General features: G+C 54.1%; 11 protein-coding genes and 5 pseudogenes across 12 annotated transcripts in view; 6 read left to right on the top strand and 10 right to left on the bottom strand.

Annotated features, from left to right (window-relative positions):
* LOC137467743 (zinc finger protein 850-like) overlaps positions 1 to 52,867 on the bottom strand; it is a 192,088-nt gene extending 139,221 nt beyond the window's left edge. The window contains exons 1-6 of the mRNA XM_068179176.1: positions 52,293 to 52,867; positions 47,715 to 47,720; positions 43,036 to 43,409; positions 33,506 to 33,509; positions 13,369 to 13,512; positions 12,935 to 13,297 (exon numbers count right to left, since the gene is read on the bottom strand). Of these exons, the coding sequence (XP_068035277.1) occupies positions 12,935 to 13,297; positions 13,369 to 13,512; positions 33,506 to 33,509; positions 43,036 to 43,409; positions 47,715 to 47,720; positions 52,293 to 52,834 (1,433 nt within the window). The 5' untranslated portion in view covers positions 52,835 to 52,867. The remainder of the gene's footprint in view (positions 1 to 12,934; positions 13,298 to 13,368; positions 13,513 to 33,505; positions 33,510 to 43,035; positions 43,410 to 47,714; positions 47,721 to 52,292) is intronic.
* Positions 1 to 95,677, top strand: part of LOC137467742 (zinc finger protein 208-like) — a 181,526-nt pseudogene extending 85,849 nt beyond the window's left edge.
* On the bottom strand, positions 29,499 to 32,807 carry LOC137467751 (serine/threonine-protein kinase PAK 3-like). The gene is made up of 5 exons (XM_068179184.1): positions 32,677 to 32,807; positions 32,387 to 32,450; positions 31,507 to 31,555; positions 30,731 to 30,840; positions 29,499 to 29,976 (listed from the first exon to the last, which is right to left on the bottom strand). The coding sequence occupies exons 1-5, from the start codon at positions 32,684 to 32,686 to the stop codon at positions 29,796 to 29,798; spliced, it is 414 nt and encodes a 137-aa protein (XP_068035285.1). The 5' UTR covers positions 32,687 to 32,807; the 3' UTR covers positions 29,499 to 29,795.
* On the bottom strand, positions 64,060 to 76,640 carry LOC137467744 (uncharacterized). Of its 2 annotated transcripts, XM_068179177.1 has the most exons (13): positions 76,578 to 76,640; positions 76,136 to 76,241; positions 73,180 to 73,788; positions 72,929 to 72,992; positions 72,314 to 72,362; positions 71,190 to 71,299; positions 70,318 to 70,435; positions 69,825 to 69,924; positions 69,205 to 69,401; positions 68,650 to 68,787; positions 64,871 to 65,018; positions 64,714 to 64,808; positions 64,060 to 64,152 (listed from the first exon to the last, which is right to left on the bottom strand). In XM_068179177.1, exons 1-13 carry the CDS (start codon positions 76,638 to 76,640, stop codon positions 64,060 to 64,062), a joined length of 1,890 nt encoding a protein of 629 aa, XP_068035278.1. The 2 variants fall into 2 exon arrangements, 1 of the variants encoding a protein (XP_068035278.1); XR_010995617.1 differs by lacking the exons at positions 64,060 to 64,152; positions 64,714 to 64,808; positions 64,871 to 65,018; ... (5 more) ...; positions 76,136 to 76,241; positions 76,578 to 76,640 and having other exon boundaries at positions 71,416 to 72,362; positions 73,219 to 73,359.
* A 689-nt stretch (positions 95,678 to 96,366) lies between the features above and the next one.
* On the bottom strand, positions 96,367 to 99,689 carry LOC137467766 (HLA class II histocompatibility antigen, DQ beta 1 chain-like; annotated as a pseudogene).
* Positions 99,690 to 108,721: 9,032 nt separating this feature from the next.
* On the bottom strand, positions 108,722 to 121,620 carry LOC137467765 (serine/threonine-protein kinase PAK 3-like). Its single transcript, XM_068179195.1, is given in 14 exon segments — positions 108,722 to 108,769; positions 108,771 to 108,889; positions 109,426 to 109,497; positions 109,529 to 109,545; positions 109,577 to 109,722; positions 114,585 to 114,722; positions 115,140 to 115,336; positions 115,757 to 115,856; positions 116,250 to 116,367; positions 117,122 to 117,231; positions 117,898 to 117,946; positions 118,778 to 118,841; positions 119,029 to 119,572; positions 121,591 to 121,620. Coding segments are annotated over 14 exon segments (1,752 nt in total).
* Positions 121,621 to 131,248: 9,628 nt separating this feature from the next.
* On the bottom strand, positions 131,249 to 144,205 carry LOC137467747 (serine/threonine-protein kinase PAK 3-like). Its single transcript, XM_068179179.1, has 14 exons — positions 144,165 to 144,205; positions 144,059 to 144,079; positions 143,961 to 143,973; positions 143,701 to 143,785; positions 140,859 to 141,407; positions 140,608 to 140,671; positions 139,728 to 139,776; positions 138,952 to 139,061; positions 138,080 to 138,197; positions 137,587 to 137,686; positions 136,967 to 137,163; positions 136,405 to 136,542; positions 131,471 to 131,616; positions 131,249 to 131,432 (listed from the first exon to the last, which is right to left on the bottom strand). Exons 1-14 carry the CDS (start codon positions 144,203 to 144,205, stop codon positions 131,249 to 131,251), a joined length of 1,815 nt encoding a protein of 604 aa, XP_068035280.1.
* Positions 144,206 to 144,892: 687 nt separating this feature from the next.
* Positions 144,893 to 179,656, top strand: LOC137467750 (class II histocompatibility antigen, B-L beta chain-like). Its single transcript, XM_068179183.1, is given in 6 exon segments — positions 144,893 to 144,974; positions 145,459 to 145,735; positions 146,266 to 146,312; positions 146,315 to 146,527; positions 179,323 to 179,429; positions 179,531 to 179,656. Coding segments are annotated over 6 exon segments (735 nt in total). The 3' UTR covers positions 179,540 to 179,656.
* Positions 148,860 to 149,768, bottom strand: LOC137467756 (zinc finger protein 154-like). The gene is made up of 2 exons (XM_068179188.1): positions 149,211 to 149,768; positions 148,860 to 149,126 (listed from the first exon to the last, which is right to left on the bottom strand). Exons 1-2 carry the CDS (start codon positions 149,766 to 149,768, stop codon positions 148,860 to 148,862), a joined length of 825 nt encoding a protein of 274 aa, XP_068035289.1.
* On the bottom strand, positions 159,918 to 161,134 carry LOC137467755 (class II histocompatibility antigen, B-L beta chain-like). The gene is given in 3 exon segments (XM_068179187.1): positions 159,918 to 160,147; positions 160,150 to 160,197; positions 160,759 to 161,134. Coding segments are annotated over 3 exon segments (654 nt in total).
* LOC137467746 (serine/threonine-protein kinase PAK 3-like) lies at positions 162,288 to 175,933 on the top strand. The gene is made up of 14 exons (XM_068179178.1): positions 162,288 to 162,350; positions 162,688 to 162,793; positions 165,149 to 165,697; positions 165,885 to 165,948; positions 166,780 to 166,828; positions 167,495 to 167,604; positions 168,359 to 168,476; positions 168,870 to 168,969; positions 169,394 to 169,590; positions 170,008 to 170,145; positions 175,000 to 175,145; positions 175,177 to 175,193; positions 175,225 to 175,290; positions 175,827 to 175,933. The coding sequence occupies exons 1-14, from the start codon at positions 162,288 to 162,290 to the stop codon at positions 175,931 to 175,933; spliced, it is 1,830 nt and encodes a 609-aa protein (XP_068035279.1).
* Positions 179,657 to 180,078: 422 nt separating the features above from the next.
* LOC137467748 (zinc finger protein 345-like) lies at positions 180,079 to 181,489 on the bottom strand. Its single transcript, XM_068179181.1, has one exon. It carries the CDS (start codon positions 181,467 to 181,469, stop codon positions 180,477 to 180,479), a length of 993 nt encoding a protein of 330 aa, XP_068035282.1. The 5' UTR covers positions 181,470 to 181,489; the 3' UTR covers positions 180,079 to 180,476.
* A 19,294-nt stretch (positions 181,490 to 200,783) lies between these two features.
* On the top strand, positions 200,784 to 212,070 carry LOC137467754 (serine/threonine-protein kinase PAK 3-like; annotated as a pseudogene).
* A 17,308-nt stretch (positions 212,071 to 229,378) lies between these two features.
* Positions 229,379 to 271,904, top strand: LOC137467764 (zinc finger protein 436-like; annotated as a pseudogene).
* On the bottom strand, positions 236,813 to 253,967 carry LOC137467741 (zinc finger protein 135-like; annotated as a pseudogene).
* A 659-nt stretch (positions 271,905 to 272,563) lies between the features above and the next one.
* LOC137467763 (class II histocompatibility antigen, B-L beta chain-like) lies at positions 272,564 to 274,881 on the top strand. The gene is given in 6 exon segments (XM_068179194.1): positions 272,564 to 272,645; positions 273,126 to 273,398; positions 273,743 to 273,752; positions 273,960 to 273,998; positions 274,000 to 274,211; positions 274,787 to 274,881. Coding segments are annotated over 6 exon segments (711 nt in total).
* The last annotated feature ends 3,461 nt before the right edge of the window (positions 274,882 to 278,342 follow it).

The raw sequence follows: 278,342 nt of genomic DNA, 5'->3' as shown, positions 1-278,342 counted from the left end.
TTTGTTCTTCGGGAAGTTGAGGAGTTTAGCGGGACTTTGAGCAGCTGTCTGGGTCCATTTGTAACATTTATTGGAACGGATGGTTTCTCCCGTTACTTCCTCATCTCCAAGTCGCTGGCCCTATCTCCAGGCAGATTCACTCATTGACTCTGTTTTGTTCTTCCCGGGTCCTCTTTGGTTTTGGGATTATTCTCGGTGCCCTCATTCCCTGTCCTTTTGTAGCCGTTTCTGGATCAGGAGGCCTGGCTGCCACCTGCATCCCCTGGCTCAGCTGCTGGATGAGCTGCACTCCCAAGGTGTGGAGCATGGTAAAAAGATGAGAGTTGCTGTAGCACAGAAGAGGAGAAGCAGCATTCGTTTAACCCATGGTGTGCCAGGGAGCCACGAAACCGTGTCCCACTCCCATCCTTTCCATGTTTGGACCAATACACAAACTGCTCTCCTATTTCCTTTGTTATCTTTTCTCACCGCTTTTCCTTTGTCGTCTCTTTGCCAACAGCAGTTGGAGTCATTTAGTTTTCCACAAACTCCTGTTTTTTCTGCTAATAGATAATGTGATCCCATCCCCTGGTGAAATGTTGTGTTCCTCATTTCAGTGGATGGGTCGGCAGGAAGGTCAGGAGCTGGAGGTGTCTGGTTGGTTCTTATTTCGAGGACAGCTTGTAATCTAATGATGCCATTGAAATGATAAATGGGTTCTGTGTCTCCTGATACGAATTGGTTCGGGATCCCAGGGGCTGGTCCACGGTGTTGTAGGATTTGTTCTGGTGGCCTTTCTCCTTTTCTCCTTTTTTGGGCGCTCCCTCCAGCCGGGACTGCATCAATTGACAGCTTTTTCCTAGTTACATCATCAAATACTTGAATTCCAACTGATTTCCCTGAACTTGTTATAGCAAAAAACCCCAGTGCTCTGATACTGCCTGTATAGCATAGACAGTGCCAGCACATGTTGGAGTGGGCACAGGGATGATCCCCCCTTATTTTAGTGAGGTTTTCACAGCATTCTCCATTTGCTGTTTCCCTTTGCAGCTTCACCCATTTCTGTTGCAGAGTCAGAGATCCTCACCATGGGCTCTGCCTTCAGCTGTGCAGATTCCATCTGTGCAGGCAGGCAGAGCTTGGGGTGAGGGGCAGAGGGAATCAGCCCAATTCCTGCCCCAGGCAAGAAGAGGCAGGTCCATTGTCCCCACTTTGCCCCAGCAGTGTTAATTTGCATTTCTAAAGCTCCTCTGCTGGCTGCCTGGAATGCAGCTTCTCTTCCAGAGCAGCCTTCAGCAGCCTCACATGTGGCCCCCCACAACCTGCTGCTTTTTTCATTTTTCCTTCAAATCAACTATTTACTGTTTATGAGTGAAAGGGTCACCTTTAAATCTCTTCTAGTTTTGCAAAATGCAGCCTAAAGGTGAACGTTGAAAAATCCTGACCAAAATTTTGGTATCTCTCACACAAACATACACAAATAAATACCAAGGCAATTAAGTTATTTCTACTTCTCCTCGGAGTAGAAACTCATTCTCACATCCCTGGCCGAAACCTAACCGGCAATATAGAAGTAGGATTATTACCAAAAATACTCTTCTGCTATAAACTTTGCACTGAAAGTGCAAGAAAAAAAAAAACAAAAAAAAAAAACCAAAACTCCACCCATGTGTTTAGTGTTAGAGTCAAGGCATTCCTTGATTCTGGCCAGGATCTGCAACAGAAATCATTCCATCCCCACATAGCCCAGATGTGCAGAGAAAATCGTTCCATGACACGTGGGTTTAACTGGATTTTTCCCATACTTGATACAGTCTGAACCAATCTAAATCCATTGGTTTAATGTTCTGTAGTTTCAAGTTGTGCAGTTTTTAGTATTTGGGTTCCTGTTGGACCCGGATTTCTTGGCTTCTGCTGTTCATCAGGTCGGAACTGCTGGATTTCCTTCTCAGCCTTTTCCAGAGCAGGTGTCTCCAGCTCTGCCGGGGGCAGTGTCTGGGGTAGGTGTTGGTTGCTGTTTGCTGCTGGGCGTTATCTTTGTGGGAATCTTTTGGGCCATTCCCAGAGTGTTGAGATGTTAAACTCATCTCCACTGAGTGGTGGAACATCCCTTAAAAAAAACTTTACCATTTCTTTCCCCGAGGCCAAGGCAAACCAAGGCTGAGTAGAGAAATAAAATGTTATAAATGTTCAAGTCTATGACCTGGTGTATTTTCCATCAGTGCAATCCCAGGCAGCGCAGTGTGTGAGTGTGGCTGAGACCCAGAGTGGAATTGTGCCTTTGTCTTCGCCAGCAGCTGTGGCAGTGCAGGCCCAGAAAGCACTGAAGCTGCAGCAGTGGCAGCAAGGATTGGCCCCGGTGGCTGGAGATGCCAAAGGAGGGTGCCCAGGCAGAGGATTTGAGCAGAGGATGTGTGGGCAGGCCCAGGGGCTTGCCCCGCTGTGGAGCCCTGGCTGCTGCTGCGCTGCCTTCAGTGCAGGCTCCGTGGGGGCCTCCCATGCTCCTGCTGCAGGCGGGAAGTGCAAATCTCCGGGGCTTCAGAGCCCTGGAGCCCAGGCTGAGGGGTCCCCCGTGCTCAGCTGTGCTGGGGGCTGTTTCTGGCCTCGGGGACACTTGGCATGGGCCACGCCACTTGGCCACCAGTGGGGCTGCTTTGCCCTCCTTAGGCAGGGCCCGATGTCCTGCTTGGATGTTGGGAACAGCAAAGTGCCAAGGCAGGCTCTGTGCCAGCCCAGCTTCCTGTGGGAGAGATTTCACAAGAGACAGGACTCTGGCCACAGACTGCTTTAAATGTACATCCCTTATCCCCACCCTGCACTGGGTGGAGAATTACCAGGGTAAGGAATTCCCAAGATCAATTGCAAGGGAGAGAATTCAATATCTGCCCTGGGTCTGGCTCTTCTTCTTGCCAAAGCCAACAGCAAAAGCCGTGCCCATGGCATCTTGGTTTACAGCCCTGACTCCTTCCCAGGGGCTGTTTGGGTGGGCTCTCCCCTGGCCAGGAGGGCAATGCCTCTGCCAGGTGCTTGTGGCCGACCCCGTCCCCTGGGTGCTGGGGCCCGCTTGGGCCCTGGGGTTGATCCCTGAGGGGCTGTAGGAGCTGTGCCATGGCCTTTCCCTTCAGCTTGGCCTTTTGCTCATCCCTTCTTGCCTTCAGCTGCTGTGCCTTTGTGCCCAATTGCTCCAGGGCTGCCTTCTGCCACTCCTGCAGCCCGGATCACTGCCTGTGGGTGCTCATCCCCTGAGAGCTGCTGAGCTTTGTGCAAAATCTTTCCTTTCTCCAGCGAGCCAAAGCAAATGCTTAATAGAAAATCCTGATCCTTCCATGTACAATCTGCATTTCCCAGATGTGTCTTTGTTTTCCTCCTTGTGCTCAGGGTCCCCTCCCCAGCCCGTATCCCAGAGCCGGTCCCTGTCCTGCCGCAGTGTCCAAAGGCGGCCCCCCCGGCGGGCAGGGCCGGCAGCTCCACGGGGCCGGGCAGCGGCCGGGGCGTCCCACAGGCTCCTGGGGGCCGGGGGCCACTGCCGGCCCTGCCCGGGGCTGGTGGGGTCAGGCAGCGCCCGGCGCTGAGCCCCGGCTGCCCCACAGCCCCGGCCCGGCCCCACAGCTCCCCACTGGCCCCCAGCCCGTGCTCCCGGTCCCGCACCTCTGCGCCCGGTGCTGCCGCTGCCCACCACAGAGAAACCCCCTGACATCCTGACCTCCTTCTTTTCCTGTCCTGGAAACCCGGGATGGAAAGGATCTGGATCAGCTGGCAAATTCTGAGCATAGAACAGTGCTGAAAAACATCTCAGTCCTCTGTATTTTTCTTTTCCTACTCTTTTTTATTATCCTTTTTTTACCACATACATTCCTCCTGCTGCTTCTTGCCTTCACCATATTGCTGCACACTGCCCTTCACCCGATCCCTTCCCAGCACACCAACACCATCCATCCCCTGTTGTCCAAAGCCCTTCTCCTCTTCCCTTATTGCCCCCACGGGTGTCCATGTCCTTAATTACCTCTGGGGGAATGTGCAAACTACCTCAACATTCTCCCAAGGGACCCTTCAGAGACATTTTGGGATCATCATCCCTTTGGCCAGGACCCCTCCCTGGCTTTCCCTTTTCTCCCCTCCCTGGGTGCCCTGCCATGTTCACTCCCCAAAGATCCCAGTGCACTCACTGCTGAGATTTTCAGTGCTCTCTCCCTGCTGACTCTTCACAGACCCCCCTGATGTGTCCCTCGTCTGTCTCCTGGTCACTCCCGGGTCCCCAGTCGATCCCTGGTGCTGCCGCCAGCCAAGGGAGCCGATCACCCAAAGTGGGTGAGGCACCTTCAGCTGCACTCCCTGCCCGCCGCCCCGGACGGTGGAAGGAATTCCGGATGAGCCCCAGGGTGTGTGGGAAAATTGACATCAGCAGAGGTTTCTGTCCACAAAGCAGACAGAGGAGTCCTGTAAAAGTAATTTCATTCCTAGAAATGGGAGAGGCCATGGGACATTCCCCGTGGGATCTCTGCAGTTGTTTGAGGACACAGCCTCCTTTTCATCCCAATTCTCCTGGCCACATCTCCCTCTCCCTTTCCCCACTGGCTGAAGTACTTGAGAGGTGCAGACTTCCCAATCCACCTGCTACATACCCCCTTCATATGCACCCCACTATTGTATAGCAGATGATATTCCTGGCTCTGTTAAGTCTTTGTTGTTCTTCTGGAAGTTCATGAATTGAGCAGGACCTTGGCTGAGCAGCAGTCTGTGTCATCAATTGATAACATTTCCTGAAACCGATGGCTTCTCCTGTCACTTCCTTATGTACAGGTGCCTGGCCCTGTCTCGGAGCAGATACACATCATCTGTTTGTAAAGACACTTTCCTCTTGTTCCTTTCATGGGGGTCCCCCGTTTTCGGGACATCCCCCCTGGAGCAGGGTGTCCCCTCTTTGCTGCAGCCCCAGCCCTCAGGCAGAGCTCAGCCAATCAGAGCGCAGGGCGCTGATGACTCACCAGTTGCCAGGCAGACTCGCAGCTCCCAGCGTTCCCCACCTGGAGCCCACCTGCGCCCCCCCCTCGGCCCCATCGCCCCCGCGAGGGGAATTTGGGGAGGTGGGAGTGGGGCAGCGCCAAGGCCGGGCCCCCCCGCGCTGTCCTGGCGGGAGCGGCTGCAGTGGGGACCGAGTGCGGGCGGAAGCGGCCGAGAGCCCAGCGCTGCCCCAGCCCGACCTGCCCCAGCTCCATCCCTGCCCCTGCGCTGGGATGCTGTGGGTTTGGGGGGAAGAGGGAGCCGGCAGTGGGTGCTGGGCCTGGGGGCAGGAGGAGAAGGGAAGGAGAAGCAGGGTTGAGGAACAAAATGGTCAAAGGATGGGCGTGGGAGGAGAAGGTGGGATTGTGCAGGAGAAGGAGGAATAGCAGGAGGAAGAGGAGTGTGAGGAAGAGCAGAGACACAGGAGGAGGAGGAGCAGAAACAGGAAGCAGCACAAGGTTCCACCCCTCCCTGTATCTGCAGCCTCCCCCCAGCCCCAGGAGCGCTGCTCCCCTCACATGCAGCAGGTGACTGTGGAGGGGGATCCAGGATTTTCACGGGGTGAATCTTGGTGTTTCTGAGCTTGCTTGGGCTTAATGTTGTTGCTTTGGTTTTATGTGGCAGCTGAATCTTTATCTTTTGGAGGAGGTTTTTGCTGAATTGTGGGGTTTGGGGTGTTTTTGATCTGTGTCTTGAAGTTTGCAGGATTTCTGGGCTGAATCTTGGTGTTTTGGAGGTTCTCACAGACACAAGATTCCCAATGACTTCCTGAGATGAAGTGTGGCAAGCAGGAACCTCCAGTCCGAGGTGCTCTCCTCTTGTTTTTTCCCCAAACCAGGATTTTTCATTCCCGTGGCGTGGCTGGATGGAGGAGGAGGAAAAGCCCCGGAGATCCTGCAGGAGGAGGGGCTGCAAACCCAGCCCAGGGAGCTGTGGGGAGGAAAGAGCCCCCCTGAGCCAGGAAGGCGGCCGGAGATCCAGCTGGAGCTCGGAGCTGGTGGAGAAGGCTCATGGCAGGGAGAAGCCCCACAAGTGTTTGGAATGTGGGCAGGGTTTGAGCTGCAGCTCCACCCTGATCCGGCACCAGGTGATCCACACTGGAGAACGGCCCTACACCTGCTTGGAATGTGGGAAGAGCTTTGGGTGGCGCTCCGAACAGAGAAGACACCAGAGGATCCACACTGGGGAGAGGCCCTATGAGTGTCCCCAGTGTGGGAAGAGGTTTCACACCAGCTCCAATCTCCTCCTACATGAGCGGATTCACACAGAGGAGAGGCCCTTCCGCTGCCCCGACTGCGGGAAGGGCTTCAACCGCAACTCCAACCTCACCGTGCACCGGCGCATCCACAGCGGGGAGAGGCCCTACGAGTGTGGGGAGTGTGGGAAGAGCTTCTCACAGAGCTCAAACTTGACCCAACACCAACGGAGGCACCACTAAGGGAAGCCCTGACATAGTGTAAAAATTTAACAGGCTAGAAATCCCTTTGGATTTAGGTAAAATGTTCCTCTTTGTGCTTGCAAACATAAGTAAAATATGCTGTTATTCTCGTAACTGGAGCACAAGCAAAACTGCCCCAGCTAAAGAGAAAGAATGCAAATTTGTAAGCTAAAGAGATAAGAAAGACTCCTCCAACCTTGAAACAGACATCGCAGAGTGACCCAGGAGTTCTCTCTGTACTTTCTGACAAAAAGTGAGTACAAGTGTAACTAGCTGTAAGTGTAAGGCAAAATCAGAAGAATGAATATGCATGAACCTATTGTGAAATTCTATGAATATGTAAATTAGCTAGAGTAATAAAAAAGAATCCGGAGTTTTCAGGGACACACATGGCCAGTGAAGGGAAAAGCCTGGCGTGCGCGCGGTGCTGCAATACGAACCAAATCTTACAAATCTATCAGAATTGTAAGCTTTTCATTTTTCACGTCAATTCACCCAGCGAGTGCCCCGAGTGAGGGAAGAGCTTCGAGTGAGGGAAGAGAGTGAGGGAAGAGCTTGCAGTGAGGGAAGAGAGTGAGGGAAGAGCTTGGAGTGAGGGAAGAGAGTGAGGGAAGAGCTTTGTGGGCTGCTCCAGCTCCATCCCCCATGGGAGGATCCGGGCTGGATGATCCCCAGTGACCCCCGTTGAGCAGAGCCCTGGTGCCCCCAAATGGGGAATAAAACAGAGAGGAAAACAATGGAGCTGATAAAGGGGCCGAGATCTGAGGCCTGACTGAGCAGAAACTGTGGGAGACACAGACACAGTTTAAGTCTCCCTGGGCAAGAAGTGACCAAGCAACCTGTTGTGAGAGTTTGTGATAAGATAATGTTCCCAGGGCCGTGATGTCATGAAGAATGTGTAACCAATGGGAAATTGTTAGCAAACATCGAGCCCTATCTGAGCACCATACAAGTAAAACCCTGTATAAACACCTGGTACCCTCAATGAAATTGGCTTCTGGTCTAAACTCGGCTGTCCCCGTCTCTCCATCGTGGATAAGCCCTGTTGTGGGTGATCCCCGTTGGGTGGGGGGAAGGTGTTGGAGGGATTTCTTTCCCTTCTGCTTGCGCTGCTGTGTTTGGTTGGTAATAAATTCCCTCCATGTGCCCAGGCTGGGTCTGTTGTCCCTGTGCCGGGGGCAGAGTGACAGCGGGGCTGGGGGGACACACAACCCCCCCAAAATCAGCGCAGGGACGGAGGCCACAGGGAGGGGCTGTGGCTGCTCGTGGCTCAGGAGCTCTGTGTGCAGAGAAAAGGGGGTGACACCGGGCTGGGGGCCGCGGGGGGAGCAGACATGCTGTGGGGGACGGGGGACACGACCCCCGGGACCCCCCTGACGTTCTTGCCCAGATAGAAGCTGAGCCCCCGCGCCAGGAAGACGAAGCCCAACTCGGAGTCCCTCATCCCCTTTGGCATCTTGCTGTGGGCGGCATCCGGCGACATCTCTGGGGGATCTGCAGGGGTCAGGACCCCCAAAACCTCTCACAGACACCCCAAGCCCCTCCAAGCACCCTCCCAGTCACCCCCAGGCCACCCAGGACCTCCTGAAACCTTCCCAAGATCCCTTCCCAACCTCCCCAGCACCCACCAAACCTCTCCCATTCCCCTCAGGATCCCACCACCCCCTTCCAGTTGTCCCTACAGCCCCAGGACCCCCAAACCCTCTCCCAGTCCCTTCCCAGCTCCACCAGGACTCACCCAGACCCCTCCCTGTCCCTTCCCAGCACAAACAACCTCATCCCAACCTCTGCTTTTCCATCCCCAATCTCCTTCCAGCTCCTCCAGGCTCACTCCAATCCCTCCCAGTCACACCCAGCGCCCCCAAACTCCCTCCCAGTGTCCACCAGGACCCCTGGAACCCCATCCCACCCTCCCCAGCATCCTTCAAACCCCTTCTCAGCCCTTCCACACCCCCGAGCTCCTCTCCTATTGAAACCAGGCTATCTTAAACTCCTTCCCAGTTGCTCCCAGCACACCCCAATCCCCCTCCCAGCCCCCCCAGTGCCTCTCCCACTGTCCCTGGCGCTGTGGGAGCCAGGACGTGCCCCAGTGCTGGCTCAGGGGGTGCTCCAGGCTGACGTGCTCCACCTGGCAGCTGCAGGTGACCCCGCAGTGGGAGTGGGGGGTTTCCAGCAGCACCAGGAGCTGGTGGCTCCAGTCCCCATTGGGGACCACGTCGGTGACCACCACATGCCTCAAGAGCTCCTGCTGGCCCTGGAACCACCTCAGCTGGATGTGGGCAGGCTAGAAATCCATCACGGAGCAGAGCAGGTGACCAGGGCCGGGCTGGGAGCTCGAGGGTACCAGCGAGATGCACACAGTGGGATGGGTCCTGGGAGAGTTTGGGGACACACTGGGGTCAGCTGGGGGGAACTGGGAGAGATGGGAGAGGGCTGGTGTGGCATTGAGAGGGACTGGGAATGAAATTGGATAGGGTAGGGGAAGGCTGGGACAGAGGGGAGGTCTGGGATTGGACTGAAAAGGACTTGGAATGGACTGGGAGGGACTGGGAGAGAGGGTGGAGGTCTGGGAGTGGAGTTAGAGGGACTGGGATAGACTCGGAATGGAATGGCTGTGGGCTGAGAGGAATTGGGAGGGACTCTGGGGACCCTGGGAGGGACTGTGAGGTCCCTGGGAGACACTGGGATGGACTGGGAGAGGCACTGGAGTCCCTTGGGGTGAGGGGGCAGGAGGCACAAGGAGGGCTGGGGGCTCTGGGGCGATTCCCAGGTCTCAGGTGTCTGGCAGTAGAGGTGACCCCAAAAATGCAAAAGTCCTCCGCGCAGCCAAAGAAGAAGTCGGAATGCATAGGGTTGGCTTCTCAAGGTCGTTTATTTTCTCTTATCTGTTGTCGGGATCTGTGATTTTTAGATGATCCCAAGATGGTAAAGTCTCTGTCTTTCATCCCCGCTGCCAAAGAAGGAGTTGTAATTTGTCTGTGCTGGTTTTCAAGGGTGTTTATTTCTTCTTATCTAAAATATTTTCTCTCTGACCTGCAGCAGGTCTGTCTCGCAGGACAGCGTGCAGGGCTCTGCCCCTCAGTGGGATGTTACAAACATTATGTACCAAAAACTACTATGTGTTTTATTTACAATAACGTGCCAATATCTATCACCCATGTTGAACAGTGTGTCCCCAGCCTAAACCAATAAAAAAATGCCAACACCACAGTGAAACGTGGAGGGCATGAAGAAGAAGAAGAAAAAGGACAAGGCACACCCAGTTTCCTCCATCTTGCCTCCTTTGAACCCCTTACCTAGAATCCCAAAATTCTACTTTTGCACCCATGCCACACTAATTACTACTTATATCAAGCAGTCAGAGCTTGTAATTCATCCTGTAAGACTGAAAACTCTTTTCCATGGATAGAGATCAGACAGTGTCTCTCGGGGCTCTGTACAGGGGGGTTTCTGACCCCCTGCCAGGGTCCCAGACCTTCCAGGGCAGCCAGAGGGATGCCCTGGATTCCCACAATCTATAACGTGCTTTCTCAAGGAGCTGCGGTCTGTCTAGCAGGTCAGTCTGTGGCAGACTCCCACCCCCTTGGGGTGGTGTTACCATTTTACACTAAACACTACCTGCACTATGTTTACAATAACATGCCAATATCTGTCATTTATATTGTACAGTGCGTCTCTACCTTCAACCAACAGAAAAGTGTCACTGTCGCCGTTGAGCAGGACGGGAGCAGACGGACTCCAAATTAGAAGGCAAGAAATGAAGCTCTGATTTATTTCAAATGCACCGCTCTATTTATAGGGAACATCCTGCAGACTAACTTCATTGGTCTTAGAGTAAAAACATCTCACACCACTGGTGTGCAGTGAATGACGCACGGTGGCAGAACATATCTATAAACAATGTGAACAACAAGAGAGATTAGTGAATTATTTACATTCTTCCCCAACTGCTTCCCAGGCTCTCGCCTGGTTAGAAAACCTTCTCTTTTTCTCTCTGACTGAACTGAGAATATCCACATGTCACCATCGCAGCAAGACATGGAGGGCAAGAAGAAGGAGAAGAAGGTCAGGACACACCCAAATCCCTCCATCTTGTCCCCTTGAACCCTGTATTTTAAAACCCTAAAATTCTACTTTTTCACCCTGTGTTAATTCACCTACCACCCTACTCAAACCCTCGTGGCTTGTAATTCCTCATACAACGTTGGCAGTTTTTCCATGGGCTGAAATCGAAGCCACAGGCGTTCTTGACACCGTGCCAAGGTCTCCGAGCCCCCTGCCAGGGGCTCGAGCCATCCAGGGCAGCCAGAGGGATGTCCTGGGTTCCCACACAGAACTTAAAGAAGAATACAAGTGTCTGAGTTAAAGAGAGATAAAGAGAGAGTTTCACTTAATTTGGGGTTGGAACAGGTAAAAAAAACTGAATCTGGGTCGCAAACACCACGTTACAGCCACGGGAGTGAAAAACTGTTCAGGCTCATCAACATTGATCAGGCAGGTTAATGCATATGCAAATCAATTGTATGCATATGCAGCAGGTTAGGGGATAAAATAAACTGGGGAATTTTCAGGGCAATGAAGGGAAAAAAGATAATTTGCCATTACAAACAAAGTGTAGGTTGGCTGATAAATGAAATCGGACACTGAAAGATGAAAGGAATGGGAGAGGAGGTGGAATGATGTTTGTCTTTTCCAGTAAGGAGGCAGTGACTCTTGCTGTTATCTCTTTGAGAAGGATTTCTTGGCTATCTCATCCCTTTCTTGAGCTGCTAAAAAATATCTTACATCACATAGTTTCTATTTGAACATTATGACATAACCTAAAACTATATTTACCACACTACTTAAAAGGATTAATACAGTACTACATGTGAAAAATGCAGATTAAAAGATTGGCTTTTCGCAAATACAAAAAAGAATATGTATTGTGTTCTATAGATTAGTAGTGCTGTATTAGCATTTTAATGGTATGGTAACTGTAGTTTTGTAGTTAAAATGTAGCTTTTGTGGTTCAAATAGAAACTATGTATGCCCGGACCCCCCTTTGTGCCCCCCACCCATCACGGGGGTTCCACCCCCTCCCCTTTGACCCCCCCGGAGCCGCGGGACCCCCGGGAACAGCGCCACGACCGGGGGGGGCCCAGAGATGTGAGAAATGGATTCGTAAAGGATTCCCAAAACCTGGCAGAAAGCTCACACAGCCTTGGACTTGTCCATGCCAACTCTGAGATTTTATTGTGCCAGCGAGCAGCTGCAAGGAATTATCAATAATCGATATCAGTATTGAGCAGCAGAGCAAAATGCTCGTGGTCAATAGGAACCTGCAAAAGCCAACAGAGAAATGCAAAAAGCCAACAGAAATGCAGAAGCCAGTAGAGAAATTCAAAAAGCCAATAGAGAAATCTAAAAGCATTCTGAGTGTTAGGAATGAGAAGCTTGACTCAGCCAATATATCAAGCAGGGGTCCTTGAGCAGCTGCCCCAGAACCTCCGCCGGGGTCTCCCAGCGCAGCCGGAGCCTCTCGGCCTGGGGTCCCCAAAGACTTCAGCAAGGCCCAAGTCCCTCCCAGGAACCCTCAGCTCCCTCAAACCCAGCATCCCCCACATCCCCTGCAAGTTCCCCCCATGGCGCCGGCCATGGCCACGTCCCCACACGTCACTGGCCGTGTCCCACCATGTCCTCAACCATGGCTGTCTCCCCACCATGTTTCAATCCCTGTCATTGTCCCCACATCTCCATCCATGCCTGTGTCCCCTCATGTCCCCATGAATGGCCCTGTCCCCCTCCATGTCCATGTGTCCCCATGTCACTCTCCATGTCTGTGTCCCACCATGTTGTGTCCTACCATGACCACACCCATGTCTTAGTTCAATGTCTATTTTTACCTCAGTATTGGACATTTTGAAGGGATGAAGAGAAATGAAAAGAAAACCAAGGCCAAAAGAAAAGGATTTCCGTGTCCCTGCCGGCTGAGGATCCACATGCTTGGGTAGAAGGGAAGACCCTTTTGTGGTGGAGTTTCACCCCACTGTCTCCAAAATCTTGGTCTTTTTCCCATTTTTCACCATTTGGCTGTGGAAGATGCCCTTTGGCAATAGGAAATCAAAATCATGGAATCCCTGAAATTGGAAAAGACCTCCAAGACCATTCAGTATTACTTGATGCCACCAGCAGAGAGGACGTAATGCAAAAGATGTCCTGGGGTTGAAAGTCAACAAATCCATTCTCCCCAGGGAATTCCCATTTTTGGTCTGTGTCCTGATGGATGCTCCTGCCAGGGGTTCATCCAGGTGCCCACGGGGAGCCAGGAAGATGTGGAGCACTCCATCCAGGTGTCTTCCCAACAGGGATCACCAAGAAAACAGATCACCAGGGCTCTGCCCAATGGGGGTCACTGGGGATCATCCAGTGTGGATCCTCCCATGGGGGATGGAGCTGCAGCAGCGCACAAAGCTCTTCCCTCACTCCAAGCTCTTCCCTCACTCGGGGCACTCACACGGCTTCCCTTACTGGTACCTCCGTTGGTGTTGGGTCAAGTTTGAGCTCCTGGAGAAGCTCTTCCCACACTCCCCGCACTCGTAGGGCCTCTCCCCACTGTGGATGCGCCGGTGCCTGGTGAGGTGGGTGTTTTGGTTGAAGCCCTTCCTGCAGTCGGGGCAGCGGAAGGGCCTCTCCTCTGTGTGAATCCGCTCATGTAGGAGGAGATCGAAGCTGGTGTGAAACCTCTTCCTGCATTGGGGACACTCGTAGGGCCTCTCCCCGGTGTGGATGCGCTGGTGTCTTCTCAGTTTGGAGCTCCACCCAAAGCCCTTCCCACATTCCAAGCACTCGTAGGGCCGTTCCCCAGTATGGACCACCTGGTGCTGGATCAGGGCCGAGCTCTTCCCACACTCTTCCCACACTCCCCACAATCGTGGGGCTTTTCCCAAATGTGGATCCTCTGTTGTCGCATCAGTCTGGAGCTGTGGCTGAATCCCTTCCCACACTCCCCACACTCGTAGGGCCGTTCCCCAGTGTGTATTCCCTGGTGCCAGATCAGCTTGGAGCTGAAGCGGAAGCCCTGCCCACATTCCAAGCACTTGTGTGGCTTCTCCCTGCCATGAGGCTTCTCCACCAGCTCTGAACTCCAGCTGGATCTCTGGTTGCCTTCCTGGCTCAGGGGGGCTCTTTCCTCCCCACAGCTCCCTGGGCTGGGTTTGCAGTCCCTCCTCCAGCAGGATCTCCGGGGCTTTTCCTCCTCCTCCATCCAGCCACACCCTGAGAATGACAAATCCTGGTTTGGGGAAAAAACAAGAGGAGAGCACCTGGGACTGGAGGTTCCTCCTTGCCCAAGTTCATCTCAAGAAGTCATTGGGAATCTTGTGTCCATGTAAATCTCCTCTATATCAAGGTTCAGCCAAAAAAAAAAAAAAAAAACAAATCACCCAGGAGTTCCCTATCTCGGATCTCTCCACTTTTGGCGTTCCAGAGGTTTGCTTTCCTTGGGATGATGGGGATCCAATGGCCCCAAGGGTTCCCCCTTCTCCGACGTCCTGATTAGGGATAATCCAGGGGCTTTTGGGGGTCCATGGGGTCCCTTCTCCCCTGATGATCTACTTTGATATCCCAGGGGTCCCAGGGGTCCCTCCTCTCCAGGCTCCCCCCCTTTCCAGCCAGGTGGGGTTCCCCCTGCTCCAGGATCACCCCTCTCTGCTCCCCCCACTCCGGGGGTCCCAGGGGTTCCTCTCCTCTGTCTGCTGCCCCGGGGGTCCCCTGGACCAATGTCCTCCCCCGGGTGACCCTGGGCAATGGCCACGTGGACTCCCAAAGATCCCCCCAAGGGGCTCAGCTTTGGCGTCCTGCAAGATCCAAACCTACACACAAAGAGAGAAAAAACCCTCCCAGGGTTTATTTGGGCCTCCAGACGATATTTGGGGCTCAATTCCACAATCTGCAAGCTCCAAACACACCCCAATAAAAAAACCCTCTCGGGGACCCCCCGACAGATTTGGGACGAGCTCCCCCTCCCCTCTCACCTGCAGGATGAGCTGGGGGCGATGGTCCCGGGGCCAAGGGTGCTGCGGCCACAGGGGGCACTGGAACCTCCTGTTTCTCCTCCTTTTCCTGCTCCTGCTCCTCCTCTTCCTGCTCCTCCTTTTCCCCTCTCCCTCCTCCTCCTCCTTCCTCATCCCACCTCCTGCCCAGTTCCTGCCTTCTCTATATTTAGAGTGGAGAACCTTGCTTGTTTTTAGAACGAGAACAAAGATCCCAGATGGAACACGGCTTGCTGGTTTTAGCCAGAAGTGTCAGTGACTAAAGGTCATGTTTCCTCTGCTTTGGTGCCGTCCTTGTTCCTCCTCAGTGTTCAGGCTGGGCTATGGGGTGTCCTTGTTTGCTGCATTTTCAGAGCTCCTCCTGGATCCTTTGGGCAACAGGCTGTGCCCTGGGAGGGCTCTTTGTGCTCCTTTGTGACACAGGAGAACCTTGCAGGCGGTTTCTGCGTGAGCTGCTGCTGTGATGTCACAGGAGCACTGCCACGTCCCCGAGGTGTTCCCGTTGCTGTGGCACACGGAGGCCTCAGTGTCCAGAGTGGCTCTGGGCACTGCTCGTTGCCGGAGGATCCTCCTGCCCGAGGCATTCTCAGCAGCCAGCCCAGCCCTGACGGGTGTCCTTCTGTGCTTGCAGGGCTACAGTCTGCAGACGTGTGCAGCGCAGCCAAAATGATCCAGCACGTGGCTGCTGCAGTTTGCACGCTGTACTCTGTGGCGTATGCGGGGTATTTTTTAACCCACTTGGCACGTAAGTCGAGGTTTTCCCTCGGTGCTGTGGCTTTGGGCTTGCTGTGTGCTTGCTGTTCTTCCTCTGGGCCTGAGCTGACTTTGTAACCAAATTGCCATGAAGACACCATTGCTCTGGGAGAGCTCCTGGCAGCAGCTGCAGCTGGAAAAGGGGGTGTCTGCAGCCAGCGGGGCGTGCACAGCATTTGCAATGAGCCCTGGGGGGTTCTGTTCCCTCAAGCGGGGAGTCTGTGGCAGCAGAGCCTGGAACTGCCTGTCCAGCCAAGAGCTGACCCAGCCCAGTATTTTGTGCTGTTCTCTTGCTGTGTGAAGGGACTGTGGCTCCTGGAGGGACGCTGTGAAAGCAAATGCTCTCTCGGGGTTGCCTTGCTCCGGGGCATTTCCCACCACAGGCAGTTGTTTTCCTGACAGCATCTGGTTCATGTTCCCTCTCCCGTTGCAGGGCACCTCATGAGTGGATCCCGCGCAGCTCCTCCTTCGGTGAGTGGGAAAGGAACCTTTGGTGTTTGGAATTGTGCAGCAAGTTGTGAGCTCGGCATGTGGCAGCCGAGTGCCCGCCTGGGAGGCTGAAGGAAAGTTCCTGCCAGTGTCCTTGCAGCAGCAAAGGGATCCCTGGGAGTTTTCTCCTTTTATGTTGAAGAGCTTTTGAAGAGCTGCAGGTCTGGTTTTGCAGGCAGAGCATTGCTTGCTGGCTCTAGCCATGGTGGAATATGGAATTCCCAAGAATAAGGGGCAATGTCAACTTTAGCCCATTGTTAGTTTGAACAGCTCCGAACCCAATTTCTGCTTAGTGCAGCTGGATGTGCAGCTGAGGGTAAATAAGGTGATAACTGAGACAAAACTTCCCGTCCCTCACGCTGCCGTCTGTCCACAGGGCACAAAAGCAGCACCAGCACCTCCTCCGGCTCCCTCTGCTTCCAAAGAGGAGGCCAAAGAGGAGGAAGGCAGCAGTGAGCTTCCTGCTGTTCTGGGGGACGATGGTGAACATCCCTCAGTGCCGGGAGATGACAGTGAACTTCCCGCTGCTCTGGGAGACGAGGGCGGACATCTCGCACTGTGGGAACACAACGGCGAGGCTCCCGCGGTGTGGGACAAGGACAGTGGACATCTCCCGGCGTGGGAGAAGGACAGAGGACATCCTGTGGCTTGGGAAGAGGAGGGTGAACTTCTCCCAGCATGGAAAGCGGACAGTGAACGTCCCCTGGCTTGGAAAGATGATGGCGAACCTGCAGCGTTTTGGGAAGAGGACGGAGAAGCTCCCTGTGCTTGGGAAGAGGACACTGAACCTCCCTCGGCTGTGGGATCCTGGGCTGAACATTCTGACAGCAGCACAGCCCTGCAGCCAGAGGGGAGAGGGGAGTGGTGCCTGATGCAGCTGAGTACGTCTGCTCTGTTCCTGTGTGCCAGAGCAGGGTGCTGTGTGTGTGTCTTGGCATCAGCTGCACCCAGTGCTGCTCTGCAGCTGAATGTGCCAGGGTCATTTCTTGTCCTTCCCCAGCTGAGACCAAGGGGCTGACGGCCCCAGGGAGGGGGGCTGCATTCTGGCTCTGCTGCAAGGCGGGGTCTCACTCTGGGAGGGAGCGTCTTCCACGTGGTTTCTTTCAGGGAACACCGTGAGCCTGGCGGAGCCTGCCGAGAAATACCTGGAAGTGGAGCAGATTGGCCAAGGGTAAGTGCACGGCAGTTACTTCTGCACAAGCAGGCCCAGGTGTTGTGCTGGTGCAGGATCAAGTGAGAAGTCAGGAGAGCTCCAAACACCTCCAGACACTGCGGTGCCATCCTGCTGTCCCTCAGTCCTGATCAGAATTGATACCTGTGCTCCGAAGGCACCATCAAAGGCCCCTGAGGCTGGCAGTGTCCTGCCTGCAGCAAGGAGCAGGACCTGGAAGATCTTCTGTCCCTGGAATTGGATTGCCTAAAAGAGCCACTCACCATCTGGTGATTGTCAGAAAACAGTTCCCAAGGAGATTTCTTTCAAATATTTTGCTTCAAAAAATATCCTGCGGTCAGGATTAACAACCTAATGGTTTAGAAACAGAAACCAGAGCTGAACTAATAAGTGCTCTATTCCAGCACAGGTAGTAGAGCCCATACATTCAGTAACAGACACAGAGCTGATGCACTCTGGGGGAAAATGAATCACCTGCCTGATGGCAGGGCGCTTGTGGATCCTGCAGGTCTTAGGCAGGAAATGGAAAAGGATGAAATGCATTCTTTTCCAGTTCTTTAGACACCCGTTGCTCACTTCAGGTTTTAAACTAAAGCAGTGCAGCGTGGACATTTGGGATTTGCTCCAGCCCAATTCCTTGGTGTTGGGTCTCAGTTTTCTCTGGCACACCTTGCATGGCAGAGGGCTGGTGGCTGCTGCGCTGTTGTTGGAAGGGTCGATGCCCCCAGGTGTTTGTGAATGCTGCAGGCAGCAGAGATCTCCTGTCTGGGCTGGCTTTCACTGCCAGGGCCTAAAGCGCTGCTTCTTTCTTCTCTGCTGTTTTGTCTCCAGGGCTTTCGGAACTGTTTCTAAAGGACTCGACAGGGCCACTGGAGGAGAGGTCAGTGTCAACATGCCCAGCACGTCTGGCAGCTCTCCAGGGCTCTCCCCTCTGCTGGGAGCTGTGGCTGCAGCTTTGGGGGCCAGCAGAGCTTTCCTGCACAGGCTGCTCCTCTGCAGGCAGAGCCGTGTCAGCCTGCAGAGCACAGCTGGGACAGACTTGGTCCTTCTGAAGTGCCCAAAGGAATGCAAGGAGGGCAATGGATGTGTGTGTTTGCTTTGTTGTGCAATCCCAACCAGAGCAGTTGCATCTGAAATCATGACCAAATCCCGAAGAACTGCAAAAGGGTTCCTGGCTGTTTTGCTCTGTTTGCACAGAACCAGAATTACCTCCTGCTTGCAGAATGTGTTTGAACAATAATGAGAGTGTTGAGGCCATTTGAGAAGACTGTAGGTGCAGAGAATGTGGTTAGAGCTTGGAGGCTGACAGCTGAGGGGCCATTTCTGCAGGGCTTGCAAGGCCAAATGTCTCTGGCCATGTGTCCTGTAAGCAGCCCCCAGCGAGCAGAGCAATGGGCTGTGGGAATGGCACTTGCTGAGCTCTGGTGTCCCATCCCAAGGCAGTCTGGCACAGCCCGGCTCCATCGCCCCAAAAAGACTCGCTCTGTGTTTGCTGCGGCCTCCTGCCACAGACTCCTCCAGTTAAAGGTCTGCAATGTCCCTTCAGGTGGCCATAAAGAAAATGAGTCTGAGAGGGCAGAACAGGGAACGAGCTGTGAATGAGCTCCTGCTCCTGAAGAACAAGAAGAACCCCAACATTGTCAGCTCTTTGGACAGGTGAGTGCTTCAGGCCTTATCCCGTGCCCGGGCCCTGCCTTAACCTTTCCTGGCATCCGTAGTCTGTAGCCTGATTTGAAAATGCCTGACCCAGCCGTATCTTCCCAAAACAACAGCCTGGCAGTTCGCTCCCTCCGTGTGCTTTTGTTGCTTTGGTTTGGTTTTTCCTTCAAGTTGACCCTGTTTTCTGTGTCTTACAACAAGTGCTGATAAACCACAGCAGAAATTATTTCCCTTGGCTTCTTCTTCCCAGCCCTTTCCCATTGCTGCAGATGCCAGGAAGACCAGGTTCTTGTTCCCAGAAATGCCTCGTTTGCCCATTTGTCACTGGCCTTGCCTGTTTCTGAAGGGACTTTCTGAAAGGTTTTCTGACCCCTTTTGTCCCAAGAGCTGCCCGGCCTCCTCCCCTGGATAACCCTGGGAGCTGTGTTGCCTTGTTCTGCAGGGAAGGGTGGAACTGATGAGTTCAGAAGCTGAACCAGCTGGGGGCCAGTGTTGTGGGTCCACATTGATCTGGGCCTTTGCTAAACTGCATTTTTCGCCTGCTTGCCATCTCAGGCCTCTCCTTTCTCACAGGGGTCTCCTCCTTTAGACTGTGCAGATCCCAAGGGCTGTGCAGCCTGGCAGGAATGTCTCTCCATCGGATTCTGTCCTCATTGACAAGTGACCTGGCAACAAAACTCCACTCCAGGCTTTTCCATGTGGGAACTGAGCACTGCACATTGGTCTCCATGCCACTGCTTTCCTCTTCCAGCTTCCTTGTTGATGGAGATCTCTGGCTGGTGATGGAATACATGGATGGAGGAACTTTGCAGGACGTTGTCAGACAGACACGCATGGCTGAAGGAGAGATGGCAGCTGTCAAGTCGGGAGGTGAGGGATCCTGCCTGTGACTGCCATGCCTTGGACACGATGGTCCTTCCCAGCAGGGCGTGAGAGCAGGAGTGGCTCCAGGCTCAGGGCTTTGTTTCTCTGTTGTTTTCATGAGCTGGAGAAGAAAGAGCCCCTGCAGTGAACGGCCTGCCAGCAGCACTGCACTTCTACTCTGTTCTTGCTCTCTTTCCTGCTGTTGTGGCACTCTCTGTCTGTTTTGGATTTGATGTGCTGTTCTCAGCTTTGCCCTGAACCGTTTGCCTGGAGCTTGTCTGCACTGCACTCCTGGCCTGTCACAGCAAAGTCGCTGCTGGCAGAATTCTAAACTGTCCTTTCTTGTGTGATATATTCCGGCCATTGGTTTTTACCCTCGTGTTTCTTGTTCTCTCTCAGTGTCTGCAGGGCCTGCATTTCCTCCATTCGAACCGGGTGATCCACAGAGATCTGAAGAGCTCCAACATCCTTCTGGGCATGGACGGCTCTGTCAAGCTGGGTGGGTGTTCCTGGCCAGGCACGGCGCTCCCGGGGTGTGGCTGTGGGGCTGCTTCCCAGTGACGGCCAGAGCCCCACAAGGGCAGCTGGGGGCACTGCCTGGCCCCTGCTGCCAGCTGAGAGCGGCTGCCCCTGCAGAGAGCTCAGGAGAGGAGCAGGCTGCCAGGGGTGCCTTTGCTCTGGCAATGGCCCTCCCAGAGGGGACAGGAGTTGGAATCTAAAGCTGCAAGGGAATCAGTAAAAGCAACTGCATGAAAGCTGAGGGTTTCTTTAAGGGTCCAGTTCAGTCCCATCTTTCCTTGGCTACAGCCCTGAGGACTTTTCCAGCTGACTTCACTGCTGCATTCTCAGACTGAGAGCGGGGAGTCTTTGTGCTTGGTTTCCTCATTCCAGCTGCCTTTGACAGTGTTTGTTTCTGTCCTCAGCTGATTTTGGCCTCAGTGCTCAGCTCAGCCCTGAGCAGGACCAGCGCAGCTCCATGGTGGGCACTGCTCACTGGATGGCCCCAGAAGTTGTCACCAGTTCTCCTTACGGCCCCAAGGTGGACATCTGGTCCTTTGACATTGTGACCATCGAGATGGTGGAAGGAGAACCTCCTTACTTCAAGGAAACGAGGGCCATGGTAAGAGGCCAATTCTCCCGTGGTTGCAGAGGCCTGTGAGCACAGGGTGAGCCTGCACTGGGAGCAGCAGCTGGAGGTTTCTGCACATGGGGAAGGGAATTCCCAGAGGACTGGAGTCTCAACACAGACACATATTCTGCAGTCTCCAGACACAATTTGCCTTGGGATTTACGTTGTTGCAGTTCTTCTGGCTGTGAGGATGACCTGAAAATGTGAAGCAAGTGCACCAGCTCTTTACAATGGCTGAGGCAGCACCAGGGTTTGGGTTTTTTGGTTGGCATAGAAAAATGAGCTGTGAGCAGCATCTCTGCCAGGGAGGAAAGTGCCCCTGGAGCTGGGGCTGGGAAGCCGGGGTTGATGTGAGCACTTGTGGGTGTGAATGAAGCTGGCAGAGCGCTGAGTTTGCTTTTCCTGCAGGCTCGCGCTCTGATCCGGCAGAACGGGACCCCGCAGCTGCAGGAGCCCAGGCGCCTGTCGGCTCTGCTGCGGGACTTCCTCGAGTGCAGCCTGGAGCCGGACGAGGAGCGGCGCTGGTCTGCCCAGGAGCTGCTGCAGGTGAATGCCAAGCGGCTGCAGGGGAAGCAGCAGCGCCAGGGAGGGGTTTTCTTGTGGGGCCCCCTCCGATGGTCTCCGGTCTCGCTGCTTTCCACACGCAAAGCAAGCAGAATCCTCGCCTGGTTTGGCTTGGCAGGGGCCTTTCGAGGTCATCTGCACCTGGGGCCCCACAGCGAGCAGGGCCATCTTCAAGCAGCTCAGGTGGCTCAGAGCCCTGCCTGACCTGAGCTTGGATGTTTCCAGGGAGGAGGCACCTCCCACATCTCTGGGCACCTTCTGTCAGTGCTTCCCCACTCTCCTGCTAAAAAAAATCTGCCTCAGATCTCATCTGAGCCTGCTTCCCTCTCCTGAGTTTCAGACCATTTCCCTTTGTCCTGTTGCAACAGAGCCTGTGAGGAAGTTGACTCTGGAAAGTAACGGTTCATTTCTTTCTTTTTTCTCCTTTGGGCAGCACCCATTTTTATCATCAGCCAAGCCTCTCTCCAGCCTGACCCCTCTGATCACCGCAGCAAAGCAACTGAGGCAGCAGCGGAGGAGATGAAGGACTGGAGGACAGCTTCTAGTCACAGTAGTTAGTTAGGACAGCTAGTTAGTTATGGTAGTTAGCAGTGGCAGTTAGTTATGGTAGTTAGCTGTGCTAGTTGGTTAAGGTAATTAGGACAGCCTGTTTGTTATGGTTCTTATGACAGCCTGTTTGTTATGGCAGTTTTTTGAATAAAAACTCTCTTAAACCTCAACTCCCTTGACATGTCCCTTCCTTCTCCCTGTGTGACTCAGCTGCCTGGAGCAATGTGAGGGGAGAGCGGGCCCAGCCTCATCCAGAGCTGAGCCCCAGCAGAGCCCTGGCAGAGCCCAGAGCAGCCTCGGCATCTGCAGAGTCAGCCTGGAAGGAGGCGCTTGGAGCCTTCTCGGCTGCACCCGACTCTTGGTTACAAACTGTGTGTCAGGGCTCACCCCCAGATTGGGGTGGCCCTGAAAGATGGAAAAGTCTCTCCTCCAACCCGTGCCTTCAAAGAAAGACTCAGTAGTCTTCAGTCGTCCGGTCTCAAGGTAGTTTATTGTGTGTTATCTAAAAGATTTTTTTCCTGAACTGCTGCGGTCCGTTCAGCAGGTCAAAGGCACACACTGACTCCCAGGGGGCTGGTGCCATCTTTTATATCATCCATGATGTGTTAAATGTTTATGGTTTTACCCCAATGCCTATCACCTATATTGAATGGTGACTTTCTACTCTAAAGCAATCTGTGAGTGCCAACATCACCATGAACATGGAGGTTAGGAAGGAGAAAGAAGGAGCACAGGGCACGCCCAAATCCCTTCATCTTAGAACTTCTGACCCCCATGTACAAAACTCAGACCCCTCTGTACAAGGCCTAAAATCCCCCTGTACAGCACTCAAAAGTTCTTCCTTTCACGTTGTGACTACTTCTACTATAATATCTAAACTTGTGTGATTTCTTGTTCTTCCTGCAATGTTGGTAAATTGTTCCATGGGTCGGATTCAAAGCCACAGGGGTTTCCGGCTGCATGCCAGGGTCTGAAATGCTTCTGACCTGGGCCCGGAACATCCAAGAGTGTCCAAGGGACATTCTGGGTTCTGACAAGAACAGGATCATGAGAAGTCAATGAAGAGCCTTGAATGCAGCTTTCCCCACGCCTCCCTCCTTCCAGCTGCACCTCCTCCCCCGGCAGTGCAGGAGACAGGGAATGGGGCCGTGCTCAGTTCATCCCCCGTGGCTTCTCCCTCTGCCCAGGGACAGGAGTCGTTCCCCTGCTGCAGCCTGCGCTCTCTCCCACCGGAGGCTTCTCCAGGAACTTCTCCAACCGGAGTCCATCCCCTGGGGCACAGCCCCCCTCCAAGTGCTGCAGCGTGGGTCACTGTGCCACGGGGTCAGTCCTTCCAGGACAGGCTGCTCCAGCGGGGGCCCCTCTGTCCACGGGGTCACAGCCTCCTCTCAGGCATCCCCGTGCTCCAGCGTGGCTCCTCCAGGGGCTGCAGGGGGACCTCTGCATCCCCATGGATCTGCAGGGGGATCTCTGCAGCCCCATGGATCTGCAGGGGGGTCTCTGCAGCTGCATGGATCTCTGCATCCAGCAATGCCATCTTTGGAGGCACCAGGAATAGGCTGAGCTCTGCCCGAAGCTCTTCTCACATTCCCCACACCCTTCCCGCCACAGGGAGGGTTTTCCCTCCTTGCAGCTCCCCGGACTGGGTTTGCAGCCGCTCCTCGTGTGGGATCTCTGGGGCTTTTCCTCCCCGTTGCATTCCTGCACCGTGGAGCCGTTCCAAATGGTCTCTTCCACGAGGTTCTCTGGCAGGGATTTGTTCTCCCTGATCCCTGTCCACAGCTCAGTGACTGGGGCAGGAAGGACAAGGAGAGTTAGAAACAGGGAGAAGGGAAAAGGAAAAGCCAGGAGAGGAAGGAAGAAGAAAGAACGAGGGAGGAAGGAGATGGGAAAAAACGTAGATGGATGAAGGAGAGAATGAGGAGAGGAAGCAGGGCAGAGAAGAAGCTGGGATTTGCCTCCGTGCCAGAGGGAAGGGGAAGGAGATCCCCTAAATTCATCCCTGGCAGGACGGCGTCAGCAGCGAGGTTGTCCTGCAGCCAGGGGCGATGCTGGGCTGGGAGATGGAGCAGGAGAGAGGGGCAAAGGGGCAGTGACTTCCTCCTCACCTGCCTGGCTGTCCCAGTCTGTAGCGTCCTGGCGCTACCGAGGCCCTTGGAGCGTCCGGCACTGATGAGCCCGAAGCTCACGGCGACTTTATAAAGCTGACAAAGTAGGCAGGATGGGTCTTTGTAGGATCTCCAGCAAACTGGTTTATTGGAACAGGAACAGGGCACAGAGCTGAACAGGGACCAGGGACAAAGACAGGCTGCAAGCTGAGGGCACAGGGGGTTTTTATATGGGGTAGTGAGGGTGGAGCTGAGGGTCAGGGTCCAATGGATATGGGGGAAAATGGTGCAAAGGAGGGGTTAAGGGTCGTGTCAGCTAAGAGGGAAACAGAGGCAGGGAAATGCACTAAACTTGGGCCAATGAAGGGACAGAGAGAGGAGAAAATTCTAGGGACTAACCAAAATAGGTGACAGGGGTTGAACTGGGGTAATTAGGCCAACGGGCCAATGGGGTAACATAACTTTACAGAAATCAGCATGTGCCTGCAAAGATCTATGGGAGACGCAAGCTTCTCCCCATAACCTTGAAATCTATTCTTGTTTGGGACCAGTCCTCCAGAGCTGAGGGACTGAGATTCTGATGGTAGGCTCCTGGGCCTCCACACCACTGCATCTTCCTTTTCCTTGTTTTCATTGCAGCGTCATTCTCCTCCACCCAGATGAAATTGAGGATTGGCAATGGCTTGCAAGAAAGCAAGGGGTGAGTACCTTGGGTTTGGTGAGAAATGAACCTCATGCTTTAGAATTTTTAAAACTTTAAGAAGGGATAATTAGATGCAAATCAATAACAGCTCTGGGTGTTTGGCAATGGCCAGAGGCACACTGGTTAACTATAGCAACTCATCTACTTTTTCCATTTTATTGTTCAAAAACATATTCATAAAGATTATACATATTCAAATGTTTCTTTGAACTCGTTTACTTGTTCCAGGAACTCTTGAAGTTGGTTTGAGCCCCAGGCTGCCTTTCTAGAGTACGTGCAGGAATCGTGGATTGTTGTTCTGAGGGTTGTGTGTCACTTCCTCACAACAGCCCCCGATCCCTGGTTTCAGCTGTGAGTCTGCAGGCCCTAAGTTGGGCAACTCCCTGGAAGCTCCCCTGGCAGGGGAGACCCGCCTGGAGCAGTTCTGTGTGAGGAAGGAGAGACGCATTGGACTTTTTTGGTCTTCAGCTTCTGTTTATTGTTACCTTATCAAAACTTCAGCACACTGTCTGCACCAGACTCTGCGTTCAGGAAAAACAGCACAAAAATGGCCAACAAATCTTGTTACAAGGCCTTTTGAGTCTAATCAAAAACTACGCTACCCAATTAAGATGTGACATGTTGTTTTGTGTTTTTATACCCCTGTAACTGTTCTGTAATGGTTTGCCCCTTCACCCCCATTTTGTCCCCATGGTTTCACCCCGAGCTTTCCCGCCTTTCCCTCAATGCCAATCTCCCTGAAAATGCTCAGTCATTCCCCTGTCCCCTCCCTGGCACCCTGTGCATCACTTGGTTCCCCATCCCGCTCTCCCAGAATCTTCCACCTTGGGCAGAGTGAGTGGACCGAGGGCCAGGGGTCGCTCCCTTAAACTTCCCCCATTGGTTTGTGTGTCTGTCTGTCCCTCCGCCTTCCACTCCCCCAAATCCCCCCATTGGGTGGTGGGGGTCCCTTCCCCCTGGTCACCATCCTGGTACTTAAGACAATTGTGAGAGCCTCGAGAGCACTTTCGGCTATTGGGACAATGGCATTTGTAGCTCCTCAGAGCTTGGATTAAACTTGAGACTTTTTCCCGGCCTTGAGTCGACTCCCTCATTATCTCCTCGGATGCTGCCTCTTCTCCTTACAAGGCAGACAGAGAAGCGCTCTGTCTTAGCCACTCCCCGAATCTTCTCGAGAAACAGGGGCGTGTCCCCCGCAGCTGACTGTGCCTCGGTGGGGCAGGCGAAGCCAGGGAGCTTCAGGGTAGGCACGGCGGCAGTGACACCTAAATTATTTTCCTTTTGTCCCAGAAATGCAAGATGTTATTCATTTCCCATCTGTGAGCAGTTTCTTCTTACCTTTTCTACCTGCTCCTTATCTCTTATCTTCTTATCTTTCCCTCCCCCGGGAGGATATCTGTTGTTAATGGCCCATTCAATGTCACTGCATGACTGTTGAAATTACATCATCCCATTGTGGGATGCTCCGCCCAGAGGGAGGAGACAAGCATTTCCTGACTGAATATAATCTGGGCAGTTTACCACTGGGAACAGCTGGGGTTTCTCCAGTGCACCCTCCGAGGAAGATTACACCCTTCTACAAGATCTGACAGAACCACATTGGCCACTTTGGGAAGACTGAGGCCATTCCAGTCTGGACTCCCACCACCACCAGAGTGTCAGGTTGTATTCTGACTCTGTCAGTGGTTGTTTTCTTTCCTTTTGTATTATTGCATGTATTTAGTTTTTTTTTCTTTCTATTCCTAATAAATTGTATTTCTGACTTGAAGTCTCTCACTGGTTTTCCTCTTCAAACCAGAACACCAGTCTAACCCAATAACTGACCCCCAAAGACCCGCAATGCAGATTTTTCTACCCAATTACAAGATACCACCTAACCCAAGAAGAAAAAGGAAGAAGAAGAAAGAAGAAGGGAACTCAAGACGACACCCTATATCCTCCATCTTGAACCCATCTATAACATACTAAAAATCCTAAAACCTAAATGTCTCACCCATGTGACATACTCCACTACTCTCTACAATTCTCTACAATCTCTTTCACACTTTTGTGGTTTCTAGTTTACCTTGAGGCTTTGGAAGTTTTCTCCATGAATGAGGGTCAAAGTCAGTGCTGCCCTGGGGGTCAGGACACCCCAGAGTAGACAGAGAAATATTCCCAGTGCCCTGGGTTTCCACATCAGCAGGCGACAGTTATTGACAGTCGAAGGGTCAGCGGCAGGGGTCCTCATCACACCCGTTCCTTAAATGTTATCTGGCCATGCAGACGGTTTTAGCTACTTCCACAAGTACTTTAAATCAACATTAGCTGTTTCACAAATATCTCTGAGTTATTCTTGTCAGTTAGTTACAAAAATAAAAGCATTAGTTATTATTTCACAACTGCAGCTACTTCTGCAAAAGTTAACATTCGAATGCAAAACACGTAGCATCCACTTCAATACGTTGCAAAAGCCAAAACTATAATGTATGTTTTTCACACTGTCCACAAACTAAAATATCATCCATGAATGATGTTCTGAGGATTTGAGCGACACAGGGGACAGCGCACTGGCCACAAAGAGCCGACAAGTTGTACGACAGCAAAAGCAGTTAAAAGTGATTACAAACTGTCCTATATCAAAATCAGCTCATGTTTCATGTTGTGATTAGGAATTAGTTGCAGAAGTCAACAAAAAATAGCAAAAGCCACCAACTACATAGTTCTTTATAACAAACCCAGGGCAGGTTTTTCCCTTGCATGGAGCACTTGGGCCTTCCCCGGGCCCCTTCTGCCCTCTTGCAGAGCCGGTGGCATTTTCCACCACCCACAGTTTCAAACCAAGAGTCGGGTGCAGCCGAGAAGGCTCCAAGCGCCTCCTTCCAGGCTGACTCTGCAGATGCCGAGGCGGCTCTGGGCTCTGCCAGGGCTCTGCTGGGGCTCAGCTCTGGGCGAGGCTGGGCCCGCTCTCCCCTCACATTGCTCCGGGCAGCTGAGTCACACAGGGAGAAGGAAGGGACACGTCAAGGGAGTTGAGGTTGAAGAGAGTTTTTATTCAAAAAACTGCCATACCAAACAGGCTGTCATAAGAGCCGTAACAAACAGGCTGTCCTAACTACCTTAACCAACTAGCACTACTAACTACCATAACTAACTAGCACTGCTAACTACCATAACTAACTAGTTGTCCTAACTAACTACTGTAAATAAACGCTGTCCTCCAGTGCTTCATCTCCTCTGCTGCTCCCTCAGTTGCTTTGCTGCGGTGATCAGAGGGGTCAGGCTGGAGAGAGGCTTGGCTGATGATAAAAATGGGTGCTGCCCAAAGGAGAAAAAAGAAAGAAATGAACCGTTACTTTCCAGAGTCAACTTCCTCACAGGCTCTGTTGCAACAGGACAAAGGGAAATGGTCTGAAACTCAGGAGGGGGAAGCAGGCTCAGATGAGATCTGAGGCAGAATTTTTTTTAGCGGGAGAGTGGAGAAGCACTGACAGAAGGTGCCCAGAGATGTGGGAGGTGCCTCCTCCCTGGGAACATCCAAGCTCAGGTCAGGCAGGGCTCTGAGCCACCTGAGCTGCTTGAAGATGGCCCTGCTCGCTGTGGGGCCCCAGGTGCAGATGACCTCGAAAGGCCCCTGCCAAGCCAAACCAGGCGAGGATTCTGCTTGCTTTGCGTGTGGAAAGCAGCGAGACCGGAGACCATCGGAGGGGGCCCCACAAGAAAACCCCTCCCTGGCGTTGCTGCTTCCCCTGCAGCCGCTTGGCATTCACCTGCAGCAGCTCCTGGGCAGACCAGCGCCGCTCCTCGTCCGGCTCCAGGCTGCACTCGAGGAAGTCCCGCAGCAGAGCCGACAGGCGCCTGGGCTCCTGCAGCTGCGGGGTCCCGTTCTGCCGGATCAGAGCGCGAGCCTGCAGGAAAAGCAAACTCAGCGCTCTGCCAGCTTCATTCACACCCACAAGTGCTCACATCGACCCCGGCTTCCCAGCCCCAGCTCCAGGGGCACTTTCCTCCCTGGCAGAGATGCTGCTCACAGCTCATTTTTCTATGCCAACCAAAAAACCCAAACCCTGGTGCTGCCTCAGCCATTGTAAAGAGCTGGTGCACTTGCTTCACATTTTCAGGTCATCCTCACAGCCAGAAGAACTGCAACAACATAAATCCCAAGGCAAATTGTGTCTGGAGACTGCAGAATATGTGTCTGTGTTGAGGCTCCAGTCCTCTGGGAATTCCCTTCCCCATGTGCAGAAACCTCCAGCTGCTGCTCCCAGTGCAGGGTCACCCTGTGCTCACAGGCCTCTGCAACCACGGGAGAATTGGCCTCTTACCATGGCCCTCGTTTCATTGAAGTAAGGAGGTTCTCCTTCCACCATCTCGATGGTCACAATTCCAAAGGACCAGATGTCCACCTTGGGGCCGTAAGGAGAACTGGTGACAACTTCTGGGGCCATCCAGTGAGCAGTGCCCACCATGGAGCTGCGCTGGTCCTGCTCAGGGCTGAGCTGAGCGCTGAGGCCAAAATCAGCTGAGGACAGAAACAAACACGGTCAAAGGCAGCTGGAATGAGGAAACCAAGCACAAAGACTCCCCGCTCTCAGTCTGAGAATGCAGCAGTGAAGTCAGCTGGAAAAGTCCTCAGGGCTCTAGCCAAGGAAAGATGGAACTGAACTGGACTCTTAAAGAAACCCTCAGCTTTCGTGCAGTTGCTTTTACTGATTCCCTTGCAGCTTTAGATTCCAACTCCTGCCCCCTCTGGGAGGGCCATTACCAGAGCAAAGGCACCCCTGACAGCCTGCTCCTCTCCTGAGCTCTCTGCAGGGGCAGCCGCTCTCAGCTGGCAGCAGGGGCCGGGCAGTGCCCCCAGCAGCCCTTGTGGGGCTCTGGCTGTCACTGAGAAGCAGCCCCACAGCTGCACCCCGGGAGCGCCGTGCCTGGCCAGGAACACCCACCCAGCTTGACAGAACCGTCCATTCCCAGAAGGATGTTGGAGCTCTTCAGATCTCTGTGGATCACCCGGTTCGAATGGAGGAAATCCAGGCCCTGCAGACACTGAGAGACAACAAGAAACACGAGGGTAAAAACCAATGGCTGGAATATATCACACAAGAAAGGACAGTTTAGAATTCTGCCAGCAGCGACTTTGCTGTGACAGGCCAGGAGCGCAGTGCAGACAAGCTCCAGGCAAACGGTTCAAGGCAAAGCTGAGAACAGCACATCAAATCCAAAACAGACAGAGAGTGCCACAACAGCAGGAAAGAGAACAAGAACAGAGTAGAAGTGCAGTGCTGCTGGCAGGCCGTTCACTGCAGGGGCTCTTTCTTCTCCAGCTCATGAAAACAACAGAGAAACAAAGCCCTGAGCATGGAGCCACTCCTGCTCTCACGCCCTCTTGGGAAGGACCATCGTGTCCAAGGCATGGCAGTCACAGGCAGGATCCCTCACCTCCCGACTGACAGCTGCCATCTCTCCTTCAGCCATGCGTGTCTGTCTGACAATGTCCTGCAAAGTTCCTCCATCCATGTATTCCATCACCAGCCAGAGATCTCCATCAACAAGGAAGCTGGAAGAGGAAAGCAGTGGCATGGACACCAATGTGCAGCGCTCAATTCCCCCATGGAAAAGCCTGGAGTGGAGTTTTGTTGCCAGGTCACTTGTCAATGAGGACAGAATCCCATGGAGAGACATTCCTGCCAGGCTGCACAGCCCTTGGGATCTGCACAGTCTAAAGGAGGAGACCCCTGTGAGAAAGGAGAGGCCTGAGATGGCAAGCAGGTGAAAAATGCAGTTTAGCAAAGGCCCAGATCAATGTGGAACCACAACACTGGCCCCCAGCTGGTTCAGCTTCTGAACTCATCAGTTCCACCCTTCCCTGCAGAACAAGGCAACACAGCCCTCAGGGTTATCCAGGGGAGGAGGCCGGGCAGCACTTGGGACAAAAGGGGTCAGAAAACCTTTCAGAAAGTCCCTTCAGAAACAGGCAAGGCCAGTGACAAATGGGCAAACGAGGCATTTCTGGGAACAAGAACCTGGTCTTCCTGGCATCTGCAGCAATGGGAAAGGGCTGGGAAGAAGAAGCCAAGGGAAATAATTTCTGCTGTGGTTTACCAGTACTTGTTGTAAAACACAGAAAACAGGGTCAGCTTGAAGGAAAAACCAAACCAAAGCAACAAAAGCACACGGAGGGAGTGAACTGCCAGGCTGTTGTTTTGGGAAGGTAAGGCTGGGTCAGGCATTTTCAAAACAGGCTACAGACTACGGATGCCAGGAAAGGTTAAGGCAGGGCCCGGGCACGGGATAAGGCCTGAGGCACTCACCTGTCCAAAGAGCTGACAATGTTGGGGTTCTTCTTGTCCTTCAGGAGCAGGAGCTCATTCACAGCTCGTTCCCTGTTCTGCCCTCTCAGACTCATTTTCTTTATGGCCACCTGAAGGGACATTGCAGACCTTTAACTGGAGGAGTTTGTGGCAGGAGGCTGCAGCAAACACGGAGCGAGTCTTTTTGGGGCGACGGAGCCGGGCTGTGCCAAACTGCCTTGGGATGGGACACCAGAGCTCAGCAAGTGCCATTCCCACAGCCCATTGCTCTGCTCGCTGGGGGCTGCTTACAGGACACATGGCCAGAGACATTTGGCCTTGCAGGCTCTGCAGAAATGGCCCCATAGCTGTCAGCCTCCAAGCTCTAACCACATTCTCTGCACCTACAGTCTTCTCAAATGGCCTCAACACTCTCATTATTATTCAAACACATTCTGCAAGCAGGAGGTAATTCTGGTTCTGTGCAAACAGAGCAAAACAGCCGGGAACCCTTTAGCAGTTCTATGGGATTGGGTCATGATTTCAGATGCAACTGCTCTGGCTGGGATTGCACAACAAAGCAAACACACACATCCATTGCCCTCCTTGCATTCCTTTGGGCACTTCAGAAGGACCAAGTCTGTCCCAGCTGTGCTCTGCAGGCTGACACGGCTCTGCCTGCAGAGGAGCAGCCTGTGCAGGAAAGCTCTGCTGGCCCCCAAAGCTGCAGCCACAGCTCCCAGCAGAGGGGAGAGCCCTGGAGAGCTGCCAGACGTGCTGGGTGTGTTGACACTGACCTCTCCTCCAGTGGCCCTGTCGAGTCCTTTCGAAACGGTTCCGAAAGCCCTGGAGACCAAACAGCAGAGAAGAAAGAAGCAGCGCTTTAGGCCCTGGCAGTGAAAGCCAGCCCAGACAGGAGATCTCTGCTGCCTGCAGCGTTCACAAACACCTGGGGGCATCGACCCTTCCAACAACAGCGCAGCAGCCACCAGCCCTCTGCCATGCAAGGTGTGCCAGAGAAAACTGAGACCCAACACCAAGGAATTGGGCTGGAGCAAATCCCAAATGTCCACGCTGCACTGCTTTAGTTCAAAACCTGAAGTGAGCAATGGGTGTCCAAAGAACTGGAAAAGAATGCATTCCACCCTTTCCCATTTCCTGCCTAAGACCTGCAGGATCCACAAGGGTCCTGCCATCAGGCAGGTGATGCATTTTCCCCCAGAGTGCATCAGCTCTGTGTCTGTTACTGAATGTCTGGGCTCTACTACCTGTGCTAGAATAGAGCACTTATTAGTTCAGCTCTGGTTTCTGTTTCTAAACCATTAGTTTGATAATCCTGACCAGAGGATATTTTTTGAAGCAAAATATTTGAAAGAAATCTCCTTGGGAAGTGTTTTCTGACAGTCACCAGATGGTGAGTGGCTCTTTTAGGCAATCCAATTCCAGGGACAGAGGATCTTCCAGGTCCTGCTCCTTGCTGCAGGCAGGACACTGCCAGCCTCAGGGGCCTTTGACGGTGCCTTCGGAGCACAGGTATCAATTCTGATCAGGACTGAGGGACAGCAGGATGGCACCCCAGTGTCTGGAGGTGTTTGGAGCTCTCCTGACTTCTCACTTGATCCTGCACCAGCACAACACCTGGGCCTGCTTGTGCAGAAGTAACTGCCGTGCACTTACCCTTGGCCAATCTGCTCCACTTCCAGGTATTTCTCGGCAGGCTCCACCAGGCTCACGGTGTTCCCTGAAAGAAACTACGTGGAAGACGCTCCCTCCCAGAGTGAGACCCCGCCTTGCAGCAGAGCCAGAATGCAGCCCCCCTCCCTGGGGCCGTCAGCCCCTTGGTCTCAGCTGGGGAAGGACAAGAAATGACCCTGGCACATTCAGCTGCAGAGCAGCACTGGGTGCAGCTGATGCCGAGACACACACACAGCACCCTGCTCTGGCACACAGGAACAGAGCAGACGTACTCAGCTGCATCAGGCACCACTCCCCTCTCCCCTCTGGCTGCAGGGCTGTGCTGCTGTCAGAATGTTCAGCCCAGGATCCCACAGCCGAGGGAGGTTCAGTGTCCTCTTCCCAAGCACAGGGAGCTCCTCCGTCCTCTTCCCAAAACGCTGCAGGTTCGCCATCATCTCTCCAAGCCAGGGGACGTTCACTGTCCGCTTCCCATGCTGGGAGAAGTTCACCCTCCTCTTCCCAAGCCACAAGATGTCCTCTGTCCTCCTTCCACACCAGGAGATGTCCACTGGCCTTGTTCCACACCGCGGGAGCCTCGCCGTTGTGTTCCCACAGTGCGGGATGTTTGCCCTCGTCTCCCAGAGCAGCGGGAAGTTCACTGTCATCTCCCGGAACTGAGGGACGTTCACCATCGTCCCCCGGAACAGCGGGAAGCTCACTGCTGCCTTCCTCCTCTTTGGCCTCCTCTTTGGAAGCAGAGGGAGCCAGAGGAGGTGCTGGTGCTGCTTTTGTGCCCTGTGGACAGACGGCAGCGTGAGGGATGGGAAGTTCTGTCTCAGTTATCACCTTATTTCCCCTCAGCTGCACATCCAGCTGCACTAAGCAGAAATTGGGTTCAGAGCTGTTCAAACTAACAATGGGCTAAAGTCCACATTGCCCCTTATTCTTGGGAATTTGATATTCCACCATGGCTAAAGCCAGCAAGCAATGCTCTGCCTGCAAAGCCAGACCTGCAGCCCTTCAAAAGCTCTTCAGCAGAAAAGGAGAAAACTCCCAGGGATCCCTTTGCTGCTGCAAGGACACTGACAGGAACTTTCCTTCAGCCTCCCAGGCTGGCACTCGGCTGCCACATGCTGAGCTCACAACTTGCTGCACAATTCCAAACACCAAAGGTTCCTTTCCCACTCACCGAAGGAGGAGCTGCTCGGGATCCACTCATGAGGTGCCCTGCAACGGGAGAGGGAACATGAACCAGATGCTGTCAGGAAAACAACTGCCTGTGGTGGGAAATGCCCCGGAGCAAGGCAACCCCGAGAGAGCATTTTGCTTTCACAGCGTCCCTCCAGGAGCCACAGTCCCTTCACACAGCAAGAGAACAGCACAAAATACTGGGCTGGGTCAGCTCTTGGCTGGACAGGCAGTTCCAGGCTCTGCTGCCACACACTCCCCGCTTGAGGGAACAGAACCCCCCAGGGCTCATTGCAAATGCTGTGCACGCCCCGCTGACTGCAGACACCCCCTTTTCCAGCTGCAGCTGCTGCCAGGAGCTCTCCCAAAGCAATGGTGTCTTCATGGCAATTTGGTTACAAAGTCAGCTCAGGCCCAGAGGAAGAACAGCAAGCACACAGCAAGCCCAAAGCCACAGCACCGAGGGAAAACCTCGACTTACGTGCCAAGTGGGTTAAAAAATACCCCGCATACGCCACCGAGTACAGCGTGCAAACTGCAGCAGCCACGTGCTGGATCATTTTGGCTGCGCTGCACACGTCTGCAGACTGTAGCCCTGCAAGCACAGAAGGACACCCGTCAGGGCTGGGCTGGCTGCTGAGAATGCCTCGGGCAGGAGGATCCTCCGGCAACGAGCAGTGCCCAGAGCCACTCTGGACACTGAGGCCTCCGTGTGCCACAGCAACGGGAACACCTCGGGGACGTGGCAGTGCTCCTGTGACATCACAGCAGCAGCTCACGCAGAAACCGCCTGGAAGGTTCTCCTGTGTCACAAAGGAGCACAAAGAACCCTCCCAGGGCACAGCCTGTTGCCCAAAGGATCCAGGAGGAGCTCTGAAAATGCAGCAAACAAGGACACCCCATAGCCCAGCCTGAACACTGAGGAGGAACAAGGACGGCACCAAAGCAGAGGAAACATGACCTTTAGTCACTGACACTTCTGGCTAAAACCAGCAAGCCGTGTTCCATCTGGGATCTTTGTTCTCGTTCTAAAAACAAGCAAGGTTCTCCACTCTAAATATAGAGAAGGCAGGAACTGGGCAGGAGGTGGGATGCGGAAGGAGGAGGAGGAGGGAGAGAGGAAGAGGAGGAGCAGGAAGAGGAGGAGCAGGAGCAGGAAAAGGAGGAGAAACAGGAGGTTCCAGTGCCCCCTGTGGCCGCAGCATCCTTGGCCCCGGGACCATCGCCCCCAGCTCATCCTGCAGGTGAGAGGGGAGGGGGAGCTCGTCCCAAATCTATCGGGGGGTCCCTGAGAGGGTTTTTTTATTGGGGTGTGTTTGGAGCTTGCAGATTGTGGAATTGAGCCCCAAATATCGTCTGGGCGGCCCAAATAGACCCTGGGAGGGTTTTTTCTCTCTTTGTGTGTAGGTTTGGATCTTGCAGGACCCCAGAGCTGAGCCCCTTGGGGGGATCTTTGGGAGTCCACGTGGCCATTGCCCAGGGCCACCAGGGGGAGGACATTGGTACTGGGGACCCCCGGGGGAGCAGAGGAGAGGAACCCCTGGGACCCCCGGAGTGGGGGGAGCAGAGAGGGGTGATCCTGGAGCTGGGGGAACCCCAGCTGGCTGGAAAGGGGGGGAGCCTGGAGAGGAGGGACCCCTGACACCCCTGGGATATCAAAGTAGACAATCAGGGCAGAAGGGACCCCATGGAGCCCCAAAAGCCCCTGGATTATCCCTAATCAGGACGTCGGAGAAGGGGGAACCCTTGGGGCCATTGGATCCCCATCATCCCAAGGAAAGCAAACCTCTGGAACGCCAAAAGTGGAGAGATCCGAGATAGGGAACTCCTGGGTGATTTTTTTTTTTTTTTTTTTTTTTTTTTTGGGCTGAACCTTGATATAGTGGAGATTTACATGGACACAAGATTCCCAATGACTTCTTGAGATGAACTTGGGCAAGGAGGAACCTCCAGTCCCAGGTGCTCTCCTCTTGTTTTTTCCCCAAACCAGGATTTGTCATTCTCAGGGTGTGGCTGGATGGAGGAGGAGGAAAAGCCCCGGAGATCCTGCCGGAGGAGGGGCTGCAAACCCAGCCCAGGGAGCTGTGGGGAGGAAAGAGCCCCCCTGAGCCAGGAAGGCAACCAGAGATCCAGCTGGAGCTCAGAGCTGGTGGAGAAGCCTCATGGCAGGGAGAAGCCCCACAAGTGCTTGGAATGTGGGCAGGGCTTCAGCTTCAGCTCCAAGCTGATCTGGCACCAGGGAATACACACTGGGGAACGGCCCTACGAGTGTGGGGAGTGTGGGAAGGGATTCAGCCACAGCTCCAGACTGATGCGACAACAGAGGATCCACATTTGGGAAAAGCCCTACGATTGTGGGGAGTGTGGGAAGAGCTTCAGAAGAAGCTCGGCCCTGATCCAGTGCCAGGTGATCCACACTGGGGAACGGCCCTACGAGTGCTTGGAATGTGGGAAGGGCTTTGGGTGGAGCTCTGCCCTGAGAAGACACCAGCGCATCCACACCGGGGAGAGGCCCTACGAGTCTCCCCAGTGTGGGAAGAGGTTTCACACCAGCTCCGATCTCCTCCTACATGAGCGGATTCACACAGAGGAGAGGCCCTTCCGCTGCCCCGACTGCAGGAAGGGCTTCAAGCAAAACACCCACCTCACCTTGCACCGGCGCATCCACAGTGGGGAGAGGCCCTACGAGTGTGGGGAGTGTGGGAAGAGCTTCTCCAGGAGCTCAAACTTGACCCAACACCAACGGAGGTACCAGTAAGGGAAGCCGTGTGAGTGCCCCGAGTGAGGGAAGAGCTTGGAGTGAGGGAAGAGCTTTGTGCGCTGCTGCAGCTCCATCCCCCATGGGAGGATCCACACTGGATGATCCCCAGTGACCCCCATTGGGCAGAGCCCTGGTGATCTGTTGTCTTGGTGATCCCTGTTGGGAAGACACCTGGATGGAGTGCTCCACATCTTCCTGGCTCCCCGTGGGCACCTGGATGAACCCCTGGCAGGAGCATCCATCAGGACACAGACCAAAAATGGGAATTCCCTGGGGAGAATGGATTTGTTGACTTTCAACCTCAGGACATCTTTTGCATTACGTCCTCTCTGCTGGTGGCATCAAGTAATACTGAATGGTCTTGGAGGTCTTTTCCAATTTCAGGGATTCCATGATTTTGATTTCCTATTGCCAAAGGGCATCTTCCACAGCCAGATGGTGAAAAAGTGGGAAAAAGACCAAGATTTTGGAGACAGTGGGGTGAAACTCCACCAAAAAAGGGTCTTCCCTTCTACCCAAGCATGTGGATCCTCAGCCGGCAGGGACACGGAAATCCTTTCCTTTTGGCCTTGGTTTTCTTTTCATTTCTCTTCATCCCTTCAAAATGTCCAATACTGAGGTAAAAATAGACATTGAACTAAGACATGGGTGTGGTCATGGTAGGACACAACATGGTGGGACACAGACATGGAGAGTGACATGGGGACACATGGACATGGAGGGGGACAGGGCCATTCATGGGGACATGAGGGGACACAGGCATGCATGGAGATGTGGGGACAATGACAGGGATTGAAACATGGTGGGGAGACAGCCATGGTTGAGGACATGGTGGGACACGGCCAGTGACGTGTGGGGACGTGGCCATGGCCGGTGCCATGGGGGGAACTTGCAGGGGATGTGGGGGATGCTGGGTTTGAGGGAGCTGAGGGTTCCTGGGAGGAACTTGGGCCTTGCTGAAGTCTTTGGGGACCCCAGGCCGAGAGGCTCCAGCTGCGCTGGGAGACCCCGGCGGAGGTTCTGGGGCAGCTGCTCAAGGACCCCTGCTTGATATATTGGCTGAGTCAAGCTTCTCATTCCTAACACTCAGAATGCTTTTGGATTTCTCTATTGGCTTTTTGAATTTCTCTACTGGCTTCTGCATTTCTCTGTTGGCTTTTGCATTTCTCTGTTGGCTTTTAGCAGGTTCCTATTGACCACAAGCATTTTGCTCTGCTGCTCAATACTGATATTGATTATTGATAATTCCTTGCAGCTGCTCGCTGGCACAATAAAATCTCAGAGTTGGCACGGACAAGTCCAAGGCTGTGTGAGCTTTCTGCCAGGTTTTGGGAATCCTTTATGAATCCATTTCTCACATCTCTGGGCCCCCCCGGTCCTGGCGCTGTTCTGGGGGTCCCGCGGCTCCGGGGGTGTCAAAGGGGAGGGGGTGGAACCCCCGTGATGGGTGGGGGGCACAAAGGGGGGTCCGGGCCCGGTGCTCAGGGGGGTCGGTGCTCGAGGGGGGCCCAGTCCCTGTCCCGGTGCACGGGGGTGGCGCTGCCCGGGGGATCCCGGTGCCTGGAGGTGTCCCGGGGTTCGAGTGGGGGTCCCGTCCCAATCCCGGTGCTCAGTGAGGGGGGGATCAATGCACGGGGTGGTCCTGGTGCCCAGGATACTGTTTTTATAGCTATTTTATTACTATTGTGAAAAATGCGTATTATATGATTGGCCCTTCGCAAATATTAACTTGAATACTCTATGTATTATGTTGGAAAGTTATTTTGTAGTGTGAAAAATGCCAATCAATTGTTTTTAAAATTTTAAAAGTTTAATAGTAATAAAACGGTTATAGAAATAGTAATACAATTAGAGTAATGAAAATTTGGACAATTAAGATTAGGACAATATGAGGCAATAAAAACCAAGAGTTACATGCCCCTGGATGCTTTTAGGGCACTAAGCTGCTAAAAATCATGCCTTGTGAACAAAGAAACAACTCTTAAAAGCAACAGCCTGTTGCATATTCATACCCTTCACACATGATGCATACATTTTATTTAAAACAAAGAGCTCTGTCTGGTTAGTGCCAAATCTTGGTGGCGTCTTTAGGTCTGAGCGAGGCATGAAGAAGTTAGTTTCTCCTGATAAGGAAGCCACAAATTCTTTCTTTAGAAGATTTAGGTCTCTTGTGGCTGCTATCTCGATGGAGTACCTCATTCCTTTCTTAAAAAAATATCCCACATACATAGTTTCTATTTGAACCACAACAGCTACATTTTAACTACAAAACTACAGTTACCATACCATTAAAATGCTAATACAGCACTACCAATCAATAGAACACAATACATATTCATTTTAGTATTTGCGAAAAGCCAATCTTTTAATCTGCATTTTTCACATGTAGTACTGTATTAATCCTTTGTAAGTAGTGTGGTAAATATAGTTTTAGGTTATATCATAATGTTCAAATAGAAACTATGTGATGTAAGATATTTTTTTAGCAGCTCAAGAAAGGGATGAGATAGCCAAGAAATCCTTCTCAAAGAGATAACAGCAAGAGTCACTGCCTCCTTACTGGAAAAGACAAAGATCATTCCACCTCCTCTCCCGTTCCTTACATCTTTCAATGTCCGATTTCATTTATCAGCCAACCTACACTTTGTTTGTAATGGCAAATTATCTTTTTTCCCTTCATTCCCCTGAAAATTCCCCAGTTTATTTTATCCCCTAACCTGATGCATATGCATAAAATTAATTTGCATATGCATTAACCTGCCTGATCAATGTTGATGAGCCTGAACAGTTTTTCACTCCTGGTGTTTGCGACCCAGATTCAATTTTTTTGCCTGTACCAACCCCAAATTAAGTGAAACTCTCTCTTTATCTCTCTTTATCTCAGACACTTGTATTCTTCTTTAAGTTCTGTGTGGGAACCCAGGACGTCCCTCTGGCTGCCCTGGATGGCTCGAGCCCCTGGCAGGGGGCTCGGAGACCTTGGCACGGTGTCAAGAACGCCTGTGGCTTCGATTTCAGCCCATGGAAAAACTGCCAACGTTGTATGAGGAATTACAAGCCACGAGGGTTTGAGTAGGGTGGTAGGTGAATTAACACAGGGTGAAAAAGTAGAATTTTAGGGTTTTAAAATACAGGGTTCAAGGGGACAAGATGGAGGGATTTGGGTGTGTCCTGACCTTCTTCTCCTTCTTCTTGCCCTCCATGTCTTGCTGCGATGGTGACATGTGGATATTCTCAGTTCAGTCAGAGAGAAAAAGAGAAGGTTTTCTAACCAGGCGAGAGCCTGGGAAGCAGTTGGGGAAGAATGTAAATAATTCACTAATCTCTCTTGTTGTTCACATTGTTTATAGATATGTTCTGCCACCGTGCGTCATTCACTGCACACCAGTGGTGTGAGATGTTTTTACTCTAAGACCAATGAAGTTAGTCTGCAGGATGTTCCCTATAAATAGAGCGGTGCATTTGAAATAAATCAGAGCTTCATTTCTTGCCTTCTAATTTGGAGTCCGTCTGCTCCCGTCCTGCTCAACGGCGACAGTGACACTTTTCTGTTGGTTGAAGGTAGAGACGCACTGTACAACATAAATGATAGATATTGGCATGTTATTGTAAACATAGTGCAGGTAGTGTTTAGTGTAAAATGGTAACACCACCCCAAGGGGGTGGGAGTCTGCCACAGACTGACCTGCTAGACAGACCGCAGCTCCTTGAGAAAGCACGTTATAGATTGTGGGAATCCAGGGCATCCCTCTGGCTGCCCTGGAAGGTCTGGGACCCTGGCAGGGGGTCAGAAACCCCCCCTGTACAGAGCCCCGAGAGACACTGTCTGATCTCTATCCATGGAAAAGAGTTTTCAATCTTACAGGATGAATTACAAGCTCTGACTTCTTGATATAAGTAGTAATTAGTGTGGCATGCGTGCAAAAGTAGAATTTTAGGATTCTAGGTAAGGGGTTCAAAGGAGGCAAGATGGAGGAAACTGGGTGTGCCTTGTCCTTTTTCTTCTTCTTCTTCATGCCCTCCACGTTTCACTGTGGTGTTGGCATTTTTCTATTGGTTTAGGCTGGGGACACACTGTTCAACATGGGTGATAGATATTGGCACGTTATTGTAAATAAAACACATAGTAGTTTTTGGTACATAATGTTTGTAACATCCCACTGAGGGGCAGAGCCCTGCACGCTGTCCTGTGAGACAGACCTGCTGCAGGTCAGAGAGAAAATATTTTAGATAAGAAGAAATAAACACCCTTGAAAACCAGCAGAGACGAATTACGACTCCTTCTTTGGCAGCGGGGCTGAAAGACAGAGACTTTACCATCTTGGGATCATCTAAAAATCACAGATCCCGACAACAGATAAGAGAAAATAAACGACCTTGAGAAGCCAACCCTACGCATTCCGACTTCTTCTTTGGCTGCGCAGGCTGGGAAGCAAGGACTTTTGCATTTTTGGGGTCACCTCTACTGCCAGACACCTGAGACCTGGGAATCGCCCCAGAGCCCCCAGCCCTCCTTGTGCCTCCTGCCCCCTCACCCCAAGGGACTCCGGTGCCTCTCCCAGTCCATCCCAGTGTCTCCCAGGGACCTCACAGTCCCTCCCAGGGTCCCCAGAGTCCCTCCCAGTTCCTCTCAGCCCACAGCCATTCCATTCTGAGTCTATCCCAGTCCCTCTAACTCCACTCCCAGACCTCCACCCTCTCTCCCAGTCCCTCCCAGTCCAATCCAAGTCCTTTTCAGTCCAATCCCAGACCTCCCCTCTGTCCCAGCCTTACCCCACCCTATCCAATTTCATTCCCAGTCCCTCTCAATGCCACACCAGCCCTCTCCCATCTCTCCCAGTTCCCCCCAGCTGACCCCAGTGTGTCCCCAAACTCTCCCAGGACCCATCCCACTGTGTCCGTTCTGCTGGTACCCTCGAGCTCCCAACCCAGCCCTGGTCACCTGCTCTGCTCCGTGATGGATTTCTAGCCTGCCCACATCCAGCTGAGGTGGTTCCAGGGCCAGCAGGAGCTCTTGAGGCATGTGGTGGCCACCGACATGGTCCCCAATGGGGACTGGAGCCACCAGCTCCTGGTGCTGCTGGAAACACCCCACTCCCAGTGCGGGCTCACCTGCAGCTGCCAGGTGGAGCACGTCAGCCTGGAGCACCCCCTGAGCCAGCACTGGGGCACGTCCCGGCCCCCACAGCGCCAGGGACAGCGGGAGAGGCACTGGGGGGGCTGGGAAGGTGATTGGGGTGTGCTGGGAGCAACTGGGAGGGAGTTGGAGATACTCTGGATTCAACTGGGATAGGGGCTCAGGGTTGTGGAAGGACTGAGAAGGGGTTTGAAGGATGCTGGGGAGGGTGGGATGGGGTTCCAGGGGTCCTGGTGGACACTGGGAGGGAGTTTGGGGGCGCTGGGTGTGACTGGGAGGGATTGGAGTGAGCGTGGAGGAGCTGGAAGGAGATTGGGGATGGAAAAGCAGAGGTTGGGATGAGATTGGTTGTGCTGGGAAGGGACAGGGAGGGGTCTGGGTGAGTCCTGGTGGGGCTAGGAAGGGACTGGGAGAGGGTTTGGGGGTCCTGGGGCTGTAGGGACAACTGGAAGGGGGTGGTGGGATCCTGAGGGGAATGGGAGACGTTTGGTGGGTCCTGGGGAGGTTGGGAAGGGATCTTGGGAAGGTTTCAGGAGGTCCTGGGTGGGCTGGGGGTGACTGGGAGGGTACTTGGAGGGGCTTGGGGTGTTTGTGAGAGGTTTTGGGGGGCCCTGACCCCTGCAGACCCCCAGAGATGTCGCCGGACACCGCCTTCAGCAAGAAGCCAATGGGGATGAGGGACTCCGAGTTGGGCTTCGTCTTCCTGGTGCTGAGGCTCGGCTTCTACCTGTGCAAAAAGGCCAGGGGGGTCCTGGGGGTCGTGTCCCCCCTCAACCCAGAGCATGTGTGCTCCTTACCCGGGGCCCCCAGCCCGGTGTCACCCCCTTTTCTCTGCACACAGAGCTCCTGAGCTGCGAGCAGCCACAGCCCCTTCCTGTGGCCTCTGTCCCTGTGCTGATTTTGGGGGGGGTTGTGTGTCCCCCCAGCCCTGCTGTCACTCTGCCCCCGGCACGGGGACAACAGACCCAGCCTGGGCACACGGAGGGAATTTATTACCAAACAAACACAGCAGCACAAGGAGAAGGGAAAGAAATCCCTCCAACACCTTCCCCCCACCCAACGGGGATCACCCACAACAGGGCTTATCCACGATGGAGAGATGGGGACAGCCGAGTTTAGACCAGAAGCCAATTTCATTGAGGGTACCAGGTGTTTATACAGGGTTTTACTTGTGTGGTGCTCAGATAGGGCTCGATGGATGCTAACAATTTCCCATTGGTTACACATTCTTCATGACATCACGGCACCTGGGAACATTATCTTATCACAAAGTCTCACAACAGGCTGCTTGGTCACTTCTTGCCCAGGGAGACTTAAACTGTGTCTGTGTCTCCCACAGTTTCTGCTCAGTCAGGCCTCAGATATCGGCCCCTTTATCAGCTCCATTGTTTTCCTCTCTGTTTTATTCCCCATTCGGAGGCACCAGGGCTCTGCCCAACGGGGGTCACTGGGGATCATCCAGCCCAGATCCTCCCATGGGGGATGGAGCTGGAGCAGCACACAAAGCTCTTCCCTCACTCCAAGCTCTTCCTTCACTCGGGGCACTCCCAGGGCTTCCCTTACTGTGCCTCCGTTGGTGTTGGGTCAAGTTTGAGCTCTGTGAGAAGCTCTTCCCACACTCCCCACACTCGTAGGGCCTCTCCCCACTGTGGATGCGCCGGTGCCTGATGAGGTGGGAGTTTTGCTTGAAGCCCTTCCTGCAGTCGGGGCAGCGGAAGGGCCTCTCCTCTGTGTGAATCCGCTCATGTAGGAGGACATTGCAGCTGGTGTGAAACCTCTTCCCACACTGGGGACACTCGTAGGGCCTCTCCCCGGTGTGGACACGCTGGTGTGTTCTCAGTTTGGAGCTCCGCCCAAAGCTCTTCCCACATTCCAAGCAGGTGTAGGGCCGTTCCCCAGTGTGGATCAGCTGGTGCTGGATCAGGTGAGAGCTCCGGCTGAAACACTTCTCACACTCCCCACACTCGTGGGGCCAGTCCCCAGTGTGGATCCTCTGGTGCTGGATCAGCTTGGAGGTGAAGCTGAAACCCTGCCCACATTCCAAGCACTTGTGAGGCTTCTCCCTGCCATGAGGCTTCACCACCTCCGTGCTCCGGCTGGATCTCCGGCCGCCTTCCTGGCTCAGGGGGGCTCTTTCCTCCCAGCAGCTCCCTGGGCTGGGTTTGCAGCCCCTCCTCCGGCAGGATCTCTGGGGCTTTTCCTCCTCCTCCATCCAGCCACGCCACGGGAATGAAAAATCCTGGTTTGGGGAAAAAACAAGAGGAGAGCACCTTGGACTGGAGGTTCCTCCTTGGCACACTTCATCCCAGGAAGTCATTGGGAATCTTGTGTCCGTGAGAACCTCCAAAACACCAAGATTCACCCCAGAAACCCTGCAAACTTCAAGACACTGATCAAAAACACCCCAAACCTCACAAGTCTGCAAAAACCTCCTCCAAAAGATAAAGATTCACCTGCCACATAAAACCAAAGCACCAACATTTAGCCAAAGCAAGCTCAGAAACACCAAGATTCACCCCGTGAAAATCCAGGATCCCCCTCCACAGTCACCTGCTGCATGTGGGGGGAGCAGCGCTCCTGGGGCTGGGGGAGGCTGCAGACACAGGGAGGGGTGGAACCTTCTGCTGCTTCCTGTTTCTGCTCCTCCTCCTGTGACTCTGCTCTTCCTCATACTCCTCTTCCTCCTGCTATTCCTCCTTCCCCAGCACAATCCCACCTTCTCCTGCCACGTCCATCGTTTGACCATTTTGTCCCTCAACCCTGCTTCTCCTTCCCTTCTCCTCCTGCCCCCAGGCCCAGCACCCACTGCCAGCTCCCTCTTCCCCCCAAACCCACAGCATCCCAGCGCAGGGGCAGGGATAGAGCTGGGGCAGGTCGGGCTGGGGCAGCGCTGGGCTCTCGGCCGCTTCCGCCCGCACTCGGTCCCCACTGCAGCCGCTCCCACCAGGACAGCGCGGGGGGGCCCGGCCTTGGCGCTGCCCCACTCCCACCTCCCCAAATTCCCCTCGCGGGGGCGATGGGGCCGAGGGGGGGGCGCAGGTGGGGTCCAGGTGGGGAACGCTGGGAGCTGCGAGTCTGCCTGGCAACTGGTGAGTCATCAGCGCCGTGCGCTCTGATTGGCTGAGCTCTGCCTGAGGGCTGGGGCTGCAGCAAAGAGGGGACACCCTGCTCCAGGGGGGATGTCCCGCAAACGGGGGACCCCCATGAAAGGAACAAGAGGAAAGTGTCTTTACAAACAGATGCTGTGAATCTGCTCCGAGATAGGGCCAGGCACCTGTGCATAAGGAAGTGACAGGAGAAGCCATCGGTTTCAGGAAATGTTATCAATTGATGACACAGACTGCTGCGCAGCCAAGGTCCTGCTCAATTCATGAACTTCCAGAAGAACAACAAAGACTTCACAGAGCCGTGAATATCGCCTGCTATACAATAGTGGGATGCATATAAAGGGGGTATGTAATAGGTGGATTGGGAAGTCTGCACCTCTCAAGTACTTCAGCCAGTGGGGAAAGGGAGAGGGAGATGTGGCCAGGAGAATTGGGATGAAAAGGAGGCTGTGTCCTCCAACAACTGCAGAGATCCCATGGGGAATGTCCCACGGCCTCTCCCATTTCTAGGAATGAAATTACTTTTACAGGACTCCTCTGTCTGCTTTGTGGACAGAAACCTCTGCTAATGTCAATTTTCCCACACACCCTGGGGCTCATCCGGAATTCCTTCCACCCGTGAAGGCGGGCAGGGAGTGCAGCTGAAGGTGCCTCACCCACTTTGGGTGATCGGCTCCCTTGGCTGGCGGCAGCACCGGGGATCGACTGGGGACCCGGGAGTGACCAGGAGACAGACGAGGGACACATCAGGGGGGTCTGTGAAGAGTCAGCAGGGAGAGAGCACTGAAAATCTCAGCAGTGAGTGCACTGGGATCTTCGGGGAGTGAACATGGCAGGGAACCCAGGGAGGGGAGAAAAGGGAAAGCCAGGGAGGGGTCCTGGCCAAAGGGATGATGATCCCAAAATGTCTCTGAAGGGTCCCTTGGGAGAATGTTGAGGTAGTTAGCACATTCCCCCAGAGGTAATTAAGGACATGGACACCCAGGGGGGCAATAAGGGAAGTGGAGAAGGGATTTGGACAACAGGGGATGGATGGTGTTGGAGTGCTGGGAAGTGATCGGGTGAAGGGCAGTGTGCAGCAATATGGTGAAGGCAAGAAGCAGCAGGAGGAATCTATGTGGTGAGAAAAAGGATGATGGAGAAGAGGAGGAAGAGAAAAATACAGAGAACTGGGATGTTTTTCAGCACTGTTTTATCCTCAGAATTTCCCAGCTGATCCAGATCCTTTCCATCCCGGGTTTCCAGGAGAGGAAAAGAAGGAGGTCAGGATGTCAGGGGGTTTCTCTGTGGTGGGCAGCGGCAGCACCGGGCACGCAGAGGTGCGGGACCGGGAGCACGGGCTGGGGGCCTGTGGGGAGCTGCGGAGCCGGGCCGGGGCTGTGGGGCAGCCAGGGCTCAGCGCCGGGCGCTGCCTGACCCCACCAGCCCCGGGCAGGGCCGGCAGTGGCCCCCGGCCCCCAGGAGCCTGCGGGACGCCCCGGCCGCTGCCCGGCCCCGTGGAGCTGCCGGCCCTGCCCGCCGGGAGGGCCGCCTTTGGACACTGCGGCAGGACAGGGACCGGCTCCGGGATACGGGCTGTGGAGGGGACCCTGAGCACAAGGAGGAAAACAAAGATACTTCTGGGAAATTCAGATTGTACATGGAAGGATCAGGATTTTCTATTAAGCATTTGGCTTGGGTCGCTGGAGAAAGGAAAGACTTTGCACAAAGCTCAGCAGCTCTCAGAGGATGAGCACCCACAGGCAGTGAGCGCGGCTGCAGGAGCGGCAGAAGAAGGCCCTGGAGCACTTGGGCACAAAGGCACAGCAGCTGAATGCAAGAAGGGATGAGCAAAAGGCCAAGCTGAAGGCAAAGGCCATGGCACAGCTCCTGCAGCCCCTCAGGGATCAACCCCAGGGCCCAAGAGGGCCCCAGCACCCAGGGGACGGGGTCAGCCACAAGCACCTGGCAGAGGCATTGCACTCCTGGCCAGGGGAGAGCCCACCCAAACAGCCCCTGGGAAGGAGTCAGGGCTCCAGCTGCAGGGCACAGAGACACTGGAAGCAGAGACAGCAGCACCCTCAGGAGGAGCAAGCCCACCCCTGGATGGACATGGATTGTCAGGGCTGTCACAGCTCCCATCCCACCGGGGACCCACCACACTGGAGCCCTGGAGAACATTCAGGCTGGGTCTGCATCGAGAGGAGGCCTCTCCTGATGCACACAGGGGCCTCTCCATCCACTCTGAATCTTAGACACAGGAATCGGACACTGAACCTTCTTCCCACAGGAAGCTGGGCTGGCACAGAGCCTGCCTTGGCACTTTGCTGTTCCCAACATCCAAGCAGGACATCGGGCCCTGCCTAAGGAGGCCAAAGCAGCACCACTGGTGGCCAAGTGGCGTGGCCCATGCCAAGTGTCCCTGAGGCCAGAAACAGCCCCCAGCACAGCTGAGCACGGGGGACCCCTCAGCCTGGGCTCCAGGGCTCTGAAGCCCCGGAGATTTGCACTTCCCGCCTGCAGCAGGAGCATGGGAGGCCCCCACGGAGCCTGCACTGAAGGCAGCGCAGCAGCAGCCAGGGCTCCACAGCGGGGCAAGCCCCTGGGCCTGCCCACACATCCTCTGCTCAAATCCTCTGCCTGGGCACTCTCCTTGGGCATCTCCAGACACCGGGGCCAATCCTTGCTGCCACTGCTGCAGCTTCAGTGCTTTCTGGGCCTGCACTGCCACAGCTGCTGCCGAAGACAACGGCACAATTCCACTCTGGGTCTCAGCCACACTCACACACTGCGCTGCCTGGGATTGCACTGATGGAAAATACACCAGGTCATAGACTTGAACTTTTTTAACATTTTATTTCTCTACTCAGCCTTGGTTTGCCTTGGCCTCGGGGAAAGAAATGGTAAAGGTTTTTTTAAGGGATGTTCCACCACTCAGTGGAGATGAGTTTAACATCTCAACACACTGGGAATGGCCCAAAAGATTCCCACAAAGATAACGCCCAGCAGCAAACAGCAACCAACACCTACCCCAGACACTGCCCCCGGCAGAGCTGGAGACACCTGCTCTGGAAAAGGCTGAGAAGGAAATCCAGCAGTTCCGACCTGATGAACAGCAGAAGCCAAGAAATCCGGGTCCAATAGGAACCCAAATACTAAAAACTGCACAACTTGAAACTACAGAACATTAAACCAATGGATTTAGATTGGTTCAGACTGTATCAAGTTTGGGAACAATCCAGTTTAACCCACGTGTCATGGAACGATTTTCTCTGCACACCCGGGCTATGTGGGGATGGAATGATTTCTGTTGCAGATCCTGGCCAGAATCAAGGAATGCCTTGACTCTAACACTAAACATATTGGTGGAGTTTTCCTTTCTCCCACACTTTCAGTGCAAAATTTATAGCAGAAGAGTATTTTTGTAATAATCCTACTTCTTTATTGCCGGTTAGGTTTTGGTCAGGGATGAGAGAATGAGTTTTTACTCCGAAGAAAAGAAGGAAAAAGTTAATTGCCTTGGAATTTTCTTGTGTATGTTTGTGTGAGAGATACCAAAATTTTGGTCAGGATTTTTCAACGTTCACCTTTAGGCTGCATTTTGCAAAACTAGAAGAGATTTAAAGGTGACCCTTTCACTCATAAACAGTAAATAGACGATTTGAAGGAAAAAATAAATAAAGCAGCAGGTTGTGGGGGGGCCACATGTGAGGCTGCTGAAGGCTGCTCTGGAAGAGAAGCTGCATTCCAGGCAGCCAGCAGAGGAGCTTTAGAAATGCAAATTAACACTGCTGGGGCAAAGTGGGGACAATGGACCTGCCTCTACTTGCCTGGGGCAGGAATTGGGCTGATTCCCTCTGCCCCTCACCCCAAGCTCTGCCTGCCTGCACAGATGGAATCTGCACAGCTGAAGGCAGAGCCCATGCTGAGGATCTCTGACTCTGCAACAGAAATGGGTGAAGCTGCAAAGGGAAACAGCAAATGGAGAATGCTGTGAAAACTTCACTAAAATAAGGGGGGATCATCCCTGTGCCCACTCCAACATGTACTGGCACTGTCTATGCTATACAGGGAGTATCAGAGCACTGGGGTTTTTGCTATAACAAGTTCAGGGAAATCAGTTGGAGTTCAAGTATTTGATGATGTAATTAGACAAAAGCAGTCAATTGATGCAGCCCCGGCTGGAGGGAGCAACCAAAAATGGGGAAAAGATGAACGGCCACCAGAACAAATCCTACAACACCATGGACCAGCCCCTGGGAACCCGAACCAATTCATATCAGGAGACACAGAACCCATTTATCATTTCAATGTCACCATTAGATTACAAGCTGTCCTCGAAATAAGAACCAACCAGACACCTCCAGCTCCTGACCTTCCTGCCGACCCATCCACTGAAATGAGGAACACAACATTTCACCAGGGAATGGGATCAGGTTATCTGTTAGCAGAAAAAGAAGGAGTTTGTGGAAAACTAAATGACTCCAACTGCTGTTGGCAAAGAGATGACAAAGGAAAAGCGGTGAAAAAAGATAACAAAGGAAATAGGAGAGCAGTTTATGTATTGGTCCAAACATGGAAAGGCTGGGATTGGGACACGGTTTCGTGCCTCCCTGGCACACCATGGGTTAAACGAATGCTGCTTCTCCTCTTCTGTGCTACAGCAACTCTCATCTTTTTACCATGCTCCACACCTTGGGAGTGCAGCTCATCCAGCAGCTGAGCCAGGGGATGCAGGTGCCAGCCAGGCCTCCTGATCCAGAAACGGCTACAAAAGGACAGGGAATGAGGGCAGCGAGAATAATCCCAAAACCAAAGACGACTCAGGGAAAGAGACTGAGTCAATGGTAATTAATGTAAAGACAATTGTTGACAAAAAAGGATGAGGGATTGCAAGGAACAAAAAGAATGTGTCTTTAAAAGAAATGTTGTGAATCTCCTTGGAGATAGGGCCAGAAACTTGAAGATATTTAAAATAGTTATTAATTGACATGGACTGCTCCTCAGCCAAGGTCCGGCTAAATTCCTAACTTCAAGAGGAAGAACAAAGACTTAATGCATGCATCAATTTAGGGTGTTATACTAAAGGGAGTGCATACTAAAGGGGACATACAGTAGGTAGAACGAGGAGTCTTGTACCTTCCAAGTACCTCAGCCACTGGGCAAAGAGAGAGGGAGATGCGGCCGGGAAAATGAGCATCAAAAGTAAAGTTAAGTTTTAAAGACCACCTGAGAAATGACCCATGGCCTCTCCCTCTGCTCAGCAATAAAGTCACTTTTCAGGGACTTCTCTATCTCCTTTGTGCACAGAAACCTCCGGCGACGGGAATTTCCCGGCACGGGCCGGGCCACGGGGCAGCCACCTCTGTCCCAGCCACAGCAACCGGGACGAGCCAGCGCTGCTCCGGCAGCGGCTCCTGCCCAGGCAGCGGCGGGAAGGAGACCGCGGGCAGCCGCTCCCGCAGCGCCCTCAGCCCAGGGCCGGCACGGGCCGGACACGGCACCGCCAAGCCGCCGGAGCCCCCTGCCGCCCCCTCCGCCCGCAGCGAGCCCCGAGCCCCCGCAGAACCCGGCGCGGCTCCCACCTGCGCCGGGGCCGCCTCCGAGCTCCGCCAATGCCGCCTCCCCGCGCTCCGGCCGCTGCCGCCGCTCCCGGGCCCGCACAGACGCTCCGCCAATGGCGCCGCTGCCGAGCCAGGGCCGCCCTCAGGCCGCCAGCGGGGCCGTGCTTCGCCCCGCTCTCACCAATCAGCGCGCCAGAACCGCGACTGACGGCAGCAGCGGCCAATGGCAGCGAGGGGCGGGCTCTGCACACGGCACAGCCTCGCCCCGCGCTCTCAGGGCCCCCCGGGCTGTGGGAGGGCAAAGCCGGAGATGAGGAACAGCCCTGGAACGGGCCCGGGCCCGGGCCGGCATCCATCTGCAGCACCGACAAACTGCTCCGCACCTCCCGACACGGCTTTCCCGGCCCTGCGCCTTCGCCTTCGCCGGCTCCGGCTCTGCGGGAAGCCCAGCAGCCCCACTTCTCCTGCCCCCTAATTCGGAGCATCCGTGCATCGCTTTGATTTCCCCCAAAAAGGGAAAACCGCCCCAAAGCCCTGTGGGGGAGTGGGGGAGGGGAGAGATTTCTGGCACAAAACTCCAAAAGCTCCGAGCAGGACAATGAGAAGTCAATGAAGAGCCTTGAATGCAGCTTTCCCCACGCCTCCCTCCTTCCAGCTGCACCTCTTCCTCCTCCTTCATCCCTGCCCTGCCCTTCCCTCCCTCCTCCTCCTTTAACAGGAGCAGCGACACCCTCGGTGCCCCGTTCCCGCAGCCCTGGCAGCTCGCGGAAGTAGCGGGTATGGAGCCGGGACAGGTCGGGATAAGCTGGGATCAAACTGGGAGAGACTGGAATCCTGCAGGGAGTGAGAGAAAGTTACCAGGCTCATACTGTAACGAACTGGGCTCGTACTGGGAGAAGCCACTGCCGGCCCCGGGACCACCCAAAAACACCTCCCGGGGACCCCCCGATGTCCCCCGAGGGCCAGCTGCGGCTCGGCTTTGGAGCCCTGCCAGCTCCAAACATCCCCCCAAAAAAACCCAACCCAGGCACCCCCCGGGATATTTGGGCCGAGCTCCCCCTCCCCGGGCACCTGCGGGATGGGGGGCGATGCTCCCGGGGCTGCGGCGACTTCTGGCAGCGCCAGGGCCCCGCGATTCCTTCTCTCCTCTCCTCCGGCCGCTCCCGGCTGCCGCTGCGCCTCTTCCTCCCTCCCTCCTCCTCCTCCCCCGTTCCCGAAGGCCGAACCGTGAGGGGAAAGGGGCGGGGAAAGGGCGGGAACCGTGAGGGGAAAGGGGCGGGGCCAGGCCAAGGGCGGGAACCGTGAGGGGAAAGGGGCGGGGAAAAGGCGGGAACCGTGAGGGGAAAGGGGCGGGGCCAGGCCAAGGGCGGGAACCGTGAGGGGAAAGGGGCGGGGCCAGGCCAAGGGCGGGAACCGTGAGGGGACACTCTGTGAGGCGGCGCTCTGCAGACAGAACTGCCACGGACTGAAAATGAACGGCAAAGAAATCAGTAAGTCTGAAAGTTTTATTTGCTATCAAATACATCCCAGCCACCCATCCCCACACAGTCCCCATGTCACCGCTCCAAACTGGGATCCCACTTCTCCTAATCTCCTCCCAACCCCATCTCACTCTGGAGGTTGTGGAATCGAGTGAGTTTTGGGTGGGATTGAGATTTTTGAGGTGGGAACAAGCAAATTGAGGTGGGATTGAGCCTTTATGGGTTAAAATTCAGTGGTTTTCAGTGGCATGTGAGTGGTTTTGAGGGGAAAGATCGATGCCTCTTGGCTTTTGGAGTGCAGTTAAATTGAGAAGAGAAAAAAATTAAGGTCAATAGGAAAGGAGAAGCAGCCGGGTGTGTTCCCAACGTGGATCACAGGGAATGTGGGTCACCAGGGCTGTGCCCAATGTGGGTCCTCCAGTGGGGGATGGAGTTTAGCTCTTCTCACATTGGGGCACTCGCAGCGCTTCCATTACCGGTGGCTCCGTTGGTGTTTGGTCAAGGTAGAGCTGCTGGGGAAGCTCTTCCCACACTGGGGACACTCGTAGGGCCCCTCCCCGGTGTGGATGCGCTGGTGTCTGATGAGGTGGGACTTCTGCCTGAATCCCTTCCCGCAGTCAGGGCAGCAGAAGGGCCTCTCCTCTGTGTGAACCAGATAGTGCGTGAGGAGATGGGAGCTGGTCTGAAACCTCTTCCCACACTTGGAACACTCGTAGGGCCTCTTCCCAGTGTGGATCCTCTGGTGCTTGATCAGGCTGTAGCTCTGGCTGAACCTCTTCCCACACTTGGAACACTTGTAGGGCCTCTCCCCTCTGTGGATCCTCTGGTGCTTCATCAGGTGGGAGCTCCGCCTGAAGCTCTTCCCACACTCCCTACACTCGTAGGGCCTCTCCCCAGTGTGGATCCTCTGGTGCTTCATCAGGTGGGAGCTCCGCCTGAAGCTCTTCCCACACTCCCTACACTTGTAGGGCCTCTCCCCAGTGTGGATCCTCTGGTGCCTGATCAGGTGTGAGCTCCTCCTGAAGTTCTTCCCACACTCTGAGCACGTGTGGGGCTTCTCCCCATCATGGAGCTGCTCATGGACCACCAGCTCCGAGCTCTGGCTCGATCTCCGGCTGCCTCCCTGGCCCAGGGTGGGTCTTTCCTCCTCAGATCCCCGCGATCTGCGTTTGCAGCCTGTCCTCGTGTGGCATCTCCAGGGCTTTTCCTTCCCGCTGGGTTCCTGCGTCATGGAGCCGCTCAAATCAGCCTCTTCCACGAGGTTCTGCTGCAGGGATTTGTCCTCCCTGCTCTCCATCCTCAGCTCCTGCTCTGGGGGAGCAAGGACAAGGACAGGGTCTTCCTCTTCCTCGCCGCCTCCCAGGGGCTGGGAATGGGAAATCCTGGTCTGGGGAAAACAAGGGATGAGCACCTTGAGTCTGAAGGTCCCTCTGCCCGAGTCCATCTCTAGAAGTCCCTGGCCACCTGGGCTTCATAGAAACCTCTCAAACACCAAGATTCAGCCCTGAAAAAGCCTCCCAGGAGTTCCCTGTCCCTGCTCCCTCCCCTTTGCTGTTTGGGGCTTCCCCCCGTCCCAGCTGCTGGGGGTCACGCTTGGATTGGGGGTCCCCCTTCTCCTCGCTGCCCGCCCTCCCCAGGCTGCTGGGAGTCCCAGCAATCCCAAAAGCTCCCCCCTCTTGGCTCTCCCCATTTAGGGCTGCCGGGGCTTTTTGGGCTCCCGGGCTCCCTTCCCCCTTCCTCTCTGCTTGGGGCTGCAGGGGCTCCAAGGAGTCCCCCCTGCCCCTCTCCAGGCTCTTGAGGGTCCCGCCGATGGCGGCGCTCCCCCCTCTCTGGGCTCCCCACTTTGGGCTCCTGGGGGACACAGGGCTCTGCTCCTCCAGGCTGCCTCTGCCGGCAGCCGCCACCGGGACCCCCAATGTCCCCCCAAGGGGCCTTTTCCGCTCGGCTTTGCAGTTCTTCATTCTCCAAACATCCCCCCAAAACAACCCGACCCAGGCACCCCCCAGGATATCTGGGCCGAGCTCCCCTCCCCGCTCACCTGCGGGATGATCCCACAGCTGGGGCCTACGAATTCAGGGAGGGCTCGACCGCGTGTTTCCTCCTGCTGTCCTTGATCCGCCTTTGTCCCTCCTCTTCTTCTTCCTCCTGCCCCTCCTCTTCCTTCCCCCCTTTTCTTCCTCCCTAAGCCCCCCTCCTTCTCCTCCTTCATCCCTGCCCTTCCCTCCCTCCTCTTCTCCCCCCCTCCTCCTCTTCCCTAACCCCGCCTGATTCTCCTCTTCCTTCCCCCCTTCTCCTTCTCCCTAACTCCCCCTCGCCTTCTCCTCCTTCATCTCTCCTCTTCCATCGTGTCACAATCCGCTTATTGCAGGGTGTCGTGATGGTTCTTTTCACCGATCCCAAAAGTACAAAAAGGCAAACAACAAGGGACTATCAGTTAATCACAACAAATGCACCTTTATTAGGGGCCAAAACAGTATATGTGATAGTGGGGATCAGAAAGGAGATAAAATAATAGAGAGGGAGAGAGAAGAGGGGGATGGGAATAGCTACCAACACAGGCGAGATCCTCAGTGGTCTGGACGATGGGGATCCGTCTGTCGTGTTGGGGGAGTCTCCGAAGTTCTGGTCGACTCGGGGGTCCAGTTATAGTCCACAGAGGAAAGAGGGGGGAACAAGTGTAACAATGAAAGTCCATTGTAATCGCCACGAGGGAACAGGTGAGTCCACAGAAACCACCAAAGCAAGGCGAATAAAATAAAGAATAAGTCCATTGAAATTACTGAAGGGAAACAGGTCATGTCATTAGTGGTCAGACCACCAAATTCCCCTCCTCCCTATAGTAGGGGTCTCAGTCTCAGTACTTGGGAGGAGGGTTCTCATTCTTTATTTGTCACAGTGGTAACGAGGCAGATGAGGGGTCTTCAATGAAGGACCACGAGAGTCCCCCCAAAAGCTCCTTCGGCTTAAGAACGGAGATTAGAAGCAGGCCGTGCATCAGGCTGTCCCATGCTGGGTCCATGTCAGGTCTTTGCCAAGTCCTTGCCAACTCCTTGCCAAGTTCTTGCCAGGCCTTGTTCGGAACAGCTAGCATGATGGTTCAGTGGTTCCACCTGCACTGTGTCCTGTTCTAAGTCGGAACTGCAGTGGGGGAAGGGATTCTTTCTCGTGGCAATTGGAAGGCAGAATGGAGAACAAGGGGCTTCAAACGGGCTCTTACAAGCACCAGCCCCAGAGCGGCCGCGCTGCACTGGCAGCATCATTCCGGAGCAGCGCGGGCTCAGCAGCGCCGTGCGCTCTCATTGGCTCCGAACACTTTTGGGCACCGATTGCCGAGGCTCTGCCACACAATCGATGACTCATCGACTCCTCCAGCAGGATCTCCGAGGCTTTTCCTCCTCCTCCATCCAGCCACACTCTGGGAATGACAAATCCTGCTTTGGGGAAAAAACAAGAGGAGAGCACCTTGGAGTAGAGGCTCCTCACTGCCCAAGTCCATCCCTAGAACTCAGCAGGAGTCTTGTGTCCATGGAAATCTCCACTATATCAAGGTTCAGCCCAAAACAACTCTCCCAGGACTTCCCGATCTCTGATCTCTCCACTTTTGGGGTGCCAGAGGTTTGCTTTCCTTGGGATGATGGGGGTCCAATGGCTCCAGGGGCTCCCCCTTCTCCGGCCTCCTGCTTAGGGATGATCCAGGGGGTTTTGGGGATCCATGGGGTCCCTTCTGCCCTGATTGTCTACTTTGAGGTCCCAGGGGTCCCAGGGGTCCCTCGTCTCCAGGCTCCCCCCCTTTCCAGCCAGCCGGGGTTCCCCCAGCTCCAGGATCACCCCTCTGTGCTCCCCCCACTCCGGGGGTCCCAGGGGTTCCCCTCCTCTGCTCCCCCGGGGGTCCCCAGGACCAATGTCCTCCCCCTGGTGACCCTGGGCAATGGCCACGTGGACTCCCAAAGATCCCCCCAAGGGTCTCAGCTCTGGGGTCCTGCAAGATCCAAACGCACACACACACACAGAAAGAGAAGAAACCCTCCCAGGGTTTATTTGGGGCTCCCAGACAATATTTGGGGCTCAATTCCACAGTCTGCAAGCTCCAAACACACCCCAATAAAAAAACCCTCTCAGGGACCCCCCGACAGATTTGGGATGAACTCCCCCTCCCCTCTCACCTGCAGGATGAGCTGGGGGCGATGGTCCCGGAGCCAAGGGTGCTGGGGCCACAGGGGGCACTGGAACCTCCTTTTTCTCCTCCTTTTCCTGCTCCTGCTCCTCCTCTTCCTGCTCCTCCTTTTCCTCTCTCCCTCCTCCTCCTCCTTCCTCATCCCACCCCTCCCCAGTTCCTGCCTTCTCTATATTTAGAGTGGAGAACCTTGCTTGTATTTAGAACGAGAACAAAGATCCCAGATGGATCACGGCTTGCTGGTTTTAGCCAGAAGTGTCAGTGACTAAAGGTCATGTTTCCTCTGCTTTGGTGCCGTCCTTGTTCCTCCTCAGTGTTCAGGCTGGGCTATGGGGTGTCCTTGTTTGCTGCATTTTCAGAGCTCCTCCTGGATCCTTTGGGCAACAGGCTGTGCCCTGGGAGGGCTCTTTGTGCTCCTTTGTGACACAGGAGAACCTTCGTGAGCTGCTGCTATGATGTCACAGGAGCACTGCCACGTCCCCGAGGTGTTCCCGTTGCTGTGGCACACGGAGGCCTCAGTGTCCAGAGTGGCTCTGGGCACTGCTCGTTGCCGGAGGATCCTCCTGCCCGAGGCATTCTCAGCAGCCAGCCCACCCCTGACGGGTGTCCTTCTGTGCTTGCAGGGCTACAGTCTGCAGACGTGTGCAGCGCAGCCAAAATGATCCAGCACGTGGCTGCTGCAGTTTGCACGCTGTACTCTGTGGCGTATGCGGGGTATTTTTTAACCCACTTGGCACGTAAGTCGAGGTTTTCCCTCGGTGCTGTGGCTTTGGGCTTGCTGTGTGCTTGCTGTTCTTCCTCTGGGCCTGAGCTGACTTTGTAACCAAATTGCCATGAAGACGCCATTGCTTTGGGAGAGCTCCTGGCAGCAGCTGCAGCTGGAAAAGGGGGTGTCTGCAGCCAGCGGGGCGTGCACAGCATTTGCAATGAGCCCTGGGGGGTTCTGTTCCCTCAAGCGGGGAGTCTGTGGCAGCAGAGCCTGGAACTGCCTGTCCAGCCAAGAGCTGACCCAGCCCAGTATTTTGTGCTGTTCTCTTGCTGTGTGAAGGGACTGTGGCTCCTGGAGGGACGCTGTGAAAGCAAAATGCTCTCTCGGGGTTGCCTTGCTCCGGGGCATTTCCCACCACAGGCAGTATTTTTCCTGACAGCATCTGGTTCATGTTCCCTCTTCCCTTGCAGGGCACCTCATGAGTGGATCCCGAGCAGCTCCTCCTTCGGTGAGTGGGAAAGGAACCTTTGGTGTTTGGAATTGTGCAGCAAGTGGTGAGCTCGGCATGTGGCAGCCGAGTGCCAGCCTGGGAGGCTGAAGGAAAGTTCCTGCCAGTGTCCTTGCAGCAGCAAAGGGATCCCTGGGAGTTTTCTCCTTTTCTGCTGAAGAGCTTTTGAAGAGCTGCAGGTCTGGTTTTGCAGGCAGAGCATTGCTTGCTGGCTTTAGCCATGGTGGAATATGGAATTCCCAAGAATAAGGGGCAATGTGGACTTTAGCCCATTGTTAGTTTGAACAGCTCCGAACCCAATTTCTGCTTAGTGCAGCTGGATGTGCAGCTGAGGGTAAATAAGGTGATAACTGAGACAGAACTTCCCATCCCTCACGCTGCCGTCTGTCCACAGGGCACAAAAGCAGCACCAGCACCTCCTCTGGCTCCCTCTGCTTCCAAAGAGGAGGCCAAAGAGGAGGAAGGCAGCAGTGAGCTTCCCGCTGTTCCGGGGGACGATGGTGAACATCCCTCAGTGCCGGGAGATGACAATGAACTTCTCGCTGCTCTGGGAGACGAGGGCGAACATCCCACGCTGTGGGAACACAACGGCGAGGCTCCTGCGGTGTGGGACAAGGACAGTGGACATCTCCCGGTGTGGGACGAGGACAGAGGATATCCTGTGGCTTGGGAAGAGGAGGGTGAACTTCTCCCAGCATGGGAAGCGGACAGTGAACGTCCCCTGGCTTGGAAAGATGATGGCGAACCTGCAGCGTTTTGGGAAGAGGACGGAGAAGCTCCCTGTGCTTGGGAAGAGGACACTGAACCTCCCTCGGCTGTGGGATCCTGGGCTGAACATTCTGACAGCAGCACAGCCCTGCAGCCAGAGGGGAGAGGGGAGTGGTGCCTGATGCAGCTGAGTACGTCTGCTCTGTTCCTGTGTGCCAGAGCAGGGTGCTGTGTGTGTGTCTCGGCATCAGCTGCACCCAGTGCTGCTCTGCAGCTGAATGTGCCAGGGTCATTTCTTGTCCTTCCCCAGCTGAGACCAAGGGGCTGACGGCCCCAGGGAGGGGGGCTGCATTCTGGCTCTGCTGCAAGGCGGGGTCTCACTCTGGGAGGGAGCGTCTTCCACGTGGTTTCTTTCAGGGAACACCGTGAGCCTGGCGGAGCCTGCCGAGAAATACCTGGAAGTGGAGCAGATTGGCCAAGGGTAAGTGCACGGCAGTTACTTCTGCACAAGCAGGCCCAGGTGTTGTGCTGGTGCAGGATCAAGTGAGAAGTCAGGAGAGCTCCAAACACCTCCAGACACTGGGGTGCCATCCTGCTGTCCCTCAGTCCTGATCAGAATTGATACCTGTGCTCAGAAGGCACCGTCAGAGGCCCCTGAGGCTGGCACTGTCCTGCCTGCAGCAAGGAGCAGGACCTGGAAGATCTTCTGTCCCTGGAATTGGATTGCCTAGGCAGGAAATGGGAAAGGATGGAATGCATTCTTTTCCAGTTCTTTAGACACCCGTTGCTCACTTCAGGTTTTGAACTAAAGCAGTGCAGTGTGGACATTTGGGATTTGCTCCAGCCCAATTCCATGGTTTTGGGCCTCAGTTTTCTCTGGCACACCTTGCATGGCAGAGGGCTGGTGGCTGCTGCACTGTTGTTGGAAGGGTCGATGCCCCCAGGTGTTTGTGAACGCTGCAGGCAGCAGAGATCTCCTGTCTGGGCTGGCTTTCACTGCCAGGACCTAAAGCGCTGCTTCTTTCTTCTCTGCTGTTTGGTCTCCAGGGCTTTCAGAACCGTTTCTAAAGGACTCGACAGGGCCACTGGAGGAGAGGTCAGTGTCAACACGCCCAGCACGTCTGGCAGCTCTCCAGGGCTCTCCCCTCGGCTGGGAGCTGTGGCTGCAGCTTTGGGGGCCAGCAGAGCTTTCCTGCACAGGCTGCTCCTCTGCAGGCAGAGCCGTGTCAGCCTGCAGAGCACAGCTGGGACAGACTTGGTCCTTCTGAAGTGCCCACAGGAATGCAAGGAGGGCAATGGATGTGTGTGTTTGCTTTGTTGTGCAATCCCAACCAGAGCAGTTGCATCTGAAATCATGACCCAATCCCATAGAACTGCTAAAGGGTTCCCAGCTGTTTTGCTCTGTTTGCACAGAACCAGAATTACCTCCTGCTCGCAAAATGTGTTTGAACAATAATGAGAGTTTTGAGGCCATTTGAGAAGACTGTAGGTGCAGAGAATGTGGTTAGAGCTTGGAGGCTGACAGCTGAGGGGCCATTTCTGCAGGGCTTGCAAGGCCAAATGTCTCTGGCCATGTGTCCTGTAAGCAGCCCCCAGCGAGCAGAGCAATGGGCTGTGGGAATGGCACTTGCTGAGCTCTGGTGTCCCATCCCAAGGCAGTTGGGCACAGCCCGGCTCCGTCGCCCCAGAAAGACTCGCTCCGTGTTTGCTGCGGCCTCCTGCCACAGACTCCTCCAGTGAAAGGTCTGCAATGTCCCTTCAGGTGGCCATAAAGAAAATGAGTCTGAGAGGGCAGAACAGGGAACGAGCTGTGAATGCGCTCCTGCTCCTGAAGGACAAGAAGAACCCCAACATTGTCAGCTCTTTGGACAGGTGAGTGCTTCAGGCCTTATCCCGTGCCCGGGCCCTGCCTTAACCTTTCCTGCCATCCGTAGTCTGTAGCCTGATTTGAAAATGCCTGACCCAGCCTTACCTTCCCAAAACAACAGCCTGGCAGTTCGCTCCCTCTGTGTGCTTTTGTTGCTTTGGTTTGGTTTTTCCTTCAAGCTGACCCTGTTTTCTGTGTCTTACAACAAGTGCTGGTAAACCACAGCAGAAATTATTTCCCTTGGCTTCTTCTTCCCAGCCCTTTCCCATTGCTGCAGATGCCAGGAAGACCAGGTTCTTGTTCCCAGAAATGCCTCGTTTGCCCATTTGTCACTGGCCTTGCCTGTTTCTGAAGGGACTTTCTGAAAGGTTTTCTGACCCCTTTTGTCCCAAGAGCTGCCCGGCCTCCTCCCCTGGATAACCCTGGGAGCTGTGTTGCCTTGTTCTGCAGGGAAGGGTGGAACTGATGAGTTCAGAAGCTGAACCAGCTGGGGGCCAGTGTTGTGGTTCCACATTGATCTGGGCCTTTGCTAAACTGCATTTTTCACCTGCTTGCCATCTCAGGCCTCTCCTTTCTCACAGGGGTCTCCTCCTTTAGACTGTGCAGATCCCAAGGGCTGTGCAGCCTGGCAGGAATGTCTCTCCATCGGATTCTGTCCTCACTGACAAGTGACCTGGCAACAAAACTCCACTCCAGGCTTTTCCATGGGGGAATTGAGCACTGCACATTGGTCTCCATGCCACTGCTTTCCTCTTCCAGCTTCCTTGTCGATGGAGATCTCTGGCTGGTGATGGAATACATGGATGGAGGAACTTTGCAGGACGTTGTCAGACAGACACGCATGGCTGAAGGAGAGATGGCAGCTGTCAGTCGGGAGGTGAGGGATCCTGCCTGTGACTGCCCTGGCTTGGACACGATGGTTCTTCCCAGCAGGGCGTGAGAGCAGGAGTGGCTCCATGCTCAGGGCTTTGTTTCTCTGTTGTTTTTATGAGCTGGAGAAGAAAGAGCCCCTGCAGTGAACAGCCTGCCAGCAGCACTGCACTTCTACTCTGTTCTTGTTCTCTTTCCTGCTGTTGTGGCACTCTCTGTCTGTTTTGGATTTGATGTGCTGTTCTCAGCTTTGCCCTGAACCGTTTGCCTGGAGCTTGTCTGCACTGCACTCCTGGCCTGTCACAGCAAAGTCGCTGCTGGCAGAATTCTAAACTGTCCTTTCTTGTGTGATATATTCCGGCCATTGGTTTTTACCCTCGTGTTTCTTGTTCTCTCTCAGTGTCTGCAGGGCCTGCATTTCCTCCATTCGAACCGGGTGATCCACAGAGATCTGAAGAGCTCCAACATCATTCTGGGAATGGACGGCTCTGTCAAGCTGGGTGGGTGTTCCTGGCCAGGCACGGCGCTCCCGGGGTGCGGCTGTGGGGCTCCTTCCCAGTGACGGCCAGAGCCCCACAAGGGCTGCTGGGGGCACTGCCCGGCCCCTGCTGCCAGCTGAGAGCGGCTGCCCCTGCAGAGAGCTCAGGAGAGGAGCAGGCTGTCAGGGGTGCCTTTGCTCTGGCAATGGCCCTCCCAGAGGGGCAGGAGTTGGAATCTGAAGCTCCAAGGGAATCAGTAAGAGTGACTGCACGAAAGCTGAGGGTTTCTTTAAGGGTCCAGTTCAGTTCCATCTTTCCTTGGCTACAGCCCTGAGGACTTTTCCAGCTGACTTCACTGCTGCATTCTCAGACTGAGAGTGGGGAGTCTTTGTGCTTGGTTTCCTCATTCCAGCTGCCTTTGACAGTGTTTGTTTCTGTCCTCAGCTGATTTTGGCCTCAGCGCTCAGCTCAGCCCTGAGCAGGACCAGCGCAGCTCCATGGTGGGCACTGCTCACTGGATGGCCCCAGAAGTTGTCACCAGTTCTCCTTACGGCCCCAAGGTGGACATCTGGTCCTTCGGCATTGTGACCATCGAGATGGTGGAAGGAGAACCTCCTTACTTCAAGGAAACGAGGGCCATGGTAAGAGGCCAATTCTCCCATGGTTGCAGAGGCCTGTGAGCACAGGGTGAGCCTGCACTGGGAGCAGCAGCTGGAGGATTCTGCACATGGGGAAGGGAATTCCCAGAGGACTGGAGCCTCAACACAGACACATATTCTGCAGTCTCCAGACACAATCTGCTCTGGGATTTACGTTGTTGCAGTTCTTCTGGCTGAGAGGATGACCTGAAAATGTGAAGCAAGTGCACCAGCTCTTTACAATGGCTGTGGCAGCACCAGGGTTAGGGTTTTTTGGTTGGCATAGAAAAATGAGCTGTGAGCAGCATCTCTGCCAGGGAGGAAAGTGCCCCTGGAGCTGGGGCTGGGAAGCCGGGGTCGATGTGAGCACTTGTGGGTGGGAAGGAAGCTGGCAGAGCGCTGAGTTTGCTTTTCCTGCAGGCTCGCGCTCTGATCCGGCAGAACGGGACCCCGCAGCTGCAGGAGCCCAGGCGCCTGTCGGCTCTGCTGCGGGACTTCCTCGAGTGCAGCCTGGAGCCGGACGAGGAGCGGCGCTGGTCTGCCCAGGAGCTGCTGCAGGTGAATGCCAAGCGGCTGCAGGGGAAGCAGCAGCGCCAGGGAGGGGTTTTCTTGTGGGGCCCCCTCCGATGGTCTCCGGTCTCGCTGCTTTCCACACGCAAAGCAAGCAGAATCCTCGCCTGGTTTGGCTTGGCAGGGGCCTTTCGAGGTCATCTGCACCTGGGGCCCCACAGCGAGCAGGGCCATCTTCAAGCAGCTCAGGTGGCTCAGAGCCCTGCCTTACCTGAGCTTGGATGTTTCCAGGGAGGAGGCACCCCCACATCTCTGGGCACCTTCTGTCAGTGCTTCCCCACTCTCCTGCTAAAAAAATTCTGCCTCAGATCTCATCTGAGCCTGCTTCCCTTTCCTGAGTTTCAGACCATTTCCCTTTGTCCTGTTGCAACAGAGCCTGTGAGGAAGTTGACTCTGGAAAGTAACGGTTCATTTCTTTCTTTTTTCTCCTTTGGGCAGCACCCATTTTTATCATCAGCCAAGCCTCTCTCCAGCCTGACCCCTCTGATCATCACAGCAAAGCAACTGAGGCAGCAGCGGAGGAGCTGAAGCACTGGAGGACAGATTTTAGTTACAGTAGTGAGTTAGGACAACTAGTTAGTTATGGTAGTTAGCAGTGCTAGTTAGTTATGGTAGTTAGTAGTGTTAGTTGGTTAAGGTAGTTAGGACAGCCTGTTTGTTACGGTTCTTATGACAGCCTGTTTGTTATGGCACTTTTTTGAATAAAAACTCTCTTAAACCTCAACTCCCTTGACGTGTCCCTTCCTTCTCCCTGTGTGACTCAGCTGCCCAGAGCAATGTGAGGGGAGAGCGGGCCCAGCCTCGCCCAGAGCTGAGCCCCAGCAGAGCCCTGGCAGAGCCCAGAGCAGCCTCGGCATCTGCAGAGTCAGCCTGGAAGGAGGCGCTTGGAGCCTTCTCGGCTGCACCCGACTCTTGGTTACAAACTGTGTGTCAGGGCTCACCCCCAGATTGGGGTGGCCCTGAAAGATGGAAAAATCTCTCCTCCAGCCTGTGCCTTCAAAGAAAGAGTCAGTAGTCTTCAGTCCTCCTGTCTCAAGGTAATTTATTGTGTGTTATCTAAAAGATTTTCTTCCTGAGCTGCTGCGGTCCGTTCAGCAGGTCAGACAAAGGCACACACTGACTCCCAGGGGCCTGGTGCCATCTTTTATATCATCCATGACGTGTTAAATGTTTATGATTTTACCCCAATGCCTATCACCTATATTGAATGGTGACTTTCTACTCTAAACCAATCTGTGAGTGCCAACATCGCCATGAACATGGAGGTTAGGAAGGAGAAAGAAGGAGGACAGGGCACGCCCAAGTCCCTTCATCTTAGAACTTCTGACCCCCATGTACAAAACTCAGACCCCTCTGTACAAGGCCTAAAACCCCCCTGTACAGCAGTCAGAAGTTCTGCCTTTCACTTTGTGACTACTTCTACAATAATATCTAAACTTGTGTGATTTCTTGTTCTTCCTGCAAGGTTGGTAAAATGTTCCATGGGTCAGATTCAAAGCCACAGGGGTTTCCAGCTGCATGCCAGGGTCTCAAATGCTTCCGACCTGTGCCCGGAACATTCAAGAGTGTCCAAGGGACATTCTGGGTTCTGACAAGAACAGGATAATGAGAAGTCAATGAAGAGCCTTGAATGCAGCTTTCCCCACGCCTCCCTCCTTCCAGCTGCACCTCCTCCCCCGGCAGTGCTGGAGACAGGGAATGGGGCCGTGCTCAGTTCATCCCCCGTGGCTTCTCCCTCTGCCCAGGGACAGGAGTCGTTCCCCTGCTGCAGCCTGCGGTCTCTCCCACCGGAGACTTCTCCAGGAACTTCTCCAACCGGAGTCCATCCCCTGGGGCACAGCCCCCCTCCAAGTGCTGCAGCGTGGGTCACTGTGCCACGGGGTCAGTCCTTCCAGGACAGGCTGCTCCAGCGGGGCCCCCTCTGTCCACGGGGTCACAGCCTCCTCTCAGGCGTCCCCATGCTCCAGCCTGGCTCCTCCAGGGGCTGCAGGGGGATCTCTGCATCCCCATGGATCTGCAGGGGGATCTCTGCAGCCCCACTGTTATCAATGAATCAGTCAATTTAATAATTAGAGGAATTTATTAAATCAAGTCAAATAAAAATTGGAAAAGCCACAAGCAAAACAGCGCCGAGCCAGGCGATCGGAGCTGGTTTCAGGCTATACAGCCCCGTACCTCTGGCAGTTCACAAGGTACTGATTCCACAGGGTTTTATTTATATTGCTTTCAGACGTAGTAGGACTCCTGGGGGGTCTTCCTGTTCCCTCTCATCGGTCTTGCCCCTTTCCACATATTAATGCATGTTTTCTTGTGCAGAGCTTTTCCTGGAATACTCTGCTGAAGTCTCGTTAGATGGCAATCCTCTCGAATATCTTGTTCTGGCTATGAATATTCATCTTATCAGTTCAATGCTTATCTTCTAGATGGAATAATCCTTCAGAGTAACCATCCTTTGAGACAGGAATTCATCTTGTATATATTGTTCTTTCTGTCACTTGATTCCATTTAAAAAGATACTGTATTATTTCTAGTCCTGAGCACAATTTATTTTAAATTATATATTACACCCATGGATATGCAGGGAGACCTCTGCATCCCCATGGATCTGCAGGGGCATCTCTGCAGCCCCATGGATCTGCAAGGGGATCTCTGCATTCCCATGGATCTCTGCATCCAGCACCACTGTCTTTGGAGGCACCAGGAATAGGCTGAGCTCTGCCTGAAGCTCTTCTCCCATTCCCCACACCCTTCCCACCACAGAGAGGGTTTTCCCTCCTTGCAGCTCCCCAGGCTGGGTTTGCAGCCCCTCCTCGTGTGGGACCTCTGGGGCTTTTCCTCCCCACTGCATTCCTGTGCCGTGGAGCCATTCCAAATGGCCTCTTCCACGAGGTTCTGTGTCAGGGATTTGTTCTCCCTGGTCTCTGTCCGCAGCTCAGTGCCTGGGGCAGGAAGGACAAGGAGAGTTAGGGACAGGGAGAAAGAGAAAGGGAAAGGCAGGAGAGGAAGGAAGAAGAAAGAACGAGGGAGGAAGGAAATGGGAAAAGACGTAGATGGATGAAGGAGAGAATGAGGAGAGGAAGTAGGGCAGAGAAGAAGATGGGATTTGCCTCCGTGCCAGAGGGAAGGGGAAGGAGATCCCCACAATCCATCCCTGGCAGAACGGCGTCAGCAGCGAGGTTGTCCTGCAGCCAGGGGCGATGCTGGGCTGGGAGATGGAGCAGGAGAGAGGGGCAAAGGGGCAGTGACTTCCTCCTCACCTGCCTGGCTGTCCCAGTCTGTAGCGTCCTAGCACTACCAAGGCCCTTGGAGCGTCCGGCACTGATGAGCCCGAAGCTCACGGCGACTTTATAAAGCTGACAAAGTAGGCAGGATGGGTCTTTGTAGGATCTCCAGCAAACTGGTTTATTGGAACAGGAACAGGGCACAGAGCTGAACAGGCTCCAGGGACAAAGACAGGCTGCAAGCTGAGGGCACAGGGCGTTTTTATATGGGGTAGTGAGGGTGGAGCTGAGGGTCAGGGTCCAATGGATATGGGGGAAAATGGTGCAAAGGAGGGGTTAAGGGTCGTGTCAGCTAATAGGGAAACAGAGGCAGGGAAATGCAGTAAACTTGGGCCAGTGGAGGGACAGAGAGAGGAGAACATTCTAGGGACTAACCAAAATAGGTGACAGGGGTTGAACTAGGGTAATTAGGCCAACGGGCCAATGGGGTAACATAACTTTACAGAAATCAGCATGTGCCTGCAAAGATCTATGGGAGAAGCAAGCTTCTCCCCATAACCTTGAAATCTATTCTTGTTTGGGACCAGTCCTCCAGAGCTGAGGGACTGAGATTCTGATGGTAGGCTCCTGGGCCTCCACAGCAGTGCATCTTCCTTTTCCTTGTTTTCATTGCAGCGTCATTCTCCTCCACCCAGATGAAATTGAGGATTGGCAATGGCTTGCAAGAAAGCAAGGGGTGAGTACCTTGGGTTTGGTGAGAAATGAGCCTCATGCTTTAGAATTTTTAAAACTTTAAGAAGGCATAATTAGAGACAAATCAATAACAGTGGTGGGTGTTTGGCAATGGCCAGAGGCACACTGGTTAGCCATAGCAACTCTTCTTATCTATTTTTTCCATTTTATTGTTCAAAAACATATTGATAAAGATTATACACATTGAAAGATTTCTTTGAACTCGTTTACTTGTTCCAGGAACTCTTTAAGTTGGTTTGAGCCCCAAGCCGCCTTTCTAGAGTACGTGCAGGAATCGTTGATTGTTGTTCTGAGGGTTGTGTGTCACTTCCTCACAACAGCCCCCTAATCCCTGGTTTCAGCTGTGAGTCTGCAGGCCCCAAGTTGGGCAACTCCCTGGGGGCTCCCCTGGCAGGGGAGACCCTCCTGGAGCAGTTCTGTGTCAGGAAGGAGAGACGCATTGGACTTCTTTGGTCTTCAGCTTCTGTTTATTGTTACCTTATCAAAACTTCAGCACACTGTCTGCACCAGACTCTGCGTGCAGGAAAAACAGCACAAAAATGACCAACAATCTCTTGTTACAAGGCCTTTTAAGTCTAATCAAAAACTAAGCTACCCAGTTAAGAAGGGACACCGAAATTATTTTCCTTTCTAACCCAATAACTGAGCCCTAAAGACCCGGATTTTTCATGTGGATTTTTCTACCCATTTACAAGATACCAGCTAAAGGCAAGAAGAAAGAGGAAGAAGAAAGAAGAAGGGAACTCAAGACAACACCCTATATCCTCCATCTTGAATCCATCTATAACATACTAAAAATCCTAAAACCTAAATGTCTCACCCATGTGAAATACTCCACTACTCTCTACAATTCTCTACAATCTCTTTCACACTTTTGTGGTTTCTAGTTTACCTTGAGGCTTTGGAAGTTTTCTCCATGAACGAGGGTCAAAGTCAGTGCTCCCCTGGGGGTCAGGGCACCCCAGAGCAGACAGAGAAATATTCCCAGTGCCCTGGGTTTCCACATCAGCAGGCGACAGTTATTGACAGTCGAAGGGTCAGCGGCAGGGGTCCTCATCACACCCGTTCCTTAAATGTTATCTGGCCATGCAGACGGTTTTAGCTACTTCCACAAGTACTTTAAATCAACATTAGCTGTTTCACAAATATCTCTGAGTTGTTCTTGTCAGTTAGTTACAAAAATAAAAGCATTAGTTATTATTTCACAACTGCAGCAACTTCTGCAAAAGTTAACATTCTAATGCAAAACACGTAGCATCCACTTCAATACTTTGCAAAAGCCAAAACTATAATGTATGTTTTTCACACTGTCCACAAACTAAAATATCATCCATGAATGATGTTCTGAGGATTTGAGCGACACAGGGGCCAGGGCATTGGCCACAAAAAGCCGACAAATTGTACGACAGCAAAAGCAGTTAAAAGTGATTACAAACTGTAGTGTATCAAAATCAGCTCATCTTTCATGTTGTGATTAGGAATAAGTTGCAGAAGTCAAGACATAATAGCAAAAGCCACCAACTACATAGTTCTTTATAACAAACCCAGGGCAGGTTTTTCCCTTGCATGGAGCCCTTGGGCCTTCCCCGGGCCCCTTCTGCCCTCTTGCAGAGCCGGTGGCATTTTCCACCACCCACAGTTTGTAACCAAGAGTCGGGTGCAGCCGAGAAGGCTCCAAGCGCCTCCTTCCAGGCTGACTCTGCAGATGCTGAGGCTGCTCTGGGCTCTGCCAGGGCTCTGCTGGGGCTCAGCACTGGGTGAGGCTGGGCCCGCTCTCCCCTCACATTGCTCCGGGCAGCTGAGTCACACAGGGAGAAGGAAGGGACACGTCAAGGGAGTTGAGGTTTAAGAGAGTTTTTATTCAAAAAAGTGCCATAACAAACAGGCTGTCATAAGAACCGTAACAAACAGGCTGTCCTAACTACCTTAACCAACTAGCACTGCTAACTACCATAACTAACTAGTTGTCCTAACTAACTACAGTAACTAAACGCTGTCCTCCAGTGCTTCATCTCCTCTGCTGCTGCCTCAGTTGCTTTGCTGCAGTGATCAGAGGGGTCAGGCTGGAGAGAGGCTTGGCTGATGATAAAAATGGGTGCTGCCCAAAGGAGAAAAAAGAAAGAAATGAACCGTTACTTTCCAGAGTCAACTTCCTCACAGGCTCTGCTGCAACAGGACAAAGGGAAATGGTCTGAAACTCAGGAGAGGGAAGCAGGCTCAGATAAGATCTGAGGCAGAATTTTTTTAGCAGGAGAGTGGGGAAGCACTGACAGAAGGTGCCCAGAGATGTGGGAGGTGCCTCCTCCCTGGAAACATCCAAGCTCAGGTCAGGCAGGGCTCTGAGCCACCTGAGCTGCTTGAAGATGGCCCTGCTCGCTGTGGGGCCCCAGGTGCAGATGACCTCAAAAGGCCCCTGCCAAGGCAAACCAGGCGAGGATTCTGCTTGCTTTGCGTGTGGAAAGCAGCGAGACCGGAAACCATCGGAGGGGGCCCCGCAAGAAAACCCCTCCCTGGCGCTGCTGCTTCCCCTGCAGCCGCTTGGCATTCACCTGCAGCAGCTCCTGGGCAGACCAGCGCCGCTCCTCGTCCGGCTCCAGGCTGCACTCGAGGAAGTCCCGCAGCAGAGCCGACAGGCGCCTGGGCTCCTGCAGCTGCGGGGTCCCGTTCTGCCGGATCAGAGCGCGAGCCTGCAGGAAAAGCAAACTCAGCGCTCTGCCAGCTTCCTTCCCACCCACAAGTGCTCACATCGACCCCAGCTTCCCAGCCCCAGCTCCAGGGGCACTTTCCTCCCTGGCAGAGATGCTGCTCACAGCTCATTTTTCTATGCCAACCAAAAAACCCTAACCCTGGTGCTGCCACAGCCATTGTAAAGAGCTGGTGCACTTGCTTCACATTTTCAGGTCATCCTCTCAGCCAGAAGAACTGCAACAACGTAAATCCCAGAGCAGATTGTGTCTGGAGACTGCAGAATATGTGTCTGTGTTGAGGCTCCAGTCCTCTGAGAATTCCCTTCCCCATGTCCAGAAACCTCCAGCTGCTGCTCCCAGTGCACGGTCACCCTGTGCTCACAGGCCTCTGCAACCACTGGAGAATTGGCCTCTTACCATGGCCCTCGTTTCCTTGAAGTAAGGAGGTTCTCCTTCCACCATCTCGATGGTCACAATGCCGAAGGACCAGATGTCCACCTTGGGGCCGTAAGGAGAACTGGTGACAACTTCTGGGGCCATCCAGTGAGCAGTGCCCACCATGGAGCTGCGCTGGTCCTGCTCAGGGCTGAGCTGAGCGCTGAGGCCAAAATCAGCTGAGGACAGAAACAAACACTGTCAAAGGCAGCTGGAATGAGGAAACCAAGCACAAAGACTCCCCACTCTCAGTCTGAGAATGCAGCAGTGAAGTCAGCTGGAAAAGTCCTCAGGGCTGTAGCCAAGGAAAGATGGAACTGAACTGGACCCTTAAAGTAACCCTCAGCTTTCGTGCAGTTGCTTTTACTGATTCCCTTGCAGCTTTAGATTCCAACTCCTGCCCCTCTGGGAGGGCCATTCCCAGAGCAAAGGCACCCCTGACAGCCTGCTCCTCTCCTGAGCTCTCTGCAGGGGCAGCCGCTCTCAGCTGGCAGCAGGGGCCGGGCAGTGCCCCCAGCAGCCCTTGTGGGGCTCTGGCCGTCACTGGGAAGCAGCCCCACAGCCGCACCCCGGGAGCGCCGTGCCTGGCCAGGAACACCCACCCAGCTTGACAGAGCCGTCCATTCCCAGAAGGATGTTGGAGCTCTTCAGATCTCTGTGGATCACCCGGTTCGAATGGAGGAAATGCAGGCCCTGCAGACACTGAGAGAGAACAAGAAACACGAGGGTAAAAACCAATGGCCGGAATATATCACACAAGAAAGGACAGTTTAGAATTCTGCCAGCAGCGACTTTGCTGTGACAGGCCAGGAGTGCAGTGCAGACAAGCTCCAGGCAAACGGTTCAAGGCAAAGCTGAGAACAGCACATCAAATCCAAAACAGGCAGAGAGTGCCACAACAGCAGGAAAGAGAACAAGAACAGAGTAGAAGTGCAGTGCTGCTGGCAGGCCGTTCACTGCAGGGGCTCTTTCTTCTCCAGCTCATAAAAACAACAGAGAAACAAAGCCCTGAGCATGGAGCCACTCCTGCTCTCACGCCCTGCTGGGAAGGACCATCGTGTCCAAGGCATGGCAGTCACAGGCAGGATCCCTCACCTCCCGACTGACGGCTGCCATCTCTCCTTCAGCCATGCGTGTCTGTCTGACAACGTCCTGCAAAGTTCCTCCATCCATGTATTCCACCACCAGCCAGAGATCTCCATCGACAAGGAAGCTGGAAGAGGAAAGTAGTGGCATGGAGACCAATGTGCAGTGCTCAATTCCCTCATGGAAAAGCCTGGAGTGGAGTTTTGTTGCCAGGTCACTTGTCAGTGAGGACAGAATCCGATGGAGAGACATTCCTGCCAGGCTGCACAGCCCTTGGGATCTGCACAGTCTAAAGGAGGAGACCCCTGTGAGAAAGGAGAGGCCTGAGATGGCAAGCAGGTGAAAAATGCAGTTTAGCAAAGGCCCAGATCAATGTGGAACCACAACACTGGCCCCCAGCTGGTTCAGCTTTTGAACTCATCAGTTCCACCCTTCCCTGCAGAACAAGGCAACACAGCTCCCAGGGTTATCCAGGGGAGGAGGCCGGGCAGCACTTGGGACAAAAGGGGTCAGAAAACCTTTCAGAAAGTCCCTTCAGAAACAGGCAAGGCCAGTGGCAAATGGGCAAACGAGGCATTTCTGGGAACAAGAACCTGGTCTTCCTGGCATCTGCAGCAATGGGAAAGGGCTGGGAAGAAGAAGCCAAGGGAAATAATTTCTGCTGTGGTTTACCAGCACTTGTTGTAAGAAACAGAAAACAGGGTCAACTTGAAGGGAAAACCAAACCAAAGCAAAAAAAGCACATGGAGGGAGCGAACTGCCAGGCTGTTGTTTTGGGAAGATACGGCTGGGTCAGGTATTTTCAAATCAGGCTACAGACTACGGATGCCAGGAAAGGTTAAGGCAGGGCCCGGGCACGGGATAAGGCCTGAAGCACTCACCTGTCCAAAGAGCTGACAATGTTGGGGTTCTTCTTGTTCTTCAGGAGCAGGAGCTCATTCACAGCTCGTTCCCTGTTCTGCCCTCTCAGACTCATTTTCTTTATGGCCACCTGAAGGGACATTGCAGACCTTTCACTGGAGGAGTCTGTGGCAGGAGGCTGCAGCAAACACGGAGCGAGTCTTTTTGGGGCGACGGAGCAGGGCTGTGCCCAACTGCCTTGGGATGGGACACCAGAGCTCAGCAAGTGCCATTCCCACAGCCCATTGCTCTGCTCGCTGGGGGCTGCTTACAGGACACATGGCCAGAGACATTTGGCCTTGCAAGCTCTGCAGAAATGGCCCCTCAGCTGTCAGCCTCTAAGCTCTAACCACATTCTCTGCACCTACAGTCTTCTCAAATGGCCTCAACACTCTCATTATTGTTCAAACACATTCTGCAAGCAGGAGGTAATTCTGGTTCTGTGCAAACAGAGCAAAACAGCTGGGAACCCTTTAGCAGTTCTATGGGATTGGGTCATGATTTCAGATGCAACTGCTCTGGTTGGGGTTGCACAACAAAGCAAACACACACATCCATTGCTCAGGTGATCCCTGTCACAGGCTGTCACTGACCCCAGAGCCAAACACAACTGCAGGGTTTAGGAGAGAGCTTTGCTCTGGACATCCATCTTCTCATTTCTCTCCCTCTCTCTCTGTGAAGAGCTGCAGTGGAACTGAAACCCCAAACTGAGCCCAAGCAGGATCTCTCCCTCATTAGGCCTTGAGGTATCCTTTGAAGATGAAAGGCAGGATGGAAAAACTGCTAAATAGTGTTCCTGTCTGAGGCTGGGGTGAAGATAAATTGGGCCTCAGTCTCCAGCACTGATGCATTCCCACTTTTAGATATGAAGACCAAGCCAGCGTGTCCTGCTCTGACAGACACCGCTGCCCTCCTTGCATTCCTTTGGGCACTTCAGAAGGACCAAGTCTGTCCCAGCTGTGCTCTGCAGGCTGACACGGCTCTGCCTGCAGAGGAGCAGCCTGTGCAGGAAAGCTCTGCTGGCCCCCAAAGCTGCAGCCACAGCTCCCAGCCGAGGGGAGAGCCCTGGAGAGCTGCCAGACGTGCTGGGCGTGTTGACACTGACCTCTCCTCCAGTGGCCCTGTCGAGTCCTTTAGAAACGGTTCCGAAAGCCCTGGAGACAAAACAGCAGAGAAGAAAGAAGCAGTGCTTTAGGTCCTGGCAGTGAAAGCCAGCCCAGACAGGAGATCTCTGCTGCCTGCAGCGTTCACAAACACCTGGGGGCATCGACCCTTCCAACAACAGCGCAGCAGCCACCAGCCCTCTGCCATGCAAGGTGTGCCAGAGAAAACTGAGACCCAACACCAAGGAATTGGGCTGGAGCAAATCCCAAATGTCCACACTGAACAGCTTTAGTTCAAAACCTGAAGTGAGCAATGGGAGTCTAAAGAACTGGAAAAGAATGCATTCCATCCTTTCCCATTTCCTGCCTAGGCAATCCAATTCCAGGGACAGAAGATCTTCCAGGTCCTGCTCCTTGCTGCAGGCAGGACACTGCCAGCCTCAGGGGCCTTTGACGGTGCCTTCTGAGCACAGGTATCAATTCTGATCAGGACTGAGGGACAGCAGGATGGCGCCCCAGTGTCTGGAGGTGTTTGGAGCTCTCCTGACTTCTCACTTGATCCTGCACCAGCACAACACCTGGGCCTGCTTGTGCAGAAGTAACTGCCGTGCACTTACCCTTGGCCAATCTGCTCCACTTCCAGGTATTTCTCGGCAGGCTCCGCCAGGCTCACGGTGTTCCCTGAAAGAAACTACGTGGAAGACGCTCCCTCCCAGAGTGAGACCCCGCCTTGCAGCAGAGCCAGAATGCAGCCCCCCTCCCTGGGGCCGTCAGCCCCTTGGTCTCAGCTGGGGAAGGACAAGAAATGACCCTGGCACATTCAGCTGCAGAGCAGCACTGGGTGCAGCTGATGCCGAGACACACACACAGCACCCTGCTCTGGCACACAGGAACAGAGCAGACGTACTCAGCTGCATCAGGCACCACTCCCCTCTCCCCTCTGGCTGCAGGGCTGTGCTGCTGTCAGAATGTTCAGCCCAGGATCCCACAGCCGAGGGAGGTTCAGTGTCCTCTTCCCAAGCACAGGGAGCTTCTCCGTCCTCTTCCCAAAACGCTGCAGCTTCTCCGTCGTCTTCCCAAAACGCTGCAGGTTCTCCGTCCTCTTCCCAAAACGCTGCAGGTTCGCCATCATCTCTCCAAGCCAGGGGAAGTTCACTGTCCGCTTCCCATGCTGGGAGAAGTTCACCCTCCTCTTCCCAAGCCACAAGATGTCCTCTCTCCTCGTCCCACGCCGGGAGATGTCCACTGTCCTTGTCCCACACCGCGGGAGCCTCGCCGTTGTGTTCCCACAGCGCGGGATGTTCGCCCTCGTCTCCCAGAGCAGCGGGAAGTTCACTGTCATCTCCCATCACTGAGGGATGTTCACCATCGTCCCCCGGAACAGTGGGAAGCTCACTGCTGCCTTCCTCCTCTTTGGCCTCGTCTTTGGAAGCAGAGGGAGCCAGAGGAGGTGCTGGTGCTGCTTTTGTGCCCTGTGGACAGACGGCAGCGTGAGGGACGGGAAGTTCTGTCTCAGTTATCACCTTATTTACCCTCAGCTGCACATCCAGCTGCACTAAGCAGAAATTGGGTTCGGAGCTGTTCAAACTAACAATGGGCTAAAGTCGACATTGCCCCTTATTGTTGGGAATTCCATATTCCACCATGGGTAGAGCCAGCAAGCAATGCTCTGCCTGCAAAACCAGACCTGCAGCTCTTCAAAAGGTCTTCAGCAGAAAAGGAGAAAACTCCCAGGGATCCCTTTGCTGCTGCAAGGACAATGACAGGAACTTTCCTTCAGCCTCCCAGGCTGGCACATGGCTGCCACATGCCGAGCTCACAACTTGCTGCACAATTCCAAACACCAAAGGTTCCTTTCCCACTCACCGAAGGAGGAGCTGCTCGGGATCCACTCATGAGGTGCCCTGCAAGGGAAGAGGGAACATGAACCAGATGCTGTCAGGAAAAAAACTGCCTGTGGTGGGAAATGCCCCAGAGCAAGGCAACCCCGAGAGAGCATTTTGCTTTCACAGCGTCCCTCCAGGAGCCACAGTCCCTTCCCACAGCAAGAGAACAGCACAAAATACTGGGCTGGGTCAGCTCTTGGCTGGACAGGCAGTTCCAGGCTCTGCTGCCACAGACTCCCTGCTTGAGGGAACAGAACCCCCCAGGGCTCATTGCAAATGCTGCGCACGCCCCGCTGGCTGCAGACACCCCCTTTTCCAGCTGCAGCTGCTGCCAGGAGCTCTCCCAAAGCAATGGTGTCTTCATGGCAATTTGGTTACAAAGTCAGCTCAGGCCCAGAGGAAGAACAGCAAGCACACAGCAAGCCCAAAGCCACAGCACCGAGGGAAAACCTCGACTTACGTGCCAAGTGGGTTAAAAAATACCCCGCATACGCCACAGAGTACAGCGTGCAAACTGCAGCAGCCACGTGCTGGATCATTTTGGCTGCGCTGCACACGTCTGCAGACTGTAGCCCTGCAAGCACAGAAGGACACCCGTCAGGGCTGGGCTGGCTGCTGAGAATGCCTCGGGCAGGAGGATCCTCCGGCAACGAGCAGTGCCCAGAGCCACTCTGGACACTGAGGCCTCCGTGTGCCACAGCAACGGGAACACCTCGGGGACGTGGCAGTGCTCCTGTGACATCACAGCAGCAGCTCACGCAGAAACCGCCTGGAAGGTTCTCCTGTGTCACAAAGGAGCACAAAGAGCCCTCCCAGGGCACAGCCTGTTGCCCAAAGGATCCAGGAGGAGCTCTGAAAATGCAGCAAACAAGGACACCACATAGCCCAGCCTGAACACTGAGGAGGAACAAGGACGACACCAAAGCAGAGCAAACATGACCTTTAGTCACTGACACTTCTGGCTAAAACCAGCAAGCCGTGTTCCATCTGGGATCTGTGTTCTAGTTTCAAAAAAAAGCAAGGTTTTTCCACTCTAAATATAGAGAAGGCAGGAACTGGGCAGGAGGTGGGATGAGGAAGGAGGAGGAGGAGGGAGAGAGGAAGAGGAGGAGCATGAAGAGGAGGAGCAGGAGCAGGAAAGGAGGAGAAAAAGGAGGTTCCAGTGCCCCCTGTGGCCGCAGCACCCTTGGCCCCGGGACCATCGCCCCCAGCTCATCCTGCAGGTGGGAGGGGAGGGGGAGCTCATCCCAAATCTGTCGGAGGGTCCCCGAGAGGGTTTTTTTATTGGGGTGTGTTTGGAGCCTGCAGATTGTGGAATTGAGCCCCAAATATCGTCTGGGAAGACCAAATAAACCCTGGGAGGTTTTTTTCTGTGTGTGTGTGTGTAGGTTTGGATCTTGCAGGACCCCAGAGCTGAGCCCCTTGGGGGGATCTTTGGGCATCCACGTGGCCATTGCCCAGGGTCACCAGGGGGAAGACATTGGTCCTGGGGACCCCCTGGGGAGCAGAGGAGAGGAACCCCTGGGACCCCCCAGAGTGGGGAGAGCAGAGAGGGGTGATCCTGGAGCTGGGGGACCCCCAGCTGGCTGGAATGGGGGGGAGCCTGGAGAGGAGGGACCCCTGGGACCCCTGGGATCTCAAAGTAGAGCATCAGGGCAGAAGGGACCCCATGGACCCCCCAAAAGCCCCTGGATTATCCCTAATCAGGACGCCAGAGAAGGGGGAACCCCTGGAGGCATTGGACCTCCATCATCCCAGGGAAAGGAAACCTCTGGCACACCAAAAGTGGAGAGATCAGAGATAAGGATCTCCTGGGAGAGTTGTTTTGGGCTGAACCTTGATATAGTGGAGATTTCCATGGACACAAGACTCCTGCTGACTTCTAGGGATGGACTTGGGCAGTGAGGAGCCTCTATTCCAAGGTGCTCCCACCTTGGTTTTCCCCAAAGCAGGATTTGTCATTCCCAGGGTGTGGCTGGATGGAGGAGGAGGAAAAGCCCCGAAGATCCTGCAGGAGGAGGGGCTGCAAACCCAGCCCAGGGAGCTGCGGGGAGGAAAGAGCCCCCCTGAGCCAGGAAGGTGGCCGGAGATCCAGCCGGAGCACGGAGCTGGTAGAGAAGCCTCATGGCAGGGAGAAACCCCACAAGTGCTTGGAATGTGGGCAGGGTTTCAGCTGCAGCTCCACCCTGATGGAACACCACAACATCCACACTGGGGAGAGGCCCTGTGAGTGTGGGGAGTGTGGGGAGAGCTTCAGTGGGACCTCTGACCTCACCGAGCACCACAGGATCCACACTGGGGAATGGCCCTATGAGTGCTTGGAATGGCAGAAGAGCTTCAGGTGGAATTCAGGGATCGTCACTCACCAGCACTTCCACACCAGGGAGAGGCCCTGTGAGTGCCCCGAGTGCAGGAAGAGCTTCGTGCGCTGCTCCAGCTCCATCCCCCATGGGAGGATCCACGTTGGATGATCCCCAGTGAGCCCCGTTGGGCAGAGCCCCGGTGACCCCGCTCTGGGTGATCCTGGTTGGGTGGGGGGAAGGTGTTGGAGAGATTTCTTTCCCCTCTCCTTGTCCTGGTGTGATTTGGTTGGTAATAAATTCCCTCCCTGTGCCCGGGCCGGGTCTGTTGTGCCCGTGCCGGATTTGCTGAGGGATCTCTCCCGCTCCTTGTCCCCAGGCAGGAACCCTCGGTTCCATTTGCAGTCCCTGTGCGGCTGCGGGGGGCAGGGACAGAGCGGCTCTGGGGGGTGCCTGGCATGGGGCCAGCGTCACCCCTCGCCACGGGCACCCCTGAGACCCCGCGCAGCCGGGCACACATTTCTGGGCACAGCTGAGCTCCCAGCTGCGCAGCGCCCCAAGGCTCCCCGGGCCTGGAAAAGCCCCAGCCGGGGCTGCAGCGTCCCGGAACCGCTCAGCCAATCCAAACGCAGCCAAAACGCGCTGCAGCCAATGGGAGAGCGAGGAGTTGAGGAGTCATCGGTTGTGTGGCAGAGCCTCGGCAATCGGTGCCCAAAAGTGCTCGGAGCCAATGAGAGCGCGCGGCGCTGCTGAGCCCGCGCTGCTCCGGACTGGTGCTGCCAGCGCAGCGCGGCCGCTCTGGGGCTGGTGCTCCCTGGGCGGCGCTGGCCATGGGGCGAGTGGCGGCAGCTGGGGCCGTACTGGTGGCACTGGTGGTGCTGGGAGCCCCCCCGGCTGCGGGCGCGGAGCTCTCGGGAGAGCGGGGGGGGCGGGAGGCGGTGGGACAGGGGGGAGAATGGGGAAAAGGGGGCGGTGGGAGCCCGAAATTGCAGGGGCAGGAGGAGGAGGGGACCCCGAAAGGAAGAGCGGGAGGGGCTGAGGGTTGGGGGCAGGTGAGGAAGGGTCGGGAGAGGGTGGGAAAGTGGGGAAAAGGGGAGGGTAGGACCCCAAAACTGAGCGGGAAGTGGGGCTGGGAATTGTTAGAACAGGGTGGGAAAGGGTGGGAAAGAGGAGAATGGGATCCGAAAAGTGGGTTGGGAAAAGGTTGGAGGTGGAAGGGGAGAGGATGTGGAAGGGCAAATGGGGGAAGGGTGGAAAAGAGGAAGTGGCAGTGTCGCCCTGATTTCTTAGGATTTTCTAAAGTCTTCTGAATTTACATTCTTGTAGAGAACTTTCTCATGCAACTTTCTGTAAACAACCTATTGTTTTGCATTCTTTCATAGAGGTGGAGAAATTTGATAGACTGGTAGTTTGTCCAGTGTCATTGGAGAGGTGGCACGTTCACCCTCCAATCCACTGGCACCTTTTGAGAACTATAAATGATTGGAGTCAGAAAAAATAAATTAGTCTCTTCATGGTGACCAAAGCTGTGGTGCGTCGTTTTTCCTTGTGTCCTCTGGTGACATCTGGTGGCCGCCGGCGTGTACTACAGCTTAGGTCGGGTGAGAGTGAGCTTACCCCCCCCCCGATCTGTGGCGTTTTGCCTGCTGTGTTAGTGATGGAAACCTCTATCGGTTTCGGGATGTAATCTCTTATGTTGGATCTCTGGAGGAATGGCCTGGAGAGGAATCGTGTTTCCGTCTCCTGGAGTGATTTTGAAAGGCTGTTTCTGTGGGCAAGGCAGCAGGGGTTCTTTTCTGACTTTAGGGAGGTGATGTCCCGGGAAGTGTGGTCTCAGTTGGGGGTCAGACTCATGGACGCCCTGTTTGATAACTGCTCTGTGGACGTTGGACCACTGCTGGTGCAATGGAAAATAGTGGACGCGGCTTGGCCGGAATCTGAATTTGGTAGCTCTCGGAGCTCTTTGGGGGAACCGTCTGTCTCGGACGTGGACGACGGGGACTTTGAGTTTATGCAGGATGCGGGTGCTTCCCCTTCTCCCCGAGACAATGAGCTGGCAGGTGGTTCCTCCTCTGAGGTGGATCGGGCTCCCAGCCCGCTGGCCTTAAGCGAGCTGTCGGTGGAGCCGGCTCGGCCGCCTCACCCCGCTCCGCGTTGCAGGCGCAGTGAGCCGGTGGGGCCGGCCGGGCCGCCTCGCCCTGCCCCGCGCCGCAGATGTAGTGAGTCGGGGGAGAAATCGCCCTCTCTTTGTGCCTTCCCAGCGCTCGGGGGCGAAGAGGGGCCTGTGGATCAGTCCTCGCCTCTGATTGCGTCTGATTCGGTGACAACACTTTGTCCAAATTGCGGTGTTTCTACGACATATCCCCTGGGGGCAGCGAGAGCGGGTTCGCCCGTTTCCATCTCGGGCTCGTCTTCTGGGGGAAGGTCGTCTCCCATGCCTGAGCCTGCGCAGCCTGCTGGGCGTGCGGCGGCAGTGGGAGCCGCCGGAGGCGGGGCGCTGGTCGCTGTTCCTTCGGGCCCCGGCCCAGCGGGCGGGCAGCCCGCCCCGCTCCGCCCGGCGGGGGCGGTGCCCGCTGCGCGGCTGCGCGGCACGGGTGCGACGCTCCTTGGGGCCGTGCCGGACTCCCTTGTGTCGGCCCGTGATAACGTGACTCCGAGCGCCGCGTCTCTCTCTGTGCCCCATCCCTCCCCCGCGCCGGGGGAGGGGGGCGCCGCGCCGGGTCTGCGTTCCGCGCCGCAGCCTGTGTCCGCCGCGGTGCCCTCTGCCAGCGCTGCGGCGGGCGGCACCGCCGAGCTGCCGGCTGGTTCGGCTCCGCCTTCCCCGCCTGCCGCGGGGGCTGAGGTTGCGGTACAGCGGGGCGCTGAGGTGTTTAGCTTTAGCGCGACTGCTGACGCGGCCGGCGGGAGACCGGTGGGTTCCCGTGGCCGCGGATCCTCTCCATCGGCCCTGTGGACCCTCCCCCCCTGCCAGGTGACCGTGCGTCCCAAGGACCACGGGCGGTTTTGGCAGGAGGTCCTAGATAAGGCTGAGGAGATGTGCGACTCTTCCTCCTCGCAGCGCCTGCAGGATCGTGGGGGAGGCTCCTCTGGCTCTGCTGATGCTGCGGGGAGCGTGGTGTCAAGTGATGCTGCACTGCCCCGCAGTCAGGCGGCTGCCGATGTCCCTGTGGAGCCCACGGGACGGGACGCGGCGGGTGATGCGACCTTGACAAGGGGTCCCCAGGCTTTCCCTGTGCTTAGGGGTGTTACTCACAACACACATCAACCTTTACCGTTTAAGACACTGAAGGAAGTCCGTGATACCGTTGCCCAGCATGGTGTTGGTTCTGCTGAAGTTATGCAGACGCTTCGCATGCTTGTTGCTGAGATGCTGACGCCTTCCGACATCCGTTCTGTGGCACATGCTCTTTTTGACCCTGTGCAGTTTGACGTTTTTGAGGACAAGTGGGCTCGTTTGGTAGCCAGCGCAGTGCAAAAGAATGCTACGCGGGGGCCACAGGATCCCAGGAGTGCGGTTGGCACTGATATGTTGCTGGGCACAGGCAATTATGTTGATCCTCAGCTGGATATGATCCCCTTGTGCTTGACCAGTGCCAGACGCTAGGCTTGGCAGCACTGGTTCAGACCCTGGAAATGGCTGCTCCTCTGCAGCCGTTTGCAACCATTGTCCAAGGGGTAGATGAGCCTTTCATGAAATTTGCAGGGAGACTGACTGCCTCTGTGGAGAGGCAGTTAGCAGATTCTGAGGCGAGGAAAATTGTGCTTGCGAACCTGGCCAGGAGCAACTGTAATGCAGACTGTAGGAGAGTCATAGGGGCTCTTCCTGGTACGGCTACTGTCTCGCAGATGGTAGAGGCCTGTGCAGACCTCAGCCCCTCGGTTCAAAGGACGGCTGCCCGGACTACTGTTGCGCAGCCGATTTGGGCAGTGCCGCAGGGTTGGCAACAACAGCGGGGGGACTGCTCGGGCCAGCACCAAACAGGGAAAGAAAGTGCAGAAGGGAAAATTTCCCATGTTCTTGTGTGGCCGGTGTGGAAGGCCCGACCATATGTCATACGCCTGTAAGGCAACTGTTCATGTTAATGGCCAGGCGCTGCCGGGCCCAGGAAACGGGAAGCGGAGCGCGAAGGGGAAGCGCGCCCAGACACAAGTTCCTCTCCAGACCCCGGAGCCCATGGAGGTTTGCTCAGCCAGCTTGCAGCCAGCACCCGTGGATCAGCAGGTGTGGATGTCTGCACAGCAGCAACAGTTGTGTTAGAATCTAGTCAAATACACAAGGTTCCTCTGGATGCTTTTGGTCCTTTGGGTGAAGGCATGAGTGCTTTCCTTATGGGAAGGTCTAGTGCCACCCTTCAGGGCATCATTGTGCACCTGGGTCTCATTGATGCGGACTTCACAGGGCAGATTTGTGCAATGGTTTCCACACCCACCCCCCCAGTCACGATCCCGAAAGGGACACGGCTTGTTCAACTTGTACCTTTTAAGTCTTCTATTCGCAGGACAGCTGGCCGGTCGTGTGGAGTCAGCGGTTTTGGGTCTACTGGGCCGCCTCAAATTCACTGGACCGCTGTCCTGACCAAAGACCGTCCCGAGATGTCATGTACTCTGTCCATCCCCGGTGCAACCCCATCGGAGATTCACCTCCGCGGGCTTCTCAATAGTGGCGCTGACGTCACAGTTCTCTCCCTTGCCACCTGGCCTCCGGACTGGCCTCTGAGTCCCGTGGAGACATCCGTCGCAGGACTGGGGGGGACGGCACGATGTTACGTGAGCCAGCGGTCTGTGCTGATCACAAACCCAGAGGGACAGACGGCCTGGGTTAGGCCACATGTTACTTCTACTCCTGCTAACCTCTGGGGAAGGGATGTTCTGTCTGCATGGGGGGTGCGCATCGGGACGGGTTTTTGATGGGGGCCACTGCGAAGAAGGGCGCAGAGTGTCCCACGCCTCCTATACGGTGGCTGGTGGACACACCTGTTTGGGAGAACCAGTGGCCCCTCCCTCACAATAAATTGAGCGCCCTTCGGGATTTGATGCAGGAGCAGTTGGACCAGGGTCATCTGGAGCCTTCTACCAGTCCCTGGAACACTCGTTTTCTGCATCAAGAAGAAATCTGAGAAATGGAGGTTGTTACAAGACCTCCGAAAGGTCAATGCCGTGATGGAAAGTATGGGAACTTTGCAGGTAGGCATGCCATCGCCTACCATGCTTCCTGCAGATTGGCCAATCTTCATCGTGGATTTGAAGGATTGTTTCTTTACAATTCCTTTGCATCCCAATGACAGACCAAAATTTGCCTTTTCGGTGCCAGCAATCGACAATGCTGAGCCCGCACAGCGATATCAATGGAGGGTCTTGCCCCAGGGGATGCGTAATTCCCCTGCCATATGTCAATGGTATGTGGCTCGTGCCTTGTCTGGAGTTCGCAAGCAGTTTCCTGGTGCACGTCTGTATCATTATATGGACGACATTTTGGTGGCTGCTTCTACCCAGGATGAGCTGCTGAGGATTCAGCCTCGGTTGCTCGATGCTTTGCATGAGCATGGACTGCAGGTGGCTCCAGAAAAGGTTCAGCGACAACCTCCTTGGAAGTATTTGGGGGTCAAAATTCTGGAACGGACAATCCAACACCAGGAGGTGCAATTTGTGCATTCAGTGAAGACACTGAAGGATGCCCAGAAGTTGATGGGTGTCATCACTTGGTTACGTCCATACCTGGGACTAACCGACGCACAGCTGTCTCCTCTGTATGATTTGTTGAAAGGAGACTCTGATCTAAAGTCGCCTCGCACGTTGACCCCTGAGGCATGTCGGGTGCTGGAGGAGGCTCAGCAGGCTGTTTCTGCCCGCCAAGTTTATCGCATTGATTTCTCCGTTGATGTCACTGAATTCGTTATCCAGATTCGCATCCCACAGGTATCATTGGCCAGTGGAGTGACAAATGGTCTGATCCTTTGCACATCTTGGAATGGGTTTTCCTGCCCCATCGGCCGCAGAAGACAACAACTGAATTGGCTGAGTTGCTTGCTCGCTTAATAATCAAATGCCGGCAACGGTGTTTGCAATTGATGGGCGCAGATCCCGCAAAGATCATACTCCTGGTATCCCGGGAGGATTTTGACTGGAGCCTTGCACATAGCGTATCCCTGCAATGTGCTCTGGTAAACTTTTCAGGGCAGATCAATTATCATCTGCCCAGCCACAAGCTACTGCAGGTGGCGAAATCCACGCAAATTTCTTTGCGGCCCAAAAATAGTCAGGAACCCGTGCAAGGGCCCACCGTCTTTACTGATGGCTCGGGGAAGACTGGAAAGGCCATTGCTACCTGGCAGGATGGATCTGAATGGCAGGTTCTGGGAGGTCATCAGGATGGATCAGCCCAATTGGTTGAATTAAGGGCTGCTGTTACGGCATTTGAGAGATTTTCCCAGGGACCTTTCAATTTGGTCACGGATTCCGCCTATGTGGCTGACATTGCACAGCGATTGGGTCATTCAGTGTTGAAGGAGGTCAGTAATCCTGCCTTGTTTCATTTACTGAAGACATTGTGGTGTGCCATTCAGGCCCGGGTTCATCCATTTTATGTTTTGCATGTGAGGAGTCACACCAACTTGCCAGGATTTGTGGCAGAAGGTAACGTGAGGGCTGACAGGTTGGCTAACCTGGCATGGGTAGCACCTCAGCACACTCGCGCAGGCCAAGGCATCGCACGGGTTTTTCCATCAGAACGCACATACCTTGCAGAAGCAGTTTCAGCTGATGCCAACGGAGGCTCGGGACATTGTCGAGTCCTGTGACGACTGCCATGTGCTTGCTCCACCTTTACCAGCAGGGGTAAACCCCAGAGGCCTTAGGGCTTTGGAGCTTTGGCAGACTGATGTCACCCAGATTGCCGAGTTTGGCCGGCTTAAGTATGTGCATGTCACGGTGGACACGTTCTCTTCTGCAATGTGGGCTTCTGCTCACACTGGAGAGAAAGCCCGCGATGTCATTGCCCACTGGCGGCAGGCTTTTGCCGTCCTGGGGGTACCTTCTGCTGTGAAAACCGACAATGGTCCTGCTTGCGCATCGCAAAAGGTGCGGCAGTTCCTGCAGCTGTGGGGTGTGTCACACAAGTTTGGTATCCCTCATTCTCCAACTGGTCAAGCTATTGTAGAACGCGCTCATGGTACCCTGAAGCGGGTTCTTCAAAAACAGAAAAGGGGAATGCAGGGTGAAACCCCGCACAGTCGGTTGGAAAAAGCATTGTACACCATCAATCATCTTACAGTGCAACAGAACTCAAATAACCCTGTCATTTTGAACCATCATTTTTCATTGCAGGCTGCAGACGAGGCACATCAGCCTCGAGCAAAGGTTCGAGTGCGGAATTTAGTCACCAAACAGTGGGAAGGTCCTTATGACCTTATCGCTTCGGGGCGCGGGTATGCTTGTGTGTCCACAGATACTGGGGCACGATGGGTACCTTCAAAGTGTGTTCGCCCTGACCTGCGACCACAGAGACAGAATCCGGCCGACGGGCAACATGGAAACCGTGACCAACCTGAAAGGCATCAAGTGGGTGAATCGCTGAGTGATGACTCGGATGCAGACAACACGAGTGATCACTCTGATGATTCCTCCATGAATGGACACTGAACACTGTTCATTTTTCTTTTTCCATTTTCTTTTTTTAAACTGAGAAGGGTGAGATGTCGCCCTGATTTCTTAGGATTTTCTAAAGCCTTCTGAATTTACATTCTTGTAGAGAACTTTCTCACGCAACTTTCTGTAAACAACCTCTTGTTTTGCATTCTTTCATAGAGGTGGAGAAATTTGATACACTGGTAGTTTGTCCAGTGTCGTTGGAGAGGTGGCACGTTCACCTCCCAATCCACTGGCACCTTTTGAGAACTATAAATGATTGGAGTCAGAAAAAATAAATTAGTCTCTTCATGGTGACCAAAGCTGTGGTGCGTCGTTTTTCCTTGTGTCCTCAGGTGACATCCCAGTACTCCCATCATCCCAGTTCCCCCTTATCCCAGTTCCCCATTATCCCACTCTCCCAGTTATCCCAGTTCCCCATTATCCCAGTTATCCCAGTCCCACATTATCCCTCTCTCCCAGTTATCCCAGTACTCCCATTATCCCAGTTATCCCAGTTCCCCATTATCCCACTCTCCCAGTTATCCCATTATCCCAGTTATCCCAGTTCCCCATTATCCCACTCTCCCAGTTATCTCAGTACTCCCATTATCCCAGTTCCCCATTATCCCAGTTATCCCAGTTTACCTAACCCACTCTCCCATTTATCCCAGTACTCCCATTATCCCAGTTCCCCATTATCCCAGTTCCCCCCATTATCCCAATTCCCCATTGTCCCAGTTCCCCCCGTTATCCCAGTACTCCCATTATCTCAGTTCCCCCCATTATCCCAGTTCCCCATTATCCCAGTTATCCCAGTTCCCCCAATTATCCCAGTTCCCCATTATCCCACTCTCCCAGTTATCCCAGTTTCTCCCCCATTATCCCAGTTCCCCATTATCCCACTCTCCCAGTTACCCCAGTTTCTCCCCCATTTTCCCAGTTTCCCCATTATCCCGTGCTCCCCAGTTATCCCAGTTCCCCATGATGCCTGAGAGACTGGAGAGATTATATGGAACTGGGATAAAACAGGGAATGGGATCAAATAGGGACGGGGATCCTATGGAATGGGATAAACTGGACTGGGATTATATGGAACTGGGATAAAACAGGGAATGGGATCAAATATGGACTGGAATCCTATGGACCGGGATAAACTGGACTGGGGTTATATGGAACTGGGATAAAACAGGGAATGGGATCAAATAGGGCCTGGGACCCTATGGACTGGGATAAACTGGACTGGGATAGCCCAGACTGGGATCCTATGAACTGGGATAATCTGGACTGGGATAGCCCGGACTGGGATCCTATGGACCTGAATCCTATGGACTGGGATAAACTGGACTGGGATTATATGGAACTGGGATCCTATGGACTGGGATAAAACAGGGACTGGGACCCTGTGGAATGCAATCCTATGGAGTGGGACCACCCAGACTGGGATAACATGGACTGGGATCCTACAGACTGGGACTGCACAGAGTGGGACTGCACAGACTGGGACCACATGGATCAGGACCATAGAGACTGGGATAAACAGGACTGAGATGATATGGAATGGGATCCTACAGACACGGAGCATACAAATCCCAGTACAAACTGGGATCGCATGGAAGAGGAGGGGTGAAGAAGGAGAGCGAGTAGGGCTGGAAACAGGAGAAGGAGATGGGGAAAGGGAGGGGGAAGAGGAGGAGGAGGAGGGATGGAAGGGGAGGGATGAAGGAGGACAGGGAGGAGAGGATAGCACACAGGAGGAGGAGGAGGAGCGATGGAAGAGGAGAGATGAAGGAGGAGAAGGCGAGGGGGGGTTAGGGAGAAGGAGAAGGGGGGAAGGAAGAGGAGAATCAGGCGGGGTTAGGGAAGAGGAGGAGGGGGGGAGAAGAGGAGGGAGGGAAGGGCAGGGATGAAGGGGACATTGGGGGTCCCGGTGGCAGCTGCCGGCAGAGGCAGCCTGGAGGAGCAGAGCCCTGTGTCCCCCAGGAGCCCAAAGTGGGGAGCCCAGCGAGGGGGGAGCGCTGCCATCGGCGGGACCCTCAAGAGCCTGGAGAGGGGCAGGGGGGACTCCTTGGAGCCCCTGCAGCCCCAAGCAGAGAGGAAGGGGAGAAGGGAGCCCGGGAGCCCAAAAAGCCCCGGCAGCCCTAAATGGGGAGAGCCAAGAGGGGGGAGCTTTTGGGATTGCTGGGACTCCCAGCAGCCTGGGGAGGGCGGGCAGCGAGGAGAAGGGGGACCCCCAATCCAAGCGTGACCCCCAGCAGCTGGGACAGGGGGGAGCCCCAAACAGCAAAGGGGAGGGAGCAGGGACGGGGAACTCCTGGGAGGCTTTTTCAGGGCTGAATCTTGGTGTTTGGGAGGTTTTTATGGAGCCCAGGTGGCCAGGGACTTCTAGAGATGGACTCGGGCAGAGGGACCTTCAGACTCAAGGTGCTCATCCCTTGTTTTCCCCAGACCAGGATTTCCCATTCCCAGCCCCTGGGAGGCGGCGAGGAAGAGGAAGACCCTGTCCTTGTCTTTGCTCCCCCAGAGCAGGAGCTGAGGATGGAGAGCAGGGAGGACAAATCCCTGCAGCAGAACCTCGTGGAAGAGGCTGATTTGAGCGGCTCCACGACGCAGGAACCCAGCGGGAAGGAAAAGCCCTGGAGATGCCGCACGAGGACAGGCTGCAAACGCAGATCGCGGGGATCTGAGGAGGAAAGACCCACCCTGGGCCAGGGAGGCAGCCGGAGATCGAGACAGAGCTCGGAGCTGGTGGTCCATGAGCAGCTCCATGATGGGGAGAAGCCCCACACGTGCTCAGAGTGTGGGAAGAACTTCAGGAGGAGCTCAAACCTGATCAGGCACCAGAGGATCCACAGTGGGGAGAGGCCCTACGAGTGTAGGAAGTGTGGGAAGAGCTTCAGGCGGAGCTCCCACCTGATGAAGCACCAGAGGATCCACACTGGGGAGAGGCCCTACGAGTGTGGGGAGTGTGGGAAGAGCTTCAGACAGAGCTCCACCCTGAACGTGCACCAGAGGATCCACACTGGGGAGAGGCCCTATGAGTGTTCCAAGTGTGGGAAGAGCTTCAGCCAGAGCTACAGCCTGATCAAGCACCAGAGGATCCACACTGGGAAGAGGCTCTACGAGTGTTCCAAGTGTGGGAAGAGGTTTCAGACCAGCTCCCATCTCCTCACGCACTATCTGGTTCACACAGAGGAGAGGCCCTTCTGCTGCCCTGACTGCGGGAAGGGATTCAGGCAGAAGTCCCACCTCATCAGACACCAGCGCATCCACACCGGGGAGGGGCCCTACGAGTGTCCCCAGTGTGGGAAGAGCTTCCCCAGCAGCTCTACCTTGACCAAACACCAACGGAGCCACCGGTAATGGAAGCGCTGCGAGTGCCCCAATGTGAGGAGAGCTAAACTGCATCCCCCACTGGAGGACCCACATTGGGCACAGCCCTGGTGACTCACATTCCCTGTGATCCACATTGGGAACACACCCGGCTGCTTCTCCTTTCCTATTGACCTTAATTTTTTTCTCTTCTCAATTGAACTGCACTCCAAAAGCCAAGAGGCATCGATCTTTCCCCTCAAAACCACTCACATGCCACTGAAAACCACTGAATTTTAACCCATACAGGCTCAATCCCACCTCAATTTGCGTGTTCCCACCTCAAAAATCTCAATCCCACCCAAAACTCACTCGATTCCACAACCTCCAGAGTGAGATGGGGTTGGGAAGAGATTAGGAGAAGTGGGATCCCAGTTTGGAGCGGTGACATGGGGACTGTGTGGGGATGGGTGGCTGGGATGTATTTGATAGCAAATAAAACTTTCAGACTTACTGATTTCTTTGCCGTTCATTTTCAGTCCGTGGCAGTTCTGTCTGCAGAGCGCCGCCTCACAGAGTGTCCCCTCACATTCCCGCCCTTGGCCTGGCCCCGCCCCTTTCCCCTCACATTCCCGCCCTCTGCCTGGCCCCGCCCCTTTCCCCTCACGGTTCCCGCCCTTGGCCTGGCCCCGCCTCCTTTGCCTCGTGGTTCCCGCCCTTTCTCCGCCCCTTGCCACTCACAGTTCCCGCCCTTTCCCCGCCCCTTTCCCCTCACGGTTCCCGCCCTTTCCCCGCCCCTTTCCCCTCACGGTTCCCGCCCTTTCCCCGCCCCTTTCCCCTCACGGTTCCCGCCCTTTCCCGCCCCCTCCCCTCACGGTTCCCGCCCTTTCCCCGCCCCTTTCCCCTCACGGTTCGGCCTTCGGGAACGGGGGAGGAGGAGGAGGGAGGGAGGAAGAGGCGCAGCGGCAGCCGGGAGCAGCTGGAGGAGAGGAGAGAAGGAATCGCGGGGCCCTGGCGCTGCCAGAAGTTGCCGCGGCCCCGGGAGCATCGCCCTCCATCCCGCAGGTGCCCGGGGAGGGGGAGCTCGGCCCAAATATCCCAGGGTTTGCCTGGGTTGGGGTTTTTTGGGGGGGATGTTTGGAGCTGGCAGGGCTCCAAAGCCGAGCCGCAGCTGGCCCTCGGGGGACATCGGGGGGTCCCCGGGAGGTGTTTTTGGGTGGTCCCGGGGCCGGCAGTGGCTTCTCCCAGTACGAGCTCCTTCCGCGGGCTGCCAGGGCTGCGGGAACGGGGCACCGAGGGTGTCGCTGCTCCTGTTAAAGGAGGAGGAGGGAGGGAAGGGCAGGGCAGGGATGAAGGACGAGGAAGAGGTGCAGCTGGAAGGAGGGAGGCGTGGGGAAAGCTGGATTCAAGGCTCTTCATTGACTTCTCATTGTCCTGCTCGGAGCTTTTGGAGTTTTGTGCCAGAAATCTCTCCCCTCCCCCACTCACCCACAGGGCTTTGGGGCGGTTTTCCCTTTTTGGGGGAAATCAAAGCGATGCGCTGATGCTCCGAATTAGGGGGCAGGAGAAGTGGGGCTGCTGGGCTTCCCGCAGAGCCGGAGCCGGCGAAGGCGAAAGCGCAGGGCCGGGAAAGCCGTGTCGGGAGGTGCGGAGCAGTTTGTCTGTGCTGCAGATCGATGCCGGCCCGGGCCCGGGCCCGTTCCAGGGCTGTTCCTCATCTCCGGCTTTGCCCTCCCACAGCCCGGGGGGCCCTGAGAGCGCGGGGCGAGGCTGTGCCGTGTGCAGAGCCCGCCCCTCGCTGCCATTGGCCGCTGCTGCCGTCAGTCGCGGTTCTGGCGCGCTGATTGGTGAGAGCGGGGCGAAGCACGGCCCCGCTGGCGGCCTGAGGGCGGCCCTGGCTCGGCAGCGGCGCCATTGGCGGAGCGTCTGTGCGGGCCCGGGAGCGGCGGCAGCGGCCGGAGCGCGGGGAGGCGGCATTGGCGGAGCTCGGAGGCGGCCCCGGCGCAGGTGGGAGCCGCGCCGGGTTCTGCGGGGGCTCGGGGCTCGCTGCGGGCGGAGGGGGCGGCAGGGGGCTCCGGCGGCTTGGCGGTGCCGTGTCCGGCCCGTGCCGGCCCTGGGCTGAGGGCGCTGCGGGAGCGGCTGCCCGCGGTCTCCTTCCCGCCGCTGCCTGGGCAGGAGCCGCTGCCGGAGCAGCGCTGGCTCGTCCCGGTTGCTGTGGCTGGGACAGAGGTGGCTGCCCCGTGGCCGGGCCCGTGCCGGGAAATTCCCGTCGCCGGAGGTTTCTGTGGCCAGAGGAGACCGAGGAGTCCTGTCAAAGTGACTCGATTGCTGAGCAGAGGGAGAGGCCGTGGGGCATTTGCCATGCGGTCTCTGCCCTTGTTGTAGCACGCTGCCTCCTTTGGATGCTCATTTTCCCGGCCGCATCTCCCTCTGCCTTTGCCCACTGGCTGAGGGACTTGGAAGGTTCAGACTTCCCGATCCGCCTGCTGCCCATCCTCGTTCATATGCACCCCTCCTTGTGGATGACAGCCGATATTCATGGCTCTGTTTGGTCTTTGTTCTTCGGGAAGTTGAGGAGTTTAGCGGGACTTTGAGCAGCTGTCCGGGTCCATTTGTAACATTTATTGGAACTGATGGTTTCTCTGTTACTTCCTCATCTCCAAGTCGCTGGCCCTATCTCCAGGCAGATTCACTCACTGACTCTGTTTTGTTCTTCCCGGGTCCTCTTTGGTTTTGGGATTATTCTCGGTGCCCTCATTCCCTGTCCTTTTGTAGCCGTTTCTGGATCAGGAGGCCTGGCTGCCACCTGCATCCCCTGGCTCAGCTGCTGGATGAGCTGCACTCCCAAGGTGTGGAGCATGGTAAAAAGATGAGAGTTGCTGTAGCACAGAAGAGGAGAAGCAGCATTCGTTTAACCCATGGTGTGCCAGGGAGCCATGAAACTGTGTCCCATTCCCATCCTTTCCATGTTTGGACCAATACATAAACTGCTCTCCTATTTCCTTTGTTATCTTTTTTCACTGCTTTTCCTTTGTCGTCTCTTTGCCAACAGCAGTTGGAGTCATTTAGTTTTCCACAAACTCCGCCTTTTTCTGCTTACAGATTATATGATCCCATCCATGGTGAAATGTTGTGTTCCTCATTTCAGTGGATGGGTCGGCAGGAAGGTCAGGAGCTGGAGGTGTCTGGTTAGTTCTTATTTCGAGGACAGCTTGTAATCTAATGATGCCATTGAAATGATAAATGGGTTCTGTGTCTCCTGATATGAATTGGTTCAGGTTCCCAGGGGCTGGTCCGTGGTGTTGTAGGATTTGTTCTGGTGGCCCTTCATCTTTTCCCCATTTTTGGGCGCTCCCTCCAGCCGGGGCTGCATCAATTGAACGCTTTTGTCTAATTACATCATCAAATACTTGAATTCCAACTGATCTCCCTGAACTTGTTATAGCAAAAACCCCAGTGCTCTGATACTCCCTGTATAGCATAGACAGTGCCAGCACATGTTGGAGTGGGCACAGGGATGATCCCCCCTTATTTTAGTGAAGTTTTCACAACATTCTCCATTTGCTGTTTCCCTTTGCAGCTTCACCCATTTCTGTTGCAGAGTCAGAGATCCTCACCATGGGCTCTGCCTTCAGCTGTGCAGATTCCATCTGTGCAGGCAGGCAGAGCTTGGGGTGAGGGGCAGAGGGAATCAGCCCAATTCCTGCCCCAGGCAAGAAGAGGCAGGTCCATTGTCCCCACTTTGCCCCAGCAGTGTTAATTTGCATTTCTAAAGCTCCTCTGCTGGCTGCCTGGAATGCAGCTTCTCTTCCAGAGCAGCCTTCAGCAGCCTCACTTGTGGCCCCACCAGAACCTGCTGCTTTTTTTTCTTTCAAATCGTCTATTTAGTGTTTATGAGTCAAAGAGTCACCTTTAAATCTCTTCTGGTTTTCCAAATTGCAGCCTAAAGGTGAACGTCGAAAAACCCAGACCAAAACTTTGCCACCACTAAGAGCCATGCACAAACATACACAAAAAAATTCCAAGGCAATTAAGTTTTTTCTACTTCTCCTCGGAGTAAAAACTCATTCTCTCATCCCTGACCAAAACCTAATTGGCAATATAGAAGTAGGATTATTACAAAAAATACTCTACTGCTATAAACTTTGCACTGAAAGTGCAGGAAAAAGAAAAACTCCACTAATATATTTAGTGTTAGAGTCAAGGCATTCCTTGATTCTGGCCAGTGCTATAAGTGAAAAATGATCCAGCCAAATTAAAAAAATAAAAAAATTTATTTTAGCAATAGAGATCTAACTTAGCCAGCCACAGGGAAAAGGACAGTGCCCAGCCCGGGATCGGCGCTGGGTGCAAGACACAGAAATCAGCCTCAGCAGAGGTTTCACTCTATGCCTCCACACCACCATCCTGGTACAAGCGATTTTTTATAGGGAAAATTTTGCCTGAGGCCAGAACTTCGGCATTCAGTCTTTTGTTTCATTTAAAGTCCCATAAGTTGATGAGATTTCTTTCTCGGCGACAATGTAGAGAAATTCAAAGTCTGGTGTAGTGGAAGCTCTTGATGAAATTTACGGGAACAGAGTATTTACATGTATCGGCCCGGGGGGATGATCCTGATGTCCATCTCGGGTCGTTCACGCGATGATCAGCGCCTGGGTGTCTCCATATCGCTTCAGATAAGGCCCATCTCCTGCGAGCCACATCTCCTTGCTTGTAAATGGTTTCAACACACACTTAGTTTTGCCGGAGAAGGGGGGAGCTTCTAATGCCAAGAGGCACATCCTAACAACTATTTAACATTATATATATATGAAGCAAGAAAATGGCGCGAATTATACCTGTTACATATAACACCAGGATGTGCAACAGAAATCATTCCATCCCCACATAGCCCGGGTGTGCAGAGAAAATCGTTCCATGACACGTGGGTTTAACTGGATTTTTCCCAAACTTGATACAGTCTGAACCAATCTAAATCCATTGGTTTAATGTTCTGCAGTTTCAAGTTGTGCAGTTTTTAGTATTTGGGTTCCTACTGGACCCGGATTTCTTGGCTTCTGGTGTTCATCAGGTCGGAACTGCTGGATTTCCTTCTCAGCCTTTTCCAGAGCAGGTGTCTCCAGCTCTGCCGGGGGCAGTGTCTGGGGTAGGTGTTGGTTGCTGTTTGCTGCTGGGCGTTATCTTTGTGGGAATCTTTTGGGCCATTCCCAGTGTGTTGAGATGTTAAACTCATCTCCACTGAGTGGTGGAACATCCCTTAAAAAAACCTTTACCATTTCTTTCCCCGAGGCCAAGGCAAACCAAGGCTGAGTAGAGAAATAAAATGTTAGAAATGTTCAAGTCTATGACCTGGTGTATTTTCCATCAGTGCAATCCCAGGCAGGGCAGTGTGTGAGTGTGGCTGAGACCCAGAGTGGAATTGTGCCGTTGTCTTCGGCAGCAGCTGTGGCAGTGCAGGCCCAGAAAGCACTGAAGCTGCAGCAGTGGCAGCAAGGATTGGCCCCGGTGGCTGGAGATGCCCAAGGAGGGTGCCCAGGCAGAGGATTTGAGCAGAGGATGTGTGGGCAGGCCCAGGGGCTTGCCTTGCTGTGGAGCCCTGGCTGCTGCTGCGCTGCCTTCAGTGCAGGCTCCGTGGGGGCCTCCCATGCTCCTGCTGCAGGCGGGAAGTGCAAATCTCCGGGGCTTCAGAGCGCTGGAGCCCAGGCTGAGGGGTCCCCCCGTGCTCAGCTGTGCTGGGGGCTGTTTCTGGCCTCAGGGACACTTGGCATGGCCCACGCCACTTGGCCACCAGTGGTGCTGCTTTGGCCTCCTTAGGCAGGGCCCGATGTCCTGCTTGGATGTTGGGAACAGCAAAGTGCCAAGGCAGGCTCTGTGCCAGCCCAGCTTCCTGTGGGAGAGATTTCACAAGAGACAGGACTCTGGCCACAGACTGCTTTAAATGTCCATCCCTTATCCCCACCCTGCACTGGGTGGAGAATTACCAGGGTAAGGAATTCCCAAGATCAATTGCAAGGGAGAGAATTCAATATCGGCCCGGGGTCTGGCTCTTCTTCTTGCCAAAGCCAACGGCAAAAGCCGTACCCATGGCATCTTGGTTTACAGCCCTGACTCCTTCCCAGGGGCTGTTTGGGTGGGCTCTGCCCTGGCCAGGAGGGCAATGCCTCTGCCAGGTGCTTGTGGCCGACCCCGTCCCCTGGGTGCTGGGGCCCCCTTGGGCCCTGGGGTTGATCCCAGAGGGGCTGTAGGAGCTGTGCCATGGCCTTTGCCTTCAGCTTGGCCTTTTGCTCATCCCTTCTTGCATTCAGCTGCTGTGCTTTGTGCCCAAGTGCTCCAGGGCCTTCTTCTGCCACTCCTGCAGCCGCGCTCACTGCCTGTGGGTGCTCATCCTGTGAGAGCTGCTGAGCTTTGTGCAAAATCGTTCCTTTCTCCAGCGACCCAAAGCAAATGCTTAATAGAAAATCCTGATCCTTCCATGTACAATCTGCAGCTCCCAGCGTTCCCCACGTGGAACCCACCTGTGACCCCCTTGGCCCCCTCGCCCCTGCGAGGGGAATTTGGGGAGGTGGGAGTGGGGCAGCGCCAAGGCCGGGCCCCCCCGCGCTGTCCTTGCGGGAGCGGCTGCAGTGGGGACCGAGTGCGGGCGGAAGCGGCCGAGAGCCCAGCGCTGCCCCAGCCCGACCTGCCCCAGCTCCATCCCTGCCCCTGCGCTGGGATGCTGTGGGTCTGGGGGGAAGAGGGAGCCGGCAGTGGGTGCTGGGCCTGGGGGCAGGAGGAGAAGGGAAGGAGAAGCAGGGTTGAGGAACAAAATGGTCAAAGGATGGACGTGGCAGGAGAAGGTGGGATATTGCAGGAGAAGGAGGAATAGCAGGAGGAAGAGGAGTGTGAGGAAGAGCAGAGACACAGGAGGAGGAGCAGAAACAGGAAGCAGCACAAGGTTCCACCCCTCCCTGTATCTGCAGCCTCCCCCCAGCCCCAGGAGCGCTGCTCCCCCCACATGCAGCAGGTGACTGTGGAGGGGGATCCAGGATTTTCACGGGGTGAATCTTGGTGTTTCTGAGCTTGCTTTGGCTAAATGTTGGTGCTTTGGTTTTATGTGGCAGGTGAATCTTTATCTTTTGGAGGAGGTTTTTGCTGACTTGTGAGGTTTGGGGTGTTTTTGATGTGTGTATTGAAGTTTGCAGGATTTGTGGGCTGAATCTTGGTGTTTTGGAGGTTCTTACGTACACAAGATTCCCAATGACTTCCTGGGACGAAGTGTGGCAAGGAGGAACATCCAGTCCAAGGTGCTCTCCTCTTGTTTTTTCCCCAAACCAGGAGTTTTCATTCCCGTGGCGTGGCTGGATGCAGGAGGAGGAAAAGCTCTGGAGATCCTGCAGGAGGAGGGGCTGCAAACCCAGCCCAGGGAGCTGCGGGGAGGAAGGAGCCCCTCTGAGCCAGGAAGGTGGCCGGAGATCCAGGCGGAGCTCAGAGCTGGAGAAAAAGCCACATGGCAGGGAGAAGCCACACAAGTGCTTGGAATGTGGACAGGGTTTCCGGTTCAGCTCCAAGCTTATTGAGCACCAGAGGATCCACACTGGGGAAAAGCCCTACGATTGTGGGGAGTGTGGGAAGAGGTTCAGAAGAAGCTCAGCCCTGATCCAGCACCAGGTGGTCCACACTGGGGAACGGCCCTACAAGTGTGGGGAGTGTGGGCAGGGATTCAGCCACAGCTCCACCCTGATCCGGCACCAGGTGATCCACACTGGGGAACGGCCCTACACCTGCTTGGAATGTGGGAAGAGCTTTGGGTGGAGATCTGCCCTGAGAAGACACCAGCGCATCCACACTGGGGAGAGGCCCTATGAGTGTCCCCAGTGTGGGAAGAGGTTTCACACCAGCTCCGATCTCCTCAGACATGAGCGGATTCACACAGAGGAGAGGCCCTTCCGCTGCCCCGACTGCAGGAACGGCTTCAAGCAAAACTCCCACCTCACCGTGCACTGGCGCATCCACACTGGGGAGAGGCCCTATGAGTGTGGGGAGTGTGGGAAGCGCTTCTCACAGAGCTCAACCTTGACCAAACACCAACGGAGGCACCACTCACGCTGTGAGTGCCCCGAGTGAGGGCAGAGCTTCATGCTCTTCTCCAGCTCCATCCCCCATGGGAGGATCCGGGCTGGATGATCCCCAGTGACCCCCGTTGGGCAGAGCCCTGGTGCCCCCGAATGGGGAATAAAACAGAGAGTTAAACAATGGAGCTGATAAAGGGGCCGAGATCTGAGGCCTGACTGAGCAGCAACTGTGGGAGACACAGACACAGTTTAAGTCTCCCTGGGCAAGAAGTGACCAAGCAACCTGTTGTGAAACTTTGTGATAAGATAATGTTCCCAGGTGCCGTGATGTCATGAAGAATGTGTAACCAATGGGAAATTGTTAGCAAACATCGAGCCCTATCTGAGCACCACACAAGTAAAACCCTGTATAAACACCTGATACCCTCAATGAAATTGGCTTCTGGTCTAAACTCGGCTGTCCCCGTCTCTCCATCGTGGATAAGCCCTGTTGTGGGTGATCCCCGTTGGGTGGGGGGAAGGTGTTGGAGGGATTTCTTTCCCTTCTCCTTGTGCTGCTGTGTTTGGTTGGTAATAAATTCCCTCCGTGTGCCCAGGCTGAGTACCCCCAAGTCCTTCCCCACTGCCCCCCATAAACTGGACTGGGTTTAACTGGGAAGCTTTACTGGGAAGACTGGGAGCAGGCGGGCAGGGGCAGAGTGACAGCAGGGCTGGGGGGGACACACGACCCCCCCAAAAATCAGCGTGGGGATGAAGCGGGGGGTCCCGGCCGGGCCCGAGACCACGGGGAGGGGCTTCAGCCGGCGGCGGCTCAGGAGCTCTGTGTGCAGAGAAAAGGGGGTGACACCGGGCTGGGGGCCCCGGGGAAGGAGCACACACGCTCCTAGAAGCTGAGCCCCAGCGCCAGGAAGACGAAGCCCAACTTGGAGCCCCCGATCCCTGCCAGCATCTTGCTGCGGGCGGCATCCAGTGGCATCTCTGGGGGGTCTGCAGGGGTAAGGACCTCCCAAAACCTCTCAGAGACACCCCAAACCCTCTCCCAGTCCCTTCCCAGCCTCACCAGGACTCACCCTGAACCCTCCTAGTCTCTTCCCAGCACAACCAACCTCATCCCAACCTCTGCTTTTCCATCCCCAATCTCCTTCCAGCTCCTCTAGACTCACTCCAATCCTTCCCAGTCACACCCAGCACCTCCAAACTCCCTCCCAGTGTCCACCAGGACCGCCAGAACCCCATCCCACCCTCCCCAGCATCCTTGAAATCACTTCTCAGCCCTTCCACACCTCCAAGCCCCTCTCCCAGCTGCAACCAGGCTGTCTCCAACTCCCTCCCAGTTGCTCCCAGCACATCCCAGTGGCTCTGGCAGCGCCCCCAATTCCTCCCCCATGCCCCAGTGCCAGCTCAGGGGGTGCTCCAGGCTGACATGCTCCACCTGCCAGCTGCAGGTGAGCCCGTGCCAGGGGGATGTTTCCAGTAACACCAGGAGCAGGTAGGTCCAGTCCTTGTTGGGGACCATGTCGGTGGCCTCCACAGAGAGCTCCTGCTGGCCCTGGAACCACCTCAGCTGGGTGTGGGCAGGGTAGAAATCCATCACGGAGCAGCCCCGGCTGGGAGCTCGAGGGCACCAGCGAGATGGATACGCTGGGGGACATTGGGAGAGAGCGGGAACAGACTGGGATCAGCTGGGGGGAACTGGGAGAGAGAGGGGAGGGGTGGGGTGGCCTTGGGAGGGACTGGGAATGGACTGGGAAGGACTGCCGAGGCACTCGGAGAGATGGGAGGGGATGGGGGGCACTGGGAGGGAGGATGGAGGTCTAGGAGTGAACTGGGAATGGACTGGGAATGGACTGGGAGGGACTGGGGCGGCACTGGGAGGAACTGGGAACGAAGCGCGCGGCACTGGGAGGCCGAGTCCAGTGCGGGGCACTCGGCGCTGCGGGTCTGCCTGGCAACTGATGAGTCATCAGAGACACGCGCTCTGATTGGCTGAGAGGCGGCAGCACCACGCTAGGCTGAGATGGACAGCCGGGAGGCACTGGGAGAGACTGGGATGGACTGGGAGAGCCACGGGGGTCAGTGGCAGGGACACAAGGTCTCGGGGATGGGCACAAGGAGGGCTGAGGGCTCTGGGCCGATTCCAGGGAGGTTTTGAGGGGCTTCAGGGTCATTGCCAGGGCAGGGCCCGAGGGGACACGCTCTGCCCCGCGCTCACCTCGGCGCTCCGTGAGGAACGGGCTGAGATACTCGTGGTTGTACCGGCACAGCCAGTCCGCCGCAGCCCTTTTTTGCTCCATAACGTCTGGGTCGCTGTTCCAATACCTGGCTGCTGTCTCCCCATAGGGGGTGAACCGCAAAAAGTGCCCCACGTCGCAGTCGAACATCGCGTACTGCTCCCGATTGTAGATGAACCTGCTCAGGTACCTCACCTTCTCCGTGCCGTTCATGAAGTGACACTCGGACTTTCCCACGTACTGGAACACCCCTGTGTGTGCAGGACATGAGTCCGGGGGTGCCCCCCCAGCACCCCCAGAGCTCCGGGATCCACCCCGGATCCCCACTCCGCACACCCTGTGCCCCAGGGCACCCATGGATCCCTCCTGCCCGAGCTGCCACTTCCTCTTTTCCATTCTTCCCCCATTTGCCCTTCCACATCCTCTCTCCTCCCACCTCCAGCCTCTCCCCAGATGAGTTTTGGGGTGCCATTTACTCCTTTTCCTCTTTCCCAACCTTTTAAACACAATTTCCCAAAAGCCCAGCCCCGCTTCCCGCTCAGTTTTGGGGTCCTTCCCTCCTATTTTCCCTACTTTCCCACCCTCTCCCGACCCTTCCTCACCTGCCCCCAATCCTCAGCCCCTCCCGCTCTTCCTTTCGGGGTCCCCTCCTCCTCCTGCCCCTGCAATTTCGGGCTCCCACCGCCCCCTTTTCCCCATTCTCCCCCTGTCCCACCGCCTCCCGCCCCCCCCCGCTCTCCCGAGAGCTCCGCGCCCGCAGCCGGGGGCGCTCCCAGCACCACCAGTGCCACCAGTACGGCCCCAGCTGCCGCCACTCGCCCCATGGCCAGCGCCGCCCAGGGAGCACCAGCCCCAGAGCGGCCGCGCTGCGCTGGCAGCACCAGTCCGGAGCAGCGCGGGCTCAGCAGCGCCGCGCGCTCTCATTGGCTCCGAGCACTTTTGGGCACCGATTGCCGAGGCTCTGCCACACAACCGATGACTCCTCAACTCCTCGCGCTCCCATTGGCTGCAGCGCGTTTTGGCCGCGTTTGGATTGGCTGAGCGGTTCCGGGACGCTGCAGCCCCGGCTGGGGCTTTTCCAGGCACGGGGAGCCTTGGGGCGCTGCGCAGCTGGGAGCTCAGCTGTGCCCAGAAATGTGTGCCCGGCTGCGCGGGGTCTCAGGGGTGCCCGTGGCGAGGGGTGACGCTGGCCCCATGCCAGGCACCCCCCAGAGCCGCTCTGTCCCTGCCCCCCGCAGCCGCACAGGGACAGAAAATGGAACCGAGGGTTCCTGCCTGGGGACAAGGAGCGGGAGAGATCCCTCAGCAAATCCGGCACGGGCACAGCAGATCCGGCCCGGGCACAGGGAGGGAATTTATTACCAACCAAATCACACCAGGACAAGGAGAGGGGAAAGAAATCTCTCCAACACCTTCCCCCCACCCAACCGGGATCACCCAGAACGGGGTCACCGGGGCTCTGCCCAACGGGGCTCACTGGGGATCATCCAACGTGGATCCTCCCATGGGGGATGGAGCTGGAGCAGCGCACGAAGCTCTTCCTGCACTCGGGGCACTCACAGGGCCTCTTCCTGGTGTGGAAGTGCTGGTGAGGGACGATCTCTGAATTCCACCTGAAGCTCTTCTGACATTCCAAGCACTCATAGGGCCGTTCCCCAGTGTGGATCCTGTGGTGCTTGGTGAGGTCAGAGGTCCCACTGAAGCTCTCCCCACACTCCCCACACTCACAGGGCCTCTCCCCAGTGTGGGTGTTCTGGTGTTCCATCAGGGTGGGGCTCCAGCTGAAACCCTGCCCACATTCCAAGCACTTGTGGGGCTTCTCCCTGCCATGAGGGTTCTCCACCAGCTCCGAGCTCCAGACGGAACTCCGGCCACGTTCCTGGCTCAGGGGAGCTCTTTCCTCCCTGCAGCTCCCTGGGCTGGGTTTGCAGCCCCTCCTCCAGCAGGATCTCCAGGGCTTTTCCTCCTTCTCCATCCAGCCACAGCCTGGGAATGACAAATCCTGCTTTGGGGAAAACCAAGGTGGGAGCACCTTGGAGTAGAGGCTCCTCACTGCCCAAGACCATCCCTGGAACTCAGCAGGAGTCTTGTGTCCATGGAAATCTCCACTATATCAAGGTTCAGCCCAAAACAACTCTCCCAGGAGTTCCCTATCTCTGATCTCTCCACTTTTGGCGTTCCAGAGGTTTCCTTTCCCTGGGATGATGGGGGTCCAATGGCTCCAGGGGTTCCCTCTTCTTTGGCGTACTGCTTAGGGATGATCCAGGGTCTTTTGGGGGTCCATGGGGTCCCTTCTGCCTTGATGCTCTACTTTGATATCCCAGGGGTCCCAGGGGTCCCTCCTCTCCAGGCTCCCCCCCTTTCCAGCCAGCTGGGGTTCCCCCAGCTCCAGGATCACCTCTCTCTTCTCTCTCCATTCCGGGGGTCGCTGGGGTTGCCCCTTCTCTGCTCCCCCGGGGGTCCCCAGGACCAATGTCCTCCCCCTGGTGGCCCTGGGCAATGGCCACGTGGACTCCCAAAGATCCCCCCAAGGGGCTCAGCTCTGGGGTCCTGCAAGATCCAAACCTACACACACACACACACACACACAGAAATAAAACTCCCACGGTCTATTTGGGCCTCCCAGACGATATTTGGGGCTCAATTCCACAATCTGCAAGCTCCAAATACACCCCAATAAAAAAACCCTCTCAGGGACCCCCCGACAGATTTGGAATGAGTTCCCCCTCCCCTCCCACCTGCAGGATGAGCTGGGGGCGATGGTCCCGGGGCCAAGGGTGCTGCGGCCACAGGGGGCACTGGAACCTCCTGTTTCTCCTCCTTTTCCTGCTCCTGCTCCTCCTCTTCCTGCTCCTCCTTTTCCCCTCTCCCTCCTCCTCCTCCTTCCTCATCCCACCTCCTGCCCAGTTCCTGCCTTCTCTATATTTAGAGTGGAGAACCTTGCTTGTTTTTAGAACGAGAACAAAGATCCCAGATGGAACACGGCTTGCTGGTTTTAGCCAGAAGTGTCAGTGACTAAAGGTCATGTTTGCTCTGCTTTGGTGCCGTCCTTGTTCCTCCTCAGTGTTCAGGCTGGGCTATGGGGTGTCCTTGTTTGCTGCATTTTCAGAGCTCCTCCTGGATCCTTTGGGCAACAGGCCGTGCCCTGGGAGGGTTCTTTGTGCTCCTTTGTGACACAGGAGAACCTTCCAGGCGGTTTCTGCATGAGCTGCTGCTGTGATGTCACAGGAGCACTGCCACGTCCCCGAGGTGTTCCCGTTGCTGTGGCACACGGAGGCCTCAGTGTCCAGAGTGGCTCTGGGCACTGCTCGTTGCCGGAGGATCCTCCTGCCCGAGGCATTCTCAGCAGCCAGCCCACCCCTGACGGGTGTCCTTCTGTGCTTGCAGGGCTACAGTCTGCAGACGTGTGCAGCGCAGCCAAAATGATCCAGCACGTGGCTGCTGCAGTTTGCACGCTGTACTCTGTGGCGTATGCGGGGTATTTTTTAACCCACTTGGCACGTAAGTCGAGGTTTTCCCTCGGTGCTGTGGCTTTGGGCTTGCTGTGTGCTTGCTGTTCTTCCTCTGGGCCTGAGCTGACTTTGTAACCAAATTGCCATGAAGACACCATTGCTTTGGGAGAGCTCCTGGCAGCAGCTGCAGCTGGAAAAGGGGGTGTCTGCAGCCAGCGGGGCGTGCACAGCATTTGCAATGAGCCCTGGGGGGTTCTGTTCCCTCAAGCGGGGAGTCTGTGGCAGCAGAGCCTGGAACTGCCTGTCCAGCCAAGAGCTGACCCAGCCCAGTATTTTGTGCTGTTCTCTTGCTGTGTGAAGGGACTGTGGCTCCTGGAGGGACGCTGTGAAAGCAAAATGCTCTCTCGGGGTTGCCTTGCTCCGGGGCATTTCCCACCACAGGCAGTTGTTTTCCTGACAGCATCTGGTTCATGTTCCCTCTTCCCTTGCAGGGCACCTCATGAGTGGATCCCGAGCAGCTCCTCCTTCGGTGAGTGGGAAAGGAACCTTTGGCATTTGGAATTGTGCAGCAAGCTGTGAGCTCGGCATGTGGCAGCTGAGTGCCAGCCTGGGAGGCTGAAGGAAAGTTCCTGTCAGTGTCCTTGCAGCAGCAAAGGGATCCCTGGGAGTTTTCTCCTTTTCTTTCTGTCCACAGGACACAAAAGCAGCATCAGAACCTCCTCTGGCTCCCTCTGCTTCCAAAGAAGTGGCCAAAGAGGAGGAAGGCCGCAGTGAGCTTCCCGCTGTTCCAGGGGACGATGGTGAATGTCCCTCAGTGCCGGGAGATGACAGTGAACTTCCCGCTGTTCTGGGAGACGAGGGCGAACATCCCGCGCTGTGGGAACACAACGGCGAGGCTCCCGCGGTGTGGGACAAGGACAGTGGACATCTCCTGGCGTGGAAGGAGGACAGAGGACATCTTGTGGCTTGGGAAGAGGAGGGTGAACTTCCCCCAACATGGGAAGAGGACAGTGAACGTCCCCTGGCTTGGAGAGATGATGGCGAACCTGCAGCGTTTTGGGAAGAGGACGGAGAAGCTCCCTGTGCTTGGGAAGAGGACACTGAACCTCCCTCGGCTGTGGGATCCTGGGCTGAACATTCTGACAGCAGCACAGCCCTGCAGCCAGAGGGGAGAGGGGAGTGGTGCCTGATGCAGCTGAGTACGTCTGCTCTGTTCCTGTGTGCCAGAGCAGGGTGCTGTGTGTGTGTCTCGGCATCAGCTGCACCCAGTGCTGCTCTGCAGCTGAATGTGCCAGGGTCATTTCTTGTCCTTCCCCAGCTGAGACCAAGGGGCTGACGGCCCCAGGGAGGGGGGCTGCATTCTGGCTCTGCTGCAAGGCGGGGTCTCACTCTGGGAGGGAGCGTCTTCCACGTGGTTTCTTTCAGGGAACACCGTGAGCCTGGCGGAGCCTGCCATGAAATACCTGGAAGTGGAGCAGATTGGCCAAGGGTAAGTGCACGGCAGTTACTTCTGCACAAGCAGGCCCAGGTGTTGTGCTGGTGCAGGATCAAGTGAGAAGTCAGGAGAGCTCCAAACACCTCCAGACACTGGGGTGCCATCCTGCTGTCCCTCAGTCCTGATCAGAATTGATACCTGTGCTAAGAAGGCACCGTCAAAGGCCCCTGAGGCTGGCAGTGTCCTGCCTGCAGCAAGGAGCAGGACCTGGAAGATCTTCTGTCCCTGGAATTGGATTGCCTAAAAGAGCCACTCACCATCTGGTGACTGTCAGAAAACAGTTCTCAAGGAGATTTCTTTCAAATATTTTGCTTCAAAAAATATCCTCAGGTCAGGATTAACAACCTAATGGTTTAGAAACAGAAACCAGAGCTGAACTAATAAGTGCTCTATTCTAGCACAGGTAGTAGAGCCCATACATTCAGTAACAGACAAAGAGCTGATGCACTCTGGGGGAAAATGCATCACCTGCCTGATGGCAGGGCCCTTGTGGATCCTGCAGGTCTTAGGCAGGACATGGGAAAGGATGAAATGCATTCTTTTCCAGTTCTTTAGACACCCGTTGCTCACTTCAGGTTTTGAAATAAAGCAGTGCAGCATGGACATTTGGGATTTGCTCCAGCCCAATTCCTTGGTGTCGGGTCTCAGTTTTCTCTGGCACACCTTGCATGGCAGAGGGCTGGTGGCTGCTGCGCTGTTGTTGGAAGGGTCGATGCCCCCAGGTGTTTGTGAACGCTGCAGGCAGCAGAGATCTCCTGTCTGGGCTGGCTTTCACTGCCAGGGCCTAAAGCGCTGCTTCTTTCTTCTCTGCTGTTTTGTCTCCAGGGCTTTTGGAACCGTTTCGAAAGGACTCGACAGGGCCACTGGAGGAGAGGTCAGTGTCAACACGCCCAGCACGTCTGGCAGCTCTCCAGGGCTCTCCCCTCTGCTGGGAGCTGTGGCTGCAGCTTTGGGGGCCAGCAGAGCTTTCCTGCACAGGCTGCTCCTCTGCAGGCAGAGCCGTGTCAGCCTGCAGAGCACAGCTGGGACAGACTTGGTCCTTCTGAAGTGCCCACAGGAATGCAAGGAGGGCAATGGATGTGTGTGTTTGCTTTGTTGTGCAATCCCAACCAGAGCAGTTGCATCTGAAATCATGACCCAATCCCATAGAACTGCTAAAGGGTTCCCGGCTGTTTTGCTCTGTTTGCACAGAACCAGAATTACCTCCTGCTTGCAGAATGTGTTTGAACAATAATGAGTGTTGAGGCCATTTGAGAAGACTGTAGGTGCAGAGAATGTGGTTAGAGCTTGGAGGCTGACAGCTGCGGGGCCATTTCTGTAGGGTTTGCAAGGCCAAATGTCTCTGGCCATGTGTCCTGTAAGCAGCCCCCAGCGAGCAGAGCAATGGGCTGTGGGAATGGCACTTGCTGAGCTCTGGTGTCCCATCCCAAGGCAGTTTGGCACAGCCCGGCTCCGTCGCCCCAAAAAGACTCGCTCCGTGTTTGCTGCGGCCTCCTGCCACAGACTCCTCCAGTGAAAGGTCTGCAATGTCCCTTCAGGTGGCCATAAAGAAAATGAGTCTGAGAGGGCAGAACAGGGAACGAGCTGTGAATGAGCTCCTGCTCCTGAAGGACAAGAAGAACCCCAACATTGTCAGCTCTTTGGACAGGTGAGTGCTTCAGGCCTTATCCCGTGCCCGGGCCCTGCCTTAACCTTTCCTGGCATCCGTAGTCTGTAGCCTGATTTGAAAATGCCTGACCCAGCCGTATCTTCCCAAAACAACAGCCTGGCAGTTCGCTCCCTCCGTGTGCTTTTGTAGCTTTGGTTTGGTTTTCCCTTCAAGCTGACCCTGTTTTCTGTGTCTTACAACAAGTGCTGGTAAACCACAGCAGAAATTATTTGCCTTGGCTTCTTCTTCCCAGCCCTTTCCCATTGCTGCAGATGCCAGGAAGACCAGGTTCTTGTTCCCAGAAATGCCTCGTTTGCCCATTTGTCACTGGCCTTGCCTGTTTCTGAAGGGACTTTCTGAAAGGTTTTCTGACCCCTTTTGTCCCAAGTGCTGCCCGGCCTCCTCCCCTGGATTACCCTGGGAGCTGTGTTGCCTTGTTCTGCAGGGAAGGGTGGAACTGATGAGTTCAGAAGCTGAACCAGCTGGGGGCCAGTGTTGTGGTTCCACATTGATCTGGGCCTTTGCTAAACTGCATTTTTCACCTGCTTGCCATCTCAGGCCTTTCCTTTCTCACAGGGGTCTCCTCCTTTAGACTGTGCAGATCCCAAGGGCTGTGCAGCCTGGCAGGAATGTCTCTCCATCGGATTCTGTCCTCATTGACAAGTGACCTGGCAACAAAACTCCACTCCAGGCTTTTCCATGGGGGAACTGAGCACTGCACATTGGTCTCCATGCCACTGCTTTCCTCTTCCAGCTTCCTTGTTGATGGAGATCTCTGGCTGGTGATGGAATACATGGATGGAGGAACTTTGCAGGACGTTGTCAGACAGACACGCATGGCTGAAGGAGAGATGGCAGCTGTCAGTCGGGAGGTGAGGGATCCTGCCTGTGACTGCCCTGGCTTGGACACGATGGTCCTTCCCAAGAGGGCGTGAGAGCAGGAGTGGCTCCAGGCTCAGGGCTTTGTTTCTCTGTTGTTTTTATGAGCTGGAGAAGAAAGAGCCCCTGCAGTGAACGGCCTGCCAGCAGCACTGCACTTCTACTCTGTTCTTGTTCTCTTTCCTGCTGTTGTGGCACTCTCTGTCTCTTTTGGATTTGATGTGCTGTTCTCAGCTTTGCCTTGAACCGTTTGCCTGGAGCTTGTCTGCACTGCACTCCTGGCCTGTCAGAGCAAAGTCGCTGCTGGCAGAATTCTAAACTGTCCTTTCTTGTGTGATATATTCCGGCCATTGGTTTTTACCCTCGTGTTTCTTGTTCTCTCTCAGTGTCTGCAGGGCCTGCATTTCCTGCATTCGAACCAGGTGATCCACAGAGATCTGAAGAGCTCCAACATCCTTCTGGGAATGGACGGCTCTGTCAAGCTGGGTGGGTGTTCCTGGCTAGGCACGGCGCTCCCGGGGTGCGGCTGTGGGGCTGCTTCCCAGTGACGGCCAGAGCCCCACAAGGGCTGCTGGGGGCACTGCCCGGCCCCTGCTGCCAGCTGAGAGCGGCTGCCCCTGCAGAGAGCTCAGGAGAGGAGCAGGCTGTCAGGGGTGCCTTTGCTCTGGGAATGGCCCTCCCAGAGGGGCAGGAGTTGGAATCTAAAGCTGCAAGGGAATCAGTAAAAGCAACTGCACGAAAGCTGAGGGTTTCTTTAAGGGTCCAGCTCAGTTCCATCTTTCCTTGGCTACAGCCCTGAGAACTTTTCCAGCTTAATTCACTACTGCATTCTCAGACTGAGAGCGGGGAGTCTTTGTGCTTGGTTTCCTCATTCCAGCTGCCTTTGACAGTGTTTGTTTCTGTCCTCAGCTGATTTTGGCCTCAGTGCTCAGCTCAGCCCTGAGCAGGACCAGCGCAGCTCCATGGTGGGCACTGCTCACTGGATGGCCCCAGAAGTTGTCACCAGTTCTCCTTACGGCCCCAAGGTGGACATCTGGTCCTTTGGCATTGTGACCATCGAGATGGTGGAAGGAGAACCTCCTTACTTCAAGGAAACGAGGGCCATGGTAAGAGGCCAATTCTCCCGTGGTTGCAGAGGCCTGTGAGCACAGGGTGACCCTGCACTGGGAGCAGCAGCTGCAGGATTCTGCACATGGGGAAGGGAATTCCCAGAGGACTCGAGCCTCAACACAGACACATATTCTGCAGTCTCCAGACACAATTTGCTTTGGGATTTACGTTGTTGCAGTTCTTCTGGCTGTGAGGATGACATGAAAATGTGAAGCAAGTGCACCAGCTCTTTACAATGGCTGTGGCAGCACCAGGGTTTGGGTTTTTTGGTTGGCATAGAAAAATGAGCTGTGAGCAGCATCTCTACCAGGGAGGAAAGTGCCCCTGGAGCTGGGGCTGGGAAGCTGGGGTCGATGTGAGCACTTGTGGGTGGGAAGGAAGCTGGCAGAGCGCTGAGTTTGCTTTTCCTGCAGGCTCGCGCTCTGATCCGGCAGAACGGGACCCCGCAGCTGCAGGAGCCCAGGCGCCTGTCGGCTCTGCTGCGGGACTTCCTCGAGTGCAGCCTGGAGCCGGACGAGGAGCAGCGCTGGTCTGCCCAGGAGCTGCTGCAGGTGAATGCCAAGCGGCTGCAGGGGAAGCAGCAGCGCCAGGGAGGGGTTTTCTTGTGGGGCCCCCTCCGATGGTCTCCGGTCTCGCTGATGGTCTCCGGTCTCGCTGCTTTCCACACGCAAAGCAAGCAGAATCCTTGCCTGGTTTGGCTTGGCAGGAGCCTTTCGAGGTCATCTGCACCTGGGGCCCCACAGCGAGCAGGGCCATCTTCAAGCAGGTCAGGTGGCTCAGAGCCCTGCCTGACCTGAGCTTGGATGTTCCCAGGGAGGAGGCACCTCCCACATCTCTGGGCACCTTCTGTCAGTGCTTCCCCACTCTCCTGCTAAAAAAATTCTGCCTCAGACCTAGTCTCAGCCTGCTTCCCCCTCCTGAGTTTCAGACCATTTCCCTTTGTCCTGTTGCAACAGAGCCTGTGAGGAAGTTGACTCTGGAAAGTAACGGTTCATTTCTTTCTTTTTTCTCCTTTGGGCAGCACCCATTTTTATCATCAGCCAAGCCTCTCTCCAGCCTGACCCCTCTGATCACCGCAGCAAAGCAACTGAGGCAGCAGCGGAGGAGATGAAGGACTGGAGGACAGCGTTTAGTTACACTAGTTAGTTAGGACAACTAGTTAGTTATGGTAGTTAGCAGTGCTAGTCGGTTAAGGTAGTTAGGACAGCCTGTTTGTTACGGTTCTTATGACAGCCTGTTTGGTATGGCAGTTTTTTTGAATAAAAACTCTCTTAAACCTCAACTCCCTTGACCTGTCCCTTCCTTCTCCCTGTGTGACTCAGCTGCCTGGAGCAATGTGAGGGGAGAGCGGGCCCAGCCTCGCCCAGAGCTGAGCCCCAGCAGAGCCCTGGCAGAGCCCAGAGCAGCCTCGGCATCTGCAGAGTCAGCCTGGAAGGAGGCGCTTGGAGCCTTCACGGCTGCACCCAACTCTTGGTTACAATCTGTGTGTCAGGGCTCACCCCCAGATTGGGGTGGCCCTGAAAGATGGAAAAGTCTCTCCTCCCACCCGTGCCTACAAAGAAAGACTCAGTAGTCTTCATTCGTCCGATCTCAAGGTAGTTTATTGTATGTTATCTAAAAGATTTTCTTCCTGAGCTGCTGTGGTCCGTTCAGCAGGTCAGACAAAGGCACACACTGACTCCCAGGGGGCTGGTGCCATCTTTTATATCATCCATGACATGTTGAATGTTTGTGGTTTTACCCCAATGCCTATCACCTATATTGAATGGTGACTTTCTACTCTAAACCAATCTGTGAGTGCCAACATCACCATGAACATGGAGGTGAGGAAGGAGAAAGAAGGAGGACAGGGCACGCCCAAGTCCCTTCATCTTAGAACTTCTGACCCCCATGTACAAAACTCAGACCCCTCTGTACAAGGCCTAACCCCCCCCTGTACAGCAGTCAGAAGTTCTTCCTTTCACTTTGTGACTACTTCTACAATAATATCTAAACTTGTGTGATTTCTTGTTCTTCCTGCAAGGTTGGTAAATTGTTCCATGGGTCAGATTCAAAGCCACAGGGGTTTCCAGTTGCATATCAGTGTCTCAAATGCTTCTGACCTGGGCCCGGAACATCCAAGAGTGTCCAAGGGACATTCTGGGTTCCGACAAGAACAGGATAATGAGAAGTCAATGAAGAGCCTTGAATGCAGCTTTCCCCAGCCTCCCTCCTTCCAGCTGCACCTCCTCCCCCGGCAGTGCAGGAGACAGGGAATGGGGCCGTGCTCAGTTCATCCCCCGTGGCTTCTCCCTCTGCCCAGGGACAGGAGTCGTTCCCCTGCTGCAGCCTGCGGTCTCTCCCACCGGAGACTTCTCCAGGAACTTCTCCAACCGGAGTCCATCCCCTGGGGCACAGCCCCCCTCCAAGTGCTGCAGCGTGGGTCACTGTGCCACAGGGTCACTCCTTCCAGGACAGGCTGCTCCAGCGGGGGCCCCTCTGTCCACGGGGTCACAGCCTCCTCTCAGGCATCCCCGTGCTCCAGCCTGGGTCCTGCAGGGGCTGCAGGGGGATCTCTGCATCCCCATGGATCTGCAGGGGGATCTCTGCAGCCCCATTGTTATCAATGATTCAGTCAATTTAATAATTAGAGGAATTTATTAAATCAAGTCAAATAAAAATTGGAAAAGCCACAAGCAAAACAGCGCCGAGCCAGGCGATCGGAGCTGGTTTCAGGCTATACAGCCCCGTACCTCTGGCAGTTCACAAGGTACTGATTCCACAGGGTTTTATTTTTATTGCTTTCAGACGTAGTAGGATTCCTGAGGGCTCTTCCTGTTCCCTCTAATTGGTCTTGCCCCTTTCCACATATTAATGCATGTTCTTTTCTTGTGCAGAGTTTTTCCCGGAATACTCTGCTGAAGTCTCGTTAGATGACAATCCTCTCGAATTTTTTGTTCTGGCTAAGAATATTCATCTTATCAGTTCAATGCCTATCTTCTAGATGGAATAATCCTTCAGAGTAACCATCCTTTGAGACAGGAATTCATCTTGTATATATTGTTTTTCCTGTCACTTGATTCTATTTTTACAAGATACTGTATTTTTTTTAGTCCTGAGCACGAATTTATTTTAAATTATATATTACACCCATGGATATGCAGGGAGACCTCTGCATCCCCATGGATCTGCAGGGGAATCTCTGCAGCCCTATGGATCTCTGCATCCAGCACCGCCGTTTTAGGAGGCACCAGGAATAGGCTGAGCTCTGCCTGAAGCTCTTGTCACATTCCCCACACCCTTCCCGGCACAGGGAGAGTTTTCCCTCCTCACAGCTCCCCGGGCTGGGTTTGCAGCCCCTCCTCGTGTGGGATCTCTGGGGCTTTTCCTCCCCGTTACATTCCTGTGCCGTGGAGCCGTTCCAAATGGCCTCTTCCACGAGGTTCTGTGGCAAGAATTTGTTCTCCCTGGTCCCTGTCCGCAGCTCCGTGACTGGGGCAGGAAGGACAAGGAGAGTTAGGGACATGGAGAAGGGAAAAGGAAAAGGCAGGAGAGGAAGGAAGAAGAAGGAACGAGGGAGGAAGGAAATGGGAAAAGACGTAGATGGATGAAGGAGAGAATGAGGAGAGGAAGCAGGGCAGAGAAGAAGCTGGGATTTGCGTCCGTGCCAGAGGGAAGGGGAAGGAGATCCCCTCAATGCATCCCTGGCAGGACGGCGTCAGCAGCGAGGTTGTCCTGCAGCCAGGGGCGATGCTGGGCTGGGAGATGGAGCAGGAGAGAGGGGCAAAGGGGCAGTGACTTCCTCCTCACCTGCCTGGCTGTCCCAGTCTGTAGCATCCTGGCACTACCAAGGCCCTTGGAGCGTCCGGCACTGATGAGCCCAAAGCTCACGGCGACTTTATAAAGCTGACAAAGTAGGCAGGATGGGTCTTTGTAGGATCTCCAGCAAACTGGTTTATTGGAACAGGAACAGGGCACAGAGCTGAACAGGGACCAGGGACAAAGACAGGCTGCAAGCGGAGGGCACAGGGGGTTTTTATATGGGGTAGTGAGGGTGGAGCTGAGGGTCAGGGTCCAATGGATATGGGGGAAAATGGTGCAAAGGAGGGGTTAAGGGTCGTGTCAGCTAATAGGGAAACAGAGGCAGGGAAATGCAGTAAACTTGGGCCAGTGGAGGGACAGAGAGAGGAGAACATTCTAGGGACTAACCAAAATAGGTGACAGGGGTTGAACTAGGGTAATTAGGCCAACGGGCCAATGGGGTAACATAACTTTACAGAAATCAGCATGTGCCTGCAAAGATCTATGGGAGAAGCAAGCTTCTCCCCATAACCTTGAAATCTATTCTTGTTTGGGACCAGTCCTCCACAGCTGAGGGACTGAGATTCTGATGGTAGGTTCCTGGGCCTCCACACCAGTGCATCTTCCTTTCCCTTGTTTTCATTGCAGCGTCATTCTCCTCCACCCAGATGAAATTGAGGATTGGCAATGGCTTGCAAGAAAGCAAGGGGTGAGTACCTTGGGTTTGGCGAGAAATGAACCTCATGCTTTAGAATTTTTAAAACTTTAAGAAGGGATAATTACATGCAAATCAATAACAGCTCTTGGTGCTTGGCGATGGCCAGAGGCACACTGGTTAACCATAGCAACTCTTCTTATCTACTTTTTCCGTTGTATTGTTCAAAAACATATTGATAAAGATTATACATATTCAAACATTTCTTTGAACTCATTTACTTGTTCCAGGAACTCTTGAAGTTGATTTGAGCCCCAAGCAGCCTTTCTAGAGTACGTGCAGGAATCGTGGATTGTTGTTCTGAGGGTTTTGTGTCACTTCCTCACAACAGCCCCCTGATCCCCAGTTTCAGCTGAGTCTGCAGGCCCCAAGTTGGGCAACTCCCTGGTGGCTCCCCTGGCAGGGGAGACCCTCCTGGAGCAGTTCTGTGTCAGGAGGGAGAGACGCATTGGACTTCTTTGGTCTTCAGCTTCTGTTTATTGTTACCTTATCAAAACTTCATCACACTGTCTGCACCAGACTCTGCGTGCAGGAAAAAAATCATAAAAATAGCCAACAATCTCTTGTTATAAGGCATTTTGAGTCTAATAAAAAACTACGCTACCCAATTAAGATGTGACATGTTGTTTTGTGTTTTTATACCCCTGTAACTGTTCTGTAATGGTTTGCCCCTTCACCCCCATTATCTCCCAATGGTTTCACCCCGAGCTTTCCCGCCTTTCCCTCAATGCCTCTCTGAAAATGCTCAGTCATTCCCATGTCCCCTCCCTGGCACCCTGTGCATCACTTGGTTCCCCATCCCGCTCTCCCAGAATCTTCCACCTTGGGCAGAGTGAGTGGACCGAGGGCCAGGGGTCGCTCCCTTAAACTTCCCCCATTGGTTTGTGTGTCTGTCTGTCCCTCCGCCTTCCACTCCCCCACATCCCCCCATTGGGTGGTGGGCGTCCCTTCCCCCTGGTTACCATCCTGGTACTTAAGACAATTGTGAGAGCCTCGAGAGCGCTTTCGGCTGTCGGGACAATGGCATTCGTAGCTCCTCAGAGCTTGGATTAAACTTGAGACTTTTTCCCCGGCCTTGAGTCGACTCCCTCATTATCTCCTAGGATGCTGCCTCTTCTCCTTACAAGGCAGACAGAGAAGCGCTCTGTCTTAGCCACTCCCCGAATCTTCTCGAGAAACAGGGGCGTGTCCCCCGCAGCTGACTGTGCCTCGGCTGGGCAGGCGACGCCAGGGAGCTTCAGGGTAGGCACGGCGGCAGTGACACCTAAAATATTTTCCTTTTGTCCCAGGTTGAAATGCAAGATGTTATTCATTTCCCATCTGTGAGCAGTTTCTTCTTACCTTTTCTACCTGCTCCTTATCTCTTATCTTCTTATCTTCCTCCCCCCCCCCCCCCCCCCCCCGCGGGAGGATATCTGTTGTTAATGGCCCACTCAATGTCACTGCATGACTGTTGAAATTACATCATCCCATTGTGGGATGCTCCGCCCAGAGGGAGGAGACAAGCATTTCCTGACTGAATATAATCTGGGCAGTTTACCACTGGGAACAGCTGGGGTTTCTCCAGTGCACCCTCAGAGGAAGATTACACCCTTCTACAAGATCTGACAGAACCACATCGGCCACTTTGGGAAGACTGAGGCCATTCCAGTCTGGACTCCCACCACCACCAGAGTGTCAGGTTGTATTCTGACTCTGTCAGCGGTTGTTTTCTTTCCTTTTGTATTATTGCATGTATTTAGGTTTTTTTTCTTTCTTTTCCTAAAAAATTGTATTTCTGACTTGAAGTCTCTCACTGGCTTTCCTTTTCAAACCAGAACACCTTTCTAACCCAATAACTGACCCCCAAAGACCCGCAATGCACATTTTTCTACCCAATTACAAGATACCACCTAACCCAAGGTGAAAAAGGAAGAAGAAGAAAGAAGAAGGGAACTCAAGACAACACCCTATATCCTCCATCTTGAACCCATCTATAACATACTAAAAATCCTAAAACCTAAATGTCTCACCCATGTGACATACTCCACTACTCTCTACAATCTCTACAATCTCATTCACACTTTTGTGGTTTCTAGTTTACCTTGAGGCTTTGGAAGTTTTCTCGATGAACGAGGGTCAAAGTCAGTGCTGCCCTGGGGGTCAGGACACCTCAGAGCAGACAGAGAAATATTCCCAGTGCCCTGGGTTTCCACATCAGCAGGCGACAGTTATTGACAGTCGAAGGGTCAGCGGCAGGGGTCCTCATCACACCCGTTCCTTAAATGTTATCTGGCCATGCAGACGGTTTTAGCTACTTCCACAAGTACTTTAAATCAACATTAGCTGTTTCACAAATATCTCTGAGTTATTCTTGTCAGTTAGTTACAAAAATAAAAGCATTAGTTATTATTTCACAACTGCAGCTACTTCTGCAAAAGTTAACATTCTAATGCACAACACGTAGCATCCACTTCAATACTTTGCAAAAGCCAAAACTATAATGTATGTTTTTCACACTGTCCACAAACTAAAATATCATCCATGAATGATGTTCTGAGGATATGAGCGACACAGGGGCCAGGGCACTGGCCACAAAAAGCCGACAAAATGTACGACAGCGAAAGCAGTTAAAAGTGATTACAAACTGTAGTGTATCAAAATCAGCTCATCTTTCATGTTGTGATTAGGAATAAGTTGCAGAAGTCAAGACATAATAGCAAAAGCCACCATCTACATAGTTCTTTATAACAAACCCAGGGCAGGTTTTTCCCTTGCATGGAGCACTTGGGCCTTCCCCGGGCCCCTTCTGCCCTCTTGCAGAGCCGGTGGCATTTTCCACCACCCACAGTTTGTAACCAAGAGTCGGGTGCAGCCGAGAAGGCTCCAAGCGCCTCCTTCCAGGCTGACTCTGCAGATGCCGAGGCTGCTCTGGGCTCTGCCAGGGCTCTGCTGGGGCTCAGCTCTGGGTGAGGCTGGGCCCGCTCTCCCCTCACATTGCTCTGGGCAGCTGAGTCACACAGGGAGAAGGAAGGGACACGTCAAGGGAGTTGAGGTTTAAGAGAGTTTTTATTCAAAAAACTGCCATACCAAACCGGCTGTCATAAGAACCGTAAAAAACAGGCTGTCCTAACTACCTTAACCAACTAGCACTACTAACTACCATAACTAACTGGCACTGCTAACTACCATAACTAACTAGCACTGCTAACTACCAAAACTAACTAGTTGTCCTAACTCACTACTGTAACTAAAAGCTGTCCTCCAGTCCTTCATCTCCTCCGCTGCTTCCTCAGTTGCTTTGCTGCGGTGATCAGAGGGGTCAGGCTGGAGAGAGGCTTGGCTGATGATAAAAATGGGTGCTGCCCAAAGGAGAAAAAAGAAAGAAATGAACCGTTACTTTCCAGAGTCAACTTCCTCACAGGCTCTGTTGCAACAGGACAAAGGGAAATGGTCTGAAACTCAGGAGAGGGAAGCAGGCTCAGATGAGATCTAAGGCAGAATTTTTTTAGCAGGAGAGTGGGGAAGCACTGACAGAAGGTGCCCAGAGATGTGGGAGGTGCCTCCTCCCTGGGAACATCCAAGCTCAGGTCAGGCAGGGCTCTGAGCCACCTGAGCTGCTTGAAGATGGCCCTGCTCGCTGTGGGGCCCCAGGTGCAGATGACCTCGAAAGGCCCCTGCCAAGCCAAACCAGGCGAGGATTCTGCTTGCTTTGCGTGTGGAAAGCAGCGAGACCGGAGACCATCGGAGGGGCCCCACAAGAAAACCCCTCCCTGGCGCTGCTGCTTCCCCTGCAGCCGCTTGGCATTCACCTGCAGCAGCTCCTGGGCAGACCAGCGCCGCTCCTCGTCCGGCTCCAGGCTGCACTCGAGGAAGTCCCGCAGCAGAGCCGACAGGCGCCTGGGCTCCTGCAGCTGCGGGGTCCCGTTCTGCCGGATCAGAGCGCGAGCCTGCAGGAAAAGCAAACTCAGCGCTCTGCCAGCTTCCTTCCCACCCACAAGTGCTCACATCGACCCCGGCTTCCCAGCCCCAGCTCCAGGGGCACTTTCCTCCCTGGCAGAGATGCTGCTCACAGCTCATTTTTCTATGCCAACCAAAAAACCCAAACCCTGGTGCTGCCACAGCCATTGTAAAGAGCTGGTGCACTTGCTTCACATTTTCAGGTCATCCTCACAGCCAGAAGAACTGCAACAACGTAAATCCCAAAGCAAATTGTGTCTGGAGACTGCAGAATATGTGTCTGTGTTGAGGCTCCAGTCCTCTGGGAATTCCCTTCCCCATGTCCAGAAACCTCCAGCTGCTGCTCCCAGTGCAGGCTCACCCTGTGCTCACAGGCCTCTGCAACCACGGGAGAATTTGCCTCTTACCATGGCCCTCGTTTCCTTGAAGTAAGGAGGTTCTCCTTCCACCATCTCGATGGTCACAATGCCAAAGGACCAGATGTCCACCTTGGGGCCGTAAGGAGAACTGGTGACAACTTCTGGGGCCATCCAGTGAGCAGTGCCCACCATAGAGCTGCGCTGGTCCTGCTCAGGGCTGAGCTGAGCACTGAGGCCAAAATCAGCTGAGGACAGAAACAAACACTGTCAAAGGCAGCTGGAATGAGGAAACCAAGCACAAAGACTCCCCACTCTCAGTCTGAGAATGCAGCAGTGATGTCAGCTGGAAAAGTCCTCAGGGCTGTAGCCAAGGAAAGATGGAACTGAACTGGACCCTTAAAGAAACCCTCAGCTTTTGTGCAGTGGTTTTTACTGATTCCCTTGCAGCTTCAGATTCCAACTCCTGCTCCTCTGGGAGGGCCATTGCCAGAGCAAAGGCACCCCTGACAGCCTGCTCCTCTCCTGAGCTCTCTGCAGGGGCAGCCGCTCTCAGCTGGCAGCAGGGGCCGGGCAGTGCCCCCAGCACTTGTGGGGCTCTGGCCGTCACTGGGAAGCAGCCCCACAGCCGCACCCCGGGAGCGCCGTGCCTGGCCAGGAACACCCACCCAGCTTGACAGAGCCGTCCATTCCCAGAAGGATGTTGGAGCTCTTCAGATCTCTGTGGATCACCCGGTTCGAATGGAGGAAATGCAGGCCCTGCAGACACTGAGAGAGAACAAGAAACACCAGGGTAAAAACCAATGGCCGGAATATATCACACAAGAAAGGACAGTTTAGAATTCTGCCAGCAGCGACTTTGCTCTGACAGGCCAGGAGTGCAGTGCAGACAAGCTCCAGGCAAACGGTTCAAGGCAAAGCTGAGAACAGCACATCAAATCCAAAACAGACAGAGAGTGCCACAACAGCAGGAAAGAGAACAAGAACAGAGTGGAAGAGCAGTGCTGCTGGCAGGCCGTTCACTGCAGGGGCTCTTTCTTCTCCAGCTCATAAAAACAACAGAGAAACAAAGCCCTGAGCCTGGAGCCACTCCTGCTCTCACGCCCTGCTGGGAAGGACCATCGTGTCCAAGGCATGGCAGTCACAGGCAGGATCCCTCACCTCCCGACTGACAGCTGCCATCTCTCCTTCAGCCATGCGTGTCTGTCTGACAACGTCCTGCAAAGTTCCTCCATCCATGTATTCCATCACCAGCCAGAGATCTCCATCCACAAGGAAGCTGGAAGAGGAAAGCAGTGGCATGGAGACCAATGTGCAGTGCTCAATTCCCCCATGGAAAAGCCTGGAGTGGAGTTTTGTTGCCAGGTCACTTGTCAATGAGGACAGAATCCGATGGAGAGACATTCCTGCCAGGCTGCACAGCCCTTGGGATCTGCACAGTCTAAAGGAGGAGACCCCTGTGAGAAAGGAGAGGCCTGAGATGGCAAGCAGGTGAAAAATGCAGTTTAGCAAAGGCCCAGATCAATGTGGAACCACAACACTGGCCCCCAGCTGGTTCAGCTTCTGAACTCATCAGTTCCACCCTTCCCTGCAGAGCAAGGCAACACAGCTCCCAGGGTTATCCAGGGGAGGAGGCCGGGCAGCACTTGGGACAAAAGGGGTCAGAAAACCTTTCAGAAAGTCCCTTCAGAAACAGGCAAGGCCAGTGGCAAATGGGCAAACGAGGCATTTCTGGGAACAAGAACCTGGTCTTCCTGGCATCTGCAGCAATGGGAAAGGGCTGGGAAGAAGAAGCCAAGGGAAATAATTTCTGCTGTGGTTTACCAGCACTTGTTGTAAGACACAGAAAACAGGGTCAACTTGAAGGGAAAACCAAACCAAAGCAACAAAAGCACACGGAGGGAGCGAACTGCCAGGCTGTTGTTTTGGGAAGGTAAGGCTGGGTCAGGCATTTTCAAAACAGGCTACAGACTACGGATGCCAGGAAAGGTTAAGGCAGGGCCCGGGCACGGGATAAGGCCTGAAGCACTCACCTGTCCAAGGAGCTGACAATGTTGGGGTTCTTCTTGTCCTTCAGGAGCAGGAGCTCATTCACAGCTCGTTCCCTGTTCTGCCCTCTCAGACTCATTTTCTTTATGGCCACCTGAAGGGACATTGCAGACCTTTAACTGGAGGAGTCTGTGGCAGGAGGCTGCAGCAAACACGGAGCGAGTCTTTTTGGGGCGACGGAGCCGGGCTGTGCCAAACTGCCTTGGGATGGGACACCAGAGCTCAGCAAGTGCCATTCCCACAGCCCATTGCTCTGCTCGCTGGGGGCTGCTTACAGGACACATGGCCAGAGACATTTGGCCTTGCAGGCTCTGCAGAAATGGCCCCTCAGCTGTCAGCCTCCAAGCTCTAACCACATTCTCTGCACCTACAGTCTTCTCAAATGGCCTCAACACTCTCATTATTGCTCAAACACACTTTGCAAGCAGGGGATAATTCTGGTTCTGTGCAAACAGAGCAAAACAGCCGGGAACCCTTTAGCAGTTCTATGGGATTGGGTCATGATTTCAGATGCAACTGCTCTGGTTGGGATTGCACAACAAAGCAAACACACACATCCATTGCCCTCCTTGCATTCCTTTGGGCACTTCAGAAGGACCAAGTCTGTCCCAGCTGTGCTCTGCAGGCTGACACGGCTCTGCCTGCAGAGGAGCAGCCTGTGCAGGAAAGCTCTGCTGGCCCCCAAAGCTGCAGCCACAGCTCCCAGCAGAGGGGAGAGCCCTGGAGAGCTGCCAGACGTGCTGGGCGTGTTGACACTGACCTCTCCTCCAGTGGCCCTGTCGAGTCCTTTCGAAACGGTTCCAAAAGCCCTGGAGACAAAACAGCAGAGAAGAAAGAAGCAGCGCTTTAGGCCCTGGCAGTGAAAGCCAGCCCAGACAGGAGATCTCTGCTGCCTGCAGCGTTCACAAACACCTGGGGGCATCGACCCTTCCAACAACAGCGCAGCAGCCACCAGCCCTCTGCCATGCAAGGTGTGCCAGAGAAAACTGAGACCCAACACCAAGGAATTGGGCTGGAGCAAATCCCAAATGTCCACGGTGCATGGCTTTAGTTCAAAACCTGAAGTGAGCAATGGGTGTCTAAAGAACTGGAAAAGAATGCATTCCATCCTTTCCCATTTCCTGCCTAAGACCTGCAGGATCCACAAGGGCCCTGCCATCAGGCAGGTGATGCATTTTCCCCCAGAGTGCATCAGCTCTGTGTCTGTTACTGAATGTATGGGCTCTACTAGCTGTGCTAGAATAGAGCACTTATTAGTTCAGCTCTGGTTTCTGTTTCTAAACCATTAGGTTGTTAATCCTGACCGGAGGATATTTTTTGAAGCAAAATATTTGAAAGAAATCTCCTTGAGAACTGTTTTCTGACAGTCACCAGATGGTGAGTGGCTCTTTTAGGCAATCCAATTCCAGGGACAGAAGATCTTCCAGGTCCTGCTCCTTGCTGCAGGCAGGACACTGCCAGCCTCAGGGGCCTTTGACGGTGCCTTCGGAGCACAGGTATCAATTCTGATCAGGACTGAGGGACAGCAGGATGGCGCCCCAGTGTCTGGAGGTGTTTGGAGCTCTCCTGACTTCTCACTTGATCCTGCACCAGCACAACACCTGGGCCTGCTTGTGCAGAAGTAACTGCCGTGCACTTACCCTTGGCCAATCTGCTCCACTTCCAGGTATTTCTCGGCAGGCTCCGCCAGGCTCACGGTGTTCCCTGAAAGAAACCACGTGGAAGACGCTCCCTCCCAGAGTGAGACCCCGCCTTGCAGCAGAGCCAGAATGCAGCCCCCCTCCCTGGGGCCGTCAGCCCCTTGGTCTCAGCTGGGGAAGGACAAGAAATGACCCTGGCACATTCAGCTGCAGAGCAGCACTGGGTGCAGCTGATGCCGAGACACACACACAGCACCCTGCTCTGGCACACAGGAACAGAGCAGACGTACTCAGCTGCATCAGGCACCACTCCCCTCTCCCCTCTGGCTGCAGGGCTGTGCTGCTGTCAGAATGTTCAGCCCAGGATCCCACAGCCGAGGGAGGTTCAGTGTCCTCTTCCCAAGCACAGGGAGCTTCTCCGTCCTCTTCCCAAAACGCTGCAGGTTCGCCATCATCTTTCCAAGCCCGGGGACGTTCACTGTCCGCTTCCCATGCTGGGAGAAGTTCACCCTCCTCTTCCCAAGCCACAAGATGTCCTCTGTCCTCCTCCCACGCCAGGAGATGTCCACTGTCCTTGTCCCACACCGCAGGAGCCTCGCCGTTGTGTTCCCACAGCGTGGGATGTTCGCCCTCGTCTCCCAGAGCAGCGGGAAGTTCACTGTCATCTCCCGGCACTGAGGGACGTTCACCATTGTCCCCTGGAACAGCGGGAAGCTCACTGCTGCCTTCCTCCTCTTTGGCCTCCTCTTTGGAAGCAGAGGGAGCCAGAGGAGGTGCTGGTGCTGCTTTTGTGCCCTGTGAACAGACGGCAGCGTGAGGGACGGGAAGTCCTGTTTCAGTTATCACCTTATTTACCCTCAGCTGCACATCCAGCTGCACTAAGCAGAAATTGGGTTTGGAGCTGTTCAAACTAACAATGGGCTAAAGTTGACAGTGCCCCTTATTCTTGGGAATTCCATATTCCACCATGGCTAGAGCCAGCAAGCAATGCTCTGCCTGCAAAACCAGACCTGCAGCTCTTCAAAAGCTCTTCAGCAGAAAAGGAGAAAACTCCCAGGGATCCCTTTGCTGCTGCAAGGACACTAACAGGAACTTTCCTTCAGCCTCCCAGGTGGGCACTCGGCTGCCACATGCCGAGCTCACAACTTGCTGCACAATTCCAAATGCCAAAGGTTCCTTTCCCACTCACCGAAGGAGGAGCTGCTCGGGATCCACTCATGAGGTGCCCTGCAACGGGAGAGGGAACATGAACCAGATGCTGTCAGGAAAAAAACTGCCTGTGGTGGGAAATGCCCCGGAGCAAGGCAACCCCGAGAGAGCATTTTGCTTTCACAGCGTCCCTCCAGGAGCCACAGTCCCTTCACACAGCAAGAGAACAGCACAAAATACTGGGCTGGGTCAGCTCTTGGCTGGACAGGCAGTTCCAGGCTCTGCTGCCACAGACTCCCCGCTTGAGGGAACAGAACCCCCCAGAGCTCATTGCAAATGCTGTGCACGCCCCGCTGGCTGCAGACACCCCCTTTTCCAGCTGCAGCTGCTGCCAGGAGCTCTCCCAAAGCAATGGTGTCTTCATGGCAATTTGGTTACAAAGTCAGCTCAGGCCCAGAGGAAGAACAGCAAGCACACAGCAAGCCCAGAGCCACAGCACCGAGGGAAAACCTCGACTTACGTGCCAAGTGGGTTAAAAAATACCCCGCATACGCCACAGAGTACAGCGTGCAAACTGCAGCAGCCACGTGCTGGATCATTTTGGCTGCGCTGCACACGTCTGCAGACTGTAGCCCTGCAAGCACAGAAGGACACCCGTCAGGGCTGGGCTGGCTGCTGAGAATGCCTCGGGCAGGAGGATCCTCCGGCAACGAGCAGTGCCCAGAGCCACTCTGGACACTGAGGCCTCCGTGTGCCACAGCAACGGGAACACCTCGGGGACGTGGCAGTGCTCCTGTGACATCACAGCAGCAGCTCACGCAGAAACCGCCTGGAAGGTTCTCCTGTGTCACAAAGGAGCACAAAGAACCCTCCCAGGGCACAGCCTGTTGCCCAAAGGATCCAGGAGGAACTTTGAAAATGCAGCAAACAAGGACACCCCATAGCCCAGTGTCACGATCCGCTTTTTGCGGGGTGTCGTGATGGTTCTTTTCACCGATCCCAAAAGTACAAAAGGCAAACAACAAGGGACTATCAGTTAATCACAACAAATGCACCTTTATTAGGGGCCAAAACAGTATATGCGATAGTGGGGATCAGAAAGGAGATAAAATAATAGAGAGGGAGAGAGAAGAGGGGGATGGGAATAGCTACCAACACAGGCGAGATCCTCAGTGGTCCGGACGATGGGGATCCGTCTGTCGTGTTGGGGGAGTCTCCGAAGTTCTGGTCAACTCGGGGGGTCCATTTATAGTCCACAGAGGAAAGAGGGGGGAACAAGTGTAACAATGAAAGTCCATTGTAATCGCCACGAGGGAACAGGTGAGTCCACAGAAACCACCAAAGCAAGGCGAATACAATAAAGAATAAGTCCATTGAAATTACTGAAGGGAAACAGGTCATGTCATTAGTGGTCAGACCCCCAAATTCCCCTCCTCCCTACAGTAGGGGTCTCAGTCTCAGTCCTTGGGAGGAGGGTTCTCATTCTTTATTTGTCACAGTGGTAACGAGGCAGATGAGGGGTCTTCAATGAAGGACCACGGGAGTCCCCCCAAAAGTTCCTTGGGCTTAAGAACGGAGATTAGAAGCAGGCCGCGCATCAGGCTGTCCCGTGCTGGGTCCATGTCAGGTCTTTGCCAAGTCCTTGCCAACTCCTTGCCAAGTACTTGCCAGGCCTTGTTCGGAACAGCTAGCATGATGGTTCAGTGGTTCCACCTGCACCGTGTCCTGTTCTAAGTCGGAACTGCAGTGGGGGAAGGGATTCCTTCTCGTGGCAATCAGAAGGCAGAATGGAGAACAAGGGGCTTCAGACGGGCTCTTACAAGCACCAGCCCCAGAGCGGCCGCGCTGTGCTGGCAGCACCAGTCCGGAGCAGCGCGGGCTCAGCAGTGCTGCACGCTCTCATTGGCTCCGAGCACTTTTCGGCACCGATTGCCGAGGCTCTGCCACACAACCGATGACTCATCGACTCCTCCAGCAGGATCTCCGAGGCTTTTCCTCCTCCTCCATCCAGCCACACCCTGGGAATGACAAATCCTGCTTTGGGGAAAACCAAGGTGGGAGCGCCTTGGAGTAGAGGCTCCTCACTGCCCAAGTCCATCCCTAGAACTCAGCAGGAGTCTTGTGTCCATGGAAATCTCCACTATATCAAGGTTCAGCCCAAAACAACTCTACAAGGAGTTCCCGATCTCTGATCTCGCCACTTTTGGGGTGCCAAACGTTTCCTTTCCCTGGGATGATGGGGGTCCAATGGCTCCAGGGGTTCCCCCTTCTCTGGCGTCCTGCTTAGGGATGATCCAGGGGCTGTTGGGGGTCCATGGGGTCCCTTCTCCCCTGATGCTCTACTTTGAGATCCCAGGGGTCCCTCCTCTCCAGGCTCCCCCCCTTTCCAGCCAGCCAGGGGTCCCCCAGATCCAGGATCACCCCTCTCTGCTCCCCCCACTCTGGGGGTCTCAGGGGTTCCCCTCCTCTGCTCCCCCGGGGGTCCCCAGGACCAATATCCTCCCCCTGGTGGCCCTGGGCAATGGCCACATGGACTCCCAAAGATCCCCCCAAGGGGCTCAGCTTTGGGGTCCTGCAAGATCCAAACCTACACACACACACACAGAGAAAAAACCCTCCCAGGGTTTATTTGGGCCTCCCATACGATATTTGGGGCTCAATTCCACAATCTGCAAGCTCCAAACACACCCCAATAAAAAAACCCTCTCAGGGACCCCCTGATAGATTTGGGACGAGCTCCCCCTCCCCTCTCACCTGCAGGATGAGCTGGGGGCGATGGTCCCGGGGCCAAGGGTGCTGCGGCCACAGGGGGCACTGGAACCTCCTGTTTCTCCTCCTTTTCCTGCTCCTGCTCCTCCTCTTCCTGCTCCTCCTTGTCCTCTCTCCCTCCTCCTCCTCCTTCCTCATCCCACCTCCTGCCCAGTTCCTGCCTTCTCTATATTTAGAGTGCAGAACCTTGCTTGTTTTTAGAACGACAACAAAGATCCCAGATGGAACATGGCTTGCTGGTTTTAGCCAGAAGTGTCAGTGACTAAAGGTCATGTTTGCTCTGCTTTGGTGCCGTCCTTGTTCCTCCTCAGTGTTCAGGCTGGGCTATGGGGTGTCCTTTTTTGCTGCATTTTCAGAGTTCCTCCTGAATCCTTTGGGCAACAGGCTGTGCCCTGGGAGGGCTCTTTGTGCTCCTTTGTGACACAGGAGAACCTTCCAGGCGGTTTCTGCGTGAGCTGCTGCTGTGATGTCACAGGAGCACTGCCACGTCCCCGAGGTGTTCCCGTTGCTGTGGCACACGGAGGCCTCAGTGTCCAGAGTGGCTCTGGGCACTGCTTGTTGCCGGAGGATCCTCCTGCCCGAGGCATTCTCAGCAGCCAGCCCAGCCCTGACGGGTGTCCTTCTGTGCTTGCAGGGCTACAGTCTGCAGACGTGTGCAGCGCAGCCAAAATGATCCAGCACGTGGCTGCTGCAGTTTGCACGCTGTACTCTGTGGCGTATGCGGGGTATTTTTTAACCCACTTGGCACGTAAGTCGAGGTTTTCCCTCGGTGCTGTGGCTCTGGGCTTGCTGTGTGCTTGCTGTTCTTCCTCTGGGCCTGAGCTGACTTTGTAACCAAATTGCCATGAAGACACCATTGCTTTGGGAGAGCTCCTGGCAGCAGCTGCAGCTGGAAAAGGGGGTGTCTGCAGCCAGCGGGGCGTGCACAGCATTTGCAATGAGCCCTGGGGGGTTCTGTTCCCTCAAGCGGGGAGTCTGTGGCAGCAGAGCCTGGAACTGCCTGTCCAGCCAAGAGCTGACCCAGCCCAGTATTTTGTGCTGTTCTCTTGCTGTGTGAAGGGACTGTGGCTCCTGGAGGGACGCTGTGAAAGCAAAATGCTCTCTCGGGGTTGCCTTGCTCCGGGGCATTTCCCACCACAGGCAGTTTTTTTCCTGACAGCATCTGGTTCATGTTCCCTCTCCCGTTGCAGGGCACCTCATGAGTGGATCCCGAGCAGCTCCTCCTTCGGTGAGTGGGAAAGGAACCTTTGGTGTTTGGAATTGTGTAGCAAGCTGTGAGCTCGGCATGTGGCAGCTGAGTGCCCGCCTGGGAGGCTGAAGGAAAGTTCCTGCCAGTGTCCTTGCAGCAGCAAAGGGATCCCTGGGAGTTTTCTCCTTTTATGTTGAAGAGCTTTTGAAGAGCTGCAGGTCTGGTTTTGCAGGCAGAGCATTGCTTGCTGGCTCTAGCCATGGTGGAATATGGAATTCCCAACAATAAGGGGCAATGTGGACTTTAGCCCATTGTTAGTTTGAACAGCTCCAAACCCAATTTCTGCTTAGTGCAGCTGGATGTGCAGCTGAGGGTAAATAAGGTGATAACTGAGACAGGACTTCCCGTCCCTCACGCTGCCGTCTGTCCACAGGGCACAAAAGCAGCACCAGCACCTCCTCTGGCTCCCTCTGCTTCCAAAGAGGAGGCCAAAGAGGAGGAAGGCAGCAGTGAGCTTCCCGCTGTTCCGGGGCACGATGGTGAACGTCCCTCAGTGCTGGGAGATGACAGTGAACTTCCCGCTGCTCTGGGAGATGAGGGCGAACATCCCGCACTGTGGGAACACAACGGCGAGGCTCCCGCGGTGTGGGACAAGGACAGTGGACATCTCCCGGCATGGAAGGAGGACAGAGGACATCCTGTGTCTTGGGAAGAGGAGGGTGAACTTCTCCCAGCATGGGAAGCGGACAGTGAACGTCCCCTGGCGTGGAAAGATGATGGCGAACCTGCAGCGTTTTGGGAAGAGGATGGAGAAGCTCCCTGTGCTTGGGAAGAGGACACTGAACCTCCCTCGGCTGTGGGATCCTGGGCTGAACATTCTGACAGCAGCACAGCCCTGCAGCCAGAGGGGAGAGGGGAGTGGTGCCTGATGCAGCTGAGTACGTCTGCTCTGTTCCTGTGTGCCAGAGCAGGGTGCTGTGTGTGTGTCTCGGCATCAGCTGCACCCAGTGCTGCTCTGCAGCTGAATGTGCCAGGGTCATTTCTTGTCCTTCCCCAGCTGAGACCAAGGGGCTGACGGCCCCAGGGAGGGGGGCTGCATTCTGGCTCTGCTGCAAGGCGGGGTCTCACTCTGGGAGGGAGCGTCTTCCACGTGGTTTCTTTCAGGGAACACCGTGAGCCTGGCGGAGCCTGCCGAGAAATACCTGGAAGTGGAGCAGATTGGCCAAGGGTAAGTGCACGGCAGTTACTTCTGCACAAGCAGGCCCAGGTGTTGTGCTGGTGCAGGATCAAGTGAGAAGTCAGGAGAGCTCCAAACACCTCCAGACACGGGGGTACCATCCTGCTGTCCCTCAGTCCTGATCAGAATTGATACCTGTGCTCAGAAGGCACCGTCAAAGGCCCCTGAGGCTGGCAGTGTCCTGCCTGCAGCAAGGAGCAGGACCTGGAACATCTTCTGTCCCTGGAACTGGATTGCCTAAAAGAGCCACTCACCATCTGGTGACTGTCAGAAAACAGTTCTCAAGGAGATTTCTTTCAAATATTTTGCTTCAAAAAATATCCTCCGGTCAGGATTAACAACCTAATGGTTTAGAAACAGAAACCAGAGCTGAACTAATAAGTGCTCTATTCTAGCACAGGTAGTAGAGCCCAGACATTCAGTAACAGACACAGAGCTGATGCACTCTGGGGGAAAATGCATCACCTGCCTGATGGCAGGGCCCTTGTGGATCCTGCAGGTCTTAGGCAGGAAATGGAAAAGGATGGAATGCATTCTTTTCCAGTTTTTTAGACACCCATTGCTCACTTCAGGTTTTAAACTAAAGCAGTGCAGCGTGGACATTTGGGATTTGCTCCAGCCCAATTCCTTGGTGTTGGGTCTCAGTTTTCTCTGGCACACCTTGCATGGCAGAGGGCTGGTGGCTGCTGCGCTGTTGTTGGAAGGGTCGATGCCCCCAGGTGTTTGTGAACGCTGCAGGCAGCAGAGATCTCCTGTCTGGGCTGGCTTTCACTGCCAGGGCCTAAAGCGCTGCTTCTTTCTTCTCTGCTGTTTTGTCTCCAGGGCTTTTGGAACCGTTTCGAAAGGACTCGACAGGGCCACTGGAGGAGAGGTCAGTGTCAACACGCCCAGCACGTCTGGCAGCTCTCCAGGGCTCTCCCCTCTGCTGGGAGCTGTGGCTGCAGCTTTGGGGGCCAGCAGAGCTTTCCGGCACAGGCTGCTCCTCTGCAGGCAGAGCCGTGTCAGCCTGCAGAGCACAGCTGGGACAGACTTGGTCCTTCTGAAGTGCCCAAAGGAATGCAAGGAGGGCAATGGATGTGTGTGTTTGCTTTGTTGTGCAACCCCAACCAGAGCAGTTGCATCTGAAATCATGATCCAGACCCATAGAACTGCTAATGGGTTCCCGGCTGTTTTGCTCTGTTTGCACAGAACCTGAATTACCCCCTGCTTGCAGAATGTGTTTGAACAATAATGAGAGTGTTGAGGCCATTTGAGAAGACTGTAGGTGCAGAGAATGTGGTTATAGCTTGGAGGCTGACAGCTGAGGGGCCATTTCTGCAGGGCTTGCAAGGCCAAATGTCTCTGGCCATGTGTCCTGTAAGCAGCCCCCAGCGAGCAGAGCAATGGGCTGTGGGAATGGCACTTGCTGAGCTCTGGTGTCCCATCCCAAGGCAGTTGGGCACAGCCCGGCTCCGTCGCCCCAAAAAGACTCGCTCCGTGTTTGCTGCGGCCTCCTGCCACAGACTCCTCCAGTTAAAGGTCTGCAATGTCCCTTCAGGTGGCCATAAAGAAAATGAGTCTGAGAGGGCAGAACAGGGAACGAGCTGTGAATGAGCTCCTGCTCCTGAAGGACAAGAAGAACCCCAACATTGTCAGCTCCTTGGACAGGTGAGTGCTTCAGGCCTTATCCCGTGCCCGGGCCCTGCCTTAACCTTTCCTGGCATCCGTAGTTTGTAGCCTGATTTGAAAATGCCTGACCCAGCCGTTTCTTCCCAAAACAACAGCCTGGCAGTTCGCTCCCTCCGTGTGCTTTTGTAGCTTTGGTTTGGTTTTTCCTTCAAGTTGACCCTGTTTTCTGTGTCTTACAACAAGTGCTGATAAACCACAGCAGAAATTATTTCCCTTGGCTTCTTCTTCCCAGCCCTTTCCCATTGCTGCAGATGCCAGGAAGACCAGGTTCTTGTTCCCAGAAATGCCTCGTTTGCCTATTTGTCACTGGCCTTGCCTGTTTCTGAAGGGACTTTCTGAAAGGTTTTCTGACCCCTTTTGTCCCAAGTGCTGCCCGGCCTCCTCCCCTGGATAACCCTGGGAGCTGTGTTGCCTTGTTCTGCAGGGAAGGGTGGAACTGATGAGTTCAGAAGCTGAACCAGCTGGGGGCCAGTGTTGTGGTTCCACATTGATCGGGACCTTTGCTAAACTGCATTTTTCACCTGCTTGCCATCTCAGGCCTCTCCTTTCTCACAGGGGTCTCCTCCTTTAGACTGTGCAGATCCCAAGGGCTGTGCAGCCTGGCAGGAATGTCTCTCCATCGGATTCTGTCCTCATTGACAAGTGACCTGGCAACAAAACTCCACTCCAGGCTTTTCCATGGGGGAATTGAGCACTGCACATTGGTCTCCATGCCACTGCTTTCCTCTTCCAGCTTCCTTGTTGATGGAGATCTCTGTCTGGTGATGGAATACATGGATGGAGGAACTTTGCAGGACGTTGTCAGACAGACACGCATGGCTGAAGGAGAGATGGCAGCCGTCAGTCGGGAGGTGAGGGATCCTGCCTGTGACTGCCATGCCTTGGACACGATGGTCCTTCCCAGCAGGGCGTGAGAGCAGGAGTGGCTCCATGCTCAGGCCTTTGTTTCTCTGTTGTTTTTATGAGCTGGAGAAGAAAGAGCCCCTGCAGTGATCGGCCTGCCAGCAGCACTGCACTTCTACTCTGTTCTTGTTCTCTTTCCTGCTGTTGTGGCACTCTCTGTCTGTTTTGGATTTGATGTGCTGTTCTCAGCTTTGCCCTGAACCGTTTGCCTGGAGCTTGTCTGCACTGCACTCCTGGCCTGTCACAGCAAAGTCGCTGCTGGCAGAATTCTAAACTGTCCTTTCTTGTGTGATATATTCCGGCCATTGGTTTTTACCCTCGTGTTTCTTGTTCTCTCTCAGTGTCTGCAGGGCCTGCATTTCCTCCATTCGAACCGGGTGATCCACAGAGATCTGAAGAGCTCCAACATCCTTCTGGGAATGGACGGCTCTGTCAAGCTGGGTGGGTGTTCCTGGCCAGGCATGGCGCTCCCGGGGTGCGGCTGTGGGGCTGCTTCCCAGTGACGGCCAGAGCCCCACAAGGGCTGCTGGGGGCACTGCCCGGCCCCTGCTGCCAGCTGAGAGCGGCTGCCCCTGCAGAGAGCTCAGGAGAGGAGCAGGCTGTCAGGGGTGCCTTTGCTCTGGGAATGGCCCTCCCAGAGGGGCAGGAGTTGGAACCTGAAGCTCCAAGGGAATCAGTAAAAGCGACTGCACGAAAGCTGAGGGTTTCTTTAAGGGTCCAGTTCAGTTCCATCTTTCCTTGGCTACAGCCCTGAGGACTTTTCCAGCTGACTTCACTGCTGCATTCTCAGACTGAGAGCGGGGAGTCTTTGTGCTTGGTTTCCTCATTCCAGCTGCCTTTGACAGTGTTTGTTTCTGTCCTCAGCTGATTTTGGCCTCAGCGCTCAGCTCAGCCCTGAGCAGGACCAGCGCAGCTCCATGGTGGGCACTGCTCACTGGATGGCCCCAGAAGTTGTCACCAGTTCTCCTTACGGCCCCAAGGTGGACATCTGGTCCTTCGGCATTGTGACCATAGAGATGGTGGAAGGAGAACCTCCTTACTTCAAGGAAACGAGGGCCATGGTAAGAGGCCAATTCTCCTGTGGTTGCAGAGGCCTGTGAGCACAGGGTGAGCCTGCACTGGGAGCAGCAGCTGGAGGTTTCTGCACATGGGGAAGGGAATTCCCAGAGGACTGGAGCCTCAACACAGACACATATTCTGCAGTCTCCAGACACAATTTGCTTTGGGATTTACGTTGTTTCAGTTCTTCTGGCTGTGAGGATGACCTGAAAATGGGAAGCAAGTGCACCAGCTCTTTACAATGGCTGTGGCAGCACCAGGGTTTGGGTTTTTTGGTTGGCATAGAAAAATGAGCTGTGAGCAGCATCTCGGCCAGGGAGGAAAGTGCCCCTGGAGCTGGGGCTGGGAAGCCGGGGTCGATGTGAGCACTTGTGGGTGGGAAGGAAGCTGGCAGAGCGCTGAGTTTGCTTTTCCTGCAGGCTCGCGCTCTGATCCGGCAGAACGGGACCCCGCAGCTGCAGGAGCCCAGGCGCCTGTCGGCTCTGCTGCGGGACTTCCTCGAGTGCAGCCTGGAGCCGGACGAGGAGCGGCGCTGGTCTGCCCAGGAGCTGCTGCAGGTGAATGCCAAGCGGCTGCAGGGGAAGCAGCAGCGCCAGGGAGGGGTTTTCTTGTGGGGCCCCCTCCGATGGTCTCCGGTCTCGCTGCTTTCCACACGCAAAGCAAGCAGAATCCTCGCCTGGTTTGGCTTAGCAGGGGCCTTTCGAGGTCATCTGCACCTGGGGCCCCACAGCGAGCAGGGCCATCTTCAAGCAGCTCAGGTGGCTCAGAGCCCTGCCTGACCTGAGCTTGGATGTTCCCAGGGAGGAGGCACCTCCCACATCTCTGGGCACCTTCTGTCAGTGCTTCCCCACTCTCCTGCTAAAAAAATTCTGCCTCAGACCTCATCTGAGCCTGCTTCCCTCTCCTGAGTTTCAGACCATTTCCCTTTGTCCTGTTGCAACAGAGCCTGTGAGGAAGTTGACTCTGGAAAGTAACGGTTCATTTCTTTCTTTTTTCTCCTTTGGGCAGCACCCATTTTTATCATCAGCCAAGCCTCTCTCCAGCCTGACCCCTCTGATCATCGCAGCACAGCAACTGAAGAAGCAGCAGAGGAGATGAAGGACTGGAGGACAGCGTTTAGTCACTGTAGTTAGTTAGGACAACTAGTTAGTTATGGTAGTTAGCAGTGCCAGTTAGTTATGGTAGTTAGCAGTGTTAGTTGGTTAAGGTAGTAAGAACACCCTGTTTGTTATGGCTCTTATGACAGCCTGTTTGGTATGGCAGCTTTTTGAATAAAAACTCTCTTAAACCTCAACTCCCTTGACGTGTCCCTTCCTTCTCCCTGTGTGAGTCAGCTGCCCGGAGCAATGTGAGGGGAGAGCGGGCCCAGCCTCGCCCAGAGCTGAGCCCCAGCAGAGCCCTGGCAGAGCCCAGAGCAGCCTCGGCATCTGCAGAGTCAGCCTGGAAGGAGGCGCTTGGAGCCTTCTCGGCTGCACCTGACTCTTGGTTACAAACTGTGTGTCAGGGCTCACCCCTAGATTGGGGTGGCCCTGAAAGATGGAAAAGTCTCTCCTCCAACCTGTGTCTTCAAAGAAAGAGTTAGTAGTCTTCAGTCCTCCGGTCTCAAGGTAGTTTATTGTGTGTTATCTAAAAGATTTTCTTCCTGAACTGCTGCGGTCCGTTCAGCAGGTCAAAGGCACACACTGACTCCCAGGGGGCTGGTGCCATCTTTTATATCATCCATGACGTGTTGAATGTTTATGGTTTTACCCCAATGCCTATCACCTATATTGAATGGTGACTTTCTACTCTAAACCAATCTGTGAGTGCCAACATCACCATGAACATGGAGGTTAGGAAGGAGAAAGAAGGAGGACAGGGCACGCCCAAGTCCCTTCATCTTAGAACTTCTGACCCCCATGTACAAAACTCAGACCCCTCTGTACAAGGCCAAAAGCCCCCTGTACAGCACTCAAAAGTTCTTCCTTTCACTTTGTGACTACTTCTACTATAATATCTAAATTTTGTGATTTCTTGTTCTTCCTGCAAGGTTGGTAAATTGTTCCACGGGTCAGATTCAAAGCCACAGGGGTTTCCGGCTGCATGCCAGGGTCTCAAATGCTTCTGACCTGTGCCCGGAACATCCAAAAGTGTGCCAGGGACATTCTGGGTTCCAACAAGAACAAGATAATGAGAAGTCAATGAAGAGCCTTGAATGCAGCTTTCCCCACGCCTCCCTCCTTCCAGCTGCACCTCCTCCCCTGGCAGTGCAGGAGACAGGGAATGGGGCCGTGCTCAGTTCATCCCCCGTGGCTTCTCCCTCTGCCCAGGGACAGGAGTCGTTCCCCTGCTGCAGCCTGCGGTCTCTCCCACCGGAGACTTCTCCTGGAACTTCTCCAACTGGAGTCCATCCCCTGGGGCACAGCCCCCCTCCAAGTGCTGCAGCGTGGGTCACTGTGCCACGGGGTCAGTCCTTCCAGGACAGGCTGCTCCAGGGGGGCCCCCTCTGTCCACGGGGTCACAGCCTCCTCTCAGGCATCCCCGTGCTCCAGCGTGGCTCCTCCAGGGGCTGCAGGGGGACCTCTGCATCCCCATGGATCTGTAGGGGCATCTCTGCAGCCCCATGGATCTGCAGGGGGGTCTCTGCAGCCGCATGGATCTCTGCATCCAGCAATGCCATCTTTGGAGGCACCAGGAATAGGCTGAGCTCTGCCCGAAGCTCTTCTCACATTCCCCACACCCTTCCCGCCACAGGGAAGGTTTTCCCTCCTTGCAGCTCCCCGGGCTGGGTTTGCAGCCCCTCCTCGTGTGGGACCTCTGGGGCTTTTCCTCCCCGTTGCATTCCTGCACCGTGGAGCCGTTCCAAATGGTCTCTTCCACGAGGTTCTCTGGCAGGGATTTGTTCTCCCTGATCCCTGTCCACAGCTCAGTGACTGGGGCAGGAAGGACAAGGAGAGTTAGAAACAGGGAGAAGGGAAAAGGAAAAGCCAGGAGAGGAAGGAAGAAGAAAGAACGAGGGAGGAAGGAGATGGGAAAAAACGTAGATGGATGAAGGAGAGAATGAGGAGAGGAAGCAGGGCAGAGAAGAAGCTGGGATTTGCCTCCGTGCCAGAGGGAAGGGGAAGGAGATCCCCTCAATGCATCCCTGGCAGGACGGCGTCAGCAGCGAGGTTGTCCTGCAGCCAGGGGCGATGCTGGGCTGGGAGATGGAGCAGGAGAGAGGGGCAAAGGGGCAGTGACTTCCTCCTCACCTGCCTGGCTGTCCCAGTCTGTAGCATCCTGGCGCTACCGAGGCCCTTGGAGCGTCCGGCACTGATGAGCCCGAAGCTCACGGCGACTTTATAAAGCTGACAAAGTAGGCAGGATGGGTCTTTGTAGGATCTCCAGCAAACTGGTTTATTGGAACAGGAACAGGGCACAGAGCTGAACAGGGACCAGGGACAAAGGCTGCAAGCGGAGGGCACAGGGGGTTTTTATATGGGGTAGTGAGGGTGGAGCTGAGGGTCAGGGTCCAATGGATATGGGGGAAAATGGTGCAAAGGAGGGGTTAAGGGTTGTGTCAGCTAATAGGGAAACAGAGGCAGGGAAATGCACTAAACTTGGGCCAATGGAGGGACAGAGAGAGGAGAAAATTCTAGGGACTAACCAAAATAGGTGACAGGGGTTGAACTGGGGTAATTAGGCCAACGGGCCAATGGGGTAACATAACTTTACAGAAATCAGCATGTGCCTGCAAAGATCTATGGGAGAAGCAAGCTTCTCCCCATAACCTTGAAATCTATTCTTGTTTGGGACCAGTCCTCCACAGCTGAGGGACTGAGATTCTGATGGTAGGCTCCTGGGCCTCCACACCACTGCATCTTCCTTTTCCTTGTTTTCATTGCAGCGTCATTCTCCTCCACCCAGATGAAATTGAGGATTGGCAATGGCTTGCAAGAAAGCAAGGGGTGAGTACCTTGGGTTTGGTGAGAAATGAGCCTCATGCTTTAGAATTTTTAAAACTTTAAGAAGGGATAATTAGATGCAAATCAATAACAGCTCTGGGTGTTTGGCAATGGCCAGAGGCACACTGGTTAACCATAGCAACTCTTCTTATCTACTTTTTCCATTTTATTGTTCAAAAACATATTCATAAAGATTATACATATTCAAATGTTTCTTTGAACTCGTTTACTTGTTCCAGGAACTCTTGAAGTTGGTTTGAGCCCCAGGCTGCCTTTCTAGAGTACGTGCAGGAATCGTGGATTGTTGTTCTGAGGGTTGTGTGTCACTTCCTCACAACAGCCCCCGATCCCTGGTTTCAGCTGTGAGTCTGCAGGCCCCAAGTTGGGCAACTCCCTGGGGGCTCCCCTGGCAGGGGAGACCCGCCTGGAGCAGTTCTGTGTCAGGAAGGAGAGACGCATTGGACTTTTTTGGTCTTCAGCTTCTGTTTATTGTTACCTTATCAAAACTTCAGCACACTGTCTGCACCAGACTCTGCGTGCAGGAAAAACAGCACAAAAATGGCCAACAAATCTTGTTACAAGGCCTTTTGAGTCTAATCAAAAACTACGCTACCCAATTAAGATGTGACATGTTGTTTTGTGTTTTTATACCCCTGTAACTGTTCTGTAATGGTTTGCCCCTTCACCCCCATTTTCTCCCCATGGTTTCACCCCGAGCTTTCCCGCCTTTCCCTCAATGCCTCTCTGAAAATGCTCAGTCATTCCCATGTCTCCTCCCTGGCACCCTGTGCATCACTTGGTTCCCCATCCCGCTCTCCCAGAATCTTCCTCCTTGGGCAGAGTGAGTGGACGAGGGGCAGGGGTCGCTCCCTTAAACTTCCCCCATTGGTTTGTGTGTCTGTCTGTCCCTCCGCCTTCCACTCCCCCAAATCCCCCCATTGGGTGGTGGGGGTCCCTTCCCCCTGGTCACCATCCTGGTACTTAAGACAATTGTGAGAGCCTCGAGAGCACTTTCGGCTATTGGGACAATGGCATTCGTAGCTCCTCAGAGCTTGGATTAAACTTGAGACTTTTTCCCGGCCTTGAGTCGACTCCCTCATTATCTCCTCGGACGCTGCCTCTTCTCCTTACAAGGCAGACAGAGAAGTGCTCTGTCTTAGCCACTCCCCGAATCTTCTCGAGAAACAGGGGCGTGTCCCCCGCAGCTGACTGTGCCTCGGTGGGGCAGGCGAAGCCAGGGAGCTTCAGGGTAGGCACGGCGGCAGTGACACCTAAATTATTTTCCTTTTGTCCCAGAAATGCAAGATGTTATTCATTTCCCATCTGTGAGCAGTTTCTTCTTACCTTTTCTACCTGCTCCTTATCTCTTATCTTCTTATCTTTCCCTCCCCCGGGAGGATATCTGTTGTTAATGGCCCATTCAATGTCACTGCATGACTGTTGAAATTACATCATCCCATTGTGGGATGCTCCGCCCAGAGGGAGGAGACAAGCATTTCCTGAATGAATATAATCTGGGCAGTTTACCACTGGGAACAGCTGGGGTTTCTCCAGTGCACCCTCAGAGGAAGATTACACCCTTCTACAAGATCTGACAGAACCACATCGGCCACTTTGGGAAGACTGAGGCCATTCCAGTCTGGACTCCCACCACCACCAGAGTGTCAGGTTGTATTCTGACTCTGTGAGAAGTTGTTTTCTTTCCTTTTGTATTATTGCATGTATTTAGTTTTTTTTTTCTTTCTATTCCTAATAAATTGTATTTCTGACTTGAAGTCTCTCACTGGTTTTCCTCTTCAAACCAGAACACCAGTCTAACCCAATAACTGACCCCCAAAGACCCGCAATGCAGATTTTTCTACCCAATTACAAGATACCACCTAACCCAAGAAGAAAAAGGAAGAAGAAGAAAGAAGAAGGGAACTCAAGACGACACCCTATATCCTCCATCTTGAACCCATCTATAACATACTAAAAATCCTAAAACCTAAATGTCTCACCCATGTGACATACTCCACTACTCTCTACAATTCTCTACAATCTCTTTCACACTTTTGTGGTTTCTAGTTTACCTTGAGGCTTTGGAAGTTTTCTCCATGAATGAGGGTCAAAGTCAGTGCTGCCCTGGGGGTCAGGACACCCCAGAGTAGACAGAGAAATATTCCCAGTGCCCTGGGTTTCCACATCAGCAGGCGACAGTTATTGACAGTCGAAGGGTCAGCGGCAGGGGTCCTCATCACACCCGTTCCTTAAATGTTATCTGGCCATGCAGACGGTTTTAGCTACTTCCACAAGTACTTTAAATCAACATTAGCTGTTTCACAAATATCTCTGAGTTATTCTTGTCAGTTAGTTACAAAAATAAAAGCATTAGTTATTATTTCACAACTGCAGCTACTTCTGCAAAAGTTAACATTCGAATGCAAAACACGTAGCATCCACTTCAATACGTTGCAAAAGCCAAAACTATAATGTATGTTTTTCACACTGTCCACAAACTAAAATATCATCCATGAATGATGTTCTGAGGATATGAGCGACACAGGGGACAGCGCACTGGCCACAAAGAGCCGACAAGTTGTACGACAGCAAAAGCAGTTAAAAGTGATTACAAACTGTCCTATATCAAAATCAGCTCATGTTTCATGTTGTGATTAGGAATTAGTTGCAGAAGTCAACAAAAAATAGCAAAAGCCACCAACTACATAGTACTTTATAACAAACCCAGGGCAGGTTTTTCCCTTGCATGGAGCACTTGGGCCTTCCCCGGGCCCCTTCTGCCCTCTTGCAGAGCCGGTGGCATTTTCCACCACCCACAGTTTGTAACCAAGAGTCGGGTGCAGCCGAGAAGGCTCCAAGCGCCTCCTTCCAGGCTGACTCTGCAGATGCCGAGGCTGCTCTGGGCTCTGCCAGGGCTCTGCTGGGGCTCAGCTCTGGGCGAGGCTGGGCCCGCTCTCCCCTCACATTGCTCCAGGCAGCTGAGTCACACAGGGAGAAGGAAGGGACAGGTCAAGGGAGTTGAGGTTTAAGAGAGTTTTTATTCAAAAAAACTGCCATACCAAACAGGCTGTCATAAGAACCGTAACAAACAGGCTGTCCTAACTACCTTAACCGACTAGCACTGCTAACTACCATAACTAACTAGTTGTCCTAACTAACTAGTGTAACTAAACGCTGTCCTCCAGTCCTTCATCTCCTCCGCTGCTGCCTCAGTTGCTTTGCTGCGGTGATCAGAGGGGTCAGGCTGGAGAGAGGCTTGGCTGATGATAAAAATGGGTGCTGCCCAAAGGAGAAAAAAGAAAGAAATGAACCGTTACTTTCCAGAGTCAACTTCCTCACAGGCTCTGTTGCAACAGGACAAAGGGAAATGGTCTGAAACTCAGGAGAGGGAAGCAGGCTCAGATGAGATCTAAGGCAGAATTTTTTTAGCAGGAGAGTGGAGAAGCACTGACAGAAGGTGCCCAGAGATGTGGGAGGTGCCTCCTCCCTGGGAACATCCAAGCTCAGGTCAGGCAGGGCTCTGAGCCACCTGAGCTGCTTGAAGATGGCCCTGCTCGCTGTGGGGCCCCAGGTGTAGATGCCCTCGAAAGGGCCCTGCCAAGCCAAACCAGGCGAGGATTCTGCTTGCTTTGCGTGTGGAAAGCAGCGAGACCGGAGATCATCGGAGGGGGCCCCACAAGAAAACCCCTCCCTGGAGCTGCTGCTTCCCCTGCAGCCGCTTGGCATTCACCTGCAGCAGCTCCTGGGCAGACCAACGCCGCTCCTCGTCCGGCTCCAGGCTGCACTCGAGGAAGTCCCGCAGCAGAGCCGACAGGCACCTGGGCTCCTGCAGCTGCGGGGTCCCGTTCTGCCGGATCAGAGCGCGAGCCTGAGGAAAAGCAAACTCAGCGCTCTGCCAGCTTCCTTCACACCCACAAGTGCTCACATCGACCCCGGCTTCCCAGCCCCAGCTCCAGGGGCACTTTCCTCCCTGGCAGAGATGCTGCTCACAGCTCATTTTTCTATGCCAACCAAAAAACCCAAACCCTGGTGCTGCCGCAGCCACTGTAAAGAGCTGGTGCACTTGCTTCACATTTTCAGGTCATCCTCACAGCCAGAAGAACTGCAACAACGTAAATCCCAAAGCAAATTGGCAAATTGTGTCTGGAGACTGCAGAATATGTGTCTGTGTTGAGGCTCCAGTCCTCTGGGAATTCCCTTCCCCATGTGCAGAAACCTCCAGCTGCTGCTCCCAGTGCAGGGTCACCCTGTGCTCACAGGCCTCTGCAACCACGGGAGAATTTGCCTCTTACCATGGCCCTCGTTTCCTTGAAGTAAGGAGGTTCTCCTTCCACCATCTCGATGGTCACAATTCCAAAGGACCAGATGTCCACCTTGGGGCCGTAAGGAGAACTGGTGGCAACTTCTGGGGCCATCCAGTGAGCAGTGCCCACCATGGAGGTGCGCTGGTCCTGCTCAGGGCTGAGCTGAGCGCTGAGGCCAAAATCAGCTGAGGACAGAAACAAACACTGTAAAAGGCAGCTGGAATGAGGAAACCAAGCACAAAGACTCCCCGCTCTCCGTCTGAGAATGCAGCAGTGAAGTCAGCTGGAAAAGTCCTCAGGGCTGTAGCCAAGGAAAGATGGGACTGAACTGGACCCTTAAAGAAACCCTCAGCTTTCGTGCAGTTGCTGTTACTGATTCCCTTGCAGCTTCAGATTCCAACTCCTGCCCCTCTGGGAGGGCCATTCCCAGAGCAAAGGCACCCCTGACAGCCTGCTCCTCTCCTGAGCTCTCTGCAGGGGCAGCCGCTCTCAGCTGGCAGCAGGGGCCGGGCAGTGCCCCCAGCAGCCCTTGTGGGGCTCTGGCCGTCACTGGGAAGCAGCCCCACAGCCGCACCCCGGGAGCGCCGTGCCTGGCCAGGAACACCCACCCAGCTTGACAGAGCCGTCCATTCCCAGAAGGATGTTGGAGCTCTTCAGATCTCTGTGGATCACCCGGTTCGAATGCAGGAAATGCAGGCCCTGCAGACACTGAGAGAGAACAAGAAACACGAGGGTAAAAACCAATGGCCGGAATATATCACACAAGAAAGGACAGTTTAGAATTCTGCCAGCAGCGACTTTGCTCTGACAGGCCAGGAGTGCAGTGCAGACAAGCTCCAGGCAAACGGTTCAAGGCTAAGCTGAGAACAGCACATCAAATCCAAAACAGACAGAGAGTGCCACAACAGCAGGAAAGAGAACAAGAACAGAGTGGAAGAGCAGTGCTGCTGGCAGGCTGTTCACTGCAGGGGCTCTTTCTTCTCCAGCTCATGAAAACAACAGAGAAACAAAGGCCTGAGCATGGAGCCACTCCTGCTCTCACGCCCTGCTGGGAAGGACCATCGTGTCCAAGGCATGGCAGTCACAGGCAGGATCCCTCACCTCCCGACTGACAGCTGCCATCTCTCCTTCAGCCATGCGTGTCTGTCTGACAACGTCCTGCAAAGTTCCTCCATCCATGTATTCCATCACCAGACAGAGATCTCCATCCACAAGGAAGCTGGAAGAGGAAAGCAGTGGCATGGAGACCAATGTGCAGTGCTCAGTTCCCCCATGGAAAAGCCTGGAGTGGAGTTTTGTTGCCAGGTCACTTGTCAATGAGGACAGAATCCGATGGAGAGACATTCCTGCCAGGCTGCACAGCCCTTGGGATCTGCACAGTCTAAAGGAGGAGACCCCTGTGAGAAAGGAGAGGCCTGAGATGGCAAGCAGGTGAAAAATGCAGTTTAGCAAAGGCCCAGATCAATGTGGAACCACAACACTGGCCCCCAGCTGGTTCAGCTTCTGAACTCAGCAGTTCCACCCTTCCCTGCAGAACAAGGCAACACAGCTCCCAGGGTTATCCAGGGGAGGAGGCCGGGCAGCACTTGGGACAAAAGGGGTCCGAAAACCTTTCAGAAAGTCCCTTCAGAAACAGGCAAGGCCAGTGGCAAATGGGCAAACGAGGCATTTCTGGGAACAAGAACCTGGTCTTCCTGGCATCTGCAGCAATGGGAAAGGGCTGGGAAGAAGAAGCCAAGGGAAATAATTTCTGCTGTGGTTTACCAGCACTTGTTGTAAGACACAGAAAACAGGGTCAACTTGAAGGGAAAACCAAACCAAAGCTACAAAAGCACACGGAGGGAGCGAACTGCCAGGCTGTTGTTTTGGGAAGATAGGGCTGGGTCAGGCATTTTCAAATCAGGCTACAGACTACGGATGCCAGGAAAGGTTAAGGCAGGGCCCGGGCACGGGCTAGGGCCTGAGGCACTCACCTGTCTAAAGAGCTGACAATGTTGGGGTTCTTCTTGTCCTTCAGGAGCAGGAGCTCATTCACAGCTCGTTCCCTGTTCTGCCCTCTCAGACTCATTTTCTTTATGGCCACCTGAAGGGACATTGCAGACCTTTAACTGGAGGAGTCTGTGGCAGGAGGCCGCAGCAAACACGGAGCGAGTCTTTTTGGAGTGACGGAGCCGGGCTGTGCCAAACTGCCTTGGGATGGGACACCAGAGCTCAGCAAGTGCCATTCCCACAGCCCATTGCTCTGCTCGCTGGGGGCTGCTTACAGGACACATGGCCAGAGACATTTGGCCTTGCAAGCTCTGCAGAAATGGCCCCTCAGCTGTCAGCCTCCAAGCTCTAACCACATTCTCTGCACCTACAGTCTTCTCAAATGGCCTCAACACTCTCATTAATGTTCAAACACATTTTGCAAGCAGGAGGTAATTCTGGTTCTGTGCAAACAGAGCAAAACAGCCGGGAACCCTTTAGCAGTTCTATGGGATTGGGTCATGATTTCAGATGCAACTGCTCTGGCTGGGATTGCACAACAAAGCAAACACACACATCCATTGCCCTCCTTGCATTCCTTTGGGCACTTCAGAAGGACCAAGTCTGTCCCAGCTGTGCTCTGCAGGCTGACACGGCTCTGCCTGCAGAGGAGCAGCCTGTGCAGGAAAGCTCTGCTGGCTCCCAAAGCTGCAGCCACAGCTCCCAGCAGAGGGGAGAGCCCTGGAGAGCTGCCAGACGTGCTGGGCGTGTTGACACTGACCTCTCCTCCAGTGGCCCTGTCGAGTCCTTTCGAAACGGTTCCAAAAGCCCTGGAGACAAAACAGCAGAGAAGAAAGAAGCAGCGCTTTAGGCCCTGGCAGTGAAAGCCAGCCCAGACAGGAGATCTCTGCTGCCTGCAGCGTTCACAAACACCTGGGGGCATCGACCCTTCCAACAACAGCGCAGCAGCCACCAGCCCTCTGCCACGCAAGGTGTGCCAGAGAAAACTGAGACCCAACACCAAGGAATTGGGCTGGAGCAAATCCCAAATGTCCACGCTGCACTGCTTTAGTTCAAAACATGAAGTGAGCAATGGGTGTCTAAAGAACTGGAAAAGAATGCATTCCATCCTTTCCCATTTCCTGCCTAAGACCTGCAGGATCCACAAGGGCCCTGCCATCAGGCAGGTGATGCATTTTCCCCCAGAGTGCATCAGCTCTGTGTCTGTTACTGAATGTATGGGCTCTACTACCTGTGCTAGAATAGAGCACTTATTAGTTCAGCTCTGGTTTCTGTTTCTAAACCATTAGGTCGTTAATCCTGACCGGAGGATATTTTTTGAAGCAAAATATTTGAAAGAAATCTCCTTGAGAACTGTTTTCTGACAGTCACCAGATGGTGAGTGGCTCTTTTAGGCAATCCAGTTCCAGGGACAGAAGATGTTCCAGGTCCTGCTCCTTGCTGTAGGCAGGACACTGCCAGCCTCAGGGGCCTTTGACGGTACCTTCGGAGCACAGGTATCAATTCTGATCAGGACTGAGGGACAGCAGGATGGCGCCCCAGTGTCTGGAGGTGTTTGGAGCTCTCCTGACTTCTCACTTGATCCTGCACCAGCACAACACCTGGGCCTGCTTGTGCAGAAGTAACTGCCGTGCACTTACCCTTGGCCAATCTGCTCCACTTCCAGGTATTTCTCGGCAGGCTCTGCCAGGCTCACGGTGTTCCCTGAAAGAAACCACGTGGAAGACGCTCCCTCCCAGAGTGAGACCCCGCCTTGCAGCAGAGCCAGAATGCAGCCCCCCTCCCTGGGGCCGTCAGCCCCTTGGTCTCAGCTGGGGAAGGACAAGAAATGACCCTGGCACATTCAGCTGCAGAGCAGCACTGGGTGCAGCTGATGCCGAGACACACACACAGCACCCTGCTCTGGCACACAGGAACAGAGCAGACGTACTCAGCTGCATCAGGCACCACTCCCCTCTCCCCTCTGGCTGCAGGGCTGTGCTGCTGTCAGAATGTTCAGCCCAGGATCCCACAGCCGAGGGAGGTTCAGTGTCCTCTTCCCAAGCACAGGGAGCTTCTCCATCCTCTTCCCAAAACGCTGCAGGTTCGCCATCATCTCTCCAAGCCAGGGGACGTTCACTGTCCGCTTCCCATGCTGGGAGAAGTTCACCCTCCTCTTCCCAAGCCACAAGATGTTCTCTGCCCTCCTCCCACGCCGGGAGATGTCCACTGTCCTTGTTCCACACCGCAGGAGCCTCGCCGTTGTGTTCCCACAGTGCGGGATGTTTGCCCTCGTCTCCCAGAGCAGCGAGAAGTTCACTGACATCTCCCGGCACTGAGGGGTGTTCACCATCGTCCCCTGGAACAGCGGGAAGCTCACTGCTGCCTTCCGCCCCTTTGGCCTCCTCTTTGGAAGCAGAGGGAGCCAGAGGAGGTGCTGGTGCCGCTTTTGTGCCCTGTGGACAGACGGCAGCGTGAGGGACGGGAAGTTCTGTCTCAGTTATCACCTTATTTACCCTCAGCTGCACATCCAGCTGCACTAAGCAGAAATTGGGTTCGGAGCTGTTCAAACTAACAATGGGCTAAAGTCCACATTGCCCCTTATTCTTGGGAATTCCATATTCCACCATGGCTAGAGCCAGCAAGCAATGCTCTGCCTGCAAAACCAGACCTGCAGCTCTTCAAAAGCTCTTCAGCAGAAAAGGAGAAAAGTCCCAGGGATCCCTTTGCTGCTGCAAGGACACTGACAGGAACTTTCCTTCAGCCTCCCAGGCTGGCACTCGGATGCCACATGCCAAGCTCACAACTTGCTGCACAATTCCAAATGCCAAAGGTTCCTTTCCCACTCACCGAAGGAGGAGCTGCTCGGGATCCACTTATGAGGTGCCCTGCAACAGGAGAGGGAACATGAACCAGATGCTGTCAGGAAAAAAACTGCCTGTGGTGGGAAATGCCCCAGAGCAAGGCAACCCCTAGAGAGCATTTTGCTTTCACAGCGTCCCTCCAGGAGCCACAGTCCCTTCACACAGCAAGAGAACAGCACAAAATACTGGGCTGGGTCAGCTCTTGGCTGGACAGGCAGTTCCAGGCTCTGCTGCCACAGACTCCCCGCTTGAGGGAACAGAACCCCCCAGGGCTCATTGCAAATGCTGTGCACGCCCCGCTGGCTGCAGACACCCCCTTTTCCAGCTGCAGCTGCTGCCAGGAGCTCTCCCAAAGCAATGGTGTCTTCATGGCAATTTGGTTACAAAGTCAGCTCAGGCCCAGAGGAAGAACAGCAAGCACACAGCAAGCCCAAAGCCACAGCACCAAGGGAAAACCTCGACTTACGTGCCAAGTGGGTTAAAAAATACCCCGCATACGCCACAGAGTACAGCGTGCAAACTGCAGCAGCCACGTGCTGGATCATTTTGGCTGCGCTGCACACGTCTGCAGACTGTAGCCCTGCAAGCACAGAAGGACACCCGTCAGGGCTGGGCTGGCTGCTGAGAATGCCTCGGGCAGGAGGATCCTCCAGCAACGAGCAGTGCCCAGAGCCACTCTGGACACTGAGGCCTCCGTGTGCCACAGCAACGGGAACACCTCGGGGACGTGGCAGTGCTCCTGTGACATCACAGCAGCAGCTCACGCAGAAACCGCCTGGAAGGTTCTCCTGTGTCACAAAGGAGCACAAAGAGCCCTCCCAGGGCACAGCCTGTTGCCCAAAGTATCCAGGAGGAGCTCTGAAAATGCAGCAAACAAGGACACCCCATAGCCCAGCCTGAACACTGAGGAGGAACAAGGATGGCACCAAAGCAGAGGAAACATGACCTTTAGTCACTGACACTTCTGGCTAAAACCAGCAAGCCGTGTTCCATCTGGGATCTTTGTTCTCGTTCTAAAAACAAGCAAGGTTCTCCACTCTAAATATAGAGAAGGCAGGAACTGGGCAGGAGGTGGGATGAGGAAGGAGGAGGAGGGAGAGGGGAAAAGGAGGAGCAGGAAGAGGAGGAGCAGGAGCAGGAAAAGGAGGAGAAACAGGAGGTTCCAGTGCCCCCTGTGGCCACAGCACCCTTGGCCCCGGGACCATCGCCCCCAGCTCATCCTACATGTGAGAGGGGAGGGGGAGCTCGTCCCAAATCTGTCGGGGGGTCCCTGAGAGGGTTTTTTTATTGGGGTGTGTTTGGAGCTTGCAGATTGTTGAATTGAGCCCCAAATATCGTCTGGGAGGCCCAAATAAACCCTGGGAGGTTTTTTTTCTCTGTGTGTGTGTGTGTAAGTTTGGATCTTGCAGGACCCCAGAGCTGAGCCCCTTGGGGGGATCTTTGGGAGTCCACGTGGCCATTGCCCAGGGCCACCAGGGGGAGGACATTGTTCTGGGGACCCCCGGGGAGCAAAGAGGGGCGATCCTGGAGCTGGGGGACCCCCGGCTGGCTGGAAAGGGGGGGAGCCTGGAGAGGAGGGACCCCTGGGACCTCAAAGTAGAGCATCAGGGCAGAAGGGACCCCATGGACCCCCAAAAGCCCCTGGATTATCCCTAAGCAGGAGGCCGGAGAAGGGGGAGCCCCTGGAGCCATTGGACCCCCATCATGTCAGGGGAAGGAAACCTCTGGGACGCCAAAAGTGGAGAGATCAGAGATAGGGAACACCTGGGAGAGTTGTTTTGGGTTGAACCTTGATATAGTGGAGATTTCCATGGACACAAGACTCCTGCTGAGTTCTAGGGATGGACTTGGGCAGGAGGAGCCTCTATTCCAAGGTGCTCCCACCTTGGTTTTCCCCAAAGCAGGATTTGTCATTCTCAGGGTGTGGCTGGATGGAGGAGGAGGAAAAGCCCCAGAGATCCTGCAGGAGGAGAGACTGCAACCCCAGCTCAGGGAGCTGCGGGGAGGAAAGAGCCCCCCTGAGCCAGGAAGGTGGCCAGAGATCCAGCCGGAGCTCGGAGCTGGTGGAGAAGCCTCATGGCAGGGCGAAACCTCACACGTGCTTGGAATGTGGGCAGGGTTTCAGCTGGAGCTCCACCCTGATGGAACACCAGAACATCCACACTGGGGAGAGGCCCTGTGAGTGTGGGGAGTGTGGGGAGAGCTTCAGTGGGACCTCTGACCTCACCAAGAACCACAGGATCCACACTGGGGAATGGCCCTATGAGTGCTTGGAATGTCAGAAGAGGTTCAGGTGGAATTCAGAGATTGTCACTCACCAGCACTTCCACACCAGGGAGAGGCCCTGTGAGTGCTCCAAGTGCAGGAAGAGCTTCGTGCGCTGCTCCAGCTCCATCCCCCATGGGAGGATCCACGTTGGATGATCCCCAGTGACCCCCGTTGGGCAGAGCCCCGGTGACCCCGTTCTGGGTGATCCCGGTTGGGTGGGGGGAAGGTGTTGGAGAGATTTCTTTCCCCTCTCCTTGTCCTGGTGTGATCTGGTTGGTAATAAATTCCCTCCCTGTGCCCGGGCCGGGTCTGTTGTGCCCGTGCCGGATTTGCTGAGGGATCTCTCCCGCTCCTTGTCCCCAGGCAGGAACCCTCGGTTCCATTTTCTGTCCCTGTGCGGCTGCGGGGGGCAGGGACAGAGCGGCTCTGGGGGGTGCCTGGCATGGGGCCAGCGTCACCCCTCGCCACGGGCACCCCTGAGACCCCGCGCAGCCGGGCACACATTTCTGGGCACAGCTGAGCTCCCAGCTGCGCAGCGCCCCAAGGCTCCCCGTGCCTGGAAAAGCCCCAGCCGGGGCTGCAGCGTCCCGGAACCGCTCAGCCAATCCAAACGCAGCCAAAACGCGCTGCAGCCAATGGGAGCGCGAGGAGTTGAGGAGTCATCGGTTGTGTGGCAGAGCCTCGGCAATCGGTGCCCAAAAGTGCTCGGAGCCAATGAGAGCGCGCGGCGCTGCTGAGCCCGCGCTGCTCCGGACTGGTGCTGCCAGCGCAGCGCGGCCGCTCTGGGGCTGGTGCTCCCTGGGCGGCGCTGGCCATGGGGCGAGTGGCGGCAGCTGGGGCCGTACTGGTGGCACTGGTGGTGCTGGGAGCCCCCCCGGCTGCGGGCGCGGAGCTCTCGGGAGAGCGGGGGGGGCGGGAGGCGGTGGGACAGGGGGGAGAATGGGGAAAAGGGGGCGGTGGGAGCCCGAAATTGCAGGGGCAGGAGGAGGGGACCCCGAAAGGAAGAGCGGGAGGGGCTGAGGATTGGGGGCAGGTGAGGAAGGGGTGGGAGAGGGTGGGAAAGTGGGGAAAAGGCGAGGGTAGGACCCCAAAACTGAGCGGGAAGGGGGGCTGGGCTTTTGGGAAATTGTGTTTAAAAGGTTGGGAAAGAGGAAAAGGAGTAAATGGCACCCCAAAACTCATCTGGGGAGAGGCTGGAGGTGGGAGGATAGAGACTGTGAAAGCGGAAGCGTGGAAGGGTGGAAAAGAGGAAGTGGCAGCTCAGGCAGGAGGGATCCATGGCGGCCTTGGGGCACAGGGGGTGCGGAGGGGGAATCCGAGGTGGATCCCGGAGCTCTGGGGGTGCTGGGGGGGCACCCCCGGACCTGTGTCCTGCACACACAGGGGTGTTCCAGTACGTGGGAAAGTCCGAGTGTCACTTCATGAACGGCACGGAGAAGGTGAGGTACCTGAGCAGGTTCATCTACAATCGGGAGCAGTACGCGATGTTCGACTGCGACGTGGGGCACTTTTTGGGGTTCACCCCCTATGGGGAGACAGCAGCCAGGTATTGGAACAGCGACCCAGACGTTATGGAGCAAAAAAGGGCTGCGGCGGACTGGCTGTGCCGGTACAACCACGAGTATCTCAGCCCGTTCCTCACGGAGCGCCGAGGTGAGCGCGGGGCAGAGCGTGTCCCCTCGGGCCCTGCCCTGCCAATGACCCTGGAGCCCCTCAAAACCTCCCTGGAATCGGCCCAGAGCCCTCAGCCCTCCTTGTGCCCATCCCCGAGACCTTGTGTCCCTGCCACTGACCCCCGTGGCTCTCCCAGTCCATCCCAGTCTCTCCCAGTGCCTCCCGGCTGTCCATCTCAGCCTAGCGTGGTGCTGCCGCCTCTCAGCCAATCAGAGCGCGTGTCTCTGATGACTCATCAGTTGCCAGGCAGACCCGCAGCGCCGAGTGCCGCGCACTTCGTTCCCAGTTCCTCCCAGTGCCGCCCCAGTCCTTCCCAGTCCATTCCCAGTTCATTCCCAGTTCACTCCTAGACCTCCATCCTCCCTCCCAGTGCCCCCCATCCCCTCCCATCTCTCTGAGTGCCACCCCAGTCCTTCCCAGTCCATTCCCAGTCCCTCCCAAGGCCACCCCATCCCTCCCCTCTCTCTCCCAGTGCCCCCCAGCTGATCCCAGTCTGTCCCCGCTCTCTCCCAGTGTCCCCAGCGTATCCATCTCGCTGGTGCCCTCGAGCTCCCAGCCCGGGGCTGCTCCGTGATGGATTTCTACCCTGCCCACACCCAGCTGAGGTGGTTCCAGGGCCAGCAGGAGCTCTCTGTGGTGGCCACCGACATGGTCCCCAACAAGGACTGGACCTACCAGCTCCTGGTGCTGTTGGAAACACCCCCCTGGCGCGGGCTCACCTGCAGCTGCCAAGTGGAGCACGTCAGACTGGAGCACCCCCTGAGCCGGCACTGGGGTACAGGGCGGGTCTTGGGGGCGCTGGGAGAGCCACTGGGATGTGCTGGGAGCAACTGGGAGGGAGTTGGAGACAGCCTGGTTTCAGCTGGGGGAGGGGCTTGGGGGAGTGGAAGGGCTGAGAAGTGGTTTCAAGGATGCTGGGGAGGGTGGGATGGGGTTCTGGGGGTCCTGGTGGACACTAGGAAGGAGTTTGGGGGTGCTGGGTGTGACTGGGAAGGATTGGAGTGAGTCTAGAGGAGCTGGAAGGAGATTGGGGATGGAAAAGCAGAGGTTGGGATGAGGTTGGTTGTGCTGGGAAGAGACATGGAGGGGTCAGGGTGAGTCCTGGTGAGGCTGGGAAGGGACTGGGACAGGGTTTGGGGGTCCTGGGGCCGTGCGGGTTGACAGGAAGGGGGTGGTGGGATCCTGAGAAGGATGGGAGAGGCTTTGGTGGGTCCTGGGGAGGCCGGGAAGGGACCGGGGGGAGGTTTCAGGGGGTCCTGGGTGGGATGGGGGCGATTGGGAGGGTACTTGGAGGGGCTTGGGGTGTCTCTGAGAGGTTTTGGGGGTCCTTACCCCTGCAGACCCCCCAGAGATGCCACTGGATGCCGCCCGCAGCAAGATGCTGTCAGGGATCGGGGGCTCCGAGTTGGACTTCGTCTTCCTGGCGCTGGGGCTCAGCTTCTAGGAGTTTGTGTGCTCCTTCCCCGGGGCTCCAGCCCGGTGTCACCCCCTTTTCTCTGGCCACAGAGCTCCTGAGCCGCCGCCAGCCGCATCCCCTCCCCGGACCCCCCGCTCCGTCCCCACGCTGATTTTGGGGGGGTCGTGTGTCCCCCCAGCCCTGCTGTCACTCTGCCCCCGCCCGCCTGCTCCCAGTCTTCCCAGTAAAGCTTCCCAGTTAAACCCAGCCCAGGTTATGGGGGGCAGTGGGGAGGGACTTGGGGGGACCCCACGGCGGGGCCGGGACTGGGCAGGGAGGGTGGGGTCCAGGTGGGGAACACTGGGTGCTGCGGGTCTGCCCGGCAACTGGTGAGTCATCAGCCCCGCTCGCTCTGATTGGCTGACTCTTGTGCACCGCGTTCTCTCATTGGCTGAGGAGAGGCCCGGGACTGGAGAGAAGCAACGGCAGAGATCCCGCCCCGAGCACCGGCACGGGGACAACAGACCCAGCCTGGGCACACGGAGGGAATTTATTACCAACCAAACACAGCAGCACAAGCAGAAGGGAAAGAAATCCCTCCAACACCTTCCCCCCACCCAACGGGGATCACCCACAACAGGGCTTATCCACGATGGAGAGACGGGGACAGCCGAGTTTAGATCAGAAGCCAATTTCATTGAGGGTACCAGGGGTTTATACAGGGTTTTACTTGTGTGGTGCTCAGATAGGGCTCGATGTTTGCTAACAATTTCCCATTGGTTACACATTCTTCATGACATCACGGCACCTGGGAACATTATCTTATCACAAAGTCTCACAACAGGTTGCTTGGTCACTTCTTGCCCAGGTTTCTGCTCAGTCAGGCCTCAGATCTCGGACCCTTTATCAGCTCCATTGTTTTTCCTCTCTGTTTTATTTCCCATTCGGGGGCACCAGGGCTCTGCCCAACGGGGGTCACTGGGGATCATCCAGCCCAGATCCTCCCATGGGGGATGGTGCTGGAGCAGCACACAAAGCTCTTCCCTCACTCTCTTCCCTCACTGTCTTCCCTCACTCCAAGCTCTTCCCTCACTCTCTTCCCTCACTCTCTTCCCTCACTCCAAGCTCTTCCCTCACTCTCTTCCCTCACTGCAAGCTCTTCCCTCACTCTCTTCCCTCACTCGAAGCTCTTCTTTCACTTGGGGCACTCGCTGGGTGAATTGAGGTGGAAAATGAAAACCTTACAATTCTGATAGATTTGTAAGATTTGGTACGTATTGCAGCACCGTGCGCACGCCAGGCTTTTCCCTTCACTGGCCATGTGTGTCCCTGAAAACTCCGGATTCTTTTTTATTACTCTAGCTAATTTACATATTCATAGAATTTCACAATAGGTTCATGCATATTCATTCTTCTGATTTTGCCTTACACTTACAGCTAGTTACACTTGTACTCACTTTTTCTCAGAAAGTACAGAGAGAACTCCTGGGTCACTCTGCGATGTCTGTTTCAAGGTTGGAGGAGTCTTTCTTATCTCTTTAGCTTACAAATTTGCATTCTTTCTCTTTAGCTGGGGCAGTTTTGCTTGTGCTCCAGTTACTAGACTAAACAGCATATTTTACTTATGTTTGCAAGCACAAAGAGGAACATTTTACCTAAATCCAAAGGGATTTCTAGCCTGTTAAATTTTTACACTATCTCAGGGCTTCCCTTAGTGGTGCCTCCGTTGGTGTTGGGTCAAGTTTGAGCTCTGTGAGAAGCTCTTCCCACACTCCCCACACTCGTAGGGCCTCTCCCCGCTGTGGATGCGCCGGTGCACAGTGAGACTGGAGTTGTGCTTGAAGCCCTTCCCGCAGTCGGGGCAGCGGAAGGGCCTCTCATCTGTGTGAATCCGCTCATGTTTGAGGAGATTGGAGCTGGTGTGAAACCTCTTCCCACACTGGGGACACTCGTAGGGCCTCTCCCCAGTGTGGATATGCTGGTGTCTTCTAAGGATAGAGTTCTGGCCAAAGCTCTTCCCACACTCCCCACACTCGTAGGGCTGTTTCCCAGTGTGGATCACCTGGTGCTGGATCAGGTTGGAGCTCCACCTGAAACCCTTCCCACACTTCCCACACTTGCAGGGCCGTTCCCCAGTGTGGATCCTCCGGTGCTCAATCAGTTTGGAGCTGTGGCTGAATCCCTGCCCACATTCCAAGCACTCATACGGCCATTCCCCAGTGTGGATCCTCTGGTGCTGGATCAGGTGGGAGCTCCGGCTGAAACCCTTCCCACACTCCCCACACTCGTAGGGCCGTTCCCCAGTGTGGATCACCTGGTGCTGGATCAGGTGGGAGCTCCGCCTGAAACCCTTCCCACACTCCCCACACTCGTAGGGCCGTTCCCCAGTGTGGATCCTCTGGTGCCGGAGCAGGTTGAAACTCTGGCTGAAACCCTGCCCACATTCCAAGCACGTGTGAGGTTTCGCCCTGCCATGCGGCTTCTCCACCAGCTCCGAGCTCCGGCTGGATCTCTGGCCGCCTTCCTGGCTCAGGGGAGCTCTTTCCTCCCCGCAGCTCTTTGGGCTGGGGTTGCAGCTCCTCCTCCGGCAGGATCTCCGGGGCTTTTCCTCCTCCTCCATCCAGCCACGCCCTGGAATGAAAAATCCTGGTTTGGGGAAAAAACAAGAGGAGCGCAACTTGGACTGGAGGTTCCTCCCTGCCCAAGTTCATCTTAGAAGTCATTGGTAAGTTTTTGTACGTAAGAACCTCCAAAACACCAAGATTCAGCCCACAAATCCTGCAAACTTCAATACACACATCAAAAACATCCCAAACCCTACAATTCAGCAAAAACCTCCTGCAAAAGATAAAGATTCAGCTGCCACATAAAACCAAAGCAACAACATTTAGCCCAAGCAAGCTCAGAAACACCAAGATTCACCCCGTGAAAATCCTGGATCCCCCTCCACAGTCACCTGCTGCATGTGGGGGGAGCAGCGCTCCTGGGGCTGGGGGGAGGCTGCAGATACAGGGAGGGGTGGAACCTTGTGCTGCTTCCTGTTTCTGCTCCTCCTCCTGTGACTCTGCTCTTCCTCACACTCCTCTTCCTCCTGCTATTCCTCCTTCTCCTGCACAATCCCACCTTCTCCTGCCACGTCCATCCTTTGACCATTTTGTTCCTCAACCCTGCTTCTCCTTCCCTTCTCCTCCTGCCCCCAGGCCCAGCACCCACTGCCGGCTCCCTCTTCCCCCCAAACCCACAGCATCCCAGCACAGGGGCAGGGATGGAGCTGGGGCAGGTCGGGCTGGGGCAGCGCTGGGCTCTCGGCCGCTTCCGCCCGCACTCGGTCCCCACTGCAGCCGCTCCCGCCAGGACAGCGCGGGGGGGCCCGGCCTTGGCGCTGCCCCACTCCCACCTCCCCAAATTCCCCTCGCGGGGGCGATGGGGCCGAGGGGGGGGCGCAGGTGGGCTCCAGGTGGGGAACGCTGGGAGCTGCGAGTCTGCCTGGCAACTGGTGAGTCATCAGCGCCCTGCGCTCTGATTGGCTGAGCTCTGCCTGAGGGCTGGGGCTGCAGCAAAGAGGGGACACCCTGCTCCAGGGGGGATGTCCCGAAAACGGGGGACCCCCATGAAAGGAACAAGAGGAAAGTGTCTTTACAAACAGATGCTGTGAATCTGCTCCGAGATACGGCCAGGCACCTGTACATAAGGAAGTGACAGGAGAAGCCATCGGTTTCAGGAAATGTTATCAATTGATGACACAGACTGCTGCGCAGCCAAGGTCCTGCTCAATTCATGAACTTCCCGAAGAACAACAAAGACTTAACAGAGCCAGGAATATCGTCTGCTATACAATACTGGGGTGCATATGAAGGGAGTATGTACTAGGTGGATTGGGAAGTCTGCACCTCTCAAGTACTTCAGCCAGTGGGGAAAGGGAGAGGGAGATGTGGCCAGGAGAATTGGGATGAAAAGGAGGCTGTGTCCTCCAACAACTGCAGAGATCCCATGGGGAATGTCCCATGGCCTCTCCCATTTCTAGGAATGAAATTACTTTTACAGGACTCCTCTGTCTGCTTTGTGGACAGAAACCTCTGCTGATGTCAATTTTCCCACACACCCTGGGGCTCATCCGGAATTCCTTCCACCGTCCGGGGCGGCGGGCAGGGAGTGCAGCTGAAGGTGCCTCACCCACTTTGGGTGATCGGCTCCCTTGGCTGGCGGCGGCACCGGGGATCGATTGGGGACCCGGGAGTGACCAGGAGACAGACGAGGGACACATCAGGGGGGTCTGTGAAGAGTCAGCAGGGAGAGAGCACTGAAAATCTCAGCAGTGAGTGCACTGGGATCTTCGGGGAGTGAACATGGCAGGGCACCCAGGGAGGGGAGAAAAGGGAAAGCAAGGCAGGGGTCCTGGCCAAAGGGATGATGATCCCAAAATGTCTCTGAAGGGTCCCTTGGGAGAATGTTGAGGTAGTTTGCACATTCCCCCAGAGGTATTTAAAACCATGGACAGCCAGGGGGGCAATAAGGGAAGTGCAGAAGGGATTTGGACAACAGGGGATGGATGGTGTTGGTGTGCTGGGAAGGGATCGGGTGAAGGGCAGTGTGCAGCAATGTGGTGAAGGCAAGAAGCAGCAGGAGTAATGTATGAGATAAGGAAAAGGATGGTGGAAAAGAGGAGGAAGAGAAAAATACAGAGGACTGGGATGTATTTCAGCTCTGTTCTATGCTCAGAATTTGCTAGCTGATCCAGATAATTTCCATCCCGGGTTTCCAGGAGAGGAAAAGAAGGAGGTCAGGATGTCAGGGGGTTTCTCTGTGGTGGGCAGCGGCAGCACCGGGCACAGAGGTGCGGGACCGGGAGCACGGGCTGGGGGCCTGTGGGGAGCTGCGGGGCCGGGCCGGGGCTGTGGGGCAGCCGGGGCTCAGCACCGGGCGCTGCCTGACCCCACCAGCCCCGGGCAGGGCCGGCAGTGGCCCCCGGCCCCCAGGAGCCTGCGGGACGCCCTGGCCGCTGCCCGGCCCCGTGGAGCTGCCGGCGTGGAGCTGCCGGCCCTGCCCGCCGGGGGGGCCGCCTTTGGACACTGCGGCAGGACAGGGACCGGCTCCGGGATACGGGCTGTGGAGGGGACCCTGAGCACAAGGAGGAAAACAAAGACACATCTGGGAAATGCAGACTGTACATGGAAGGATCAGGATTTTCTACTAAGCATTTGCTTTGGGTCGCTGGAGAAAGGAAAGATTTTGCACAAAGCTCAGCAGCTCTCAGAGGATGAGCACCCACAGGCAGTGAGCGCGGCTGCAGGAGTGGCAGAAGAAGGCCCTGGAGCACTTGGGCACAAAGGCACAGCAGCTGAATGCAAGAAGGGATGAGCAAAAGGCCAAGCTGAAGGCAAAGGCCATGGCACAGCTCCTACAGCCCCTCTGGGATCAACCCCAGGGCCCAAGGGGGCCCCAGCACCCAGGGGACGGGGTCAGCCACAAGCACCTGGCAGAGGCACTGCCTTCCTGGGCAGGGGAGAGCCCACCCATACAGCCCCTGGGAAGGAGTCAGGGCTGTAAACCAAGATGCCATGGGTACGGCTTTTGCCGTTGGCTTTGGCAAGAAGAGGAGCCAGACCCAGGGCAGATATTCAATTCTCTCCCTTGCAATTGATCTTGGGAATTCCTTACCCTGGTAATTCTCCACCCAGTGCAGGGTGGGGATAAGGGATGGACATTTAAAGCAGTCTGTGGCCAGAGTCCTGTCTCTTGTGAAATCTCTCCCACAGGAAGCTGGGCTGGCACAGAGCCTGCCTTGGCACTTTGCTGTTCCCAACATCCAAGCAGGACATCGGGCCCTGCCTAAGGAGGCCAAAGCAGCACCACTGGTGGCCAAGTGGCGTGGCCCATGCCAAGTGTCCCTGAGGCCAGAAACAGCCCCCAGCACAGCTGAGCACGGGGGACCCCTCAGCCTGGGCTCCAGGGCTCTGAAGCCCCGGAGATTTGCACTTCCCGCCTGCAGCAGGAGCATGGGAGGCCCCCACGGAGCCTGCACTGAAGGCAGCGCAGCAGCAGCCAGGGCTCCACAGCGGGGCAAGCCCCTGGGCCTGCCCACACATCCTCTGCTCAAATCCTCTGCCTGGGCACCCTCCTTTGGCATCTCCAGCCACCGGGGCCAATCCTTGCTGCCACTGCTGCAGCTTCAGTGCTTTCTGGGCCTGCACTGCCACAGCTGCTGGCGAAGACAACGGCACAATTCCACTCTGGGTCTCAGCCACACTCACACACTGCGCTGCCTGGGATTGCACTGATGGAAAATACACCAGGTCATAGACTTGAACATTTTTAACATTTTATTTCTCTACTCAGCCTTGGTTTGCCTTGGCCTCGGGGAAAGAAATGGTAAAGGTTTTTCTAAGGGATGTTCCACCACTCAGTGGAGATGAGTTTAACATCTCAACACTCTGGGAATGGCCCAAAAGATTCCCACAAAGATAACGCCCAGCAGCAAACAGCAACCAACACCTACCCCAGACACTGCCCCCGGCAGAGCTGGAGACACCTGCTCTGGAAAAGGCTGAGAAGGAAATCCAGCAGTTCCGACCTGATGAACAGCAGAAGCCAAGAAATCCGGGTCCAACAGGAACCCAAATACTAAAAACTGCACAACTTGAAACTACAGAACATTAAACCAATGGATTTAGATTGGTTCAGACTGTATCAAGTATGGGAAAAATCCAGTTAAACCCACGTGTCATGGAACGATTTTCTCTGCACACCCGGGCTATGTGGGGATGGAATGATTTCTGTTGCAGATCCTGGCCAGAATCAAGGAATGCCTTGACTCCTACACTAAACATATTGGTGGAGTTTTCTTTTCTCCTGCAGTTTCAGTGCAAAGTTTATAGCAGAAGAGTATTTTTTTGTAATAATCCTACTTCTATATTGCCGATTAGGTTTGGGCCAGGGATGTGAGAATGAGTTTTTACTCCGAGGAGAAGTAGAAAAAACTTAATTGCCTTGGAATTTATTTGTGCATGTTTGTGTGAGAGATACCAAAATTTTGGTCTGGGTTTTTCGACGTTCACCTTTAGGCTGCATTTTGGAAAACGAGAAGAGATTTAAAGGTGACCCTTTCACTCATAAACAGTAAATAGACGATTTGAAGGAAAAAAATAAAAAAAAGCAGCAGGTTGTGGTGGGGGTCCACACATGAGGCTGCTGAAGGCTGCTCTGGAAGAGAAGCTGCATTCCAGGCAGCCAGCAGAGGAGCTTTAGAAATGCAAATTAACACTGCTGGGGCAAAGTGGGGACAATGGACCTGCCTCTTCTTGCCTGGGGCAGGAATTGGGCTGATTCCCTCTGCCCCTCACCCCAAGCTCTTCCTGCCTGCACAGATGGAATCTGCACAGCTGAAGGCAGAGCCCATGGTGAGGATCTCTGACTCTGCAACAGAAATGGGTGAAGCTGCAAAGGGAAACAGCAAATGGAGAATGCTGTGAAAACTTCACTAAAATAAGGGGGGATCATCCCTGTGCCCACTCCAACATGTGCTGGCACTCTCTATGCTATACAGGGAGTATCAGAGCACTGGGGTTTTTGCTATAACAAGTTCTGGGAAATCAGTTGGAATTCAAGTATTTGATGATGTAATTAGACAAAAGCAGTCAATTGATGCAGCCCCGGCTGGAGGGAGCAACCAAAAATGGGGAAAAGATGAACGGCCACCAGAACAAATCCTACAACACCATGGACCAGCCCCTGGGAACCTGAACCAATTCATATCAGGAGACACAGAACCCATTTATCATTTCAATGTCATCATTAGATTACGAGCTGTCCTCGAAATAAGAACCAACCAGACACCTCCAGCTCCTGACCTTCCTGCCGACCCATCCACTGAAATGAGGAACACAACATTTCACCAGGGGATGGGATCAGGTTATCTTTTCCCAGAAAAAGGAGGAGTTTGTGGGAAACTAAATGACTCCAACTGCTGTTGGCAAAGAGATGACAAAGGAAAAGCGATGAAAAAAGATAACACAGGAAACAGGAGAGCAGTTTATGTATTGGTCCAAACATGGAAAGGATGGGATTGGGACACAGTTTCGTGGCTCCCTGGCACACCATGGGTTAAACGAATGCTGCTTCTCCTCTTCTGTGCTACAGCAACTCTCATCTTTTTACCATGCTCCACACCTTGGGAGTGCAGCTCATCCAGCAGCTGAGCCAGGGGATGCAGGTGGCAGCCAGGCCTCCTGATCCAGAAATGGCTACAAAAGGACAGGGAATGAGGGCACCGAGAATAATCCCAAAACCAAAGAGGACCCGGGAAGAACAAAACAGAGTCAATGAGTGAATCTGCCTGGAGATAGGGCCAGCGACTTGGAGATGAGGAAATAACGGGAGAAACCATCAGTTCCAATATATGTTAGAAATGGACCCAGACAGCTGCTCAAAGTCCCGCTAAACTCCTCAACTTCCTGAAGAACAAAGACAACAGAGCCATGAATATCGGCTGTCATCCAAAAGGAGGGGTGCATATGAACGAGGACAGGCAGCAGGCGGATCGGGAAGTCTGAACCTTCCAAGTCCCTCAGCCAGTGGGCAAAGGCAGAGGGAGATGCGGCCGGGAAATGAGCATCCAAAGGAGGCAGTGTGCTTCAACAAGGGCAGAGAGCGCATGGCAAATGCCCCACGGCCTCTCCCTCTGCTCAGCAATCGAGTCACTTTGACAGGACTGCTCGGTCTCCTCTGGCCACAGAAACCTCCGGCGACGGGAATTTTCCCGCACGGGCCCGGCCACGGGGCAGCCACCTCTGTCCCAGCCACAGCAACCGGGACGAGCCAGCGCTGCTCCGGCAGCGGCTCCTGCCCAGGCAGCGGCGGGAAGGAGACCGCGGGCAGCCGCTCCCGCAGCGCCCTCAGCCCAGGGCCGGCACGGGCCGGACACGGCACCGCCAAGCCGCCGGAGCCCCCTGCCGCCCCCTCCGCCCGCAGCGAGCCCCGAGCCCCCGCAGAACCCGGCGCGGCTCCCACCTGCGCCGGGGCCGCCTCCGAGCTCCGCCAATGCCGCCTCCCCGCGCTCCGGCCGCTGCCGCCGCTCCCGGGCCTGCACAGACGCTCCGCCAATGGCGCCGCTGCCGAGCCAGGGCCGCCCTCAGGCCGCCAGCGGGGCCGTGCTTCTCCCCGCTCTCACCAATCAGCGCGCCAGAACCGCGACTGACGGCAGCAGCGGCCAATGGCAGCGAGGGGCGGGCTCTGCACACGGCACAGCCTCGCCCCGCGCTCTCAGGGCCCCCCGGGCTGTGGGAGGGCAAAGCCGGAGATGAGGAACAGCCCTGGAACGGGCCCGGGCCCGGGCCGGCATCCATCTGCAGCACCAACAAACTGCTCCGCACCTCCCGACACGGCTTTCCCGGCCCCGCGCCTTTGCCTTCGCTGGCTCCGGCTCTGCGGCAAGCCCAGCAGCCCCACTTCTCCTGCCCCCTAATTCGGAGCATCAGCGCATCGCTTTGATTTCCCCAGAAAAGGGAAAACCGCCCCAAAGCCCTGTGGGGGAGTGGGGGAGGGGAGAGATTTCTGGCACAAAACTCCAAAAGCTCCGAGCAGGACAATGAGAAGTCAATGAAGAGCCTTGAATGCAGCTTTCCCCACGCCTCCCTCCTTCCAGCTGCACCTCCTCCCCCGGCAGTGCAGGAGACAGGGAATGGGGCCGTGCTCAGTTCATCCCCCGTGGCTTCTCCCTCTGCCCAGGGACAGGAGTCGTTCCCCTGCTGCAGCCTGCGCTCTCTCCCACCGGAGACTTCTCCAGGAACTTCTCCAACCGGAGTCCATCCCCTGGGGCACAGCCCCCCCCAAGTGCTGCAGCGGGAAAAACGCCAGTCACTTGTTTTTACAACTTTTAAAAGTTTAGTGATAATGAAATGGTTATAAAAATAGCAATACAATTAGAGTAATAAAAATTTAGAGTTAGGACAATTACAAGAGAATAAAAAACAAAGAATTACGGACGTATGGATGCTCTCGGGCACTTAAGCTAGGACAGGCATGTTTTGTGAACAAAGGAAAATATCCATTCACTTAATATCCATTCACTGTTGCATATTCATACATACCTCATGGTTATGCATACATTCTATTTAAAATAAGAAACTCTCTCTGGAATATGTCAACTCCTTCTTTTAATCCCCATGACGTCTTCCAGTCTGAGCAAGGCCTGAAGAAATTACCTTCTTCTGATAAGAAACCCATAAATTCCTCTTCTCTGGAAGATTTGGGTGTTCTGTGACTCTTATCTCGAAGCCAGTATCTCATTATTTTTAAAAAAACCACATACACAGTTTCTACTTCAACTACTAAAGCTTCATTTTAACTACAAAACTACATTTACCATTTTATCAAAATGTTAATACAGCACTTCTAATCAATATATTACATATAATATTTGTTGTAGATGTCGGCGAACCCAATGGGAAGAATGATGATGTCTGACTTATTTCAGAAGGTTGAATAATTTCTTTATTATAATTATGCTATGATACATCAATATACTATATAAAAGAGGATACTAAAAACTACATGCTGCTTTCTCTAACTGTCATATCTAACTCCCTCACAACTCGTGACCCTGTTCTCCAGAGCCCAGACACAGGTGGATCTCATTGGCCATCAGGCCCAAAGAATCCACCGTGATCCAACCAGGCATTTGCTCCAGGTAAACAACTCTCCAAACACATTGCACCAGAGAAAAACAAGGCGCAGAAATAGAAATTGTTTTATCTTTCACTTCTCTCTGTGCACCTTTATAAAAATCCTGAGAGAGAGAAATGCGCTTGCCACAAGTATTCAATTTAATATTTGTGAAAAGCCAATCATAAAATATGCATTTTTCACAGCGGACATCCCGAGGCTGCTGCAGGGACAGTGATGTCACTGCTATGACGTCATCGGGGATGGTGACATCATCAGGGACATCGCTGCTGTCACTTGTCCCCTCTCCCCTCCCCACATGGGATTTGAGACAAATTTGGGGGATTTTCTGGGAAGTTTCATTGAAATTGTCCCAAATGCTGATGGGAATTCCTGGGTGACGTCACTGGGGACACTTGGGGACACTCTGAGGACGCTCTGGGGACACTCATGGAGGCGGGGGCGGGTCAGGGGGTGAATGACCCCCTCGGTGCCTTGCAGCAGAGGCAGCTTTCTGCTGTGGCTGCAGCAGAGCCGGGTTATGAATGACAATGGAATAATTGGCTTCTGCATTTCTGCATTGGCTTCTGCGCGTTGCTATTGATCACAAGGACTTTGCTCTGGTACTTGATATTGAGATTGATTATTGATGATTCCTTGTAGCTGCTCGCTGGTACAATAAAATCGATCCGTTTATGTGTGCACCGTGTAACCAATTTAATGCTAGAGTAACAAATAGATATTCTCTCCTAGGCCTTCAAATATTAAAAATAGATGAATATGAAATAGATCAATAACAAATATTGAAATAGAGACTATGCAATGTTAACATGCTTCTGTGTGGCTGACTCGGGTGTAAAACAATTCCATTGTTTCTCCCATCTGCGGACCAGCCTCACCAGGTGATAACAGTGACACAAACCTGAGAAGCGTTTATGAATTTATCAGGGGCTCTGAAACAACAGGATGGAACCACGAGAAGAAATCAAATGTATTGACTAAATCTGCAGAATGTCCTGCAGACAAGTCAGAGGTGAGAACCAAACAAGAGTTCCTGGAACATCCAAAGCTGCCGGGAGTGTTTGAATAATGTCAAAACTCAGGGATGTGTTTGTAGCCCTGCAGTGGAACCGGATCCGGAGAACGAAGGGTTAAGTTAAGGGCGGGTTCTTTGGCCGAGCGCCAAAACCCTTTTTTATCCCTTATCAAACTTTTGCAAATCTCCAAGAGTGAACTTTGTTTTTCACACCCGGCTGGGGTTTGGGGGGCCCGGGGGGGTCCCCAGGCAGCCCCCGCTGCTGAGCACTGACCCCCCCTCCCCGGGCACCGGGACCCCCCAAAAACCGCACCCGCACCCCCTTCAGTGCCCCCGACCCCCCCTCGAGCACCGACCCCCCCGAGCACCGGGCCCGGACCCCCCTTTGTGCCCCCCACCCATCACGGGGGTTCCGCCCCCTCCCCTTTGAGCCCCCGGAGCCGCGGGACCCCCGGGAGCAGCGCCGGGACCGGGGGGGCCCAGGGATGTGAGCAATGGATTTGTCAGTGTGAAAAATGCAGATTGAATGATCGGCTCTTGGCAAATATTAACTTGGATACTCTGTGTGCTGTGTTGCACAGTTATTTTGTAGAGCTGTATTAATCCTTTTGAAGTAGTGTGGGAAATGCAGTTTTGGGTTATGACATAATGTCAAAATAGAAACTATGCGATGTAAGATATTTTTTGTAAGAGCTCAAGGAATGGGTAGGATAATTAAGAAATTCTTCGCACGGAGATAACAGCAAGAGTTACTGCCTCCTTCTGGGAAAAGACAAACATTCTTACACCTCTCCTCTGTCTGTAATGAGCCACTGGGATTGAGGGGAAAAAGCTGACAAAAAGCAGAGAACACCCTTTGTTTGAAAAGAATTTATGCACCGGGGGTGAGATATTTGAATGTGCAACAGGCTATTGCTTTTAAGGGTTAACCCTTTGTTAGCCAGGCATGTTTTTGTGGCTTACTGCCCAAACCCACCCGGACGTCTGTAATTCTTTACTTTTTATTGTCCTTTATTGTCCTAACTCTGATTGTCCAAACTGTCATTGCTCTCACATTTATTCCTGTTTTTATGACTATTTTATTACTGTGCCCCAGTGCCAGCTCAGGGGGTGCTCCAGGCTGACATGCTCCACCTGGCAGCTGCAGGTGAGCCCGCGCCAGGGGGGTGTTTCCAACAGCACCAGGAGCTGGTAGGTCCAGTCCTTGTTGGGGACCATGTCGGTGGCCTCCACAGAGAGCTCCTGCTGGCCCTGGAACCACCTCAGCTGGGTGTGGGCATGGTAGAAATCCATCACGGAGCAACCCCGGGCTGGGAGCTCGAGGGCACCAGCGAGATGGATACACTGGGGGGCACTGGGAGAGAGCGGGAACAGACTGGGATCAGCTGGGGGGAACTGGGAGAGAGAGGGGAGGGGTGGGGTGGCCTTGGGAGGGACTGGGAATGGACTGGGAAGGACTGGGGTGGCACTCAGAGAGATGGGAGGGGATGGGGGGCACTGGGAGGGAGGATGGAGGTCTAGGAGTGAACTGGGAATGAACTGGGAATGGACTGGGAGGGACTGGGGCGGCACTGGGAGGAACTGGGAACGAAGCGCGCGGCACTGGGAGGCCGAGTCCAGTGCGGGGCACTCGGCGCTGCGGGTCTGCCTGGCAACTGATGAGTCATCAGAGACACGCGCTCTGATTGGCTGAGAGGCGGCAGCACCACGCTAGGCTGAGATGGACAGCCGGGAGGCACTGGGAGAGACTGGGATGGACTGGGAGAGCCACGGGGGTCAGTGGCAGGGACACAAGGTCTCGGGGATGGGCACAAGGAGGGCTGAGGGCTCTGGGCCGATTCCAGGGAGGTTTTGAGGGGCTCCAGGGTCATTGCCAGGGCAGGGCCCGAGGGGACACGCTCTGCCCCGCGCTCACCTCGGCGCTCCGTGAGGAACGGGCTGAGATACTCGTGGTTGTACCGGCACAGCCAGTCCGCCGCAGCCCTTTTTTGCTCCATAACGTCTGGGTCGCTGTTCCAATACCTGGCTGCTGTCTCCCCATAGGGGGTGAACCCCAAAAAGTGCCCCACGTCGCAGTCGAATATCGCGTACTGCTCCCGATTGTAGATGAACCTGCTCAGGTACCTCATCTTCTCCGTGCCGTTCATGAAGTGACACTCGGACTTTCCCACGTACTGGAACACCCCTGTGTGTGCAGGACACAGGTCCGGGGGTGCCCCCCCAGCACCCCCAGAGCTCCGGGATCCACCCCGGATCCCCACTCCGCACCCCCTGTGCCCCAGAGCCGCCATGGATCCCTCCTGCCCGAGCTGCCACTTCCTCTTTTCCACCCTTCCACACTTCCCCTTTCACATCCTCTCCCCTCCGACTTTCAGCCTCTCCCCAGATGAGTTTTGGGGTGCCATTTACTCCTTTTCCTCTTTCCCAACCTTTTAAACACAATTTCCCAAAAGCCCAGCCCCCCTTCCCGCTCAGTTTTGGGGTCCTACCCTCGCCTTTTCCCCACTTTCCCACCCTCTCCCACCCCTTCCTCACCTGCCCCCAATCCTCAGCCCCTCCCGCTCTTCCTTTCGGGGTCCCCTCCTCCTCCTGCCCCTGCAATTTCGGGCTCCCACCGCCCCCTTTTCCCCATTCTCCCCCCTGTCCCACCGCCTCCCGCCCCCCCCGCTCTCCCGAGAGCTCCGCGCCCGCAGCCGGGGGGGCTCCCAGCACCACCAGTGCCACCAGTACGGCCCCAGCTGCCGCCACTCGCCCCATGGCCAGCGCCGCCCAGGGAGCACCAGCCCCAGAGCGGCCGCGCTGCGCTGGCAGCACCAGTCCGGAGCAGCGCGGGCTCAGCAGCGCCGCGCGCTCTCATTGGCTCCGAGCACTTTTGGGCACCGATTGCCGAGGCTCTGCCGCACAACCGATGACTCCTCAACTCCTCGCGCTCCCATTGGCTGCAGCGCGTTTTGGCTGCGTTTGGATTGGCTGAGCGGTTCCGGGACGCTGCAGCCCCGGCTGGGGCTTTTCCAGGCACGGGGAGCCTTGGGGCGCTGCGCAGCTGGGAGCTCAGCTGTGCCCAGAAATGTGTGCCCGGCTGCGCGGGGTCTCAGGGGTGCCCGTGGCGAGGGGTGACGCTGGCCCCATGCCAGGCACCCCCCAGAGCCGCTCTGTCCCTGCCCCCCGCAGCCGCACAGGGACACCAAATGGAACCGAGGGTTCCTGCCTGGGGACAAGGAGCGGGAGAGATCCCTCAGCAAATCCGGCACGGGCACAACAGACCCGGCCCGGACACAGGGAGGGAATTTATTACCAACCAAATCACACCAGGACAAGCAGAGGGGAAAGAAATCTCTCCAACACCTTCCCCCCACCCAACCAGGATCACCCAGAACGGGGTCACCGGGGCTCTGCCCAACGGGGCTCACTGGGGATCATCCAACGTGGATCCTCCCATGGGGGATGGAGCTGGAGCAGCGCACGAAGCTCTTCCTGCACTCGGGGCACTCACAGGGCCTCTCCCTGGTGTGGAAGTGCTGGTGAGGGACGATCTCTGAATTCCACCTGAAGCTCTTCTGACATTCCAAGCACTCATAGGGCCATTCCCCAGTGTGGATCCTGTGGTGCTCGGTGAGGTCAGAGGTCCCACTGAAGCTCTCCCCACACTCCCCACACCCACAGGGCCTCTCCCCAGTGTGGGTGTTCTGGTGTTCCATCAGGGTGGAGCTCCAGCTGAAAACCTTGCCCACATTCCAAGCACTTGTGGGGCTTCTCCCTGCCATGAGGCTTCTCCACCAGCTCCGAGCTCCAGACGGATCTCCGGCCACGTTCCTGGCTCAGGGGGGCTCTTTCCTCCCCACAGCTCCCTGGGCTGGGTTTGCAGCCCCTCCTCCTGCAGGATCTCCGGGGCTTTTCCTCCTCCTCCATCCAGCCACACCCTGGGAATGACAAATCCTGCTTTGGGGAAAAAACAAGAGGAGAGCACCTTGGAGTAGAGGCTCCTCACTGCCCAAGTCCATCCCTAGAACTCAGCAGGAGTCTTGTGTCCATGGAAATCTCCACTATATCAAGGTTCAGCCCAAAACAACTCTCCCAGGACTTCCCGATCTCTGATCTCTCCACTTTTGGCGTTCCAGAGGTTTGCTTTCCTTGGGATGATGGGGGTCCAATGGCTCCAGGGGCTCCCCCTTCTCCGGCCTCCTGGTTAGGGATGATCCAGGGGGTTTTGGGGATCCATGGGGTCCCTTCTGCCCTGATGCTCTACTTTGAGGTCCCAGGGGTCCCAGGGGTCCCTCCTCTCCAGGCTCCCCCCCTTTCCAGCCAGCCGGGGTTCCCCCAGCTCCAGGATCACACCTCTCTGCTCCCCCCACTCCGGGGGTCCCAGGGGTTCCTCTCCTCTGCTGCCCCGGGGGTCCCCTGGACCAATGTCCTCCCCCTGGTGACCCTGGGCAGTGGCCACGTGGACTCCCAAAGATCCCCCCAAGGGGCTCAGCTCTGGGGTCCTGCAAGATCCAAACGCACACACACACACACACACACAGAGAAAAAACCCTCCCAGGGTTTATTTGGGCCTCCCAGACAATATCTGGGGCTCAATTCCACAGTCTGCAAGCTCCAAACACGCCCCAATAAAAAAACCTTCTCAGGGACCCCCCTGACAGTTTTGGGACGAGCTCCCCCTCCCCTCCCACCTGCAGGATGAGCTGGGGGCGATGGTCCCGGGGCCAAGGGTACTGTGGTCACAGAGCTCACTGGAACCTCCTATTTCTCCTCATTTTCCTGCTCCTGCTCCTCCTCTTCCTGCTCCTCCTTTTCCACTCTCCCTCCTCCTCCTCCTTCCTCATCCCACCTCCTGCCCAGTTCCTGCCTTCTCTATATTTAGAGTGGAGAACCTTGCTTGTTTTTAGAACGAGAACAAAGATCCCAGATGGAACACGGCTTGCTGGTTTTAGCCAGAAGTGTTAGTGACTAAAGGTCATGTTTCCTCTGCTTTGGTGCCGTCCTTGTTCCTCCTCAGTGTTCAGGCTGGGCTATGGGGTGTCCTTGTTTGCTGCATTTTCAGAGCTCCTCCTGGATCCTTTGGGCAACAGGCTGTGCCCTGGGAGGGCTCTTTGTGCTCCTTTGTGACACAGGAGAACCTTGCAGGCGGTTTCTGCGTGAGCTGCTGCTGTGATGTCACAGGAGCACTGCCACGTCCCCGAGGTGTTCCCGTTGCTGTGGCACACGGAGGCCTCAGTGTCCAGAGTGGCTCTGGGCACTGCTCGTTGCTGGAGGATCCTCCTGCCCGAGGCATTCTCAGCAGCCAGCCCAGCCCTGACGGGTGTCCTTCTGTGCTTGCAGGGCTACAGTCTGCAGACGTGTGCAGCGCAGCCAAAATGATCCAGCACGTGGCTGCTGCAGTTTGCACGCTGTACTCTGTGGCGTATGCGGGGTATTTTTTAACCCACTTGGCACGTAAGTCGAGGTTTTCCCTCGGTGCTGTGGCTCTGGGCTTGCTGTGTGCTTGCTGTTCTTCCTCTGGGCCTGAGCTGACTTTGTAACCAAATTGCCATGAAGACACCATTGCTTTGGGAGAGCTCCTGGCAGCAGCTGCAGCTGGAAAAGGGGGTGTCTGCAGCCAGCGGGGCGTGCACAGCATTTGCAATGAGCCCTGGGGGGTTCTGTTCCCTCAAGCGTGGAGTCTGTGGCAGCAGAGCCTGGAACTGCCTGTCCAGCCAAGAGCTGACCCAGCCCAGTATTTTGTGCTGTTCTCTTGCTGTGTGAAGGGACTGTGGCTCCTGGAGGGACGCTGTGAAAGCAAAATGCTCTCTCGGGGTTGCCTTGCTCCGGGGCATTTCCCACCACAGGCAGTTTTTTTCCTGACAGCATCTGGTTCATGTTCCCTCTCCCATTGCAGGCCACCTCATGAGTGGATCCCGAGCAGCTCCTCCTTCGGTGAGTGGGAAAGGAACCTTTGGTGTTTGGAATTGTGCAGCAAGCTGTGAGCTCGGCATGTGGCAGCCGAGTGCCAGCCTGGGAGGCTGAAGGAAAGTTCCTGCCAGTGTCCTTGCAGCAGCAAAGGGATCCCTGGGAGTTTTCTCCTTTTATGTTGAAGAGCTTTTGAAGAGCTGCAGGTCTGGTTTTGCAGGCAGAGCATTGCTTGCTGGCTCTAGCCATGGTGGAATATCGAATTCCCAAGAATAAGGGGCAATGTCGACTTTAGCCCATTGTTAGTTTGAACAGCTCCGAACCCAATTTCTGCTTAGTGCAGCTGGATGTGCAGCTGAGGGTAAATAAGGTGATAACTGAGGCAGAACTTCCCGTCCCTCACGCTGCCGTCTGTCCACAGGGCACAAAAGCAGCACCAGCACCTCCTCCGGCTCCCTCTGCTTCCAAAGAGGAGGCCAAAGCGGAGGAAGGCAGCAGTGAGCTTCCCGCTGTTCCGGGGGACGATGGTGAACGTCCCTCAGTGCCGGGAGATGAAAGTGAACTTCCCGCTGCTCTGGGAGACGAGGGCGAACATCCCGCGCTGTGGGAACACAACGGCGAGGCTCCCGCGGTGTGGGACAAGGACAGTGGACATCTCCCGGCGTGGGAGGAGGGCAGAGAACATCTTGTGGCTTGGGAAGAGGAGGGTGAACTTCTCCCAGCATGGGAAGCGGACAGTGAACGTCCCCTGGCTTGGAGAGATGATGGCGAACCTGCAGCGTTTTGGGAAGAGGACGGAGAAGCTCCCTGTGCTTGGGAAGAGGACACTGAACCTCCCTCGGCTGTGGGATCCTGGGCTGAACATTCTGACAGCAGCACAGCCCTGCAGCCAGAGGGGAGAGGGGAGTGGTGCCTGATGCAGCTGAGTACGTCTGCTGTGTTCCTGTGTGCCAGAGCAGGGTGCTGTGTGTGTGTCTCGGCATCAGCTGCACCCAGTGCTGCTCTGCAGCTGAATGTGCCAGGGTCATTTCTTGTCCTTCCCCAGCTGAGACCAAGGGGCTGACGGCCCCAGGGAGGGGGGCTGCATTCTGGCTCTGCTGCAAGGCGGGGTCTCACTCTGCGAGGGAGCGTCTTCCACGTGGTTTCTTTCAGGGAACACCGTGAGCCTGGCGGAGCCTGCCGAGAAATACCTGGAAGTGGAGCAGATTGGCCAAGGGTAAGTGCACGGCAGTTACTTCTGCACAAGCAGGCCCAGGTGTTGTGCTGGTGCAGGATCAAGTGAGAAGTCAGGAGAGCTCCAAACACCTCCAGACACTGGGGCGCCATCCTGCTGTCCCTCAGTCCTGATCAGAATTGATACCTGTGCTCAGAAGGCACCGTCAAAGGCCCCTGAGGCTGGCAGTGTCCTGCCTGCAGCAAGGAGCAGGACCTGGAAGATCTTCTGTCCCTGGAATTGGATTGCCTAAAAGAGCCACTCACCATCTGGTGACTGTCAGAAAACAGTTCTCAAGGAGATTTCTTTCAAATATTTTGCTTCAAAAAATATCCTCGGGTCAGGATTAACAACCTAATGGTTTAGAAACAGAAACCAGAGCTGAACTAATAAGTGCTCTATTCTAGCACAGGTAGTAGAGCCCATACATTCAGTAACAGACACAGAGCTGATGCACTCTGGGGGAAAATGCATCACCTGCCTGATGGCAGGGCCCTTGTGGATCCTGCAGGTCTTAGGCAGGAAATGGAAAAGGATGGAATGCATTCTTTTCCAGTTCTTTAGACACCCGTTGCTCACTTCAGGTTTTGAACTAAAGCAGTGCAGCATGGACATTTGGGATTTGCTCCAGCCCAATTCCTTGGTGTTGGGTCTCAGTTTTCTCTGGCACACCTTGCATGGCAGAGGGCTGGTGGCTGCTGCGCTGTTGTTGGAAGGGTCGATGCCCCCAGGTGTTTGTGAACGCTGCAGGCAGCAGAGATCTCCTGTCTGGGCTGGCTTTCACTGCCAGGGCCTAAAGCGCTGCTTCTTTCTTCTCTGCTGTTTTGTCTCCAGGGCTTTTGGAACCGTTTCTAAAGGACTCGACAGGGCCACTGGAGGAGAGGTCAGTGTCAACACGCCCAGCACGTCTGGCAGCTCTCCAGGGCTCTCCCCTCTGCTGGGAGCTGTGGCTGCAGCTTTGGGGGCCAGCAGAGCTTTCCTGCACAGGCTGTTCCTCTGCAGGCAGAGCCGTGTCAGCCTGCAGAGCACAGCTGGGACAGACTTGGTCCTTCTGAAGTGCCCAAAGGAATGCAAGGAGGGCAATGGATGTGTGTGTTTGCTTTGTTGTGCAACCCCAACCAGAGCAGTTGCATCTGAAATCATGACCAAATCCCATAGAACTGCTAAAGGGTTCCCAGCTGTTTTGCTCTGTTTGCACAGAACCAGAATTACCCCCTGCTTGCAAAATGTGTTTGAACAATAATGAGAGTGTTGAGGCCATTTGAGAAGACTGTAGGTGCAGAGAATGTGGTTAGAGCTTGGAGGCTGACAGCTGAGGGGCCATTTCTGCAGGGCTTGCAAGGCCAAATGTCTCTGGCCATGTGTCCTGTAAGCAGCCCCCAGCGAGCAGAGCAATGGGCTGTGGGAATGGCACTTGCTGAGCTCTGGTGTCCCATCCCAAGGCAGTTGGGCACAGCCCGGCTCCGTCGCCCCAAAAAGACTCGCTCAGTGTTTGCTGCGGCCTCCTGCCACAGACTCCTCCAGTTAAAGGTCTGCAATGTCCCTTCAGGTGGCCATAAAGAAAATGAGTCTCAGAGGGCAGAACAGGGAACGAGCTGTGAACGAGCTCCTGCTCCTGCAGGACAAGAAGAACCCCAACATTGTCAGCTTCTTGGACAGGTGAGTGCTTCAGGCCTTATCCCGTGCCCGGGCCCTGCCTTAACCTTTCCTGGCATCCGTAGTCTGTAGCCTGATTTGAAAATGCCTGACCCAGCAGATTCTTCCCAAAACAGCAGCCTGGCAGTTCGCTCCCTCCATGTGCTTTTGTTGCTTTGGCTTGGTTTTTCCTTCAAGCTGACCCTGTTTTCTGTGTCTTACAACAAGTGCTGGTCAACCACAGCAGAAATTATTTCCCTTGGCTTCTTCTTCCCAGCCCTTTCCCATTGCTGCAGATGCCAGGAAGACCAGGTTCTTGTTCCCAGAAATGCCTCGTTTGCCCATTTGTCACTGGCCTTGCCTGTTTCTGAAGGGACTTCCTGAATGGTTTTCTGACCCCTTCTGTCCCAAGTGCTGCCCGGCCTCCTCCCCTGGATAACCCTGGGAGCTGTGTTGCCTTGTTCTGCAGGGAAGGGTGGAACTGCTGAGTTCAGAAGCTGAACCAGCTGGGGGCCAGTGTTGTGGTTCCACATTGATCTGGGCCTTTGCTAAACTGCATTTTTCACCTGCTTGCCATCTCAGGCTTCTCCTTTCTCACAGGGGTCTCCTCCTTTAGACTGTGCAGATCCCAAGGGCTGTGCAGCCTGGCAGGAATGTCTCTCCATCGGATTCTGTCCTCATTGACAAGTGACCTGGCAACAAAACTCCACTCCAGGCTTTTCCATGGGGGAATTGAGCACTGCACATTGGTCTCCATGCCACTGCTTTCCTCTTTCAGCTTCCTTGTGGATGGAGATCTCTGGCTGGTGATGGAATACATGGATGGAGGAACTTTGCAGGACGTTGTCAGACAGACACGCATGGCTGAAGGAGAGATGGCAGCTGTCAGTCGGGAGGTGAGGGATCCTGCCTGTGACTGCCATGCCTTGGACACGATGGTCCTTCCCAGCAGGGTGTGAGAGCAGGAGTGGCTCCATGCTCAGGGCTTTGTTTCTCTGTTGTTTTTATGAGCTGGAGAAGAAAGAGCCCCTGCAGTGAACGGCCTGCCAGCAGCACTGCACTTCTACTCTGTTCTTGTTCTCTTTCCTGCTGTTGTGGCACTCTCTGTCTGTTTTGGATTTGATGTGCTGTTCTCAGCTTTGCCTTGAACCGTTTGCCTGGAGCTTGTCTGCACTGCACTCCTGGCCTGTCAGAGCAAAGTCGCTGCTGGCAGAATTCTAAACTGTCCTTTCTTGTGTGATATATTCCGGCCATTGGTTTTTACCCTCGTGTTTCTTGTTCTCTCTCAGTGTCTGCAGGGCCTGCATTTCCTCCATTCGAACCGGGTGATCCACAGAGATCTGAAGAGCTCCAACATCCTTCTGGGCATGGACGGCTCTGTCAAGCTGGGTGGGTGTTCCTGGCCAGGCACGGCGCTCCCGGGGTGCGGCTGTGGGGCTGCTTCCCAGTGACGGCCAGAGCCCCACAAGGGCTGCTGGGGGCACTGCCCGGCCCCTGCTGCCAGCTGAGAGCGGCTGCCCCTGCAGAGAGCTCAGGAGAGGAGCAGGCTGTCAGGGGTGCCTTTGCTCTGGCAATGGTCCTCCCAGAGGGGACAGGAGTTGGAATCTAAAGCTCCAAGGGAATCAGTAAAAGCAACTGCACGAAAGCTGAGGATTTCTTTAAGGGTCCAGTTCAGTTCCATCTTTCCTTGGCTGCAGCCTTGACAATTTTTCCAGCTGACTTCACTGCTGCATTCTCAGACTGAGAGCGGGGAGTCTTTGTGCTTGGTTTCCTCATTCCAGCTGCCTTTGACAGTGTTTGTTTCTGTCCTCAGCTGATTTTGGCCTCAGCGCTCAGCTCAGCCCTGAGCAGGACCAGCGCAGCTCCATGGTGGGCACTGCTCACTGGATGGCCCCAGAAGTTGTCACCAGTTCTCCTTACGGCCCCAAGGTGGACATCTGGTCCTTCGGCATTGTGACCATCGAGATGGTGGAAGGAGAACCTCCTTACTTCAAGGAAACGAGGGCCATGGTAAGAGGCCAATTCTCCCGTGGTTGCAGAGGCCTGTGAGCACAGGGTGACCCTGCACTGGGAGCAGCAGCTGGAGGTTTCTGCACATGGGGAAGGGAATTCCCAGAGGACTGGAGCCTCAACACAGACACATATTCTGCAGTCTCCAGACACAATTTGCTTTGGGATTTACGTTGTTGCAATTCTTCTGGCTGTGAGGATGACCTGAAAATGTGAAGCAAGTGCACCAGCTCTTTACAATGGCTGTGGCAGCAGCAGGGTTTGGGTTTTTTGGTTGGCATAGAAAAATGAGCTGTGAGCAGCATCTCTGCCAGGGAGGAAAGTGCCCCTGGAGCTGGGGCTGGGAAGCCGGGGTCGATGTGAGCACTTGTGGGTGGGAAGGAAGCTGGCAGAGCGCTGAGTTTGCTTTTCCTGCAGGCTCGCGCTCTGATCCGGCAGAACGGGACCCCGCAGCTGCAGGAGCCCAGGCGCCTGTCGGCTCTGCTGCGGGACTTCCTCGAGTGCAGCCTGGAGCCGGACGAGGAGCGGCGCTGGTCTGCCCAGGAGCTGCTGCAGGTGAATGCCAAGCGGCTGCAGGGGAAGCAGCAGCGCCGGGGAGGGGTTTTCTTGTGGGGCCCCCTCCGATGGTCTCCGGTCTCACTGCTTTCCACACGCAAAGCAAGCAGAATCCTCGCCTGGTTTGGCTTGGCAGGGGCCTTTCGAGGTCATCTGCACCTGGGGCCCCACAGCGAGCAGGGCCATCTTCAAGCAGCTCAGGTGGCTCAGAGCCCTGCCTGACCTGAGCTTGGATGTTCCCAGGGAGGAGGCACCTCCCACATCTCTGGGCACCTTCTGTCAGTGCTTCCCCACTCTCCTGCTAAAAAAATTCTGCCTCAGATCTCATCTGAGCCTGCTTCCCCCTCCTGAGTTTCAGACCATTTCCCTTTGTCCTGTTGCAACAGAGCCTGTGAGGAAGTTGACTCTGGAAAGTAACGGTTCATTTCTTTCTTTTTTCTCCTTTGGGCAGCACCCATTTTTATCATCAGCCAAGCCTCTCTCCAGCCTGACCCCTCTGATCACTGCAGCAAAGCAACTGAGGCAGCAGCGGAGGAGATGAAGCACTGGAGGACAGATTTTAGTTACAGTAGTTAGTTAGGACAACTAGTTAGTTGTGGTAGTTAGCAGTGCTAGTTGGTTTAGGTAGTTATGACAGCCTGTTTATTATGGTTCTTATGACAGCCTATTTGTTATGGCAGTTTTTTGAATAAAAACTCTCTTAAACCTCAACTCCCTTGACGTGTCCCTTCCTTCTCCCTGTGTGACTCAGCTGCCCGGAGCAATGTGAGGGGAGAGCGGGCCCAGCCTCGCCCAGCGCTGAGCCCCAGCAGGGCCCTGGCAGAGCCCAGAGCAGCCTCGGCATCTGCAGAGTCAGCCTGGAAGGAGGCGCTTGGAGCCTTCTTGGCTGCACCCGACTCTGGGTTACAAACTGTGGGTGGTGGAAAATGCCACCGGCTCTGCAAGAGGGCAGAAGGGGCCCGGGGAAGGCCCAAGTGCTCCATGCAAGGGAAAAACCTGCCCTGGGTTTGTTATAAAGAACTATGTAGTTGGTGGCTTTTGCTATTTTGTCTTGACTTCTGCAACTTATTCCTAATCACAACATGAAAGATGAGCTGATTTTGATGTAGGACAGTTTGTAATCACTTTTAACTGCTTTTGCTGTCGTACAATTTGTCAGCTTTTTGTGGCCAGTGCCCTGGCCCCTCTGTTGCTCAAATCCTCAGAACATCATTCATGGATGATATTTTAGTTTGTGGACAGTGTGAAAAACATACATTATAGTTTTGGCTTTTGCAAAGTATTGAAGTGGATGCTACATGTTGTGCAATAGAATGTTGACTTTTGCAGAAGTAGCTGCAGTTGTGAAATAATAACTAATGCTTTTATTTTTGTAACTAACTGATAAGAATAACTCAGAGATATTTGTGAAACAGCTAATGTTGATTTAAAGTACTTGTGGAAGTAGCTAAAACCGTCTGCATGGCCAGATAACATTTAAGGAACGGGTGTGATGAGGACCCCTGCCGCTGACCCTTCAACTGTCAATAACTGTCACCTGCTGATGTGGAAACCCAGGGCACTGGGAATATTTCTCTGTCTGCTCTGGGGTGTCCTGATCCCCAGGGGAGCACTGGCTTTGACCCTCATTCATGGAGAAAACTTCCAAAGCCTCACAGTAAACTAGAAACCACAAAAGTGTGAAAGAGATTGTAGAGATTGTAGAGAGTAGTGGAGTATGTCACATGGGTGAGACATTTAGGTTTTAGGATTTTTAGTATGTTATAGATGGGTTCAAGATGGAGGATATAGGGTGTTGTCTTGAGTTCCCTTCTTCTTTCTTCTTCTTCCTTTTTCTCCTTGGGTTAGCTGGTATCTTGTAATTGGGTAGAAAAATGTGCATTGCGGGTCTTTGGGGGTCAGTTATTGGGTTAGAAAGGTGTTCTGGTTTGAAAAGGAAAGCCAGTGAGAGACTTCAAGTCAGAAATACAATTTTTTAGGAAAAGAAAGAAAAAAACCCTAAATACATGCAATAATACAAAAGGAAAGAAAACAACCGCTGACAGAGTCAGAATACAACCTGACACTCTGGTGGTGGTGGGAGTCCAGACTGGAATGGCCTCAGTCTTCCCAAAGTGGCCGATGTGGTTCTGTCAGGTCTTGTAGAAGGGTGTAATCTTCCTCTGAAGGTGCACTGGAGAAACCCCAGCTGTTCCCAGTGGTAAACTGCCCAGATTATATTCAGTCAGGAAATGCTTGTCTCCTCCCTCTGGGCAGAGCATCCCACAATGGGATGATGTAATTTCAACAGTCATGCAGTGACATTGAATGGGCCATTAACAACAAATATCCTCCCGGGGTGGGGGGAAAGATAAGAAGATAAGAGATAAGGAGCAGGTAGAAAAGGTAAGAAGAAACTTCTCACAGATGGGAAATTAATAACATCTTGCATTTCAACCTGGGACAAAAGGAAAATAATTTAGGTGTCACTGCCGCCGTGCCTACCCTGAAGCTCCCTGGCTTTGCCTGCCCCACCGAGGCACAGTCAGCTGCGGGGGACATGCCCCTGTTTCTCGAGAAGATTCGGGGAGTGGCTAAGACAGAGCGCTTCTCTGTCTGCCTTGTAAGGAGGAGAGGCAGTGTCTGAGGAGATAATGAGGGAGTCGACTCAAGGCCGGGAAAAAGTCTCAAGTTTAATCCAAGCTCTGAGGAGCTACGAATGCCATTGTCCCGACAGCCGAAAACGCTCTCGAGGCTCTCACAATTGTCTTAAGTACCAGGATGGTAACCAGGGGGAAGGGACGCCCACCACCGAATGGGGGGATCTGGGGGAGTGGAAGGCGGAGGGACAGACAGACACACAAACCAATGGGGGAAGTTTAAGGGAGCGACCCCTGCCCCTCGTCCACTCACTCTGCCCAAGGAGGAAGATTCTGGGAGAGCGGGATGGGGAACCAAGTGATGCACAGGGTGCCAGGGAGGGGACATGGGAATGACTGAGCATTTTCAGGGAGATTGGCATTGAGGGAAAGGCGGGAAAGCTCGGGGTGAAACCATTGGGAGAAAATGGGGGTGAAGGGGCAAACCATTACAGAACAGTTACAGGGGTATAAAAAGACAAAACAACATGTCACATCTTAATTGGGTAGCGTAGTTTTTGATTAGACTCAAAATGCCTTATAACAAGAGATTGTTGGCTATTTTTATGCTGTTTTTCCTGCTCGCAGAGTCTGGTGCAGACAGTGTGCTGAAGTTTTGATAAGGTAACAATAAACAGAAGCTGAAGACCAAAAAAGTCCAATGCGTCTCTCCTTCCTGACACAGAACTGCTCCAGGAGGGTCTCCCCTGCTAGGGGAGCCCCCAGGGAGTTGCCCAACTTGGGGCCTGCAGACTCACAGCTGAAATCAGGGATCAGGGGGCTGTTGTGAGGAAGTGACACAAAACCCTCAGAACAACAATCCACAATTCCTGCACGTACTCTAGAAAGGCGGCTTGGGGCTCAAACCAACTTCAAGAGTTCCTGGAACAAGTAAACAAGTTCAAAGAAATGTTTGAATATGTATAATCGTTATCAATATGTTTTTGAACAATACAACAGAAAAAGTAGATTAGAAGAGTTGCTATTGTTAACCAGTGTGCCTCTGGCCATCGCCAAGCACCAAGAGCTGTTATTGATTTGTCTCTAATTATGCCTTCTTAAAGTTTTAAAAATTCTAAAGCATGAGGCTCATTTCTCACCATACCCAAGGTACTCACCCCTTGCTTTCTTGCAAGCCATTGCCAATCCTCAATTTCATCTGGGTGGAGGAGAATGACGCTGCAATGAAAACAAGGAAAAGGAAAATGCACTGGTGTGGAGGCCCAGGAGCCTACCATCAGAATCTCAGTCCCTCAGCTGTGGAGGACTGGTCCCAAACAAGAATAGATTTCAAGGTTATGGGCAGAAGCTTGCTTCTCCCATAGATCTTTGCAGGCACATGCTGATTTCTGTAAAGTTATGTTACCCCATTGGCCCGTTGGCCTAATTACCCTAGTTCAACCCCTGTCACCTATTTTGGTTAGTCCCTAGAATGTTCTCCTCTCTCTGTCCCTCCACTGGCCCAAGTAGACTGCATTTCTCTGCCTCTGTTTCCCTATTAGCTGACACAACCCTTAACCCCTCCTTTGCACCATTTTCCCCCATATCCATTGGACCCTGACCCTCAGCTCCACCCTCACTACCCCATATAAAAAGCCCCTGTGCCCTCAGCTTGCAGCCTGTCTTTGTCCCTGGTCCCTGTTCAGCTCTGTGCCCTGTTCCTGTTCCAATAAACCAGTTTGCTGGAGATCCTACAAAGACCCATCCTGCCTACTTTGTCAGCTTTATAAAGTCGCCGTGAGCTTCGGGCTCATCAGTGCCGGACGCTCCAAGGGCCTTGGTAGCGCGAGGATGCTACAGACTGGGACAGCCAGGCAGGTGAGGAGGAAGTCACTGCCCCTTTGCCCCTCTCTCCTGCTCCATCTCCCAGCCCAGCATCGCCCCTGGCTGCAGGACAACCTCGCTGCTGACACCGTCCTGCCAGGGATGGATTGTGGGGATCTCCTTCCCCTTCCCTCTGGCCCGGACACAAATCCCATCTTCTTCTCTGCCCTGCTTCCTCTCCTCATTCTCTCCTTCATCCATCTACGTCTTTTCCCATCTCCTTCCTCCCTCGTTCCTTCTTCTTCCTTCCTGTCCTTTTCCTTTTCCTTTTCCTTTTCCTTTTCATTTCCATTTGATTTTCCTTTTCCTTTTCCTTTTCTTTTTCCTTTTCCCTGTCCCTAACTCTCCTTGTCCTATCTGCTCCAGGCACTGATCTGTGGACAGAGACCAGGAGAACAAATCCCTGACACAGAACCTCGTGGAAGAGGCCATTTGGAACAGCTCCACGGTGCAGGAATGCAACGGGGAGGAAAAGCCCCAGAGGTCCCACATGAGGAGGGGCTGCAAACCCAGCCCGGGGAGCTGTGAGGAGGTAAAACTCTCCCTGTGCCGGGAAGGGTGTGGGGAATGTGAGAAGAGCTTCAGGCAGAGCTCAGCCTATTCCTGGTGCCTCCTAAAACGGCGGTGCTGGATTCAGAGATCCATAGGGCTGCAGAGATTCCCCTGCAGATCCATGGGGATGCAGAGGTCTCCCTGCATATCCATGGGTGTAATATATAATTTAAAATAAATTCGTGCTCAGGACTAAAAAAAATACAGTATCTTGTAAAAATAGAATCAAGTGACAGGAAAAACAATATATACAAGATGAATTCCTGTCTCAAAGGATGGTTACTCTGAAGGATTATTCCATCTAGAAGATAGGCATTGAACTGATAAGATGAATATTCATAGCCAGAACAAGATATTCGAGAGGATTGCCATCTAACGAGACTTCAGCAGAGTATTCCGGGAAAAACTCTGCACAAGAAAAGAACATGCATTAATATGTGGAAAGGGGCAAGACCAATGAGAGGGAACAGGAAGACCCCTCAGGAATCCTACTACGTCTGAAAGCAATAAAAATAAAACCCTGTGGAATCAGTACCTTGTGAACTGCCAGAGGTACGGGGCTGTATAGCCTGAAACCAGCTCCGATCGCCTGGCTCGGCGCTGTTTTACTTGTGGCTTGTCCAATTTTTATTTGACTTGATTTAATAAATTCCTCTAATTATTAAATTGACTGATTCATTGATAACAATGGGGATGCAGAGATCCCCCTGCAGATCCATGGGGATGCAGAGATCCCCCTGCAGCCCCTGGAGGAGCCAGGCTGGAGCACGGGGATGCCTGAGAGGAGGCTGTGACCCCGTGGACAGAGGGGCCCCCGCTGGAGCAGCCTGTCCTGGAAGCACTGACCCCGTGGCACAGTGACCCACGCTGCAGCACTTGGAGGGGGGCTGTGCCCCAGGGGATGGACTCCGGTTGGAGAAGTTCCTGGAGAAGTCTCCGGTGGGAGGGACCGCAGGCTGCAGCAGGGGAACGACTCCTGTCCCTGGGCAGAGGGAGAAGCCACGGGGGATGAACTGAGCACGGCCCCATTCCCTGTCTCCTGCACTGCCGGGGGAGGAGGTGCAGCTGGAAGGAGGGAGGCGTGGGGAAAGCTGCATTCAAGGCTCTTCATTGACTTCTCATTATCCTGTTCTTGTCAGAACCCAGAATGTCCCTTGGACACTCTTGGATGTTCCGGGCCCAGGTCAGAAGCATTTGAGACACTGATATGCAACTGGAAACCCCTGTGGCTTTGAATCTGACCCATGGAACAATTTACCAATCTTGCAGGAAGAACAAGAAATCACACAAGTTTAGATATTATTGTAGAAGTAGTCACAAAGTGAAAGGAAGAACTTCTGACTGCTGTACAGGGGGGTTTAGGCCTTGTACAGAGGGGTCTGAGTTTTGTACATGGGGGTCAGAAGTTCTAAGATGAAGGGACTTGGGCGTGCCCTGTCCTCCTTCTTTCTCCTTCCTTACCTCCATGTTCATGGTGATGTTGGCACTCACAGATTGGTTTAGAGTAGAAAGTCACCATTCAATATAGGTGATAGGCATTGGGGTAAAACCATAAACATTCAACACGTCATGGATGATATAAAAGATGGCACCAGCCCCCTGGGAGTCAGTGTGTGCCTTTGTCTGACCTGCTGAACGGACCGCAGCAGTTCAGGAAGAAAATCTTTTAGATAACATACAATAAACTACCTTGAGACCGGATGAATGAAGACTACTGAGTCTTTCTTTGTAGGCACGGGTGGGAGGAGAGACTTTTCCATCTTTCAGGGCCACCCCAATCTGGGGGTGAGCCCTGACACACAGTTTGTAACCAAGAGTCGGGTGCAGCCAAGAAGGCTCCAAGCGCCTCCTTCCAGGCTGACTCTGCAGATGCCGAGGCTGCTCTGGGCTCTGCCAGGGCTCTGCTGGGGCTCAGCTCTGGGCGAGGCTGGGCCCGCTTTCCCCTCACATTGCTCCGGGCAGCTGAGTCACACAGGGAGAAGGAAGGGACACCTCAAGGGAGTTGAGGTTTAAGAGAGTTTTTATTCAAAAAAACTGCCATACCAAACAGGCTGTCATAAGAGCCGTAACAAACAGGCTGTCCTAACTACCTTAACCAACTAGCACTACTAACTAACATAACTAACTAGTTGTCCTAACTAACTACTGTAACTAAAATCTGTCCTCCAGTGCTTCATCTCCTCCACTGCTGCCTCACTTGCTTTGCTGCGGTGATCAGAGGGGTCAGGCTGGAGAGAGGCTTGGCTGATGATAAAAATGGGTGCTGCCCAAAGGAGAAAAAAGAAAGAAATGAACCGTTACTTTCCAGAGTCAACTTCCTCACAGGCTCTGTTGCAACAGGACAAAGGGAAATGGTCTGAAACTCAGGAGGGGGAAGCAGGCTCAGATGAGATCTGAGGCAGAATTTTTTTAGCAGGAGAGTGGGGAAGCACTGACAGAAGGTGCCCAGAGATGTGGGAGATGCCTCCTCCCTGGAAACATCAAAGCTCAGGTCAGGCAGGGCTCTGAGCCACCTGACCTGCTTGAAGATGGCCCTGCTCGCTGTGGGGCCCCAGGTGCAGATGACCTCGAAAGGCCCCTGCCAAGCCAAACCAGGCGAGGATTCTGCTTGCTTTGCGTGTGGAAAGCAGCGAGACCGGAGACCATCGGAGGGGGCCCCACAAGAAAACCCCTCCCTGGCGCTGCTGCTTCCCCTGCAGCCGCTTGGCATTCACCTGCAGCAGCTCCTGGGCAGACCAGCGCCGCTCCTCGTCCGGCTCCAGGCTGCACTCGAGGAAGTCCCGCAGCAGAGCCGACAGGCGCCTGGGCTCCTGCAGCTGCGGGGTCCCGTTCTGCCGGATCAGAGCGCGAGCCTGCAGGAAAAGCAAACTCAGCGCTCTGCCAGCTTCCTTCCCACCCACAAGTGCTCACATCGACCCCGGCTTCCCAGCCCCAGCTCCAGGGGCACTTTCCTCCCTGGCAGAGATGCTGCTCACAGCTCATTTTTCTATGCCAACCAAAAAACCCAAACCCTGCTGCTGCCACAGCCATTGTAAAGAGCTGGTGCACTTGCTTCACATTTTCAGGTCATCCTCACAGCCAGAAGAACTGCAACAACGTAAATCCCAAAGCAAATTCTGTCTGGAGACTGCAGAATATGTGTCTGTGTTGAGGCTCGAGTCCTCTGGGAATTCCCTTCCCCATGTGCAGAAACCTCCAGCTGCTGCTCCCAGTGCAGGCTCACCCTGTGCTCACAGGCCTCTGCAACCACGGGAGAATTTGCCTCTTACCATGGCCCTCGTTTCCTTGAAGTAAGGAGGTTCTCCTTCCACCATCTCGATGGTCACAATTCCAAAGGACCAGATGTCCACCTTGGGGCCGTAAGGAGAACTGGTGACAACTTCTGGGGCCATCCAGTGAGCAGTGCCCACTGAAACATAAACTTTAAGAAATTTAGAGATTTTAGAAGAGCTAAGATTTTAGTTAGAAATAAGCTCTATTGGAATTAATCAAAATAAATGGGTAGGCATTGCTTGATGAAGTTAAGAGTTAGTAGTTAACTAATAATTGATTGCTTGTCAACACAATGTTTAGTTAGCTGGGTTTGTAATGAGGAATATAAAAACTGACAAATAGCTTTTAGGAACATAAGACAATTGTGGGCCTCTTCTGTTCCGAAACCAACTACAGATAAGAAATGGGAGTTCTACCAAGGGTTCATGTGTCACATTTGCATTGAAAAGGTAGAAAGGTCAGAATGAGGAAGACTACATTTACTTCCTCATTTTGGGACCCCTCCCGATGAAAGGGACCACCAACCCATTTCAAGGAACAAACTACGCATGCTTAATAGCTTTTGAACTGATTAGCATACAAAGCAAGGAATGGGATGTACCAAAATGATGAATATGTATTTGTATTTTGGGTATTCAATACTTGTATGGATAAAAGGACTCTGTAATCACCTGAGGGGCGCAGTGTGTATTTGGGAGCTATCCCGCATGCCGCCCAGCGTCGTAATAAACATACACTTTCTAACTTTAAACTGTTAGAGAGTTTTTGTCAGTCACAGGTGGATATCGGTGCTAGATCAATATCCATATTTCTTTAATAAATCAGGGAGGGGGGACTGGGAGGGTGCTTGGAGGGGCTTGGGATGTCTCTGAGAGGTTTTGGGGAGTCCTGACCCCTGCAGATCCCCCAGAGATGCCGCCGGACGTCGCCCGTAGCAAGATGCTGTCGGGGATCGGGGACTCAGAGTTGGGCTTCTTCTTCCTGGCGCTGGGGCTCGGCTTCTACCTGCTCAAGAAGGTCAGGGGGGTCCCAGAGGTCGTGTTCCCCCTCCCCCAGAGCGTGTGTGCTCCTTCCCTGGGGCCCCCAGCCCGGTGTCACCCCCTTTTCTCTGCACACAGAGCTCCTGAGTCGCCAGTTGCCGCAGCCGCTCCCCGTGGCCTCAGGTGCAGCCGGGACCCCCCACTCTGTCCGCGCGCTGATTTTGGGGGGGTCGTGTGTCCCCCCAGCCCTGTTGTCACTCTGCCCCCGCCCGCCTGCTCCCAGTGTTCCCAGTAAAGCTTCCCAGTTAAACACTGGGTGCTGCGGGTCTGCCCGGCAACTGGTGAGTCATCAGCCCCGCTCGCTCTGATTGGCTGACTCTTGTCCATCACGTTCTCTCATTGGCTGAGGAGAGGCCCGGGACTGGAGAGAAGCAACGGCAGAGATCCCGCCCCGAGCACCGGCACGGGGACAACAGACCCAGCCTGGGCACACGGAGGGAATTTATTACCAACCAAACACAGCAGCACAAGCAGAAGGGAAAGAAATCCCTCCAACACCTTCCCCCCACCCAACGGGGATCACCCACAACAGGGCTTATCCATGATGGAGAGACGGGGACAGCCGAGTTTAGACCAGAAGCCAATTTCATTGAGGGTACCAGGGGTTTATACAGGGTTTTACTTGTGTGGTGCTCAGATAGGGCTCGATGTTTGCTAACAATTTCCCATTGGTTACACATTCTTCATGACATCACGGCACCTGGGAACATTATCTTATCACAAAGTCTCACAACAGGTTGCTTGGTCACTTCTTGCCCAGGGAGACTTAAACTGTGTCTGTGTCTCCCAGAGCTTCTGCTCAGTCAGGCCTCAGATCTCGGCCCCTTTATCAGCTCCATAGTTTTCCTCTCTGTTTTATTCCCCATTTGGGGGCACCAGGGCTCTGCCCAACGGGGGTCACTGGGGATCATCCAGCCCAGATCCTCCCATGGGGGATGGAGCTGGGGCAGCCCACAAAGCTCTTCCCTCACTCTCTTCCCTCACTCCAAGCTCTTCCCTCACTCGAGGCACTCGCAGGGCTTCCTTAGTGTTGCGTCCGTTGGTGTTGGGTCAAGTTTGAGCTCCTGGAGAAGCTCTTCCCACACTCCCCACACTCGTAGGGCCTCTCCCCAGTGTGGATGCGCTGGTGTCTTCTCAGTTCGGAGCTCCAACCAAAGCTCTTCCCACATTCCAAGCAGGTGTAGGGCCGTTCCCCAGTGTGGATCACCTGGTGCTGGATCAGGTCAGAGCTGTCTCTGCAACCCTTCCCACACTCCCCACACTTGTAGGGCCGTTCCCCAGTGTGGATCACCTGGTGGCGGATCACGTGGGAGCTGTGCGTGAAGCTCTTCCCACACTCCCCACACTCGTAGGGCCTCTCCCCGGTGTGGATGCGCCGGTGCATGGTGAGGTGGCAGTTTTGCTTGAAGCCCTTCCCGCAGTCGGGGCAACGGAAGGGCCTCTCCTCTGTGTGAATCCGCTCATGTGTGAGGAGAGTGGAGCTGGTCTGAAACCTCTTCCCACACTGGGAACACTCGTAGGGCCTCTCCCCAGTGTGGATAACCTGGTGCCGGGTCAGGCCAGAGCTGTTCCTGAAACCCTTTCCACACTCCACACACTCGTAGGGCCGATCCCCAGTGTGGATAACCTGGTGCCGGGTCAGGCCAGAGCTGTTCCTGAATCCCTTCCCACACTCCCCACACTCGTAAGGCCGTTCCCCAGTGTGGATCCTCACGTGCTCGATCAGGGTGGAGATCCGGCTGAATCCCTTCCCACACCCCCCACACTCGTAAGGCCGTTCCCCAGTGTGGATCCTCTGGTGCTGGATCAGAGAGGAGCGGAAGCTGAATCCCTGCCCACATTCCAAGCACTTGTGGGGCTTTTCCCTGCCATGAGGCTTCTCCACCAGCTCCGAGCTCCAGCTGGATCTCTGGCCGCCTTCCTGGCTCACGGGGGCTCTTTCCTCCCCACAGCTCCCTGGGCTGGTTTTGCAGCCCCTCCTCCTGCAGGATATACGGGGCTTTTCCTCCTCCTCCATCCAGCCACAACCTGGAATGAAAAATCCTGGTTTGGGGAAAAAACAAAAGGAGAGCACATTGGACTGGAGGTTCCTCCTTGCCCCACTTCATCGCAGGAAGTCAATAGGAATCTTGTGTCTGTGAGAACCTCCAAAGCACCAAGATTCACCCCAGAAATCCTGCAAACTTCAAGAGACAGATAAAAAACACCCCAAACCTCACAATTCAGCAAAAACCATAATTTCCTCCAAAAGATAAAGATTCAGCTGCCACATAAAACCAACGCACCAACATTTAGCCCAAGCAAGCTCAGAAACACCAAGATTCACCCCGTGAAAATCCTGGATCCCCCTCCGCAGTCACCTGCTGCATGTGGGGGGAGCAGCGCTCCTGGGGCTGGGGGGAGGCTGCAGATACAGGGAGGGGTGGAACCTTGTGCTGCTTCCTGTTTCTGCTCCTCCTCCTCCTGTGACTCTGCTCTTCCTCACACTCCTCTTCCTCCTGCTATTCCTCCTTCTCCTGCACAATCCCACCTTCTCCTGCCACGTCCATCGTTTGACCATTTTGTTCCTCAACCCTGCTTCTCCTTCCCTTCTCCTCCTGCCCCCAGGCCCAGCACCCACTGCCGGCTCCCTCTTCCCCCCAAACCCACAGCATCCCAGCGCAGGGGCAGGGATGGAGCTGGGGCAGGTCGGGCTGGGGCAGCGCTGGGCTCTCGGCCGCTTCCGCCCGCACTCGGTCCCCACTGCAGCCGCTCCCGCCAGGACAGCGCGGGGGGGCCCGGCCTTGGCGCTGCCCCACTCCCACCTCCCCAAATTCCCCTCGCGGGGGCGATGGGGCCGAGGGGGGGGCGCAGGTGGGGTCCAGGTGGGGAACGCTGGGAGCTGCGAGTCTGCCTGGCAACTGGTGAGTCATCAGCGCCCTGCGCTCTGATTGGCTGAGCTCTGCCTGAGGGCTGGGGCTGCAGCAAAGAGGGGACACCCTGCTCCAGGGGGGATGTCCCGAAAACGGGGGACCCCCATGAAAGGAACAGGAGGAAAGTGTCTTTACAAACAGATGCTGTGAATCTGCTCCGAGACAGGGACAGGCACCTGTGCATAAGGAAGTGACAGGAGAAGCCATCGGTTTCAGGAAATGTTATCAATTGATGACACAGACTGCTGCTCAGCCAAGGTCCTGCTCAATTCATGAACTTCCCAAAGAACAACAAACACTTAACAAAGCCGTGAATATCGCCTGCTATACAATAGTGGGGTGCATATGAAGGGAGTATGTACTAGGTGGATTGGGAAGTCTGCACCTCTCAAGTACTTCAGCCAGTGGGGAAAGGGAGAGGGAGATGTGGCCAGGAGAATTGGGATGAAAAGGAGGCTGTGTCCTCCAACAACTGCAGAGATCCCATGGGGAATGTCCCATGGCCTCTCCCATTTCTAGGAATGAAATTACTTTTACAGGACTCCTCTGTCTGCTTTGTGGACAGAAACCTCTGCTGATGTCAATTTTCCCACACTCCCTGGGGCTCATCCGGAATTCCTTCCACCGTCCGGGGCGGCGGGCAGGGAGTGCAGCTGAAGGTGCCTCACCCACTTTGGGTGATCGGCTCCCTTGGCTGGCGGCGGCACTGGGGATCGACTGGGGACCCGGGAGTGACCAGGAGACAGATGAGGGACACATCAGGGGGGTCTGTGAAGAGTCAGCAGGGAGAGAGCACTGAAAATCTCAGCAGTGAGTGCACTGGGATCTTCGGGGAGTGAACATGGCAGGGCACCCAGGGAGGGGAGAAAAGGGAAAGCCAGGGAGGGGTCCTGGCCAAAGGGATGATGATCCCAAAATGTCTCTGAAGGGTCACTTGGGAGAATGTTGAGGTAGTTTGCACATTCCCCCAGAGGTAATTAAGGACATGGACACCCAGGGGAGCAATAAGGGAAGAGGAGAAGGGATTTGGACAACAGGGGATGGATGGTGTTGGTGTGCTGGGAAGGGATCGGGTGAAGGGCAGTGTGCAGCAATATGGTGAAGGCAAGAAGCAGCAGGAGCAATCTATGTGGTAAGAAAAAGGATGATGGAGAAGAGGAGGAAGAGAAAAATACAGAGGACTGAGATGTTTTTCAGCACTGTTTTATCCTCAGAATTTGCCAGCTGATCCAGATCCTTTCCATCCCGGGTTTCCCGGAGAGGAAAAGAAGGAGGTCAGGATATCAGGGGTTTCTCTGTGGTGGGCAGCGGCAGCACCGGGCGCAGAGGTGCGGGACCGGGAGCACGGGCTGGGGGCCTGTGGGGAGCTGCGGGGCCGGGCCGGGGCTGTGGGGCAGCCGGGGCTCAGCGCCGGGCGCTGCCTGACCCCACCAGCCCCGGGCAGGGCCGGCAGTGGCCCCCGGCCCCCAGGAGCCTGCGGGACGCCCCGGCCGCTGCCCGGCCCCGTGGAGCTGCCAGCCCTGCCCGCCGGGGGGGCCGCCTTTGGACACTGCGGCAGGACAGGGACCGGCTCTGGGATACGATACGGGCTGGGGAGGGGACCCTGAGCACAAGGAGGAAAACAAAGACACATCTGGGAAACGCAGATTGTACATGGAAGGATCAGGATTTTCTATTAAGCATTTGCTTTGGGTCGCTGGAGAAAGGAAAGACTTTGCAGAAAGCTCAGCAGCTCTCAGAGGATGAGCACCCACAGGCAGTGAGCGCGGCTGCAGGAGCGGCAGAAGAAGGCCCTGGAGCACTTGGGCACAAAGGCACAGCAGCTGAATGTAAGAAGGGATGAGCAAAAGGCCAAGCTGAAGGCAAAGGCCATGGCACAGCTCCTACAGCCCCTCAGGGATCAACCCCAGGGCCCAAGGGGGCCCCAGCACCCAGGGGACGGGGTCGGCCACAAGCACCTGGCAGAGGCATTGCCCTCCTGGCCAGGGGAGAGCCCACCCAAACAGCCCCTGGGAAGGAGTCAGGGCTCCAGCTGCAGGGCACAGGGACACTGGAAGCAGAGACAGCAGCACCCTCAGGAGGAGCAAGCCCACCCCTGGATGGACATGGATTGTCAGGGCTGTCACAGCTCCCATCCCACCGGGGACCCACCACACTGGAGCCCTGGAGAACATTCAGGCTGGGTCTGCATCGAGAGGAGGCCTCTCCTGATGGACACAGGGGCCTCTCCATCCATTCTGAATATTAGACCTAACGGGGGAATATTGTAAAGGAATGTTTTAATTATTAGGGAATAAATGGGAAAGCTGAGCTGGTATGATTTGTCCAATCACTATTAGGAGCTGTGGGGGATAGGTTTGAAATAAATTAATTTCTTTTTCTTCCTAGTAATATTGATGCCTCAGCTGTGGCTCTTCCAGTCTCAGTAAAGAAACTGGAATTGTAGGTGAATGTTAAACAGGGCCATGCCAAAGGAATTCTTGGGCCAAAATGTTGAACCCAGTGGCCGGAGTGGCCTCATTGTCTGCAGAATTGTGCAGACACAGCTTTAAGGGGAACCCAGGCCCAAAACCTGATGACAACAGGATCTCCAACTGTTCCAGTCTGCCCTCAAGTTAAAGCTTTGATAACCAAAAGAGCCTCTAAATGGATGAGCAGTGCTCAGTTATTACAGTATGAAACTTGTTCAGTGGCACAGGAGGATTTAGAACTGAGGGCAGGGGAAGGGTTTAACCCAGCCTCCTGTTTGAACAGCCCACAGAGGGGCTGGGAAGAAACCCAGGACTGCATTCAAGTGACAGAGCTCCAGACACAGCCTGGGAGAGATTGATGAGACATTCCCTGGCCTGAGGGAGAAAATGTGCTCCTGGATGGCTCTTCAAGGGCAGCAGAAGGGAAAAGAGCTACAAGACACGCTGTTATTAAGGAAGGGAATCAGACAAAGCCCAGGTTACCACCCCATGGTCAGCTCAACCGGCACAGCTGTGTGTGCTTGTAAGAGCCTGGCACTGAAATGCCCTGAGCAGGAAGGCTTCAATATCTTCTGCTGACACCATACCACCGAACAGGGGGGCAAAAGCAATTCTGATTGCTCAGCAACCACTAGATCACTTATTCAGGGATTTCTAAAAGAAATAATTCCAAGAAAAGGGATTGTGGAAGCAACAGACTCAGACAGCAGAACTCATTTTACAGGAAAGATCCTCCAGGGGGTTATGGAAGCTTTAGGAATACAATGGGACCTCCATAACCCCTACACCCCCAGAGCTCAGGCTGGGTACAAAGAATGAATGGGGAAAGAAAGAGACACCTTTGGAAGCTGGGGATAGAAACCAAGATGCCATGAGTACGGCTTTTGCCATTGGCTTTGGCAAGAGTAAGGGCCAGACCCAGGGCAGATATTCAATTCTCTCCCTCTCAATTGATCTTGGGAATTCCTTACCCTGGTAATTCTCCACCCAGTGCAGGGTGGGGATAAGGGATGGACATTTAAAGCAGTCTGTGGCCAGAGTCCTGTCTCTTGTGAAATCTCTCCCACAGGAAGCTGGGCTGGCACAGAGCCTGCCTTGGCACTTTGCTGTTCCCAACATCCAAGCAGGACATCGGGCCCTGCCTAAGGAGGCCAAAGCAGCACCACTGGTGGCCAAGTGGCGTGGCCCATGCCAAGTGTCCCTGAGGCCAGAAACAGCCCCCAGCACAGCTGAGCACGGGGGGACCCCTCAGCCTGGGCTCCAGGGCTCTGAAGCCCCGGAGATTTGCACTTCCCGCCTGCAGCAGGAGCATGGGAGGCCCCCACGGAGCCTGCACTGAAGGCAGCGCAGCAGCAGCCAGGGCTCCACAGCGGGGCAAGCCCCTGGGCCTGCCCACACATCTTCTGCTCAAATCCTCTGCCTGGGCACCCTCCTTTGGCATCTCCAGCCACCGGGGCCAATCCTTGCTGCCACTGCTGCAGCTTCAGTGCTTTCTGGGCCTGCACTGCCACAGCTGCTGGCAAAGACAACGGCACAATTCCACTCTGGGTCTCAGCCACACTCACACACTGCGCTGCCTGGGATTGCACTGATGGAAAATACACCAGGTCATAGACTTGAACATTTCTAACATTTTATTTCTCTACTCAGCCTTGGTTTGTCTTGGCCTCGGGGAAAGAAATGGTAAAGGTTTTTTTAAGGGATGTTCCACCCCTCAATGGAGATGAGTTTAACATCTCAACACACTGGGAATGGCCCAAAAGATTCCCACAAAGATAACGCCCAGCAGCAAACAGCAACCAACACCTACCCCAGACACTGCCCCCGGCAGAGCTGGAGACACCTGCTCTGGAAAAGGCTGAGAAGGAAATCCAGCAGTTCCGACCTGATGAACAGCAGAAGCCAAGAAATCCGGGTCCAACAGGAACCCAAATACTAAAAACTGCACAACTTGAAACTACAGAACATTAAACCAATGGATTTAGATTGGTTCAGACTGTACCAAGTTTGGGGAAAATCCAGTAAAACCCACGTGTCATAGAACGATTTTCTCTGCACACCCGGGCTATGTGGGGATGGAATGATTTCTGTTGCAGATCCTGGCCAGAATCAAGGAATGCCTTGACTCCTACACTAAACATACTGGTGGAGTTTTCCTTTCTCCTGCACTTTCAGTGCAAAGTTTATAGCAGTAGAGTATTTTTTGTAATAATCCTACTTCTATATTGCCGATTAGGTTTGGGCCAGGGATGTGAGAACGAGTTTTTACTCCGAGGAGAAGTAGAAAAAACTTAATTGCCTTGGAATTGTTTTGTGTATGTTTGTGTGAGAGATACCAAAATTTTGGTTTGGGTTTTTCGACGTTCACCTTTAGGCTGCATTTTGCAAAACGAGAAGAGATTTACAGGTGACCCTTTCACTCATAAACACTAAATTGATTATTTGAAAGAAAAAATAAAAAAGCAGCAGGTTGTGGGGGTCCACAGGTGAGGCTGCTGGAGGCTGCTCTGGAAGAGAAGCTGCATTCCAGGCAGCCAGCAGAGGAGCTTTAGAAATGTAAATTAACACTGCTGGGGCAAAGAGGGGACAATGGACCTGCCTCTTCTTGCCTGGGGCAGGAATTGGGCTGATTCCCTCTGCCCCTCACCCCAAGCTCTGCCTGCCTGCACAGATGGAATCTGCACAGCTGAAGGCAGAGCCCATGGTGAGGATCTCTGACTCTGCAACAGAAATGGGTGAAGCTGCAAAGGGAAACAGCAAATGGAGAATGCTGTGAAAACTTCACTAAAATAAGGGGGGATCATCCCTGTGCCCACTCCAACATGTGCTGGCACTGTCTATGCTATACAGGGAGTATCAGAGCACTGGGGTTTTTGCTATAACACGTTCAGGGAAATCAGTTGGAATTCAAGTATTTGATGATCTAATTAGACAAAAGCGGTCAATTGATGCAGCCCCAGCTGGAGGGAGCAACCAAAAATGGGGAAAAGATGAACGGCCACCAGAACAAATCCTACAACACCAGGGACCAGCCCTGGGAACCCGAACCAATTCATATCAGGAGACACAGCACCCATTTATCATTTCAATGGCATCATTAGATTACAAGCTGTCCTCGAAATAAGAACCAACCAGACACCTCCAGCTCCTGACCTTCCTGCCGACCCAGCCACTGAAATGAGGAACACAACATTTCACCATGGGATGGGATCACATTATCTATTAGCAGAAAAAGGAGGAGTTTGTGGAAAACTAAATGACTCCAACTGCTGTTGGCAAAGAGATGACAAAGGAAAAGCGGTGAAAAAAGATAACAAAGGAAATTGGAGAGCAGTTTCTGTATTGGTCCAAACATGGAAAGGATGGGAATGGGACACGGTTTCGTGGCTCCCTGGCACACCATGGGTTAAACGAATGCTGCTTCTCCTCTTCTGTGCTACAGCAACTCTCATCTTTTTACCATGCTCCACACCTTGGGAGTGCAGCTCATCCAGCAGCTGAGCCAGGGGATGCAGGTGGCAGCCAGGCCTCCTGATCCAGAAACGGCTACAAAAGGACAGGGAATGAGGGCAGCGAGAATAATCCCAAAACCAAAGAGGACCCAGGAAGAACAAAACAGAGTCAATGAGTGAATCTGCCTGGAGATAGGGCCAGCGACTTGGAGATGAGGAACTAACGGAGGAGAAACCATCAGTTCCAATAAATGTTACAAATGGACCCGGACAGCTGCTCAAAGTCCCGCTAAACTCCTCAACTTCCCGAAGAACAAAGACCAAACAGAGCCGTGAATATCGGCTGTCATCCACAAGGAGGGGTGCATATGAACGAGGACAGGCAGCAGGCGGATCGGGAAGTCTGAACCTTCCAAGTCCCTCAGCCAGTGGGCAAAGGCAGAGGGAGATGCGGCCGGGAAAATGAGCATCCAAAGGAGGCTGCGTGCTACAACAAGGGCAGAGAGCGCATGGCAAATGCCCCACGGCCTCTCCCTCTGCTCAGCAATCGAGTCACTTTGACAGGACTCCTCGGTCTCCTCTGGCCACAGAAACCTCCGGCGACGGGAATTTCCCCGCACGGGCCCGGCCACGGGGCAGCCACCTCTGTCCCAGCCACAGCAACCGGGACGAGCCAGCGCTGCTCCGGCAGCGGCTCCTGCCCAGGCAGCGGCGGGAAGGAGACCGCGGGCAGCCGCTCCCGCAGCGCCCTCAGCCCAGGGCCGGCACGGGCCGGACACGGCACCGCCAAGCCGCCGGAGCCCCCTGCCGCCCCCTCCGCCCGCAGCGAGCCCCGAGCCCCCGCAGAACCCGGCGCGGCTCCCACCTGCGCCGGGGCCGCCTCCGAGCTCCGCCAATGCCGCCTCCCCGCGCTCCGGCCGCTGCCGCCGCTCCCGGGCCCGCACAGACGCTCCGCCAATGGCGCCGCTGCCGAGCCAGGGCCGCCCTCAGGCCGCCAGCGGGGCCGTGCTTCGCCCCGCTCTCACCAATCAGCGCGCCAGAACCGCGACTGACGGCAGCAGCGGCCAATGGCAGCGAGGGGCGGGCTCTGCACACGGCACAGCCTCGCCCCGCGCTCTCAGGGCCCCCCGGGCTGTGGGAGGGCAAAGCCGGAGATGAGGAACAGCCCTGGAACGGGCCCGGGCCCGGGCCGGCATCGATCTGCAGCACCAACAAATGCTCCGCACCTCCCGACACGGCTTTCCCGGCCCTGCGCCTTCGCCTTCGCTGGCTCCGGCTCTGCGGGAAGCCCAGCAGCCCCACTTCTCCTGCCCCCTAATTCGGAGCATCAGCGCATCGCTTTGATTTCCCCCAAAAAGGGAAAACCGCCCCAAAGCCCTGTGGGGGAGTGGGGGAGGGGAGAGATTTCTGGCACAAAACTCCAAAAGCTCCGAGCAGGACAATGAGAAGTCAATGAAGAGCCTTGAATGCAGCTTTCCCCACGCCTCCCTCCTTCCAGCTGCACCTCCTCCCCCGGCAGTGCAGGAGACAGGGAATGGGGCCGTGCTCAGTTCATCCCCCGTGGCTTCTCCCTCTGCCCAGGGACAGGAGTCGTTCCCCTGCTGCAGCCTGCGGTCTCTCCCACCGGAGACTTCTCCAGGAACTTCTCCAACCGGAGTCCATCCCCTGGGGCACAGCCCCCCTCCAAGTGCTGCAGCGGGAAAAACGCCAGTCACTTGATTTTACAACTTTTTAAAGTTTAATGATAGTGAAATGGTTATAAAAATAGTAATACGATTAGAGTAATAAAAATTCAGAGTTCATGTAATTAGAGGACAATAAAAACACAGAATCACGGACGTCTGGATGCTCTCGGACACTTAAGCAAGGACAGGCATGTTTTCTGAACAAAGGAATAACTCTTAAGATCCATTCACTGTTGCATATTCATACATACCTCATGGTTATGCATACATTCTATTTAAAATAAGAAACTCTCTCTGGAATATGTCAGCTCCTTCTTTTAATCCCCACGGCGTCTTCCAGTCTGAGCAAGGCCTGAAGAAATTACCTTCTTCTGATAAGAAACCCATAAGTTCCTCTTCTCCCGAAGATTTGGGTGTTCTGTGACTGTTATCTTGAAGCCAGTATCTCATTATTTTTAAAAAAAACCCATATACATAGTTTCTATTTTAACTATTAAAGCTTCATTTTAACTACAAAACTACATTTACCATTCTATCAAAATGTTAATACAGCACTTCTAATCAATATATTACATATAGTATTTGTTGTAGATGTCGGCAAAGCCAATGGGAAGAATGATGATGTCTGACTTATTTCAGAAGGTTGAATGATTTCTTTATTATAATTATGCTATGATACATCAATATACTATATAAAAGAGGATACTAAAAACTACATGCTGCTTTCTCTAACTGTCATATCTAACTCCCTCACAACTCGTGACCCTGTTCTCCAGAGCCCAGACACAGGTGGATCTCATTGGCCATCAGGCCCAAACAATCCACCGTGATCCAACCAGGCATTTGCTCCAGGTAAACAACTCTCCAAACACATTCCACAAGAGAAAAACAAGGAGCAGAAATAGAAATTGTTTTCTCTTTCACTTCTCTCTGTGCACCTTTATAAAAATCCTGAGAGAGAGAGAGAAATGTGCTTGCCACAAGTATTCAATTTAATATTTGCGAAAAGCCAATCATAAAATATGCATTTTTCACAGAGAACATCCCGAGGCTGCTGCAGGGACAGTGATGTCACCGCTGTGATGTCATCGGGGATGGTGACATCATCAGGGACATCGCTGCTGTCACTTGTCCCCTCTCCCCTCCCCACATGGGATTTGAGACAAATTTGGGGCGGGTCAGGGGGTGAATGACCCCCTCGGTGCCTTGCAGCAGAGGCAGCTTTCTGCTGTGGCTGCAGCAGAGCCGGGTTATGAATGACAATGGAATAATTGGCTTCTGCATTTCTGCATTGGCTTCTGCGCATTGCTATTGATCACAAGGACTTTGCTCTGGTACTTGATATTGACATTGATTATTGATGATTCCTTGTAGCTGCTCGCTGGTACAATAAAATCGATCTGTTTATGTGTGCACTGTGTAACCAATTTAATGCTAGAGTAACAAATAGATATTCTCTCCTAGGCCTTCAAATATTAAAAATAGATGAATTTGAAATAGATCAATAACAAATATTGAAATAGAGACTATGCAATGTTAAAATGCTTCTGTGTGGCTGACTCGGGTGGAAAACAATTCCATTGTTTCTCCCATCTGCGGACCAGCCTCACCAGGTGATAACAGTGACACAAACCTGAGAAGCGTTTATGAATTTATCAGGGGCTCTGAAACAACAGGATGGAACCAGGAGAAGAAATCAAATGTATTGACTTAATCTGCAGAATGTCCTGCAGACAAGTCAGAGGTGAGAACCAAACAAGAGTTCCTGGAACATCCAAAGCTCCCGGGAGTGTTTGAATAATGTCAAAACTCAGGGATGTGTTTGTAGCCCTGCAGTGGAACCGGATCCGGAGAACGAAGGGTTAAGTTAAGGGCGGGTTCTTTGGCCGAGCGCCAAAACCCTTTTTTATCCCTTATCAAACTTTTACAAATCTCCAAGAGTGAACTTTGTTTTTCACACCCGGCTGGGGTTTGGGGGGCCCGGGGGGGTCCCCAGGCAGCCCCCGCTGCTGAGCACTGACCCCCCCTCCCCGGGCACCGGGACCCCCCAAAAACCGCACCCGCACCCCCTTCAGTGCCCCCGACCCCCCCTCGAGCACCGACCCCCCCGAGCACCGGGCCCGGACCCCCCTTTGTGCCCCCCACCCATCACGGGGGTTCCGCCCCCTCCCCTTTGAGCCCCCGGAGCCGCGGGACCCCCGGGAGCAGCGCCGGGACCGGGGGGGCCCAGAGATGTGAGCAATGGATTTGTCAGTGTGAAAAATGCAGATTGAATGATCTGCTCTTGGCAAATATTAACTTGGATACTCTGTGTGCTGTGTTGCACAGTTATTTTGTAGAACTGTATTAATCCTTTTGAAGTAGTGCGGGAAATGCAGTTTTGGGTTATGACATAATGTCAAAATAGAAACTATGCAATGTAAGATATTTTTTGTAAAGAACTCAAGGAATGGGTAGGATAATTAAGAAATTCTTCGCACGGAGATAACAGCAAGAGTTACTGCCTCCTTCTGGGAAAAGACAAACATTCTTACACCTCTCCTCTGTCTGTAATGAGTGTCAGGGTCCACAAATGCATGCAGGGTCCCTGATAGGTTCTTTTTGGAGATCTCAAAGCACAAAAGACACCGCAGGGGACACAACACTTTGCTTAAACAAAAATGCACTTTTATTTAGTGCCAACAACTGCGATAGTGGGAGAGAAATAAAGAGATAGAGTGAAAGATAGAGAAAGAGGGGAAGGGGATTATAGCTACCAGTCTGAAGAGACGAGGCCCTCGGAGCTTGACGAGAGATGCTCATAGGCAGTCTTCTCCAGGTGGGGTCTGGACAAAGTCCTCAAAACTCCTTCAGTCTTTTATAGGGTTCCTCAAAGCGGGTGGCATCAGGCCAAAGCAGCAGCTCTCCTGGCTACACGGTGGGTGTGGACTCGTTTTGGGAACCAGTTGTAACCATCGCATCGGTGCAGGACCAAGAGTACAGGACCGAGGGTACAGGACGAACTGATTAGGGCTCAGTCCACCATGACCAGTCCATTGTTCTCGCACTGAGTTCCCATGGCATCGCATACCAGTCCTTAAGGCTTGGCAGATTTTCCACCTCAGCCAGGCTAGAGCTACTTTTCAGGGTCTAGGGTCTCAGTCCTTGGAGGCAGTCGTGAGGCAAACATGAGGGATTTTCAGACAGACCCTGACACCACCCCGTGACTCACGACTGGCGACGAGAGTACTCCATCAGCAAGGTCTGCAGCGTTGTCGCAAAGTCTTCAGGGCTCGACTCATCAGTGTCTGGCAGCATATATCCCAGAAAAACAGAAACAGGAAAAGATATCGAAGAGGAAGAGGGAAAAAGTAAAAGGAACAAGGATAGGGATTAAGAAAAGATAAAATAGGAAATAGTGATCAATATTGATTTTTATAATTGAAACAATTTCTTTGAAAACAATCAAAACAAATCACAAAATTCTTTTACAAATTTCTTAAACAAAAATCTCCAAACAAAACTTAATCACAGTATAAAACAAACAATACTAATCAAAACAAACAATGAACAACTAATTAATTTGCTATTGCAGGCCTAATTTTTTACTGCTCGTGTAGTTCTTCTTGTGTCAATAACTCTAGGAATGTCTTTAACAAAAGGGGTTTTTACTAAACTGTGTGCATCTATAATTGATGTCAATCGGGTCAGCTGCCTCATCATTTTCCAATTCAAAATGTATAAAATGGCTGATAAAACAAAACCAATTAGAACCAAGATCAAAAGAACAACAATAGGATGGCACACTTTATTCAGGATGCCTGTAGCAGTAGGTGACCACCCAAAAAGAGTATCCCACCATCTGTGTTCAGCATCCTTCCTTACTCTTTCTAAAACGTGATGTATCTCCTTCACATCATGATGGACTGTTACCAGGGTCTTTTGCCCATTTCTCTTGACCTTTTCTAAAATTTCAATTAAGTCCTGGTGAAGCAACAATTGCTTAATCAAAGTTAAATTCATTCCAATAGAGGCAGGCAATATCTGGTGAATTAGTGTAAAATTGGATTGTAAAAGGTGGTAAGACATAACTGGGACAGTATAAGAAAAATCACATCCCGTAATCGTGGTAAAGTTACAGACACAAAAATTTGAATGATTCTTTGGATTCACTGCTACATTTTCTATAAACACTACATCACAAGCAGTCCTTACACACACACACCCATTACCTATGTACACTAATATTGTTACAGGAGTTTCATCAGGGTGAACTTCAAAATGGCAAATATTCTGCTCTGTGTCCAAACAAATGTCTTGAGCTATAATTGCATTACTTTCACAAATAAAACCTTGTTGCTCCCGGACAATACAAGATTCCAAATTTACAGTTTGCCATTTCTTATCAATTTGACGGGCCCATTCTCTATGCTCGGAAGGATAGAGAATAGCTCCGTCATGATTCAGTCCTAATGCAATGATAGGGAAAATCAAATGCACTGAAGCATTAGATATCGTTAACACAAAAGCTGTGGCTGTGTTTGTTCTTGGGTTGTAAGTGAAATTCACCAAATTCCACCAGGATTGGAATTCCTTTTCAAAATCATTTGCATTGTCCCAAATTATTTTTCGAATTTCAGTAGGGAAAATGCCTTCTTCACCTTCTCTTATAATTGAGGCAACAACTGTCTGCATCCAGAGCTGTGCCTGGATGCAGCTAAGGGCCAGGGAAATGTTGTTTTGTGCAACACTAAGTGCATCAATTATTAATTTGTGATCATTCACATTTACCTTTTCCCAATTTGGTAATATGTTTGATAACAACCACTGTTGTGTTCCCAGGGCGGATAAAGAGGACTGCAGGGGTTGTTGTAATTTTGTCAAGTCTCTTGTGGTGGCAACTAGTTTATTCATCAATACTTCTGAATCAATACTATTCAGGATTCCCAATCCTGTTCCCACAACACCGGTTATGTCTCTTGCCATCCGTTTTTTGGAAGGGTTCCGTTTTCGCAGCCAGGTGGTCCACCCTTGAAACGAAGTTTGCAAAAAGGGTGAACAGTTTGGCTGAATTTCTGAAACATTGTTCTGCATCAGTAATTTACCTTGTTTAAGAGACCATGCCGGATTGAACAATATTTGCTGTTGGCCAGTTTTCTTTATTACATATGGTCCGATTTCAAAGATTTTCGGGGTGAGCATAACCGGTGGTTGGGTGGTGGGTATAGTAGGCATTACTACATTAACATCAAGTCCTCCCCAGTATTTAAATCAATACTTTAAACTTAAAAGAAAGCACTTCAGTATTTTTGGACCAAAACCAAATTACTTCTACAGTTTGTGTTAATGTGAAATTGTGCCAATAACCCTGTACGCTTGGGTGCGTACAAACCTTTTTGTGCTTAAAGAGATCCTTTCACCTTTTCGGCATGCTACCACAATTATTTCAGACCATGGCCACTCAGCTGGTTTCTGGCCATAGGGTTGTGGTAGGATGCAGAAAAGTATCACCAGTTTTAGCATGGATTAGGTGGTCTTCATGTCCCTCGGAGTTCTTCTGTAAAAGTAAACACAACAGAATCCTGCCACTATAAGGCAGAAAAGGTTAGAATGATGGAATTATCCAGCGTGTGTTTATCCAGTGCTTTTTTCCTAGAGCATCAGAAGCTGTCCATGCATGTTTATTCAGAGAGGGTTTTAGCACAAGTGGTACTAGCCCTATAGTAAGGGAGGTCCACCAGAACAGGTTGGCCAGGGTAATGTGCTGGATTATTAGGATCATCTGGTACACAGCATAGGAATCAGTGTAGTTACAGACAAGAGAGGTATTCTGTACCTTATGTTGGAGAATATTCCAAACAGCTGTCAGCTCCCCAGCCTGAGCACTGCCTTCTCCCTCAGTAATAATTAGTTCACCAGAGGAAATGTGGGGGGCTGCTGTCCTGTGTCTCCACACCTTCCCCTCTCGTTTAGCAGAGGTGTCAGTGAACCAAAAACTTGCTGATTGTTCAGGGGACAAAGGAGAGGCTACTTTGATTACAGAGGCAGGTTTGTCATGGCTGCTATCCAAGCTCTCAGTTTCTTGGATTGCTAAAGTTTTTACATCTCCTTCTGTCATTGAGAAAAAGTTACAGTAATGTTCAACCTGAGCATACCACTTCCTAACTGAGGCCCTCTGAGCCACCCCGTCAGGAGGGGGGGTTCCACTAGTGACTGTCTTAATAACCTTGAAGGGGCCCCTTAGCACAATAGGTTGTTGACGTGCTATTTTTTCCACTTCAATGAGAGCCAAACTAACCACAAACAGCCCCTTTTCCCAGGTAGTGTATCTTTTCTCAGCATCTCTGAAACCACAAGAATAGAAGCCCACAGGCCTTGTTGGACCCTCAGGTCCCCTCTGCCATATGTGTACTGACAGCCCTGAGGCAGCGAATCCCCATTCTACCTGAAAGGGATCTGTAGGATGGATGGGACCCAATGTTTGATGAGCTGTTGCCTCAAAAATCAGTAATTGCAATGCTTCTTCCTGAGAAGGAGTCCAATCCCATTTTACCCCTTTCCTCAGCAAGTCATAAAGGGGCCTAGCAATTATCGAGAAATCTGGAATGTGTTTTCTCCAGAACACTAATAGTCCCAGAGCCTGTTGGAGATCCTTTCTAGTGTGAGGCATTTTAATCTGATCTAAAGAAGTCAAGGTGTCTGGTGGAATACATGTCATGCCCCCTTTCCACCAAATTCCCAAGAACTTTACTTCTTGGGAGGGCTTTTGAATTTTTTCCGGGGCAATCTGTAAATCAAGACTCTCTAAATGAGAGATTATTTTCTGTTGAGTCTCTCCTACTGCTTCAATTTCATCCCCTCCCACCAAAATGTCATCAATGTATTGGTAAACAGCTACATCATCAGGTTTGGATATTTTTCTATTTCTTTAGCTAGTGCATGGTGGGCTAGAGTGGGGGAATGCTTGTATCCTTGGGGAAGCCTAGTGAAAGTGTATTGCTGTCTTTCCCACGTAAAAGCGAAACGGTCCCTATCTTCTGGCTGTATAGGTATCATAAAAAACATGTCTTTGACATCTATAGTTGCCGTAATAGGATGAGCTTTTTCTTGAATAGATATTATCAACTCGGCTAAATTCGGGACCGCTGCTGTGAGAGGGTCTGTGTTGGCATTAAGCCTGCGGAAATCAACTGTTAGCCTCCATTTCCCATTGGATTTACGCACTGGCCAGACAGGCGAGTTGAAAGCAGAATGTGTGTTAATTATTACTCCCTGGTCTCGCAAATCCTGTATAACTGGTTTGATACCTTCTCTGGCACCAGAAGGTAGAGGATATTGTTTTACATTTGTTATTTTACTATATGGTAGAGAAGGTGCGGTTTGAAGCAACCTAATATTTAAAGGTGTAGCACCAAAACACCACAAAGATCCTTCTGAGTCCTCCCATTGTCTCCCAGCAAGAACATCCATCCCTAGTAAATTGTTTGGAATGTTCCCAATTACCATTTTGACAACTAATTGATTCTCATCTCCAGGAAGTGTGAGTTTGACCAAGGCTGCATTCATAGATTCTGACTTTCCTAGGGCATTTAGAACACAGTATTGTCTCTTAGTTGGAACAACTCCACTCCTCTGAGCATCTTTTTCTGTTAATGCAGAAATTTGTGCCCCAGTGTCAATCAAAAATGTTACAAGAGCACGTTTGGGACCCGTAACAGCTGTAATTAAAATATCTCCTAAATTATTTTTAGTGAGCATTCTCAAGTATACCCATGCTCCGTCCTTTCGCTCACCTGTAAAGGATGGAGAAGTTAGTTTCCCTGAAACTGTGTCAGCTCATTTCCCGAATTCTGAGGAGGGGGCTGAGAGAGAAATGGCCCGCTGACTGGGTTTTGAGAGAGGAGTTGGGAAAAGGTTACTGTTTCTGTGTTTCGGAGGAGATGCTGAGGGAGGGTTGGTTCCTTGCCCGTGTTCTGAGGAGGGAGGGGAAGGAGAGGCGGAGGAAGAGTTGGCTCCTTGCTCATGTTTTGAGGAGGTTTGGGTGCCGTGGGTTGGATTGGCGGATTTGATTTTCGATGGCGCCAATTCGTTATTAATTTCTGTAATTTATCAAGGGGCAAACCATCGATTATATCTCTGGGGACTCCTTTTTGGACTCCTAACGACCACCAATGCTGGCGGTTAGGGCTTTGTTTTCCCTTTTCTGAATTTTTACCATAAGGAATCCCAATGGACCGAACTCCTTTTGTTTTCTCTGGTTTTTCTTCCAGGGTTTTTACTGGTCCATATTTTCTACAGTAATTAATCAAATCTTCTGCAACTTCACCCCATGTCCAGACTTTACGACTACTGGCAGGCGAGCTGCATTTTGAAGCTGCGGCTTGTAAGGATGAATGGGATGGGGTAAAGTTGGGATCAGTAGATCCAGTGCAATCAGTGGGATTACCCAGGAATCTGTCCAGTCTTTCCACACGGCTTAATGTCATAATAGTTTTTTGTAAGGTAATGGCAGTAGTTTCTGGAAGCTCACGAATTAAAGGGGTCATTATTTCGGGCTTCACAGGTAATTGCATTGGGGATTCAAAGCCAGGAATTAACTTCTTCTCATGAATCATTTGCAGGCAAGCGGCTTTATGCACACTTTCTAAGAGTTGGTCAGGGGTACTAATTATAGCTATGGGATCTCCCCTTTCTAAGGGGCTCGTTCCCCCGGCCCAAAAAGCCTCACGCTGTGTCAGGGACCATGTGTCATGTTTATCTCCCGTTGTTAGGAAGACACCATGTCCCCAATACCCACTGGCTTCTTGTTCAGTTAATTTAATTTGATCACCACCAGTGAGGGACACCCGGAAAACATATTCTGTTTCTGATTCGTGTGGGAGGCATCCGTATTCCTTTTTAAGCTTAGCTAACTCAGTGGCAGTGTATGGTATGTGTTTGGTTGTGATGTGAGGTTCGAGATCATCATCACTGAGATAATTATACTCTGTTTTAATTAGGGGTCTCAAGTGATGGCAGCAATGTTCCCCACAATTATTTGCTGCTTCAAGTTCCTTTTGGGGGTAAATCTGTCTAATGTGAGTAGTTTCCTTCTCCTCTGTTTCTGTAGGGGAATCAGCATTGTGTGATTTGTTAACATGTTCTTCTGTTAAGGCAGCTTGCAATGCATAAGTCACATTTCTTGCTTCATATAACTGTTTTTGTAAAATTTCTACTAATTTTTGAAGGGAGTCTATTATTATTTCTTGCTCACTTCTTCGTTGTGAGCGAGTTTCTACGGCTGCCGTAAGACAAGCTTCCAAAACTGAGCATAAGATGGTTTTATTCTTGCCCAGTTTGAACTTTGTATCATGTTGTAAAGAACACACTCTATCAACCACATTATCCAAATTAAACCAATTATTTTGTGCCCATTCCTCTCCTCCCGGAGAAGGTTTGGCATTATATTTAGCTAGTAGAGCATAAAGCCCAACTTTAGCTTTATCATTAAGGTTATCACTCATTTTGTGAAGGGACCAAAACCACAACAGGGAGGTACAAACTTAAGTTCCACTAACCACACCGCCCTCGCTGTGTCGCCCTTCGCTTCCCTGGGTGGGTGAAGGGACAATAATGTGCCTGGGAGGCTCTGCTTAGTTTCTTCAAGTTGTCCCTTCCTTCCCAGACCAGATACACACAACAACAATAATAAAACAACAACAACAAAACAACAGTGTCCCACCTTTTGCACTAAGGGATCTTATGTGAATTTCCAAAGACAGTGTGGGTGCTTTTTCATTTGCAACCCTCCTGTCTAGACAGAAATCCTGTCCGTGACGCCAATTTAATGTCACGATCCGCTTTTTGCGGGGTGTCGTGATGGTTCTTTTCACCGATCCCAAAAGTACAAAAAGGCAAACAACAAGGGACTATCAGTTAATCACAACAAATGCACCTTTATTAGGGGCCAAAACAGTATATGTGATAGTGGGGATCAGAAAGGAGATAAAATAATAGAGAGAGAGAGAGAAGAGGGGGATGGGAATAGCTACCAACACAGGCGAGATCCTCAGTGGTCCGGACGATGGGGATCCGTCTGTCGTGTCGGGGGAGTCTCGGAAGTTTTGGTCGACTCGGGGGTCCAGTTATAGTCCACAGAGGAAAGAGGGGGGAACAAGTGTAACAATGAAAGTCCATTGTAATCGCCACGAGGGAACAGGTGAGTCCACAGAAACCACCAAAGCAAGGCGAATAAAATAAAGAATAAGTCCATTGAAATTACTGAAGGGAAACAGGTCATGTCATTAGTGGTCAGACCACCAAATTCCCCTCCTCCCTATAGTAGGGGTCTCAGTCTCAGTCCTTGGGAGGAGGGTTCTCATTCTTTATTTGTCACAGTGGTAACGAGGCAGATGACGGGTCTTCAATGAAGGACCACGGGAGTCCCCCCAAAAGTTCCTTCGGCTTAAGAACGGAGATTAGAAGCAGGCCGCGCATCAGGCTGTCCCGTGCTGGGTCCATGTCAGGTCTTTGCCAAGTCCTTGCCAACTCCTTGCCAAGTTCTTGCCAGGCCTTGTTCGGAACAGCTAGCATGATGGTTCAGTGGTTCCACCTGCACCGTGTCCTGTTCTAAGTCGGAACTGCAGTGGGGGAAGGGATTCTTTCTCGTGGCAATCTGAAGGCAGAATGGAGAACAAGGGGCTTCAGACGGGCTCTTACAAGCACCAGCCCCAGAGCGGCCGCGCTGGGCTGGCAGCACCAGTCCGGAGCAGCGCGGGCTCAGCAGCGCCGCACGCTCTCATTGGCTCCGAGCACTTTTGGGCACCGATTGTCGAGGCTCTGCCACACAACCGATGGCTCATCGACTCCTCCAGCAGGATCTCCGAGGCTTTTCCTCCTCCTCCATCCAGCCACACCCAGGGAATGACAAATCCTGCTTTGGGGAAAACCAAGGTGGGAGGGCCTTGGAGTAGAGGCTCCTCACTGCCCAAGTCCATCCCTAGAAGCCAGCAGGAGTCTTGTGTCCATGGAAATCTCCGCTATATCAAGGTTCAGCCCAAAACAACTCTCCCAGGAGTTCCCTATCTCTGATCTCTCCACTTTTGGGGTGCCAGAGGTTTCCTTTCCCTGGGATGATGGGGGTCCAATGGCTCCAGGGGTTCCTCCTTCTCTGGCATCCTGCTTAGGGATAATCCAGGGGCTGTTGGGGGTCCATGGGGTCCCTTCTCCCCTGATGCTCTACTTTGAGATCCCAGGGGTCCCTCCTCTCCAGGCTAACCCCCTTTCCAGCCAGCCATGGGTCCCCCAGCTCCAGGAACGCCCCTCTCTACTCCCCCCACTCTGGGGGTCCCAGGAGTTCCCCTCCTCTGCTCCCCCGGGGGTCCCCAGGACCAATGTCCTCCCCCTGGTGACCCTGGGCAATGGCAACGCTGACTCCCAAAGATCCCCCCAAGGGGCTCAGCTTTGGGGTCCTGCAAGATCCAAACCTACACACACACACACACACAGAAAAAACCCTCCCAGGGTTTATTTGGGCCTCCCAGACGATATTTGGGGCTCAATTCCACAATCTGCAAGCTCCAAACACACCCCAATAAAAAAACCCTCTCAGGGACCCCCCGATAGATTTGGGATGAGCTCCCCCTCCCCTCCCACATGCAGGATGAGCTGGGGGCGATGGTCCCGGGGTCAAGGGTGCTGCGGCCACAGGGGGCACTGGAACCTCCTGTTTCTCCTCCTTTTCCTGCTCCTGCTCCTCCTCTTCCTGCTCCTCCTTTTCCTCTCTCCCTCCTCCTCCTCCTTCCTCATCCCACCTCCTGCCCAGTTCCTTCCTTCTCTATATTTAGAGTGGAGAACCTTGCTTGTTTTTAGAATGAGAACAAAGATCCCAGATGGAACACGGCTTGCTGGTTTTATCCAGAAGTGTCAGTGACTAAAGGTCATGTTTGCTCTGCTTTGGTGCCGTCCTTGTTCCTCCTCAGTGTTCAGGCTGGGCTATGGGGTGTCCTTGTTTGCTGCATTTTCAGAGCTCCTCCTGGATCCTTTGGGCAACAGGCTGTGCCCTGGGAGGGTTCTTTGTGCTCCTTTGTGACACAGGAGAACCTTCCAGGCGGTTTCTGCGTGAGCTGCTGCTGTGATGTCACAGGAGCACTGCCACGTCCCTGAGGTGTTCCCGTTGCTGTGGCATACGGAGGCCTCAGTGTCCAGAGTGGCTCTGGGCACTGCTCGTTGCCGGAGGATCCTCCTGCCCGAGGCATTCTCAGCAGCCAGCCCAGCCCTGACGGGTGTCCTTCTGTGCTTGCAGGGCTACAGTCTGCAGACGTGTGCAGCGCAGCCAAAATGATCCAGCACGTGGCTGCTGCAGTTTGCACGCTGTACTCTGTGGCGTATGCGGGGTATTTTTTAACCCACTTGGCACGTAAGTCGAGGTTTTCCCTCGGTGCTGTGGCTTTGGGCTTGCTGTGTGCTTGCTGTTCTTCCTCTGGGCCTGAGCTGACTTTGTAACCAAATTGCCATGAAGACACCATTGTTTTGGGAGAGCTCCTGGCAGCAGCTGCAGCTGGAAAAGGGGGTGTCTGCAGCCAGCGGGGCGTGCACAGCATTTGCAATGAGCCCTGGGGGGTTCTGTTCCCTCAAGCGGGGAGTCTGTGGCAGCAGAGCCTGGAACTGCCTGTCCAGCCAAGAGCTGACCCAGCCCAGTATTTTGTGCTGTTCTCTTGCTGTGTGAAGGGACTGTGGCTCCTGGAGGGACGCTGTGAAAGCAAAATGCTCTCTCGGGGTTGCCTTGCTCCAGGGCATTTCCCACCACAGGCAGTTTTTTTCCTGACAGCATCTGGTTCATGTTCCCTCTCCCGTTGCAGGGCACCTCATGAGTGGATCCCGAGCAGCTCCTCCTTCGGTGAGTGGGAAAGGAACCTTTGGTGTTTGGAATTGTGCAGCAAGTTGTGAGCTCGGCATGTGGCAGCCGAGTGCCAGCCTGGGAGGCTGAAGGAAAGTTCCTGTCAGTATCCTTGCAGCAGCAAAGGGATCCCTGGGAGTTTTCTCCTTTTCTTTCTGTCCACAGGGCACAAAAGCAGCACCAGCACCTCCTCTGGCTCCCTCTGCTTCCAAAGAGGAGGCCAAAGAGGAGGAAGGCAGCAGTGAGCTTCCTGCTGTTCCGGGGGACGATGGTGAACGTCCGTCAGTGCCGGGAGATGACAGCGAACTTCCCGCTGCTCTGGGAGACGAGGGCAAACATCCCGTGCTGTGGGAACACAACGGCGAGGCTCCTGCGGTGTGGGACAAGGACAGTGGACATCTCCTGGTGTGGGAGGAGGACAGAGGACATCCTGTGTCTTGGGAAGAGGAGGGTGAACTTCTCCCAGCATGGGAAGCGGACAGTGAACGTCCCCTGGTTTGGAAAGATGATGGCAAACCTGCAGCATTTTGGGAAGAGGACGGAGAAGCTCCCTGTGCTTGGGAAGAGGACACTGAACCTCCCTCGGCTGTGGGATCCTGGGCTGAACATTCTGACAGCAGCACAGCCCTGCAGCCAGAGGGGAGAGGGGAGTGGTGCCTGATGCAGCTGAGTACGTCTGCTCTGTTCCTGTGTGCCAGAGCAGGGTGCTGTGTGTGTGTCTCGGCATCAGCTGCACCCAGTGCTGCTCTGCAGCTGAATGTGCCAGGGTCATTTCTTGTCCTTCCCCAGCTGAGACCAAGGGGCTGACGGCCCCAGGGAGGGGGGCTGCATTCTGGCTCTGCTGCAAGGCGGGGTCTCACTCTGGGAGGGAGCGTCTTCCACGTGGTTTCTTTCAGGGAACACCGTGAGCCTGGCGGAGCCTGCCGAGAAATACCTGGAAGTGGAGCAGATTGGCCAAGGGTAAGTGCACGGCAGTTACTTCTGCACAAGCAGGCCCAGGTGTTGTGCTGGTGCAGGATCAAGTGAGAAGTCAGGAGAGCTCCAAACACCTCCAGACACTGGGGTGCCATCCTGCTGTCCCTCAGTCCTGATCAGAATTGATACCTGTGCTCAGAAGGCACCGTCAAAGGCCCCTGAGGCTGGCAGTGTCCTGCCTGCAGCAAGGAGCAGGACCTGGAAGATCTTCTGTCCCTGGAATTGGATTGCCTAAAAGAGCCACTCACCATCTGGTGACTGTCAGAAAACAGTTCCCAAGGAGATTTCTTTCAAATATTTTGCTTCAAAAAATATCCTCCGGTCAGGATTAACAACCTAATGGTTTAGAAACAGAAACCAGAGCTGAACTAATAAGTGCTCTATTCTAGCACAGGAAGTAGAGCCCAGACATTCAGTAACAGACACAGAGCTGATGCACTCTGGGGGAAAATGCATCACCTGCCTGATGGCAGGGCCCTTGTGGATCCTGCAGGTCTTAGGCAGGAAATGGAAAAGGATGGAATGCATTCTTTTCCAGTTCTTTAGACACCCAATTCTCACTTCAGGTTTTGAACTAAAGCAGTGCAGCATGGACATTTGGGATTTGCTCCAGCCCAATTCCTTGGTGTTGGGTCTCAGTTTTCTCTGGCACACCTTGCATGGCAGAGGGCTGGTGGCTGCTGCGCTGTTGTTGGAAGGGTCGATGCCCCCAGGTGTTTGTGAATGCTGCAGGCAGCAGAAATCTCCTGTCTGGGCTGGCTTTCACTGCCAGGGCCTAAAGCGCTGCTTCTTTCTTCCCTGCTGTTTTGTCTCCAGGGCTTTCGGAACCGTTTCGAAAGGACTCGACAGGGCCACTGGAGGAGAGGTCAGTGTCAACACGCCCAGCACGTCTGGCAGCTCTCCAGGGCTCTCCCCTCTGCTGGGAGCTGTGGCTGCAGCTTTGGGGGCCAGCAGAGCTTTCCTGCACAGGCTGCTCCTCTGCAGGCAGAGCCGTGTCAGCCTGCAGAGCACAGCTGGGACAGACTTGGTCCTTCTGAAGTGCCCAAAGGAATGCAAGCAGGGCAATGGATGTGTGTGTTTGCTTTGTTGTGCAATCCCAGCCAGAGCAGTTGCATCTGAAATCATGACCCAATCCCATAGAACTGCTAAAGGGTTCCCAGCTGTTTTGCTCTGTTTGCACAGAACCAGAATTACCTCCTGCTTGCGGAATGTGTTTGAATAATAATGAGAGTGTTGAGGCCATTTGAGAAGACTGTAGGTGCAGAGAATGTGGTTAGAGCTTGGAGGCTGACAGCTGAGGGCCATTTCTGCAGAGCTTGCAAGGCCAAATGTCTCTGGCCATGTGTCCTGTAAGCAGCCCCCAGCGAGCAGAGCAATGGGCTGTGGGAATGGCATTTGCTGAGCTCTGTCCCATCCCAAGGCAGTTGGGCACAGCCCTGCTCCATTGCCCCAAAAAGACTCGCTCCATGTTTGCTGCGGCCTCCTGCCACAGACTCCTCCAGTGAAAGGTCTGCAATGTCCCTTCAGGTGGCCATAAAGAAAATGAGTCTCAGAGGACAGAACAGGGAACGAGCTGTGAATGAGCTCCTGCTCCTGAAGGACAAGAAGAACCCCAACATTGTCAGCTCTTTGGACAGGTGAGTGCTTCAGGCCTTATCCCGTGCCCGGGCCCTGCCTTAACCTTTCCTGGCATCCGTAGTTTGTAGCCTGATTTGAAAATGCCTGACCCTGCCGTATCTTCCCAAAACAACAGCCTGGCAGTTCGCTCCCTCCGTGTGCTTTTGTAGCTTTGGTTTGGTTTTTCCTTCAAGTTGACCCTGTTTTCTGTGTCTTACAACAAGTGCTGGTAAACCACAGCAGAAATTATTTCCCTTGGCTTCTTCTTCCCAGCCCTTTCCCATTGCTGCAGATGCCAGGAAGACCAGGTTCTTGTTCCCAGAAATGCCTAGTTTGCCCATTTGTCACTGGCCTTGCCTGTTTCTGAAGGGACTTTCTGAAAGGTTTTCTGACCCCTTTTGTCCACAGAGCTGCCCGGCCTCCTCCCCTGGATAACCCTGGGAGCTGTGTTGCCTTGTTCTGCAGGGAAGGGTGGAACTGATGAGTTCAGAAGCTGAACCAGCTGGGGGCCAGTGTTGTGGTTCCACATTGATCTGGGCCTTTGCTAAACTGCATTTTTCACCTGCTTGCCATCTCAGGCCTCTCCTTTCTCACAGGGGTCTCCTCCTTTAGACTGTGCAGATCCCAAGGGCTGTGCAGCCTGGCAGGAATGTCTCTCCATCGGATTCTGTCCTCATTGACAAGTGACCTGGCAACAAAACTCCGCTCCAGGCTTTTCCATGGGGGAATTGAGCACTGCACATTGGTCTCCATGCCACTGCTTTCCTCTTCCAGCTTCCTTGTTGATGGAGATCTCTGGCTGGTGATGGAATACATGGATGGAGGAACTTTGCAGGACGTTGTCAGACAGACACGCATGGCTGAAGGAGAGATGGCAGCTGTCAGTCGGGAGGTGAGGGATCCTGCCTGTGACTGCCATGCCTTGGACACGATGGTCCTTCCCAGCAGGGCGTGAGAGCAGGAGTGGCTCCATGCTCAGGGCTTTGTTTCTCTGTTGTCTTTATGAGCTGGAGAAGAAAGAGCCCCTGCAGTGAACGGCCTGCCAGCAGCACTGCACTTCCACTCTGTTCTTGTTCTCTTTCCTGCTGTTGTGGCACTCTCTGCCTGTTTTGGATTTGATGTGCTGTTCTCAGCTTTGCCTTGAACTGTTTGCCTGGAGCTTGTCTGCACTGCACTCCTGGCCTGTCACAGCAAAGTCGCTGCTGGCAGAATTCTAAACTGTCCTTTCTTGTGTGATATATTCCGGCCATTGGTTTTTACCCTCGTGTTTCTTGTTCTCTCTCAGTGTCTGCAGGGCCTGGATTTCCTCCATTCGAACCGGGTGATCCACAGAGATCTGAAGAGCTCCAACATCCTTCTGGGCATGGACGGCTCTGTCAAGCTGGGTGGGTGTTCCTGGCCAGGCACGGCGCTCCCGGGGTGCGGCTGTGGGGCTCCTTCCCAGTGACGGCCAGAGCCCCACAAGGGCTGCTGGGGGCACTGCCCGGCCCCTGCTGCCAGCTGAGAGCGGCTGCCCCTGCAGAGAGCTCAGGAGAGGAGCAGGCTGTCAGGGGTGCCTTTGCTCTGGGAATGGCCCTCCCAGAGGGGCAGGAGTTGGAACCTAAAGCTGCAAGGGAATCAGTAAAAGCAACTGCACGAAAGCTGAGGGTTTCTTTAAGGGTCCAGTTCAGTTCCATCTTTCCTGGGCTACAGCCCTGAGGACTTTTCCAGCTGACTTCACTGCTGCATTCTCAGCCTGAGAGCGGGGAGTCTTTGTGCTTGGTTTCCTCATTCCAGCTGCCTTTGACAGTGTTTGCTTCTGTCCTCAGCTGATTTTGGCCTCAGCGCTCAGCTCAGCCCTGAGCAGGACCAGCGCAGCTCCATGGTGGGCACAGCTCACTGGATGGCCCCAGAAGTTGTCACCAGTTCTCCTTACGGCCCCAAGGTGGACATCTGGTCCTTTGGAATTGTGACCATCGAGATGGTGGAAGGAGAACCTCCTTACTTCAAGGAAACAAGGGCCATGGTAAGAGGCCAATTCTCCTGTGGTTGCAGAGGCCTGTGAGCACAGGGTGAGCCTGCACTGGGAGCAGCAGCTGGAGGTTTCTGCACATGGGGAAGGGAATTCCCAGAGGACTGGAGTCTCAACACAGACACATATTCTGCAGTCTCCAGACACAATTTGCTTTGGGATTTACGTTGTTTCAGTTCTTCTGGCTGTGAGGATGACCTGAAAATGTGAAGCAAGTGCACCAGCTCTTTACAATGGCTGTGGCAGCACCAGGGTCTGGTTTTTTGGTTGGCATAGAAAAATGAGCTGTGAGCAGCATCTCTGCCAGGGAGGAAAGTGCCCCTGGAGCTGGGGCTGGGAAGCCGGGGTCGATGTGAGCACTTGTGGGTGGGAAGGAAGCTGGCAGAGCGCTGAGTTTGCTTTTCCTGCAGGCTCGCGCTCTGATCCGGCAGAACGGGACCCCGCAGCTGCAGGAGCCCAGGCGCCTGTCGGCTCTGCTGCGGGACTTCCTCGAGTGCAGCCTGGAGCCGGACGAGGAGCGGCGCTGGTCTGCCCAGGAGCTGCTGCAGGTGAATGCCAAGCGGCTGCAGGGGAAGCAGCAGCACCAGGGAGGGGTTTTCTTGTGGGGCCCCCTCCGATGGTTTCCGGTCTCGCTGCTTTCCACACGCAAAGCAAGCAGAATCCTCGCCTGGTTTGGCTTGGCAGGGGCCTTTCGAGGTCATCTGCACCTGGGGCCCCACAGCAAGCAGGGCCATCTTCAAGCAGGTCAGGTGGCTCAGAGCCCTGCCTGACCTGAGCTTGGATGTTCCCAGGGAGGAGGCACCTCCCACATCTCTGGGCACCTTCTGTCAGTGCTTCCCCACTCTCCTGCTAAAAAAATCTGCCTCAGACTTAATCTGAGCCTGCTTCCCGCTCCTGAGTTTCAGACCATTTCCCTTTGTCCTGTTGCAACAGAGCCTGTGAGGAAGTTGACTCTGGAAAGTAACGGTTCATTTCTTTCTTTTTTCTCCTTTGGGCAGCACCCATTTTTATCATCAGCCAAGCCTCTCTCCAGCCTGACCCCTCTGATCACCGCAGCAAAGCAACTGAGGGAGCAGCGGAGGAGATGAAGCACTGGAGGACAGCGTTTAGTTACAGTAGTGAGTTAGGACAACTAGTTAGTTATGGTAGTTAGCAGTGCTAGTTAGTTATGGTAGTTAGCAGTGCTAGTTGGTTAAGGTAGTTAGGACAGCCTGTTTTTTACGGCTCTTATGACAGCCTGTTTGTTATGGCAGTTTTTTGAATAAAAACTCTCTTAAACCTCAACTCCCTTGACGTGTCCCTTCCTTCTCCCTGTGTGACTCAGCTGCCCGGAGCAATGTGAGGGGAGAGCGGGCCCAGCCTCGCCCAGAGCTGAGCCCCAGCAGAGCCCTGGCAGAGCCCAGAGCAGCCTCGGCATCTGCAGAGTCAGCCTGGAAGGAGGCGCTTGGAGCCTTCTCGGCTGCACCCGACTCTTGGTTACAAACTGTGGGTGGTGGAAAATGCCACCGGCTCTGCAAGAGGGCAGAAGGGGCCCGGGGAAGGCCCAAGTGCTCCATGCAAGGGAAAAACCTGCCCTGGGTTTGTTATAAAGAACTATGTAGTTGGTGGCTTTTGCTATTATGTCTTGACTTCCGCAACTTATTCCTAATCACAACATGAAAGATGAGCTTATTTTGATATAGGACAGTTTTTAATCACTTTTAACTGCTTTTGCTGTTGTACAATTTGTCGGCTTTTTGTGGCCCAGTCCCTGGCCCCTGTGTCGCTCAAATCCTCAGAACATCATTCATGGATGATATTTTAGTTTGTGGACAGTGTGAAAAACATACATTATAGTTTTGGCTTTTGCAAAGTATTGAAGTGGATGCTACGTGTTGTGCATTAGAATGTTAACTTTTGCAGAAGTTGCTGCAGTTGTGAAATAATAACTAATGCTTTTATTTTTGTAACTAACTGACAAGAATAACTCAGAGATATTTGTGAAACAGCTAATGTTGATTTAAAGTGCTTATGGAAGTAGCTAAAACCGTCTGCATGGCCAGATAACATTTAAGGAACGGGTGTGATGAGGACCCCTGCCGCTGACCCTTCGACTGTCAATAACTGTCGCCGGCTGATGTGGAAACCCAGGGCACTGGGAATATTTCTCTGTCTGCTCTGGGGTGTCCTGACCCCCAGGGGAGCATTGACTTTGACCCTCGTTCATGGAGAAAACTTCCAAAGCCTCAAGGTAAACTAGAAACCTCAAAAGTGTGAAAGAGATTGTAGAGATTGTAGAGACTAGTGTAGTATTTCACATGGGTGAGACATTTAGGTTTTAGGATTTTTAGTATGTTATAGATGGGTTCAAGATGGAGGATATAGGGTGTTGTCTTGAGTTCCCTTCTTCTTTCTTCTTCCTCTTTCTTCTTGCCTTTAGCTGGTATCTTGTAATTGGGTAGAAAAATCCACATGAAAAATCCGGGTCTTTAGGGCTCAGTTATTGGGTTAGAAAGGAAAATAATTTAGGTGCTCCTACTTAATTGGGTAGCTTAGTTTTTGATTAGACTCAAAAGGCCTTGTAACAAGAGATTGTTAGTCACTTTTGTGCTGTTTTTCCTGCTCGCAGAGTCTGGTGCAGACAGTGTGCTGAAGTTTTGATAAGGTAACAATAAACAGAAGCTGAAGACCAAAGAAGTCCAATGCATCTCTCCTTCCTGACACAGAACTGCTCCAGGAGGGTCTCCCCTGCCAGGGGAGCCCCCAGGGAGTTGCCCAACTTGGGGCCTGCAGACTGACAGCTGAAACCAGGGATCAGGGGGCTGTTGTGAGGAAGTGACACACAACCCTCAGAACAACAATCCACAATTCCTGCACGTACTCTAGAAAGGCAGCCTGGGGGTCAAACCAACTAAAAGAGTTCCTGGAACAAGTAAACGAGTTCAAAGAAATCTTTCAATGTGTACAATCTTTATCAATATGTTTTTGAACAATAAAATGGAAAAAATAGATAAGAAGAGTTGCTATGGCTAACCAGTGTGCCTCTGGCCATTGCCAAACACCCACCGCTGTTAATGATTTGTCTCTAATTATGCCTTCTTAAAGTTTTAAAAATTCTAAAGCATGAGGCTCATTTCTCACCAAACCCAAGGTACTCACCCCTTGCTTTCTTGCAAGCCATTGCCAATCCTCAATTTCATATGGGTGGAGGAGAATGACGCTGCAATGAAAACAAGGAAAAGGAAGATGCACTGCTGTGGAGGCCCAGGAGCCTACCATCAGAATCTCAGTCCCTCAGCTGTGGAGGACTGGTCCCAAATAAGAAGAGATTTCAAGGTTATGGGGAGAAGCTTGCTTCTCCCATAGATCTTTGCAGGCACATGCTGATTTCTGTAAAGTTATGTTACCCCATTGGCCCGTTGGCCTAATTACCCCAGTTCAACCCCTGTCACCTATTTTGGTTAGTCCCTAGAATGTTCTCCTCTCTCTGTCCCTCCACTGGCCCAAGTTTACTGCATTTCCCTGCCTCTGTTTCCCTATTAGCTGACCCGACCCTTAACCCCTCCTTTGCACCATTTTCCCCCATATCCATTGGACCCTGACCCTCAGCTCCACCCTCACTACCCCATATAAAAACCCCCTGTGCCCTCAGCTTGCAGCCTGTCTTTGTCCCTGGAGCCTGTTCAGCTCTGTGCCCTGTTCCTGTTCCAATAAACCCAGTTTGCTGGAGATCCTACAAAGACCCATCCTGCCTACTTTGTCAGCTTTATAAAGTTGCCGTGAGCTTCGGGCTCATCAGTGCCGGACGCTCCAAGGGCCTCGGTAGTGCCAGGACGCTACAGACTGGGACAGCCAGGCAGGTGAGGAGGAAGTCACTGCCCCTTTGCCCCTCTCTCCTGCTCCATCTCCCAGCCCAGCATCGCCCCTGGCTACAGGACAACCTCGCTGCTGACGCCGTCCTGCCAGGGATGCATTTAGGGGATCTCCTTCCCCTTCCCTCTGGCACGGAGGCAAATCCCAGCTTCTTCTCTGCCCTGCTTCCTCTCCTCATTCTCTCCTTCATCCATCTACGTCTTTTCCCATCTCCTTCCTCCCTCGTTCCTTCTTCTTCCTTCCTCTCCTGGCTTTTCCTTTTCCCTTCTCCCTGATTCTAACTCTCCTTGTCCTTCCTGCCCCAGTCACTGAGCTGTGGACAGGGACCAGGGAGAACAAATCCATGCCACAGAACCTCATGGAAGAGACCATTTGGAATGGCTCCACGGCACAGGAATGCAATGGGGAGGAAAAGCCCCAGAGGTCCCACATGAGGAGGGGCTGCAAACCCAGCCCGGGGAGCTGTGAGGAGGGAAAACCCTCCCTGTGCCGGGAAGGGTGTGGGGAATGTAAGAAGAGTTTCAGGCAGAGCTCAGCCTATTCCTGGTGCCTCCAAAGACGGGAGTGCTGGATGCAGAGATCCATGGGTATGCAGAGGTCCCCCTGCAGATCCATGGGGATGCAGAGATCGCCCTGCAGATCCATGGGGATGCAGAGATCCCCCTGCAGCCCCTGGAGAAGCCAGGCTGAAGTACAGGGATGCCTGAGAGGAGGCTGTGACCCCGTGGACAGAGGGGCCCCCGCTGGAGCAGCCTGTCCTGGAAGGAGTGACCCCGTGGCACAGTGACCACGCTGCAGCACTTGGAGGGGGGCTGTGCCCCAGGGGATGGACTCCGGTTGGAGAAGTTCCTGGAGAAGTCTCCGGTGGGAGAGACCGCAGGCTGCAGCAGGGGAACGACTCCTGTCCCTGGGCAGAGGGAGAAGCCACGGGGGATGAACTGAGCACGGCCCCATTCCCTGTCTCCTGCACTGCCGGGGGAGGAGGTGCAGCTGGAAGGAGGGAGGCGTGGGGAAAGCTGCATTCAAGGCTCTTCATTGACTTCTCATGATCCTGTTCTTGTCAGAACCCAGAATGTCCCTTGGACACTCTTTGATATTCCGGGCACAGGTCAGAAGCATTTGAGACACTGATATGCAGCCGGAAACCCCTGTGGCTTTGAATCTGACCCATGGGACTATTTACCAACCTTGCAGGAAGAACAAGAAATCACAAAAGTTTAGATATTATAGGAGAAGTAGTCACAAAGTGAAAGGAAGAACTTTTGAGTGCTGTACAGGGGGGTTTTAGGCCTTGTACAGAGGGGTCTGAGTTTTGTACATGGGGGCCAGAAGTTCTAAGATGAAGGGACTTGGGCATGCCCTGTCCTCCTTCTTTCTCCTTCCTAACCTCCATGTTCATGGTGATGTTGGCACTCACAGATTGGTTTAGAGTAGAAAGTCACCATTCAATATAGGTGATAGGCATTGGGGTAAAACCATAAACATTTAACACATCATGGATGTTATAAAAGATGGCACCAGCCCCATGGGAGTCAGTGTGTGCCTTTGTCTGACCTGCTGAACGGACCGCAGCAGCTCAGGAAGAAAATCTTTTAGATAACACACAATAAACTACCTTGAGACCAGAGGACTGAAGACTATTGAGTCTTTCTTTGTAGGCATGGGTTGGAGGAGAGACTTTTCCATCTTTCAGGGCCACCCCAATCTGGGGGTGAGCCCTGTCACCTGGCGTCCCTGGAGGGCTGTGGTAAGAAGCCAATCTACCAGACGCCCTCCAACCTCCACCCAGGAAAAAGGCACACTCTGGAGGCTCCAAAGAGAGAGGGAGCGGAGAGGTCAAGACAAAACATCCTGACCTTCACCAAGACAAATTGTCTGGAGAGCAGCCTGGAGAGGAGAAAAACCAGAAGCGCGCACCTGAAATTTCCCGCCTGTGATCTGCTGGACGGTGATCAGGACCATCTCCGGACCGACCTCGTGCTGATTCAGCTTTTGGTGAGAACAGTCGAAATCAAGAATATGAGGGGGGCATACTCCCAGGAGCCCGTCCAAATTTTGTCAGCCCTACAGGGGGTGGTATCCACACATCCTGTGGAGATGGCTCTAAAAGAGCTGAGAGCCCTGTTGTTGTGGGTCCGGTGTAATTACCCGCACACAGAGACGCATCTCTTGGTTGAATCAAATTTCTGGCAAGAGAGCAACAGGCACTTGTCTCACCTAGCCACCAAAAGAGATAAGATTGCCGCAAAACTTTTGACTTCAGCAAGATTAATGCTACAGTCGGTTTTGCAAGGTGGCAAGGTGTCTGTCATTTTACAGCAGAGAGCTCAGGCTCCTGGAGGAGCACAGGGAGGAGAAGTGCCCAGCCAGCAGCACGGGGCAGCTCTCTTCACCACGGATCCAGGGGAAGCAGGACTGCCTCCCGTGGCAAAGCAAGGGGACGATTTTCCATCACGTCCAGGGTCCTCGGGTTTCCACAGTTCCTCAGATTCCCCTGAGCCCCCAGAATCTCTAGGGTCCTCCGATACAGAAATCCCTCAGTCGGTCGCAGATCAGCCAGGAGTAACTATTACCCTCGGTGGGGAAGGAGATTGGGAGCACCCCGAGCCTACACTCACAGCGCGGGGGGCTGCAGCGGCACCGGCGGGGGAGGGTGCAGGCGGGAGCGCAGAGCCCAGGGAGGAGGGGGAGCCGTCTCTCGCAGCAGCGGCGGCGGGCAGCTTACAGCAGCCCACGGCGCCGGCGGGAGCGGGGGACCGTGAGGGCGAAGGGAACCGCGGAGGAGGCGGGGGGTGCGAGCGCGGCGATTGCACGTCCCGAGGGCCCTGTAACGCGCGCCACGGCGAGAGCCCGCGCAGCTGCGGAAGCGGCCGCCCGGCAGGCTCGGGGTGAAGGCTCCCAGATCGCAGCAGCGGCGTTGGCCAGGCAGCGGCGGAGACCGAGCACAGACCCGCGGCAGATGCTCGTCTCGCGGCAGCGGCAGCGCGCGTGCGCGTGACGGTGCCGTGACACCCAGAGGCCGGGGCGGGGGAGGGCGCCTCGCATGGCGCGGGCGCGACACGAGCACAGACGGGACGGGAGCCACGCGCTCGGGTTGCGGGCGTCGGCACGGAGCCAGGAGAGGCGTGTCCCTACGAGGGGCAGAGCGGGGCGGACACATCAGAGCCGGAGTGGGATCGGGAAGGTGGCGACATCAGTCTCGGGGAGGACGGGAGCGCTTCCGAGACCGCGGCTGCGCCGGGGCGAGCGAGGAGGAGCCGCGGGCGGGGTCGGGGCGGGAGCGTCCACACCCCCGTGATGACGCAGGCAGGGGCGGGGCGTGTCCGGCGTGCGAACGCCTGCCAGGGCACCGCCCCCCTCCGTTCCCACGGCAACCGAGACACACGCAGCCAGCCCAGGACCAATCCCGGCCAGCCTCAGACGTCGCAAAGTTGAAACAGTTGACACAGCAAGAGTGGCTATCCCAGACTGCAGGATTTGCAAGTGAGAATCAGTTGTTAGAAGGAATACTCCGAGATTTATTAGAGATACAAACAGGGGAGCAAACGTCACAGTCTTTGGCAGCGCCGACCTCGGCCGGTCGGGCGGCAGCGCCACCCAGTGGCGGGACCGCAACATTGCAGCAGGTGTTGCCAGACCCGGTTGGTCAAACCACTGCGCCACCCAGTGGTGGGACTGTAGCATTGCAGCACTTTTTTCCAGTTCCATGTAAAAAGAAGTCCAGGGTGAGGAAAACCACACCCGCACGACAGCAGGAACCTCCGCTGAATCCAGAACGGCAGGGGACTCAGGACACTCCTGCCGAGGCGCAGCAACAGGATGGTACTGTACGTATCACCGCTTCGGAGGGTGTTCCAGTCTGGACAATTCCCACGTCAAGGTCTGCCGATTCTTCGGGTCAGGGAGAGTCAATTTTAATATCAAAAGGGGTTGTCGAGTTTCTTTTACGGTACTTGGACACAGCCTTGGAGTCGCATCCAGAGCTGTTGGTTCATCTTCCGCAAATTTTCCAAATAATGCAGGGCGGTCATGTGTTTTCCTTCACAGCAGAGGCTTCGTTCTCATCCGCAAGCACTCAGCCTTCATCTTTGCAGATGCCACAGATGCCGTTGGTGTCGGTGAGTTCTGCTGCACCAACGCAGCAGTCACAACAGATGACTTCATTCTACAGGCAAGTACCCACAAAACTTCCAGCTTTACCGAGTGCACAATTAGACTGGCAGGACATTTGAGCAGATTTGGAAAAGGAGAAAGGTTTGTTGCACGGCTCGGGAAACATCATGATGCCAGTGAACTACCATGCTCAGGGCCAAAACCTGAGGTGGGAACGCCTGGAACATGGTGCGATCAAGGCCAGTGAACTACGATGCTCAGGGCCAAAACCTGAGGTGGGAACGCCTGGAACGTGGTGCGATCAAGGACCTTACAAAGCCATCTGAGACAACGGGTTGTCATCACTGTACTTCAAGCAGATGTTGAAGAGCATTTTTGGTATGTATGATTTAACACCCTATGATCTTAAATATCTCACAACATCAGTTCTTACAGATGCCCAAGCTGTCATGTGGCAGAAGGCATGGAGGAGATCCCTGGAGGAGCTGAGAGCCAGATACCAGGGCAGACCAAACGCGAACTTCACCATGGTGCAGCTTGCTGGTGATCCTCCCAAAGACGACCCAATTCAACAAGCGGTGAGGCTTCCACGGAACATGCTCAGCGACATCAAAGAAGCGGCACGGAGAGCAATCCTACAGATTGCTCAGGCGGGAATCCAGGACAACATCTACACGGAGATCAAGCAGGGTCCTTCAGAGCCATTCTCCTCATTCGTGGGTCATCTTTCCCAGGCAGTGGAACGACAAGTGGCCGATGAGGGGGCAAAACCACATTTAATCAAAAGCCTCGCTTTTTCCAGTGCCAACCCGGAATGCAGGCGAATCATCAGCATGATGCCACACCAGGCCACCTTGGCAGACATGATAGAGGAGTGCAGCAAGGTGGGGACACCGCAGCATGTCGCATCCATCATGGAAGAGCAGTTGGGAGAGCGAATTGAGAAACGTGTCAAGGAAGCTCTTGCAAATTACACAAAGAGCAACAGCAGAGCAGAAGGGCGATGTTTTGGGTGTGGGGCACAAGGACATATTAAAAGGATCTGCCCACAATTTGCAAAACCTGACAAAGCACCAGACTTTTGTCCCCGATGCAGGAGAGGGAGATATCTCCTGAGTGAGTGTAGTTCGCAGACAGATGTGGATGGAAGAACTCTGCCGCATACAGGAAACGGGAAAAAGAGCATGGATCATCTCCAGCGCGCTTCGACACAAATCATGGCGGTGACGCAAAGTCAGCAGGGACAATCCTCGGGGAACAACAAACAGATCCCCTCAGCAGAGCAATCTCCAGTGTCCCCAGCGACCCAGACTTGGTACTGCCCAGATTCCAATGCGTGCTGGCAACCTCCAAATTGACGTGTCTTTTGGACAACAGCCACGCAGCGATACCCACGGGTGTCACTGGGACTTCTTGGAAAAGGCAAGATTTTTTTGATAATGGCCAGGGGCAGAAGCAGCATTCTTGGACTTGTTGTTTATCCATCCTTGATTTCAGCAAACCACAAAGAGGAGCTGATGGTCACTGCAAAAGCCCTTCGACCACCTTTGACAATTCCAAAAAATACACCGAAAGCCCAGGCCATGGCTTTGCCATCTCATGCAGGAAAGGAAATCATGCCAGTGTTTCACAAGCAGGACTCTTTTTCTGGTGACCAAGTGGAAATACATGCGTCTTGGGTGAAACATTTGAGCCGAGATCGACCCATCGTTACCTGTCAATTGACTTGTAATGAAAAAACCATTGTCATCACAGGAATGCTCAACACAGGGGCAGATGTCACAGTCATTTCATACATCTTTTGGCCCCGGGAATGGGACTTGGTTGAACCTTTGAGCTCTCTCACAGGCACAGGAGGAAGTTCCCTATGCATGCAGAGTGAGAACACAATTGTTGTCACAGGTCCAGGAAGAAAAATAGCAATCTTCCATCCTTTCATTGTGCAAAAGCCCATCACAGTGTGGGGAAGAGTCCTCTTAGCACAATGGGGACTGAAATTGGAGTTGGATTTTGAACAGGGGTCACTGTGGCACTCACCACTCTGAAATTGACTTGGAAAACAAATGATCCCGTTTGGGTGGATCAGTGGCCCCCTTGAGCGAAAGAAATGGAGTGCATTGAAAAAGTTGGTCCAGGAACAGTTGCAGAAGGGACACATCAAACCAACGAACAGCCCATGGAATTCCCCAGTGTTCATCATTCACAAGAAAACTTCAGGATCTTGGAGACTGCTTCACGATCTCAGGAAGATCAATGAGGTCGTCGAAGACATGGGACCACTTCAGCTGGGACTTCCATCTCTCTCAATGATCCCGAGAGATTGGTCGCTTGTGATCATCGATTTCAAGGACTGTTTTTTCAGCATTCCACTCCATCCAGATGATGCTCCACGTTTTGCATTTTCCGTTCCAAGCATCAACAGGGAGGAGCCCCTGCAAAGGTACCATTGGACGGTTCTCCCATAGGGCCTGAAAAATTCCCCAACCATCTGTCAATGGTATGTGGCTCAAGCTTTGCATCCAGTGCGGAAGAAACATCCAGAAGCAAAAATCATTCATTACATGGAGGATTTGCTCATTGCAGCACCAACAAAACAGGAGGTGCAGAAAGTCCGCGACTGTGTGATCGCAGAGGTGCAAAAAGCAGGACTGGAAATCAGTGCCTCAAAAATACAAGAGATTGCACCTTGGAAATATCTGGGATGGAAGATCACAAAGCAAACAATAAGGCCACAGAAACTGGACATCAACACAAAAGTCACCAATCTGCAGGACTTGCAACAGCTTTTGGGGGAGATCAACTGGATGAGACCGATCTTGGGAATCACAAATGACATTTCATCATTACTCGACCTCTTGAGAGGGGACAACAACATCAAATCTCCCAGAACTCTCACGCCTGAAGCACAGAAAGATCTTGAAAAGATCACAGAGATGATTCAACAGAGACAAGCACATCGCTTTGTGAAATCACTGCCTTTCCATTTGGCAGTGCTGGGGGAAACAGCACAACTGTATGGGTTGATTTTTCAATGGGATTCATCTCAAAGGGACCCTCTTCTGATGATAGAGTGGGTTTTTCCAGCTTACAGGCCCTTGAAAACAATTCTCACAGACTTGAAGATGATGGCTCAGATCATCATCAAAGCAAGGACAAGGTTGCTGACAATGTCAGGCAAAGATTTCTCAATCATTCATTTACCCTTGAAAAAAAGATATTTTGAGTGGGCAAAGCAAAAATCACAAGATTTTTCAATCGCGTTGTTAGGGTATCCAGGAATTTGCACAGTTCATTTTCCAGCTCACACAATGTTAAATGCAAAAATAAGTTTCAGAGAAAACCCAAAAATAAGTCAGGGACCAGTGGAAAGGGTGACAGTGTTCACTGATGGTTCAGGGAAAACTCATAAATCAGTGATCACATGGCAAAACCCAAAAACAGGGGAATGGGAATCAGATACCAAAACAGTACAGGGTTCACCACAAATTGTAGAATTGGCAGCAGTGGTCAGGGTTTTTCAGTTATTTCAGGAACCTCTCAGTCTAATCACAGATTCAGCATATGTTGCAAATGTGGTCAAACAATTGGAGGGATCACTTTTAAAGCACACAGGTAATGAAATTCTATATTCATATCTATCATGCATGAGAACAATCCTAGAAAGCAGAGAACACAAATACTTTGTTGCACACATCAGGGCGCATTCCTCGCTTCCAGGGTTTTTAGCAGAAGGGAATGCTCACGTGGACAAGCTCACGATGCCCATCTCACAGCCTCTGCCAGACATTTTCGAGCAAGCAAAATTGAGCCATGCATTTTTCCATCAGAATGCACAAGCATTGATGGAATCCTTTTGCCTTTCAAAAAGCCAAGCGAGGGAAATCATCAGTGCTTGCCCAGATTGTCAGCTTGTGCAGCCACCTGCATCCACAGGAGCAGTCAATCCGAGAGGATTGCAAAGTCTCCAGCTGTGGCAAACTGATGTCACAAAATACCCATCTTTTGGGAAGCTCAAAAACATCCATGTTTCGGTTGACACTTTTTTTTTTTTTGCATCATTACATACAGGGAAACCGCAGAACATGCCTGCAGACACTTTTTACAAGCATTTGCATCATTAGTGGTGCCACAAGAAATAAAAACAGATAATGGACCAACTTACACAGGCAAGGTGCTTGACAAATTCTTGAAAAAATGGGGAGTCAAACACATTTTCAGTATTCCTCATTCTCCCACGGGTCAAGCAATCATCAAAAGAACACATCACACCCTGAAATCCCTTTGAGATAAACAAAAAAGGGGGGAGGCAGGTGCAACACCTTCTATGCGGTTGAACAAAGCTCTGTATGTGTTGAATTTTTTAAATGGTTCTTTCTCAGAGCCCACTCTACCAATTTCAGACACTTCACAAACAGCACACAAGCAAAACTAAGGGAGAATCCTTTAGTTTTGATCCGAAACCCAGAGACAGGACAAATCGAAGGCCCATTCACAATAATCACTTGGGGCAAGGGTTTCACTTGTGCCTCCACAGGGAGAGGACCGAAGTGGGTGTCAGCAAGGCACGTGAAACCTTATCGGACGCAGACGCAAGCAAACGTGGATCCAAGAAGCAAAGAGGCAAGCACGCAGACCAAGGCAGACGACGATGCTGCGGACATCTCATCAGACAACGATTGACAGCTCAGAGACTTGGGGTTTTTCTTGGGACGCGGGGGTCATTTGGGTGTTGCTGCACTGCAAGGTTTCTCACAGAGAGTGAGGACATGGGCATGGGGTAAGGCAGATAGTGTTCATGTGCTTCATTCTCTTGCCTGTTGCCTTGGGCAATAGGACAGATTTTCCCATGAGACAACCAAAGGGAAATGTGTGGGAGACTTTGGCAGAGGTGACGGGTCATGGACAAAGTGGCAAGGCAGGTTTTCTTGGTGCAAACAGGAGGGGGAGATGTTGAAACTCAGAATGTCCCTTGGACACTCTTGGATGTTCCGGGCCCAGGTCAGAAGCATTTCAGACCCTGGCATGCAGCCGGAAACACCTGTGGCTTTGACTCTAACCCATGGAACAATTTACCAACCTTGCAGGAAGAACAAGAAATCACACAAGTTTAGATATTATAGTAGAAGTAGTCACAAAGTGAAAGGAAGAACTTTTGAGTGCTGTACAGGGGGGTTTTAGGCCTTGTACAGAGGGTCTGAGGTCTGAGTTTTGTACATGGGGGTCAGAAGTTCTAAGATGAAGGGACTTGGGCGTGCCCTGTGCTCCTTCTTTCTCCTTCCTAACCTCCATGTTCATGGCGATGTTGGCACTCACAGATTGGTTTAGAGTAGAAAGTCACCATTCAATATAGGTGATAGGCATTGGGGTAAAACCATAAACATTCAACACGTCATGGATGATATAAAAGATGGCACCAGCCCCCTGGCAGTCAGTGTGTGCCTTTGTCTGACCTGCTGAACGGACCGCAGCAGTTCAGGAAGAAAATCTTTTAGATAATACACAATAAACTCCCTTGAGACAAGAGGACTGAAGACTACTGAGTCTTTCTTTGAAGACACGGGTTGGAGGAGAGACTTTTCCATCTTACAGGGCCACCCCAATCTGGGGGTGAGCCCTGACACACAGTTTGTAACCAAGAGTCGGGTGCAGCCGAGAAGGCTCCAAGCGCCTCCTTCCAGGCTGACTCTGCAGATGCCGAGGCTGCTCTGGGCTCTGCCAGGGCTCTGCTGGGGCTCAGCTCTGGGCGAGGCTGGGCCCGCTCTCCCCTCACATTGCTCCGGGCAGCTGAGTCACACAGGGAGAGGAAGGGACACGTCAAGGGAGTTGAGGTTTAAGAGAGTTTTTATTCAAAAAACTGCCATGCAAAACAGGCTGTCATAAGAGCCATAAAAAACAGGCAGTGCTAATTACCTTAACCAACTAGCACTACTAACTACCATAACTAACTAGCACTGCTAACTACCATAACTAACTAATTGTCCTAACTAACTACTGTGACTAAACGCTGTCCTCCAGTGCTTCATCTCCTCTGCTGCTGCCTCAGTTGCTTTGCTGCGGTGATCAGAGGGGTCAGGCTGGAGAGAGGCTTGGCTGATGATAAAAATGGGTGCTGCCCAAAGGAGAAAAAAGAAAGAAATGAACCGTTACTTTCCAGAGTCAACTTCCTCACAGGCTCTGTTGCAACAGGACAAAGGGAAATGGTCTGAAACTCAGGAGAGGGAAGCAGGCTCAGATGAGATCGGAGGCAGAATTTTTTTAGCAGGAGAGTGGGGAAGCACTGACAGAAGGTGCCCAGAGATGTGGGAGGTGCCTCCTCCCTGGAAACATCCAAGCTCAGGTCAGGCAGGGCTCTGAGCCACCTGAGCTGCTTGAAGATGGCCCTGCTCGCTGTGGGGCCCCAGGTGCAGATGACCTCGAAAGGCCCCTGCCAAGCCAAACCAGGTGAGGATTCTGCTTGCTTTGCGTGTGGAAAGCAGCGAGACCGGAGACCATCGGAGGGGGCCCCACAAGAAAACCCCTCCCTGGCGCTGCTGCTTCCCCTGCAGCCGCTTGGCATTCACCTGCAGCAGCTCCTGGGCAGACCAGCGCCGCTCCTCGTCCGGCTCCAGGCTGCACTCGAGGAAGTCCCGCAGCAGAGCCGACAGGCGCCTGGGCTCCTGCAGCTGCGGGGTCCCGTTCTGCCGGATCAGAGCGCGAGCCTGCAGGAAAAGCAAACTCAGCGCTCTGCCAGCTTCCTTCCCACCCACAAGTGCTCACATCGACCCCGGCTTCCCAGCCCCAGCTCCAGGGGCACTTTCCTCCCTGGCAGAGATGCTGCTCACAGCTCATTTTTCTATGCCAACCAAAAAACCCAAACCCTGGTGCTGCCTCAGCCATTGTAAAGAGCTGGTGCACTTGCTTCACATTTTCAGGTCATCCTCACAGCCAGAAGAACTGCAACAACGTAAATCCCAAAGCAAATTGTGTCTGGAGACTGCAGAATATGTGTCTGTGTTGAGACTCGAGTCCTCTGGGAATTTCCTTCCCCACGTGCAGAAACCTCCAGCTGCTGCTCCCAGTGCAGGGTCACCCTGTGCTCACAGGCCTCTGCAACCACGGGAGAATTGGCCTCTTACCATGGCCCTCGTTTCCTTGAAGTAAGGAGGTTCTCCTTCCACCATCTCGATGGTCACAATTCCAAAGGACCAGATGTCCACCTTGGGGCCGTAAGGAGAACTGGTGACAACTTCTGGGGCCATCCAGTGAGCAGTGCCCACCATGGAGCTGCGCTGGTCCTGCTCAGGGCTGAGCTGAGCGCTGAGGCCAAAATCAGCTGTGGACAGAAGCAAACACTGTCAAAGGCAGCTGGAATGAGGAAACCAAGCACAAAGACTCCCCGCTCTCAGGCTGAGAATGCAGCAGTGAAGTCAGCTGGGAAAGTCCTCAGGGCTGTAGCCAAGGAAAGATGGAACTGAACTGGACCCTTAAAGAAACCCTCAGCTTTCGTGCAGTTGCTTTTACTGATTCCCTTGCAGCTTTAGATTCCAACTCCTGCCCCTCTGGGAGGGCCATTCCCAGAGCAAAGGCACCCCTGACAGCCTGCTCCTCTCCTGAGCTCTCTGCAGGGGCAGCCGCTCTCAGCTGGCAGCAGGGGCCGGGCAGTGCCCCCAGCAGCCCTTGTGGGGCTCTGGCCGTCACTGGGAAGCAGCCCCACAGCCGCACCCCAGGAGCGCCGTGCCTGGCCAGGAACACCCACCCAGCTTGACAGAGCCGTCCATTCCCAGAAGGATGTTGGAGCTCTTCAGATCTCTGTGGATCACCCGGTTCGAATGGAGGAAATGCAGGCCCTGCAGACACTGAGAGAGAACAAGAAACACGAGGGTAAAAACCAATGGCCGGAATATATCACACAAGAAAGGACAGTTTAGAATTCTGCCAGCAGCGACTTTGCTCTGACAGGCCAGGAGTGCAGTGCAGACAAGCTCCAGGCAAACGGTTCAAGGCAAAGCTGAGAACAGCACATCAAATCCAAAACAGACAGAGAGTGCCACAACAGCAGGAAAGAGAACAAGAACAGAGTAGAAGTGCAGTGCTGCTGGCAGGCCGTTCACTGCAGGGGCTCTTTCTTCGCCAGCTCATGAAAACAACAGAGAAACAAAGCCCTGAGCATGGAGCCACTCCTGCTCTCACGCCCTGCTGGGAAGGACCATCGTGTCCAAGGCATGGCAGTCACAGGCAGGATCCCTCACCTCCCGACTGACAGCTGCCATCTCTCCTTCAGCCATGCGTGTCTGTCTGACAACGTCCTGCAAAGTTCCTCCATCCATGTATTCCATCACCAGCCAGAGATCTCCATCGACAAGGAAGCTGGAAGAGGAAAGCAGTGGCATGGAGACCAATGTGCAGTGCTCAATTCCCCCATGGAAAAGCCTGGAGTGGAGTTTTGTTGCCAGGTCACTTGTCAATGAGGACAGAATCCGATGGAGAGACATTCCTGCCAGGCTGCACAGCCCTTGGGATCTGCACAGTCTAAAGGAGGAGACCCCTGTGAGAAAGGAGAGGCCTGAGATGGCAAGCAGGTGAAAAATGCAGTTTAGCAAAGGCCCTGATCAATGTGGAACCACAACACTGGCCCCCAGCTGGTTCAGCTTCTGAACTCATCAGTTCCACCCTTCCCTGCAGAACAAGGCAACACAGCTCCCAGGGTTATCCAGGGGAGGAGGCCGGGCAGCACTTGGGACAAAAGGGGTCAGAAAACCTTTCAGAAAGTCCCTTCAGAAACAGGCAAGGCCAGTGACAAATGGGCAAATGAGGCATTTCTGGGAACAAGAACCTGGTCTTCCTGGCATCTGCAGCAATGGAAAAGGGCTGGGAAGAAGAAGCCAAGGGAAATAATTTCTGCTGTGGTTTATCAGCACTTGTTGTAAGACACAGAAAACAGGGTCAACTTGAAGGGAAAACCAAACCAAAGCAACAAAAGCACATGGAGGGAGCGACCTGCCAGGCTGTTGATTTAGGAAAATACATCTGGGTCAGGCATTTTCAAATCAGGCTACAGACTACGGATGCCAGGAAAGGTTAAGGCAGGGCCCGGGCATGGGATAAGGCCTGGAGCACTCACCTGTCCAAAGAGCTGACAATGTTGGGGTTCTTCTTGTCCTGCAGGAACAGGAGCTCATTCACAGCTCGTTCCCTGTTCTGCCCTCTCAGACTCATTTTCTTTATGGCCACCTGAAGGGACATTGCAGACCTTTCACTGGAGGAGTCCGTGGCAGGAGGCCGCAGCAAACACGGAGCGAGTCTTTTTGGGGCAATGGAGCCGGGCTGTGCCAAACTGCCTTGGGATGGGACACCAGAGCTCAGCAAGTGCCATTCCCACAGCCCATTGCTCTGCTCGCTGGGGGCTGCTTACAGGACACATGGCCAGAGACATTTGGCCTTGCAAGCTCTGCAGAAATGGCCCCTCAGCTGTCAGCCTCCAAGCTCTAACCACATTCTCTGCACCTACAGTCTTCTCAAATGGCCTCAACACTCTCATTATTGTTCAAACACATTCTGCAAGCAGGAGGTAATTCTGGTTCTGTGCAAACAGAGCAAAACAGCCGGGAACCCTTTAGCAGTTCTATGGGATTGGGTCATGATTTCAGATGCAACTGCTCTGGTTGGGATTGCACAACAAAGCAAACACACACATCCATTGCCCTGCTTGCATTCCTTTGGGCACTTCAGAAGGACCAAGTCTGTCCCAGCTGTGCTCTGCAGGCTGACACGGCTCTGCCTGCAGAGGAGCAGCCTGTGCAGGAAAGCTCTGCTGGCCCCCAAAGCTGCAGCCACAGCTCCCAGCAGAGGGGAGAGCCCTGGAGAGCTGCCAGACGTGCTGGGCGTGTTGACACTGACCTCTCCTCCAGTGGCCCTGTCGAGTCCTTTTGAAACGGTTCCGAAAGCCCTGGAGACAAAACAGCAGAGAAGAAAGAAGCAGCGCTTTAGGCCCTGGCAGTGAAAGCCAGCCCAGACAGGAGATCTCTGCTGCCTGCAGCGTTCACAAGCACCTGGGGGCATCGACCCTTCCAACAACAGCGCAGCAGCCACCAGCCCTCTGCCATGCAAGGTGTGCCAGAGAAAACTGAGACCCAACACCAAGGAATTGGGCTGGAGCAAATCCCAAATGTCCACGCTGCACTGCTTTAGTTCAAAACCTGAAGTGAGCAATGGGTGTCTAAAGAACTGGAAAAGAATGCATTCCATCCTTTCCCATTTCCTGCCTAAGACCTGCAGGATCCACAAGGGCCCTGCCATCAGGCAGGTGATGCATTTTCCCCCAGAGTGCATCAGCTCTGTGTCTGTTACTGAATGTATGGGCTCTACTACCTGTGCTAGAATAGAGCACTTATTAGTTCAGCTCTGGTTTCTGTTTCTAAACCATTAGGTTGTTAATCCTGACCGCAGGATATTTTTGGAAGCAAAATATTTGAAAGAAATCTCCTTGAGAACTGTTTTCTGACAGTCACCAGATGGTGAGTGGCTCTTTTAGGCAATCCAATTCCAGGGACAGAAGATCTTCCAGGTCCTGCTCCTTGCTGCAGGCAGGACACTGCCAGCCTCAGGGGCCTTTGACGGTGCCTTCTGAGCACAGGTATCAATTCTGATCAGGACTGAGGGACAGCAGGATGGCGCCCCAGTGTCTGGAGGTGTTTGGAGCTCTCCTGACTTCTCACTTGATCCTGCACCAGCACAACACCTGGGCCTGCTTGTGCAGAAGTAACTGCCGTGCACTTACCCTTGGCCAATCTGCTCCACTTCCAGGTATTTCTCGGCAGGCTCCGCCAGGCTCACGGTGTTCCCTGAAAGAAACCACGTGGAAGACGCTCCCTCCCAGAGTGAGACCCCGCCTTGCAGCAGAGCCAGAATGCAGCCCCCCTCCCTGGGGCCGTCAGCCCCTTGGTCTCAGCTGGGGAAGGACAAGAAATGACCCTGGCACATTCAGCTGCAGAGCAGCACTGGGTGCAGCTGATGCCGAGACACACACACAGCACCCTGCTCTGGCACACAGGAACAGAGCAGACGTACTCAGCTGCATCAGGCACCACTCCCCTCTCCCCTCTGGCTGCAGGGCTGTGCTGCTGTCAGAATGTTCAGCCCAGGATCCCACAGCTGAGGGAGGTTCAGTGTCCTCTTCCCAAGCACAGGGAGCTTCTCCGTCCTCTTCCCAAAACGCTGCAGGTTCTCCGTCCTCTTCCCAAAACGCTTCAGGTTTGCCATCATCTTTGCAAGCCAGGGGACGTTCGCTGTCCACTTCCCATGCTGGGAGAAGTTCAGCCTCCTCGTCCCGCACCAGGGAACATCCACCGTCCTCCTCCCACACCAGAAGATGTCCACTGTCCTTGTCCCACACCGCAGGAGCCTCGCCGTTGTGTTCCCACAGCGCGGGATGTTCGCCCTCGTCTCCCAGAACAGCGAGAAGTTCACTGTCATCTCCCGGCACTGAGGGACGTTCACCATCGTCCCCCGGAACAGCGGGAAGCTCACTGCTGCCTTCCTCCTCTTTGGCCTCCTCTTTGGAAGCAGAGGGAGCCAGAGGAGGTGCTGGTGCCGCTTTTGTGCCCTGTGGACAGACGGCAGCGTGAGGGACGGGAAGTTCTGTCTCAGTTATCACCTTATTTACCCTCAGCTGCACATCCAGCTGCACTAAGCAGAAATTGGGTTGGGAGCTGTTCAAACTAACAATGGGCTAAAGTCGACAGAGCCCCTTATTGTTGGGAATTCCATATTCCACCATGGCTAGAGCCAGCAAGCAATGCTCTGCCTGCAAAACCAGACCTGCAGCTCTTCAAAAGCTCTTCAGCAGAAAAGGAGAAAAGTCCCAGGGATCCCTTTGCTGCTGTAAGGACACTGACAGGAACTTTCCTTCAGCCTCCCAGGCTGGCACTCGGCTGCCACATGCCGAGCTCACAACTTGCTGCACAATTCCAAACTCCAAAGGTTCCTTTCCCACTCACCGAAGGAGGAGCTGCTCGGGATCCACTCATGAGGTGCCCTGCAACGGGAGAGGGAACATGAACCAGATGCTGTCAGGAAAAAAACTGCCTGTGGTGGGAAATGCCCCAGAGCAAGGCAACCCCGAGAGAGCATTTTGCTTTCACAGCGTCCCTCCAGGAGCCACAGTCCCTTCACACAGCAAGAGAACAGCACAAAATACTGGGCTGGGTCAGCTCTTGGCTGGACAGGCAGTTCCAGGCTCTGCTGCCACAGACTCCCCGCTTGAGGAAACAGAACCCCCCAGGGCTCATTGCAAATGCTGTGCACGCCCCGCTGGCTGCAGACACCCCCTTTTCCAGCTGCAGCTGCTGCCAGGAGCTCTCCCAAAGCAATGGTGTCTTCATGGCAATTTGGTTACAAAGTCAGCTCAGGCCCAGAGGAAGAACAGCAAGCACACAGCAAGCCCAAAGCCACAGCACCGAGGGAAAACCTCGACTTACGTGCCAAGTGGGTTAAAAAATACCCCGCATACGCCACAGAGTACAGCGTGCAAACTGCAGCAGCCACGTGCTGGATCATTTTGGCTGCGCTGCACACGTCTGCAGACTGTAGCCCTGCAAGCACAGAAGGACACCCGTCAGGGGTGGGCTGGCTGCTGAGAATGCCTCGGGCAGGAGGATCCTCCGGCAACGAGCAGTGCCCAGAGCCACTCTGGACACTGAGGCCTCCGTGTGCCACAGCAACGGGAACACCTCGGGGACGTGGCAGTGCTCCTGTGACATCACAGCAGCAGCTCACGCAGAAACCGCCTGGAAGGTTCTCCTGTGTCACAAAGGAGCACAAAGAACCCTCCCAGGGCACAGCCTGTTGCCCAAAGGATCCAGGAGGAGCTCTGAAAATGCAGCAAACAAGGACATCCCATAGCCCAGCCTGAACACTGAGGAGGAACAAGGACGGCACCAAAGCAGAGCAAACATGACCTTTAGTCACTGACACTTCTGGCTAAAACCAGCAAGCCGTGTTCCATCTGGGATCTTTGTTCTCGTTCTAAAAACAAGCAAGGTTCTCCACTCTAAATATAGAGAAGGCAGGAACTGGGCAGGAGGTGGGATGAGGAAGGAGGAGGAGGAGGGAGAGAGGAAGAGGAGGAGCAGGAAGAGGAGGAGCAGGAGCAGGAAAAGGAGGAGGAACAGGAGGTTCCAGTGCCCCCTGTGGCCGCAGCACCCTTGGCCCCGGGACCATCGCCCCCAGCTCATCCTGCAGGTGGGAGGGGAGGGGGAGCTCGTCCCAAATCTATCGGGGGGTCCCTGAGAGGGTTTTTTTATTGGGGTGTGTTTGGAGCTTGCAGATTGTGGAATTGAGCCCCAAATATCATCTGGGAGGCCCAAATAAACCCTGGGAGGGTTTTTTCTCTCTTTGTGTGTAGGTTTGGATCTTGCAGGACCCCAAAGCTGAGCCCCTTGGGGGGATCTTTGGGAGTTCACGTGGCCATTGCCCAGGGCCAGCAGGGGGAGGACATTGGTCCTGGGGACCCCCGGGGCAGCAGAGGAGGGGAACCCCTGCGACCCCTGGAGTGGGCAGAGCAGAGGGCGATGATCCTGGAGCTGGGGGACCCCCGGCTGGCTGGAAAGGGGGGGAGCCTGGAGAGGAGGGACCCCTGGGACCCCTGGGATGTCAAAGTAGAGCATCAGGGCAGAAGGGACCCCATGGCCCCCCAAAAGCCCCTGGATTATCCCTAATCAGGACGTCGGAGAAGGGGGAACCCTTGGAGCCATTGGACCCCCATCATCCCAAGGAAAGCAAACCTCTGGTGCGCCAAAAGTGGAGAGATCAGAGATAGGGAACTCCTGGGTGATTTTTTTTTTTTTTTTTTTTTTTTGGGCTGAACCTTGATATAGTGGAGATTTCCATGGACACAAGATTCCCAATGACTTCTTGAGATGAACTTGGGCAAGGAGGAACCTCCAGTCCCAGGTGCTCTCGTTTTTTCCTCAAACCAGGATTTGTCATTCTCAGGGTGTGGCTGGATGGAGGAGGAGGAAAAGCCCCGGAGATCCTGCCGGAGGAGGGGCTGCAAACCCAGCCCAGGGAGCTGCGGGGAGGAAAGAGCCCCCCTGAGCCAGGAAGGCGGCCGGAGATCCAGCTGGAGCTCAGAGCTGGTGGACAAGGCTCATGGCAGGGAGAAGCCTCACAAGTGCTTGGAATGTGGGCAGGGCTTCAGCTTCAGCTCCAAGCTGATCTGGCACCAGGGAATACACACTGGGGAACGGCCCTACGAGTGTGGGGAGTGTGGGAAGAGCTTCAGAGAAAGCTCCAAACTGATGCGACAACAGAGGATCCACATTTGGGAGAAGCCCTACGATTGTGGGGAGTGTGGGAAGAGCTTCAGAAGAAGCTCGGCCCTGATCCAGCACCAGGTGGTCCATACTGGGAACGGCCCTACGAGTGCTTGGAATGTGGGAAGGGCTTTGGGTGGAGGTCTGCCCTGAGAAGACACCAGCGCATCCACACTGGAGAGAGGCCCTACGAGTGTCCCTAGTGCGGGAAGAGGTTTCAGACCAGCTCCAATCTCCTCAAACATGAGCGGATTCACACAGAGGAGAGGCCCTTCCGCTGCCCCGACTGCGGGAAGGGCTTCAAGCAGAACTCCCACCTCACCTTTCACCGGCACATCCACACCGGGGAGAGGCCCTACAAGTGTAGGGAGTGTGGGAAGAGCTTCTCCAGGATCTCAAACTTGACCCAACACCAACGGAGGCACCACTAAGGGAAGCCGTGTGAGTGCCCCGAGTGAAGGAAGAGTTTGGAGTGAGGGTAGAGCTTCGTGCGCTGCTCCAGCTCCATCCTCCATGGGAGGATCTGGGCTGGATGATCCCCAGTGATCCCCATTGGGCAGAGCCCTGGTGATCTGTTGTCTTGGTGATTCCTGTTGGGAAGACACCTGGATGGAGTGCTCCACATCTTCCTGGCTCCCCGTGGGCATCTGGATGAACCCCTGGCAGGAGCATCCATCAGGACACAGACCAAAAATGGGAATTCCTTGGGGAGAATGGATTTGTTGACTTTCAACCCCAGGACATCTTTTGCATTAAGTCCCCTCTGCTGGTGGCATCAAGTAATACTGAATGGTCTTGGAGGTCTTTTCCAATTTCAGGAATTCCATGATTTTGATTTCCTAATGCCAAAGGGCATCTTCCACAGCCAAATGGTGAAAAAGTGGGGAAAAGACCAAGACTTTGGAGACAGTGGGGTGAAACTCCACCAAAAAAGGGTCTTCCCTTCTACCCAAGCATGTGGATCCTCAGCCGGCAGGGACACGGAAATCCTTTCCTTTTGGCCTTGGTTTTCTTTTCATTTCTCTTCGTCCCTTCAAAATGTCCAATACTGAGGTAAAAATAGACATTGAACTAAGACATGGGTGTGGTCATGGTAGGACACAACATGGTGGGACACAGACATGGAGAGTGACATGGGGACACATGGACATGGAGGGGGACAGGGCCATTCATGGGGACATGAGGGGACACAGGCATGGATGGAGATGTGGGGACAATGACAGGGATTGAAACATGGTGGGGAGACAGCCATGGTTGAGGACATGGTGGGACACGGCCAGTGACATGTGGGGACGTGGCCATGGCCGGTGCCATGGGGGGAACTTGCAGGGGATGTGGGGGATGCTGGGTTTGAGGGAGCTGAGGGTTCCTGGGAGGGACTTGGGCCTTGCTGAAGTCTTTGGGGACCCCAGGCCGAGTGGTTCTGGCTGCGCTGGGAGACCCCGGCGGAGGTTCTGGGGCAGCTGCTCAAGGACCCCTGCTTGATATATTGGCTGAGTCAAGCTTCTCATTCCTAACACTCAGAATGCTTTTGGATTTCTCTATTGGCTTTTTGAATTTCTCTACTGGCTTCTGCATTTCTGTTGGCTTTTGCATTTCTCTGTTGGCTTTTCCATTTCTCTGTTGGCTTTTGCAGGTTCCTATTGACCACGAGCATTTTGCTCTGCTGCTCAATACTGATATCGATTATTGATAATTCCTTGCAGCTGCTCGCTGGCACAATAAAATCTCAGAGTTGGCATGGACAAGTCCAAGGCTGTGTGAGCTTTCTGCCAGGTTTTGGGAATCCTTTATGAATCCATTTCTCACATCCCTGGGCCCCCCCCGGTCCTGGCGCTGTTCCCGGGGGTCCCGCGGCTCCGGGGGGGTCAAAGGGGAGGGGGTGGAACCCCCGTGATGGGTGGGGGGCACAAAGGGGGGTCCGGGCCTGGTGCTCGGGGGGGTCGGTGCACGAGGGGGGCCCAGTCCCTGTCCCGGTGCACGGGGGTGGCGCTGCCCGGGGGGTCCCGGTGCCTGGAGGTGTCCCGGGGTTCGAGGGGGGGTCCGGTCCCAATCCCGGTGCTCAGTGAGGGGGGGATCAATGCACGGGGGGGTCCTGGTGCCCAGGATACTGTTTTTATAGCTATTTTATTACTATTGTGAAAAATGCGTATTATATGATTGGCCCTTCACAAATATTAACTTGAATACCGTATGCATTATGTTGGAAAGTTATTTTGTAGTGTGAAAAACGCCAATCAATTGTTTTTAAATTTTTAAAAGTTTAATAGTAATAAAAAGGTTATAAAAATAGTAATACAATTAGAGTAATGAAAATTTGGACAATTAAGATTAGGAAAATATGAGGCAATAAAAGCCAAGACTTACATGCCCCTGGATGCTTTTAGGGCACTAAGCCGCTAAAAATCATGCCTTGTGAACAAAGAAACAACTCTTAAAAGCAATAGCCTGTTGCATATTCATACCCTTCACACATGATGCATACATTTTATTTAAAACAAAGAGCTCTGTCTGGTTAGTGTCAAATCTTGGTGGTGTCTTTAGGTCTGAGCGAGGCATGAAAAAGTTCGTTTCTCCTGATAAGGAAGCCACAAATTCTTTCTTTAGAAGATTTAGGTGTCTTGTGGCTGCTATCTCGATGGAGTACCTCATTCCTTTCTTAAAAAAAATATCCCACATACATAGTTTCTATTTGAACCTCAAAAGCTACATTTTAACTACAAAACTACAGTTACCATACAATTAAAATGCTAATACAGCACTACTAATCAATAGAACACAATACATATTCATTTTAGTATTTGCGAAAAGCCAATCTTTTAATCTGCATTTTTCACATGTAGTACTGTATTAATCTTTTGTAAGTAGTGTGGTAAATATAGTTTTAGGTTATATCATAATGTTCAAATAGAAACTATGTGATGTAAGATATTTTTTAGCAGCTCAAGAAAGGGATGAGATAGCCAAGAAATCCTTCTCAAAGAGATAACAGCAAGAGTCACTGCCTCCTTACTGGAAAAGACAAACATCATTCCACCTCCTCTCCCGTTCCTTTCATCTTTCAATGTCCGATTTCATTTATCAGCCAACCTACACTTTGTTTGTAATGGCAAATTATCTTTTTTCCCTTCATTCCCCTGAAAATTCCCCAGTTTATTTTATCCCCTAACCTGCTGCATATGCATAAAATTGATTTGCATATGCATTAACCTGCCTGATCAATGTTGATGAGCCTGAACAGTTTTTCACTCCTGGTGTTTGCGACCCAGATTCAATTTTTTTGCCTGTTCCAACCCCAAATTAAGTGAAACTCTCTCTTTATCTCTATCTCAGACACTTGTATTCTTCTTTAAGTTCTGTGTGGGAACCCAGGACGTCCCTCTGGCTGCCCTGGATGGCTCGAGCCCCTGGCAGGGGGCTCGGAGACCTTGGCACGGTGTCAAGAACGCCTGTGGCTTCGATTTCAGCCTGTGGAAAAACTGCCAACGTTGTATGAGGAATTACAAGCCACGAGGGTTTGAGTAGGGTGGTAGGTGAATTAACACAGGGTGAAAAAGTAGAATTTTAGGGTTTTAAAATACAGGGTTCAAGGGGACAAGATGGAGGGATTTGGGTGTGTCCTGACCTTCTTCTCCTTCTTCTTGCCCTCCATGTCTTGCTGCGATGGTGACACGTGGACATTCTCAGTTCAGTCAGAGAGAAAAAGAGAAGGTTTTCTAACCAGGCGAGAGCCTGGGAAGCAGTTGGGAAAGAATGTAAATATTTCACTAATCTCTCTTGTTGTTCACATTGTTTATAGATATGTTCTGCCACCGTGCGTCATTCACTGCACACCAGTGGTGTGAGATGTTTTTACTCTAAGACCAATGAAGTTAGTCTGCATGATGTTCCCTATAAATAGAGCGGTGCATTTGAAATAAATCAGAGCTTCATTTCTTGCCTTCTAATTCGGAGTCCGTCTGCTCCCGTCCTGCTCAACGGCGACAGTGACACTTTTCTATTGGTTGAAGGTAGAGACGCACTGTACAACATAAATGATAGATATTGGCATGTTATTGTAAACATAGTGCAGGTAGTTTTTAGTGTAAAATGGTAACACCACCCCAAGGGGGTGGGAGTCTGCCACAGACTGACCTGCTAGACAGACCGCAGCTCCTTGAGAAAGCACGTTATAGATTGTGGGAATCCAGGGCATCCCTCTGGCTGCCCTGGAAGGTCTGGGACCCTGGCAGGGGGTCAGAAACCCCCCTGTACAGAGCCCCGAGAGACACTGTCTCTGATCTCTATCCATGGAAAAGAGTTTTCAATCTTACAGGATGAATTACAAGCTCTGACTGCTTGATATAAGTAGTAATTAGTGTGGCATGGGTGCAAAAGTAGAATTTTAGGATTCTAGGTAAGGGGTTCAAAGGAGGCAAGATGGAGGAAACTGGGTGTGCCTTGTCCTTTTTCTTCTTCTTCTTCATACCCTCCACGTTTCACTGTGGTGTTGGCATTTTTCTATTGGTTTAGGCTGGGGACACACTGTTCAACATGGGTGATAGATATTGGCATGTTATTGTAAATAAAACACATAGTAGTTTTTGGTACATAATGTTTGTAACATCCCACTGAGGGGCAGAGCCCCGCACACTGTCCTGCGAGACAGACCTGCTGCAGGTCAGAGAGAAAATATTTTAGATAAGAAGAAATAAACACCCTTGAAAACCAGCACAGACGAATTACGACTCCTTCTTTGGCAACAGGGCTGAAAGACAGAGACTTTACCATCTTGGGATCATCTAAAAATCACAGATCCCAACAACAGATAAGAGAAAATAAACGACCTTGAGAAGCCAACCCTATGCATTCCGACTTCTTTGGCTGCTGGAAAGCAAGGATTTTTGCATTTTTGGGGTCACCTCTACTGCCAGACACCTGAGACCTGGGAATCGCCCCAGAGCCCCCAGCCCTCCTTGTGCCTCCTGCCCCCTTCACCCCAAGGGACTCCGGTGCCTCTCCCAGTCCATCCCAGTGTCTCCCAGGGACCTCACAGTCCCTCCCAGGGTCCCCAGAGTCCCTCCCAGTTCCTCTCAGCCCACAGCCATTCCATTCCGAGTCTATCCCAGTCCCTCTAACTCCACTCCCAGACCTCCACCCTCTCTCCCAGTCCCTCCCAGTCCAATCCAAGTCCTTTTCAGCCCAAACCCAGACCACCCCTCTGTCCCAGCCTTCCCCTACCCTATCCAATTTCATTCCCAGTCCCTCTCAATGCCACACCAGCCCTCTCCCACCTCTCCCAGTTCCCCCCAGCTGACCCCAGTGTGTCCCCAAACTCTCCCAGGGCCCATCCCACTGTGTCCATCTCGCTGGTACCCTCGAGCTCCCAACCCAGCCCTGGCCACCTGCTCTGCTCCGTGATGGATTTCTAGCCTGCCCACATCCAGCTGAGGTGGTTCCAGGGCCAGCAGGAGCTCTTGAGGCATGTGGTGGCCACCGACGTGGTCCCCCAATGGGGACTGGAGTCACCAGCTCCTAGTGCTGCTGGAAACCCTCCACTCCCAGTGCGGGGTCACCTGCAGCTGCCAGGTGGAGCACGTCAGCCTGGAGCACCCCCTGAGCCGGCACTGGGGCACGTCCCGGCTCCCACAGCGCCAGGGACAGTGGGAGAGGCACTGGGGGGGCTGGGAGGGGGATTGGGGTGTACTGGGAGCAACTGGGAGGGAGTTGGAGATACTCTGGATTCAACTGGGATAGGGGCTCAGGGTTGTGGAAGGGCTGAGAAGGGGTTTGAAGGATGCTGGGGAGGGTGGGATGGGGTTCCAGGGGTCCTGGTGGACACTGGGAGGGAGTTTGGGGGCGCTGGGTGTGACTGGGAGGGATTGGAGTGAGCTTGGAGGAACTGGAAGGAGATTGGGGATGGAAAAGCAGAGGTTGGGATGAGATTGGTTGTGCTGGGAAGGGACAGGGAGGGGTCTGGGTGAGTCCTGGTGGGGCTGGGAAGGGACTGGGAGAGGGTTTGGGGGTCCTGGGGCTGTAGGGACAACTGGAAGGGGGTGGTGGAATCCTGAGGGGAATGGGAGAGGTTTTGGAGGGTGCTGGGGAGGTTGGGAAGGGATCTTGGGAAGGTTTCAGGAGGTCCTGGGTGGCCTGGGGGTGACTGGGAGGGTACTTGGAGGGGCTTGGGGTGTTTATGAGAGGTTTTGGGGGGCCCTGACCCCTGCAGACCCCCAGAGATGTCGCCGGATGCCGCCTTCAGCAAGAAGCCAATGGGGATGAGGGACTCCGAGTTGGGCTTCATCTTCCTCGCGCTGAGGCTCGGCTTCTACCTGGGCAAGAAGGCCAGGGGGGTCCCGGGGGCCGTGTCCCCCCTCAATCCAGAGCGTGTGTGCTCCTTCCCCGGGGCCCCCAGCCCGGTGTCACCCCCTCTTCTCTGCACACAGAGCTCCTGAGCCGCGAGCAGCCACAGCCCCTCCCTGTGGCCTCCGTCCCAGTGCTGATTTTGGGGGGGTCATGTGTCCCCCCAGCCCTGCTGTCACTCTGCCCCCGGCACGGGGACAACTGACCCAGCCTGGGCACACGGAGGGAATTTATTACCAACCAAACACAGCAGCACAAGCAGAAGGGAAAGAAATCCCTCCAACACCTTCCCCCCACCCAACGGGGATCACCCACAACAGGGCTTATCCACGATGGAGAGACGGGGACAGCCGAGTTTAGATCAGAAGCCCATTTCATTGAGGGTACCAGGTGTTTATACAGGGTTTTACTTGTGTGGTGCTCAGATAGGGCTCGATGTTTGCTAACAATTTCCCATTGGTTACACATTCTTCATGACATCACGGCACCTGGGAACATTATCTTATCACAAAGTCTCACAACAGGTTGCTTGGTCACTTCTTGCCCAGGGAGACTTAAACTGTGTCTGTGTCTCCCACAGTTTCTGCTCAGTCAGGCCTCAGATATCGGCCCCTTTATCAGCTCCATTGTTTTCCTCTCTGTTTTATTCCCCCTTCGGAGGCACCAGGGCTCTGCTCAACGGGGGTCACTGGGGATCATCCAGCCTGGAACCTCCCATGGGGGATGGAGCTGGAGCAGCACACAAAGCCCTCCCCTCACTCTCTTCCCTCACTCCAAGCTCTTCCCTCACTCGAGGCACTCCCAGGGCTTCCCTTACTGGTGCCACCGTTGGTGTCTGGTCAAGTTTGAGCTCTGTGAGAAGCTCTTCCCACACTCCCCACACTCGTAGGGCCTCTCCCCACTGTGGACGCGCCGGTGCATGGTGAGGTGGGAGTTTTGCTTGAAGCCCTTCCCGCAGTCGGGGCAGCGGAAGGGCCTCTCATCTGTGTGAATCCGCTCATGTGTGAGGAGATTGGAGCTGGTGTGAAACCTCTTCCCACACTGGGGACACTCGTAGGGCCTCTCCCCAGTGTGGATGCACTGGTGTGTTCTCAGTTTGGAGCTCCGCCCAAAGCTCTTCCCACATTGCAAGCAGGTGTAGGGCCGTTCCCCAGTGTGGATCACCTGGTGCTGGATCAGGGCCGAGCTTCTTCTGAAGCTCTTCCCACACTCCCCACACTCGTAGGGCCTCTCCCCAGTGTGGATGCGCTGGTGTCTTCTCAGGGCAGAGCTCCACCCAAATATCTTCCCACATTCCAAGCACTCGTACAGCCGTTCCCCGGTGTGGATCACCTGGTGCTGGATCAGGTTGGCGCTCCATCTGAAACCCTGCCCACACTGCCCACACTTGTAGGGCCGTTCCCCAGTGTGGATCCTCTGGTGCTGGATCAGGGTGGAGCTCCGGCTGAAACCCTTCCCACACACCCCACACTCATAGGGCCGTTCCCCAGTGTGGATCCTCTGGTGCTCGATCAGCTTGGAGCTGAAGCTGAAGCCCTGCCCACATTCCAAGCACTTGTGAGGCTTCTCCCTGCCATGAGGCTTCTCCACAAGCTCCGTGCTCCGGCTGGATCTCCAGCCGCCTTCCTGGCTCAGGGGAGCTCTTTCCTCCCTGCAGCTCTCTGGGCTGGGTTTGCAGCCCCTCCTCCTGCAGGATCTCCGGGGCTTTTCCTCCTCCTCCATCCAGCCACGGTACGGGAATGAAAAATCCTGGTTTGGGGAAAAAACAAGAGGAGAGCATTTTGGACTGGAGGTTCCTCCTTGCCACACTTCATCGCAGGAAGTCATTGGGAATCTTGCGTCTGTAAGAACCTCCAAAACACCAAGATTCACCCCAGAAATCCTGCAAACTTCAAGACACAGATCAAAAACCTCCCCAAACATCAAAACTCAGCAAAAACCTCCTCCAAAAGATAAAGATTCAGCTGCCACATAAAACCAAAGCACCAACATTTAGCCCAAGCAAGCTCAGAAACACCAAGATTCACCCCGTGAAAATCCTGGATCCCCCTCCACAGTCACCTGCTGCATGTGGGGGGAGCAGCGCTCCTGGGGCTGGGGGGAGGTTGTAGATACAGGGAGGGGTGGAACCTTGTGCTGCTTCCTGTTTCTGCTCCTCCTCCTCCTGTGACTCTGCTCTTCCTCATACTCCTCTTCCTCCTGCTATTCCTCCTTCTCCTGCACAATCCCACCTTCTCCTGCCACGTCCATCCTTTGACCATTTTGTTCCTCAACCCTGCTTCTCCTTCCTTCTCCTCCTGCCCCCAGGCCCAGCACCCACTGCCGGCTCCCTCTTCCCCCTAAACCCACAGCATCCCAGCGCAGGGGCAGGGATGGAGCTGGGGCAGGTCAGGCTGGGGCAGCGCTGGGCTCTCGGCCGCTTCCGCCCGCACTCGGTCCCCACTGCAGCCGCTCCCGCCAGGACAGCGCGGGGGGGCCCGGCCTTGGCGCTGCCCCACTCCCACCTCCCCAAATTCCCCTCGCGGGGGCGATGGGGCCGAGGGGGGGGCGCAGGTGGGGTCCAGGTGGGGAACGCTGGGAGCTGCGAGTCTGCCTGGCAACTGGTGAGTCATCAGCGCCCTGCGCTCTGATTGGCTGAGCTCTGCCTGAGGGCTGGGGCTGCAGCAAAGAGGGGACACCCTGCTCCAGGGGGGATGTCCCGAAAACGGGGGACCCCCATGAAAGGAACAAGAGGAAAGTGTCTTTACAAACAGATGCTGTGAATCTGCTCCGAGATACGGCCAGGGACCTGTACATAAGGAAGTGACAGGAGAAGCCATCGGTTTCAGGAAATGTTATCAATTGATGACACAGACTGCTGCTCAGCCAAGGTCCTGCTCAATTCATGAACTTCCCGAAGAACAACAAAGACTTGACAGAGCCGTGAATATCGCCTGCTATACAATAGTGGGGTGCATATGAAGGGGGTATGTAGCAGCTGGATTGGGAAGTCTGCACCTCTCAAGTACTTCAGCCAGTGGGGAAAGGGAGAGGGAGATGTGGCCAGGAGAATTGGGATGAAAAGGAGGCTGTGTCCTCCAACAACTGCAGAGATCCCATGGGGAATGTGCCATGGCCTCTCCCATTTCTAGGAATGAAATTACTTTTACAGGACTCCTCTGTCTGCTTTGTGGACAGAAACCTCTGCTGATGTCAATTTTCCCGCACACCCTGGGGCTCATCCGGAATTCCTTCCACCGTCCTGGGCTGCGAGCAGGGAGTGCAGCTGGAGGTGCCTCACCCACTTTGGGTGATCGGCTCCCTTGGCTGGCGGCGGCACCGGGGATCGATTGGGGACCCGGGAGTGACCAGGAGACAGACGAGGGACACATCAGGGGGGTCTGTGAAGAGTCAGCAGGGAGAGAGCACTGAAAATCTCAGCAGTGAGTGCACTGGGATCTTCGGGGAGTGAACATGGCAGGGCACCCAGGGAGGGGAGAAAAGGGAAAGCCAGGCAGGGGTCCTGGCCAAAGGGATGATGATCCCAAAATGTCTCTGAAGGGTCCCTTGGGAGAATGTTGAGGTAGTTTGCACATTCCCCCAGAGGTAATTAAGGACATGGACACCCAGGGGGACAATAAGGGAAGAGGAGAAGGGATTTGGACAACAGGGGATGGATGGTGTTGGTGTGCTGGGAAGGGATCGGGTGAAGGGCAGTGGGCAGCAATGTGGTGAAGGCAAGAAGCAGCAGGAGTAATGTATGAGATAAGGAAAAGGATGGTGGAAAAGAGGAAGAAGAGAAAAATACAGAGGACTGGGATGTATTTCAGCACTGTCCTATACTCAGAATTTGCCAGCTGATCCAGATCCTTTCCATCCTGGGTTTCCCGGAGAGGAAAAGAAGGAGGTCAGGATGTCAGGGGGTTTCTCTGTGGTGGGCAGCGGCAGCACCGGGCGCAGAGGTGTGGGACCAGGAGCACGGGCTGGGGGCCGGTGTGGAGCTGCGGGGCCGGGCCGGGGCTGTGGGGCAGCCGGGGCTCAGCGCCGGGCGCTGCCTGACCCCACCAGCCCCGGGCAGGGCCGGCAGTGGCCCCCGGCCCCCAGGAGCCTGCGGGACGCCCCGGCCGCTGCCCGGCCCCGTGGAGCTGCCGGCCCTGCCCGCCGGGGGGGCCGCCTTTGGACACTGCGGCAGGACAGGGACCGGCTCTGGGATACGGGCTGGGGAGGGGACCCTGAGCACAAGGAGGAAAACAAAGCAACGTCTGGGAAATGCAGATTGTACATGGAAGGATCAGGATTTTCTATTAAGCATTTGCTTTGGGTCGCTGGAGAAAGGAAAGACTTTGCACAAAGCTCAGCAGCTCTCAGAGGATGAGCACCCACAGGCAGTGAGCTCGGCTGCAGGAGTGGCAGAAGAAGGCCCTGGAGCACTTGGGCACAAAGGCACAGCAGCTGAATGCAAGAAGGGATGAGCAAAAGGCCAAGCTGAAGGCAAAGGCCATGGCACAGCTCCTACAGCCCTTCAGGGATCAACCCCAGGGCCCAAGGGGGCCCCGGCACCCAGGGGACGGGGTCGGCCACAAGCACCTGGCAGAGGCATTGCCCTCCTGGCCAGGGGAGAGCCCACCCAAACAGCCCCTGGGAAGGAGTCAGGGCTGTAAACCAAGATGCCATGGGTACGGCTTTTGCCGTTGGCTTTGGCAAGAAGAAGAGCCAGACCCAGGGCAGATATTCAATTCTCTCCCTTGCAATTGATCTTGGGAATTCCTTACCCTGGTAATTCTCCACCCCGTGCAGGGTGGGGATAAGGGATGTACATTTAAAGCAGTCTGTGGCCAGAGTCCTGTCTCTTGTGAAATCTCTGCCACAGGAAGCTGGGCTGGCACAGAGCCTGCCTTGGCACTTTGCTGTTCCCAACATCCAAGCAGGACATCGGGCCCTGCCTAAGGAGGCCAAAGCAGCACCACTGGTGGCCAAGTGGCGTGGCCCATGCCAAGTGTCCCTGAGGCCAGAAACAGCCCCCAGCACAGCTGAGCACGGGGGACCCCTCAGCCTGGGCTCCAGGGCTCTGAAGCCCCGGAGATTTGCACTTCCCGCCTGCAGCAGGAGCATGGGAGGCCCCCACGGAGCCTGCACTGAAGGCAGCGCAGCAGCAGCCAGGGCTCCACAGCGGGGCAAGCCCCTGGGCCTGTCCACACATCCTCTGCTCAAATCCTCTGCCTGGGCACCCTCCTTTGGCAGCTCCAGCCACCGGGGCCAATCCTTGCTGCCACTGCTGCAGCTTCAGTGCTTTCTGGGCCTGCACTGCCACAGCTGCTGGCGAAGACAACGGCACAATTCCACTCTGGGTCTCAGTCACACTCACACACTGCGCTGCCTGGGATTGCACTGATGGAAAATACACCAGGTCATAGACTTGAACATTTCTTACATTTTATTTCTCTACTCAGCCTTGGTTTGCCTTGGCCTCGGGGAAAGAAATAGTAAAGGTTTTTTTAAGGGATGTTCCACCACTCAATGGAGATGAGTTTAACATCTCAACACTCTGGGAATGGCCCAAAAGATTCCCACAAAGATAACGCCCAGCAGCAAACACCAACCAACACCTACCCCAGACACTGCCCCCGGCAGAGCTGGAGACACCTGCTCTGGAAAAGGCTGAGAAGGAAATCCAGCAGTTCCGACCTAAAGAACAGCAGAAGCCAAGAAATCCGGGTCCAACAGGAACCCAAATACTAAAAACTGCACAACTTGAAACTGTAGAACATTAGACCAATGGATTTAGATTGGTTCAGACTGTATCAAGTATGGGAAAAATCCAGTTAAACCCACGTGTCATGGAACGATTTTCTCTGCACACCCGGGCTATGTGGGGATGGAATGATTTCTGTTGCACATCCTGGTGTTATATGTAACAGGTATAATTCGCGCCATTTTCTTGCTTCATATATATATAATGTTAAATAGTTGTTAGGATGTGCCTCTTGGCATTAGAAGCCCCCCCCCCCCTTCTCCGGCAAATCTAAGTGTGTGTTGAAACCATTTACAAGCAAGGAGATGTGGCTCGCAGGAGATGGGCCTTATCTGAAGCGATATGGAGACACCCAGGCGCTGATCATCGCGCGAACGACCCGAGATGGACATCAGGATCATCCCCCCGGGCCGATACATGTAAATACTCTGTTCCTGTAAATTTCATCAAGAGCTTCCACTACACCAGACTTTGAATTTCTCTACATTGTCGCCGAGAAAGAAATCTCATCAACTTATGGGACTTTAAATGAAACAAAAGACTGAATGCCGAAGTCCTGGCCTCAGGCAAAATTTTCCCTATAAAAAATCGCTTGTACCAGGATGGTGGTGTGGGGGCATAGAGTGAAACCTCTGCTGAGGCTGATTTCTGTGTCTTGCACCCAGCGCCGATCCCGGGCTGGGCACTGTCCTTTTCCCTGTGGCTGGCTAAGTTAGATCTCTATTGCTAAAATAAATTATTTTTATTTTTTTAATTTGGCTGGATCATTTTTCACTTATAGCACTGGCCAGAATCAAGGAATGCCTTGACTCTAACACTAAATATATTAGTGGAGTTTTTCTTTTTCCTGCACTTTCAGTGCAAAGTTTATAGCAGTAGAGTATTTTTTGTAATAATCCTACTTCTATATTGCCAATTAGGTTTTGGTCAGGGATGAGAGAATGAGTTTTTACTCCGAGGAGAAGTAGAAAAAACTTAATTGCCTTGGAATTTTTTTGTGGATGTTTGTGCATGGCTCTTAGTGGTGGCAAAGTTTTGGTCTGGGTTTTTCGACGTTCACCTTTAGGCTGCAATTTGGAAAACCAGAAGAGATTTAAAGGTGACCCTTTCACTCATAAACAGTAAATAGATGATTTGAAAGAAAAAATTAAAAAAGCAGCAGGTTCTGAGGGGGCACAGGAGAGGCCGCTGGAGGCTGCTCTGCAAGAGAAGCTGCATTCCAGGCAGCCAGCAGAGGAGCTTTAGAAATGCAAATTAACACTGCTGGGGCAAAGTGGGGACAATGGACCTGGCTCTTCTTGCCTGGGGCAGGAATTGGGCTGATTCCCTCTGCCCCTCACCCCAAGCTCTGCCCGCCTGCACAGATGGAATCTGCACAGCTGAAGGCAGAGCCCATGGTGAGGATCTCTGACTCTGCAACAGAAATGGGTGAAGCTGCAAAGGGAAACAGCAAATGGAGAATGTTGTGAAAACTTCACTAAAATAAGGGGGGATCATCCCTGTGCCCAGGCGGATCGGGAAGTCTGAACCTTCCAAGTCCCTCAGCCAGTGGGCAAAGGCAGAGGGAGATGCGGCCGGGAAAATAAGCATCCAAAGGAGGCTGCGTGCTACAACAAGGGCAGAGAGCGCATGGCAAATGCCCCACGGCCTCTCCCTCTGCTCAGCAATCGAGTCACTTTGACAGGACTCCTCGGTCTCCTCTGGCCACAGAAACCTCCGGCGACGGGAATTTCCCCGCACGGGCCCGGCCACGGGGCAGCCACCTCTGTCCCAGCCACAGCAACCGGGACGAGCCAGCGCTGCTCCGGCAGCGGCTCCTGCCCAGGCAGCGGCGGGAAGGAGACCGCGGGCAGCCGCTCCCGCAGCGCCCTCAGCCCAGGGCCGGCACGGGCCGGACACGGCACCGCCAAGCCGCCGGAGCCCCCTGCCGCCCCCTCCGCCCGCAGCGAGCCCCGAGCCCCCGCAGAACCCGGCGCGGCTCCCACCTGCGCCGGGGCCGCCTCCGAGCTCCGCCAATGCCGCCTCCCCGCGCTCCGGCCGCTGCCGCCGCTCCCGGGCCCGCACAGACGCTCCGCCAATGGCGCCGCTGCCGAGCCAGGGCCGCCCTCAGGCCGCCAGCGGGGCCGTGCTTCGCCCCGCTCTCACCAATCAGCGCGCCAGAACCGCGACTGACGGCAGCAGCGGCCAATGGCAGCGAGGGGCGGGCTCTGCACACGGCACAGCCTCGCCCCGCGCTCTCAGGGCCCCCCGGGCTGTGGGAGGGCAAAGCCGGAGATGAGGAACAGCCCTGGAACGGGCCCGGGCCCGGGCCGGCATCGATCTGCAGCACCAACAAACTGCTCCGCACCTCCCGACACGGCTTTTCCGGCCCCGCGCCTTCGCCTTCGCTGGCTCCGGCTCTGCGGGAAGCCCAGCAGCCTCCCTTCTCCTGCCCCCTAATTCGGAGCATCAGCGCATCGCTTTGATTTCCCCCAAAAAGGGAAAACCGCCCCAGAGCCCTGTGGGGGAGTGGGGGAGGGGAGAGATTTCTGGCACAAAACTCCAAAAGCTCCGAGCAGGACAATGAGAAGTCAGTGAAGAGCCTTGAATGCAGCTTTCCCCACGCCTCCCTCCTTCCAGCTACACCTCTTCCTCGTCCTTCATCGCTGCCCTGCCCTTCCCTCCCTCCTCCTCCTTTAACAGGAGCAGCGACACCCTCGGTGCCCCGTTCCCGCAGCCCTGGCAGCCCGCGGAAGTAGCGGGTATGGAGCCGGGACAGGTCGGGATAAGCTGGGATCAAACTGGGAGAGACTGGAATCCTGCAGGGAGTGAGAGAAAGTTACCAGGCTCATACTGTAACGAACTGGGCTCGTACTGGGAGAAGCCACTGCCGGCCCCGGGACCACCCAAAAACACCTCCCGGGGACCCCCCGATGTCCCCCGAGGGCCAGCTGCGGCTCGGCTTTGGAGCCCTGCCAGCTCCAAACATCCCCCCCAAAAAACCCCAACCCAGGCACCCCCCGGGATATTTGGGCCGAGCTTCCCCTCCCGGGCACCTGCGGGATGGGGGGCAATGCTCCTGGGGCTGCGGCGACTTCTGGCAGCGCCAGGGCCCCGCGATTCCTTCTCTCCTCTCCTCCGGCCGCTCCCGGCTGCCGCTGCGCCTCTTCCTCCCTCCCTCCTCCTCCTCCCCTGTTCCCGAAGGCCGAACCGTGAGGGGAAAGGGGCGGGGAAAGGGCGGGAACCGTGAGGGGAAAGGGGCGGGGAAAGGGCGGGAACTGTGAGGGGAAAGGGGCGGGGAAAGGGCGGGAACCGTGAGGGGAAAGGGGCGGGGCCAGGCCAAGGGCGGGAACTGTGAGGGGAAAGGGGCGGGGCCAGGCCAAGGGCGGGAACTGTGAGGGGACACTCTGTGAGGCGGCGCTCTGCAGACAGAACTGCCACGGACTGAAAATGAACGGCAAAGAAATCAGTAAGTCTGAAAGTTTTATTTGCTATCAAATACATCCCAGCCACCCATCCCCACACAGTCCCCATGTCACCGCTCCAAACTGGGATCCCACTTCTCCTAATCTCCTCCCAACCCCATCTCACTCTGGAGGTTGTGGAATCGAGTGAGTTTTGGGTGGGATTGAGATTTTTGAGGTGGGAACAAGCAAATTGAGGTGGGATTGAGCCTTTATGGGTTAAAATTCAGTGGTTTTCAGTGGCATGTGAGTGGTTTTGAGGGGAAAGATCGATGCCTCTTGGCTTTTGGAGTGCAGTTAAATTGAGAAGAGAAAAAAATTAAGGTCAATAGGAAAGGAGAAGCAGCCGGGTGTGTTCCCAATGTGGATCACAGGGAATGTGGGTCACCAGGGCTGTGCCCAATGTGGGTCCTCCAGTGGGGGATGGAGTTTAGCTCTTCTCACATTGGGGCACTCGCAGCGCTTCCATTACCGGTGGCTCTGTTGGTGTTTGGTCAAGGTAGAGCTGCTGGGGAAGCTCTTCCCACGCTGGGGACACTCGTAGGGCCCCTCCCCGGTGTGGATGCGCTGGTGTCTGATGAGGTGGGACTTCTGCCTGAATCCCTTCCCGCAGTCAGGGCAGCAGAAGGGCCTCTCCTCTGTGTGAACCAGATAGTGCGTGAGGAGATGGGAGCTGGTCTGAAACCTCTTCCCACACTTGGAACACTCGTAGGGCCTCTCCCCAGTGTGGATCCTCTGGTGCACGTTCAGGGTGGAGCTCTGGCTGAAGCTCTTCCCACACTCCCCACACTCGTAGGGCCTCTCCCCAGTGTGGATCCTCTGGTGCTTGATCAGGCTGGAGCTCTGTCTGAAGCTCTTCCCACACTCCCCACACTCATAGGGCCTCTCCCTAGTGTGGATCCTCTGGTGCTTCATCAGGTGGGAGCTCCGCCTGAAGCTCTTCCCACACTCCCTACACTCGTAGGGCCTCTCCCCACTGTGGATCCTCTGGTGCCTGATCAGGTGTGAGCTCCTCCTGAAGTTCTTCCCACACTCTGAGCACGTGTGGGGCTTCTCCCCATCATGGAGCTGCTCATGGACCACCAGCTCCGAGCTCTGGCTCGATGTCCGGCTGCCTCCCTGGCCCAGGGTGGGTCTTTCCTCCTCAGATCCCCGCAATCTGCGTTTGCAGCCTGTCCTCGTGCGGCATCTCCAGGGCTTTTCCTTCCCGCTGGGTTCCTGCGTCGTGGAGCCGCTCAAATCAGCCTCTTCCACGAGGTTCTGCTGCAGGGATTTGTCCTCCCTGCTCTCCATCCTCAGCTCCTGCTCTGGGGGAGCAAGGACAAGGACAGGATCTTCCTCTTCCTTGCCGCCTCCCAGGGGCTGGGAATGGGAAATCCTGGTCTGGGGAAAACAAGGGATGAGCACCTTGAGTCTGAAGGTCCCTCTGCCCGAGTCCATCTCTAGAAGTCCCTGGCCACCTGGGCTCCATAAAAACCTCCCAAACACCAAGATTCAGCCCTGAAAAAGCCTCCCAGGAGTTCCCCATCCCTGCTCCCTCCCCTTTGCTGTTTGGGGCTCCCCCCTGTCCCAGCTGCTGGGGGTCACGCTTGGATTGGGGGTCCCCCTTCTCCTCGCTGCCTGCCCTCCCCAGGCTGTTGGGAGTCCCAGCAATCCCAAAAGCTCCCCCCTCTTGGCTCTCCCCATTTAGGGCTGCCGGGGCTTTTTGGACTCCCGGGCTCCCTTCTCCCCTTCCTCTCTGCTTGGGGCTGCAGGGGCTCCAAGGAGTCCCCCCTGCCCCTCTCCAGGCTCTTGAGGGTCCCGCCGATGGCGGCGCTCCCCCCTCGCTGGGCTCCCCACTTTGGGCTCCTGGGGGACACAGGGCTCTGCTCCTCCAGGCTGCCTCTGCCGGCAGCCGCCACCGGGACCCCCAGTGTCCCCCCAAGGGGCCTTTTCCGCTCGGCTTTGCAGTTCTTCATTCTCCAAACATCCCCCCAAAACAACCCGACCCAGGCACCCCCCAGGATATCTGGGCCGAGCTCCCCCTCCCCGCTCACCTGCGGGATGATCCCACAGCTGGGGGCTACGAATTCAGGGAGGGCTCGACCGCGTGTTTCCTCCTGCTGTCCTTGATCCGCCTTTGTCCCTCCTCTTCCTCTTCCTCCCGCCCCTCCTCTTCCTTCCCCCCTTTTCTTCCTCCCTAAGCCCCCCTCCTTCTCCTCCTTCATCCCTGCCCTTCCCTCCCTCCTCTTCTCCCCCACTCCTCCTCTTCCCTAACCCCGCCTGATTCTCCTCTTCCTTCCCCCCTTCTCCTTCTCCCTAACCCCCCCTCGCCTTCTCCTCCTTCATCTCTCCTCTTCCATCGCACCTCCTCCTCCTGTGTGCTATCCTCTCCTCCCTGTCCTCCTTCATCCCTCCCCTTCCATCCCTCCTCCTCCTCCTCTTCCCCCTCCCTTTTCCCATCTCCTTCTCCTGTTTCCAGCCCTACTCGCTCTCCTTCTTCACCCCTCCTCTTCCATGCGATCCCAGTTTGTACTGGGATTTGTATGCTCCGTGTCTGTAGGATCCCATTCCATATCATCCCAGTCCTGTTTATCCCAGTCTCTATGGTCCTGATCCATGTGGTCCCAGTCTGTGCAGTCCCACTCTGTGCAGTCCCAGTCTGTAGGATCCCAGTCCATGTTATCCCAGTCTGGGTGGTCCCACTCCATAGGATCGCATTCCACAGGGTCCCAGTCCATGTTTTATCCCAGTCCATAGGATCCCAGTTCCATATAATCCCAGTCCAGTTTATCCCAGTCCATAGGATTCAGGTCCATAGGATCCCAGTCCGGGCTATCCCAGTCCAGATTATCCCAGTTCATAGGATCCCAGTCTGGGCTATCCCAGTCCAGTTTATCCCAGTCCATAGGGTCACAGGCCCTATTCGATCCCATTCCCTGTTTTATCCCAGTTCCATATAGTCCCAGTCCAGTTTATCCCAGTCCATAGGATCCCAGTTCCATATAATCCCAGTCCAGGTTATCCCAGTCCATAGGATTCAGGTCCATAGGATCCCAGTCTGGGCTATCCCAGTCCAGTTTATCCCAGTCCATAGGGTCCCAGGCCCTATTCGATCCCATTCCCTGTTTTATCCCAGTTCCATATAATCCCACTCCAGTTTATCCCAGTCCATAGGATTCCAGTCCATATTTGATCCCATTCCCTGTTTTATCCCAGTTCCATATAATCCCAGTCCAGTTTATCCCAGTCCAGTTTATCCCATTCCATAGGATCCCCGTCCCTATTTGATCCCATTCCCTGTTTTATCCCAGTTCCATATAATCTCTCCAGTCTCTCAGGCATCATGGGGAACTGGGATAACTGGGGAGCACGGGATAATGGGGAAACTGGGAAAATGGGGGAGAAACTGGGGTAACTGGGAGAGTGGGATAATGGGGAACTGGGATAATGGGGGAGAAACTGGGATAACTGGGAGAGTGGGATAATGGGGAACTGGGATAATTGGGGGAACTGGGATAACTGGGATAATGGGGAACTGGGATAATGGGGGGAACTGAGATAATGGGGAACTGGGATAATAGGGGGAAGTGGGATAACTGGGGAACTGGGACAATGGGGAATTGGGATAATGGGGGGAACTGGGATAATGGGGAACTGGGATAATGGGAGTACTGGAATAATGGGGGGAACTGGGATAATGGGGAACTGGGATAATGGGGAATTGGGATAATGGGGGGAACTGGGATAATGGGGGAGAAACTGGGATAACTGGGAGAGTGGGATAATGGGGAACTGGGATAATTGGGGGAACTGGGATAACTGGGATAATGGGGAACTGGGATAATGGGGGGAACTGGGATAATGGGGAACTGGGATAATGGGGGGAACTGGGATAATGGGGAACTGGGATAATGGGGAATTGGGATAATGGGGGGAACTGGGATAATGGGGAACTGGGATAATGGGAGTACTGGGATAAATGGGAGAGTGGGTTAGGGGAACTGGGATAACCGGGATAATGGGGATCTGGGATAATGGGAGTACTGGGATAACTGGGAGAGAGGGATAATGTGGGACTGGGATAACTGGGATAACTGGGATAATGGGAGTACTGGGATAACTGGGAGAGAGGGATAATGTGGGACTGGGATAACTGGGATAACTGGGATAATGAGAGTACTGGGATAACTGGGAGAGTGGGATAATGGGGAACTGGGATAATGGGAGTACTGGGATAACTGGGAGAGAGGGATAATGGGGAACTGGGATAAGGGGGAACTGGGATGATGGGAGTACTGGGATAATGGGAATTTGGGGATAATGGGAAAATTGGGAATATCAGAATAATGGGAATTCTGGCATAACAGGAATACCGTTGGGAATTTTGGGATAGTGGGGACACAAACCAGGGTAACTGGGATCACGGGGATAATGGGAAAATTGGGAATGTTGGAATACCGGGAATTCCGGGATAATGGGAATTTTGGGATAACAGTGAGAAAAACTGGGATAACAGGAATTCCGGGATAATGGGAATTTTTGGATAACATAAATTCCGGGATAATGGGAATTTTGGGATAAGGGGAATTTTGGGATAACAGTGACAAAAACTGGGATAACATAAATTCCAGGATAATGGGAATTTTGGGATAAGGGGAATTTTGTGATAGCAGTGACAAAAAGTGGGATAACAGAAATTCCAGGATAATGGGAATTTTGGGATAACAGAAATTCCAGGATAATGGGAATTTTGGGACAATGGGTATTTTGGGATAACAGTGACAAAAAGTGGGATAACAGGAATTCCAGGATAATGTGAATTTTGGGATAACAGGAATTCCGGGATAACAGAAATTCCAGGATAATGGGAATTTTGGGACAATGGGTATTTTGGGATAACAGTGACAAAAAGTGGGATAACAGGAATTCCAGGATAATGTGAATTTTGGGATAACAGGAATTCCAGGATAACATAAATTCCGGGATAATGGGAAATTTGGGATAACAGTGACAAAAACTGGGATAACATAAATTCCAGGATAATGGGAATTTTGGGATAATGGGAATTTTGGGATAACAGAAATTCCAGGATAATGGGAATTTTGGGATAATGGGTATTTTGGGATAACAGTGACAAAAACTGGGATAACATAAACTCCAGGATAATGGGAATTTTGGGATAAGGGGAATTTTGGGATAACAGTGACAAAAACTGGGATAACAGGAATTCCAGGATAATGTGAATTTTGGGATAACAGGAATTCCGGGATAACATAAATTCCAGGATAACGGGAAATTTGGGATAACGGGAATTCCGGGATAACAGAAATTCTGGGATAACAGAAATTTCAGGATAATGGGGATTTTGGGATAATGGGAAATTTGGGATATCATAAATTCCAGGATAATGAAAAATTTGGGATAACATAAATTCCAGGATAATGGAAAATTTGGGATAACAGGAATTCCAGGATAACAGAAATTCTGGGATAACGGGAATTCCGAGATAGCGCTGCCCAATGCCCATCCCGTTTCGGGAATGATTTGGGAATGTGGTTTTTTTGTGGAATTATGGGGCGAGGCTTGTCCCGGTGCTGGGGGGGGGGGGGGGGGGGGGAATTTGGGGGGAATTTTGGGAGGAATGGGGGAGTTTTGGTGGAATTTTAGGGGATTTTGGGGAATTTTGGTGGAATTTTAGGGGATTTGAGGGCATTTTGGGGAATTTGGGGGGAATTTTAGGGGATTTTGGGGGGATTTTAGGGGTTTTGGAGGACATTTTGGGGACATTTTGGGGGATTTGAGGGGAATTTTAGGGGATTTGGGGGAAATTTGGGAGGATTGGGGGAATTTTAGGAAATTTGGGGGATTTTGGGGGAATTTTAGGGGATTTTAGGGGATTTGGGGGCATTTTGGAGGATTTGGGGGAATTTTGGGGGATATTTTAGGGGATTTGGGGGGAATTTTGGGAGGATTGGGGGAATTTTGGGGGAAATTTTAGGGGATTTTGGGGGAATTTTAGGGGATTTTGGGGGGTTTTGGGGGTCCTTGGGGGTCTTGGAAGGTCTGGGAGGGTTTTGGGGGTCTTCGGGGACTTTAGGGAGGTCCTGGAGGTCTTGAGGTGTCCGGGGGGGTTTGGGGGAATTTTAGGGGAGTTTAGGGGGGGTCCTGGGGGGATTTTGGAGTCTCGGATAATTTTCAGGGGGTCTTGAATGGATTTTGGTGGCCTCAGGGAATTTTTGGGGATCTCAGGAGGATTTTTGGGGGTCTCAGGGGGGTCTCAATGGATTTTGGGATTCGCAGAGAATTTTGGGGAGGGGTCTCATTGAATTTTGGGGGTCTTGGGGGGTCCCAGGTGGGATTTTGTGGGTCTCAGGGTGGGGCTCTCCATGAATTTTGGGGTCTCAGAGAATTTTGGGGACATCGGGGTGGGGGTCTTGATGGATTTTGGGGTCTCAGAGAATTTTGGGGTGGTCTTAGGAGGGATTTTGGGGGGTTGCGGGGGAGGATTTTGGGGATCTTGGGGGTCTCTCAATGGATTTTGGGGTCTCAGAGAATTTTGGGGGGTCTCAGGAGGGATTTTGGGGTCTTGGAGGGGCTCTTTGGGGGTGCTCAGGATGGATTTTGGGGGTCTCAGGGCGGGGCTCTCAATGGATTTTGGGGTCTCAGAGAATTTTGGGGACCTCGGGGTGGGGGTCTTGATGGATTTTGGGGTCTCAGAGAATTTTGGGGTGGTCTTAGGAGGGATTTTGGGGGGCTGCGGGGGAGGATTTTGGGGATCTTTGGGGGTCTCTCAATGGATTTTGGGGTCTCAGAGAATTTTGGGGGGTCTCGGGGGGGTTTTGGGGATCTCAGGGTGGGGCTCTCCATGGATTTTAGGGTCTCAGAGAATTTTGGCGTGGTCTTAGGAGGGATTTTGTGGGTTGCGGGGGAGGATTTTGGGGATCTTTGGGGGTCTCTCAATGGATTTTGGGGTCTCAGAGAATTTTGGGGGGGTCTCAGGAGGGATTTTGGGGGTCTTGGGAGGGTCCTGAATGCATTTTGGGGGTCTCAGGGTGGGGCTCTCCATGAATTTTGGGGTCTCAGAGAATTTTGGGGGGTTTTGGGGGGGATTTTGTGGGTCTTGGACGGGCTCTCAATGGATTTTGGGGTCTCAGAGAATTTTGGGCGGTCTCAGGAGGGATTTTGGGGGTGTCAGTGAATTTTGGGGGGTCTCGAGCGATTTTGGGGATCTCAGTGTGGGGTCTCGATGGATTTTGCGGTTTCAGAGAATTTTAGGGCCTTCTTGGGGGGATTTTGGGGGTCTCAGGGTGGTCTGGAATGGATTTTGGGGGGTTTTGGGGGGGATTTTGGGGGTCTCGGGGGGGTTCTCATTGAATTTTGGGAGCTCCCAGCTCCCCTAAACCAACTCGGGGGGTCTCTACCCCCCAAAAATCTCAACCCCCCCCCCAAAAAATCTCTTCCAGGCCCCCCCTGAGCTCGTTCTGGGACCCCTCCCCAATTTTGGGGACCCCCCCCATGGTGGCCGAGCTGGACAACGTGGAGGTCGCCCCTCCCCCCAACAACAACAACGGCCCCTGGGACCCCCCCCGGAGCCCCGAGCCTGGGGGGACCCCAAAATCTTCGAGTGCTCCTGGATCAAGACCTTGGTTGGTGGGTGGAAAAAAAAAAAAAAAAATCCAAATATTCCCCAAAGATTCACAGATTTCCCCCCCAAAAAAACCCAAAAAAACAAAATATTCCCCAAAAAATTTGCAGATTCCCCCCAAAAAAATCAAAATATCCCCCAAAAAATTCGCAGATTCCTCCCCCCAAAAATAACCCCAAAAAATCCAAATATTCCCCAAAAAATTCCCAGATTTCCTCCCCCCACCAAAAAAAAAAAAAAACAAAGCCCAAAAAATGCTGGATCACCCCCAAAAAATCCGAATATTCCCCCCAAAATTCGCAGATTCCCCCCCCAAAAAACCCAAAATATCAAAATATTCCCCAAAAAATTTGCAATTTCCACCCTTAGAAAATAAAAAAAAAACAAAAAACCCCAAAACAAACTTCTCAAATCCCCCAAAAAACCCCAAAAACCTCAAAAAAAAAACCCTAAAAAAACTCCTCAACCACCCAAAAACCCCTAAAAAACCCCAAAAATCTTCTCAACTCTCCCCAGAAAACCCTAAAACCCCCCAAAAAGCCCCCAAAATTTGGGGTGACCTCGATGTCCCCCAGACGAGCAGGACATGGTGAAGGAGAAGACCTTTACCAAGTGGGTGAACGTCCACCAGAAGGCTCCTGAGTCCCATGGGGGTCTCAGGGTGGATTTGGGGTGACCTCGATGTCCCCTGGACGAGCAGGACATGGTGAAGGAGAAGACCTTCACCAAGTGGGTGAACGTTCACCTGGAGGCTCCTGAGTCCCATGGGGGTCTCAGGGTGGATTTGGGGTCTCAAGGTGGTTCTGGGGTGGAATTTGGGGTGGATTTGTGGTGACCTCTATGTCCCTTCAGAGGAGCGGGACGCGGTGCAGAAGAAGACCTTCACCAAGTGGGTGAACTCCCACCCGGCACGCGCCGCCTGCCGCGTCGGGGACCTCTACTTGGACCTGTGCGATGGCTTTGTGCTCACGCAGCTGCTTGAGGTGCTCTTGGGGGAGACCATGGTGAGGAGACCCACACGGCGTCTTCATCGCCATCATTGCCATCATCATCATCGTTCTCATCTGCTGTCATTATTGCCATGAGTGGTGCATCATCATCATCATCATTCTCTGTCACCTTCATCGTCATTGTCATCATCGTCATCATCATTCTCATCTGCTGTCATCATTGCCATGAGTGGGGCATCATCATCATCATCATTCTGGTGGCTGCTGCGCTGTTGTTGGAAGGGTCGATGCCCCCAGGTGTTTGTGAACGCTGCAGGCAGCAGAGATCTCCTGTCTGGGCTGGCTTTCACTGCCAGGGCCTAAAGCGCTGCTTCTTTCTTCTCTGCTGTTTTGTCTCCAGGGCTTTCGGAACCGTTTCTAAAGGACTCGACAGGGCCACTGGAGGAGAGGTCAGTGTCAACACGCCCAGCACGTCTGGCAGCTCTCCAGGGCTCTCCCCTCTGCTGGGAGCTGTGGCTGCAGCTTTGGGGGCCAGCAGAGCTTTCCTGCACAGGCTGCTCCTCTGCAGGCAGAGCCGTGTCAGCCTGCAGAGCACAGCTGGGACAGACTTGGTCCTTCTGAAGTGCCCAAAGGAATGCAAGCAGGGCAATGGATGTGTGTGTTTTCTTTGTTGTGCCATCCCAACCAGAGCAGTTGCATCTGAAATCATGACCCAATTCCATAGAACTGCTTAAGGGTTCCCGGCTGTTTTGCTCTGTTTGCACAGAACCAGAATTACCTCCTGCTTGCAAAGTGTGTTTGATTAATAATGAATGTTGAGGCCATTTGAGAAGACTGTAGGTGCAGAGAATGTGGTTAGAGCTTGGAGGCTGACAGCTGAGGGGCCATTTCTGCAGGGCTTGCAAGGCCAAATGTCTCTGGCCATGTGTCCTGTAAGCAGCCCCCAGCGAGCAGAGCAATGGGCTGTGGGAATGGCACTTGCTGAGCTCTGGTGTCCCATCCCAAGGCAGTTTGGCACAGCCGGGCTCCGTCGCTCCAAAAAGACTCGCTCCGTGTTTGCTGCGGCCTCCTGCCACAGACTCCTCCAGTTAAAGATCTGCAATGTCCCTTCAGGTGGCCATAAAGAAAATGAGTCTGAGAGGGCAGAACAGGGAACGAGCTGTGAATGAGCTCCTGCTCCTGAAGGACAAGAAGAACCCCAACATTGTCAGCTTTTTGGACAGGTGAGTGCTTCAGGCCTTATCCCGTGCCCGGGCCCTGCCTTAACCTTTCCTGCCATCCGTAGTCTGTAGCCTGATTTGAAAATGCCTGACCCAGCCTTACCTTCCCAAAACAACAGCCTGGCAGTTCGCTCCCTTCGTTTGCTTTTGTTCCTTTGGTTTGGTTTTCCCTTCAAGTTGACCCTGTTTTCTGTGTCTTACAACAAGTGCTGGTAAACCACAGCAGAAATTATTTCCCTTGGCTTCTTCTTCCCAGCCCTTTTCCATTGCTGCAGATGCCAGGAAGACCAGGTTCTTGTTCCCAGAAATGCCTCGTTTGCCCATTTGTCACTGGCCCTGCCTGTTTCTGAAGGGACTTTCTGAAAGGTTTTCTGACCCCTTTTGTCCCAAGAGCTGCCCGGCCTCCTCCCCTGGATAACTCTGGGAGCTGTGTTGCCTTGTTCTGCAGGGAAGGGTGGAACTGATGAGTTCAGAAGCTGAACCAGCTGGGGGCCAGTGTTGTGGTTCCACATTGATCTGGGCCTTTGCTAAACTGCATTTTTCACCTGCTTGACATCTCAGCCCTCTCCTTTCTCACAGGGGTCTCCTCCTTTAGACTGTGCAGATCCCAAGGGCTGTGCAGCCTGGCAGGAATGTCTCTCCATCGCATTCTGTCCTCATTGACAAGTGACCTGGCAACAAAACTCCACTCCAGGCTTTTCCATGGGGGAACTGAGCACTGCACATTGGTCTCCATGCCATTGTTTTCCTCTTCCAGCTTTCTTGTCGACGGAGATCTCTAGCTGGTGATGGAATACATGGATGGAGGAACTTTGCAGGACGTTGTCAGACAGACACGCATGGCTGAAGGAGAGATGGCAGCTGTCAGTCGGGAGGTGAGGGATCCTGCCTGTGACTGCCATGCCTTGGACACGATGGTCCTTCCCAGCAGGGCGTGAGAGCAGGAGTGGCTCCATGCTCAGGGCTTTGTTTCTCTGTTGTTTTCATGAGCTGGAGAAGAAAGAGCCCCTGCAGTGAACGGCCTGCCAGCAGCACTGCACTTCTCCTCTGTTCTTGTTCTCTTTCCTGCTGTTGTGGCACTCTCTGTCTGTTTTGGATTTGATGTGCTGTTCTCAGCTTTGCCTTGAACCGTTTGCCTGGAGCTTGTCTGCACTGCACTCCTGGCCTGTCACAGCAAAGTCGCTGCTGGCAGAATTCTAAACTGTCCTTTCTTGTGTGATATATTCCGGCCATTGGTTTTTACCCTCGTGTTTCTTGTTCTCTCCCAGTGTCGGCAGAGCCTGCATTTCCTCCATTCGAACCGGGTGATCCACAGAGATCTGAAGAGCTCCAACATCCTTCTGGGAATGGACGGCTCTGTCAAGCTGGGTGGGTGTTCCTGGCCAGGCACGGCGCTCCCGGGGTGTGGCTGTGGGGCTGCTTCCCAGTGACGGCCAGAGCCCCACAAGGGCTGCTGGGGGCACTGCCCGGCCCCTGCTGCCAGCTGAGAGCGGCTGCCCCTGCAGAGAGCTCAGGAGAGGAGCAGGCTGTCAGGGGTGCCTTTGCTCTGGCAATGGCCCTCCCAGAGGGGCAGGAGTTGGGATCTGAAGCTCCAAGGGAATCAGTAAAAGCGACTGCACGAAAGCTGAGGGTTTCTTTAAGGGTCCAGTTCAGTTCCATCTTTCCTTGGCTACAGCCCTGAGGACTTTTCCAGCTGACTTCACTGCTGCATTCTCAGACGGAGAGCGGGGAGTCTTTGTGCTTGGTTTCCTCATTCCAGCTGCCTTTGACAGTGTTTGCTTCTGTCCTCAGCTGATTTTGGCCTCAGCGCTCAGCTCAGCCCTGAGCAGGACCAGCGCAGCTCCATGGTGGGCACTGCTCACTGGATGGCCCCAGAAGTTGTCACCAGTTCTCCTTACGGCCCCAAGGTGGACATCTGGTCCTTTGGAATTGTGACCATCGAGATGGTGGAAGGAGAACCTCCTTACTTCAAGGAAACGAGGGCCATGGTAAGAGGCCAATTCTCCCGTGGTTGCAGAGGCCTGTGAGCACAGGGTGACCCTGCACTGGGAGCAGCAGCTGGAGGTTTCTGCACATGGGGAAGGGAATTCCCAGAGGACTGGAGCCTCAACACCGACACATATTCTGCAGTCTCCAGACACAATCTGCTTTGGGATTTACGTTGTTGCAGCTCTTCTGGCTGTGAGGATGACCTGAAAATGTGAAGCAAGTGCACCAGCTCTTTACAATGGCTGCGGCAGCACCAGGGTTTGGGTTTTTTGGTTGGCATAGAAAAATGAGCTGTGAGCAGCCTCTCTGCCAGGGAGGAAAGTGCCCCTGGAGCTAGGGCTGGGAAGCCGGGGTCGATGTGAGCACTTGTGGGTGGGAAGGAAGCTGGCAGAGCGTTGAGTTTGCTTTTCCTGCAGGCTCGCGCTCTGATCCGGCAGAACGGGACCCCGCAGCTGCAGGAGCCCAGGCGCCTGTCGGCTCTGCTGCGGGACTTCCTCGAGTGCAGCCTGGAGCCGGACGAGGAGCGGCGCTGGTCTGCCCAGGAGCTGCTGCAGGTGAATGCCAAGCGGCTGCAGGGGAAGCAGCAGCGCCAGGGAGGGGTTTTCTTGTGGGGCCCCCTCCGATGGTCTCCGGTCTCGCTGCTTTCCACACGCAAAGCAAGCAGAATCCTCGCCTGGTTTGGCTTGGCAGGGGCCTTTCGAGGTCATCTGCACCTGGGGCCCCACAGCGAGCAGGGCCACCTTCAAGCAGCTCAGGTGGCTCAGAGCCCTGCCTGACCTGAGCTTGGATGTTCCCAGGGAGGAGGCACCTCCCACATCTCTGGGCACCTTCTGTCAGTGCTCCTCCACTCTCCTGCTAAAAAAATTCTGCCTCAGATCTCATCTGAGCCTGCTTCCCTCTCCTGAGTTTCAGACCATTTCCCTTTGTCCTGTTGCAACAGAGCCTGTGAGGAAGTTGACTCTGGAAAGTAACGGTTCATTTCTTTCTTTTTTCTCCTTTGGGCAGCACCCATTTTTATCATCAGCCAAGCCTCTCTCCAGCCTGACCCCTCTGATCACCGCAGCAAAGCAACTGAGGCAGCAGAGGAGGAGATGAAGCACTGGAGGACAGCTTCTAGTCACAGTAGTTAGTTAGGTCCGCTAGTTAGTTATGGTAGTTAGCAGTGCCAGTTAGTTATGGTAGTTAGTAGTGCTAGTTAGTTGTGGTAGTTAGCACAGCCTGTTTGTTACGGTTCTCATGACAGCCTGTTTTGCATGGCAGTTTTTTGAATAAAAACTCTCTTAAACCTCAACTCCCTTGGCGTGTCCCTTCCTTCTCCCTGTGTGACTCAGCTGCCCGGAGCAATGTGAGGGGAGAGCGGGCCCAGCCTCGCCCAGAGCTGAGCCCCAGCAGAGCCTTGGCAGAGCCCAGAGCAGCCTCGGCATCTGCAGAGTCAGCCTGGAAGGAGGCGCTTGGAGCCTTCTCGGCTGCACCTGACTCTTGGTTACAAACTGTGTGTCAGGGCTCACCCCCAGATTGGGGCGGCCCTGAAAGATGGAAAAGTCTCTCCTCCAGCCTGTGCCTTCAAAGAAAGAGTCAGTAGTCTTCAGTCCTCCGGTCTCAAGGTAGTTTATTGTGTGTTATCTAAAAGATTTTCTTCCTGAACTGCTGCGGTCCTTTCAGCAGGTCAGACAAAGGCACACACTGACTCCCAGGGGGCTGGTGCCATCTTTTATATCATCCATGACGTGTTAAATGTTTGTGGTTTTACCCCAATGCCTATCACCTATATTGAATGGTGACTTTCTACTCTAAACCAATCTGTGAGTGCCAACATCACCATGAACATGGAGGTTAGGAAGGAGAAAGAAGGAGGACAGGGCACGCCCAAGTCCCTTCATCTTAGAACTTCTGACCCCCATGTACAAAACTCAGACCCCTCTGTACAAGGCCTAAAATCCCCCTGTACAGCAGTCAGAAGTTCTGCCTTTCACTTTGTGACTACTTCTACTATAATATCTAAACTTGTGTGATTTCTTGTTCTTCCTGCAAGGTTGGTAAATTGTTCCATGGGTCAGATTCAAAGCCACAGGGGTTTCCAGCTGCATGCCAGGGTCTCAAATGCTTCAGACCTGTGCCCGGAATATCCAAGAGTGTCCAAGGGACATTCTGGGTTCCGACAAGAACAGGATCATGAGAAGTCAATGAAGAGCCTTGAATGCAGCTTTCCCCACGCCTCCCTCCTTCCAGCTGCACCTCCTCCCCCGGCAGTGCAGGAGACAGGGAATGGGGCCGTGCTCAGTTCATCCCCCGTGGCTTCTCCCTCTGCCCAGGGACAGGAGTCGTTCCCCTGCTGCATCCTGCTGTCCCTCCCACCGGAGACTTCTCCAGGAACTTCTCCAACCGGAGTCCATCCCCTGGGGCACAGCCCCCTCCAAATTTTGCAGTGTGGGTCACTGTGCCACGGGGTTACTCCTTCCAGGACAGGCTGCTCCAGCGGGGGCCCCTCTGTCCACGGGGTCACAGCCTCCTCTCAGGCATCCCCGTGCTCCAGCCTGGCTCCTCCAGGGGCTGCAGGGGGATCTCTGCATCCCCATGGATCTGCAGGGGGATCCCTGCAGCCCCATTGTTATCAATGAATCAGTCAATTTAATAATTAGAGGAATTTATTAAATCAAATAAAATAAAAATTGGACAAGCCACAAGCAAAACAGCGCCGAGCCAGGCGATCCGAGCTGGTTTCAGGCTATACAGCCCCGTACCTCTGGCAGTTCACAAGGTACTGATTCCACAGGGTTTTATTTATATTGCTTTTAGACGTAGTAGGACTCCTGGGGGGTCTTCCTGTTCCCTCTCGTCGGTCTTGCCCCTTTCCACATATTAATGCATGTTTTCTTGTGCAGAGTTTTTCCCGAAATACTCTGCTGAGGTCTCGTTAGATGGCAATCCTCTCGAATATCTTGTTCTGGCTATGAATATTCATCTTATCAGTTCAATGCTTATCTTCTAGATGGAATAATCCTTCAGAGTAACTATCCTTTGAGACAGGAATTCATCTTGTATATATTGTTCTTTCTGTCACTTGATTCCATTTAAAAAGATACTGTATTTTTTTTAGTCCTGAGCACGAATTTATTTTAAATTATATATTACACCCATGGATATGCAGCAAGACCTCTGCATCCCCATGGATCTGCAAGGGGATCTCTGCATTCCCATGGATCTCTGCATCCAGCATCTCCGTCTTTGGAGGTACCAGGAATAGGCTGAGCTCTGCCTGAAGCTCTTCTCACATTCCCCACACCCTTCCCACCACAGAGAGGGTTTTCCCTCCTCACAGCTCCCCGGGCTGGGTTTGCAGCCCCTCCTCGTGTGGGACCTCTGGGGCTTTTCCTCCCCACTGCATTCCTGTGCCGTGGAGCCATTCCAAATGGCCTCTTCCACGAGGTTCTTTGGCAGGGATTTGTTCTCCCTGGTCTCTGTCCGCAGCTCAGTGCCTGGGGCCGGAAGGACAAGGAGAGTTAGGGACAGGGAGAAAGGGAAAGGGAAAGGCAGGAGAGGAAGGAAGAAGAAAGAACGAGGGAGGAAGGAGATGGGAAAAAACGTAGATGGATAAAGGAGAGAATGAGGAGAGGAAGCAGGGCAGAGAAGAAGATGGGATTTGCCTCTGTGCCAGAGGGAAGGGGAAGGAGATCCCCACAATCCATCCCTGGCAGGACGGCGTCAGCAGCGAGGTTGTCCTGCAGCCAGGGGCGATGCTGGGCTGGGAGATGGAGCAGGAGAGAGGGGCAAAGGGGCAGTGACATCCTCCTCACCTGCCTGGCTGTCCCAGTCTGTAGCATCCTGGCGCTACCAAGGCCCTTGGAGCGTCCGGCACTGATGAGCCCGAAGCTCACGGCGACTTTATAAAGCTGACAAAGTAGGCAGGATGGGTCTTTGTAGGATCTCCAGCAAACTGGTTTATTGGAACAGGAACAGGGCACAGAGCTGAACAGGCTCCAGGGACAAAGACAGGCTGCAAGCGGAGGGCACAGGGGGTTTTTATATGGGGTAGTGAGGGTGGAGCTGAGGGTCAGGGTCCAATGGATATGGGGGAAAATGGTGCAAAGGAGGGGTTAAGGGCCGTGTCAGCTAATAGGGAAACAGAGGCAGGGAAATGCAGTAAACTTGGGCCAGTGGAGGGACAGAGAGAGGAGAACATTCTAGGGACTAACCAAAATAGGTGACAGGGGTTGAACTGGGGTAATTAGGCCAACGGGCCAATGGGGTAACATAACTTTACAGAAATCAGCATGTGCCTGCAAAGATCTATGGGAGAAGCAAGCTTCTCCCCATAACCTTGAAATCTATTCTTGTTTGGGACCAGTCCTCCACAGCTGGGACTGAGATTCTGATGGTAGGCTCCTGGGCCTCCACAGCAGTGCATCTTCCTTTTCCTTGTTTTCATTGCAGCGTCATTCTCCTCCACCCAGATGAAATTGAGGATTGGCAATGGCTTGCAAGAAAGCAAGGGGTGAGTACCTTGGGTTTGGTGAGAAATGAGCCTCATGCTTTAGAATTTTTAAAATTTTAAGAAGGCATAATTAGAGACAAATCAATAACAGCGGTGGGTGTTTGGCAATGGCCAGAGGCACACTGGTTAACCATAGCAACTCTTCTTATCTATTTTTTCCATTGTATTGTTCAAAAACATACTGATAAAGATTATACACATTGAAAGATTTCTTTGAACTCGCTTACTTGTTCCAGGAACTCTTGATGTTGGTTTGACCCCCAACCGCCTTTCTAGAGTACGTGCAGGAATCGTTGATTGTTGTTCTGAGGGTTGTGTGTCACTTCCTCACAACAGCCCCCTGATCCCTGGTTTCAGCTGTCAGTCTGCAGGCCCCAAGTTGGGCAACTCCCTGGGGGCTCCCCTGGCAGGGGAGACCCTCCTGGAGCAGTTCTGTGTCAGGAAGGAGAGACGCATTGGACTTCTTTGGTCTTCAGCTTCTGTTTATTGTTACCTTATCAAAACTTCAGCACACTGTCTGCACCAGACTCTGCGAGCAGGAAAAACAGCACAAAAGTGACTAACAATCTCTTGTTACAAGGCATTTTGAGTCTAATCAAAAACTAAGCTACCCAATTAAGTAGGAACACCTAAATTATTTTCCTTTCTAACCCAATAACTGAGCCCTAAAGACCCGGATTTTTCATGTGGATTTTTCTACCCATTTACAAGATACCACCTAAAGGCAAGAAGAAAGAGGAAAAAGAAAGAAGAAGGGAACTCAAGACAACACCCTATATCCTCCATCTTGAACCCATCTATAACATACTAAAAATCCTAAAACCTAAATGTCTCACCCATGTGACATACTACACTACTCTCTACAATTCTCTACAATCTCTTTCACACTTTTGTGGTTTCTAGTTTACCTTGAGGCTTTGGAAGTTTTCTCCATGAATGAGGGTCAAAGTCAGTGCTCCCCTGGGGGTCAGGACACCCCAGAGCAGACAGAGAAATATTCCCAGTGCCCTGGGTTTCCACATCAGCAGGCGACAGTTATTGACAGTCGAAGGGTCAGCGGCAGGGGTCCTCATCACACCCGTTCCTTAAATGTTATCTGGCCATGCAGACGGTTTTAGCTACTTCCACAAGTACTTTAAATCAACATTAGCTGTTTCACAAATATCTCTGAGTTATTCTTGTCAGTTAGTTACAAAAATAAAAGCATTAGTTATTATTTCACAACTGCAGCAACTTCTGCAAAAGGTAACATTCCAATGCACAACACGTAGCATCCACTTCAATACTTTGCAAAAGCCAAAACTATAATGTATGTTTTTCACACTGTCCACAAACTAAAATATCATCCATGAATGATGTTCTGAGGATTTGAGCGACACAGGGGCCAGGGCATTGGCCACAAAAAGCCAACAAATTGTACGACAGCAAAAGCAGTTAAAAGTGATTACAAACTGTCCTATATCAAAATCAGCTCATCTTTCATGTTGTGATTAGGAATAAGTTGCAGAAGTCAAGACATAATAGCAAAAGCCACCAATTACATAGTTCTTTATAACAAACCCAGGGCAGGTTTTTCCCTTGCTCGGGGCACTTGGGCCTTCCCCGGGCCCCTTCTGCCCTCTTGAAGAGCTGGTGGCATTTTCCACCACCCACAGTTTGTAACCAAGAGTCAGGTGCAGCCGAGAAGGCTCCAAGCGCCTCCTTCCAGGCTGACTCTGCAGATGCCGAGGCTGCTCTGGGCTCTGCCAGGGCTCTGCTGGGGCTCAGCTCTGGGCGAGGCTGGGCCCGCTCTCCCCTCACATTGCTCCGGGCAGCTGAGTCACACAGGGAGAAGGAAGGGACACGTCAAGGGAGTTGAGGTTTAAGAGAGTTTTTATTCAAAAACTGCCATAACAAACAGGCTGTCATAAAAGCCGTAACAAACAGGCTGTCCTAACTACCTTAACCAACTAGCACTGCTAACTACCATAACTAACTAGCACTGCTAATTACCAAAACTAACTAGTTGTCCTAACTAACTACTGTGACTAGAAGCTGTCCTCCAGTCCTTCATCTCCTCCGCTGCTTCCTCAGTTGCTTTGCTGCGGTGATCAGAGGGGTCAGGCTGGAGAGAGGCTTGGCTGATGATAAAAATGGGTGCTGCCCAAAGGAGAAAAAAGAAAGAAATGAACCGTTACTTTCCAGAGTCAACTTCCTCACAGGCTCTGTTGCAACAGGACAAAGGGAAATGGTCTGAAACTCAGGAGAGGGAAGCAGGCTCAGATTAAGTCTGAGGCTGAATTTTTTTAGCAGGAGAGTGGGGAAGCACTGACAGAAGGTGCCCAGAGATGTGGGAGGTGCCTCCTCCCTGGGAACATCCAAGCTCAGGTCAGGCAGGGCTCTGAGCCACCTGAGCTGCTTGAAGATGGCCCTGCTCGCTGTGGGGCCCCAGGTGCAGATGACCTCGAAAAGCCCCTGCCAAGCCAAACCAGGCGAGGATTCTGCTTGCTTTGCGTGTGGAAAGCAGCGAGACCGGAGACCATCGGAGGGGCCCCACAAGAAAAGCCCTCCCTGGCGCTGCTGCTTCCCCTGCAGCCACTTGGCATTCACCTGCAGCAGCTCCTGGGCAGACCAGCGCCGCTCCTCGTCCGGCTCCAGGCTGCACTCGAGGAAGTCCCGCAACAGAGCTGACAGGCGCCTGGGCTCCTGCAGCTGCGGGGTCCCGTTCTGCCGGATCAGAGCACGAGCCTGCAGGAAAAGCAAACTCAGCGCTCTGCCAGCTTCCTTCCTACCCACAAGTGCTCACATCGACCCCGGCTTCCCAGCCCTAGCTCCAGGGGCACTTTCCTCCCTGGCAGAGAGGCTGCTCACAGCTCATTTTTCTATGCCAACCAAAAAACCCAAACCCTGGTGCTGCCGCAGCCATCCTCACAGCCAGAAGAACTGCAACAACGTAAATCCCAAAGCAAATTGTGTCTGGAGACTGCAGAATATGTGTCTGTGTTGAGACTCCAGTCCTCTGGGAATTCCCTTCCCCATGTGCAGAAACCTCCAGCTGCTGCTCCCAGTGCAGGGTCACCCTGTGCTCACAGGCCTCTGCAACCACGGGAGAATTGGCCTCTTACCATGGCCCTCGTTTCCTTGAAGTAAGGAGGTTCTCCTTCCACCATCTCGATGGTCACAATTCCAAAGGACCAGATGTCCACCTTGGGGCCGTAAGGAGAACTGGTGACAACTTCTGGGGCCATCCAGTGAGCAGTGCCCACCATGGAGCTGCGCTGGTCCTGCTCAGGGCTGAGCTGAGCGCTGAGGCCAAAATCAGCTGAGGACAGAAACAAACACTGTCAAAGGCAGCTGGAATGAGGAAAACAAGCACAAAGACTCCCCGCTCTCCGTCTGAGAATGCAGCAGTGAAGTCAGCTGGAAAAGTCCTCAGGGCTGTAGCCAAGGAAAGATGGGACTGAACTGGACCCTTAAAGAAACCCTCAGCTTTCGTGCAGTTGCTTTTACTGATTCCCTTGGAGCTTCAGATTCCAACTCCTGCCCCTCTGGGAGGGCCATTCCCAGAGCAAAGGCACCCCTGACAGCCTGCTCCTCTCCTGAGCTCTCTGCAGGGGCAGCCGCTCTCAGCTGGCAGCAGGGGCCGGGCAGTGCCCCCAGCAGCCCTTGTGGGGCTCTGGCCGTCACTGGGAAGCAGCCCCACAGCCGCACCCCGGGAGCGCCGTGCCTGGCCAGGAACACCCACCCAGCTTGACAGAGCCGTCCATTCCCAGAAGGATGTTGGAGCTCTTCAGATCTCTGTGGATCACCCGGTTCGAATGGAGGAAATGCAGGCCCTGCAGACACTGAGAGAGAACAAGAAACACCAGGGTAAAAACCAATGGCCGGAATATATCACACAAGAAAGGACAGTTTAGAATTCTGCCAGCAGCGACTTTGCTGTGACAGGCCAGGAGTGCAGTGCAGACAAGCTCCAGGCAAACGGTTCAAGGCAAAGCTGAGAACAGCACATCAAATCCAAAACAGACAGAGAGTGCCACAACAGCAGGAAAGAGAACAAGAACAGAGTGGAAGAGCAGTGCTGCTGGCAGGCCGTTCACTGCAGGGGCTCTTTCTTCTCCAGCTCATGAAAACAACAGAGAAACAAAGCCCTGAGCATGGAGCCACTCCTGCTCTCACGCCCTGCTGGGAAGGACCATCGTGTCCAAGGCATGGCAGTCACAGGCAGGATCCCTCACCTCCCGACTGACAGCTGCCATCTCTCCTTCAGCCATGCGTGTCTGTCTGACAACGTCCTGCAAAGTTCCTCCATCCATGTATTCCATCACCAGCCAGAGATCTCCATCAACAAGGAAGCTGGAAGAGGAAAGCAGTGGCATGGAGACCAATGTGCAGTGCTCAGTTCCCCCATGGAAAAGCCTGGAGTGGAGTTTTGTTGCCAGGTCACTTGTCAATGAGGACAGAATCCGATGGAGAGACATTCCTGCCAGGCTGCACAGCCCTTGGGATCTGCACAGTCTAAAGGAGGAGACCCCTGTGAGAAAGGAGAGGCCTGAGATGGCAAGCAGGTGAAAAATGCAGTTTAGCAAAGGCCCAGATCAATGTGGACCCACAACACTGGCCCCCAGCTGGTTCAGCTTCTGAACTCTTCAGTTCCACCCTTCCCTGCAGAACAAGGCAACACAGCTCCCAGGGTTATCCAGGGGAGGAGGCCGGGCAGCACTTGGGACAAAAGGGGTCAGAAAACCTTTCAGAAAGTCCCTTCAGAAACAGGCAAGGCCAGTGACAAATGGGCAAACGAGGCATTTCTGGGAACAAGAACCTGGTCTTCCTGGCATCTGCAGCAATGGGAAAGGGCTGGGAAGAAGAAGCCAAGGGAAATAATTTCTGCTGTGGTTTACCAGCACTTGTTGTAAGACACAGAAAACAAGGTCAACTTGAAGGGAAAACCAAACCAAAGCTACAAAAGCACACGGAGGGAGCGAACTGCCAGGCTGTTGTTTTGGGAAGATACATTTGGGTCAGGCATTTTCAAATCAGGGTACAGACTACGGATGCCAGGAAAGGTTAAGGCAGGGCCCGGGCACGGGATAAGGCCTGAAGCACTCACCTGTCCAAAGAGCTGACAATGTTGGGGTTCTTCTTGTCCTGCAGGAGCAGGAGCTCATTCACAGCTCGTTCCCTGTTCTGCCCTCTCAGACTCATTTTCTTTATGGCCACCTGAAGGGACATTGCAGACCTTTAACTGGAGGAGTCTGTGGCAGGAGGCCGCAGCAAACACGGAGCGAGTCTTTTTGGGGCGACGGAGCCGGGCTGTGCCCAACTGCCTTGGGATGGGACACCAGAGCTCAGCAAGTGCCATTCCCACAGCCCATTGCTCTGCTCGCTGAGGGCTGCTTACAGGACACATGGCCAGAGACATTTGGCCTTGCAAGCTCTGCAGAAATGGCCCCTCAGCTGTCAGCCTCCAAGCTCTAACCACATTCTCTGCACCTACAGTCTTCTCAAATGGCCTCAACACTCTCATTAATGTTCAAACACATTTTGCAAGCAGGAGGTAATTCTGGTTCTGTGCAAACAGAGCAAAACAGCCGGGAACCCTTTAGCAGTTCTATGGGATTGGGTCATGATTTCAGATGCAACTGCTCTGGTTGGGGTTGCACAACAAAGCAAACACACACATCCATTGCCCTCCTTGCATTCCTTTGGGCACTTCAGAAGGACCAAGTCTGTCCCAGCTGTGCTCTGCAGGCTGACACGGCTCTGCCTGCAGAGGAGCAGCCTGTGCAGGAAAACTCTGCTGGCCCCCAAAGCTGCAGCCACAGCTCCCAGCAGAGGGGAGAGCCCTGGAGAGCTGCCAGACGTGCTGGGCGTGTTGACACTGACCTCTCCTCCAGTGGCCCTGTCGAGTCCTTTCGAAACGGTTCCGAAAGCCCTGGAGACAAAACAGCAGAGAAGAAAGAAGCAGCGCTTTAGGCCCTGGCAGTGAAAGCCAGCCCAGACAGGAGATCTCTGCTGCCTGCAGCGTTCACAAACACCTGGGGGCATCGACCCTTCCAACAACAGCGCAGCAGCCACCAGCCCTCTGCCATGCAAGGTGTGCCAGAGAAAACTGAGACCCAACACCAAGGAATTGGGCTGGAGCAAATCCCAAATGTCCACGCTGCACTGCTTTAGTTCAAAACCTGAAGTGAGCAATGGGTGTCTAAAGAACTGGAAAAGAATGCATTCCATCCTTTCCCATTTCCTGCCTAAGACCTGCAGGATCCACAAGGGCCCTGCCATCAGGCAGGTGATGCATTTTCCCCCAGAGTGCATCAGCTCTGTGTCTGTTACTGAATGTCTGGGCTCTACTACCTGTGCTAGAATAGAGCACTTATTAGTTCAGCTCTGTTTTCCATTTCTAAACCATTAGGTTGTTAATCCTGACCCGAGGATATTTTTTGAAGCAAAATATTTGAAAGAATTATCCTTGGGAACTGTTTTCTGACAGTCACCAGATGGTGAGTGGCTCTTTTAGGCAATCCAATTCCAGGGACAGAAGATCTTCCAGGTCCTGCTCCTTGCTGCAGGCAGGACACTGCCAGCCTCAGGGGCCTTTGACGGTGCCTTCTGAGCACAGGTATCAATTCTGATCAGGACTGAGGGACAGCAGGATGGCGCCCCAGTGTCTGGAGGTGTTTGGAGCTCTCCTGACTTCTCACTTGATCCTGCACCAGCACAACACCTGGGCCTGCTTGTGCAGAAGTAACTGCCGTGCACTTACCCTTGGCCAATCTGCTCCACTTCCAGGTATTTCTCGGCAGGCTCCGCCAGGCTCACGGTGTTCCCTGAAAGAAACCACGTGGAAGACGCTCCCTCCCAGAGTGAGACCCTGCCTTGCAGCAGAGCCAGAATGCAGCCCCCCTCCCTGGGGCCGTCAGCCCCTTGGTCTCAGCTGGGGAAGGACAAGAAATGACCCTGGCACATTCAGCTGCAGAGCAGCACTGGGTGCAGCTGATGCCGAGACACACACACAGCACCCTGCTCTGGCACACAGGAACAGAGCAGACGTACTCAGCTGCATCAGGCACCACTCCCCTCTCCCCTCTGGCTGCAGGGCTGTGCTGCTGTCAGAATGTTCAGCCCAGGATCCCACAGCCGAGGGAGGTTCAGTGTCCTCTTCCCAAGCACAGGGAGCTTCTCCGTCCTCTTCCCAAAACGCTGCGGTTTTGCCATCATCTCTCCAAGCCAGGGGACGTTCACTGTCTGCTTCCCATGCTGGGAGAAGTTCAACCTCCTCTTCCCAAGACAGAGCATATCCTCTGTCTTCGTCCCACGCCGGGAGATGTCCACTGTCCTTGTCCCACACTGCAGGAGCCTCGCCGTTGTGTTCCCACAGCGTGGGATGTTCGCCCTCGTCTCCCAGAGCAGCGGGAAGTTCACTGTCATCTCCCGGAACTGAGGGACGTTCACCATCGTCCCCCGGAACAGCGGGAAGCTCACTGCTGCCTTCCTCCTCTTTGGCCTCCTCTTTGGAAGCAGAGGCAGCCAGAGGAGGTGCTGGTGCTGCTTTTGTGCCCTGTGGACAGACGGCAGCGTGAGGGATGGGAAGTTCTGTCTCAGTTATCACCTTATTTACCCTCAGCTGCACATCCAGCTGCACTAAGCAGAAATTGGGTTCGGAGCTGTTCAAACTAACAATGGGCTAAAGTCCACATTGCCCCTTATTGTTGGGAATTCCATATTCCACCATGGCTAGAGCCAGCAAGCAATGCTCTGCCTGCAAAACCAGACCTGCAGCTCTTCAAAAGCTCTTCAGCAGAAAAGGAGAAAACTCCCAGGGATCCCTTTGCTGCTGCAAGGACACTGGCAGGAACTTTCCTTCAGCCTCCCAGGCTGGCACTCGGCTGCCACATGCCGAGCTCACCACTTGCTGCACAATTCCAAACACCAAAGGTTCCTTTCCCACTCACCGAAGGAGGAGCTGCTCGGGATCCACTCATGAGGTGCCCTGTAAGGGAAGAGGGAACATGAACCAGATGCTGTCAGGAAAACAACTGCCTGTGGTGGGAAATGCCCCAGAGCAAGGCAACCCCGAGAGAGCATTTTGCTTTCACAGCGTCCCTCCAGGAGCCACAGTCCCTTCACACAGCAAGAGAACAGCACAAAATACTGGGCTGGGTCAGCTCTTGGCTGGACAGGCAGTTCCAGGTTCTGCTGCCACAGACTCCCCGCTTGAGGGAACAGAACCCCCCAGGGCTCATTGCAAATGCTGTGCACGCCCCGCTGGCTGCAGACACCCCCTTTTCCAGCTGCAGCTGCTGCCAGGAGCTCTCCCAAAGCAATGGTGTCTTCATGGCAATTTGGTTACAAAGTCAGCTCAGGCCCAGAGGAAGAACAGCAAGCACACAGCAAGCCCAAAGCCACAGCACCGAGGGAAAACCTCGACTTACGTGCCAAGTGGGTTAAAAAATACCCCGCATACGCCACAGAGTACAGCGTGCAAACTGCAGCAGCCACGTGCTGGATCATTTTGGCTGCGCTGCACACGTCTGCAGACTGTAGCCCTGCAAGCACAGAAGGACACCCGTCAGGGCTGGGCTGGCTGCTGAGAATGCCTCGGGCAGGAGGATCCTCCGGCAACGAGCAGTGCCCAGAGCCACTCTGGACACTGAGGCCTCCGTGTGCCACAGCAACGGGAACACCTCGGGGACGTGGCAGTGCTCCTGTGACATCACAGCAGCAGCTCACGCAGAAACCGCCTGGAAGGTTCTCCTGTGTCACAAAGGAGCACAAAGAGCCCTCCCAGGGCACAGCCTGTTGCCCAAAGGATCCAGGAGGAGCTCTGAAAATGCAGCAAACAAGGACACCCCATAGCCCAGCCTGAACACTGAGGAGGAACAAGGACGGCACCAAAGCAGAGCAAACATGACCTTTAGTCACTGACACTTCTGGCTAAAACCAGCAAGCCGTGTTCCCTCTGGGATCTTTGTTCTCGTTCTAAAAACAAGCAAGGTTCTCCACTCTAAATATAGAGAAGGCAGGAACTGGGCAGGAGGTGGGATGAGGAAGGAGGAGGAGGGAGAGGGGAAAAGGAGGAGCAGGAAGAGGAGGAGCAGGAGCAGGAAAAGGAGGAGAAACAGGAGGTTCCAGTGCCTCCTGTGGCCGCAGCACCCTTGGTCCCGGGACCATCGCCCCCAGCTCATCCTGCAGGTGAGAGGGGAGGGGAGGGGGAGCTCGTCCCAAATCTGTCGGGGGTCCCTGAGAGGGTTTTTTTATTGGGGTGTGTTTGGAGTTTGCAGATTGTGGAATTGAGCCCCAAATATCGTCTGGGAGGCCCAAATAAACCCTGGGAGGTTTTTTCATTCTGTGCGTGTGTGTGTAGGTTTGGATCTTGCAGGACCCCAAAGCTGAGCCCCTTGGGGGGATCTTTGGGAGTCCATGTGGCCATTGCCCAGGGCCACCAGGGGGTGGACATTGGTCCTGGGGACCCACAGGGGAGCAGAGGAGAGGAACCCCTGGGACCCCCGGAGTGGGGAGAGAAGAGAGGTGCGATCCTGGAGCTGGGGGACCCCCAGCTGGCTGGAAAGGGGGGGAGCCTGGAGCGGAGGGACCCCTGGGACCCCTGGGATCTCAAAGTAGAGCATCAGGGCAGAAGGGACCCCATGGACCCCCAAAAGCCCCTGGATCATCCCTAAGCAGGACGCCGGAGAAGGGGGAACCGCTGGAGCCATTGGACCCCCATCATCCCAAGGAAAGGAAACCTCTGGAACACCAAAAGTGGAGAGATCAGAGATCGGGAACACCTGGGAGAGTTGTTTTGGGCTGAACCTTGATATAGTGGAGATTTCCATGGACACAAGACTTCTGCTGAGTTCTAGGGATGGACTTGGGCAGGAGGAGCCTCTATTCCAAGGTGCTCCCACCTTGGTTTTCCCCAAAGCAGGATTTGTCATTCCTAGGGTGTGGCTGGATGGAGGAGGAGGAAAAGCCCCGGAGATCCTGCTGGAGGAGGGGCTGCAAATCCAGCCCAGGGAGCTGCGGGGAGGAAAGAGCCCCCCTGAGCCAGGAACATGGCTGGAGATCCGTCTGGAGCTCGGAGCTGGTGGAGAAGCCTCATGGCAGGGACAAGCCCCATAAGTGCTTGGAATGTGGGCAGGGTTTCAGCTGGAGCTCCACCCTGATGGAACACCAGAACACCCACACTGGGGAGAGGCCCTGTGAGTGTGGGGAGTGTGGGGAGAGCTTCAGTGGGACCTCTGACCTCACCAAGAACCACAGGATCCACACTGGGGAACGGCCCTATGAGTGCTTGGAATGTCAGAAGAGCTTCAGGTGGAATTCAGAGATTGTCACTCACCAGCACTTCCACACCAGGGAGAGGCCCTGTGAGTGCTCCGAGTGCAGGAAGAGCTTCGTGCGCTGCTCCAGCTCCATCCCCCATGGGAGGATCCACGTTGGATGATCCCCAGTGAGCCCCGTTGGGCAGAGCCCCGGTGACCCCGTTCTGGGTGATCCCGGATGGGTGGGGGGAAGGTGTTGGAGAGATTTCTTTCCCCTCTCCTTGTCCTGGTGTGATTTGGTTGGTAATAAATTCCCTCCCTGTGCCCGGGCCGGGTCTGTTGTGCCCGTGCCGGATTTGCTGAGGGATCTCTCCCGCTCCTTGTCCTCAGGCAGGAACCCTCGGTTCCATTTTCTGTCCCTGTGCGGCTGCGGGGGGCAGGGACAGAGCGGCTCTGGGGGGTGCCTGGCATGGGGCCAGCGTCACCCCTCGCCACGGGCACCCCTGAGACCCCGCGCAGCCGGGCACACATTTCTGGGCACAGCTGAGCTCCCAGCTGCGCAGCGCCCCAAGGCTCCCCGTGCCTGGAAAAGCCCCAGCCGGGGCTGCAGCGTCCCGGAACCGCTCAGCCAATCCAAACGCAGCCAAAACGCGCTGCAGCCAATGGGAGCGCGAGGAGTTGAGGAGTCATCGGTTGTGCGGCAGAGCCTCGGCAATCGGTGCCCAAAAGTGCTCGGAGCCAATGAGAGCGCGCGGCGCTGCTGAGCCCGCGCTGCTCCGGACTGGTGCTGCCAGCGCAGCGCGGCCGCTCTGGGGCTGGTGCTCCCTGGGCGGCGCTGGCCATGGGGCGAGTGGCGGCAGCTGGGGCCGTACTGGTGGCACTGGTGGTGCTGGGAGCCCCCCCGGCTGCGGGCGCGGAGCTCTCGGGAGAGCGGGGGGGGCGGGAGGCGGTGGGACAGGGGGGAGAATGGGGAAAAGGGGGCGGTGGGAGCCCGAAATTGCAGGGGCAGGAGGAGGAGGGGACCCCGAAAGGAAGAGCGGGAGGGGCTGAGGATTGGGGGCAGGTGATGAAGGGGTGGGAGAGGGTGGGAAAGTAGGGAAAAGGGGAGCTTAGGACCCCAAAACTGAGCGGAAGGGGGGGCTGGGGATTGTTAGAAAAGGGTTGGAAAGGGTGGGAAAGAGGAGAATGGGATCCTAAAAGTGAGTTGGGAAGTGGTTGGAGGTAGAAGGGGAGAGGATGTGGAAGGGCAAATGGGGGAAGGGTGGAAAAGAGGAAGTGGCAGCTCGGGCAGGAGGGATCCACGGCGGCCCTGGGCCACGGGCGGTGTGGAGTGGGGATCCGGGGTGGATCCCGGAGCTCCGGGGGTGCTGAGGGGGCACCCCCGGACCTGTGTCCTGCACACACAGGGGTGTTCCAGTACGTGGGAAAGTCCGAGTGTCACTTCATGAACGTCACGGAAAAGGTGAAGTACCTGAGCAGGTTCATCTACAATCGGGAGCAGTACGCGATGTTCGACTGCGACGTGGGGCACTTTTTGGGGTTCACCCCCTATGGGGAGACAGCAGCCAGGTATTGGAACAGCGACCCAGACGTTATGGAGCAAAAAAGGGCTGCGGCGGACTGGCTGTGCCGGTACAACCACGAGTATCTCAGCCCGTTCCTCACGGAGCGCCGAGGTGAGCGCGGGGCAGAGCGTGTCCCCTCGGGCCCTGCCCTGCCAATGACCCTGGAGCCCCTCAAACCCCCCCTGGAATCGGCCCAGAGCCCTCAGCCCTCCTTGTGCCCATCCCCGAGACCTTGTGTCCCTGCCACTGACCCCCGTGGCTCTCCCAGTCCATCCCAGTCTCTCCCAGTGCCTCCCGGCTGTCCATCTCAGCCTAGCGTGGTGCTGCCGCCTCTCAGCCAATCAGAGCGCGTGTCTCTGATGACTCATCAGTTGCCAGGCAGACCCGCAGCGCCGAGTGCCCCGCACTGGACTCGGCCTCCCAGTGCCGCGCACTTCGTTCCCAGTTCCTCCCAGTGCCGCCCCAGTCCCTCCCAGTCCATTCCCAGTCCATTCCCAGTTCACTCCTAGACCTCCATCCTCCCTCCCAGTGCCCCCCATTGCCTCCCATCTCTCTGAGTGCCACCCCAGTCCATTCCAAATCCCTCCCAAGGCCACCCCATCCCTCCCCTCTCTCTCCCAGTTCCCCCCAGCTGATCCCAGTCTGTCCCCGCTCTCTCCCAATGTCCCCCAGCGTGCCCATCTCGCTGGTGCCCTCGAGCTCCCAGCCGGGGCTGCTCCGTGATGGATTTCTACCCTGCCCACACCCAGCTGAGGTGGTTCCAGGGCCAGCAGGAGCTCTCTGTGGTGGCCACCGACATGGCTCCCAACAAGGACTGGACCTACCAGCTCCTGGTGCTGCTGGAAACATCCCCCTGGCTCAGGCTCACCTGCAGCTGCCAGGTGGAGCACGTCACCCTGGAGCACCCCCTGAGCCGGCACTGGGGCACGGGGGAGGAATTGGGGGCGCTGGGAGAGCCACTGGGATGTGCTGGGAGCAACTGGGAAGGAGTTGGAGACAGCCTGGTTTGAGCTGGGATAGGGGCTCAGGGGAGTGGAAAGGCTAAGAAGGGATTAGGAGGATACTGGGGAGGGTGGGATGGGGTTCTGGGGGTCCTGGTGGACACTGGGAGTGAGTTTGGGGGTGCTGGGCGTGACTGGGAGGGATTGGAGTGAGTCTAGAGGAGCTGGAAGGAGATTGAGGATGGAAAAGCAGAGCTTGGGATGAGGTTGGTTGTGCTGGGAAGAGACTGAGAGGGGTCTGGGTGAGTCCTGGTGGGGCTGGGAAGGGACTGGGACAGGGTTTGGGGGTCCTGGGGCTGTAGGGGAAAACTGGAAGGGGGTGGTGGGATCATGACAGGAATGGGAGAGGCTTTGGTGGGTCTAGGGGAGACCGGGAAGGGTTTGGGGGGAGGTTTCAGGGGGTCCTGGGTGGGATGGGAGTGACCGGGAGGGTACTTGGAGGGGCTTGGGGTGTCTCTGAGAGGTTTTGGGGGGTCCTTACTCCTGCAGGCCCCCCAGAGATGCCACTGGATGCTGCCCGCAGCAAGATGCTGTCAGGGATCGGGGGCTCCGAGTTGGGCTTCGTCTTCCTGGCGCTGGGGCTCAGCTTCTAGGAGCTTGTGTGCTCCTTCCCTGGGGCCACCAGCCCGGTGTCACCCCCTTTTCTCTGGCCACAGAGCTCCTGAGCCGCCGCCAGCCGCATCCCATCCCCGGACCCCCCGCTCCGTCCCCACGCTGATTTTGGGGGGGTCGTGTGTCCCCCCAACCCTGCTGTCTCTCTGCCACTGCCCGCCTGCTCCCAGTCTTCCCAGTAAAGCTTCCCAGTTAAACCCAGCCCAGGTTATGGGGGGCAGTGGGGAGGGACTTGGGGGGACCCCACGCGGGGGCCGGGACTGGGCAGGGAGGGTGGGGTCCAGGTGGGGAACACTGGGTGCTGCGGGTCTGCCCGGCAACTGGTTAGTCATCAGCCCCGCTCGCTCTGATTGGCTGACTCTTGTCCACCGCGTTCTCTCATTGGCTGAGGAGAGGCCCGGGACTGGAGAGAAGCAACGGCAGAGATCCCGCCCCGAGCACCGGCACGGGGACAACAGACCCAGCCTGGGCACACGGAGGGAATTTATTACCAACCAAACACAGCAGCACAAGCAGAAGGGAAAGAAATCCCTCCAACACCTTCCCCCCACCCAACGGGGATCACCCACAACAGGGCTTATCCACGATGCAGAGACGGGGACAGCCGAGTTTAGACCAGAAGCCAATTTCATTGAGGGTACCAGGTGTTTATACAGGGTTTTACTTGTGTGGTGCTCAGATAGGGCTCGATGTTTGCTAACAATTTCCCATTGGTTACACATTCTTCATGACATCACGGCACCTGGGAACATTATCTTATCACAAAGTCTCACAACAGGTTGCTTGGTCACTTCTTGCCCAGGGAGACTTAAACTGTGTCTGTGTCTCCCACAGTTTCTGCTCAGTCAGGCCTCAGATATCGGCCCCTTTATCAGCTCCATTGTTTTCCTCTCTGTTTTATTCCCCATTCGAGAGCACCAGGGCTCTGCCCAACGGGGGTCACTGGGGATCATCCAGCTTGGATCCTCCCATGGGGGATGGAGCTGGAGCAGCGCACGAAGCTCTTCCCTCACTCCAAGCTCTTCCCTCACTCGGGGCATTCTCAGGGCTTCCCCTAGTGGTGCCTCTGTTGGTGTTGGGTCAAGTTTGAGCTCTGTGAGAAGCTCTTCCCACACTCCCCACACTCGTAGGGCCTCTCCCCGCTGTGGATGCGCCAGTGCCTGATGAGGTGGGAGTTTTGCTTGAAGCCCTTCCCGCAGTCAGGGCAGCGGAAGGGCCTCTCCTCTGTGTGAATCCAATCATGTCTGAGGAGATCGGAGCTGGTCTGAAACCTCTTCCCACACTGGGGACACTCGTAGGGCCTCTCCCCAGTGTGGATGCGCTGGTGTCTTCTCAGGTCTGAGCTCCGCCCAAAGCTCTTCCCACATTCCAAACAGGTGTAGGGCCGTTCCCCAGTGTGGATCACCTGGTGCTGGATCAGGTTGGAGCTCCGGCTGAAACCCTTCGCACACTCCCCACACTCATAGGGCCGTTCCCCAGTGTGGATCCTCTGGTGCCGGAGACGGGTGGAGCTGAAGCTGAAACCCTGCCCACATTCCAAGCACTTGTGGGGCTTCTCCCTGCCATGAGCCTTCTCCACCAGCTCCAAGTTCCCGCTGGATCTCCGGCCACCTTCCTGGCTCAGGGGGGCTCTTTCCTTCCCGCAGCTCCCTGGGCTGGGTTTGCAGCCCCTCGTCCTGCAGGATCTCCGGGGCTTTTCCTCCTCCTCCATTCAGCCACACCCTGAGAATGACAAATCCTGGTTTGGGGAAAAAACAAGAGGAGCGCACCTTAGACTGGAGGTTCCTCCTTGCCCAAGTTCATCTCAGGAAGTCATTGGGAATCTTGTGTCTGTGAGAACCTCCAAAACACCAAGATTCAGCCCAGAGATCCTGCAAACTTCAAGACACAGATCAAAAACTCCCCAAACATCACAAGTCAGCAAAAACCTCCTCCAAAAGATAAAGATTCAGCTGCCACATAAAACTAAAGCACCAACATTTAGCCCAAGAAAGCTCAGAAACACCAAGATTCACCCTTGAAAAGCATGGATCCATGTTGGGGAAGATGAAATGAGAAACCTTTATAAATATGATTGTTTAGCAAAGGTTTTGGAAAATACAGAGACTGTGAGTGAAACTGAGATGAGAAGAAGCTTTGAGATTTTGGACCTTGGTTGCTAAGTAGCTGGTGGACAGTGGTGCAGCTAGCAGAAGGTAACTCCCTTTTTTGACCCACAGACAGATCCAAGGGTCAGATAAAGTTTTCTGTCTCATCCCTCAAAAATGTATAGTTTATCCTGCACCTGTAACCCTGCCCTGGAGTATCATGTATCTGTAATCCCATTGGTCCAAAGTTTTATTCCGCACCCACTTTCAAGCTCCCTTGATAAGGTGTACCCAGGAGACCAGGGACCTCTTGCCCGCCCCTTCTCTCTACCCTCTTGGACCCTCTCTTGGAACTCTCTCGCTATCTCACCCTGCCCTTACTCCTTGAGGCCTGCTTCGAGCTGCGGCTGGCAGCTCCAAGCAGGACCCCACAATAAACTGTATCCTAAGACGTGACTTCAGAGATCTCTAGTCTCCATCCATCCTGACCGTCCAGGACCAGCCCTCGCCACAGACTGGTGCCCAATGTGGAAGTGCCACACCCTTCAACTTTTCCACCTGTGCCAGACTTCTTCATGGACGGTAACTAAATAACCAGTCGTAGCCTTCAAATCGGTGTCCTGAGAATTTTGCTGAGGCAACCCCCGGGCACAGGCAGCTGTTACTAAGTAGCGAGCACCTGGAGCTCTCTGAGGACCCTTGCCTGGCATCCCTCGAGCACCAAGACGCGCCGACCGGAGCTCTCTGGAGGGACACTGCTGTGTGCCCCGAGCACAGGCGAGCGCTGCTCTGCACCGCCTGCACTGTGGCTCTGAGTGAGTGGAGTCTGGAGGTCCTGAGCAACACCTGGAACTGGAGCTCTCAGGGGAACCTCAATGCAGCGTCCTGAATGCTGACCGGAGTGCCTGGCCAGCCTCCCACGCCGGAGTTCTGAGTGAGGACCCTGCTTCTGCGACACCAAGGTGAGCTACACTTGTGTAAAAATGGGACAATCCCACTCTGCCCATGACCGGGATCTCTATAAGCAACTAAAGCATTTATTAAGATGCAGCAACATCACATTACCTAAGCAAGAGCTACAAAACCTGTTAGAATGATCTTTAGTTAACTTCCCAAATGCTGAGCGTTCAGCTGTCTTTACCAGAGACTTTTGGGGCACAGTTGGAAGCAGACTCTTTAATACTATCTCCCCCTGCGACACGGCTGCCGCTGACCTTGTCCCAGCGTGCATGGCGCTGGTCGAGCTGTTTCTGCACAGACCAGCCCGCAGCAGTCGCTCCGCTTGTCCATGCTGTTGCTGAGATTCCGCTCCATTTCTAGGCAAGTCTCCAACGCGGCACGCCCCCCGCCTCCCC

This window comes from Anomalospiza imberbis, unplaced genomic scaffold (genome assembly GCF_031753505.1).
Source record: "Anomalospiza imberbis isolate Cuckoo-Finch-1a 21T00152 unplaced genomic scaffold, ASM3175350v1 scaffold_78, whole genome shotgun sequence".
In the NCBI taxonomy this organism is placed as follows: domain Eukaryota; kingdom Metazoa; phylum Chordata; class Aves; order Passeriformes; family Viduidae; genus Anomalospiza; species Anomalospiza imberbis.
This window is presented reverse-complemented; position numbering and strand designations above follow the sequence as displayed.

Bases quoted from the DNA above. Each gene is read 5' to 3' on its own strand.
- LOC137467751 (XM_068179184.1), bottom strand. The intron at 31,556-32,386 runs GTAAGTGCACGG...TTTGGTCTCCAG, and splicing joins GTGGAGCAGATTGGCCAAGG to GGCTTTCGGAACCGTTTCGA. The intron at 30,841-31,506 runs GTCAGTGTCAAC...ATGTCCCTTCAG, and splicing joins ACAGGGCCACTGGAGGAGAG to GTGGCCATAAAGAAAATGAG.
- LOC137467744 (XM_068179177.1), bottom strand. From the start codon at position 76,640: ATGGAGCTGGAGCAGCGCACGAAGCTCTTCCTGCACTCGGGGCACTCA. The intron at 76,242-76,577 runs GTGTGGAAGTGC...TCCTCCCCGCAG, and splicing joins ACTCACAGGGCCTCTCCCTG to CTCCCTGGGCTGGGTTTGCA. The intron at 69,402-69,824 runs GTGGGTGTTCCT...TTCTGTCCTCAG, and splicing joins GGACGGCTCTGTCAAGCTGG to CTGATTTTGGCCTCAGCGCT.
- LOC137467747 (XM_068179179.1), bottom strand. From the start codon at position 144,205: ATGGAGCTGGAGCAGCGCACGAAGCTCTTCCTGCACTTGGA. The intron at 141,408-143,700 runs ACCAAGGTGGGA...CTGCCGTCTGTC, and splicing joins CAAATCCTGCTTTGGGGAAA to CACAGGGCACAAAAGCGGCA. The intron at 140,672-140,858 runs GTGTGTGTGTCT...GGTTTCTTTCAG, and splicing joins GTGTGCCAGAGCAGGGTGCT to GGAACACCGTGAGCCTGGCA.
- LOC137467756 (XM_068179188.1), bottom strand. From the start codon at position 149,768: ATGGAGGAGGAGGAAAAGCCCCGGAGATCCTGCCGGAGGAGGAGCTGC. The intron at 149,127-149,210 runs GTGATCCACACT...AGAAGACACCAG, and splicing joins CCAACCTGATCCAGCACCAG to CATATCCACACTGGGGAGAG.
- LOC137467746 (XM_068179178.1), top strand. From the start codon at position 162,288: ATGGAGCTGGAGCAGCGCACGAAGCTCTTCCTGCACTCGGGGCACTCA. The intron at 165,698-165,884 runs GTGTGTGTGTCT...GGTTTCTTTCAG, and splicing joins GTGTGCCAGAGCAGGGTGCT to GGAACACCGTGAGCCTGGCG. The intron at 175,291-175,826 runs ATGGGTGTAATA...TCATTGATAACA, and splicing joins AGAGGTCTCCCTGCATATCC to ATGGGGATGCAGAGATCCCC.
- LOC137467748 (XM_068179181.1), bottom strand. From the start codon at position 181,469: ATGGAGGAGGAGGAAAAGCCCCGTATATCCTGCAGGAGGAGGGGCTGC.